The following is a 207951-nucleotide window of genomic DNA, read 5'->3' as shown; positions in this document are numbered from 1 at the left end:
AAATTTGTTTTGGTGTCTCTTTGGGGATTCTTATACAGAATCAGAATAAATCCCGAGTTTTCTCGTCTGCAGTTACTAAAAATAATAATTTTGTTAATAATAATGAGTCTCTCAATGACAATTGTTATGTATTTTAAAATCAAGTTGCGAAATTATAATTTAGTGGTATATTTTAACATATAATTTTTGTCACTTTCTTTATTAAATGTTCTCCCACTAGTAATAATAATGTTAGTAATATTACTGTCTTGATTTAACAATAGGAATTTAGTATTATATAATTAATATATAATGATTATTATTTAAATCCCAATTATTAAGTAAATAAGTTTAAGTTTTATACATAAAATTTTTGGTTATTTTTTTATGGTTGCTCTAATAAAAATATGATTACAAATGTGTATATTTCATTTTCTAATTGTTATTTTTAAAATCTTTTTAAGTATTGGACATCCCGCAATTGCAGAATATTATTAATTATTAATTTGTATATATATTTTTTTATCATAAAATACATGCAGATATTATGAGATTATATTTAATAAATTTTGATTTTTGTCGACTTAGATAATTTTTACCAAAATACTTCATAGTCTTTTAACAATGTTATCGTGATTACATGAATTTAATTAAGAAATGTGAGTACAAAAAATTCGAAATAAATCGAATGGGTATCCTTATATTAGTAAGATATTAATAATTAAAATTTTTGAAAAATAAAAATGTTAAATTTTATATAATAAATGTTTCAATTATAAAAGTATAGTTCTTTAAAATCCCAAAAGTCTATCGGATTTGGCTTATCTCGAACAATTGGTACGAGAAATTTTTGTATCCATACATATAAAAAATTACAATACACATGCATTTTATTATTATTAAATATATTCCTTCATAACCACTGTTCCATAAGGAAATCGTTCTATCCATTTATTTTTGATAAGAGATGATTTTTAGTGATGTGGCAGAACATATTTTCTCGCGACTTTTAATATTATATTAAAGATATGATAAAAAAGGTAATTATAATTGATGACATGTTCAAACTGTCTCAAACTGTCGTAAGTAGTCTGAGAGATTCGGAATGCACACCCTCTTGTAACAAGATTACTGGTATTTGACGGATGCTTAACTTTTCTTTGCAAATGGATCTTGTGAATTTGATGTAGAATCAGAATACATTAAGTTCGCTCTCCACTACGAAGATTGTTCTTCTTTGTATTGGATACTAATCAGCATACAAAGCGGAGGGATTTTGATGGGATGAAAGTATTGAGATAATTAATCTTAAACGTAATGAAAGTGCTGTTATAAATATATTAATGACTTTTTATCGCAATATTATTAAGTTTCATATTTGCAAATTAATAATTAATAGTTAATACGATCTAATTGTTGTTAATAAGTGTATTTATTTGTAGTATTTGTTCATTTATCAATATTTTCATTATCAATATTTTCATTAAACATTAATTAGAAAAATTTGTGTTATCATACGGATTTTCTACGTTTTCGTATAATCATGTAGGACGATAATATGTACCAAATATCGATTTATCATCTTCAGCTTTGAAAAATGAACGATGTACCGTAAGAAAAGTGGACGTTGCTATGTAGTTTACATCCATTTTGTCAGAGGGCAGTAGTGAGCGGCAGCATTTTGTGGTTATAGGTTTTGGGCCGTCATGTCCTCTCTGAGGTTTCTCTTCGGTTTGCATTACGTGCATTATAGACTTTCTGCACTGACAGTACATTGAATTTTGAAACTGTATTGTAGATTACAGATCAAGTCGTGACATGTAAGTTAATGTCTTGGATAATTTCGCTTTGAACACAAAGGAGTATGGAGCACGTTGATAATTCGAGCTATTTCCAAACGAGTATGTATCGCAGTTACATGTATATGTATGTACTGATTAATGTTCTTATATTTACATTCGTGTCATTGCGGATTTTATTTCCTGCTTTCTGGAATAAATGTCAAGCTCGCGAAGCAATTACAGAGTCTTTTGTATTATAGTTTGGGCTCCGATAGCGTCTGTGGGATGGTACATCGTCGGACTTGGGATCATTGCATTTTATACGTTTCCACATATTCAAGAAAAATTTAAGAGTTGGAAAGTCGCGAGGAACCAACGAGATGCTGCACTTGGCAAAAGTGAGTCAATAATTTATCTAAAAAAAAATCCTTAACTAGTAGGCAACAAATAATTTACAATGTTATTTGTAATATAACATATATACTTGTTTCACTTTGGTATTAATTGTTTGTTAATTATTTGTTTAGAAACTGATGAATTACCGCAGTTGTCGGCTAATGTGGAATTGGCACGACAGAAGATGCAAGAGACGTACGACAAGTCTCGTATCTTAGCACAAATTAAAGAAGAAGAGGTACTTTTTGCTATACATTGCTTTAGGAATAGTCACCTGGGGTATATTTACACTCCAACAGTAAAAAAAAGTATAAATTATAAAATATTGTTTAACATTTTTTTTTATTCTTTACGAATCTTTAAGTAAACATTTCTTTCGAAAACGTAATAAAAAAGAGTTGTTAAAATTAAAAATCGTTATTTTTTTAGAAACACTATTGTAATAAGCTATTTAACGTACTTACTCCATTTAATATTTGTTTGGTGTCTACTTACATAAAAAAAATCAGATGACTATTCGCGAATTAAGATAACTTATTTTTATACTTACATTTTTGAAATATAAATTAGTATAATCTATCTTTTTCTCATAGGAGAAAGAGAAAAAGAAACAAAAGGTCTTGAAATTGCTGGAGAATAAAAATGTGGGTATAAGACTAGGTAGTACAATCGATGATGAAATTCCTAGTACGAGTTCAAATACAGGTACAAAGTTAAAGTCAGGTAAGACTTACATTATATCGTAATTTACTATCTAAGGTAAATTTAAATAATTTGCTGTATTCCTATGTTTTATTTTTAGAATATAATCCCTTAATGGGTGATAATACTCGTGGATATCGTCCTCCAAAACGGAGCTGTTGCAAAAAAGGTGGATGCGGTTAAAATAATTTTATAGAATCTCATAAAAAGAAAGGCCATTCCATTCTTGCAATTTAACAATTGTCAAAATAAAAAGGGAAGTAACTTACGAAATCAACAAATAGCACCTGCTTAAATTGCGATACTTATAATTTGTACAAATTTAAGATTTTGTAAAAAAAATTGATGTATATTTAATTGTTATATTAACATTAATTCGTAATATGTACAATTTTTAAGCTTTAATAAACTAGAGGCAAAATCGATTTTATTTATCAAATTAATATAGATTTCATATATTTTCGTTATCTATTTTAGTAAGTTTACAATAAAATTATCTAAAAAAATTAATGTGTGTTTGCTGAAGACAACAAGGAATAATAAGGGATAAAATATTAAATAAAGGCGCTTGAATTTTCTCGCGCACAGACTCTTCAATTTTTCAACATTACCTTTTATTAATCGTTATCAGTATAATATGCAATGATATATATCAGCATACGTCGCTTTATATGTGTACGTGGTACTTGACAATAGCAATTACAAATTATCTACAGTCGTGCGCGTGTATGTCTATGTGTATGTATACGTGTGTAACGTGTGTCTCTGTAGTATGCACGCTCCTATTTTACTCTCTTAAATTTCATCGATTTCATTCGTGCGACGACGGTCGGCGAAGAGAGACGAGCGGCGTGTCTCTCTTCTATAGTAAATAAATTATAAAATTAACTATATAAAAATGCTCGCCATTTTTATTTATTCGCTGTATTTACAAAATATAAAAAGGAAAGCTTGAGCTAAATACGCGTCTCCACGGGCCCCAATGTACGTATGCATTACACGTCTGTGTAATTACACGCGTGTGGCCTGTAAAACGCAGTCCAGAGAAAGAGAGAGACAAATAGGAAACGATTATCTCTTTTTTCCTCTCTTTCTCTCACATTGCCTCCAATTCGAAATCACTATTTCGTGTTCTTAATGATATGATATTATTTTTACGTAGCTCTAGCTCTCTAACGGTCTACTTAATCCTTTAAGCGCGATCCAGGACCAATTGTTTGCACCAACGTCGATCGATCGAGTGCTATTCTAGTGTAATGAATTCTTTTACTCTGCGTTAGACAGAAAATTATTAAGAACACTTTGATGAATTTATGAAATTGACTTTTTTCTCAGGAGAAATATCGAGCGAATTTTCATTCTTAATGAATTTCTTGGCAGTTTCATTGAAAAATATGATTCCATTTGATTACTGATTTAATCAGAATCTAGAAATCTTCATTAAAAAAAGTTGATCCCAAATTTATCAATATATCTTCAAAATATTTTTCAATAGATCCCGAATATCTGAACTCTCGGAAATAATACATCGATCAGTTCAATTGGTGCAACTAGCGGTCTTCGTCGTTGCATTCGGCGGTCTTGGCAGTACCAAGTTTAAAGTCCAGAGAGCATTTCTCGCAAAAGCGGCCAAACTCTGTCTCGATATCGCTACCAGATATGATTTTACAAATCGAAAAATCTCGCCCTAACGTCAATACAATCGTTTCCCCATCTACATAACGATCAATGGCAGTTTTAACAAATAGATCGGTTTAATCGATTGATCACGTTTATTGCACGTGTTCACGATCTTGTTGGAGTCTGGTTATCGATCATGTAATTTTTTCTCTATGACGGAAACATGAAAAGTGAACATTTTTACGCATGTATGTACATATAAACATATCCATAAAAAAAAATTTTCACTTTTCATATTTCCGTCTGAAGGAAAAAGTTATATGATTGACTCCCTGAACACAAATATTGTTGTAACTGTTTCCGACAGTCATAAGTCAACTTTATTTATCATATTGCTTAACGATATCTTTAATTTCAACAAAAGATTTGATTCTAATATTCTAGTGAATTTTTGTAACAATCAAAAGTAACCGCTGTGACAAAAGTCTATGATGCAGCGCAATTCATACAACATACGTCGATCCTTGGGATTGACTTATAACTCTGTCAGAAACAATTACGACAATCTTTGTATTCAGGTCCTTCGTTTGATCTGTTCGACAAACTTGTCACGTGTTTGGGGGGATGTATGATATATTACGTTTCGTGTATGTAGCTGTATGTAGCGTGTATGTTAATCATGTGTTCGTGTTGAATGTCGTTTACGCGAGCCGCACAGTTCTTTTTTTTTTTTTTTTAAGTTAAACGTTACTGTGTTTTATACAAGTTCTCTCAACCATCGTAACAATACAAAGATGACAAATTATAAAAATAATACATTATCTTTTTTTCTCGTTCCTTCGCGCATTGATACGATGGTTTGGCAGCGTGTCCGTTGGCTGAATCACGATCATTTAGGATTGGAGATACGGTGCTTTCCGAAAGGGTCACGATTCTGTAGCCTTCGAAGAGATGTATGTATATCCATACGTGCATGTAATATACCCTTTCCCTCGATAATACGCGGTTGCATCTTGCCGATCCGAGCTCGCGCGCACGAATTTGGAAGTTGCGGATCCACTGCTCGTTTTATCAAACGCACCTCGCAGGTATAAACGATATACTATCATTATCGATTTAAACGTCTTCGTGTCTCTCTCAAGTAGAACATCCGCAGTGGATTCGTATTTTAACGCAGTATATACTCTCCCGAGCAAGATATACCTTCGCTCATCTAACGGAACACGAACCGATATCCTCAAGGTTCTAACGATAATGGGAGTCAGGAAGGGTCACACCATATCAATCAATCGCAGCTATGAATTGGTAATATCAACTTGGTACACTCCTATACAGCACAGACCTCCAAGAGATATCCTAACAACGTCCTACGGATGTTCCCAGGACGTCACTCGTAAATAAAGTACTATGTAAGATATCACGATGATATAATAGTACGACGCCCAACGTCCCACAGCTCATCAAAACGCTGAAGATAGTTTCCGTCATTCCTTCGACAGGGCGTTAGATAAGCAAAGGTGGAAAAAAAGACAGGAGAGCAATGCCTGCTCGCGTCTATCTTTCCTTCAGCTCAACGCGTCTCTCACAGGGTCGTCGCGCGAATTCGCACCGGACGCACACACTCGTACGTGACGACGGAGATACTTAAAATACGCATCCTATCTAATTACTGTAATGAGATGCTTCCTTCTAGAACTAGTCTCGCGTCTATTCCCCTTGGCAACTCGCTCGCTCTTCTCCTCTCATCTATCTTGTGTTTTTTTTTAAGCCTAAAAGTATATCGAGATGATATCTTCTTTCTTACTTATTCCTTCGCCTGCTTGGATGGACTTTTTTTCTTACTGGATATGAATTTACTCGCGCGCGGCTGCGCGTCGACACGCGAATAAATTCATATGCCGAAACTCTTACGAAATTATATAATATAGTCATATGTATCACTAGGTAGACCTTAAGTTCAACTCTCTGAGTTAACAAATTTAATTCAATATCTCTGCTAATCAATTATTTCTTTTCTCTTTCCTCCCCCCTTCTTTCCTCTTACATTAAATCCGAGAGCGCAATTCCTATGTGATTTATTTTCTTTCTTTTTTTTTACGGGAATATACATGCGGCAGTGGCAGTTCGTTCTATTGAATATCTGAATGAATAGTATCTATCGCGCGGATTAACTTTTCTATTCAGGCAGCAGACGGTCTCAAACCGAGTGGAGCTAATTGTATTGTGTACGTATAACAAATTTGAGCGATTCACCACACGTCATTTGAACAAGCCACATGCGAGTTCCGCTCGGCACGCGCGCGCGCCGTTAGAATAACACTAATCCGTTTACTTGTCACTTAATCGAAAGTCGTAATTAATAAGTAAGTCGCATACCCCGCGTGTACAAAGGAAAGCCACGCCCACGCTTCGCCGCGACGGCGTCGTTACGGGGAGGAAAGAAAAAGGGTCATCGCACGGGTCGCCGGAGTGCCTCGCCTCCGCGTAGCGCGCTATCGCGGTTGAAAGGAACCCGTATCTCGACGGGACCCCTTGAAAAATGCGTACAAAATGTCTCGCTTGTTATATATATATACATCGGAGGAGCTTCGCGCATTATAGATTAAACGGAAATTTAATCGGCGTTTCATTCCTCCGAATCAGCCGGCAATTAACAATCGAACTGTCGTTCACAAGCATAGACGGATTTAGACACTCTTTGGCGAATTTGAAACTTTTTAAATCTTTGTTTGAGTAAGTTATTAAATAATAAAATAATAAGGACAAGTGAGAATCAAGCGCTGCAGTTGGTGCATAAATTATCAAATGTAATATGATCTTATTAAAAAGGAGTATAGAAAGATATAACGAAGGAAATGATAATGCCAATGAAAGCCGACACAGTTGATCGTGTAATTCAAATAAATAAATAAGTACATGTTAATCACTAATTACAGACGTTTCGATCCTAAAATTGGATTAGTCTTAGTGTGAGTAACAAATATTGAAATCCTTGTAATAAATTTTTGTACATTGCAGAAAGACAGACAAATATGACTGAATCATCATTAAGTTATTGTCTAAAATTAAAAAACTTTAATTGTCGTCTATCGTATTTAGTTTGGATACTTAAACCAAATTTTGAAATTTCATAATTTAAATTGAACTCAGCATAACGATGCTCCGTTAATGCGATTTGATTATACTTATGTCTTGAAAGAGTGTAAAAAAATACGTCAGATTATTAACAATTAATATCAGATTATTAATATTCTTATAAAAATGCTTATTAGCATTAAATATTATTAAATTGCTTATTAATTTATTAAGTGATATTAGTACTTTGGTTCTGCTCATGATTGCGTTTCAAGAACCGAAAAAGATTTCGATTTGCGGAATTAGACATGTATATAAATTCATACATAAAAATAGTTAAACATTTGAGATCTGTTTTGCCACACTAAAGGCATAAAATTTCTCTCATTTATATTTAATTAGATTTATTTTCATCCGTCCAAATTTGTGACATAAGAAAAAATACATTCGCAACGTTTCGCTGTTTTCCTTTTAGGAGACAAATATCATTTTATCCTTCTTGGCAATCATAAAGATAGAATAATAAAGATAGAACGACATTTGTGTCGAGTATATCTCCTAAAAAGAAAACAATTTTAGTCGAGTCATTTCTCAACGAAAAATCGTGTATGTAATCTCATGTAAGTTCCAATCATGATGAGTAATTATATTTAATTATATATAATTATATTCATATAAAAAAGCTACGCTATGCTCTCGAATAAATGGTGAGATATACTCAACATATGTGCGCCTGGTTGTATTCTCAATATTTTACATAAATGGAAATAAGCACATTAAAAATGAAATCCAATACAATTTTCTTGTATTAAATATTTCATTTGCTGATGTATATTTCCATGAGTTTCACCTCTATTCTAAATCCGTCTATGGAAACCGATGAGAAATGTTAGCCCGAATCATCCGTAAACGCGACGCTCCAGCCATAAATGCCGCATTCAAACGACGTGTACTCTATCCTGTTAAAAATGTGCGCTTCAAAGGAGAGAAAGATGAGGATAATAAAATTTCATGGTTCTAATAGTATGCAATTCTTCTTTGACCGCTATGCAAAAGACGCTTTCAATAAGTCGGTCGTTACGAATGCAAATGTACTTCGTTGTGTTTTCCATCTAAAGTCCCATCGCGAAGAAAGTTGAAGATTAATGAGAAAAAGAATACGAAGACTCGGATATCTTTTTTTTCGTAAGTACAAAAATTTTAAGATCTTTGTGTAAATCATACTACTAGCAATGTTAAAATTTTACAAATGTTAGTTTCTTTTCTGTATTTTTTCTTTCGTTTTTACTGTTGTCTCTTATAATAATATCAATGTATTATATTATAACAACAATCTAGACGCAGTTTTAAAACAATTCACGATTTGCAATTATAATTCGCAAACGAATTAGATCGCGGTGAGACGATGGAAATATCCGATAAAAGTCGGAATCAGGTACGCGTTGGAGAATAACGCACTTTATATTGGCAGTATCGTCGACAAGTTCGAAGCGCACATTTTTGACGAGCACATTCTCACTTTTAGATGTCAGGTCGTGTGTATTAAAGGATACATGAGATACCTTACGTATCTGTTACTTACGCGACATGAGTTCAATACGATGTATAAATTAATAACTAATGACTAATCTCGTTAGAATAACTTTGTACAATTTATACAGGACCGTTTGCGTGATATGATAATATGTATAATATGTATATATATATATATATATATATATATATATATATATATATTACGCGTTTTTATTGTTACTTCGTTTCGTTTTAAAAACGTATTTACTACGTGCGCCCGTTTTGGAAGAATTATACGTGGCCCTTCTTCGTGGAGATTAGCCCTCGGTTGCCTTAGGATTTAGGAACGTTATATCCAAAATAATATACTCCATTTGTCGTGGCCTGAGCACCTTACAGGCTGTCGAAAATAAATGCCACGCTTTATGAGGCCGGTCGCGATGCCGAGCGCGAATCATCTTGTCGGGCGTGACATGTTAATCCTTTCGCTACGATTATACCTGCCTATCCATTCAGCTTCCGTCGTGTGCTGAGAGATACTGTAATCGCCCACCTCTAATTACTCGCACCAAGGATGACTGCATCCACCAAAACGCCCATTCACATTTTGCGTTTGATTCTGATTCCCGAATGTTTAGCTATTTAACATAGAGATGAGAGATGCTATTATGGACTCAGAATCGAACGAGCTCATTTAGTGTCGAACATGGAACATGAATATGAGCAATTGCTGCGTATTGCAATCCGTAATATATTGCATTTGGGCTTCACGATTGAAAACAATCACTTCGTCCGCAGGAAGTGAAGCCTTTCGACAAAAACCACCGTAGTGAAAGGATCATTCTGCGTACAGAACAAGCAGACACGGTCGATCGATAAGTTAATTTCGTGTACAGCACAGTAGAACAATTGCGAACGATTGCCTGTTCGATTGTTTCCGAGACAATGACTTCGGAATGAAATCACTTTGACGCTCGAAGAGATCGCGGAACTACCCTATACCGAATTATTTTAAAAATCTTGAAGTCTCATTTTCAACAAACAAGCTCGTCTCGGTACGATAACGTACGCGTATACTCTTATTATTGCTATAATATTGGAGTCTTTATCTCTCTTAGAGCGTAATAAGTGCAATCGTTTCAATAATTTTAATCAAATATTTAGCTGCTCGTCATAAGAAATATGTTATTTTTTAAAACAAGAACTTACTTTGTAAAATTAGAGTTCAGTTATTTATGTCTTCTATTGCTTATAAATGGAGATAAACTAAAATAATTTACCTCCGAGTTATCAAATTTTTTTATCGACAAAATTTGTCAATCAATAAATAGTTGACCGCGCTTGCTTGATTCGTACGCGCTTTACGTGACCCAAATCTTAGTTCGCGCTCAAACGGATCAACCCGTTGTATCGTATATTCTTCTCTCCGTTTATGTTATCGCCACGTTAAAAAAAAACACGTCACACACGGAAAATTTATACACGACATTCATTCCGGAGCGGTCGCGCGGAAACTTTTGTAGCTCGCTGACATTCGCAAGCTAAAATGTGACTTTTAAAGCCACTATTTAAGATAAAAACTTAATCAAACTAACAGTACGTCAGCGGGAATGGCAGTTTACATGACAATCGAAAATACAGCGAAGTTCAAGATTGAAATATTAGCCCGTGACCGCTCAGGCGTTAAATGTTTACTCGAGGAACATGTCGCGCAACAGCAAATCGCAATATATGAGAGAGAAGAACATTTTCTTTCCTCTTTTTTCTTTTTCTTAATATATTTCACGAATATTGGGATCACTTCTATCTCTCAGCGTGATACAAAGTGAAGAATAAAGAAAATATAAGCAAGGTCCGATGATACGTTAATCAGTCTATTTGGTAGAGCGTTCAAAGAAAGATAATACTACGCGTTGCTTCCATTCCTCTTGCGATGTTATCTGTTTTGAAAGCCCTTATCCAAGTACAGAGTACAAAACAATCGACTATATCGCGTGTACGTAACGGGGTCTAGGCGGCATAGCATTCAAATGTTGCAAGCATCAGTCACGGAGCGATTCAATCTTTCGAGTCTTGAAAGTTGAAATAATGTTCCTACCACGATAGACCGTTATTGCGCTTCGTACAAACACAAGAATATTCTACAAGCTTAAACTACTGCCACGTAATCAGTTAAACGTAAAACATTGTCAGTCATGGAATAATTATAATAATATTTCGCTGTTAAATTTTTTCGATATTATATAACACAGAGAAAGTACGAGATTCACTCATTGTCACCAAACTTGTGTATAATCAACAAATCAAATCGATGTAGCTTTCCAGCGTGTGGACCGTTGAAAGAAACGCGGTAGCGTTTCGCGCCAAGTATATATAGAAATATAGTAACCCTGCGAGACACTACGATGTATCTTTCATTATATATACGATGCGCTCAATCGAACCGTACTCGACGAGCTACCACGACATTGCTGATTGCGAAACGGCCTCCCGTAGTCGCTAGAGTACGATCGTTCGTTGTGATCGAAGGCCGTTTGTTCAGGCACGTCCTGTATTTACTATGTCCAAGTAGTATTTAGCTTTCACGGTGATCACCCAGTCGACTAGACTCCGTCGGAGCGTTCGGGTTATTGCCGCTTGCAAAGATACTATTTAGCTTATTGTATCGTTGACTGCCCGTACTACTCATCGTATTAGAGGCCGAAGAATTGTGTTGACTGTAATTGCCCGTCCTTGAAAAACTAGGCAGCTTGTCTGAAAGCAGTAACGACAGAAACATGTTAAAAATATGTTTGATCCTTCAAACAGACTTGGGCAAAAATTAAATTTAATTAAAGGCAAAAGAACAAATCAATACTAGAAGTATCAACGTTTTATATTCATTTAAAAAAAAAAGAGGAAATCAAACGAATAAATTATTATAAAAATAAAAAGAGATGAAAAACCAAATATTTTATTAGTACAAAGAACACAATTATTAAAAAGTAAAAACTTTTTTTAATTCTATTTTTTATACAAGAAATATAATATTAATCTAAAAAATAGAAATGATTAATAGTAACTGTTCGGTATTTCTTTTAGTGTTAAGTTTTCTTTTTCGAATAAATTACCTTTACTACGATGCCTCAGTCTCTCCTGTGAATTCGTACTTCCGCATTGCCTTTGGGGGATGCAGGAGTAATTGCTGTCGCTACTGTACGTAGGTGAGGACGTCCTGTTTCTTCTTCGCGGACTCCTATTATTCCTGCTTCGGGAACCCGTTCTGCTACTACTGTGACCGCATGCCGTACTATACTGCTGCGCGTTGTATTGCACGGTGTCGGCGTAGAGGCAGCTCGATTCCGAGCACGAGCAACATGCGTCCGAGTGCGTGTTGGAGTCGCATGACTTCCTGTCCCACTCGTCATTCTCGGGCTGATAGAGATTGTCATTGTGGAACATTTCGTCTCTGTGCCGATACAGCTCTTCGCTCATGGCGGACGGCGTCAGATGGGACTGTTGATTGTTGGAACGAGTAAACGCGGGATCGCCGCGCGCGCCGTAATCGTCTGGCAGACCGTTCTGGTGATGGCCATAAATCACGGAGCCACTTTCATATTCATTCTCCTGGTTCTTGTAATCGTAGTGATTGAAACCCTGCGGGAACGAGGGTAATGGTGGCGGATTAGTTTGCGGTGGCAGCGTCGTGTATCTGCCCTGCGGAACTTGAAGGTTGCCAGGCATCTGGAGAGCGCCGGTCTCCGAGTGCTGACTCTGTCCGCTACTACTCCAGGGTGTTGGCGACGGGCTGAAGCTATTGGTCACTCTGATAGGCGGAGTAGGTGGACTCTGTGGATTGCACGAACCGGCACCTGAGTTACCGCAGTGATCTAGATCGTTCTGGATGCTTCTCTTGCCGAGATGCGGACTGAACGGCACTTGTTGCTGTTGCTGTTGGTGCGAATGTTGCAACTGATGCTGCTGCTGCTGCTGTATCCGACCAGTGGCTACGGATGTGCCAAGAGGGGGTGGGTGTTCAGGCGGCGGCGGCAACATGTCGCACCAGTTAGGCATCGGCATACCGGTTTGTGGCGCGTCGCCTGCAGAGCCTGTTATTCTGTACTGTCTCCTTTGCATGTCCAGATTCTCGTCTGCGTAGGCGGCGTCCCCGCCGCTCATGTTGTCACTGCTTGGCGACACCGTAGACTTGTTGGGTTCCTGATTCGAGTCCAGGCTTGAATAATCCGGTTTCAGACACGAATCGCTGGAGTTTGACTTCTGGCAGCTGGTTTCGATCGAGTCTGAGTTACGGCTGCCCACACACAGGGTCGTGGTCGCGTATGGCTCCGGCGGCGGCGCTTGCATTTGCTTGCGTGTGTTGTAGAACGTCGTCAGATTTACTTCAGCGTATTCCGAGCCGGCCATGCCCATTATACCGGCCGCCAGCATGTGCTGATTATTAAGTAACTTGGTCTCACAATCCTTATCGTTGGCGGCCTGGAGAGTATTAGTTGGCCGCCAACCTCGTTCCAGCCAGAGCGTGTCTTTATTCAATTGACAGATATCGTTTGCGGTACCCACAGGTACATTTAAGTGACCCAGTTGCTTGCTCATCGCTTGCCTACGTCTCACGTACAGGGCGGCCAACAGCACGGCGATAATGGTGAATATCATCGTTATTATCAGCACAAGGAACCACGTTTCTCTGACAACGGACGCACCTCCATGGCTGGGATCGGTACGCGGCGGTAATTGCGTCAGCTGTCCTGGATCCATGTTTAACAGAGTCGGACTAGAAAAAGGACCCAGTCCAACCCGAGTTTGTCCAGCGACGCGAGCCGTGTATAAACCGCCAGTGGTCAGGCTGTTGATGATCACCGACGTGGTAGACGCGTTCAGGGACATTTGCCCCAGAATCTTATTGCTGCTGTTGCTCTTGATCTGAATCTATCGAACGGATACGAATTGGCAGTGAGATATAGAGAGATATATTCTTATACTATTAGGGAAGACTAACGGCGACCTTTACCTTGTAACCAATCAATTGGCCATTCTGAGTGTTCTTTGGTGGTGGTGACCATCGAACGAAAGCCGAGGTCATATTTATCATCCCCACATGGACATTCTCGGGAGCGCCCGAGGGCATGTCCTCCAATGTGGTGACCAGCTTCACGTTGCTCGGTCGACCTTCGATTATCTTGTAGAAGGGGACCAGGAAGAATTCGTAACGCGTATACTTTTTTAGATTAGTCAGCACGTAACTGGTAGCGCCAGCGTTGAGCACCGTAACCATCTGATATTCTGGTTTCTCGGAAACCTCGCGATATCGTATATAAAGACCTTCCACTAAATCTGCTGCGCCAAGAATCTAAAATTCAAATTCTAGTATGTTATTCTAATCCTTTGTTGTTATTTTAATGTTTTCCAATTCCAATATCCAACACTGCAGAGTATCTCAAATACCGAGAGAGATTTACTGAAAAATTTTTTTGTTAAAAAAATTGAACAAAAGCTGATAGCTCTCATCTATATTTTTATTTCTAATACAAATACAAATAAAGTCTGGATAAATTAAATCTTTGCTGAAGTGGATGCATTTGATATAAACAAGTATCTTTTTAAAATAAACAAACAAACGTTATTTCTGTACTGTTAAAAACATGTATTTTTGAAAATTTTCAAGTTAGCATCTGCCACCAAGTTCCGCACGTTTGTTATGCTAAATCGATACCGGCAAAACATCGCGTATAATGTTGCCTGATACTTACGTCCCACATGATCTTCACGCTGGTACTGGTCAACGGTTGTACCTCTTTGAGATGTAAAATCTCGCTGTTCAGCCGATCCCTGGCGCGAGTCAGTTCCACTTGCGGTACCGTATGCTGATTTACGTTAGTAGTTTGTACGACGTCCGACAGTGGTCCAGGCAAGGAGAGCCCCTGGCTATTTTCCGCTCGTACTAGGAAAACGTAATTGGTCTCCGGCCTTAAATCTGTCACCTGTTGATGGATAAAACAGAAAACCAGATTCGTTAGTTTGACAAATAAATAAAAAAAAATAAATGTTATGTATACACACACGTATAGTCCATGTATGTTGTTTCCTGCTTGTAAACTAGTTTTAGTAAACTAGAATTACAACCGCTGATGCTATTTTGATTCCGCTAATCATATTAAAAAAAATTTTTTTTTTTGTTAAAGTATTAAACATTGAAAATATGAATATAATACTAAATAATTCTAACAATACAAATAATATTAAAATAATTTTTCACTAACCAAAAACAAAAATAGAACATTACTAAATTGGCACTTTCGGCAGTTGTAGCAGAATATCATCGGCGATTAACTACTAAACGTTTACTTTTTTTATACTGCGGTATTTGTTCTCTGAATACATTCTTGAAGGGCTGGTTAAAACCTTATATTGCGCGAAAACGACATTTGAAGTATATTGCGTCTGTTTGATACAGGATATTAAAGTCTCTTACGTAGACAGCCATTACTTTGTGGCATTAGGCTTCTTGGGCTCTTTATTAAAACGTAGTTCCAACACGAAACTTTGATATTGGATTTTTCAACAGTAAGCGACTTAGGTTTATCAGTCCGTTACCTAACACCGTAATGTCGCGAACTGTCCTCGCCAGTAGCAGCAGCACGCGTTCTAAACTTTCAAAAAACAATGCACAAAGGAAGGGAAACTGAAAATGCCTACTTGAGAAGATCGTTGAAACTCGAGGCAGGATATAAGCGCTGGGGAAAAGAGGTCAAGTATCATCGCCGATTCTCGATTCGCTCACCGTGTAGATGTCGTCGAGAACACCCGTGGCCGCCACCACCCAGCCGGTGTTCAGGTTACTGCTGTAGTACTCAATGTTGTAGCCAATGATCTTGCTTTGACCCTCATGACCCGGGCTCCACGTCAGGGTGACGGAGTTGCTAGTAGCGTTTACTATCCGCGGCTTACTCGGATTCTGCGGCAACGCCGACACGTCAGGCGTCCGATGGAAGCTGGCACCGGTGCTGATGGTCAGGTACGCCGACCAGGAGGTGTTGCCGGACTCCGACGAGGCGATACAGGTGTATAGGCCGGAATCATTGGCATGCAGGTCGTCGATGAACAGCGTGCCGTTGATGGCCATCGTGATGCGGCCGCCCGGTCGCACGAGTACACCTTCCTTGTGCCAGTGAACCCGCGGCGTGGGTGTACCGACCGCACGACACGGCAACGAGGCGACACTCTTCAGCGGCAGGGTCTGATTCGCCGGGCCCAGCTCGATTATGGGTGGTGGAGTCTCCTCGACGGACGTCACCTATTTCGCCGACAACGATTTTACCTATCTACGGATCTCATTCAGTGGAGAAGAAAGTTGGCTGGCTAAATGCCATGCTCTGTCTTTCCTTTAATTCTAGGATATGGGACCAGAACGAGTCCAGAGTTCGTAAGACTTACTTTAATATACTTTAATAAATAAGATTGAAGAGATATATTCCGAGTAAAATTTGTTTTAATACTCTCTAAATTCTTTGAAGTAAGATTTCACTCTTTTGGAATAAAATGTATTCCAAAGAATTTAGAGAGTAACAAGACAAATTTTATTCGGAATATATTTGTTCGAACAAATGAAAGATTAAAAAGATTCTTTAAGTAAACATTAATAAAAAAAGGAAAACGAAAAGCTATTAAGAATCAGCGCTTTAAGTGATGCGCTTAAATATATACCTTCAATCTTTCCAAGAAAAGTGGCTACATAAATAATTCGATCCATAATTCGATTGGAATCTTAATATTTTAGTTTGGAACTTTGTTGACTTCACACCTTTTTTTGCTGTAATATCTAGAATATGAATTACGTGCTGGCCATCCATGATACTTGGGCTACTGAATTGAACGAATATTCAATCTAACGTTCTTTCGAATACGTCGTTGGAAATATGTTAAAAAAAAAAAATTCAAAAGTTTCCTTTCTACACTACACCTTTCAACTTTGATCCGTTGCGAACGAATAAGTTATGGAGTTTTCATTCGCTAAAGTAGATTCGCCGTAATGCTCCCTACATGTAGATAAGAATTTTATTCCAGAATGTGGGGCAACTCCCCTCAGGCTAGGACTGTGGTACCACAGTGCACCAGCCGGAATGGTAATTTTGCACTCATCCGGAAGGGAACGAAGAGGAGAGGAGGGGATGATATAAATATGTATCGAGAAAATGAACCACTTAATGTGCGCGCTCGCCTCTCTCTCTCTCTCTCTCTCTCTCACTCGGACAGATTTATCTTGCCCGTATATTTCAAACTGTTGCGCGTCTGTTTAGCACGCGACTTTCGTTGTCCTACGTGCGGATGCGCATCACGCGTGATTATCGTCAGTTTGCAACTACTAACTTGTACCATTGTAGCATGAAAAAAAAAAAAAAAAAAAAGAGAGAAAAGTCATAGCGTTCGTGACGGAGAAGATTCTCAGGATCGTAGGCGACTGTCGAGCATGGGGTTGAACTACCGTCGAGACGTGGATTACAAGGCTTACGTACCTGAAGAAATACGGTGGCGGTGCTGGCGCCAGCCTGACTAATGGCGCTGCACACGTAGTGGCCCTCGTCCTTCCTGACGGCGCCCTTGATACTCAGACTTCCGTCTTCCGTGACGGTGTAGTGGCTTTGATACGTGTGGTCGGGGAACATTAGTTCCTGAGAACCTTCCCGGGTCCAAAATATCGACGGCTTCGGAGCACCCCGCGCGGCGCATGAGAAAGTGACGTCGGTGCCGGCGTTTACCGTCTCGTCCTTGGGGAAGTTTGTGAATACCGGCCTCGCTGTGACAAACAGTTATATTTGAACACGTCTCCTCGTCGTATAATTTAGCAATAGTTTCGATTAATCCTTGATAACCACGGCCTAATATTTTTAAACTTTATTTTCAAGTACATAAAATGAAAATTTATGACATGTCATATAATCTTTTTAATTAAATTTTTATTAATCAATTGAGAACTTTGAAAGATTTCAAAATAGCCTTTTCAACGATAAAAATATCGAACCTTCTGCATCCTTTTCCGTTTTAATTATTTAAAGCTAATGTGAAATTAATCAGTTTGAGCTAAATTTATAGTGAATTTTTCAAATAAAAAATCTCTGTTTTTTTGTGAGAAATAACAGAGTTATAGATTTTAAGTTTCTCGCTTGAATAAAATAGATAAAATTGTTGTATAGGAAATAAAGGTCGTAAACGGTCAAGCTGCTCTTTAATCTTTAAATAATTCGGAGCGAATTTATACACTACATACCTAATTCTTCGCAAACTGTTCATCAAATTTGCAAGATTGTAGTATATAAATTCACATTGAATTATTTAAGCACAAAATTAAAGACCCAACATAATTATTTAGGACCTTTACTTCTTATTTGTTGCGTATTCACATTATGGTCTCAAAAGATACTTTATTTGAAAAGGATAAATTTAGGAAAAAGAGAAAATTTGTATATATGATCGACGCTATTATGTTCCCGCATACATGTCTGTTCAGAATTCATCTTGCTCGCTTGAGCGTAAAGTTTAGGCTGTCCGACTATAATACCGTGTCCATCGTATGATCGTACCCTCCTATCTCGTACATTCCGGGCTACTCAACAATATGTTCGAATTTTCCAAGCCGCAGATTCGATTTCGCCGTCGAAGCCAGGCGCAAAAGTCGACATCCGACAGGATGCACATTGCGGGGCTTGATATGCGGTGATAATGCGCGTCTGCCCTCCTCTCTGGCACCCCCTTCACTCGTCATGATAATCGTACACCGAGCGCGTAATTAATTTCACGGTCGAGCGGATCCTCGAGGGCAGGGAGGACGGGGCAAGTGACAGAGGGAGGATTAGTACTCACAGTGCACGGTAAGAGTGGCGCTCGCTGATATCGCACCGACGCCGTTCTCCGCGTCGCAGATGTACGTCCCCTGGTCTTGGGGGTTCACCCGCTCGATGTGTAAACTTTTGTCATTGAGAATGTGCGCCCGGCCTATCGGCATCTTGCCGTCGTTTCGACGCCACAAGATCTCCGGCTCCGGGTCGCCGCCCACCCTGCAGGCGAACTCCGCCGTCTGTTCCGCGAGGATCGTCTGGTTTGACGGCATGGCCAGGAAGTACGGCTTCACTGTGAAGACAGAGCGAGGATTTGGTTGGAAAATCCCGATAGCGCCGGAAGGGATGGAAAGGGTTTTGGTCTATATTCCGAATTACGATCCGCGGCTTTTCATCGGATTCTGAATGGTTCCGTGGTCACAAATTGACACGCGGACGTTATTTATTTAATGCAGTTTGGTTATCGCGATTGATCAGTTGGTTCGAAAGAACAAATAACATTTTAGTAATAAATCATAAGTAGACGAATGCATTAAAGCGTTGCATTAATAATGACGTTATGAATACATAATGCTGCTCTGAATTAAAAGATCATCGATGACAGTTTCATTTCGTTCATTTTCAATATGCACGAAATTGAACTGTCTACCAAATTAGAGCAATATTGAAAAGACGATAAAGCTGGAACAAAATGGAACGCAAGAGCGACAATTAATTATGTCATACAATGGTTGTAAATTGTTAAAATGATTGACGATGTCATCGGGCAAAATGTAAAGCAATACTTTAATCACCAGTTCTCTCTGGAATATTTTATCCGAATTTGAGACTTAACACAATCATGCTACGCGAGATGAAAAGTACTTATCGGACAATCAGGATTAGCGTTAAGTGTGCAGCGCTAAACCGAGTTAAGCTCGATGGTGTCTACGAATCCGTGTTTGGCCTCTTAGTCTTAATCGCAAGGGGATGCGGGGAGGGAAATAGGATATGTTCGTGTTACGAGCTTTTGGTAAGGTTTAAGCCAGTAGCACATTCAAAAATGTAAGCGACAGACAAGAGAAGCATAAGCAAATCATTTTTTATTTTCTATTAACCATATTATTGTCTTACGTTTTAATTTAATTTAATTTAATTTAGTATATATATGATATATATAGTAATTCAAGATTGAATTATTTAAGCAATAAAGATCCAGCGACCGTTATAGGCATTTTAATTTCTAGTATTAATTAAATTTATTCGTGCATCAATTACAAAATAAAAATAAGAACAGGAGATTACAGAGTTAAGCGAGAAAAGTTCTCTACTATAATTGGCCAATTTTTTTATTGCTTATGTTTTGGTTTTCTGTGTGCTATGGGCTTTAAACTAGAAGTACATAGATTAACGTAAGCAAATTAACATTTTTTATTTGCTACTGCTTACACAGAAAAATAGTAATGACTTGTTTCAAGTATTTTAAAAGTTCATATATCATTGCAAGCATCAAATTTATTCAACAAAATTTTCCGAATTTTAATACATAAGTTTAATACTTTTTTAATCAAGATTATTAAATTAAAATAAATTTAATTGCTTATCATACAAAGTCGTTTCTTCGATAAAATTTCATAATTCTTCCAAGGAAAAGAAATCCCTGAGTATATAATGAGTATTTCTAAAATTTATAACAAATATTATTATCAAGAAAATATTCTTTGTTAAAAATAATCTCGTTACTTAAAAGAAAAAAGTAAATTAAGTGATCATTTTTCTAAATAAAATTTTTCTATGTGTAGTACGTACCTACATTATTGTTTTACGTTCTCTATTGCAATTGGCCAACTTACTTATTATTTATGTTTTACTGTTTTATGTTTTTCCGTGTATCTATCATGATTCTTACCATGAACCGTGAGGACCGCTACCGCAGACTCCTTAGTGCCAACCATGTTTTCAGCGATGCATTGGTATTTGCCCTGATCGGCTGGCCTCACGTCAGATATCATTAGGTTACCCCCGTCCACGAGGGTTATCCTGAAACGGCCGATGAACGATTAATCAAGACGCGCGACGTTTCCCATTCGATAAGAGCGGCGGCGACGAAAATTACGACGATTAATTTCCGTCTGCCGAGATCGACCGCGTCTTTAAGCGCCGCGAGCATCGTCGGGGAGAAGACGTAAATGGTCCAGTAATGTTCCCTATACTTCATGTTATCACGTAATACATATATTTATTATCGTAATACATTATTATCGTATTATGTTACCCAAGTTTCGTAACTTGAGACTAGGCGAGGGTGAAAGATCGTTTTTCGCGCAAACTGTCGCGAGACAATTTCGTGCACTCCCCTCCCCCCGTATGTTTAATCGTTCCGTTCCAGGAGACGTAGTTTGTCTTACCCGGCTCGGTTTCCTTCACCAGAGGAGAGAGGAAACTTTCGAGAGAACGACGGGTTTTCGTACGCGCGCCCTTTACCACCCCCTTTCCTTTCTTCTCCTCATCGTCCTGATATTATTTATGCGAGGGAATAAGGCGCGCGAAGGTGCGTACTCAAGACTGCGTACTTGACATTCCCAAGCCGTCCTTACCCGAGGGATCGACTCTTCCCCGCGTCGGCGGTCGCGAGATTAAACGGCCGTCTCGTTGAGGGGTGAGGGAGGGGGGGGGGGGTGCACATGCACAATATGCCGCGTATGGAGAACGATGTTCGCGACGACGCGAATCGATCGATAGCTCTCGATCGCGCTCTCTAATTTATAGTGTCAATTAATTTTCGCGTCGGTGGTGCTCGATTACCTCTTCCCTCCCTTTCTCTCCAGCTCTCCCCCTTAACCTCCTCCCTCCTCCCTCCTCCCTCCCCCTCTTCACCACGCTACCATTCTTCCATCGCTCTCCGTGTCCCGTTTTATCAGGTTCCGCGCGCTTCGATGAGAGAGGAGAGTGAAGAGAGCGGTGAAGAGAAGCGCGGTCTCGACGTTCCGATACGGCCGGATTTAATTCCTATCGGTTGTCCTAATTTATCGCGGCTTCGGGCTTCCATCGGTAAATCCGGCGTGGGGACGGATGGCGGTGATAGAGGAGGAGAAACAAGGGGAGAATAGGGGGGAGGAGACCAGAGGGGGAGGGAGGCTTCCGCGGGCCGCCGCAACGGAGGAGAGTACCCTATTGATCGAGACGAAGGAGAGGAAAATAGCCGTCGAAACGAGCGAGCGAGTGAACGGAGCGCGTGCGAATTTCGCTTAGTTTCGTTTCGTTTTCGAGGCGCGAGAGACCTCATCGGGGGGGGGGGGGGGGGAAATGTCTCCATTTCTCGCCTTCCGTCGAGACTTTGCGCCTCACACCCTCTTTGGAAATCCGAAAGGAACGGAGGGTAAAAAAAGGAAAATCGTATGTCACGTGCCCTCGGGTGCCGGGTCAAAACGTGATATCGCGTCCCATAGAGGACGGAAATCCATAAAAGAAAGAAGAAGGAATGTGCCAGGTCCCTAAGAGCGTTAAGCCAACGTATACAATACGGTTGTAAGCGACGGTGTAAATGGAAGTAATTACACACAAGATAGAAAAATCTAACCGTACAGAGATATAGTCCATATGACGGTATGACGGTATGACGGAGATATAGTCCGGAACGACGGGGAATAAAATAATGGTAATCGTGGCAGAATTAATTAATTAGTAATTTATTAAGTCGATAAATTATATTCGACCTTTTATCTCGCTCTCGCGTTGCAACATCGTGGATAAATTTCTCCTTAATCTCCGCAGCCGTGATTTTTTTTTTTCATCGTTCACTCGAAAACTTTGATAATAAGAATCTTTTTTTTTTTACAGCTCACGTGACGAAATGACGGGCAATAAAAATCGTAATCATGGCAGAGAGCAAATCAATTAATAATTTATTAAGTCGATAAATTATAACTCAACTTTCTTACCCCGCTCTCGCGCTGCAACACCGCGGATAAATTTCTCCTTAATCCCCAGCCGTGTTTTTTTTCATCATGCATTCGAAAACTTTCGTAATAAGAATTTTTTTTTTTCTTATCTCCGATGGAGTTTCACCGATCGGAATAAGGGAGATCGTGAGGGTTTACCGACATTTCTCCTGAGAAAGAGAGAGAAAGAACGAGGGGAAAAGGACGGGATCGCGGTGCGAAAAAACTAAGAGGCGTTCAGCGCCCCATGAAAGTTTGATCGAGTCGATCCACGGGGATTCGGGGGAGAAAAAAAATCACCCGTTCCCGAGATACGAATGGCAGACGGAGGAGCGCGGAAGTGTGCTGGGTCGTTACAACGAGGTAGCTCGCGCAAGCGTACGCTTAAAAGCTTGATCCTAGAGGAAGAGAGAACGAGAGAGAGAGAAAGAGAGAGACGAAAAGGAAGAGGGCAAGGAAGAGGGAGGAAGGGTAAATTCGTACCCCGCTGAATTTATGCGCCGATTCCTGCACAGAGGCAAGTTGCGGGTCTCCCCTGTTTCTCGTTCGGCTATAACACGCTTTCGGCTATAACGTAATCGTCAAGACGTAGGTAAATACGGTGCATACCTTCCCGATTACATACTTTGTTATATGTCAAATATCATTGCGTGATTTATTATTAAACCGATAAGCCTCAGTGGGAAATTTTATTGACACATCGCGGTATGGATTTACTTCCGATTGATGAAAATATCAGTGACGGCGTTAAATGCAGAGATATTCAATGCGTCATCGAGCACCGCGAATAGAAATGGATGATGTTTAAATCTGAGCCGATAAATGGACGTGTTTAATTTAATCCGTCATCTCTTTTTCAACTTTAATTGTAAAATGGCTTATAATAGAGAGGCTATAATAAGTTTAATCTTAACGAAGAACATTAGCTATGTAATATGATATTTTAATATAAAATTGATTGAGGTGTCATGTATCGAAATGAATCTTCAATTCATCTTCATGAAGAATTTATTTCTACGAGCGATACTTATAGTCTGTTTTTACTTTAAGACCTTAAATAATATCTTAAGATGCTGAATTCTCTAATTGACTTATGACATCTTCAAACTATACTTAAGACAAATATTGTATAATCTCAAATATAAGAATCAACTATGAATACCAGTCTTAAGGGAATCCTAAAGTCATCTGTTTTACCGATCATTTTTTGAATAAGTATTTTTTTTAACTGTTTATACATACTGTTTATAAATAGATTAATATACATTTATAACAGATTTAAAAATCTTTTTTCACAATTAAAATATGAACTGCTATAGCAACGATCATACTTGATCGATGTCAATAATACAGTCTTTTTAACTCCAAACTCAGTTTTTTACATTATTATTCATCTTTTGCGAGATCTGATACCTACTACTAGACATACTATAATTACTGCTCTGTTTTACTCCTCACACCAATTTTATTCGTAGCATATAAATGAAATTTTCAGATTACCTCTTCCTCTTATAGATAGTCTCTTTCTAAGCACACCTTCTCTCTAAATACATTTCTACAAGCATAGTAATGTTCTTTCATGTAATTTCTAGTGTAATATAAACTTATTTCAAATGCACAAAGTCTAAAACTCTTATATACAACACATATTATTACGAGTCGACTATAGAAGTTGATGACATTTACAATTTTTCAATTTCCTTTCGTTTTTTCATACGAAATTCTTGCCTGCGGACTGTGTGTTTTGTCTATACTTTAATCGTGGAGGATTTTGAAATCTGGTGTAAATGCAATAAAAAGATTGGAGGATTTGAAAATTAATTACATTTGATCGGTAAAACAGGAACAATCCCAGCATCCCCTTAAAACCGGGACTTCGAAAAAGCACAGGCAAATGCGAGATAACCGTCCGTATTTGCGTTAGCGGCGGCGTTTGATACGATATTTTTTGTTCTGGCGACGTCCCTTTTACCCCGGCGCGTCGCTGTTAGAATTAAGTTAATCCGGAGTTCCGTCCGTCCCTTTCTCTCTGCTGCCTCCACCCCCTCACATCTATAAAAGTAGATTTCCCGGCCGTAATCCCGCGAGCGTAAAAGTTGCTCTTACTGCCGCGACATTATTGCGTATGGAGACACACAACGCAAAATTCCCATATAAAGGCGCTCTATCCTATATATGGTGGCGCGACGTTACAATTTAATCGGGAATGGGCGGGTTTGAAGCGGATGCGACGGCGGGTGCGTTCGCGCTTTTAAAGGTTCCGCAAATTGCGAACGGAAGGGGTATATTTATTATTGTTTTATCATTCATTCGAAACAAAATCAAATTAATCGCTGTATAACTGCGGAGTAACGAGGCGCATTGAAACACTCGGTGCTTATTTTCAAATTTATTTTGGATTTAATTACTGTTATTTACCTGCTTATGTGTTTATTACAGCGGTCGCGCGTCCCCGTTCAGTTTATTTAGTAACATTGCAACATTCGGTGTAACCATCTAAAGTGAACGTTTGTCTTGTCCGCTTAATGCCAACGAGTCAGACGACAATCGAACAAAGGCAGGAAGAAGTAAAGGAACCTCGCGGCTTAAAGTCATTTTCAAGCAGCCGGCAGCTGCTGCTGCAACTCGCCGAGTCCATGTCCACCAGCAATGGGTCCCCAAGTTCCAAAAAGAGGGGAAAGGGACCTCGCCGGTCCGCCGGCAAAATAGTCAACCCCGCATTTAATCATTACGCTTTTTCGCTGCGCGTCGGGCGTGCAATTTCGTTGCGTTTTCGGCCGTCGCGGTGTGTCGAGCGAAATTCAAAGGGACGGGACCGCGGGTCACAAAGAAAGCTCACCGTTTTGTCGCTTCCAGGTCTATTATGTGACCGTTCCTCTTCCAATGGAGGGTTGGCTCCGGATGGCCGCGAGGCGGTCCGCACTCCAGCAAAGCCGTCTCCCCGGCGGCGACCCTCGTGTTCTGTGGCTCCGCGCGAAACTCATCCCGCAGCACTGCAACAGACAACAACCCGTCACGATGATGCACCGCTGCATTACAAAAGACACTACGTTGCCAGTTGTCTGTCTGGGGCGAGGACAATACTTCCGCGCGCGCAACTGGGACAACAGGAAGCGAGAGAACGTTTGATCTTTTTTGTTTCTCTTCTTCCTCTTTTTTTTTTTTTTTTTAAGGAATGAAAATAGGGCGTTTTTACACTTATATTTTTTTTCATCCTTTATTAACGACGTCATTTTATCGAATCATTCTGATATCGACTTACTCACTGAGAGTGCCATAACTACGTTCAGTTTGAAGCGCGCTCTGAAGTTTTAACAAGCTTTCACAAAAGTCATCCGATTTTTCGCTCGTGTACCGAGGGAGTGTGGAACTAGGACAAACTAAAATGAATTTCAAATACCCGCGACGGGTTTGGGAACACCGAAAAAAAAAAAAAGAAAAAAAAAACAGATTGTTCTTGGATGACCAAAGCGTCTCGTTATTCTAGTAGGGTTTCATGTGTGAATAATTTTTTTGCTAAAATTGCAGCACCGTAATATTGGCTTTATTCGATAACGTGTTTGTTTACGTTTCCATTTTTCTCGGAAAGATCTCTCAATATTTCACTAAAATTACTTGAAAAGTATTCAGATAAGGAAAACTCAAACAGCAGCTATTTCCAAAGGAGAATATTTCCGGGATACCCATGCGTCTTTAGAAATTTGTGTATGAAAAGAACTAGATGCCCTATTCGGTCTTTGTAAGAATGCAAAGAGGAGGGCGGAGAATAAGCGATATATATTTATATAAATGTGAAAATATTTAAAGGTTGACATTATTCCTCCGTTAACGGGAGAATTTTAAATCGGGTCGCCTCGGGAATAGATTAAGGCTTATATTTGAATGATAGATCAAAAGTTACGAAATTGTGCGATATGTAGGAAACGGAGATGCATACCATCGGATGCATTACCGGGTTAAGCGTGGAATGACTATGGAATGAGTATATATACGGGAAACACGCAGCGCGAGCACGAAGCCCGCCGCGTGCCAGCCTGGGAGCTACGAATTGAAATTTGAGACAAACGGAGGGAAAGAGGACGAAAGAGGGAGAGTCAAATGAAGGAAGGGTGAGAGGAGGGGGAGGGAGGGAGGGGGGAGAAGGAAGAGAAAGAGCTCCTGACAGAAGAAAGGTCGCTTTCATAGACGGTAAGGACGGTTTGAAAAACGTGGGTCGCTATCTCGGGTCCAGAGACCCCTAACGATTCCGACGGTAAATCAAATGTAACGCAATTTCTCAGAAAACGAGGAGAGGGAGATAAAGGGATCGGCTTCATCGTCCTCAAGTCGCCCCGGTCCTGGGTCCAGCTTTCAACCCCTTTTGCCGTGTCGCAGTGGCACTCTGTAAACTTTCCCCGGGAATGACGTACGCGGGAGGTCGGGACCACCCTCATCCCTCCTCTTTCTACGTACTTCGCTCACCCAATCCTCCGCGGTTGCCTGTGTACCTTATACGGTATATATACCGAATTTACGTGAATCCCATAGGCTACGTGCGCGCACGCGGCAACGTGAAAAATGAGGATTGCGCTGCCGTGGGCCAGGTATACGTCACGTAAATAGGTACATGGTGCATACGGAATCAGGATCAGGATCGGGATCAGGCGCGCTCTTTATAGCCTGGGGTTTCCGGATTATTCGAGACTCCTACTGTCTCAATCTAAAAGGATATATAAGATAACAGTGGATAAATGCGCATACGAAATAGGAGCGTAAAACGGATTTCTAAAATCGATTACGGCAATTACGAGACACTTTTATTTTTAACTCTTAGTACACGGTGATTTTCCAGTAATTTACTACACACGATGGATCATTCATATTCCGTGATTAATTTTTATTATATTAAATATACAAAAATTATTGAGTAATTCTTGCATGTACTTTAACATCTTTAAAAAGTACTTATAAGATTGTGTATTTAAAAAAATTATATATAAATGTTGTAATTAATTATTTTATGCTTCTATTATAGTTTTTCGAAGAAAAGAAGTGTGCAGGATATGAATAATCCAATTGTGTGTAGTGAGGGTTAATTATACATGACATGAGAGAAAAATATCGAAGTATTGTGAAGCAAATATTGTTTACATTTTCTTCGATATTTATTAGTTATAACAGAATTTGATTGCGATGGTGTATATATTTCTGTGAAATATATTTCATTAATTGTAAAAATATAAAATATTATAGATGGCTTATTTGCTAAAAATGAAATTTTATATTTTGCCGTATTTAAACAAATATTTATTTCAATGAAATAAATATATTTCACACAAATAAATTTTATGTATCTTTTTCTCGGTGTAATAACATTCCAATATTATTTCATCGTATATTTAACGTTCTTAAAACTATTAATTTCTATTAGTCTATTCCATTTTTATTGATAAATATCGCGTATTTATTATTGCCAGGAGACACGATAGTGCCAAGAGAATATTATAATGTTATAGAACATTAATATTTATGAACATTAACGCGAGAATAATCACCGGCAATATTTTTACATCTCGGCGATAAAAAAATGTGTGTTGTTGTAAAAAAAATGTGTATTATTGTTTTGTGTGAATATCATTTAATATAATTTTTTTAATAATTTAGACACGTCAAAAAAAAATTATCACAATTAAAAACAATTAGATTCTGCAAAACAAAATTTTGATTAAGAGTAATTTTTAAAGAATTGTAATAAAATTTAAAAATTTCAAAACGTAAATTAAAGTAAAAATTACATAATAGATGTGGCACGCCTAAACTATTCTTTAGAAACCTTCAAGTAGATGCAATTCCACTGGAAGCCCACAAGAAAGAAGCGTTACATTAATTAAAATATTTATTTAAAAAATACTAGTCATAATAAGTTATTTACTTTGTTTAATTTTTTTAAATTTATATTTTTTTTGTATAAGTTGTGATTAAATCTATGTTCATAATGTTCTCTAAATATCAATAAATTAAAAACAATCAATAATATATAATGTGTTATTAATGATAGTAATTTTAATTAAAGTATAAAACGCCTCTCAAGCGATTGTTTATATAAAAAATTAGACGAACTACTCTTGACCTAACTATTGTAGGATCACAAAATAAATGCGCTCATTTATCTACAAAAGTGAGGTGTAAATATGGACCATTGTTTTTATCAAACGGGAAAGAATATTGTGTTATTATGTTAATTATAGTGTATTACATTTATGTTGTTCTACTACATCAATTTTCCTGCCAAGTTTTTGTAATTTCCTGAAATAAGAAAACTAAATTAAATAATTACTGGTAAAAAACGATCATAATACAATTATTTACGGTATCATTTTAAATCTTTAGCGTAATATCTAGACTTATGTTATATGACATGTGCAGATTACAATATTACTGGAACCGTTGTATCACCGCCGATCACTGCTACTTTTTGCAACAGCGCATTTTACGGCGGTCATCGTCAGCCGGTCGGCGCGACGCGTGGTCGCCGAAGAAAATCTCAATCTCGTGCGTCGCGTATCTCGTTTACATTTACATAGAACGGGACTCGAATCGATAATGTGACACGGTCGGACGGTGCGCGCGCGAATGTCGCGACATTACACGGGCGTATCGGCGCCGCGGGTCTAAAATTAGACCGCGCGCTGGCAAAATTATCTGGTCGTTGATGTCTACTACGTATCTGCGCTTGCATTTACATATAGGAATGGCTCGGCGTTAAGGAGCGCTTTATTTATATCGCGAACGCCAAACCGCGCGCCTTCCCGACTGTCACGCGATCTCGCATGGCTCGGAGACGCGCGATCGGCTCGCGCTATCTAAAGATCCTTAAGTAAGAGACTGGATACCATTCTGTTTCGTTCCGCCATATTTGTCAGGACCTACTTAAAATAGAACGAGATGGATATCATGCATGAGATGGAACGAGATGTCCACGCATCTCGTTCTAGTAAGTTTTGAAAAATGTGCTGTATCAATCAGAAATCTAAACAATGTCCAATCTCCAACTTGAGGATATCTATCTCAAGCGATATCTAGAGATCCTCAAGACATTGGATATCGTTTAGATTTTGATTAGAGATCTTCAAGAGATTGGACACCATACATGGTTGGTCCACTGTTGTTTTTCAGAACCTGCTTGAAATGAAATGAGATAGATGCATGATTTATCTTATTCCATTTGAAGCAGTTCTTAAGAAAATATGGCAAACCAAACGTATCCAATCTCTTACTCGAGGATCTCTAGCGATACCCGACTAGTTGAGTGGCGTTTTTTGGTCCTGCGGAGTGAACAGCCCCACGATCGAGCACGAGCACGAGCACGAGCACGGGAATTAACTCGCGCTGGCTCGGAGCGCGATTTACTGATCGCGTCGAAAGGCTTCCCTCCGCGAGCGAGCCGCGTCTCCCTACGCGAGCGATCGATATCATCGCAGCACTCCCGGGCATCCCGCCGCCGAATCCCCGAGTGTGTTTTCTGTGCCAACGACCGCGCATAATCGATATTTCACAGTTCGAGCCGCAAAGAGGAAAAAAAAAGAGGGAAAAGAGAAATCATTTTATCGGTCGCGTCGGAAGCGCCGTTCCTACAATCGGCATGAACGGCCGCGACCATATATCCCGGCGTCGCGGATCGTTAGCCGCCGTAAACCACACACGCACGTTGTTACGTCTGGTACACGTGCGCGCAGACACCGGAATACACGCGCATACACGGGGGCTCACGCACATCGCCACTTCCCTTCCCGTGTAATGCCGTTAATTTGGTATTGTAGGCGATCGTGGCTAATGGTTTCCAGCCGGGGAGTATCGACCAAATTTCGATGACGCCGTATTATCGTCGTATTGAATGCGCTTTAATGAAGCGTGCATCCAGTCGAATAACGAATGTCTAACGACCCAGCCCAATTATGTGTTACAAGAAAATCGCAACATTGTCGCGTAACACGGGCGAGCGCGTCACTTTCGCCGAAATGTTTAGACGAGGCAAAACTTCGTTCTGGGGGTCGTTGGTCAGGAAGAAACGTGTCGCAAAACAAAGGGGCGAAACGACGAAACTTTGGCACTATTAGCGTCGACAAGATACGGGCTGTTCATGCGGTGTACACGAGTTCTCTATGGGAAATCAACGATCCTCTCTCGGGATTCTACTTGATTTAAACTTACGGGTTGACTTTTAATATTACTACAAATATTAGAGGATACGAATAAAACTTTTGCGAATTCTAACGTATGTATAGTCTTTACGTATTGTTTCATTCAATGTAAATGTATTAAAAATTGGATAAAACAAAAGGTTGTAAAAAAATGCGAACGATTAATTTTTTTTTTATTAAAATTGTATATTTCTATATTTGAATGAATTTATAATTTATATTGGAAATAGAATGTAAAGATAAAAACTTGGTTTATATCTATTCTAATATCTTCAATAATGTCTCATTTTTAATATAAAAATTCATAATAAATAAAACTTTCACGAGTCGCATATTCTCTGACTTTATATGGATCTTATTTTATTTAATATATGAATATGTTAAAAATAAATAAAAAATTACAATATAAATGCGGACAATGAATGTTTTCAAACAAAATTGACTTCGATATTTGAATGAATCTATTTCTGTTGAAAATAGAATGTGAAAAAAAAAATTTGTAATATTCTAATATTTCTTACAGTATCTCATTATTTTCAACATAAAAATTTATGATGAATAAAACTTTTGCAAGTCATAAGCGAACATTTTCTAGCTTTACACGAATTTTATTTCATGCAGTGTGAACGTATAAAAAATTTTATGTCAAAAGTTACAAAAAAATATGCAGACGATTAACGTTTTGTCAAATAAAAATTGTCTTTCGATATTTGAATCTATTCACATTGGAAATAAAATGTGAAGATAAAAATTTGGTTTGTAATGTCCTAATATCTCTTGTAACATCTCATGATTTTAAAAATTCATAATGAATAAAATTTTCACGAATCGTAAGCGTATATTCTCTAACTTTACACGAATTTTATTTTGCGCAATGTGAATATATTAAGAATTTGATGTCAAGTTTTGCAAAAAGAAAAAATTAACTTCTCCTCAAATAAAAATTATCTTTCGATATTTAGAAGACTCTATCCATATTAAAAATAAAATGTAAAGATAAAAATTTGGTTTGTAATATCTTAATACTTTATGATATGCCTCACTATTTTTAACACACAAAGCTTCATAATATCCTATTAAAACGTCATTTTATAAGGGAGCCATTTCGAAGAGCAGCTTCCCTCTTACTCGATCACCGAGTCCAATTAACTCGAGATTCGCGTCTCCGTTTGCGGTATCGACGATCGCACTCGTCAACGTCCGTCACGTCGCTTTCGGTCCCTCGTTCGCAGGATAATTCCAGTCGGGCAATTACTTAGTCGGCCATTCGTCGACGTTACGTTAAGCGCTCGAATGGACGTCGTCGTTCGACTCGTCTCTCTCTCTCTCTCTCTCTCTTACCCGCTCTCACGCTCTCATCCTCTCTCTAATCGAGCCTGAATGGCGGGCTCGAGATATCGCGCTAATAGTACCTAAAGCTCCTCACTTTCGTTAAAGTCTTTTGAACACGATGATTCCTGCCCGCCGGCGAAAGGCTACGTTTCCGCGTGTTTCTCCTCCTCTCTCTCTCCTTTCTCTCTGTCTCTTTCGCGAGCAAACGCTGGGCGGAAGTTAAAGACGCTAGTTGCCGGCAGTTGGCGGCGAGTGAGTCGCTCCAGCGAAATCTAATCCAAGTTTATACGTGCTTCCAGTCCAATTAGGTACAAGTAGGCACCGGAGCGCGAAGCAACGAAGGCGGTGGAGGTGGCTGCCGCGTCGTCGTCTTGGGACGCGATTCACGTTTCTGTAATAACGACGTTTATGCGACGGAGGGGGGAGGGGAGGGGGGGGGGAGGATGGATGGGGGAGGAAAGAGCGAAGAGGAAAACTGCGCGCGTGTATGCGAGTAAACCGCGATGGGTTATCCCCGGTGAGTACGAGCATTCGGTGCTTTAAAGCTCGTAAAGCTCCGACTGTAACCGGCCCGCTCTTATTTCGTCGAACTTGAGAGCCTCGTCCGACTTTTCGTCGTTCTCTCCTTCACGCTTCGATTCAACCCCCCTTCCTCCCCCCGGCCTTTAATCCCCGGGCGCGCGCGAGACGATATTACGCTCGCTATATAGCGTGTCGCATCAGCTGGATATAACGAGGCTCATCGTTTCTCGGTGAAAAGTTATCAACAGCCCTAACGACGAATCTGCGAGAACTGACGATACACTTTCAACGTAAAATCTCTCGGCGGTAGTTTCTCCGCAAAGCACGTTGTGCGCCGACACTTTATACTATATACATCGTTTTTTAACAAATTTTTAACAAAAGATTGTGTCTTGCGAACTTTCGTTAAATTAAAATTCGCTTGGAATTAAAGAGAGATAGAGAGAGAGAGAGAGAGAGAGAGAAAGAGAGAGAAGAAAGAAATGGAAGCATCTGTCGTTTGTACACATTTCTGAAATTTAATGCCTTTATATTAAAATGTTAATATGTAACAGTCATTTTATTCGCTATTTCGCCAAATATGTAAAGTACTTCAGTGATCTTCTCTGAAAAAAAAAAAAGCTTAATAAATGGAGCTCACAAAGCGCTTTACGGTCCATTCTAAAGTCAGTTTCTCAAAAAACGATATCCCAGAGAAAACGAGCCGCTAGTCGCCGTTATATTCTCTGCTGCTTCAACCTGTCGTTTTATTACACTCTCTCGCTCTCCCTCTCCCCCTTCCATCCCCGCTGTTTCTTAACTACTCGTCCAAAGGGATAAGCGGTCGAGTCTTATCCTCCGTGGTAATGAGACAGCAGGCGGTACTTGGAAACCCCTGCAACGAAAGGGAAAGAGGCAGAGCGGAGGGGTGAAGTAGTGACGCGTAGGCAAACGACCTCCAATTAACAGATGTTGGATTTAGAGCGAAAGAATTGAAGGGTCCTTCCTGCCCTCCTGCGCCCCGTTGTTCTACGCGCGCTACGGGCCAACTAATGAGAATGCCATGCACTCTTTTTGCAAGCGAGCGGACGTGCGCGCACGTGCTTGTGACGTACAGGGTGCGAGCGGGTGAAAACCGCGACCCGTACACTGCGCACGAAGGTGGAGATGCAGCGGGGATTTTTGCGAAAATGAGACTGTACGTCCTTATCTTGCGCTTAACGCAGGGATTATCGTCGCGCTTGAACACCTCGCGAAATGATTCTTCGTCGCGAGAACACTCGCGCCTGCATTCGCGTTTGCAACGTAAATCTTACTCTTAGGTGCGATACCTCGGCGAAGAAACGTCGTGCTAATTTATATTAACTTTTCGTTAGGCATCCAGCCCAAATTTTATTACTGTTCTACGATTTCAAAAAAATCTAGAAAAATTCAGGATCACATCTCTGCTGCATTAGCAAATAGTTAGTTAGCTCAAATGTTAAAATTTTTATCTAATAGAAATTGAAATTGTACCACATACAGGAAAGAGAAAAATTCGTTCGGATGAAAAAAGATCCGGTGTACCTACGAAGAATTAATAATTAATATTCTCGTTCTCATTGTTGCTCTGATTTCCTGCGATTGATTCGTCCATGCAAATTGCACGGTTTATCACCATTACAATTGAACGTGAGGTTTGCTTTGTCTGCTAAAATTCGCTGAAGATGACCCTAAATGAGGCTTAAACGTCCAAAGAATTTATTAAGTATTAGATTTTTTATATACAATACATATCAAAAAATTTATGCTTCGACAACCGCGTTGCTATTCTCATTTGCCATATTATTCCTACGTTTATATATCAATAAATAATACGAATAAGCAGCGATGTGTACAGTAATAATAGAATATCGACCAGCGCAATACCTGTTACATCGCTACGTACCAGCTATTACTTATCGTTCTCCCTTAGGGAAGTTTAACGCTACTCTCACAACGATCGATGTATCTCGACGCGACGAGCGGTAACTTCGAGAGGCGGTATTTGCGGGAGTCATGTTTACGCAAACTTCTCCCGTTCTTCCTCTTTTTTTTTTGGCTGTGCTACCTTCTTGCGAAGTTTCGTCGCACGGTACGTTTTACTTGCACCCTGTATACGTAACGACGACGACGACGAGGAGGAGGACGAGCGAGTAGCTAGACGTCTAGGCATGTACGAGCGTAACCATCTGCGCACGACAAGGGGGTTGGGGGAAGACACGAAGCGTAACCCTCATCGGTATACGGGTGTGGACCGAGAACCATCTAGGAACGCTTGTACTCCCTTGCTTGCCAGAATGCACGGCACTTGACCAGCTTGGAAGACCAAGAGGGAGAATCGCAGAGGAGAGAGACACATGTAGAGATGTAGAGACGTAGAGAGAGAGAGAGAGAGAGAGAGAGAAAGGTAGATATAAAGGAGGAGGGAGAGAGAAAGAGGGGGAGGGGGGACTCGAATATTGCTCGGACGCCGAGTAGCAAATGACGGGAACGTAACGACGAAAGAATAAAGCGTTCATCGGGATAACGGAGGATTCCAGACGATCCGGTACACCCCGTAGGCTTCTGCCGACCTATCAATCTTTTCCTTTCATCGATGGATTATATACGAGTAGCTAAAGAATACCGTTGCGAGTATGCATTCATCTCTTCCACATGAAAAGAATGGTTTTGTTGAAATATGTAAAAATTTAGCTGAGTACAGATCTGAAAATAACTTTGTTAAACTATCAAAATAATTACGTAAGATGCTCCAATTGATTGCTGGAACTTTTTGCAGCATTGTTCGTGTTTGAGATTACGTAATTATTTTGATGGTTCATTTTTATTTCTGTATGTATCTACCTAAATTTTTAAATAATTCAGCAGAATTGTTCTTTCTTCTGTACTATATTCTATAATTTTTTTCCGATCTTTATTTCGGTTATTGTTCTCTTTATTATTTAGTTGAGCTCTTAATTTTGTTGTACTATCAAAGTAATTATATAGAACACTCAAACTAGTTGTTAGAACATCAAAACTTTTTGCAGCATTGCTTATTATGCTTGAGATTTCTACGTAATTATTTTGATGATGTTTAACAAAATTATTTTCAGATCTGTACCTAACTAAATTTTTGTATACTTGAGCAAAATTATTCTTTCCATACGATATTCTATTATTTTTCCGCTCATTATGTTCTCTTTATTATTTGGTTTAGCTCTTAGATTTCAAGTTAATTTTTCATAAATAACAGGAACCAGATAAGAAATCGTATGAAAGTTCGTATGTAGTCGGAGACGTTTTAAATAGAGCGCTTTTTTCGTGGCACACGACTCCCGTTGTTGTGCATAAAAATGGGGGGGAACGCTAATTCTACTTGGGGCGCTCTTCAACGTAGAATTACGCACAACTTTTAATTCTAAACGGACGGGTATGCACGCCCCGTGCAAATCAACGTCAACACATCAACCGCCCACCGCGATGAAAGGGTTAATCGCTCACGTCGTAACATTTTGGCCCGCTTAGGGATATATGTTTAGGTCCGTGGCGTGCTGCTGATACAACACCGCACTGGTCGCTTATTCTACATCGATCCTGGATATCGTGTTCGTTTATTTCCTTAACTGCGATAAAGAATCACGGCTGTATTTTCACGCAACCGCGCTCACAGTGTAGCGGCTGATATGCTAGCTATCGCGTTATCCAGCCGAGCAGGAACGAACTTTCGAGTCTGACTCTTAACCCTTTCCGGTTCAGCGGTTTCAATTTACGTCACCTACATTGTATCTTTTATACCGGAAACCAGCGTGGCGTGGCGTTTAACTACAAAACTCGTAGAAGAGAAAGAGAGACTCTTTGAGTAACGATCTTTCGCATATACATGAAACGTATACGCGCGTACTGCCGAAACAGAATAGAAAAAAAAAAAATGTTTGCGCACACTTTGAGAATCGATCCGCCGGAGATCAAATCCGCCAATTAGAGGGTAAACGGTCCTAACTCCGCAGCCGGGGTTGGCTTGCGCAACGTTTATTTAAAATCATTAGTGGTTCTCCTACCGAGCCGGAGCTCCAGGCTTGCACCAAACCCATCGTTAGTGGTTAGAGAAGGATCTGCGACTAACGGATCGTACCGACTACCCGCTGTATTCGGGTCCAATCCCTGGGTCTTTATTTAACCGAAGTATCTGCTTCGGGGATTTGGTCCTCGAACGGGGTTAATTGAAAAATCCGCGCGCACGTGTTCGACGCGTTATAAGTGCGAGATATTACCGTTTCTCGTTTTCTTGGTTCTGTAATCATGTTATATCCTAGATCCCATCTCATTTGATTCGCGTGAGCGCCGCTCGAGCACGAATCGAGGTCTTGCCGATAAATCGCGGCGAGTCAAGGCAGGATGCCGAAACACGAATAGATTTTTTTTCAGTTCACGTATTGGAAAGAACGTATTGGAATGAGAATTTGGTTGCATTAATTGGAATTCTGGTTGAAAACGGACAAATAAAAATTTTCTGTTAAATCTATCGTGTATAAGTAATATATATATATATAGGCTTTTAATTTACAAAGAAAAAATTTAAAAAAAGGAAAATGGCCAAAAAGAAGTAATACAAGATGTCGTATTTTCGCAGATTTTCAGATTCTCATTAAAACATTTCATTATTAATATTCTTATAAAGATGTTCGTTTCACACAGAAAAAATTATCAAATTGCTTTTCATAAAGTGATATTACTATTCTGATTCTTATTATGGTGTTTCAAGACAGAAAGAGATTTTGGGATGTGCAGAATCAGACATATAAATTCATACAAGAAGTATATCCTGTTTTAACCGAATATAGAAATTTATTTACTTTTAATCACCTTTATTCTCGAATCGAATGAATTACACATTTCAACCTTATACTTGATCTTCATCAGTCATTTAAAATTATGATATGAAATGAAAATTATGAAATACAAAGTGAAAGTGAGAAGATTATTATAATCCGAATCTATAATATTATAATTCTAGTTGAGATAATTAGAATACCGATAATCATAAATGTCCAGTTCATTCATATTTAACCAGAAATTTTTCTCAAAGTAGTTTTGCTGAAATATAAAAGAAATTTAATTAGATACATATCTAAAAATAATTTTGTAGAATGTTTTTTTTTTTGTAAACGTTGATGCTGCAAAGAAGGTTTAACTGGTCTAGCCACCGGTTTAAGCGTCCTGCATAATTAATTTGGTTGAAACAAAATTATTTTTAGATCTGTATCAAGCTAAAAATTTTAGATACTTTAGCAAAGCTGTTCTTTTCGCGTTGCCTTAAACTAGAGCATCGCAAGAGAACAAAGAGAGCTTTTTTTTTTTTTTAATAATTTACGAACGAGCGTACGAGGGATTTATGTTATAAAGCGCGCGGCGCGTTTCCTCTCCGTTCCTCGCGCAGCGGCCGTCATTACAACGGTTGTTGTAAACGAAGTTACCCCCATGGAGAAGCTTGTGCGAGAGCTGAAAAATTTCCCGGGATGACCAGAGGAGAGCATTCGCGAGAGATGAGAGCGCACGAGTGCGCGCACGCGTAACGCCCGGCTATTTCTTACGCGGATCATCGTCGTTGCCATGCGTCGCGGAAAAAGCCTCCTTTCCGGTCTATATACACACATACACTCCATCTCGTAAATCTCCTCTACGCCGCGCCGCGCCGGTTTCCATGCGCCATGCCGGTTTCCGTGTACACGAAGAATAGTTCGCATTGAACGCTTGAATTCGCATGAACTCACATAAATGATATTTATCGGCGTCACGTTCGACGATGTTCGCCGCGACAATCGAGCGACTCATATTTGTTCGCGTGCGTTAAAGTACCGGGAAGATGTAGGTACTCGGGGCTCGTGTTTTATCCATTAGGCGCCATTTCGTCTGGCGAAATCGTGAAAATATTCACGATCTGATACCGAGACTGGTGCGATCCGACTCCGAAGGCGAAATCGGGATTGATAAAACAAATTTAATCGACATTTTTATTTTCATTTCTCTGTGTTTTATAAATAAAAAAATATCGTTCCAATCAATTCGCGTTATCTCTAGCTCCTCTCGGGAAATAACTGAAAATACGAAATGTAAACACTGAGAGAAATGTGTTTTATATATAGTATATATATATCTCGTCAAATTCAAACCTTTAAGAGATATGATTTTTGGACTCGTTCGAACAAAATCCGTTTTTCTCAAAATATCTCCTTCGATTTAATAATAAAAATTTATTTATAAAGCAGTTATTTATAAAGCAGCGCTGTTCAAGATTTGTAATTCTGAGGATTAAGTTTACGTATATCAGTATTCACGCCTTAAGTGGCGTCTACAATGAGATTTTAAGGCGTAAAACTTAGGAGCTGTAAAAAATTGACCAACCATAGTCGATTATTCTCCTCACATTCGATTGTTATTGATTACTGTTTTACGCCTTAAAATTTCATTGTAGACGTCGCTTTTAAGACAAAAAAATTTGAGTAAGACAAAATGAATCAACATTTAAAATTTGCTATAAGAGAAATGTTTAATATGAATAAAATATTTGTCGATATGTGAATTACAAAAACTTTCTTATTTTTTAATTAAAAAATTCTGTTGTTCTCACCAAATTTTGATTAAAATAACATAACTTTTAAATTAAAAAAAAAAGACAATTTTTGTAATTCACACAACAAAATAATAGTTATTCATATCAAATATTACTCTCAGAACATTATTGTCTTCTGACAATATCCTGTCCTGTGATTAGCCTATTGGTTTTTTGCTTACGTTTTACCACTTGAGTTTTTTGTATGTCATAACCTTTACTACGTTCCTTTCTTAATGAAAATAAAAATGAAAAGCACAGTGGGCGTGAACCCGTCGATACCCGTCAAACCGATGCCTACAATTACAAAACTGTTTTTGACAGCATCGCTTTAAAGAAGTATCGCGAGAAGAACGAAGCGGACGTATCGAATTGACGGCTTTTACAGAACAATTTAATTCAATTGATACGCTTCCGGAATAGATTTCCGGAGACGTAGCGACGGAAAGTCGAGATTAAAGAGGTACATACGCGTACCGTTGTATCTGTGTATAAGCGTTCATCAAGTGGCTATTCAATGGCGGGCGATGCTGCATAGCGAATAAAAGAATCGAATCGTGCTTCCTCGACGCGAGTGCACCCACCACACGCCATCGGCGCGCATTCCATCCAGTATTCCCAAGTACGTGTATACGAGGCCGCGAACGCGGTCCAAGTCCGGTGCATGCGCTACCGAGAGAAATAAGGAGAGCACGAGAGAGAGAGAGAGAGAGAGAGAGAAGAGATAGAAGAAGGAGAGCGCGCAGCACAGTCGTTCTCGTGCTAAGAGCGCGTACCATATTCGATATAATTAAAGTGCATAAATAAGCACAATGGTACAAGGAGACTCCGGCGGTGCCGCACAGCCTACCTATTCGCCGCCGAAGAGGTAGGCGAGCAAGAAAGGTAAGAGAGTATTCAATGCAAATGCCTGCGGAGAAGTTTCTTCTTGGCCGCACGCGGCACGACCGCGTGCTGTGCTGGATCTCTCTCTTTCTTTCTTCTCCTCGTTCTCTCCTCCCCCGTCTTCTTCTTTTCTCTCTTTCCCAGCTCGCTGTGCATCCGCGGCTACTACGCGTACATATATATACATATACATACCGTACGCGAAGGCCCGTATACGGACCGCGCGCGATACGCTCGATCGAGGAGGAGGCCCTGTGGGCGAACGCCTGCCTTGCCTGCCTACCTGCACGCGCGTTATAAGCCACTCTCCACCGGAAGGCTATCGAATCTGGATTTATCTTCCTCCTCGATTTATACTTGCGCGCATTACTCTCTCATACACGCACACACACACACATATACATTGGATTCACTGGTCATTATCTGCACCATGCCGCGCGTTTCGCCGCGGGCCGCGCGGCTTTGCATTTTCAGTGTCGGTCGGAATAAGTACGCCAGCACGACGCCGTGTCGATGCCGCGCTCTCGCGTCTCGCGGGGATTCCGGGATATGCTGCACCGGAATGGATGCAGCGGTCGGTCGGTCGGTCGGTCGGTCGGTCCACCGAGGCCCGCCTCCCGACGTGTCGGCTTGATGCGGTATCATGTTATACATTATACGGGGTGTTATGGAATTGGGAAAGATATCTCGCGATCCCTTCAATGGCTCGTCTTTCGAAATTTGTGTGCGGGATGTGCTGGGCTCAAATACTTTTTATAAATATTTGTTATAAATAGAATTTCGTAAATCCTCTCATGAAAACATACAATGGTGCACATATACGGCTTTTCATAATATTTATAGGAAGGAATATCGAGCGCGGAATTCAATTCAAAATTTGATATACTGGCGTTTTTAATTATACTAAAATACACCTTTGCGTAAATGAAAATGTTCGAGATCAATGTTTTCGAGTTGCCTTGTTTTTTCTAGGAGATCGATTCGATTTAATTTTGATATACATTGAAGAAAAATACTAAATTTTAATGAATAAAATTGAATAGTTCTAATCAATTATTTACTAAATGTAAACATACATTTATTTGATACAAAAATCATCTGATTTAACTATCATTCAAAATAATTAAAATAATCTGATTTAACTATCATTTTTTATTGAATAAATATTTGTGTACTGTAAATATTTATTTACAATTAGTATTATTCAAAGAATTATGTATTAAAATGTACTAATTTTTTTTCAATATGCTATTGAAATTTCTCTGTGTGTGTGTGTGTGTGTGTGTGTGATGTATTAGGCTTGTACTTTTTCTAAATATTTTTCATAAATAGCATTTCATAAATTCTCTTGAAAACATACAACGCTGCATGTATACGGCTTTTCATAATATTTATAGGAAGCGTATCAAGTGCGAAATTCAATCTGATATTTGATACTGGCATTTTTAATTATACTAAAATACATCTTTGTGTAAAATATCGAGATTACATTCTCGAGTTGTCTTGTTTTTTTCTAAGAGATCGATTCGGTTTAACTTTGATGTACATGAAAAAAAAAACTAAATTTTAATAAATATTTGCTTGAATAGTTCTAAACAAATATTTACTAAATGTAAAGCTAAATTTATTTGATAGAGAAACTATTAATTTAACTATCATTTTTTATTGAGTAAATATTTATGTATTGTAAGTAAATGTTTATTTAGTACCAGTCAAAGAAATATGTATTAAAATGCAATTTTTTTTCAGTATATCAAAATTTATGTATGTAATGTGTGTAGGTTTAAAAATATTTCTCATAAACAGAATTTCATAAATTTTCCTGAAAACATACAGCAGTACACATATACAGCTTTTCATAATATTTATAGGAAGCGTATCAAGCGCAATTTAATCTAAAATTAAATACTGGCATTTTTAATTATACTAAAATACACCTTTGTATAAATGAAAATTTCGAGGTTAACATTCTCGAGCTTTGTTTTTTTCTAGGAGATTGATTCGATTTAACTTTTATAATACCATACATAACAGGTTGCGTTTAAACGATACTTTAGCATGTTTTCGAGATGATTAGCATTTTCACTGCTATCAGCCTTTCGAGCGACAAATGTTATCATTACAAAAGATCTTTGAAAAATTCTCTCATAATTTAATTTAATCTCCTTCCTGCCAGGCGTTGAAATGTTTAATAGCACGGCGGAAATATCCGGTCTGATTTCCAAAGCGTAGTGTATTCATAATGACCGTCATAAACTTAAAAGCCAAGAAGTGGGCACGTCAGAGTGTTAGTGGCCGTACGTACGGTTACATGTTCACCTAAATAAAGACATTCTTTTAAATGTCCGTGGACCGACGTTGACCCTGGATAGGCCCTTACTCGTCCCTTTCCCTGTCTCCGCGTCGCCGACATCCAGCCGCGCTAACGCGAGGATTAAAATCGGCGCGACGCGTGGCTAGTAAATCTGGTCGGGCAACAATGTGATTAAGTTGCAGATAAACCGTCACATGTGTGCGCACCGTTCGCATTTATCGCGGTATATGAGATACGTGAAAAATTATTTTCCCGGGCGCGCGCGTAAAAATGCGTTTCCCGGTGCGCCGCTGCCGCCGCTGCCGCCGCGAGACCGACGGGAAATTGTATCGCGGATGTTGTTTTGTTTCGCGGATTCGTAACGCCCGGCTTTTTACACGGCCCACCGTATTTACAGGGCATCCGAAGCGCGATGCTTTCCGACAGAGAGTAGCTGGATTGTCAACACCCCCGATACCGTTTGCCCAAGCCGCCCGAATGTTTTCGATCGGGATTTGAAACTGGTATAATGCTGGCGAATACAATTTCCAATATGCTATCAATAAAGGGAAGTATGCCTTACATCGAGATTTGTCAACCGCGCAATATCCCGCAAAAAAGATCTCTAAATGTGCCGTGAAAGTTTTATGAAAAGTAAATAAAAGTGTAAAAATTTAGATAAGTAAAAAGCAAGTAATGCTTCTTATTTATTTTTAAAGTTTTACGGAAGCAAGCAAATAAAAAAGACGAGTAAGTAAAGAATATTGTAAAATTTGTGGAAATTATCTATGTAAATTATATTGTTTATTCTCATTTTAATCTATATATATATGTATATATATATTAGCATCATTGTATAATAATAAAATGACTTTTAAAACGAAAGATAATATAAAAAATATAAATTTTAGAATTTCTGTTTATTTCTGAATGTCGTGACGAAAGACTTATGCTAAGCGTTGAAATATGTGTGCCCTTAATGATATGCCTCGGCAATTTATTGCTTGTTATTTAATGTGTCGTGAATTGAAAAAGGTTAAAAAACGCTGCCTTAGATAACATTCCTTGCAGTGTATATAAATGCAAATTTTAATTTATTGAAGTCCGGAAAGTTTCTTGTGTATATTGGAGCACCCTGCTTCCTCCTCAAATCCAATTGAATAAAACTGGACTGTAAAGAAAATATTGTATCTTTTGCCAATTTAATAAATCAATTTTTGATATACTGCCAATATAGGGTAATATACCTTAGATCTCTTTAATTTAAATTAAATTAAATTAAATTTGTGTATTTGTGGATTATATTTAAGGTATGCAGGAATGAATATATGTGCAAATGATGAGGCACTGGCAAAGCTATTGTTATTAAACCAACTGGAATATCATGAATGCCTCCTATTTAGTAAAGCAAATTAACACAAGTGTCGTTTTGTTACTCATTGAATATCAAGAGAAATATAATAATGTTTGTGTCGATTTATGTCATTAAGTAGAAAGCACCCCACATTTCTCTCTCGGATTTATACGTAAGAAGCACATTTAAACTCATTAAAGTAAGATTAGGAAAATCCCTGTATGTCTATGCTTGGCGCACCTTGCCTCCTCTTCAAATCCAACTCAATAACTGGATTGTCGAGAAAATACCTTTCACAATATAAACAATGTGACCAACATTCAAAGATTAAATCTTCGGTTATCGACGAGAAGCACGTCCCGCCGAACGAGAGCTTCTCTCCCGTTCTTACCGAAACAGGACGTGGATATACTGGGATGTCTTCTAAGGATTACGGAAAGTCGCTTCTCTTGGAACCGGAGGATCTCGGATGGCGTATAAGTTATACGTAGAAGAGGGCTTTCGCTGGAGGACGCGATATCGAGCGAACGCGAAAAGTGTGCAATTATAGTCGACCCATTTTCCCCGGGGACGATATAACGCGCGCGGGAAAACACGGGTTGGAATCTAGCCAAATCCAGGCAAGTTTCTATTCCTCCTACGGTCGTCGCTCCGTTAAAGTCGGCTTAACTTGAGCAAGGTCGCGAGTGCGCAAATTTATTGCCATCCGCGACGGCACGGCGTCTCGACGGCTGCGCCGCGCCGGGAATGCGGTTCCGTAAAAGTGCGTACGCCTTTTCCGCCGCCGTTCCTGACAGAAGTCTTCTCTCCGTGGTATTCGAGGGTAAATGCGCTGACCCGTAAGTGAGAAAGAGAGAGGTCACGAACTAACCGCGAGCGCTGCGCTCAAATGAAGATTATGAAGTAGAAATTCCCGAGAGACACGTATTATTTTTCAACGATCCTCGGCCTTTGAAAAGATAACATTCGCGAGTTTTACACGGACTTCTTATATTCATATTATCATCCTTGTTATTTTGAGATATTTAGAAATGAGAATTCTCGAGAATTAACCGCGTTCGAGTTACCCTAGGTTAAACTATAGAGGTTAAATTAGAGACTGAAAACTTTCTAATTGTTATTCTTAAAAAGAATTTTCTAATTGTTATTCTTAAAGAAATTAGTAAGTGAAAATCGCGACCGAGAAATGTTTAACACAAATAAGTAAAAGACACCGATTCGGTTAAAGTGATTCTTAATTAGTGCCTAATATTTTTACGTGAATCTTACTACTAAGAAAAATATTCCAGTTGTATTAACAAGAAGCGCAAATAAAACGAATTCTGATCATTGAATCAGATTTCTGGTTGTCTCAATTAGAATGTTTGATAGATTTAGTTATAAATGCATTGTTTAAAAAAAAAGGAGCGAATTTCATGTACATGTAAAATTTCAAACAAGTACATTAAAAATATTTAATATTGTCAATGAAAATGAAGTTACAAGTAATTTAAATTTAATGTTCACATGCATTAAAGTTCACGCAAATGCACATAAAATTTTATGGAAAGTGCATCAAGTCTTCATAAAATTAAAAAAAAAAATATTAAATTTTATGTATAATATATGCACACAAATATATTTTTCAGCTATAGATGCATTAAATTTAATGTCGTTAAATTAAATTAAATTAAATTTATATTACTTAAAAGTATATTACATTTTATAACATTTTTAACAGTGTGTTTAATTTGTACTTTTTTTGAATTTATTAGAATTCTAATTAATCCAACAAGATTTTTTCCAGCGTCAGTATTACTACTTATTCAATTTAATTTGTGATAATTAGGTACAAATTTAATACAATTTTCAATTGATTATCGACAGTTATATTGACTGTTTTTAATAATGGAACAAAAACTGTTTAGGATACCAATCAAGAAGTAATGCTTTTCGCGAAATTACTGCAGCACAGAAGTACAAAATCTGAACTTAATTACTTAACAGGAAAAAGACAATAAATAGATAAACAACATGTTAATGACATATTTCGTATGACGTTTCTTATAAACCTAAAAAGTCAATTTAAACGATTAATCTTACTTCGCAAGAGGCAGAGCGATGCTTTTTTTTCTCCTAGATTCTTTCGTTTCGTACAAAAACGCATATAATGAATATAATTTTACTAATATTGGAGCTGAGACCGCTAAATTGCAGAATAATTACGTAACTAATTTTACCTAGATTGCTATACCTATGTTTGTACATCAAGAGAAATCAGTAATACTGGATAGTAATTGATGTTCAGTCAAACTATACCAGAGTACTCCAGCTTCAATTTACCCTGGTAGAAATGTATGCAGTTTTCCTAGGTATCCATCCAATTATACTGTCTAGTATTACTGTATTCTCAGTAACAATATTACATAGGAAATAGACAAGAACTTGATAAGAGTTTTATTCAGTGGCTGAAGCAATTTTTTTTGAAAAATATTCGCAATTTGAACATCTGCCTAGTTATTGTTTAATATTAATAGATTATTAATTATTAATTATTGAATAAATATTATTAAATATTGCGTAGTCTATTTATTGTCCTCTTTTTGTTCAGTAAATTGGGTTCAGATTTCGTGCATCAATAATTACAGACAAAGCAAGTTTTATCTTGATTGAGATCCTAAAGTAGTTTTACTTCTCAATTAAGTAGAGTCAATATAATTGTCCAATAACGACTCAAAAAATGCATGAAATTTCTATTAGGATTAGGACTGTGTTTCAAGACCGACAAATAATAATCGGCGCGTAGTAAACTAGGAATTGTAAAATTTTCACACAACATTATTAAGCACCAAGAACCGCTTTGATCGAATATATCTTTCTTAGCCTACATATAGTCTTCAAAAATTCATTTCTCGGAATGTTTAGATCTTAATAGGTTTTGCATAGTCACTTACTGTTGCGAAACGTTTATAGATAAAAGGATGCAGATAAGAGTTGAAATATTTTGTTCAAACGCATATCGAAAGACGATGTTTTCTATTGCGTATACTCCAGGTTCACCGCACTTCCTTTTATCTTGGGATACCGCAGCCCTCACGGTTAGTAATAAAACGCTTTGTGCGTAGCTTCGCATTATCTCACTCTCATATTTGTGCTGTTATTATCGTGGCGTGATAAAGCGTGATGAGGCGGGATGTGTCTGACATACGTTAATAATCAGTCAGTTTGAATCACTGGGTTACTATCCAGTTATTGTTATTCATGCATTATGCTCGTCGCTTGATGTTTAAAACGCAATTTTTCAGGGATGCCGTTGTTAGTAGGTCGCAGCTTGTTTGCGCGAAGTTAACAAATCCGATTGGAAATTTATTCGTCTAAGGAATATCTGCATCAATTTCTACGGAACGTTTGATATTTCAGGGAGATTTGTAACCTTTTATTTCTCAAAAAAAAAAAATATATATATATATATATACAGCTAAAAACTGGTTGTTCCATCTTCGGATAAACTATGTGGTAATTTATCTACTGGATAAACAATAGAGTAAAAGAGTAAAGAGATAAGAGAGCAAGAGATAAGAGAGTAAGACAGTGAGCTGAAGTTTACCAAAGGTGGAACAACCTAGCGTAAGAAGAAAGAAATAGTGTAGAGCGTCAGTTCGAGAGTGAGAAGAAACGCTTTTTCTAGATATAATCAAGAGCAACGTCATATACGACAATACTTAAAACTACACAACTCAATTCGCGCCGACCGTTTTGCCGAACAGCGCGACAATCCCGGACAAACTTCGGACAATTCCCGTGTGCTTCCCTGCTCCGCGCAAAGATTTCCCGACAATTCCGCGTTAAAACTCCGCTCGAAGTTAGCAAAAAGCGATCCGAGCGAGTACGCTCGAGGGGTTAATCGATCGCACTTTTCACACCTGGGAGATGATACGCGCGCGGCTAGCCGAGTGAAGAGAAGTCAAGAGTGCGGATAGTTGCCCGCTTGTTTGACGATAATGAAAACTTTCTCTCGTCTGTGGCTGGCTGGGATTTAGAAATAGACCGCCCGGCTGGGGCGGCTGGAGTGGACTTTTCATCAGCGTGACGCGCGATTGTCCCCGTCCGGTCATTTATTTAATCTTCCCCGGTAATCGAGCCGTGCGAGTATTGTTTTATTGGAGTGTATACCGCGGCTCGATGAAATGCGTTATCATCGAGCGCGAGTGCGAATATAATGCCGCGCCTATTACTTAATGCAATTTGCCCGCGATATAACGAACACACGAGATATTTGCGCGCGAGAATCGACGAGGTCGATGTGTAACGATACCTTGTTATCGCTATGTAATTATTAGTGCCTGCATTGCGTTTATTGTACGTCTCGCTAGTTCTCTTTCTTACAAAAACTTGTATATTGAGAAAAATGGACGAATCAGAAGATTCTAATTATGAATTAACGTTCCTGTTATCTCAACTAGAATTTTAGTAGATTTAATGACTAAAAAATTCTGATCCAGACAACATGCAATGTCTAGAAGACTTCTTTATGACATCTGATGTGACATTTTAGACATGTTTGGGTTTCAGAATCCCAATTCATCCAACCAGACACTTTTCTCAGTGTGATTTTCTATTTTCTATTTTTCTTGAGGTGAGTCATTTCTTTTACTTAACATAAAATTGAATATTTTAATATTGTCAATGTATTTAGTATACGTTTTATAATATTAATCTATGAATGACAAAATTTGTTCGGCTGAGGAGGAATTGTTTTAAATTGTAAATCAATCGCTAAGAATGATTCCAAAGAGAGTCGAAGTAAAGTATGTCATTATCTTCTTACATTAGAAATAGTAAAAGTTTTTACATTATCATTTGCGTATTTCTAATTGCGCGCTGTACTCTTTCATTTTCTTTATAACTGTTTTTTTAATTTTAAGAATCCTTATTACTTTGATATGTATAATTTTGAGATTGACTTTTCTTTTTATCGCATTTTGCGAAATTATATTCGCTACAACAACATAACTCAATAAAGAAAATTTTCCAGAAAACTGACTATGAATGTTTTAAAAAATTATTAAAATTTTGTAATATTAATTTTAAAATGCAAATTTGATGTAATAATTGAAATGGAAGAATAAACACATATTCTTTCTTTTTTTCTTTGTGTTTTCAATTTTTTTCTATAATTTTTTAGTTACGCTAATCTTACAGCAAATAAGCGATATAATCTAATAAGGTGCAACCTGCGACCAAAAAATGTAAAATTATCCTTCCATCTGCAATTTGAATCTTTTTTGATACACAAGCGAAATTTTAGTGTCACATTTCTCCAAAATAAAAAAAAGACAGAAGCGCAGAAATCCAGTTACACGTTCTAAAATATTTTGTTAAATAACTTTGATAATGTAATAGAGATGTTAAAAACAACTTTGTTGACTGAATTTTTTCATATTTTTCGAAAGCCTAGAACAGTAAAAAAAACTGGAGCTGAATGGAGAAAGTAAAAATATGATTGCAGACGGAGAATGAAATTTTATATTTTATGCAAAACAAAATAAAATAATCCTTAAAAAACATTGCGCATTACTGATCTAATCAAACCCCCACGGACGTTTTACCGAAAGAACTATGACGCGAAAGATTTCCCAGGAATTAAACAAACGTAGATAGAAATTTTTTTCAAAAACATGAAACTCGTTTGGGACGAGTTTATTTTCATATATCTTACGCTCCCGCGAAAATATTCGGATAGAATGAAATAGGTCGAGTTAGTTTTGCCGGGACTGTTTTTAAATCCACCGAATCCGCTCTGGGGCACGCGGTTAAAAAACACCGGCTGTCGTCTTTCGTTTCGAGCCGCTTTCTAACAGGGCGTATCTGAAGTTCATGAAAATCGGTGAGAGACAGAAGAGACGTGCGTTTCCTTGTTGGCACGTCGCGGCAAAATTCGTGGCGCGAACATAAACACGCGGCGATCCGCGTCTCGGCTCTTCGTAAAAGGGCCCGCCGTCGCCGCCGCCGTCGATGGGGATTCGTTTACGTTTCGGTATCCTGTCGACGGAAATAGAGCCGCGCGGCAGCTTTCTTTCCTTTATATTTTTTTCTTCCCCTCTCTCTCTCTCTCTCTCTCTCTCTCTCTCTCTCTCTCTCCTTTTTTTATTTTCGTTTATACACCTCGATACGTCGCTTTCTCCCTTCGAAAAGTTCTCTTCCCGACCGCACAATTCTTTTTACGAGTAGAGACTAAACAGTTGTACGAGACTAATGCATCGGGACGTCCCTGCCCCGGTAAAGGACGACCGCCGAGGGATCAGCGGGGACGAGACCAAGAAGAAACGTTGACGAGGACAAAAAATAGATGCACTTGGTCGTTTCGGCTTCACGCTTCGCGCGCGCACTTCTCGTCGTCGTTCGTAATAAAACGTCGCATTTGCGCGAGACGCGCTGCGGAATTTCGTTCCCCCTCCCCCCCCTCCCCCCTCCCCCTTCCTCTCTTCCTCCCTCGGCTCTTCGCCGAAAAGCATGCATGCATACCGGGCGTACCATAGTCGCGCGCGCGGCAATATTCGCGAGGGAAATATACGAAATGGCCTCTCCAGGAAAATAGCGGGCTTTCATTCCCCAAGTTTGGTGGCGCGAATTTTTCCCCGGCGCAAGTTTCACGTCGTATGTCACTGCGAAATCATGCAAAAACTAAATATTTCGGCGGCGCGGGCGCTGCAATACCGGCGCATACCGATTGACGTACAGTGTCGTACGTTGACGTATCGATATAAAATCATACGTTGTTTTATATCTGTATAGTCGCGCATCGCGATGCACTTTTATATACCGGCATAAAATTGTTCGTTGCTGTGTATCGATGTAAAATAGAACACCCGACATTTCGTGTCAATGTAAAAAAAATCAAACATTTTAAAATAAATAAAAAAGATTTTATATAATAAAAAATTGTATATGTACGTGCAGGGTAAAAATAAAAATTATAAAAACGTGTGAGATACTAAAAATCAGATAGGGATGATATTGTAAAATTGAAAAAGATCCGAAACAGAATGATTCATGACTGAAAGGAAAAGATAAAAAAAGAACTGGAGATGGAGATGAAATATGATATTGTGCCTCGCGGGGCTTCGAATAACCATAAAAATACCAAAACCGATGTTTTTAAATCCCAGTCTATAATATCTGGGAGGCCGTTATATCTCTCGTCTCGAAAAAACAAAAAAAAATTGGCAACACACGGTAAAGGCAAAGTAGACATGCATCTTACAAATTAATGAACATGAATAGGACTAATATTATCTGTTCATTTTTATCGTGTGATAAATTTTTCAAGCCTGTTGATTGGCTGTAGAATAGAGAGATTCAAAAATTTGATTGTCTAGCAATCAATTAACACGCTTGAAAAATTTCTCGCGACAAAAACGGACAAATGTGCTCTCTTTTTTGAAGTAAAATCTCACTCTAAATAATGAAAATTGAGCCGGTTTTAAAAAAAGAGAACGATTCCGTTTTCAATTTTTAAGAATGAAATTTCACTGTTCAGAGTGACAATTCACTCTAAAAGTTCTAGACAATAATATTAGTCTAAGAATAAAAAAAAAAAAAGTTATACAGTTTTCAGCGGATCAATCGCAGTGAATACGCGAAATCCATCTCGCGGATCCTAAAAAGCAAAAATGGCAATCTCCGAGTGCCGGAGATACCGATGTTCGTCGCCGGACGTGGTGTGTCTCCTCTTCTCTCCTCTCGCAGCTCTCGCTAGCTTTTTGGTAAATGCCGCGACAACGCGTTCGTACGAGCGAGGCGAGCAAACGCGTTCTGCCGCGGCCACCGATCCGGTATGCCCACGGATTTGGTATAAATAGCAGCACGACGTGCCCGCGCACGGTTCTCATCCGTCCGGGCCCCGCTGGTCCTCCGCCTCGACGCCGGCTAATAGACAACGATAGCCCTTCTTCCGAGAGACAGCTGTAGTCTTCCTTCTCTCTCTCTCTCTCTCGCTCGCTCTCAACACTCGAAAGAGCTCGCGTATGCACGAGAGAATATCTACGGAGAGTGCATTTCTGCGCCGTGTGATCTCAACGTACGACGACGACGACGACGACGACTTCGAGAGCGTCTTTCTAATTTTATGTAGAGAGTGCCGAGAGAGCGTGAACAGCTGTCTCGCGATCAAGCTGTCGTCCGGCACTTTATCTCCAAGCTGCTTTACGCGAAACTCATACGTTCTCGCCTCCGTACGCGGCCGAGACCTTAATTCGCGCCAAATCGCCCAATCGTCATTGAGATGATTCAGTCATCGGATCTAGAGATATGTCAAGGAAAGGGGATCATTAATGCGCCGCAAGCGAAATTTTTTTTTTTTAAGGCCAAATGTGAAAAGATAAATTATTAAATTATTAATATTTAAATTGTTACATTGAAAAAGTATTATTTAAATGTATAATTCATAAAACGTTTTATTAAAAATTGTATTAACAGTAAAAGAAGAATAATATAATGGAATCTATGTTCTATTAGGAGTTATTTGAATTAACAAATATTTTTGAAATAATTGTGATTAAGCATTTCAAAAGTATTAAGAATGTATATAATATTTTACAATAAAAATATTTTTAAAAAAAGATTTTAAGGGTGGGGGGGTGGGACATGACTCTCCATGTCCTCCTCGATCCGTGGATCCTCGGTGGTGGATTCAGTTTCTAATTTATTGACTTGTTTATTGGCGAGTTCTAGTTTGATTCGCGAGGGAAACGTCTGTCCGTTCTTTAGGATGTAATTCTGAGAAAAATCGAGAATACTTGTAACTATTGACAAATCGGTTTAGCTTCTGCCGCCGTGAACGTACATTACTATAAACCGCTTACTATACTGTTAAGGATTAAACAAGTGTGTTGGCTGTTGCATTGCATATAAAGCGAAATCTGGATTTAATGTTCTCTCGGCTTAATGAAATCGTATGTAGTAAATATCTCTGGCGATTCCGGCTAAAATTCTATTTAAAGGACGCGCTATTTCCGCGCCGGCCGGTTTAGTAAATCTCCATTTGACGAGGACTCGGTATTTGGTATGAAAATAAATCGATGCTGTAAATCTCGTAGCTCGATTTAGTGCAAAATTTGGGATAATCTGGCGAGCGCATGTCCCGTCTAGATAGCACGCTAACAAATCATCAGATTTTATTTCACCCTTCAACATTTGAAATTATTCAGTTCCCTGATATACGCAAAATACACTCGCAAATTTTACGCACAAAATATTTTATTACAAAAAATTTCCACATTATATTATTCGAGCGCGAAAATAATTCATTTACGGCTATTAATGTGAAACACTTTCGGGGGGGTGTGTATATATATATATATATATATTCTAATAATTTTTTAGTGTAATTAAAATTAACTGACATCCGTTATCTCTTTGCATTTATAGCTATGCGTGCAATAACCTTTTAATTTCCCACGCGAATTGCCTCTTTCATTAACTCCACTGTAAAATTTCGCCGTAGGCGGCCTGCGCGCCGCGTGCCGGTACCAAAATTCGTTCCAGTTGCAAATTTACGTGCGTATACGCGGACAGACCCGAGTGCGGGAGAGGATGTGTCTCTTCAAAAAGTGATTCTGCGGTGGCTCGATTCAGCGAAAGAGAATCTAATCTTCACGGGGTCCCGTAAAATCGAGGCTTCATGGGCGCAATTTACAAACGCGAGTGCCCTCGGGATCGAAGTTTCTCTCTGTCTCTCGCTTCTTGTCTAGATGCTTCGCAGGTTCGTGGTGTATAACGACTGGCACGCTCGTTACCGGTACGGGGGTTCCTGACTTATTAGTCCGCTCGCGGGTTCCGCTTTGCGCGCCAAGAACACGCAACCGCGCGGTGGACCATATGGCACATCGCTCGTTTCTCACGTCTCTCTCGTTATCACTGTCTCTCTCGCGTCGTTACTCTTCCCGCGCTATCATCCCTCACCGACGGCTATAATGATTATTTCGCCGTTCCTCTCGGAAGCGAACGCGGGAACGATCAAAGAATGACCCCTCGTATTACGATGCGAGTGATGAAAGAGTCTTGGAGAACGAAGGAAAGGAGCATTAGAAGATTAGAGATGTTTAATCAAAAACTCCTTCAAAGAAATTTAATTTAACACCCGAGCATAGTGAACATTTCTACTTCGTTAATGATAAACGGGAAAGAAATTATTGTCTCTATATGGTTGTAATTTTAAGTTGTATCTTTTTTGTAATTGTAAGATTCGAGAATATATTGCCTCACATTTTATCTTATTTATTATCATATTTCGATGCACATTGTAAAAAAGTTACATGTAAAATTACATGTATTATATTTACATGTTACATATCAATTATACAACAATTATAATAGATAATTTTAAGACTGGCTATTAAAGGTATATATTTATACACACGTGAAGTGTCACAGCTTACAAATAAAATTTTTTTTTTCACAGTAATTGAACAATTTGCAAAATAATTTTACAATTGTAGTTAAATTTATAGAAATATTTAGATATTAATTTATCAACGTATCATTTTTCTTGAACTTATTTTATCGATGTATACGAATATACATATAAAAGTGCAAATATAATATGTGTGATATCATCATTATCATATAATATTACAAAAATATACACTTACGTAATATAAAATATACTACTATAATAGTAATTTTTCATCCAAGGTAAAGATTTATTATATGCAATTAGAGGTGAAAATATCTACTATTTTTTTTAAACGCACAATTTTATATATTTCCACTATAAATTGTGTAATTTGTACCTGTATTATTTATGTAATTTTACTTTTTGTACTGCAGCATCTAAAAAACGTTTAATGCTTTTATTCAATTTATAAAAGGAAGAGAGAATAAAGGTATCGATTTCCGAAACGTTGAAATCGCGATACAGCAGTTCGCATCTCGAGCGAGAGAACATTGCGAAACGCACGAGTGCGGGGGAAAAGGGTGGAGAGGGGGGAAGGGGGGGTCGACGATTTTTATCGGGGTAGTCGTCAGGCTGCTTTCGAAAATAGGAAAAAAAAAAAGAAGGGAAAAGGAAATAATTGAAAGACCTCGGGCCGCGATCGACGCGAATAAAGCGCTCGGCCGAACGTGCGCGCGCACCCGCTCTCGGAAGAAATGCGTCGGGTAATCAGTCTTCTAGATCTCGATAGTTTTCTCCAGCCCCGAGTCTTCCGTTTACCTCTCGCTCTCCCTATCAAGATCCACCGAGCGCCGCCGCCGGCGAGAAATATACCGGCGCGCGCGGCCGAGCTGATATCTTGAATCTTGGCGTTCATTCGTTTATCGGTACCATTCGGCCGGCTCGAAGCGCACAGGGCTCTCTCGCGATTCCGCCTTGACGTACATACGTAGACTCGCATGAAAGGAAGCGGCAATTTGTATCTGCAACTCCACCTCCGCTTCCCATACCGCGCCGCGCCGCGCCGGCCGAGCCGACAAACCACGGAAAACTGACGCAAGAAGACCCGCGGGAGAATAACTGACGGACCAGACGGAAGTTCTGACGAGGTGGTTATCGCGCAGTTATGTCCAGTGGGCAGAATTATTCGTGTCGATGCACATGTACGGATGAGGCGTTAGAATTTCAAAGAAAACCGATCGAACGTCGAGTTCACCGGAATCGCTAGAGAATTAAGGGAACATACTTCGCTGAATCGAATTTGAAAGATATCCGTACAGCATGAAATATTGAAACGATATTTTAATAGTGTGTAATATTACAAAAATTACAAGAATATCGCAAGAATACTGCATTATTGAAATTTTAATATTTTATTGGAAATATTGCAACAATTCTGTGGAATATTGTAATTTTAATATTTTGTAGAAAATATTGCGATATGTTGTAATATCACAATTCAAGAAATAAATGGAATTATAATATTACGCGACTCCGCCACGAGATGGACGTGCTTCTCGTACAAAGAAGAAAACGCCCAGACGTGATATAAGAAAGACTATGCAAATCAAGTTGAGTCTCCTGGAAATTCCCAAGCCCTTTCGGGTGTGCTTTCTGGATCTCCGAATGTTTTTTGATCATAACTTTGTCGTGTACATTGTGGAACGTGATGTTAATCAATAATATTTAATATTTAATAAAACTGAACTAATTATAGAAATATTGCATAATGTCGTAGCAATATTGCAAAATGTAGCAGTAATATTTTATTTTAGCGAACATAGGAATATTGTTGCAATGTAGCGGCAATGTTTTTTACGAAATAATGCAAATTTTTTAAGTAATATTGCTACGGCGTTGCTATAATATTTCGAGTCTATTGATTTTCAATGTTAATACGAAATATTAGAGCGCTGTGCGAATGGTTGCGATATTTTTGACTAACAAAGAAAACTTTCGATTCAAATTCCGTCGAATACGCGTACTCGCTATATAATATACAGTATCTCGCACCCGACGCGCACTGTACACACATCGCATAAATTAACGAAGGTAGAAGCGGGTTGGGCAAATTTACACAGCCATGTAGAATATTTGTGAAAGCTTTCACTGGAATAACTTTTTAGCCCGCGACGAAAAGAGGGAAAAAGAAAAAAAAACACACGCACGCACGCACGCACGTACACACATGCGTGCGCATACAGAAATATCCTACACGACGAATGGTTAATGCGTACACGGAATTCCTTCGAGTGGAACAAGAATTATCCCTTTACGGACATATCTCTGTAAGGGGCAAAGGGGAAAGGGGGAGGAACGCGCGCGCGGGAGAGACGGGGTCGACGGGGACCGAGAGATGAGGAGGATCGAGATGAAGAATCCGGCCGGAGCTGGCTAAGCGCGCACGAGAATCGAGAAACTCTGTTTTCAACATCAATTTACGCCCACGTTCTCTAGACGCGCTCTTCGCGCGCGCCGCCGGATTAAGTTAGGGATATTAAGAAAGGAGACGCGACCGCATATTCGCTGAATTGTAATTCGACCCTTGCACCGCCGGCACTCTCCCTCCCCCTCCCCATCACGCCGTCATCTCGAACTCTCTTCACTCGCCCTCCGGGATCCTTGGTTCCTTCCGCGAAACGCCCCTTGTGCCGAAGCTACTTCACGCTCCTGTGGGGATTACCCTGGTTGCCGGAGCCGAGGGCAGAGAGAGAGAGAGAGAGAGAGAGAGAAAGTGAGAGAGTGTTGTCGGGAAAATATCTTTTTCCCCCCCGAAACGTTTTCCGTCGGTGCCATTCCGCGGAATGAGGGAGAGAATGGGAGAGGCGGGTGAAATGGCGGAGGGAAACTGCGGGAGGGAAAAACGAAGTAGCTGAAGTTTATTGATGGAGGCCGCGGGTAGCCCCATAGGACAGGGAGGGATCTCGTCGGAAGGATCGAAGGGATAGGGAAGGAGAGAGGATGAGCTCTCTCTGGCTTTCTCGCCCTCTTCCTATTTCTGCCTTTCGCTCTCCTTCTCTCTCTCTCTCTCTCTCTTCGGATCTTTTCATCCCCCGTTTCCTGGCACCGCACGCGCTCCGGGTTAGTATCGTTTCACCCTGTCTTGCGGAAACGCGGCGGGAAGCTCGCTCCGGTCTCGAATCGATCGATTATCCGAAGAAGCTGTTGTTACGATTACGCATTCTCTCTCTATCTCTCTTTGTCTTTCTCTCTCTATTTCTCCCCCTGTATCTCTGTCCTCCTCTTGCCCTCGTGGCATGCCAGGTTCCGTAGCCGGGTCAGCACGCGATAACGTTGCCGGGACGAGTATCCACTATCCACGAAGCAAGACCGGTTCGGGCAGAAACAAACGACTACCGTAAACTCCCTCTCTCTATATCCATCGCTCTTTCTTCTCTCTCTCTCTCTCTCTCTCTCTTTATCTCTCTATCTCGGCTTCTCTCTTTCTCTTTCTCTTTCTGCCGCCTACTCTCGGTTGTCGGGAAATAGCAGGTATGAGAGTTTAGCAGCGGGGCAACACGGACTTCCTATTATGAGATACGATCGACCAATGCTACGCGATCACACCGGCGATGGATTGATTTCTGTCGTGTCGCCATTAACGCGCGTTTTTCCCCACATCGCACTTCGGACACTTTGCCCCGTATTCTCGTACTCCCGTCGTGTTTAGCGCTATACGTCGCCCCGTCGGATTGTCGGTGTCCGTTGACATTTACCCGATTCTCGTATTAGCTAAATAAAGGTGAAAATTCGACATACGGGTTTGCTAAATGCGCGTGAAGTATTAAGTCCGACTATTAATCCTCACGTCAATATACGTTTCGAATTGCTAACGTACAGTGGCTGCCAAGAGTTTCCAATTCTCTGATCAATATATAATTTTACGATAAATTTTGTATCTATCTAGCAATTTAGATTATAAGTTAATGAAATTTTTGTTACAATCAATTTAGGAACATTAATTGTGTATGTTATTCATATTGAAAAAATAAATGAACAATAATTCTGTGGGACACGTTTAATGTCCGATAATGAAGTCATAAAAATTGTATATGTAATTATATTCATTTTTTACTTCGTTTCAAAAATATAATTACATCTCATATAATAGAGATTTTTAAATAATATATTAAAATAAAAAATTTAAAACCATTCTCTTCGAATTAATTGTGATTATATAATCTACTAATTCAAAAAAAACATCATTAGACGCACATAAAATAAATATGATCTTTCTTTATATAAAGCTTGGCACTCGAATCATTCAATCCACCCGAAATAGCGATTACTGTCATTTTCAATTAGCGCTGGAAGTTAACAGGGAACGTCTTTGCCTGTGCGTGATTGCGTATAAATACATGCCTGACTGAGTAATGTAAACATCCATCGCGTGATCGATAAACGATTGTCGATGTACATTCACATCACACTCCACAGAGAGTGAACGAGACAGGCGTCACTCTCTGGATGACACGTATCTGTAACTCGTTGATGATGACGACGAGGCACACTCGTGACTATCAAGCGTCGTATCGCGCGTCCCAGTCGTAGGGTAACCGCCTCATCAAGGATTCCACGAAGACCCGTCCACGGGATCTTTACGGAGAGTTTCAAGGTGAATGCCAGACGCGGCTCCATACTTCTCGCCCCGCCGCCAAATGCTGTCGTTCTCGACATATGCTCGCGTTAATCTGTGAGAATTCACGCTTACGCAGCTTATCGAAGTGCCTATCCCTTGCAGCTCTGCCAGCCGCCTTCGTCCTAATCTTCCGAAAATTACTAGCTGCTAATTTTGAATTGTCAATATACAGTGGCCGCCAAAAGTTTCTGGCTAACATATAATTTCACGACAATATTTGTCAATCTGTCTTTCACACAATCTGTATTGTAAATTGATAAAATTTTATAATCAATTTAACAACACGATATTTTAAATAGCAGAATATTTTAAGTGTTTGTATACTAAACCTTTATTTGTAAATTTTTTTTACTCGAGCAATACAATGAAACGTATTAGTCGGAAATTTTTATAGTAACTGTATGTTTGATGACCAAACATAGTGTACCATAAAAAACGACTAGACTAAGAAAAAAATATACTAAATTTTAATTAATATTTATTTGAAAAGTGCTTAAACCATTTACTTACAGTAATTTTTGCTCAATAAAAAGAAACGATTATAGTCAAATTAATGATTCTTGCACCAAATAAATCTTTATATTTAGTAAATATTTTTAGTCGACACTAATTAAACTATTTAAACAAATAATTTATTAAAATTCAGTATATTTCTTCAGTGTAATAAAACACAATAATAGTGTGTCATATTTTTAAACAAATCCTTCGCAATACAAAATTATATATTTCTGCATCTAATTCTCAAACCGGAAGGATATTTTGTAATACAAACACTTGCAGGTCATGGCGAATATATTAGAATCAATAGATAGACTCTTGTAAAAATATTTATCTTTATACGTACTGTTAGCTTTAGAAATACAGTTTATCTTATCAAAGTCCCTGCACGATGTCTCCAACGTATACCTAATATCGCGCACGATTTTATTCTGCAGAAGTACTCCCGCTGGTACGGCCGGCGTTTCATCATCACTGAATTATGAGGACGATGAAGATTGCGTTGAATGGCAACGAGAGATGAGGCGCAGACAGCCGCGTTTCAGCGTCGATTAACGGCGAGGCTAGTTAACTCAATTTTCCTCTCCGCGTCTATATTACAGGTGTCTATGATCTCTCGCGAGGGAGAATGAAAGAGACGCGACAGCGGCGAATTACTGGCCCAAGATCGCTTAATTCACGCTGTCGGCGCAACAACGCGGCCCACATGTGCCGTGCAAGATCCCGAGAACAATGCGTCGGCGTGTGTTTCACGCGCGATGAAGGTTCTCGTAGGAAGCTGCTGTCCCAGGTCGCCGCTCGGTTCTTACCTCGATAATAGGAACAAAATATGTGCGGTTTTAACAAAAAGAAAAATTTATTTGTAATTTTTAAAAAGCTGAAATATCTACTGAGAAAAATGGTCTGATTGATAGAATTAAATAGTAATTCTGGTGGAAAATGGAATCAGAATTTTCTGATTAATTCTACAAGATTTTCTAGTTGAGATCATCAAATCAAAATTCTGATTTCTAATTATTCTTAGTAAAAAATATAAGAATTTTAGTAGATTTTATACCTGAAATGTTGTACCAATCAGAATTTCGAATATCTCAACTCAAGAATTCTAGTAAACGTAACGTAAAAATTCTGATTCATCCATTTTCAAACAGAAATTTTTTTCAGTGTGCGTTTTTCATTTTTTATCATCACTTTGCTATCAATTATTCGCTTGGCGTGTAACCTAGTAGGAAACGCGCCAATCTCACGTTTCTCCTGTAAACATCGATGCAGTGAATTATGGCGAAGTGTGTGGCACTACGTAAGCGTCATTAATAGTGATGATATTCGGTTTGGGGATTTGCAATTTTAATAAGAGAAAGGGAGAGGAGCTTGAAGAATATATCTACACTTTCAAGTACATAGTCTGAGAATACGAAATTAGAAGAAACTAAAATAAATTTCGCGAAAAGAATAAAAGCTATTTAAAACGTGTAATCTAGAAACTTTTTATAGCGCTATATAATTTAAAAGTTAAAATCCTACTTATATTTTTCAAGTCTTCCTTATTTAATCAATGTTTTCCGGTTGTATTATTTTTTTTTATACGCAAAAACGAAAGAATTTAGCGATCGAGAGTTAATATCTATTTTCAACTTTATTATTTTTGTGTATACTGAGAAAAAAATATACTAAATTTTGTGTATATATACGGGATCGTATTCGTCTTTCGTCCGAATGTCAAAGCAGTCCTCTTTGCATAAAATTATTGAGCGGCCGTCTTCCAAGCGAGAACGCAGCTGTCTTCTATATACCAGGCAGTGAACAAGCAATTGGCACCCGGGCTCTTTGCCTGAGACCTAATGGTAGAGGAGGAGTCCTTTATGTGTCGAGTTTCCCCCGGAATGTGTTGGATATATACTGCGTAGTGTCGAATATCTCGTAGCTCCACTCGAGAGACTACACTCTGTTTCTTCGGTATAATCTCCATCTAAATATCATTTCCATCGTCGAAACTGTCGTCACTTCCATGTATTTGAGCTGGTGTCCAATCCCCTTTATCCAATCAATTGGATAAACAACTCATCAAGATGTACATGTAGCGTCTGTTATTATAAAACTATCGGCCGTTAATCCACCAATTTGAAATGCAGCTGCCTCTTCCGGTGATCAAACAACAGAAGCAGCAATTGACACCCAGATCCCGTTGCCTGAGACCCAAACGGCAGAATCCTTTTCTACATCGAGGACTCCCCCTGGAAGGGGAGTACAGCGTACGTAGGCGATATCTGGTTAGCGGGGTCCAACGCACCGCGAGGCCACTCGATCACTCAATTAGGCCGCGGTGTTGGTAGGCGTGGCCCTCCAACGCACTCGTGCACATATATCACCGGGGAACACACAGAGGACGAGACACATTCGGAGAGGATGCGACGTGTACGCGATGCAGACGACCAGCCCTTATATAGGGTGTCCCAGACATATTCGAAGCCAATCTTTGTCTGTGAAAGGAATGTTGATCTTTGACGGATTCTCAGTCGATTTCTCCTTCGTAAAAATGTCGAGGAATCAATGTGAAATAATAATTGAAAATGTAAAAAAATTCTTTGAAAATCTAATTTGGAATTATAAAGCAAATGGAAGCTCGTTTCCTCATTTCTAATTCCAAATGGACCTTTCTCAAACAGATCTGAAAGATTCACTATTGAGATATTTAATATTTAAGGACGAAAGCTTGCAACGAACTCCTATCGATTGCAAGTTCCTCGAAAAGAGTAAAAGCACTGAGAAAAGTGTTCTAGTTAAACCGATAATAGCATTTTGGCGAAGTTAAACAGAATTTTTGGTCATCACATCCATTTTTTGGTTATCATAATCAGAAATTCTGTTTGCTTTCATTAAAATGCTATCTGATTCGACGTTTTTGTTGCTTTAACCAGAATATTTTTCTCTGTGTACGAATGAAAGGATTTACCAAATCCTCGGGGACACCCAATAGAACGTACACGCTCCACTCTCTCTCTCTCTCTCTAGTTGAAACCCCTTCTGCTGGTTAGCCTTCCCCTCCCCTCTTGAAACCAGCGCGCGGACGTACCGACATTCTGGATCACCGACAGCCGATGGCTCCGCGCGCCATGAATTTGGTCGGGCCGTCCGATTAATTAACTCGTCCTATACGCAGCATTAGCTCGTAAAGAACCGTCGCCACTGTCCGGGATGCGGTAACATTTTTCTGACCACCGCTGGTCCGTGAATTTACGCACGCGTGCACGCGCGTGATGTCTCTATCGTCGTCCTCGTCCCATACGTGCGTACGTGCGTGCGTGAGTGCGTGCGTATATCTCGCGCGACATCAAAATGCGCTAACACGGCAGTTTGTTCGCCGCGTGCGATTCCGCGCGTTTAAAGGGATACGCGCAAGCGACTCTCACACGCGGATCCTCGCAATTATCTCATACATCCTGCGAGGATATGTTGGACCAGCCCCGTTAAAAGTACTCGACACCCCCGCGCTTCGATATTACGCAGTCGTGCCCTCACAACGATACCTTTTGTATGTTACAGTGGGGTATTTATGTTCCTGCCGCCCCTGTGCACTTTCATTTCGTGATCCTCGCCCGCACGGTCGACATACACATTATTCATACTTAATCGTAAAGCGTGGTCCAAGGTTATTTCGTTGGTATAAGCTTCGTATAAATTGACGGATAAATTGAATGGCTACGAATGTCAATGGTTTAATAACATCGAATTGATAAATATGTGAGATTTTTTTCGAACAACTTTACTCGAAGTAGGAATCATGTACATGGATTAATAAATTATAGAAAAACGTATGAATACGAATTAAATTTTATACGAGATTTTTAAAATAACATATTGAAATATAGAGATGTCATCTATTTATACAAGATTAATAAATTGGAAAGTACGTTAAAATTTATATATTGATATATTTTTCGAATAAGATAAAAATAAATCATCTATTTATATGGATTAATAAATTAGAAGGACGTTAAATTAAGTATATTAATTTAGCAGTTAAACATTATTACCATTAAATATATTGAAAATAATGTAGTGGATAACGGAGAAAACTGGTATTTTCGGTGAAAGTATCATATGCTCGAAAACTAACTGGAATGTTGCGCATCTAGTACTACGGAACCCGGACGGTCTAATGAAAAATACAACATCGATATCGATACAATGGCGACAGGAAGAGAGGAGCACGCGCGGCCGATGCAGTTTCGTTCGATCGGGCGAGTCTCATCGAACGGACGGCAGTTCACCGCGCGCGCGGCCGGTCATAAAATTAAATGGCACGCGGAAAACGGGCGAAAAAGAAAGAGAGAGAGAGAGAGAGAGAGAGAGAGAGAGAGAGAGAGAGAGAGAGAGAGAGAGAGAGAGAGAGAGAGAGAGAGAGAGAGAGAGAGAGAGAGAGAGAGAGAGAAAGCGACATAACGCTTGCGATGTAAAATCGCTTCCTTTCCGCCGTTCCGTCGAGTCAATCGGACAATCGCGGAGCTGAAATCGCGATCGATATTTTCCGGCCGAACGGCTCTCCCAACTTCCTTCCCTCCTCCGTGGTGTATAAATTCTACTTCCGCAGGTGGAAAGAGAGAAAGAGAAAAAGGGGGAAGGGAGGAGAACGGTTGCGGCACATTTCTACCCTGCACCCACCTCGCATTCGACGCGTCGGCTTATCGAGTTTCCGCCGTCGTTTAAATCCGGGGAAAAGGGTCTAGCTATCTATTCCAGGAGGCGAATGAGACTTCTGTCTTCGGTTCGCGTCGCGAGAGGCGAACCGATACGAGTGACAAATGCGACACGACCCTACCGTCGGTCGTCCCACCCGGCCCTTTTCGCGTCTCTCAATCTACGAACGTTTCGGAATCGTATGAGACCGCCGGTAGTGCGCGGTAAATTCGAAGGATCCTGACATTTCCAGCGGTTTTATGCGCTTTTAAAACGCCACGTTACCCGATCGTACCTGCGCCGACCCCCTTTGTCGGGATTACGATCGATCACCGTCGTCGAATTTTATACCAGCCTCTAAAGTATCACTTTGGGTCCTATCCCTTTCTCTCTCGGCACTGAAGAGACGACGATAATAATAATAATAATAACTATTACCGGTCCCGCGACACGGGCTGCTTATAAGCGAAACATTTATGCGACAACAACAACCATGCCGGGAGATCTAATGGACATAAAATTTACAGCGGCTTCGTTATATATAATAACGAGCACGACGATGATGACGGTGATAACATTCTTAACCCTTGGACGCGGGGCCTTTGAGACCTCGCGGTATTTCACTTGTTTCCATCCTTTATCTACGATCAAATCTTTCCCTGTTTCATGTAATCTTTGGAGGAAATGAAGAAAGATCATCTTACGCTATTCCCGAGACATCTCAATTAATTTTTTTCGAAATTATTATCGTTTCAGTTCGCGTAGCTCCTTGTTATGGAACTACTAGAGGAAAAGAATTTAAATATCTTATTGTCTACTTCGATATAACGGTCGATAAAGAAAGTAATAAAAAAACAGCAATAAATTAAAAGTCGGGAAAAGAACGTGCGATGGCGTGTTTCCAACTTTTGAGTTTTCAAGACATCTCTTTATCCCGGAACTTTTTAGCACCGTGTCAACCCATAGCCAAACAACAACGACCGGAGTCGACGAGTCGACGAGTCGAGGAGTCGAGGAGACGGCAGCTGCGAGAGAGCTGCATTGCACAACGGCGATACTCGGAACGGCCGTTTCTTCATCGCTATGACCGGGGTACGTTCCTTCTTTTCTCCGCGCACGGGATCGAGAGATGCGCGAGAGAGTTTAGGCGAGTATTCAGTACATCGTGCATCGTGTATCTCGCTCCATTTACACGGTTGCTCGCGGGCATCGATTATTTAGCAATCACGGTGTTCCGCATCGTGCGCGGCCACTCTTGCCTCTCCGTCGTCCCCTTTTCACCTTTTCTCTCTCCGGTAATGGCTCTCCGGCTCCTCCGTCCACCTCCTCTTTCCTCTCCCCTCCCCTGCTCACCCCGCGCTCGTCCTCTTATTCTCTTCCTCTCCGTTTTGGCCCGGAGCTCCGCTCCGCTCCGGCCGACGCGTAGTCTGCAGGAATTTTTCGCCCAGCAGCGTGCATATCGTTACGGAATAATGCAACGGTAAGCGCTCCAGATAATGACACGCGTGTGTATGTGTGTATGTGTGTACCAGTCGCTTGCTTCTCGTACGGTAAAAAAATTAAAAAAGTAATAAAAATCGAAGATTCTATCTCTCGCCACGGAGTACGTACTACGGTATACGTACGTATAACGTAGTTAGGTAGGTAGGTAGGTACAATCGGTCCGCGAGCGTCGCGTCGCGTCGCGCGGTGAAAAATCGCTCGGCGTCTCTGAGCCGCCTCAGGAAGTGGAAGGAATGCCAGTGAACGGCCGATAGTGAGCATTCATTGAATTCAGGTAAGCGTGTCTCCGCGATCGTATTAAATATAAAACGCGGCGCGACGCATGTTTACCTCTTTGAAAGGTGGCCGCGAGTTGAGATATATATTAACTCGGACGGTCGTTTCTCTTCAACTGCGATCCATGAGATCATTCGTCGATGATATTGTCGTCTTAATGGTAGCCTTCCGGGCCGAGGTATACGATTATACGAAGCGAAACTATGCGACTCGTAAAATTGCGCCGTTTCTCGTCGACGTGCTGTAGGGATCTTATCGTTCTGGGGTTCTGTAATTGAAGAGGACAATGACCGCGACGGGAGTCCGCGACGACGTGAAATTGGAGCATACGTAAAAGTATAGAAAACAAAATGATTCTCCAATTTATGGGGATATATTCTTCTTCCTTTTTGCACGCATTTGAAAATATCTCGCTCGAACGCGATCGCGATGTGACAGGTCTCTGGTAGAAATATATGCAGTTTTCTTAGACACCCATCCAGTTACTGTCTAGTATTACTGCATTCTCATTAGCTGTAATAATACTGCGTAGGAAATGAACGAGAACTTGATAGAATTTTATTCTAAAGCAGTTTTCTTGGTAAAATTACATTATCAGATATCAAAGGAGTAATGATAACGCAATCTCTTTAGTTAAATAACATTTTGTTATTTTTAACTTCTATGTGTCATAATGTAAATCAATCTATTTCTGTTGTTAGTTTCGAAGTAAGCGTTCATTATTAACGTATACATTTGATAAATAATAAAGGAAATTTCAGCCAAATTTAATACATTTTCTTGAGTTAAATTATTTATCCATTGTTTTAGGCAAATTAATGATACATTGGATAGAGACAGCGGCGACCTATAGAAATGATTAAAAATAATTCAATTTGAGCATAATTTGATACTATAAATTTAACAGTGTAATTTGCATAAATATCTGCCCAGTTATTGTTCACTATTAATAAATTATTGTTATAGTTAAAATATTGCACAATCCATTTATTATCCTGTTTTTGTTCAGTAAATGAATGCGGATTTTACATATCTTTTGTGCGCAGTAACTGCAAGTAGAGTGTTATATCTAGATTGGCAAGATGTGCACTAAAATCTTTTTAAACAATTCTACAGATTTCCCGGATTTTCCGAGTATTTTTGTCCAGAATTGCAGATAAGATTAGACAATGTTTTAAATGCACTTTTGAAATAAATTGGAGTGCAAGTAATTGCAAACAAGCTATATATTATAAATTAGTAAAAGACAGAAATTCACGAAAGTATATCATTTTCTGTAATTAGAGCCACGAAATTTATAGGATAGAAAAGACTCATTATAATATATTATAGTATCGATGAGTTACTCTCTTCTGCTGAGTATTGTTTTGTACTGCCATCCTAATTTTTTTAATAAAAATTCGTGAGAGACATGCAAGAATGCACGTAAATATATATGGATATGTATTCTATACTTATTGCTAATCAATTGTCAATCATTTTGCATTTTGCATCAAGAAAAATTGATTTTTAAAAATGACAAGAAAACAATCAAGGTTTTTAGAAAGAGACAGAATAAGTAAATTCCAAACATTTTCCCGAGTACCGATAAAATTCCATGCACGGTAAGAACAGTTTTGCTGAAGTATCTAAATATTTAGCTACATGTAAATCAGTAAATAATTTTGTGAACTATCAAAATAATTACGTAGGAATCTCAAGCATGATGAACAATGCAAAAAGTTCCGACATTCTAGCAACCAGTTTGAGCGTCGTATGTAATTATTTTAATGACCCAACAAAATTATTTTCAGATCTATATTTAGCTGAATATTTACTTCAGTAAAACATTTTCGTGTGAAAATCTCTAATTTTCAAGGGTAAAAAAAAATCTCTTGAAAGTTCTAGGTTTTTTCATCCTGGATTGAAATCTCAAGTAGTTTAGGTACTTTTCAGTTGCTAAATACAGTTAATACGACTGTCCAGCAACAGGCAGCAATTGCTTAAAAATGCATAAAATCTCTACCAGGATAGTCTGAGATCGGGAATACTAATTTGAAACGCGCCATGCTGCTCTGATTAAATTCGCCGATAAATCTTATCGAATCAATATCTTAGAAAGCTAACGACTTTCCGAAATAAAATATGTATTGCAATATTCTCTCTACTATGAGGAGATTTTTATCTCTTTCAGCTTTTGCTTGCATTTACATTCTAAGCGTCGATCGAATAAGAAATTTCATGTTAATGTTTATGCTGTAAAATGTTGCTATAATTTATAAATAATTTCATCGAGCCAAAGAAATTTCAATTAATAATACATAATGTGATCGATATTGAAACATTATTAGAAGCGATAACTAGATTCTGGATGTTACAAAGTTCCACTACGTCTCCGATAAATCTAACGCCCGCGATTTTTTTTCCGAGATACGCTCGTCGATCGTCCTGATCGTGATTAATCCTTTGAGTGCCGGCCTCTGCCGCCGTGCGAAAAATACCAGACGTGTTTTGCCAGTGAACACTTTAAGTATAAATATCTCAGCTTCTTTGCAGTTCAGAGCTATAAGGTAACGTCGTCCTTCTGTACAAACCCAGTCGCCGTCAGCGACTTCGGCATTTTCCCTGGCATTTTCCACGACAAAAATCTCGAGCGACGCTAGTACTCTACGAGTTAATCATTGAAACGGCAAAAACGTTTAACGTGTCGATAAAACGAACCAGAGTTTAGATGTGCGTCGACACACCGAAAATTGTGCTCCCTCAGCAAAATTACACCAGTCGTATCCTCGAAAGCAACGTTCATCCGAATGTTCACGATGGCAATTACAGAGTTGTTATAATTCTTCACTCTAAAATTCCATACAAATTTCCATAATTTTTCCCTCGATTTTCAGACAAATATCATGATTTTCCCCGATGCTGTCAATATTTTGAATTTTTTAAATAGTTTCAACCTGATTTGAAAATCGTAAATATTTTTTTAGGAGAACAATTTAATAAAGCAATTACCATTAATGTTGCATTTAATTGTTAAATTGGTAACATTCCAAAACTGTGTACTCTAAAACTTTTGAGTGAATTGTCATTTCGAAGAGTGTGAAATCGCACTCTTAACGATTGAAAATTGAGCCACACTTTTTCAAGATTGGCTCAATTTTCACTCTCTAGAGTGAAATTTCATTCCAAAAAATTTAGAGAGTAGGTGTGATGATGTGCGTATATTACAGCCTCTCTACAATAAGCCATTACCTAAGCTTTAAGTTTTAAGCCGTAAGAAATTGACCAATCATAGTCGAATATGAGAAGAATAATCGACTATGATTGATCAATTTCTTGCGGCTTAACACTTAAAGCTTAGGTAATGCCTTATCGTAGAGAGTCTATTAAATTTAAAGCCAAGAATTTTTATTTTTCAAAAGTTTTTTTTACGAAATTCCCTGACTTTTTCCCGATCGTTTTCAATTCCCCTAATATTTCTCTAATTTCCCTCGTTTCCAGTTTAGCAGCAATTCGAAATTAACTCTCCTCGTATCAGCAATATAGGATTCGCGTACAGGACTCGACGAGCGGAACGGAGAGTGCTTTTTCTCGAGTCACGAGAGACGTCGTGCGATAAATCCGGTACAGGTAATTAGAGCTCTTATCCCGTGAGACACACTTGGAGACGGTTGCGTACGTACGCACGCACGCACGGCGTTCTAATTCCTTTCCCTCTCCCTCTTCGTGTCACGAAGAACCGTAAAAGCGGGTATCGATAACGCTTCGACGCCATGCTCGGAGGCGTTGCAAAAGGCAAGAGAAAGCTGTAGCACTACCCTGAACGTGGCTGCGCGACGGCATGCAGCGCATACTCATTTGAATATAAATTACGCTCACCAAGCCGTGAGCGGCGGCGGCGGCGGCGGCGGCGGCAGCGGTGGTTTGTCCGGTTATTGTTCCGGCGAGATTCTCTCGCGCGCGCGAGAGAGGATACTACTTTACGTCGCCTAAAGACCGTTCCGAGATTCCAATTGCAACGCTTCTAGCTGGGTACGGGGTACCCTGGCGCGACCTAACCCGCGCACAGTGCACACGGCTGCCTCCTCGTGCGAACGATACCAGGCGCATCTACGTCTCGCGGCGCATTGTGGCACCGGTACCGCAGAGCCCGTCTGTGAAGCGCGGGATTAACCCCAGAGTTCAGCACACTGGGGCTCATGATTGTGCGTTCTTATACCTATCGAGCGTAGCAAATTTTGCGAACACTCCATGAAATAACCGATTATAGAAGAAGTCAGATTGTACGCTGTGATATATAGAACGTATTCACTGTAATAACGGTTATATCGAAAATGAGGCAATTGCTTAAAGGTGCGGTTGAGTTAGAATCACTAAAAACGTTTATTGAAATACTACGTTCCTCTATCTTTCAATCCAGTATTAAGAATTTTATGCTTGTAAATTGGTTGAGTGATTTTTAGAAATAAAAATGTCTTATGGTATTTTCTTTCTTCTGTTACGTAGTCAGTATCTTGAATAAGTGTAAATTATTTATATCTCATTGCTATGGAATTTTGACGTATAAGTAAATGAATATCAAAACCAAATTTTATGTCTCACGTTTTTCAATTCTGAATCTTGAAAAAAAAAAAAAAAAAAAAAAACATTGTTTCGTATATGCAAAGCGTTCGAATCCTCCTAAATTGAACGAATTATTTAACATTCAAAGTAGCTGATCTCGCGCGCAGATAGTGTTTTATCGAAAATCCAATCCTCCCCCGAGCATTCATAATTAATGGACCGTACCACGGTCACCGAGTCGACGAAACGCGAGAACCCCGAGAGACGGTTAACGTCGCGAGACGAAGAAAGCAAACTTTACTTGCGTCGAGTAAGCTGCTCTCGGGGCCTAACGAGTCATCTTCCCCGAAGTGTAATTCTAGCGAGCACGAAACGATCAATCGAATCTATTGTTTGCCGTACCGTTACCTACAATGACCGCGAGCAAATTCGACATCCTTGATTGTCTGGCAAATACCGTTGGACAATTCTAGATAGTTGAGGACGATCTCTCTCTATGCGGGGTTAGAAATCTCGAAAGTATGCTATTTTCAGAGATGGAACATTTCAATGAAACTCGAAATAAATTATCTACACGGAAAAAAACGGTTATGCTGAAGTATCTAAAAAGCTGGATATAGATGTCCAAGAATAATTTTGTTGGTCCATCAAAATGATCATGTAAATTGATGACTGCAAAGTTTCAACTTTTCCATAGTAAAGTGAATTTTTTAAATATTCAACCCGTTTTTTCATTTTCTGATTAATTTTTTGGTCGGATTTAACTTGATGATGATGTAAAAAATGTATTTCTAGCTATGGTTAATCATTAAACTAAATGAGTAACTTTTAGCCCCAGTTTTTCATTATCTGATTAACTTGTGATTCAGATTTAATCTCACTTAATTTGATAATTACATAAAAATTGTGTTTTTCTAGCTATGATTAATCACTAAACTAATGGCTTAAGTTACTTACTGCAAAATCATTAGTTTAGTGATTAACGAGAGATAGAAAAATACAAATTTTACATTGCCATCAGATTAAACAAACGAAAAACCGGGACTTAAAGTTACCACTATTAATTTAGTGATTAATCATAGCTAAGAAAATACAATTTTTTACATTATCATCAAATTAAGTGAGATTAAGTGCAAACCACAAGATAACTAGATAACAAAAAAATCGAGTCTCAGAAAAGTAGGATTAAATCTGAATCTGAAACTGATACTGCTTTATTCAATTTTTAATCTAACCAATATAACAAAATGACTAAAAAAAAAAGAAAATAACTAATATTATACATTAATATTATCATAAACTTTCTTTGTTAAACAGTGTACGACGTTGTGAAATAGACGAAATCAGTAGTCACATCTAACCTACCTTATCAAAGGAAGGTTAACATTTCTAGTTTAAGCAACTAGTTGAAACGTTCTACATAATTATTTTGATGGACCAAATAAAATTATATTCAAATGTGTATCTAACTAAATTTTCAGAAATTCTTGAGTAAAACCATTTTTTCCGTATACCATAATAAAAATAATTTGTTTTGACAATAATTATCTATTGAAAATTATGAGAATGATTGTACGCGCTCGTATTTCTAATTACTATACGTAGATATGTAACAAAATTTTCATATACGTATGCGTCATGGGATAGTTTTGGGAACGAGCACATGGGAACGAACCACGTCGTAAACAACTCGGCTAAAACGCAGCGCGGATTAAGCTCGCGGTAGCGTGACGTATAAATCCGAAATTCGCAGCGGGACGCGGTCGCGCTTGTAATTTCGCGAGATCCCTGGCGAGCTTCGGGAGGATAGGGAGTATAGTTGGGAACGATTCTATCATTCTCTCTCAACCTCTCTCTTTCCTTCTCTTCCCTACCACGTAACACCGTCTACCTCTGACATATTTGGGATTCAGTCTCGTCGTTATATTTTGGAAGCACTTTCGAAAGTGCGCCGACGGTAGACGGATTTCGGTGATTGACACTGACGCAACAACTGCGAGAGCCGCGTGATGCGAAAGAGCATCGTATATAAACGGGAATGAGCTCCGGAACAAGAGCGAGTGAATGGGAACGAGCGGAACGAGCGGGATGAGACCGACGGGGACGAGGACGAGGACGAGGGAACGAGCGAGAGCAGCTTTATGCAGCTAACGCGGCACGTATCGGTGATCGTGCTGGGGTCCAGCTTGATGAAATAAATGAACGCCAGTGGACGCCGACGGTCGCATCTTAATGAGGCGACTGTCACACAATGAGCCTACCCAATCAATTATATGCGGACCGCGCGCGGTATGTTTCGTGCCCGGTTACAAGCCGCGCGCTCGTGTCGGCGAGACAGCGATGATACGTGCGCCGCCAGTCTCCGTCTCTCTCTCTCTCTCTCTCTCTCTCTCGGTATCGGTAATATTATTGGCGCGATCGCCAAGCCCTGGCAATTACGATCACGCGACCGGGGTACCCCGGATCTCGCGAGCGAGAAAACCGCGTCGCGCACGGGTGCGCTGTTACAACTTTGCACCAGTTTAGTCCTCATCCGTCAACCCATTTCCCGAACGCGAACGTTAATTATTTTCTGGAAAAGTCACGTTATGTGAAAAGAAAAAAAAAAAAAGAAACGTTATTACGCGAGCGTATCGATTTTGATAAGAGTTTTAATGGGATCTCGTGAGAAAATTTATTTCAGAGAGAACGGCGGTCTCTTGGTTGGAATTAAAAATCTTTTATCGACTCATCATCACGCTTAATTTGACTGCAAATGCCTCCGAAAACGCTCGTGCGCAATTGAATTAAAAGAGCTCACGTACCATTCTCCAGCGAATTGAGAGAACGCCATTTCTCACGGGCTACAGATAAACCGTCATATCGCATTCCACGACATGAGGGTTCGCATCGGCGATCGATTATCGATCCAGACGAATCGGGGGAGAGGGGGGGGGGAGGGGGAAAAACCGCGGGCGCCGCGACGCGACGCGACGCGTCGCGTCGCGCATGGAACTCCGACAGATTTGAATCCTAACGCTAAGTTATTCGCTTGTCAGCGCACTCCCAAGAGCGTCGCGAATAGAATATGACGCCCACTTGTACAACCCATCTCTACATTCATTCCCATTTTTACTCCCACGCCCCGTCCATTCCCATGCAAGAGCGAGCGCGCATGTCTCTCATCTCCGACGACCCGTTCGGGGAAGGGGAGGGAGGCGTTTCTCTCTCGCTCTCGCTTTCTCTCTCTTTACCTCCTCCTCGCCCTATCCCTATCTCATTCCTTCTCAATCTCTCGGGAGAGATTGTCCCGAAGCAAAAAAGTCCCAGGGTCCGGGGACAAGATAAGACATTCGGGCATGCAACCCGGGCGTGAAACGACCCGATCGAATGTCCCGCGCTGGCGTAAGCTCGTTCGCCGCCCGCGCGAGATCCCGACTCTCTTCTGCTCTTCTCCCGAGAAGAGATGCCCGATAAACCTTTATGTCGCCGTTCCTCCTTCGCGCCATCAGCAGCCCCAGAATATGGGCGGCATGCGCGCGGAATTTATTGGAGAGTACGCTGCAACGCGAACGAGCCTCGTTCGCTCGCGGCTCGTTTCGTTTTCCGATAATAACCGGATGTACGTTCAAGCCGATTGTACCGTCCCGCGTAGCCGATTACAACGCGACGACAACGTTATGTATGTTAAATTGCCCCGAAATTCTATTCATTTGTCCGTTTACGTTTGACCATCGTTGACAGGATTTTCGGTAACTGTCCTATGAATACGACCGGAAAAGCGAAATAGCAGCATGCGAGCGAAATTCAGTTAATTTACAACATAATATATAATTACAACTATTATCAATCCATAATGCAACGTACAAATTGTATATTGAATCCTATATATGATCCAGGAGGGATTGTAATGTGGTAGAAAGATAGAATATGTGACGCGTGATCCTATCTTTCATTTCAGAGAGACCATCCGGTCCCTCGGGTCCATTTGGACCGAAATCAATTAAATTAGATTGTTCTCGGAAAGTGATCCTGTGAAAGCAGCAATCCAATACGTTCCTGTTATCTTTGGTATTCTTAAATCAATAAGTGGAATTAAGATCCACGGACATTAAAAATAACAGTGAACAAATGGCGAGTTGAATTAACATTTCAACAATTTAATTTAAGAAACTAATCCAAGGGATAATAGGGACAATAGGGAGAATAACTGACCTAACAGCGTGTTTCTAAATAAACAAATGGAGTTGTCACAAATTTCTCATCCTAAGATTTCACAACTTTTCTCTGATTTCAAAACAATTTCATTTATATATTTTCTCTGACTTTCAATAATATTTTGAAATTTTTTGTATTTTTGTCCTAATTTGGAAATCATTAAATATTTTATTAAAAAATCAATTAACATAGCAATATATATTAACGTTACTGACACTAATTGCATTTTTAATTGTTAAAAAATGTTTTTTTAAAATCAATAATTTTCATTTTGCAAAATTCCCCGATTTTCCTCATTTCCTTTACTCTTTTCAATTTCATGATTTCGATTTTTGTTTCAATCCTGATAAAGTAAGACTAATAAAAAATTAATTAATTAACCGTTAATAATATATAATTTTGCATTTTCTGTCAGCAATTTGAGTCTTTGAACTTCAGTGCAGTTTTTTATATTGTTCTTAGATTGTATAAAAATATGAAAAAATTCTTACATACCGGTGAAAGTTCTAACAATCTGAGTTTTTACTATTATAAAAATCAGGTTGTATTTTATTTATTTTTCATAGATTTAAATTTATCTATCACAATCAAAAAATCGATTGTGCTTTTACACAGAAAATTAAACTGAATTTATTTTCTTCTTTTTAAACGACAATTGTCTTTAACAAAAAATATTTTCTTGATCATAATTTTAAAGTACAATATATTTATTATAAATTTTAGATAAATTCTTATTATATACGTAAAATAAAAATTTATTTTCTTCTGAAGAATATCATAAAATTAATCGAAGAAACAACTTTATCTATATAATAAGCAATCAAATTTGTTTTAATTTAATAATCTTGGAGTATTAAACTAGGATTCTCATAATACATTTTGAATAAATTTAATGTTTGTGATGAACTTACAGATAGATTTGCAGATATATTTGAATTTTTGAAATACTTTTGAAACAAATAATCATTACTTGCGTAGAGTTAACACTCTAAATAAATAAAATTAGCACTTTTTATAATACCCTACGCAACAACGACTCGAATTCGAAGGGAAACACATTTTAAAACGCATAATCTTTTTTCTATCCTTTCAAATGGACATACTCTTTAAACAACGCCCACGTAATGCGATACAGCCTACCCAAAAACGGTGAACGTTTTTGTCCTATTCACAGCTCGAATGTTTGTGCAGCACGCAGACCCGGGTGGATCCGTTACAAAGGGGTCGGTTCAATCGTTTCAGACGATGATGATCGAGACGCTCCCAAAAGAATCCGGGCCTCGCCCCGGAAACGTGTCTGCGACGGACGATCGTTAGCGAGAAACGTGCGAAGTCGACGTGCGAGGTGTAATTCACGTCGAGAAATTCACCTCGCAGAGAGGTATATATATATACACGTAACACGTTTGCCGCGAGCGGCGAGATTCCAGTCGGAATTTTTCGGAGCGGAGCGTTGCACGCGAACGAACGAGCGAGCGAGCGAGCGAACGAACGAGCGACCGGGCGAGAAATGTATTTTCCTCCGAAACGGCACGTTCCCCCCGGGTTCGCGCTCTATTTTCAAGAGCGACTGAGAAAGGCCAAGGAGCAGGAAGAGGTGATCCATGCCCGCCATTGTTACCCGACACTGGGAACGCTCGACAGGAATAGAACATGGAAACCGACTTGGTTCTGCACAGTCTGTACCACCTCGCCTCCACCCCGGTGGTGACCGCCCGCGCGCGCTTTTGTCACCGCTGCAACGTGGCAATCCCCGCGATTGACACACCGCATTGTTCGCGCCCGCGAACGGCTATAATTTCATCGTTCCTCACCGCGGATTCCTTACTCTCGTGATGAGAATGTCGAAGTGTGTTGCGTGTCTCTCCATTGCCCTAGTGCCCGCTTTCGTGGGACGCGGAGGTGCAACCTTTTATGTGAGGTTTTTTTCACTTTTATCTTTCTTAACACTTTGCCGACGGATTGCGTAAAACTGAGAAGTATTATATCCGAGTACGGCGGAGATTAGTTATTATTTAAAGAGTAGCATACAAAAAGTGGCAAATTGAGTCGATCACCATAAATTAAGAAATTTTGTTTGATAATAAAATTAGAATTGGACGTTTCGGCTCACTGTTATAATTATTATGTTCGTTAATATGCTGTTTATAACTTTCAAAAGTTTGGAATTATATATACTTTAAAAAATAAAATATGCAATAAATTTTTAAAAGAATCTCTATTCGTGCTCAATTAGATTTGTCTGCTGCAGACTAAAATATCATCGTATCGATCGTCAGTGAAATACTAAAATTTCTTAAAGATCTGATTTGCATCATTATAGAAAAAGTGGTTTCAGTCGGATTGATTAAAACTGTAATATTTTAAATTATGAGATGCTGATAAAAAAAAATTCTCAAAACCATAAAAAATAGACAGATTTTTTGCCGTGTCATTTAAAAGTTGCTATTTTGAGTTTATTTGGATTGAAAAATATAAAACTATTAATTATTATTGATTGTATCTTAATACTTTTATGCATAGAATAATGAGATTAATTAATTAATGTAAAGAAAACACATAGTAGTTAAAAAAATATGTAGTTTTTAAATATGCATATTGGAAATTGCATAATTCTTTGAAAAACAATGTATTTTTTTCATTTTATATCAATTGATTCAACTTATTGCAATGCATAGAAATATATTAATTATTAAATATTAATAAATTTATTAAAAAATTAATAGTTCAGTAGAAAAGATATTTTCAGTTCCATTACTTCCATTAGACATAAAATGGCAAATTATGCAAAATCTGTTGAATTTTTGAAGAAAACTTTTATCTCATAATCTAAAAATATCTCAGTTTAATCAAAGTCACTTTTGATTAATGCCTTTATGCCTAACAGTTTATATCTTTCGATACGGTATTCTTTTTCTCGCCTTAATCTTCATGTCATCGTCGGTTTTACACCGTTTTTATCACCGTTTTTATCATAAATATTAAGAACTTCATAAGAGTAAAAGTAATCCAAGATAGCTCACAAATGATCGAAGACAATAAGATACTCGGAGCAAATGGACCAGACTTTACTCCCCCCCTCCTCCTCCCATCATTGCTGCGAGAGAACTGAGAGTAAAAAGAGGAAATAAACGCTTACCTTAAGTACAATCGAACCGGCAGACATTGTTGATGCGGACCGTCTAAGGGCGTGTTTTACATCATTTCTTCATCAACGCTCTCCTTTCTATTTTGTCCGGCCGCGGACGTGTTTCGTTAAAAACGTTATTTGAAAATGAAAATTTGAAGGCTCCCCCTCTGGGGCGGCTGATTGGGGTGCGCTATGGCGAATGAGGGCCACTTGTATTCAAATGTTTCACGACCCTTTCCCCCTCGGTCGGTCTTACGACCGAACGAAGCGCCCCGTGGCACGGAAGTGTGCGTGTGCCCAGCTGCGTGCGTACGCGTGTTTTACCGTGTACGTAGGAGTGTAATTACGCGCGTGCGCGTGCGCGTGTATGCGTATGCGTTGGCGTACACGTTCGTGGCGATCGCCAACGTTGAACGCGCGATCGTAGTCGGGATACACGTGTACGTGTATCGCGTGCGTGCACGTACATGCGTGCACGCGAAGGCGTACCAGCCAGATCTCGCGGAGAAAGGCCGCCTGGCGCCGCGTATTCCAGCGACATCGTCGCGTCCGTGGTAGGGCGGGCCGAATTTTACGATTATGTTCTTACATATAGCCCCCCAATGTATATGTATACCTCGGGTGTAATTAAACCGGGAAATATTTAGCGCGACGTGTCTCACACGCGCGACTACGCGACTGTACACGACTACACACAACTCCCCCGTATCGCGTCGCACGGGGTATTCCGTGAATTCGTCGTATAATGTAGGGTTCGGGTGACACGTTGTACAAAAGCTGTGCTTTTCCAAGGCAAGAACATTGCGTTGTATATACAATTTATTTCGGCGGAATTCTCACCCGAGGACGGAAAGTGCGCTAAATGTAAAGTCCTTCGAAAGTAAAGTCCCGCGACGCTTGTCTCGGATAACCCGCGTGGGTTATCTCGACCCACACTTTTATATATATATCTTACGATACACGAAAGTATAAAGCTTTCAACATAGCCGAGAAAACACAGAGCCAAGAAACGCGGTTCCTTTTTTGTTCTCATATGTCTGTTATCAGTGGTGATTAGAGTGTTGCTTTGGAAGCGTGTTTTTTTTGGTAGATTCTAAAAAAAATTTAGAAATAGACAAGGCAAATTGATAGATTTTTATATCGAATCTGTAGAATCTGTCTTGTATTGTCTCGAATTTTACGACACCTGGTATATAATACGCCTGCTAGACTCGACCGTGGTACCCTTGTCACCGAGAAAAGCACTACATGTTCCATCTAATTGTATCCTCCCCAGGGCTGCTTGCCAGCGATTATGGGAGATAGAAAGCAATCCGCAATTTTCAGGAAGTTCGAAATACAATACAATTTCTGTCTCAGCACACGAAGAGGAAAACCGTAAGCTTAATCCGGCATAGGTATAATATCGTTGGTTTGCGGAGGAAGATTGTAACAGAACTCAAAGCTGATTAATTATCGAAGGACAATTGTAAAAATTGTAACTTTAAAAAGGCAATTTTAAGAATTACGTATAAATTAAAATATATTCAAAAATGCTGAAACATAATTGACTTCAAAGCAATATGATAATTATTAAATTATCCCTTAAAACTTAGATCGCTGGAAATGCTATGCACTGAAAAAAAAAACTCTAGTTATAGCTACCAAATATTAAGTGAAATAGTTTTAACTAAATGTCGAGGTAATATAACTATAAGTTTATCTTTACAAATATTCAGTACGTATTACCGTTGGTAATATCGTTTGGTAATACCTACTAAATATTTGTAAAGGTAAAGTTATGTTTAGTTATATTACCTCAATATTTAGTTGAAACTATTTCACTCAATATTTGATAGCTCTAGTCTAGCTTTGATAGTCTATATTGTCTATATTGTCTATAATTAGACTTTTTTCAGTGTGGCTTCTCTGATTGGCATTGTTTTCAACATATACACGAACAATGAATGCAAAAAGTATTCATATAGAAAAGATTTTTATTAAAAAAGTATTATTTGTAAAAAATAAACATTAATTAGTCATTTGTACATATAATAGTACGTTGTATTCTAATATAACGTATCTAATATAAAGAAGCTTCGCGAAAACAATCATGTTTATAAAGTTAGAAACTAAAAAATTTCTCAACTTTATGAATATTTTTGTGCATCCACCAATTAATATACAATTTTTCATTTTCGCTTATTTTTAAAATATTTTAATTATATAGATACACAAAACAAAATATGTTTGAGCCGAAAATTATACCATAGTATTCTTATGTATTTTAACGTTCTGAAACCGAATCCAAATTGCTCCATCACGTTATAATTCTTTTTTATCGACGAAATACAGCTCGATTTTCCAGTATTTTTAGTCATGGTCTGGCACCTAGTTTTTAATATGCAAGCCGAGGTAAAGAAAGAAAGTACAACAATAATAGGCAAGCTCATAAAATTAATGTGCAAGCTGGTACATTAAAAATATTAAAAAATGTAGTCATTTTACGTTGATAAAAAAAATCTGTGACATGATGAAGCAATTTGGACATCGGATTCGGTTTCAGAGCATCAAAATACAAAAAATAACACGATCTAATTACTGAATAAAAAAAATTTTTTGCGTGCTGTGTGATTGCACATCTTTTAGGTAAAATAATTTTGAAAAAAAAATAATCGATTTTATTATTTGTTAATAAATTACTAATTAATGTTTACCTTTTAAAAAAGTTTTTTAAAAAAGTATCTCCTGCGTATATGAACTTTTTGTGCCAACTTATATCTGTCCACGTGTATTTGTTTTACTGCGCATATATCGATTATACATTCAAGTCTTTGACAGTTTTCTAATGCATATTATAAAGATATATATATCATGCGTAAAGTTAGGCAAATGTACGCAATTATCATCTAGATTCTAGCGCAAAACAGATTTCAAACAGACAAAGATAGATATTGAGGACAGTTTTATTAAGTTATTCAGATTGGCTATGGCACTTTTCTCTCCATGTATATCGCTGTCGTAGAAAAGTGACACTTTTCAAAAATAGTAAATTTTCAGCATCTTTTAAATTCTGAATTGAACAACGTTAGTTAGAATAATGAATATTTATAAGTTCTCTTTCCTTCCATGTTGTATTTTCAATTATAAGTATTCTTTAAAATTGTCGTGACTTTTCAAAATTCGAACATTGCAATCTTATGTTAATCTCTTACTTGTATCACTTTTCTTTCAAAACGGCGATATATTCTAAGATACAAAAAATATCAAACAACCGCCGTATAGTGCTTTAATGTAAAAAATCCCGAGCTTTTATTGATCAGCGTCAAAAACTTTGGTACAGAAAATATCGATATTATGATAGCTTTCGATTATCGAAGTTACGATCATCGAAGAACAATTAAAACTGGCTAAAGGTATTGTATAAAATTCACGCGCTCAAAAACGTAGTACACATTTATACGCATACATTTATTATTGATTTTCACAGCTCGAGTGATATCGACCTTTAACGCTTGGCTAATTTTACCTTGCTATTTATAGAGAAGGAATTTGACAATTTCTAATATGTGATCACGTTTCGAAAGGCAATGTACACGATTAATAATACACGCAACACCTCGTGGTATCGCAACTACCTGCTCGTTTGAGTCTCTGCACGGATGACAACACGGTGACTGCGTGTACCCAGTGGCGTGTTACACCTCCCGAAAAACGTAAACACCAACAACCGAGTGCCAAACGTCAAGACCAGACCAATTCGTTACCACAAATTGTTTACCACGAAATATTTAACGCAAAATATGATATAAATGTATACGACGCATATTTTTGTTTCATATTGATTTCAATAAATGAATTATTCTCCCGCGTGCAATTTAATAATAAAATTTATTTTTAAAAGAATGTTCATGTAAATTAAGTTACTGTAATGATTGTTCCTTTCTGAATCTTTTACACGAAAGTAACAAAATTGTGCAATTTTGATATTAAATCAAGAACATAAAATTAAATTACCATGGAAGTGTGATAACTCTCATTTAATAATTTATTTAAATTATACAATCTCTCGGAATATAATTTGTAAAGATATTAATAATAAATTTATTTTAATTTCCCCATTAAAACGGAGATAAACTTTATTACCTTAAATTTAACGTTATAATTAATTATAAAATAATTAATCATAAATTTAACGTTATAATTAGTCATAACATAAGGAGAATAATTAATCAAACATTTAAATATTCATTTTTAAAAAGGTAAATAATTTGGGTGAATTATTAATAGCAAATTCTTAAAGTTTGCTATTAATAATCAATATCGTTAATCCCAATTGTTATAATAATATTTACACAAAAGAAATTAAATGATAAAGTCAATGACATAATAAAAATCATCTGTGATAATTAATAGATATTCGATACATGTGCAAATGAAAATCACACAAGAATTACGCAATACCTATCAATCGTTTAGAATTATGAGCTACCCTGTATAAAACTGTAAGATTTTGCGATTATTTCATTGATAAAAAAATACAAAATAATTAGTATATTGTATATTTATAACAAATTTCACCGTATATATCATATAAATTATAAATATTGCTTGAAATTTACAATTTATGAAGTATTTACTAAGAGAGGAAAGCGAATCTACTTGTACACGTTCTTCTATGAGATTCCTGGTATTTCATCAAGTAAATGCAAGTTAAACGGCATCAATTAGATCGCAATCAATTAGTAATGCGGCTAATCAAGATAATCCCCGAGATTTTTTCTGTCAAGGAAAGAGAGAGAGAAAGAGAGACGTTACAACCGTTCCCGGTGTCCTTATTCTGATGAGACGCTATTCATTCTGAGGAAGCGCTTAACTACTTCTCTGTAATCAACAGTCATCGCAAGATTCGCGGAACATTCATTCAGTTCTTCTTCTGAGTCGCCCGTTATGAATTTTCAGAGCAGCAACGTCTTAATTTTACAATGTTATCGTTATTTCCGCTATCCGCCGTTCGTTGCAATTATCGTCATTACTGCAGGATAATCGAAATGCCGGTGTAACATACACGGCTTGACCGAGTAGGGGTTCCTCTTTACTCACCCAAACTTATATTCGCTACCCTCGCCTGGCTCGTATATATACCCTCTTTCTCATTTTCTGGGTAATCTTGTTCACGCTCTTCTCTTCAAACTTGTGCGCACACATACAGCGACATATACACGTACGTACACACAAACACACCGTAATCTTCGTCATGGGCCGCCGACCAATCTGCCGTAAATTCACCAAAATGTAACGTCAAGCGGCAAACACGCGGACGACCCCCTTACTCGACGCACTTAGCGCATTAACGCCAAGGAAAATTAGTGCAGACCAGCACGGCGAAGAATCCGCGCGCGAAGCGGCTATTATTTGCGATTATAACACCTATACTTAAAAGCGAAGAAATTATAGGGGAAGAGTGTCTCGGATGAGCGTGGTGCAAATAGGAAGTATCCTCTCTTCGCTACGCACGCGAATACGTCGGTATTGCATTCGTGTTATTATCAATTATAAATGAATGTCATTATTGACACGAGAGAGACTGCACTCATCACTGTTAGATATCAAAGGAGTAATAATAACTCAATCCCTTGAGTTAAATAATTTAAATTTCCATCATGTATATGTTAAAAATATAAAGCAATCCATTTCTGTGACAGAATTATATATTATTTATGTTTTAAAACAAACAACATCCTTTTTAACGTATGCACTTAGTAAATAACTAAATTTGAATCGAATTTAATGTATTTCTTCACTGAGAGAAAAATTTTTGATATTTGTAATTATAATTATTGTACATGTTACTAACTGTAATTATGATTATTATTTCTATAATGTTAGTAATGATAATTATATATATAGTTGTATCAACAAATAGCTGGCAATAGAAAATGAATAGATAATTATAGTTACCACAAGGATGGTTGCAATTACTGTAAATTATAGTAATTTCAGTCATTTTTATGGTAATAATAACTATAATTATAGTCATTTCGGTTGCCAACTACACTATTTATGTTTGTTGACAAAACTATACATAGTTATTATTATTAATATTATAATAATCTAATAATCATAATTATAGTAATATGTAATTATAGTTACAAATACCAAAAATTTTCTTTCAGTGTTGAGTTAATTTTTTTATTTAACTGTATTTTTATTTTAATTATTATAAAATAAAAATAGTTATGTGGCTCCAGGAAAAAAAAATCAAACGTCAGTAATTTCGTTATAAAAGCCTTCACAATTGTTAGTGCGTAAATAATTGTAGGATGATAAAAGATATAATTCACAAACAATTGGAACTTACCAACGAAGTTAACTATGCAAACGTTTCGACTCTGGATTTGAATTCTCTTCAATGTGGAAGTCAAGTATAAACTGACTTTGTACTTGATTTCCACACTGAAAAGGATTCAAATTTAGAATCGAAACGTTTGCAGAGTTAACTTTGTTGGCAAATACATTCCAATTGTTCCTGAATTATATCTTATCGCCTTATAAATATATCATTTACCTATTGTTTTAGCCAAGTTATATTGAGACGTATAATGACGATCTATAGAAGTTATTGAAGATAGCAAGTTTAATTTGACATTAGAAATTTAACAATGATACCAAATTCGATACTTTAATTTAAGACTGCAGGGAATGGAAGCTTTTTTGGACGATGATCTTTTGGAAGGTGTTTCAATTTTACAGACTATTCTTTAGTAATTCGTCACTCTCCTTGACAGTAATGGAATACAAACGGAACTAATATTGCAAAAAAGGAAAGAGAATAAATATTAATATTTACTTGAAAAATTTAAATTAATCCAACCGCTTCGATAAGAAGGTTAATGCAACTTCTTATCATTCCATTTATGCAGCTATCATTTACAAGACGATTTATCTGGCGCCGAGTCGAGCGCGCGGCTGGAAGGAGAAATTAAATATTCGTGACGCGCGCGAGAAAGCGCATGCATCAAAACCAAGATAAAGCCGAAGAGACACGATGTAAGCGATTAATCAACCAAGGGACTTGTGAGTCCCCCTAATCGAGGTCCGACGCCCACGACGACGTCAATTTCTTTCATAACCGCCGAAAGAAAAAATCTACAATATATCACTGATTACCTGCGAGGTCTCGGGTAAGCGATAGACAGAATAGAATAGCTGTTTCGTTACATAACCCGAAGATTTGACGTAATAGGAAAACGGCGCCACGAACCTGGTTCTCTCCCTGGCAATGGTAAACGAAAGGATACGCGGGTTGGGCGAGTTCGTTGAGTCAAGCCGACTCGAATCCAACCCGACTCGATTCGGTTCGAATCGGTCGCCCGATTCGATTCGGTGCGGCTTTGGAGTCGAGAAACTCGGGATCCGGCTACGACGATACAGCTGGCTGGCTGTATTAAATAAGTCGGGTACGACATGGAAAGGAGAGTGAACGTGAAAGAGAGAGACAGAGAGAGAGAGAGAGAGAGAGAGAGAGAGAGAGAGAGAGAGAGAGAGAGAGAGAGAGAGAGACGTGGTTACCTCGTTAGAGGTATCCAAGTCTCGCGCGGAAGTTCGGGCTATCGCGTTACTACCCTCCGCAGCGTTCGCGTTTGTTTTGAGCTTTCGCAAGCCCGCTTCGGGCAATAGAATGAAATTCTCCCCGCGGGCGGCTCTCACGCCAAACTTAATTTACCCACAGCCACCATTTTGTTGCGTCGTTCCCGCGAGGGTATCAGCGACGAAGAAAGAGAGATAAAGGGAAGTCTTTTGTGTAGTCTTTTCTTTTGACTTTTATTCTTTAACGAAACGATAATCCGGAACAAAAAGTTTTTCCTCAAGTGCTGATCATATGTCGGTTTATTTTGAGCTTACTTTAGAGAATAATATATTACGCGATTGATCGCTTCGAGAGATAGACTACACGATGTAGGAGGAAATTGGCACAGGATGAAGGAGATGTTCGTGTATGTGCCAATTTTTTCCGCTCCTCTACGGAGTTCTCTCTCTGTACCGTACGGAATTTCTCTCCCCGGAGCCAAGGAATTACTCAACTAGATTGAGGGATTTGTACGCCGGAAAATATGGAATCAATTAATTATCACTTCTCGCCCACCCGCGTTGGGGGCTCTCGCGGATTAACTAAATAGATTTAAGGAATCCTAAGATTAGAGATACGAAACTGATTAATAATCATCCCACGTAGCAGATTTCGACTTTCATGAGAAAAATTTTTAAAAATGTGCTACTCGTGTATATCAATAATATTGGTAGTATTATAATAGCGGTAATATCAATATAGTTTGCTTATACTGTAAACACCAATTAATTTAAAGCGTAGTTATTTAAATGAAGAAATCAATGGTTAAAAAGAAGAACGATAGGAGTTGGCGTGGTAAACATGTGCAAACTGTAATGTACTGTAAAATACTTTTTAATTATAATTGATATATTTACCACGTCAACTCCTAACGCTCTCCTTTTGAACTATTAATTTGTTTGTTAAAAATTCTTATTATTATGTTTATTATTATACGTAGTTATTTATTCAGTAATTCCGAGCGAGACTTTATATTAATTATTGCTGATTGCAGAGAAAGCAGCGTTTTAAATATTGCAGTTAAATTTGCGTCAGAATCGGCTGCAAATTATAAAGCTTGCTTCAACGAGTCTTGAGATATTCCGCAAGCTACCATCATTATATATTTGCAGAGATGGGAACCGTTACATTCTGTAATAAAGATTTGGCAATGACGTAATAATTTTTTATAACGGTAACGACAACGAACTGAAAACTAAGATTAGGAAAATTATTTTTGTAAAATAACTTGTTACTATTATGCGTTATTTATTAAGAAAATAATTAATTATTTTAATTGTAACATGTCGCCTCGTTACTTTTACACGTTACTTTAAACTCGTTACAACTGATTTATTTTTTCCAACTGATTTTTTACAACTGATTTATTTTTTCTGTTCAATAAACAGCGCGTGTTGGTAATAAGTTACTTCTCACCCTGTAGAATTTTATATATGAAGTTGTTATGAAGGATAAAAATTTATTTTATTTAAAATAAATAATTTTATACATTTAGTTGGGAGGATTGTTAAATTTAATTAACTTTAGTTTAAAATAGGATATAAATTAGTAAGGATTTAGTTTAATTGATGATGGATTTATTAAAATTAAGAAAGAAATAATTACCTTAGGGATAACAGCGTAATATTTTTAGAAAGATCATATAGATAAAAATGATTGCGACCTCGATGTTGAATTAAGATAAAAATTAAATGCAGAAGTTTAATATTTAAGTTTAAATGACTTTTTTCCAACCCTAGCTTTTTTAGTTATCGTTATAAAAAATTGCAGCGTCATTATCCAATTGTTATTACAAAAGGTAACGATGAAAAAACGGCGTCACTTACTTTCTCTATCCTTGTACATTTATATCTAACAAGAACAATAGTAGTTAGAGGTTCGTACGCGGGAACGATCACGCAGTGACCAGATGACAAGGGGAGTAGACAGAAGAGGCAGAAGGGAGGCGAAGGGAGGTAATCCAGCGTTCGGATGAAAACGAAAGGAAGAGTGAATCGTCAATCGGATCGGATTCCGCGATTTGCCGATCGACAATTGCGAGTATCGGCGGATCAGCTGGAGAGAGATAAAGAGAGGAATACAGAAGGGATAGAGACGGCGACAAAACTCGCTCTCGCCATGCCGAGTCGTTGCATGGCTCTCGACGAGCGGAATATCAGCGAGAGAGCGATAGATTAAAAGCTGCAAGAGATCCCCACCTTCGCTAGGCTTGTCCAGAGGTAAAGAGAAGGAGAGAGAGAGAGAGAGAGAGAAAGAGAGAGTGAGCAAACATGCTACGTCGCGCGGCACAGCGTCGCTCCGCTCCGCTCCGCTTTGCTCCGCGCGTCGATTAATCGATACACGCGCTCGCACCACGCGAGAGACTAGCGAGCGAGCAAGCGCGTGAAAGAGGGTCAGAGCGAGCGAAGGGTGTCTAGGTGTTATTTTATCCCGGCTCTCTTTTCGGGTGGTAGAGAGAAAGAGCGAGACCAAGGGATGAAAGGGAAAACCGGTGAAAGCTCGGGCGAAGAAGGGAGGGAGGCAGGGGAGCCCAGGGAACTAACGCCCGACAGTGTGCGTGTGCGCCTAATTGACAAATTCCGCTTGGAAATTTTTGCCGCGCCATACGCGCCTAATAGATGCGCGCACCGAAAAATCGTGGACGAAAGTTTTATCACGAGAAACGAAAACGACGATGATGATGATGATGCCCCGATGATGACGCCGATGATGATAAGGACGATGACGACAATCTGTAGAATTTCCTTCCTCTTTTCCTCAGTATAATCGCGATATCGCGCGAAATTGCATCGTGCTGCATCTGGTTTATCTAGCTAACGAGCGCTGCTGTTCGTTTCTTTTCATTATCGTAGATCTCTCTCTCGCTCTCTCTCTCGTTGTCGTTTGTGCAAAACGTTTGCAGGTATATCGGTATAAAGCAGTTTATTAACCCGCGTGACGCTTGTGAGGTAACTGCGCAGAGCTCTCGTGGATCATAAGAAGGGAGAAATTTGTATAGTCATCGAGCGCGAGTTTTGCCAACGTACAAAACCCAAGCAAAACCGCGAACCGGGTCGCATCTGGTTTTATCGATTTAACTGGAATATATTTCTACAATATATCAAATATATAAATCATACATCGTACTTTAAATTGCGCGCTCCACTTGCTTTATAAATTATATTAAACTTATATTCAGCTACGTTTGCGGACTAAAATATCTCAGTTAGTCAGAGGATGCATATAAATCTTTACAAGTTTACAATTTATAAATATATGAATTCCGGTGATTTTCTCATGCATCTTGATGTAACTGCTATTTCCTGTGTGATATTTGAAGGAAAATTAAATTAAATTAAAAATTAAAATACAAACTTTAAATTTTAATGACATTTAAGTCCAAATGCGTGATGTACACATTTTACGTCCAATCTACATTTTTAAATATCAAAGAAGCAATAGAAATTCAATTCCTTGAGTTAAATACATTTTGTTTGTCATAAATACATTTTTAAATACATTTTGTTTTGTTTTTCATTCTCATAATTAATCGATAATAAATTCAAATCAACACATTTCTGTGGTTAATTTCAAAATAAACAACATTAATGTATGCACTTAATAAGTAACGAACTTTACTTTTTGAGTCAAATATCAATTTAAGTTAAATTGTTTCACACACACTTCATTGTTTAATTAAATAAACGTTATATTAAGTAGGAGTGGTGACTTATAAAATTTAAAATATAATTAAAAAATACATATTTCTTGAATTAAATTGTTTAATTCCATTGTTTCAGTTAAATTAATATTATATTGAATAAGAGAAATACCGACCTACAAAAATGATTAAAAATAATTCAAATTATATAGATGTAATTTAACATTATGAATTTAACAACGCACCAAAGAGAGAGAAAGAGAGAGAGAGAGAGAGAAATTGTATAAAAGATTTTATATTTATATAATTGACGTCAAGTTAAAATCCCATAAAAATTGTTTTATTTTAACCCAATTAAAATATATTTACAAATTTCTATTCAAGAATAAATCTGTTTTGACTCAAGCGATATTATCTTTTTATTTTAACTTTTAACCCAAGATTAGGGATGTCGTATGGCTTCGTGTGAGAGTGACTCATAACCGATAGGTCGCAAGTTCAAATCCCGTATATACGGAAAAATTTCGTAATCCATCCCGACTTAGCGAGAGTCGCAGAGAAACTTTTTAGATCTAAGTGACTCTGACTAGGTTCAGAGTCATATAAGGATTGATATGATCTTAGCCATCTCCCCATTACTTTCACTAACCCAAGATTAAAAAATATTTAACTTGACACTGCTGTCTTAGGTTGTGTTTTAAAATTCACTGTCAGTGCTAAAAATCTGTAGATATATAAGTACATCTTATGTTCAACCTTAGAAATATCAATCTCAATTAACTCTATAAGATTATTAAACCCCTGCCCTATTTTTAGAGAATAACTCGGAAAAGAGAAATACTCGGAAATGCAATTATGCGCGATTCGAAATTGAATGCGATAAAACCAATTAGATGCGAATCGGTATAAAATCGACGTTTGTTTAATCCAATGGCTCGTGGTATTAAATAAATCCATATAATCCGGTGTTTCCGAATGAATTGGACAACTAAATTGTAGGTAGGCGGTAGTTCGTAAAATGCATAATAAAATGTGGTAAATAATTACCGTCGCCGTGCCGGTCATTGTTAATGTTAAACAGCTCGGCCCCAGCCGTGGTAATTCCGGATGCGCACGCGAAATTCGCGGTGGGACGACGTTTGCGAACAACAACGTTCGAAATTCCCGACAGGAACTGGGCGTTATCGCCGCCTGTTTATACAGTTGTCGGGCAAACATCACGGAATCTTTACCCCAGTCCCGTCGCGCGGAAAGTAGTTGAGAAAAGTTCCGCGCACCAGAGAGATGCAGCTAGGGTGACGATGCAGTGGAGTGCAACGTGCCCCCTGAGTCACGTCCGAGATTCGCCAAATTTATCAACATCGATCGGAGCGTTCGTTAACATATATCCTGGCTTTTTCATGCTAATACAATCGTAAACGTGATACACTCCGGATAAATGCACAGTTGGAAATTTTGTGTTAAATTTTACAAGAAAAATAAAGGCTCTGGAGAATGTAAATCGTATATAATTAAAAATGCCAATCAAAAACTAACAAGTCACAATTATTGTAAATTTAATATATTTCATCACATACTAAACGGTTCGCTCGAATTTTTTTGTATATTGATTTAATGTAAAAAGAATATATTAAAAAGTTGTACAAATATTACGTGAAAAACATAATATTTTTGTGTATTAACACAAAAACAGAATACTGAGAATACGTAAGAATTAGTAAGCAATCATACTTCTTTATTAAAATAACATTTATAATATGTCAAATTTACATATTTAATTCATTTATCTCAGAATTTATATTTTAAAAAACATGAACTTTACGTTATTTGGTTTTACTTATAAATTGCGTTTAATACTAAGAAATGTTGAATATCAATTTAATCACATAATCATGTTAAATCAACACTCGAATGTATAAAAATTCGACACATAATTTCAACATGAACTTGAATAGAGTACTTTCGTATCTAACACAAATACAGAATGTTTTTTACTGGTGTAAGATAAATAAGTTGTACTTTTTTAAAGAGGAAATGTACTCGCAAGAGAGAAGACGTACACTTGTGATGCCTTCAAGTGTATCGTATGCACGCTCGATATTACGACGTCACAATGAACTGTGAAACAGGACGAAGGCGAGAAGAGAAACAGGGAGCCAGAGAATTATCATAAAATTTCCCGCAAGTGAACGCAAAGGGATGAAATCACGCGACGATATTATAGATTCTTCCGCCGTGAATGTCGCGTCAGGAAAATCGCGCCATTGTTCGACACGGTGCAGCGTCATCGGAGAGACTCGGCATTCATTGCCAAAATTTTGTCGCGCACGGGAGATGAGGGCGGAGAAAATACGGCAGGAAGAAGGAATCTTCCGGCATGCGGAAGGAAAAAGAGCAAGATTTATGTTCGCATTTTTGTTCTAAAAACATGTAATAATTATTCTTTTAATATACTGCAAACATTTACATGTGTGTAACAATCGCGATGATTATTCGTATCTTTCAACGGCTATTTATCATAGAAGATTGGAAACAAAGATAAATAGAAGTTAACCACTAACCCGGCAGCAGTTAATCGCTGCTGGCCCTGTCGAGAGAATAATTTTCGATTTGAACGCCGGTTAACAAAGAGCAGCAGCGGCGGCAGTTCGCCTCCCAAAGGAAACTACAGCCACGATAAAACTTGTCAAACCGGCGAGCGGGCGGCACGTGTTGTAAAGAGCGCAAGGTTATAACCATTTAATAGCCCGGCCAATAATGAGGGTTGTCCGGGTACGTAGTTCGTAGTAATATGGACCGGAGTGAAGAAAAAGTGTAGAAACGGGGCGCGAGTGGAGTCGTGAAAGAGCCTGGCTTTCGAACGATAAAGGGAGAGAAGGAGAGAGAGGTCGCGGGGGACGGGAGTGACGACCAGGGGGTGAACTAGGGAGAGGGGAGAGGGGAGAGGGGGAGGCGGACAGATGTATGCACCACGTGGCGCGGTACGTGTCGGAGGCACAGAAAATGGGGTGCAGCTCGAATAGTCCATTCGTTAGATCATATAGTAAGCTCTCTCTCCGCGCATTTGTTCCCGCTATACCTTCATCCCGTTTCCTCCTCCTTGGTATGCATGCACGCATGCATGCATGCATGCAACGCGAAGGGATCGAAGGGGAGATCCGGCCGAGGTAAGTGAAAACCGATAGAGTTTCTAACGTGATGTATAATTATTCGCGAACGGATTTTAAAGGATCGCGGGCATATCGCATTCGCAAAGCGGGAACGCTCGTGATCAATTGAGATGCAGAAGTACTTTTCGGTACAGCGGTATATAATTATAATATGTAATTACAGTATCGATATGTGTCAATATTAATGAATAAATCATTTACATGATATGTCAATTAATGACATCTTGATATTAATAAATATCATATTAAATATCGTATTTCGCAATAATTTCAAGTTGAACAAACGATCGATGATTGGTCAAAATATAATTAAATAAACAAAAAATAAAATTTTCAGAAAAGAAACGAACATTATTTATTTCGTAAAATAAAGAATTAAACTTGATAAAGCTTTCACAGTTTTGCTCTTTCCTTTTTTTTTTTATTATTTGCCGCCCCTTCTCCAATTTCCCTTTACATTCCCATTCCCAATTGGTTTTACCGTCTCTGCATCAAATCAATTACCATCAGACCTATAATTGCCTGTCACCGCCTCCGTCTACGATTTCTTACAAAGAGAACTCGTGTTCCTCACTATGGTCTTTTTCGTGACATCGGTTAAACTTCGCTTAGCTGTAAGTGTACCTATTAACCTGTAATATATCCCGCATTTTAATGAGAGACTCCGTGTAAAACATGTCAGATTATACTAACTTTTCAGACATATTTTCTGAAATATATTCTTGTGCAAAAAGTACTACAAAGAAGGTACCTTTACAGGATGGGAAAGCCACTATATAGATATATAGTGACGCTGTCATATTTTAAGACAAGATCTATGTATGATGAAAAATTATAAATTATAACAAATCTTATTCAAGAAAGAGTTAGATTTAAAAAACAGACCCTCGTTAAAGGTTAGACTTTGTAATCCTCGAGCCTTTATTCAATCCATTAAAAAAAAAAAAATGATTTAAATTCTTTCGAAATGAAATTTTGTTCTAAAAAGTGAAAGAATGTGTGTGGTAGTATTTTCAATCTTTAAGAATAAAAAAAATTTCACTCTCTTGAGGAGGATTCCATTCCAAAAAAAAATGTAAAGAAGAACAACAGCATTATTTTAATTGAAAATCTTGTCAATTCAATGACAGTTTAATAAAACACATAAAATTTTATCAAAACAAAAGCGTTGTCATTTGTTGTCATTAGTTTCATAGTGTCATCAACAAAATTATTTTCAATTAAAATAATGCTGTTGCTATAATAGCATTTTTTTTCAACGTACAAAACTTCGAAAGTGTAGAATTAATTTTTATCGGCGAGAGTGAGCTTCGCTATAAAAGCTATGCGTTGAATCTCTCGGATAGACCGACTGTTATCGCACAAAGACGTGAGAAATCAAGAGTGTGACATCAAGGCCACATGAGAAAGTGTCGAATGGGACAGAAGTTTCAACAGTACCATTCATTATCCCCCTCGAGCTAATAATTTTTTCCATTTTATTGGCAGGACAAATACATGTATCCAACGTTGTCGCACGGCTCTGAAAAATTATTATCTCAATAGTCGAATGAATAATCAGCCGGCGGCGACGCGTCGCGCAGTTTTTAACAATCATCCGTCCGCTCGTCCGCCCGGATATACATTGGACTGACGAAGTGACGCTCCACTAAAAACGTATCTGTCTCCGTGACAGTCCCGATATCGTCGTCGAGACGAGTCAGAAGAGACGGGAGGCACGTTAGCCTTAATGAAGATTAAATAGCAGCGACATTATACCTATTACCACCTATTTACTCCAATTTATCTTCATTTTCTCCCGTTTATTCTTTGGCGCTCTCGATTCTCCTGCCATTGCCATCGTCGGTTTCGACGTCGTGAGGTGCGATAACGTCGCGTTAAAATAAACAATCCCCCTGATAACGTTTAAAGGGGAGTAAGTACTCGCCCGTCGCCATGCTAATCTGTCAAAATTCGGTCGTATTTATCTCAGGGAGGGACGGTTCAATTTCGGTCGTGGGATTTTGACACGAGTTTCGGCTGCTTCGTTACTCTGGATATAGATATCGTAAAGTTGGGGAAACATCAAACTTAAGACTTGTACTTGGAAGAAAGAAATAGTAAATTTGACTTTTACGTTCCTCTTTATCTTTCTTCTTTCGTATATAAACCATTTGGGGAAGCGAAAGAGCGAAACTTCAATTCAAATTGAAACATTTTCCGCGTGTATAATACATATATATATATATACATATATACACATCTTTGTGAAGTGCAAACTCTGTTTTATATTTTCATCCGCAACATGTCCTAACTTGGATAATTATGTCGCTGGAGCTTGCGATTCGCCGAGTTTTGCTTAATTTCAAAACCGGACTCTTTGCTTCCGCTCTCATTTCTCTTTATTTCCGCCTCAGCTTTATCGACGCGAAACTTCAACCAAAGCCAATTATAAATTTATAAGATGTGCCGAGAGAGCATTTTTTTTATATTCCCATTAGGGAAGACGGAGCTATCTTGCGCGACGATGTCAACGTTACGTTTGATGCACCGCGCGTCGCGTCCTGTCACCAGAGATAATCTAGCTACTAGTCAACGCGGATCATCCTCTATCGTTTTAAAAATATATCTAGGTCATCCGCACGTCGTATCTCGTGTCTCTCGGATACACGAAAATGACTCCGCGCGCAACAGCTTTATACTAAAAAATGTATCGAGGGACTCTTAATAATTCTCTAACGAGAAATAAATCACTGTCAGCGTGATAAATACGTTACGTGTAATTAAGAAAAAAAAGCAAGCATATTTTCAATGTGTAAGCATATTTTACGGCGATAAATTGTTCATCGACGTTGAACCTGGACAAACTGCGCGTATCAACAGAAGATATTAGAAGGTTTTAAGGTGACGGGTTTATTTATCAAGAATGTAGAAGCAAGTTATCATTACGTAATAACTGGACAGGATTTTTAGTACAGATATTTATGCAGACATGTACAAAATATGCAAATTTGCACACATATAACATAAATAAATACGCATTTTTAGAATACTTTTTCAATAAGATAATTTCTATTTTGATATCACTTTCTAATCTGCTTTCTAAAAAAATATGAAATTTCCTAAGAATCCGATGTCCAGTGTTAACGTTTGCGCTTGGGATATTTGGGGGATAGAGGTTGAACAAAGTTACCTAACGTACATTATTAACCGGTATCTATGCAAATTTGGAGAAAGTATGACGATTACGTCATCTGCACATATACTCATATGTTATAAGACACAATAAGAAATCGATATACATACACTTGTGTTACAATTGCTATAATGGCCAACTAGATATGCGTAAATATTTATAATCTCTTAAGCCTTATAAATGTTTCTTAGAACATTCCTAAGTGGAATGTTTTGAATGAGCAGAGACGAAAAAAAGAACCGGTCTGGAATACACTAACAGGTTCCCAGAAAAGAGCTTCACGTCCGTGTTGCTCCACGCGAAAAAAAATGGGCGTAGCGGCGCCCATGGTCGAAAGAGCCTTATGGGTGAGCGTGGTACATGACTATTGTGCATAAGCTCCCATTATAACGCGGTAAGCTATGCATTATACGGCGATAGCCCGGATCGAGAAGCCGTGTCAGCCTGTCTCCGCGGCGTGCCGGGTCGCGTTCCGTATAGAGAAAAGGGGGCTCGGATGGCGATCTCCGGGGCCTATTTATATTACGCTGGAAGTCGGAGAGAGTGCGAGTCGAGACAGAGAAAGAGAGAGAGAGAGAGAGAGAGAGAAGAAGGAAAGAGCAACCGGCGCGAGCCACAGCAAAAACAACAAAGGGGCGCAAGAGACGGCTACTTGGCGAATCTAGTTACCGAGAAAGGCGAGGCTTGCGACGCTTAAAACTGCGATGGAAGAGAACGCGACAAAGCATCCTCGTGTCTCTCTTCGCACCTCTTCGCTTTTTTTTTTCCAAAACAACTGGGAGACTCGAATATCTCCCATGCTATAATTCTATGAGACGGGAAGTTTGGTCTCCTCATTATATGATGTTGAATTAATATCCCATTCATGGAATCGATTCCCTTTGTATGTATTATAAAATAAAGCAAATATATATCCTTACTCTTTTATGAAATTAATTTCATTTCATGAATAATAATCAAAACTGATTATTTTACGCAATTGCCTATTACTAATTTATCACCAATAATTTGAAAAAAAAAATCAAAAAGCTCTCTTTTCCAACCTATAATTCTGTAAATATGAGAAACTTGATTCTCTCATTATATAATGTTAAATTAATTTTCCATTCATTGAATTGATTCTCTTTGTGTTTTATAAAATAAAGTAAATCCTTACTCTTTTACAAAATTAATTTCATCTCATAAATAATAACCGCTCCGGTTATTTCACATACAATTGCCTATTACTAATTCATTACTAATGATTAAAACCGACGTTTAATTTATACGATAATAAATAATAATTGGTGACAAAAGATTTAAGATTCAATATTTATGTATATTGCATTAATATAATAGAAAACGGGGACTGATCCACAGAGAGAGATTTAGCTTCCTCGAGTGTGCACAAAGGTCGCTTTAGCCCCATCCCCGATGCGTCGTTTACGGCATCCGAATAATTATGGCACAGATGCCTTGACAGAAATTTTATTGCGACGCAATATCAATATCCTAGAGATTCCGGGGCTCCACGAGCTAGAACAGCCGCACGTTCCGGTCCGTTCTCTGCTAAGCACTCCCCATTACGGTTGCATATTTAACGTGCGCTGTCGCATAAATGCACGTTACGGATAGCTGCGCGTATTACAATAAGCAATTAACGAGCGATATCGTGTTCTATAAATTACGAAGCTCGGATGCATCGGCGTAACCGATGCTCGCGTACGCGAAACGCGAAACGCGCGCTGGGTGCATCCGTGATACGTGAGTGCACATTGCACGCGCGTGTGCATGTGCAGTGCACTCGGTACACAATACACACGCTTATATATATATATGTATATATAGGAACTCGAAATAACGAGCCCACGGAAAAGGGAATAACATGGAAGTGGCGTGCGCGATCCGCTCTCGCATTATCGGCATTCTCCATTATCGTCCTTAATCTTCCGTAATGCGATCCGAATGAGCACATACGCGATTGCTTTTTTCCTCCTCGCGATAGTAATATACGTTTTCGATCGTTCTTTTTTTTCCTTCCTCCGCGTGAAAATACACGATTGCACCGACCGCGGAATAAAAATGGAAGCGATTCAATCGCGACGGGAACTTTCGGATATTCAATAACCCGACATTCAATATCGTGACGCTATGGAGAGTCGGCCGAGTTACACAGATGTTTCCCCAGCATATTCGGCCGATTCCAGAAATGTTACATTGACTCCAGGTCACTAATTCAATTTGTATGGAATCTTTTCTGGAGATCATAATCGGGGATTAGCCTGAGTGAGGCGACAGGGATGCTGCGTAAAAGGAGGGGCTCCATAATAAAGGGGGAGGAGGGGGGAGGGATCTCCGACTCGATGCATTAATATACGTACACACACACGCACGCACGCACGCACGCACATACACACGGACAGACCAAGTGCATTCTTCGCCAGTATAACAGGCGTCGGTCGGTGTCGCATCGTCAGACTCGTAGGTAGTAAAGGCGAGGTGAGGCGAGCGAATGGGTCGTTACCAACCAGTCAGCAAGCAAGCAAGCAAGCAAGCAAGCAAGCAAGCAAGCAAGCAAGCAAGCAAGCAAGCAAGCAGGCGAGCGGACAGACGGGGCATATACCACGGACGGGCAGAGGCGAGGGTGCGTCGCCCGGGATATCGATCGCCTCTAAACAAACATGGCTCGTTTTAGTCGAAGGAGTCGACTTCTATCCCGTATAAATCACGGTTATTCCTTCCTGCGCCCCGTACATACGGGGTGTCCGTTTTCGTTCGTGTGACACATAGACATCGTCCCGCGTCGTCATCGCCGCCGTCGCCGTACGTTCACTTTGCCTCGTAACCGAGCGAGTGAACGAAGAGGTGAGAGAGAAGTCGTTCCGAGGCACTCGAGGCTCTTGCGAGCTCGCGCGAGCGGAGGAAATGCTGTAAGGGAGACGTTGGAGTCACGGATGCAACACCATTTTTGCCGCCAAGGGAAGGAGTTTATTCGTTTCCTTGTTAACAGGCAGAGAATAGATTGAAATGCACCGTGCGGAATTTGGCCGATAAACGTATTATGAAAGCGTTTGCTTCCCGTTTGTAGTTCCGCGTGTAATTGTTTAATTAGAACGTAAACGAGAAAGTAAATTACTTCTCTGCAATTTACGGTATATATTCGAGGAAGTAGTCATTGGATATTTTGCATTTCTGTTAAGCTCGATGTGTTGTATAATATAATAGAATTAATCTCTATTATTTAAATATATTTCATAAAGAGTGGAAGAGAAATGTGTGTTATGGGATTATCGTAAAAACAGAGAGAGAGAGAGAGAGAGAGAGAGAAAGCGAAAGACTGTGACAAATAGCACTTTTAGATAAGCAAATGCACCGCGTAAAATTATGAAGTCATATATAAAATTTAAAATTTTATCGTCCAGTATAAAATTACTTTTATTGATGTCCGCGTGCTCTTTTTTTTTTACACATGAATTGTATTTACGCTTCGACGATTTGTTAACTCAACCGATTTATCAACTAGCAATCCCTTGAACTGTAAACTGACATTGAAAAATTACTGGCGCTTGATCTTTGCGATAATGTACAAAGAGCGTATTACAACTGAGTGATTACAACGTTTTGTTTTACATGCCCGTGAACGGTGTAAAGTTTCTTTAGCAAGTGCGAAAAGATGTATTTCGCCGATTACGATTTCCATAGAAAAGACCCAAAGTATCTTATCGGCTTGGCGTTGGCTACAAGATTACGCTAATCGACACCTGCGCGGGAGCAAATAATTATAGAACCGGCGGGGACAACGCTTATTGTTAGTCGTATCGCAACAATGGCTAATCCATACTGCGCTGGTTCACGCGAGAGTTGTTGACCGGCACGGCGGTCGATGCTGTTCGAGAGAGAGAGAGAGAGAGCTTTCATTCTGGCTTAGCCTGTCGCTCTTCGCGAAAGAAAGCGCTGGTTTGATCGACACGGACTCGGGCAGCCGTGGAATTCCTTGAGGCGAAAAGCCCGTTTCACGGGGATTCGTTCCGAGTTTAACGAGTGGTCGCCCTCGCAATGTGTCTGATACGCTACCCGGTATAATCCGGACGTAAAAAGGAGACGACGAAAAGAAGACGGTCGGAGAAGTTCTCTCTTACCTGCGACTGTGAGAGTGGCGTTCCTACTCGGGACGGATCCAGCCTTATTCCGCGCGACGCACCAATATACACCACCATCCTGCTCCTTCTTGCCGTGCATCACCCGCAGAAAGAACAAGGATCCCGTAGGCAGTAGGACCCGATGTGACTTGGCGTCCCCCGGCGACGTCTGCACGAGCTCACCGTCCTTGTACCACTCTATCACCGGTTCGGGCTTACCCTCCGCCTTGCAGTTCAACGTCACCGGCTCATTTTTCGCGACTATTATGTCGGACGGGTGCTCGGTTATCCGTGGACATTTCAGCTGTCCTGAAAGCAGAAAAAGAAAATGAAGACTCTTTAGCGGATCTCTCGACGTGCGGTGTGTCGTGTCGTCTTGGCAATCTAATTAGTTCACCCCTTCAACCGGAGATATTTTCGCCACGACGCGCCGCATTGCATTCTTTCACGTTGAATTATTTCGTCTTAAATAAAAATAAATGTAGCAGAGAGACGGAAGTTACGTCCAATTAATTTGTTTCTTCGCAACGTTTCGATAACGACTGTCGCATTTAGCTTATTAGAAAATCTTATTAGAATGCTTCTGCCGAATTAAAGCATTTTGCTATTAGTTTAAAATTTGCTATTAGTTTGGATGTTGTTTCATCTTCCTGTACTTAAATTTTTAGATGCTTCAACGAAACCGATCGTTCTTGTAGCAGACGTTCTTTTCGACGTTATCTTGTGGATGACGTTTTTAAATTTTAAAACATACTTCAGAAGCCATTGGTATTCTTTAGAGCTATTATTAACACGTACAAAAAATATCATCCTGTTATTAAGAAAAGTGATTACTCAATTTATTTTCTTCCTTTTAAGTGATTATTTTTAACAAAAAATATTTTCTTGATAATCATCATAAAGTATACTTGTTATAAATTTTAGAAAAACTCATTATTGTGTACTCAAAGTAAAAATTTTCTTTTGAAGAATTAATCGAATTAATTTTAATTTAATAATCTTGTATAAAGTATTAAATTCACTAGGACTCGAAATATATTTTGAATAAATTTGATGCTTGTGATGAACTTATGATAGATTTGTGATATATCAATTTTTTTTAAATACTTATTAAAAATAAATAATTATTGCTTACGTACAGTATGTATTTTTCTATACAGTGTGTATACGAATGTTTCTACCGAATTAAAGCACTTAGCTTAGTTGCAAAGTTCCATTAAGTTTATTTTTTATTTACGAAATCCAAAAAAAAATGAATTTCGCAAATAAAAAATAAACTTAATGGAAACAAAAATTACATCCAATTAATTTTGCGATATCTCGACTATCGTATTTATCCGAAAAATCTCATTCAATAACGCTTTTGCCGAATTAAAGCATTTTGTTCAAAGTAAACTTTGTTTTAATAATAAATGTATAAATTAAGATCTGTTTACGAAGATATTCATCATTAAGTTATGTTAATCGATATTTGTTGAGAAGGTTTACATAAATTTCCCGTTATTTCTCGCGTCTGATGTGTATCCTCACACCCCTCTTGAGACACTACGTATAACACTGAGAAGATCATATAAATTTATTGGCACCTTGCCAATATTAATCTTTCGAAGAGGCTGCCGTCTTGCCAATATTAATATCGCGAAGCCGCTGTTTACGTACTGATGCGATCGAACGCTTTTCTTCGCCGCGCGAACGCCATGAATTTTCTTCTTGTTTCGCCGTTGACTATCCTATCTCTCTACTTTCTCAATTTTGTATGGAGCGCCACTGCGCGAAGGTGCACCGTGATCTCGTTAATTTTCAAACACCTGGTCGTAAACCAGCTCAGAAACGAAAATTAAATCCGGCTTCAGCCTGCCTTATTTTTAAGCACCGTCTCGTAAAATTTTCAGTGCTTAATGCACGTTGCGGATCGCGCAACACAGGGAAAAGAATTATGCAAAGTTTGTATTTATGTAGTAAAAACTATGTTAATGCTGGCTGTAATTTGTGCCAACGTGATGGCATTAAATTCATGTAAACTCGATTCGACATGTTTACGAGTTACCGCAATTAGCGGCAATATAGAATTGCATTACTAGGAATTAATGCAAATAATGCTGGACGTTCTGCGACGCATATGGAGATCGCATTTCTGGCATTAATTAATTTTAATTCAATTATTCTCGTTTTTATGCGTGAACGAAGGGAGTGATTTATTGATGAATGCGATACAACATGTGTTTTCATCAGCGCGGTGTAAACAAATCATAAACCGATTTGCCGTGACACACTGTACACTGCTTTCCGACTCGGCTAATATTACGTAGCATCTCGCAGTGACGCTTTATAAATAACGAACGTATTTACGAATTTACAATAACTTAAATAATCTCGACAGTGGCGTAAAAAAAATGGAAAAGAGAAAGAAAGAGAATTATTTTCAATTATTGTATATTTATTATATCTTACATTATATTAAATTATATTGATTAATTTATTATTATGAAATTATTAGCGAGCTTTTATATGTATTAATTTTACATTTTTTTGCCTTTATATGTATTTTCGATGTTTTATAATCTTAAAATCCTTTCAAAAGCTGTTTCATATGTTTTTTACATTACTGTCAAATATTAAAGGATTTAAATTAATATTCTAAATTAAATAACATTTTATTATTTGTAATTTCCATGTGTGTCAAAATGTATTATCTTATTACAAAACATGTGATTAAAAACATAATCACATCTCTGTTGAATTGCTTAGATTCAAAACAAACAGTGATATTAACACTGCGGGAACAACTTGAGTATAGCATACACAATCCAATTTGATTGCTTAATAATAGCTTTCATAAAAAATAAACATATTGTAAACAACTCTTTTTAATCAAAACTCCAAACATTAAGGAACGACGGTATCAATCAAATGTTTTTAATTTTTATTAAAAAAAAAAAAAGTCATCGAAAAGGCGTTTAAGTCGGATGTCAACGAAAAGGCGTTTAAGAATTAATGCACTTGATAAACAATAAATCAAATTTGAGTCAAACATTTTTTAATTGTTTAACTCTGTTGTTTTTTAGTTCAATTAACGACACATAGAAGCAATGGCGAACTATAGGCTTGATTAAAAATAACTCAATTTGGGTATAATTTGACATTACGAATTTAACAGGATACAAGGTACATTGTTGCATTTATAATATCAAATTATACCCAATTTGAATTATTTTTATAATCATTTCTAGATCCTATTCAATATGCCGTTGTATAACTAAAACAACGAAATCGAATAAAAAAATATATTAAATTTGACTCGAATTTAGTTTATTATTTACTAAATGCGTACTTTAATATAGACGTTATTTATTTTCAAACTAAGCATAGAAGTGAATTAATAACACTTATCAATTTATAACACTTTGACACATAAAAGTTAAAAATAACAAAATGTTATTTCACTCAAATGATTGAGTTACCATTGCTCCTTTGATATCTAACGGTGTATATGGATAAAAAGAATAATAAATTGCTGCATAAATTAATTTATAAAATAATTAAAGATTTTTTACTGCCTGCGATAGCATCGCAGCGTTAGTAAAAAGCGCAGCGATAGTGTTCCGATAGAGAGAGAGAGACTTGATGTCACGAGACTACACAACCACACGCCGCGCCGTCCAATGGATAGGATAATTCCACGGCAGTTTTTCGCCGTTCGCTTTAACAGCTACCAGAGATCGTCGCGTACAGTCGTGCATCTAGCACGCCTTTGACGCACGCACATGCACGCGCACGTGAACGTGTGTGACTGATGCGCGCGCGCGCGCGCGCGTGTGTGTGTGTGTGTGTGTGTGTGTGTACGGCACCCAGCGCGAAAGTCATACGTGTGTGTGTGCGGCGCGGGTGTCCTATTTAGATAACTGAATTATGGATGAATTATTGGCCGCCGGTGTATACGTAGTGCAGGTATATAATTTGATAATATCGCCGCCTCTGGCGTCCTATCTCCATGCCACGAGATTTCGGCTCGCCATGGTGTATGTCGCTCGCCGAACGTCCATATGCATTATGCGTGCGCGCTCGCTCGCATACGTGCATACATATAGTATGTACTACGTGAGCGGCGCGACGCTGCATTGTCGCGTCGTCTCGCGTCGCCTCGCGTCGCGTCGCGTCGGTGTGAGTGGAGCAACGAGCAGGCAGGTATTAGTCATCGATAGTGGCTCGGATTACCTGTGGTTACACGCATTATTAGATAGGTGCACCATGCTGCTGTCTAGTCGGCAGGCATTCCTCCATGAAGTGCCTGTTCGCGTACACGTGTATTAAAAGGCGAAACCGATAATCCGATGACTTTTACGTAGAGAAAATCGATATTTGCGGTATATCAGAGCTGAAAAAGGAACTTTTTCGAGGTTTTTTTTTTCGGAGAAAACGAATATGATACTGATCGGTATGACAGTGAATGTGAATAAGATAATTTAAATAGGCAAAGAAGCGCCTAGATTTTTAGTACCTAACGATATTTCTATATAAATTAAAAAAAGTCTTTTACATTTATATAAAGTACGCGCCGATTACTAAATTAATCTTAAAATGATTATTAATTGAATTTGAAACGTAATCGCAAATTGAAGCTGAAATAATATATAAAAGTAATTTATTGTAAAGATAATTGATATTCTATGATTCATAATATATAATTTTTAATTTGATCAGTAATTTTACACGTGGCAATGTAATTAAAAATGTGAATGTAAAATTTAATAGTTAATAAATTAACTTTTGTAATTATTTATCTTTTAATTATTGAAGTTTTAATTTAACATTATTAATCTAAATTATGAATAGAGATGAAAAACACAGTCTTTTTAATATAGAGATTGAGTCTTATTAATATAGATAATTATAAAGCGGGAGAATTCCAAAGAGAATCTCCAATGTAAAATAATTGAAACTGACTCTTCGCTTTTTTCGTAAATGCCGCACTATTAGCAGATCCGATTATTTTCACAAGCACAAAAAAGCACAGGTGTAATCTTCCCAGTCACTAATGTGAGTAAGGAGGAGGGCACAAGAGAAGCAGAAAAGTGACGAAGCAAATTACACGGGTGCACCTATTTATTAGCCGGTTATAAAGGCCATGGACGTTTTCTTTTTTTTCCGGCAATATAGCCTTGCTCGTGTAAGAAATTGAGATCCCGTCGAAATCAGAAAGCGTACGGCGCGGCAGATGATAAAAAAAGAAGGCTCGATAACACAAGAGTGCACAAGAGCTCGCTTAACTTCAGCAGAACAAAAAGAGCTACACGACATCCAACTATTATATCTTCACATTGAAAAATTCGGTTATATATAATTCATGTGTTTCGATTTTTTTATAAAACCGAATTCAGAATTTTGCTATTAACTTGGGAAATAAATACGCGAGAATATCATATATGGAAAGAACGATATTGCTGAAATATCTAAAAATTTAACGAGTTACAGATCTGAAAATAATTTTATTTGGACTATTAAAATAATTATGTAGAACATTCAAACATGACGAGCACCGCTGCAAAAAATTTTATTCTTGCAATCAGCTTGAACGTCCTACATATAGTATAATTATTTTAATAGTCCAACAAAATCATTTTCACACAGATCTAACTAAATTTTTAGATTAGTTCTTTAATGCAATAAGTTCTTTGTAGTCTTTTAAGAAGATATTCTTGATGCTTAATAAAGCTTATTAGCATCATTATTAAATTGGCGATCAATGTAATTTGTGATATGGTTTCAGTTGATTGCGTTTCAAGTCTTAATAAATCAAATCGGCGTGCAGTTTATAGAACTGAAAAATGTATTTGCAAATTTGCATATATATATATAAAATCAAGCACTAAAATTAGCTTTAATCGAAAACAGAATTCTTTATTTGATAGATTTTTAAATATTTCAGCGAAACCGTGTTTTTTTCGTGTACAATTTATTTTCAATCCGGTAGCGAATTGAAGCATATAATTTCGATGATTAGATAGCGATTGACCTTTAAAATTTAAATCGTCAAGAGTTAAATTGCTCTCTACGTAAGTCCCGGTAATTTGTTCAGCCTCCGTTTGCTATATGAGCCCCTTAAGCGACATATGAGGAGATTCGTAATGTTTGCAACTCATTATCATACTAGTTTCCACTTTTGCTATCACTAGAGCACACCGTGTGTGGAGTAATACCGTAGAAGGCCAACCAGGCGTCATATTCGCTAGTCATTCGCCTCGTTGCCATTGTGTATTCACTTAGCTTTCCCGTGCGTTCGTCGCGCAAGGTTAACGCAAACAGAGTTCCAACCTTTCGGTCTTTGTTTAAACAGACGCGAATAAATTATTCATGTTCAAACGGGAAACGATCCTGATTTTTTAAAAATATCTTTCATTCGTTAACTATACCGTGACGAAAATTAAACACCGAATGTCTAATAATTTCTCGCCGTAATAAGATGTGAAAATTCTGAAAAATATATTTCACGTCGATAATAATTATTCTTCAGATATTTATACACATTACGTTTATTACACCCTACCGTACGTGTCATTTAATTATAATTTTGTTTATGTGGTTTGAAGACTTACGGACGTCGCGTCCCGCATACCAAAATATTTCGACACGGATCTCTAGTTTATTGTAACTTCCCTAAGTTCGTAAAATTTAAACGAGGATTCGAATGTGCTCGGGATGTCGATGCTGTTCTTAACATCGGTTAGACATCCGGCGAGGCAGCGCTGGGTGCACGATGGTTAATCCTTTGTTTGAATTATTCAGAGGTGCTTGCTGTATATAGTGGTAACATGCGCTGAGCATTTTCCGAAAAGAAACGGATACGCGCTTTATATGCAAACGAAACAAACTACGTTCACGTAGCTGCCGCCTGCAAGAAAGTAACCCGGGAACGGAACGGCGTTCGTAACGACGCGCTTCTCACACCCGGAGGAACAAAGCTGTGGTTAACGAATGACTTACGTTACATTGATTTTTCGAATTTTTCCGGATTTCCTTCGATTCCTTCGATCCTCGAAATTGCGCGATACCCCAACACTCTCGTGTAACACCGCCGGTTCCACCATAATCGGATTTCTGTCGCTGCTCGTGCAGAATCGTTCGATATCTATAAATCAGCATAGCGCTAGGTTACGCCAACGGCGGAGATTTATATTGGTCACGTATGCGTGTATATATATATATACGCCGCGTTTATCAATAAATTGCATCTGTGATACTTCTCGAATCGTTAAAATAAGTAGAATTTATTTGCGCCGAGAAATACCGTCTTGCAATTTGCGAAAGAGCACGTCGTTAAAATTTCAACTCGATATTATTGAGATATTGCTTTTAATAAAATACTAGAATCGTTGTTCGTTTATGCATATAAACATTAGATGGATTGAGATCGTGAGCCGTAACGGCAAAATTTGTCTCGATCCGCGTGACTGCATCAATAATTTATGCATCGATAACCGAGTTTAACGGCGTTAACCGATTATTCATTCGGTACAGGTCATTGTACAAGATATACATATGCACTGTAAGCATTTCAGAGCCTTCGAGAGAAAGAAAAAATAATAATTAATTAAGATATAAGAAAAGAAATCTGAAGGAATATATTAATACAAATTTAATTTTATGTACATCATCCAAAAATGTAATAGTATTGACTGAAACTATCTTTTTCTTCATGTTTTTATAGAAATCACAAGTTAGATAATTAAAGAAAAAGTTAGACAATCTCTAGTATTTATACTTTTTCAAATGTATAAAATAATAATAACAACTTAATTTTAAATGTATAAAATAAAGATTTAATATGCATCATCCAAAAATTTAATAGAAATTAAATGAAACTGTCACTTTCATATTCTTGATATTTTTAGATAGTTATATAATTAAAGAAAAAGCCACACAAAGTTTACTGCTTACTTTTTCAAATGTATAAAATAAAGATTTAATACATGCATCATCTAAAAATATTTAACAGACATTGAATGAAACTATCTCTTTCATATTCTTGATATTTTTGAAAATCGCGAATTAGATAATTAAAAAAAAACCAACACGATTTCTTGCTACTATATCTACATACTTTTTTTTCCAAATGCACAAAATAATAATAAAAGCTTATTTTTAAATGTATAAAATGATAAAGATTTAACATGCATCATTCATGTAATAAACATTGAACGAAACAATTTCTTTCTTGATATTTAAAAGTCACAAGTATATAATTGAAGAAAAAGCAACATCTCTCGCTTACTACCTACATATAATAAAATTTTGTCCTGTTATTCAATGTGAAACAGATATTAAATTTAATTCTATTACTCTGTGAAAGTTAAAGCGATTGAAACGAAGAATTAAACACAAATTTCTAGTTCAGAGGTCCCCTGCACACGCGCGCAATAACAATGTTGGCGACTTGGAAAACTCACCACGTGGATGTAACATCGCGCGTTGTTCATTTCCTCCTCTATTTCCGATGGCGCCATTTAAATCGCAACTGCCCTAACTAACTGGAAATCGAAGTCCTACACCGCATTCCCGTTCTCAAGGGGTATGTCGACAGAATGCTCGCGCGTGCGCGCGTGTGCATCTGTATGCGTGTTATGAAAGAGGGAGAGAGGGAGGGAAAGAGAGAAAGAGAGAAAGCGCGCCGAACCCGAGACCCGTTTGCCACGGAGTTTGATTTGTCCCGAACAAGCCCGCGCGCAAGAGGAAGAGTCCTATCTATTGGCATTAATATATACGAGAAATTGCTCGAGAGAGCCGACGAAAATCGATGGGCGCCATTAAACCTAACAAAGAACTGCTTGGCGTTCGTGCGCGCCCAATTGCATAAGCGCGGAATAATGCAGTTTTACACAATGGAAACACGAAATGAAATTTGCAATTATAAACGGATCCATCGTTTATACCCTCATTTCGCGTCGCCGTATTGTACCCATCCATCATTTACATTCGCGTACGAGACATCGACTGTGATACGTAGACATAGAACTCGTATTGCGTTCGCGTCGCGGAAAAAAAAAGGAAAAAAAAAAACATTTAGCTTTGATTTTATTAAACGTTTCGAATTCGCAAAACCAACAATTCTCATCAATTCCGAGTTAAAACGAAATACGTTACCGCCCGGAGGCAGAATGTGTGGAGGGGAGGAGGAGATCGAACAAAGCCTCTTCGATTTTGATTAATTTTTCGGTATTTTGCTAGAATATAGCGTTTATACATATATATATTTTTTCGGAATATTCAAAATTATCAACGTGATAAAATGATAAAATATCAAATGCAAATATATTGAGAATTCTCGCGCGACTCGGATAATAATGTCACGGAAATTACACCCAGGGAAATGTAATTTATTAGCCTCTTTTTGCACCGGCTGCCGCAAAAACTCGCCGATCGCGTTATACGTATATCGGAATACTCGGAATTTCGCGCCGCTTTTTTTGTCCCGCCACGCGAGATTACAAAATCGACTCTCTTTCGTCAATCGCGAATTTTAATTCCGACGCTCGCTCACCCGCTGAAAACTTTGTTTTCCACCCCTTTCTGCGCGCTCTTCTTCTTCTCCGCCCGCGGCGCGTAATTACATTACACCTACGTCGCAACAGATGTCATCGCCGTTGATCTATTAAATAACGTGATTTATGAGATGGCGTTTCTCCCGGTATCTCGCGCTCGGATGTTCTTCTCTCTCGCCCGGCATGAAGCTCTGTGGGGCTCGACTCGACTCGACTCGACTCGAGTTGAGTCGAGACGAGTCGAGTCGACTCTCTCTCTCTCTCTCTCTCTGCTTGGCCCTTTTTCTCGCGTATCTCACAGGCTCTATCGCTCGTTCTCGGTTCTCGAGCGACGAGCGAGCCCTGCGCGAGCGACGAGCACACGCCCGTTCCGCGCCGCGCGCGATTTTCTTTTGTTCGCCGCGCGTCGTGCAGAGAGACGGGAAACAATGGCGGTGTTCGCGGCGAAATTAAAACCGCCTACGGACTTTTCATATTTCGCCGACGAACGCCGAGTCTTCGCTCGTGGCTCCTCTTGCGCTAAATCGCCCCTAGGCGTTTTTCGTTTCATTTCAGCTTCTCGCGTGTATCAACCGAGAACTGTACACGAACGATATATATACAGGGTGTGCCTTTTCTTTTTATGAATACTTTCGAGATTTTTGTGCTTTCTCGCCGAGACAATGTTGAGATAGCATTTTTATACCAGAAATTTTACAATTTTATGCAGAAATTTATTCTATTGTACATTTTTCTTTCGTAAATTTTTAATTGCGTTACAGAATTATGATTATTTCTTAAAAAAGTTTATCTCTTTTATTTAGTTTACTCAGAAAAGGTTTTAAGTATAACAGGTTTTATCAATTTTCTGTTGAAATCAATAGTTCTCTTATTTATTTTGTTCAAGCATGTTCCTCAATGCACTTGACAAAGTTATATTGCAAGATAGCTATTTTGATACCGGTAACGAATGTAAATAATAGATAATTATTTGGAAGATTTATTTGGACGATTTTAATATATAAAATCTATTATTTATAAATATCGACTTAAAATAGGAAACAATATATTAGGTTAAATCGAATAAAGTTGGACATGAATAACATTTTTATAGTTTAAATTAGAAACTGAGCCATTTAGATTATTCAAAGAGAATAGTTTTTTTTTGTACATCGGAAATTACTTAAAACTCACTCCTTAATGTTATTTTCCGTAGCAATGTGACGCTTAATTGTTTCCATAACGAAAGAAAAACATCCGGAATATCAGATTTCATTAATAAAGCATGATTTATTGTATTTATAGTTGATGTTTTATAATAAATAATTATTCGGAGAGTTTATTGGGGCGATTTTTTAATATGTAAAATCTCTTTTATTTAAATATATATACGAGTGATTTGAAACTAGAAAAGAATATTGGATTAAATTCAGTAGGATATTGACAACATTTCTGTACCTTAAATTATCGTAACGGAGCAATTAAAAATATTAAAAAAAAAAAAAATAGTTTTTGATATGCATCGCAAATTACTTATAACTCAAATTCTCAATATTATTTTCCGTAACAATATCACGCTTGTTTCCTCATAACGAAAGGAAGACATCCGAAATGTCGGATTTCGTTAATAAAGCACGATTTATTGTATTTAGTTGATTTGTTGCCGGAAGGCAGCGCGATTCAATGGAGGGTTGATTCGTCCGGCACAATAGAGCTCTTCAGGTTTACCGTCGGGATAAAAACCGAACTCATCTCCCGTGGCGAAACGTACGTACGGTACCGAGCGGCCACAGCGCGGCGTGGCGGAGTCAGGAATATCCATCCGACAGGAAGGAATTGCGTATGCGACTCCCGACAGCCGGAGACGTAATATTCTCATTGTCGGTACATAACAGGCGCCGGGCACTTCCGTGCGTTTTACGCCGCGAGGGACGGCAATCGATAACTTTTTAAAGCGGATAGGCCGCGCGCGCGTGAAGTGAAGAGCCGAAATAAGCGCGGCGTGGTATATAAAATAGAAATAAAGTCGACATCTCTCTCACCGTCTCATGGATTCCGGAGGAATCGTAACGCAATACTAGTATACCACTTCGCGTATCTAACGGTATCGCTACCCGGGTTTCGCAAATGCAATTCCGAATTCCGGACGTACTCCGATATTTGGATATCGCTGGGCCTGATATTGGAATATCCGGATGATTCAAGCGACTTGAATTCTCTGAATATCGTGCGAGAACGAAATTTTGTCATTTTTATCTCACGAATAGACAGAATAGTAATGTCAAACATGTAAATTCCGTACATTACTTGCTTTTACCTATATAAATTTCTATTATTAACTGGAAACCTGAAAATATCTTTACCATTCGTTAAGTAATAGTATAGGTAAAATTCGCTGTAAGATCCATTAAAGGATCTAACATTAAAGATAAAACTGATAGTTTCGAGTAAGGTTATCAACTGTACTTTTTTAAGAATATATATATATATATTCTTAAAAAAGTACAGTTGATATCCTTACTATATATACTCTTTTATGATTACCACAAATTCCTCTTCCTAAAATTCTTTTCCCTGATTTCCAGACAAAATTTTATAATTTTCCTTCCATTCAATAATATTAAACAATTTTTTTTTATTTTTGTCCTGATTGAAAATAATTTGTTTTAAAGCTCAATTTAATATAGTAATGTAAATTACTACACTAAAAAGTAGTACAGTGTTTAAAATGTTTACGTTTATCTTTGTAAAATATCTTTGCAAAACAAATATTTTAATAATAAAAGATATTTTAATTTTAAATGTTTTAGCATTTTAAATTCAAACATAATGTTTCGTTTAATGAAAAAGTTCGTTTAATTGAAAACTAAAAACTACTCCTTAAGTATTTAAAAAACGGAGAGAAGAATGAAACATTTTAATATCTTAAAATCAAGCTCTTCTTTTTTGAGTATATTAATGTTGCTGACATTGCCTGCATTTTTAATTGTTAAGTTGAAAGTATTCCAAAACCGCGTAAATGTGATTATGTATTAAACTTCTTTAAACTCAAGAATTTTAATTTTCCAGAAAAGTTCCCCGATTGTCAGTTTTGTGGCGTGTAAAACTTTTTTCGTATTACTTAACATTTTACATTTATAAAATTATATTAATAAGAATTGTCAATAACAATTATACTCTGGAAATTTTATTTTACTAAATACCTACATTATACTCTTCCATTCCGGGATCATCTTTTTATAAAGAGTCTACATAGTTATGTACTCTTGAGATTCAGAATAACTCTAATATAATAACTCTAATCCTGGATCATTCATGATCCATGAGTGGCGCGGGAAGACATATTACGACGTAATCGATTAGAGCATGGCATTAATCTCCAAATAATGGTATTCGCGATATAGCGAATGTTCTCCCAACGGCTGTCGGTGTTACCATAGTCTTAATAGCTATTCTACTCGTTGTACGTCCGATGACTTGGCGTATGGCGTCACGACCGCGATGTCAGTATTGATTTACCGTCGGTTTGGTGGCTCCGGCCCGCTATCTCTCTCCATCTCTTCGGTCCCACTCCACCTCTCCTCCTCTCCCATGCTCTCACTGGCGCTTATCATTCCCATTCGCTCTAATTCGCCATTTCCTCCCTTGTTCTGTTGCGAGAAGGAGAGTCTGAAGTGGGAAGAGGTTAAAGAAAGACGAAGCGAGCTGGCCGTTAGATCGATCTATATATACAGAGGGAAGGAGGACACTCTGAGTGCTCTCGCAGATTGACGATATATAGTAGTTTCTCCCTTTTTCTTTCTCTTTCCATCCTTTATGCTTGATGACGACGATAGTCAGGCTACCACGGAGTACGGACGGAGGAATAGTTGTGCGATGACTCGACGCACGCATTTCACGCGCGCGCGACCCGAAAGAAAGAAACACGGAGAGACCGGCTCTCTCCATGCAGCTAAATGCGTGCGCGTGCGATTGCACGCACGTGTGCGTGCGCGTGGGTGCATCGGAGGGGATCGCAGAATGAAAGAGGCAGACATAGGGAGGGAGAAAGATAGAATTTTCTCTCTCTCTCTCTCTCTCGGCAGACTTCCAAAGGATCTTTTGCCACAGAAATACTTAATTACAACGCTGCCGGTAGTTTAGTGTGATTTTAATTTGGTGGCGGCGGCTCTCTCGGTGGCCTCCGGGTTAGTTCCACTTCTCGATCGTTATCTTCTTTTGTGCGTCTGAAATTATTACGGTCGCGCGGCTACGTCGTCCCGCTAACGAACGAGCTGATTTCTCTGAGAACGAGTGTGGAGAGAAGAAAAGACGGAGGCGGAATGCATCGCGCGTCGCGCGCAATTAGATTTAAGCGAGAGATCCGCTTTAGAAAAATTGCTCTCGCTTTATCGACCTGTCAACGGATCTATCTAGTTACAGATTAATTCTTCGTAATGCAATTAATTCGTTTCTCTGTATCAGTATATATATATATATATATATATATATATATATAAATCTACTCTTTTTAATTGATTCTCCATTGGTTAATAATATTACATCAATCATAATAATAGTGGAGTTATAAGTAATGTTCGATAATCGACGTTACATAGGGTAATAATCCTTGTGAAAGATATCGGAATTCTCTCCTTGAATTTTTGCGGAAAATGCCAGAGCTGCTGACGTTGTTCTTTTGGGTTAGTAGAATGATGTTATTTCATAGCCTTGAGGGAAAGAGAAGGAGTTGAAATATTTATACTTAAACTGACCACAGGCAAAAACGGTCTGGCATTTTTTACACGAAAAATAATAGTAGAACCTGGTGCTCGAAAAGTTAATTAGATGTCATGTTTCTACGTTATTAAATTCTAGATAAGAAAAATGGGAATAATTGCGCTAAACGTTGATTAATTTGACAATTAAGAGCGTATTTAAATCTTTCTCTTTCATTAAAAATTAAATTCATTTCAAACTCAAGAAAAACAAATACACGAACAATGAGATTTTGCTATCATACTCATTGTAATTATTCACTCGTAAGAGATATGGCTATTTACTGAGGAAGAAAGAGAATCTATCGCGCAACGATTTATTGTACTTTGGCTGGCGATATCGCGCAAATGATTAATTGAAATATTGTTTTACATCGTCGAATACGCGCGTCGCACAAATCGATGCTACGTACGACGGGCGCATAAAAAACTGCGAAACTCCAGTCAAAAGAATTCAAAGTGGCGGTTGATATCTACCCGATATCGATTACCGATGCCTACTATGGGCTTCGAAATACTCGTGCCCGTACTCAATTGCGTATTACGGATACCAATACCCTCCGATTGCGTATTATCGATGCCCAGTACGCGCTTCGAGAGCTTTAAATCCGTGCTCAAGTTCATCGATCGCGAGCTCAATAACGGCCGAGACAGGACGAAGTGCGCAACTAACGCGCAATGGAATAATAATCCGTGAAAAATGAGGAATTTTGGAAGGTGAACGAGCATTCTAACTTGGCAAAAGCTTGGAAGTGCAATAACTAAATGATTTGTTGCAACGCGTGAAAAGATATCGTAGATTTATTTGTTTTTCTTCTCTCTCTCTCTCTCTCTCTCTCACTCTCTCTCTCTCTATACATGTAATATTTTTAACCTTTAAGTAGATAACTCATGCATAATTATCTTAATCTTTAGTGTACATAATGGATTATTTGTATCCCGGGTTAATTTTCACTGACAGATCTACAAAAATTATTAAGTGATTCGCACATATATATCGTCTTTTTAGAAAGTGTTTGTAAGGTTTTTAAATATTGTATATAAATATTATCACTGATTAATTACTTAATGCTTCTAGTTTTTCGAAGAAAAGAACCGAATGACTCAATCGTATGTACTAAAGATTATTAATTAAATTAACTTGAACTTTTCAAAAAGGAAATACTAAAAAGTATCCAGAAATCTTCATCATTTCTTCATTCCTCTATAAATACTCCTCTCTCATAAGGATGTAAATTTAAAAGAGAGAAATTCACGCGTTGATCTTTTCACGCGTTACAACAACCGTTCGTTTATTGCATTTTTGATCGTTTATTCGGAATGTATATTTGCCTTCCTCATTTTTAAACTGTTAAAGATTAAATTTATATTATGTAAAATATTTACAAGTTCTTTACCTTCTACATATTATCTTGTATTTATGTCTATTGTCTATGCCATTTTATATACATGTACCGATTTATTTTCCTTGCTTCTTGTGTCTTATTCTCGTGCCACATCACGAAGGATGCTAACGATCGACGAGGCAAAATCGCCTGGTATAAGGAGCAGTCACGTTCCAAGGGTGCCTTAAGTTGTGTGGGCACAGTTGCCGTTAGTTCGTTGGACGAAGGGACGGAATTTGGCGGCGCGCACCCTTCGGGGCTCCTTCGACAGGGTCGCCGAAACTTATAAAAAAATAAGACCGTTTCAGGGAGAAACTAACGTACACGATCGTTTCTTGGAAAAAGGCTCCTTTCCCGCCGCGTGCGAGGGGGAGGGGGAGGGGGGGGGTAAAGCTCATCTCTTCCCTTCCGCCCACACTCTGCCACCCCAGCTGGCTCCTCTCTTGCACCCTCTTCGTCCTCTCGTGCGCGCGCACGCATACACCTGTACCTAAAATGGCGATGGGTGGAAAGAAGCCGCTTCTCTCGCTCTCCTGCTTTCTCTCTCTTTATCTATCTCTGTCTTGCTATCTCGCCACCCCAGAAGAAATTGTCTTACGAGGCGCTCTTATCGATCGTGCGTTTTCCCCCTTGCGATTCTCTTCTCGCACCCCACATCTTCGGCCTTTACGGTCGAGAAAGGGAACTTAACGGGGGTCGAAGACACCTTCGGGCCGTACATCTTTCACGAGTCCTGCCGCGCTGTATCCGCGCTGGGAAAGACGCTGTTCTCTCTCTCTCTCCCTCTCCCTCTCTTGATGAGAGACAGAGAGTTAGTCAGCCTGCCAACCAACCAACCAACCAACCAACCAACCAGCCAGCCGCGTGTGCCAGCATCGAAATTGTCTGTCGCGACAGAACGGCGCGCAACATCGAATATTAAAGGCGCCCTAATCGCGAGCGACAGAGTATAATAGCGCAATAATAAGATGATCTCGGAATATCGGGATCGTTATGCGAGATATTCTACTCCTCGCGCGAGAATGTCGCGGCACGTGAAGGGATTATTTCGCTTTCCGCCACAATGTCATACGGAAAGTTAATGGGACGCTTAATTACGGAGTTACCCGACGTTGAAAATCGACGCTCGCAGTTATTGCACGTGCAGGTTCGAGTTAACGTTCGTGCTGTAAGGTACAGTAGAATCACTGTCGAGTGTGTAGCGCGGATAATGGCGCAAGTTCAAAATGGATTTTGCTTGAATAGAGATTCGGCTTGAGATCTCTACAACGTGGGAAGCATGAGAGAAGCAATGCTTGTACGAGTTTTTGCCGAGGAAGTTTTTGGCTGCGGGATCAGCCAAAGGGGAGCTCTTGTTCAACACAGATCGATGAAGACTTTTGTTAAGGACACGATCGATGAAGGATGCGGAGAACCTTAAGACGTACACTTACGTATTCGCACAACGAACGTTGCTATGATTTCTATCTAATAACGTTGAAATTTTCAGGCCACCACGCCAGTTTCCTTTGTGCCTCTCTTCCGCGACTACTCTCTCTTTCTCTTGGCGCATTCATACGGGCCATCTGTGTACGCTGCTCGATCTTGATAGAGAGGCCCAGACCAGACCGGCGCATTATATCCGTAATGGTACTCGCGCGAAATAATAGGACCTAATACGCCCTTTCGGAACGCGACGGCCGTACTACTCTGACGGAAATACCAGCTCTCGTAGAAGAGTAGCGTGCAACGAGAGAACGAGAATGAGAAATCGAGAGGAAGGAAAGAGAGAGAGAGAGAGAGAGAGAGAATGCACTCTCACGCCGGGTTTCTCTGGCTCCTTCGCTGGGCGAAGTTCAGAAAACATCTCGGCGGATCTCTCGGGGTACTCTCGGCTGGCGAGGAAGGAGGGCCTGCAACGCGCGCGAACAACGGACTCCTTTGTCCGATATATCGCGCGTGATCTTCTGCGATCTTTCGGTCGCTCATCGTCGTCGACGTCGTTACGCGTGGCCGGCAACAAAACGTAAGCTGTTGCTCCGCGAAAACAGCCGATTCCTGTCGCGTCGCGATATCCTCTGGTCTCGTAGCCCCGTTTCGTTAAATTAGTCTCTTTGATGTGTCATACGTGTCACGAGCGGCTCTCTCTACATCTCCGCTCGCTCTTTCCCCCCTTTTCGTCCTCTCTCGCCCTAATCGCGCGCTACTTTAGACACAGAGCTTTCTTTCAGCGCGCAGCGCGCCGTAAACGACCGTAACGCGGCGAGTTTCAAGCCTGGAAATAAGCCGTTTTCCGAAGGTCTATTTTAATTGGCGGGAAGTCAAAAGCGCATACTTGTGGAAAATCGCCGACCGTTGTACGGGCTGCGGGAGAGCGTCTCCTCGCAATTATTTCGGAAATAATACGATGTTGCCCGGAACGTTGCCCGGAAAATTTGCCGCCAAATATCGTGGAAATTAGGCATGAAATTGAATCACTGTTAAAGAGCGCGCGAATAGCGTAGGTCCGCCTTAATATAAAGTTAATTAAAATTGTGAAATATATCCATATCTTGTGCATAACGACGTGCGCGCGCGCGCACTAGAGAGGGAACACATTTTTTTGCTTGAAACAGAATTTGATGGCCGCGTTTAATAAAAACTACCGTGTACATTTCCGACTTTTGTCAGTGCAAATACTGGTCCTATTACCGGAGTGAATCAAATTACTGGCGGCGGGGATGCGTCAAATAAACGAGGTGGACGTTTTCTTGTCCTCGCCGACGCGACGCGACGACGACGAGGTGCTTTACCGCCCAAGGCGGAGACAAGATCTGCCGTGCTGCTTTACATTCTCGGATTTGTCGTACTCGCGGGTGCGAGGTCCCCGACGCTGTTTTACATTCCATGGTTAAAGCGAGCTGAATCTCCGCTTTTGTACCGTATGAAATAACTGAAAATTCGCGCCGCCCTTCAAAGTCCGTCACCTTCGTTCTCCCATTAAATCCCGAACGAGAGAACGACGGAGGTGTTTGCGGTAGGAAAGTTTAACCGTGCGCTCGCTAGACTGCACTAACAGTTTATTTAACGACTACTACATCGTGAAACGTTAAATCGTTTTTTCAACCAACTTTTTAACGTCACAACGCGGCGATGTTAGGGTCCTTGACCTCAAACTCAACGTGACTAGACGGTGTCTTTATTAAAATATATGCGCGATATGTCGCTCTTTTACTTCAAAAGTGCACACAACTTGAAATTAATAGGGTTTACTGGGAAAACTAGCAATACTGGTAGGTACGCGTGCAATTAAGTGCAAATCAATTGACATATTTTTAGTATTGATAAATAATATAATCTTTTTAATTACATTTTCTTTGGTATCACGGTAACAGAATCTCATCATGATAACTTGATAACCTTAAAAGGATTGAATTATTTATTAACGCTGAATCGATTTGCACTGAATTACAGTATTGCACTAGTTTTCCCAGGAACACGTCTGTCATTCACAGAAAAAATATAAAACTATTTTTTAACTTGACAGAAAATGGATTATAATCAAACGATGTCGATAAAATATGTATCCTTTAATAACATAAATCAAATGTCATTTTTAACATTTTAAAAATCATAATTCTTAAAAAAAAATCATCCTTTTTGAGCTGTAACTGATAATTTTTTTTTTTTAAGTTAAATCAATATACTTTTTATGATTGATTAAATAATTTTCACTTATTTCTGATAATAACGTAAAAATCACATTTTTAAAATTGTGTCGCGGACGATTCGAAGGACGATGCCGTTACGTGTCATTTAATCAAGAGACAGATTCGAAATATTTAAAAGTAATCGCGAATTATCAATTTGTCAAAGAATAGCTGCAAAAATAGAATACATTTTATTACACTCTGATGAAAGTATGTCACGGAAGATGCATTAATCATCAAAAAAAAAAAAAAAATGGAAAAATGGACATAAAAATCTAAAAAAAAAAGAAACATCTCGCGAATATAAATACGGTACATGCTGTGACAATAAGTGATACATAACGCCGTTGATTTCGATACTCTCTCCACGAATAATCTCCACGATTAATTTCCAAGACCCGAATTCGCCAGGGACCCAGGTCGACACGCGTATCTTCGCCACGTACGTGTCGCGGTCCGTGAAAGATAACGCGAAGTCACTTGTCATTCCGCGGGAGAAAGGAACAGGCCTTTTGCCTTCGAGCAAGTTCTGATCAGCCCTTTTTAGTCTTCATTCGGATTCCTCGCCGGCAACGCGAGCGAGCGCGAATGGCAGATGGCGTGTAAAAAAAAGGAGAGAAGGAAAAAAAGGCGAAAGGGAGCGAAAAGGAAAGGGGGGGGGGAGGGGGAATCGAGCGCGAGAATGCATCCTAACGACACACGGCATATCTCATTGGAGTGCTCGATGCACTCGCACACGTGCTAAGGTGCGAGGGAACGGGTCGAGTGTGTGACGAAGTAACTAACATTCCTCTCGTGGATGCCGCAATATGCGAAAGATAAGTACAGCCGTCCCATTCCGTTATCCCTCTGACGTGTCCATCCGTGTCTCGGTATTCATGGTACATACTGTTTCATCAGATTTGCCTCAAATTCCACGATAGTGTACTAGTAAAATCTAGTTCGATTAAATGATTCGATATCGAACGCTCCAACTGTCCTTTTAGAAGAAACTCATTTAAATCTTGTATTTTTCTTTTAATTTAAGTATTTCTACTAAGTGTTCATGAATAATAAATAAAAGTAATAAATTATATACTTATTTTCCCTTTACTGATTCTTTCTCTTATTTAACCGTAAAGGTTGAATTTCATTGCTCATATTTTCTGTCTCTTTGAATTTTTCATTATCTCATATAAGCTGTGGATTGAAATTCGCGTATAGAATTTCTATTAAAAATAAAGTATGTCATAACTGCACAATTAAATTTGCTGTTAAAGCAAATTTCGTTTAAAAAGATATCAAAGATTAAGTCCTGTCCTGTTAAATATTCATAAAACTCGAATTTCACAAAATTTTTTATTCAATTTTTCATTAAAAAGGGATACATTTCATATTCACCAATGATACCAAAATATATTACAAACACATCTAAAAAATATTCTAGATCAGGTATAAATATAAAATATTCGTAATTATTTATGTAAAATGATTCTCCGTGTTATATTTCCGAATTATAACACATACTCCCTCTGGTTGCATTATTAATTGGAAATTCCAATTGAAAATGGACAAATCAGAATTTTGTGATTGAGAGTGTGATTTGCCACTCTCTTGGCGCTACGCCAAGCTTTTGATTGACCAATCAGAAAAAAGAATTTTATTAATTGATCAATAAAAAAATGCTTCGAAGCATTTTTGTACAGCATCAAGCGGATCGTAGCTTAAATCTATTATAATTCTAGTTGAAATAATAAATATAGACTAGATTTGATTTGACATCAGAATTTCCTGATTTGTTTATCTTCAATTAGAAATTTTTCTTAGTGCGTATACATATATATATATCATGTATAAATATATACGATAATTGTAATAACCGATATTATATTCTAGTCTTTAACAAAAGGAAGGTTATATAATTTCCATTGAGTCTATTTCCTATTTGATTTGATATTTCCTATCTAATTTGATTTGACATCAGAATTTCCTGATTTGTTTATCTTCAATTAGAAATTTTTCTCAGTATATATATATATATATATATATATATATATATATCATGTATAAATATATACGATAATTGTAACAACCGATATTATATTCTAGTCTTTAACAAAAGGAAGGTTATATAATTTCCATCGAGTCTATTTCCTATTCACTTGAAACAGAAACGGACTCAACTAAGTTAATCAGTACAGCGTGAATGCAACTGTAGATATGGCACTTGCTTCATAATTCAGACTATATACATAACTTCTATAGACCGTATATGGAATAGATCGATCTATAATATCTGTCATTATATCAACTGGTCAGGTATGATTTACAAGACGTATTCTACCGAATATGTTTCAGATTTCTATTATTACCGTATCGAGCTTGTTATAATATTATATGGCATCGAAATTTGCAAAATACTTGGAAATTAAATTCGCTTGTCTGAACTTCAAATTCAATAATTATCGGCTGATAATTACGAGCGAACACCTGAAACTGTTCAAGTAAATGGCAAGCTTTATTGAACTTTGTCACGCGGGTTAATTGCATATCACGGATATCAACGTCGTGCAAAAAGGACGGACACGGTAGAAGGTCGGACGTGTGTTTACGTGAAACGACGCTTTCATCGGCGGAACGAGAGGAGATATCCTTTTTTTAGAACACGGCCTGTCGTTGTTTCGCGGTTAAAACTCTCGGCATTATCCACGTGCCGTTTTTACGAGTGAGCCGAGCGAATCGCGGAACAAAGACCATATGTACACGTCAGTCAGTCGCGAAACACTATCTTTAGATTCCTACTATAGATGGTGATTAATTATTCGTGTGTACGCACCCACGTTCGTTGTCGTCTGACACGACGAGAGAGGGAAAGAGATAGTAGGGGAGAGAGAGAGAGAGGGAGAGAGAGAGCAAGGAGTCGGCAACCTAGTAGTGGTCGTCTTTGTCATAAATTATTCATCCGCGTGCCGTTTTTGTTTCGCCAGCCGCGTACGCGATATCCCGAGAGTGCGGGTGCATCGATAAAGTCGGAACTGGTTCACGGAGCAAAGGCTCGTCTCCCTCGTTGCGTCTCACTGTTGTTAACCGCACATCCGTGGTAACCTTTGACGACCCGGCGACGAGTATAACTCGCGCGGCTCATCCCGGTTTGGACAGAATTTCCGCTTGACAAGAAATAAACTCCGAGCTAACGATCGATCGTAGTGCATCAGAGATTTAAATTGCACTAAATATACATATACAAATATATATATATATATATATATATATATATATATATATATATTCTTTAAATCTGAATCGATGGATAGTCACTAATTACTCAGTGGCATACTTGGCACTGGATAATCAGTGATTTTAGTTCAACTAAAAAAAAGAATGAGTTTGAGCATTATATAATTAAAATACTGATATTTGTATGTTAATTTTAATCTTCCAATACTATATTCACTGAATTTATGCACTAAAACAAGGTTAGTTAGATCACATAATAAAGATTAGATAGGTTAGGGATTTCACATTTCATTTACTGATTATCAATGACATATTTGATACTGATATCAGTGATTATCCACTGATTCAGATTTAGAAATTATATATACACACATACACATATATATACGTTTAGTATAAAAATGACTTAATTAATTAAGCATCTTAAATATAATATAGAGAAAATAAATTTGACACAGGTGATTCATGGATCCTATTTTTAATACTAGAATGTGCTATTGTGACTGAATTTTCACTCAGACTAATGTCAATGTAAGAAAAATATGAGAGCAGCATTTTAAGATTAAATTACATTAAAGATACTTAGCATAAAAACTAATGACTTATTAAGCAATTTAAATATAATCCAGAGAGAATAAATTTGCCACGGGTGATTCATAGATTCTATTTTTAACCCTGGAATGCTACGAGTAAATTTTCATCCATGCACTTTTTAAGGTTAGTAGAATTTTTATCATTAAAATTTTATTTGCTTAAAATAACATTTAATAAGATTAATATTAAAGTTCATTTGCTATACAATATATATATTAAAATAATGTAAGAGAGTCAATTATTGTATTTTAATCCTTTAACTATAAAGTAGATAAAAATGTAAAAAAATTGATCAATATTATTAAATTATTTGTCATTTTGTGATATTATTATATTTATTAAATATAACAAACCCAGTTCGGTTTATAATTGCGTTTGAAGAAAATAATTTCAGTTTGCAAAATGGGATACTAATAAATTCACATAAAAAATATTATTTAAAAATCAAAGATCTAGACCATTAAAGCTTTAGTTACTCATTTGTGTATTCAAATTTGCGATCTTAGGACACTTTGTCAAAAGTTAAAAAACTTTTTAATTATGTGGATGAATTTTCACTCAGAATAATGTTAATGTAAGAAAAATATGAGTAGCATTCCAGGATTAAATTGTATTAAAGTATATTAAGCATAACAAACTAATATTTCTTACTAAACGTATTAAATGCATAAACCAGACTACGAGAGAAACAAAAATTCGGTCGAGGGCGATTCTTGGCTCCTGTTTCAAGAACACTCTACGTTACGTCGAGACAATAAGTATAACAATAACTATAAACATTGCGAGAAAGGGTGTAAAACCGTAATCTTCTTCTAATGGCCTTAACGGTAAATCTAGACGTTTTTAGAAGCGTTTTATCACACGGTACCCGGCCACTCAACGTAACGTTAAATGCGGTGGCGTGATTAAGACGACGATTTATTACGACGATACGCGGAATGTCGTCGAGCATCGTGCGTCGCGAATCGCGACGTCAGTTTAACCACGCCTAGTCGGCCGCGTGACGACGGCGGTTTCTAGTTTGCAAACACTTTCATCGCAAGTATGCTGGGGGGGGGGGGGGGGGGCTTCCGCGAGTAGAAGCAAAAAAATACGCGGTAAATGTATTTTATGTCTCTCCCGACATATAAAAGGCAGGGGAGAACTGAGTATCGACGGGGCGGTGCGGCGCCGGTTCGCGGCTCGGAAAATGTCTCGTAAAGTTATGCGATGCGAAAATTCGGGCGCCGGCGTCCTCCATAACATACGGGCAATACGGCCGATATTCGCGATATTCGCGTTTGCCCATCGTTGACGAAATTTTCCAACCGCGATAAGGTAAATCCAAAAATGGTTCCAGTCACCGAATATGTATTTATGTCCGAACACAAAATTTTATAATTGTTTATATATTATTAATCTCGAATGCTTTTTTAAATCTGATGTTATTTTAAGTAAGTGACTGAAGTAGATGACAGAGGATTCTACGCATAATTATCCTAAAAATCTTGTTTTGGAAAAGCAAGATAAAAAGAATTGCCTAGAAGCCTTATAAAGTTAATTATTTTTACATTTCTCTATCTCATAAGAATATAAATAATGTAAATTTAATTTTATACCCTACTATTAAAAAATATAATTGTAAAAATAAAATTTGTTTGGGGCTCTATTTTAAATATTAAAAGTATTGTTAATTGTACTTTTAATACTGAAGATAAGTTAATTAATCGGCCAGTATTAATATTAATATTAAATTTCTATATAAATTGAGTACTCCACTTACCTTATTTAAAAGTTAAATGCAATTAAATTATAATATTGATATCGTAATGAAAAAGCATTTAAGAGATTAACAATAATAACTTTTTTGTAAGTGTTCGAACATAGTAACATGTCCGGTCACTGGGACATTTATCTTAAAGTCTACGAACTAATTCCTCGAAAACGTGATCGTGAACGCGAGAACGGTAGAATCGAGTACGTTTTATAAGGTACGTTGAGGAAACGTAATTTAAAGTTTGGAATATATAGAACATTCCCGATGCGTTATAGAAATCCTTTTCGCGAAAGTAATTTAACTAAATCACGTTTAATTGCATTTAACAGATATTTTATACGAGTTATTCTCCCTTGTTTTAGCGAGAGAACATTTTCTCAAACCAAACCACATTCGCATAAATTTCCAGGACGTGCGTAAATATTTTGCGCTTTCGAGTAACTTTTTAGTTGCTTTCTAGTCTCGATAATAACGATAGTTAATTTCTATCTCGGTAATAAACGGAATATGAGAAAACCTAACCGGTAATCCTCGTCTCGCCGTAAAACGGCGCCGAAGTGCTTGAGCAAGAGATGCGCATTTAACTCGCGTCTTATAAAACTGTCACTTGGTACATCCTCGCTTGTACGCGCGTTCTCCGGTTTGGGAGCCGGTAAATATGGCGCGAGGCTGAAAGAGAGAACCGCCTGTGTGAAAGGGATCTCTAAGGGAGCATGAATAGTCGAAGGAGCACGGATAGCTTCTTACGCGCGCGCGCGCGTCAGCGTGTACGGACACCTGCGAAAGCGGAGACGGCTTTTCTTCTCCGTTGTAAGCCACGGTTTTTCTTTTTTCAACGCGCATTGTCGTCGTGCCGGCGATTGAAGGAGATTAATCGCAGCCGTGCGCAAGGGATCAATCGCCGTAATGGCCATTTAAAACGTGTTTCCGACCGAGGACGACGGATCGTCGCGCCTCGACGCCACGTATATAACCAATAACACAGTAATTATATCGGGACTCGTAGTAAAAGGTGAGCGGCCGTGTAAGAATTAGAAAAATAAGGAAAAAAGACAGAAACGTACTAGTCACAGCTGTGCTAGTCGAAGCACGTGTATGTGTGAGAGAGAGAGAGAGAGAGAGAGAGAAAAATTATAGTATTTATATATCAAGCTGTGAGATAAATCCCCTCAAGCGCTAAGACAAAAATAAAATTCAGGAAAAAAGTGAATAGATTTCAAGGAAGCAGTAGTGTAATGATATAATTAAGAGAGAGCAAGAAAACAAATATTTAGTTGAATTAACTGGAATTCTAGTGGAAAATGAACGATCCAGAATTCTGGTTAAATCTACTTTTTTAGAAAAAAACTTTTTTAGTAAAAATTATTTTTAGTTATATTAACCGAAATTTGATTGACATTTATTTCACAGTATTTGGTAGCTATTACCAGATTCTCTTTTCAGTGTATCCATTCCTTTTTTCTCATGGAGAAAAATGTTTTATTGAATTAACTGAAATTCTGATGGAAAATGAACGAGAGAACCAGATTTCTGATTAAATCTACTAGAATTCTATTAGATTTAACTAAGAAAATTCTGAATGTTGATTATCTCAACTAGAATTCTAGATTTAACTAGAATTCTGCGTCGTTTATTTTCCATCAGAATTTCAGTTAATTTAATTGGAATAATTTTTCTGCATGAGAGAAAAACCAATAGATATGAAAAGAGAGTTCAATAATATCAAATATTGTATAAAATAATGCCAATTAAATTTCGGTTAACATGAAAAAAAAATTTTTTTTTACTTTCTTAAATATTTAGTAAGTATTACAAACGATTTGGTCATATTATTATGTTTGATAGATTTACTAAATATTAAAGTACAATTAGTCTTATCAGTTAACTGAACATTTAATTGATATTATTTTATTCAATATTTGATAGCTATTATCAGACTCTTCTTCTCGATATAAATAGATAGACGGAACTATTTATGAAGAGAGACAGTGAACGACTCACGAAATTATATAAGGAGTTATAAACTTAGCTTAATTTATCATTTACACATTGTCTAACGTGCCTTAACATAATCGTCGCGTGCCGCCCGCCCTTATTTCCAGCACACGCGCATAATTATATGGAAATCGATATAACGTTCAACAGCGAGTTTGCTGCATATCTTCTCAAGGAAATGGAAATAGTTGACTAAACAATGAATATTACTTCGCCCAATTCGCAAAGTACCACAACTAACAACGGAAAACGTTCTTTATCTTTCTGATCAATTGATTTTCAGAGGCAGACAATAATTGAAGAATAGCGCGAATAGCTTCTATGATTGAACAACAATGAATACGTACGAATACACAAAATTTCTGTTTTGAATATTTAATCTTTTAATTATATCTTTTGATGTAAATATAATAGAAATGAGGGATATAGATAAAATAATGTGAATACAAAGAAAATACATATAAAATACTATTTGTTTTATTAATAAAGACTTGGCACACTAATTGTTTGTAATATAAATTTTTATTGTTGAATTATAGTCATATAATGCTTGAATAATCATCAAAGGAATTATTATCGTATTATTCTTCTTCTAGCAAAACGCCTTTCAATTGCTTATGTAAGTGATATTGAAAGAGAAAATTGACTTCTCACTTTATTTTCAATAAAAATTGTTCTCTATTCTTCAAACTTATCTAATATCTTTCCAATCTCAATTTCTTTCAATACCTGGCCAGTGAAATCGCCCGATTTAAATATTATCGGATTATTGCGAGCAGTTTTGAAGAGTAGAATGAGAAACAGATTTTCTCCTGCAATATCTCTGTAATTGTAAGATATTCTGTTAGAAGAATAATACAATAATTGCACTATTTAATCCTAGAATATTCACTTGGTGTTTTATATCGTAGCGGCGAGAAAATGTAAATTATAAAATATTACTTATGAATATCATTTAATACATTTTCTTCCTTTTTTAAATAACTATTCTTTACAAATCCTCAAATCTGGAATTTCATCGAAAATTCCTTAACAAAAAATGTTACATTAATTAAATATTTATTTTTTAAAAATACTGTTACAATAAGCTACTTAAAGTATTTATTTCGTTTAATATTTATTTGCTTTCTCTTATATTTTTCATAGAAAATTGTGATTAAATACATAACCATAATCTTTTCAAATATCAATAAATCGAAAAACAATAATATACAATATTAATTGTTGTTAATAATAATGATTTGTATTGGGGTGTAAAAACATCTCAAGTCATCGTTTATGTAAAAAAAAAAATCATAGAACTCCACTCTCGCTGAGCTTGATTGGATTAATGAGACAAGTAATATATTTCCCAAATGTTTACATTATTTTATTCTCTAAATTTATTGGAATGAAATACCACTTCAAAAGAATTAAAATTAACTGCCACTACAAAATAAAAGTGAAAAATTTGCACTCTTGAATAGGAGTAGCAGAATTTTTGGAGTGCAGAGATTCACAAAAAAGGAGTGAGATTTCTTTCCTTTAGAATGAATGAATCTCACTTAAAAAAAAAAACAGTGAAAATCTGCCACTCTTATTCAAAAGTCTTATTTAAATTTTTTCCTCTTTTTCAATAGTGTATTTTAATTCTTCTGGAGTAATATTTCACTCCAAGAAATATATATTTAAATAGTATCCATCTCCTGTATTTATTTAATTTCGTTAATGCATAATTTGTGTTCGCAAGTCACGACGGAACTGTACGTACTTAAAAAAAAAAAAAAAGATCAGAAAACAAATGTGGGGTGGACACAAAATGTTTTGAAAACCAAATGCTTGCCTACGCGAGCGCGAGCACAATGCAGTAGATGCATAAGAATGGAGGCTCGGAGTTTTGCTTGAATAACGATAAACATCGCGTCGCAAACAAAAATAGAGCACGGAAAGCCTACCCCGCTTTGTGTATCGTCGTCTATTTTTAGATAGCCGCCGCACGGAAGCTATTAAAATAAATAAGCCGTTCCTTCGGAACTTTCCCTTATAATATTCGACGAATCTTGTTTTTCCTACACCCGGTATTGGTAGTCCGCGATAAAATGTAAAATGCAATGTGTAACGCCGCGCTGCTTATACGTCCGGAATATGTTGAAACGCGTTGAGCATTTGTACGCGAGAGAAATACATAAACGCATAAACGGGATCTCAAAACACGACGAAAGCCGTGTAGTTGTTCGTTCCCTACATATTATGCGGATTTTCAAAAAGCAATTTGCCCCACCAGAAGCTTAATTATCTCGTCTATTTTCGATTTAAGCAGCGTAAACGCGGCGATATGATTTCGCAGAGAAATAACGTCGCGTTTTTTATGATTCAAAAAGCGCAACTCGAAGCCGGTTTCGTAATTTCGTAATTAGCAACCATACAGCCGCCGAGAATAATCGGACTACGCTTTGATTAATAAAAAGCTTTTTACGAAAAAAAGCCAGAGTTAAGGTAGAATTTAATAAACTCGTTGAAATTCGTGTGTGTCATCATCAAAGGAAATAACTCCCGCGCTAATTAGGGGTACGAAAAAAAAGGGAGGGGAGAAAAAGCGAAAATCATTTAAGCAATATGACGAGTCAGAGTTCAAGATAAAAGTGATATCTCACGAGCTATCTACAGCGGGGTCAAATGTGCCTCCATCAAAGTAATTGAGGGTTAACAGAATTGATTTCAGACGAAATGATACTGGAGGCGGTACGTAAGTATTAATAGAGGTTGTGCGCGAATCGAAACGCTCTTCGGAAGTCTTTAATAATCGTTCCCCGTTTAAACGATTAAAAGTCGTTTGCAGTTTAATTAATTATATATTATTTGTTATGTGTGATTGAATGCAATTAATAATAAATGTACACGCATCGTGACGTTGCGGTAAAAATATACAAGCGTTATTCCTCGTAAATTATAATAACTCGAGTCCTACATTGTAACTATTACGCGTAACTTTTATCGTCAGCAACTGAGAGAGAAAAGTTCATTTTTTTGCCTAGATTATTCTCTTTCTGTCTCTCTCTCTCTCTCTCACTTGTTTCTTTTATCTCTATCATAAACAAAAATGTAGAAATGCAAAATGTTTGAAAAAATTATATTGCACTTTCGAAAAGTAGCACAAATAAAAAGTATAAAATTATTCTTGGGAGAGGAAAGAAAAAATTTGTGTAATTAATTATTTACAGCATAAGTTAACTACAGCTAATTACAAATTACTTGTTTCAAGTTTTAAAAGATTCTAAAGTCGCCTGTTTTTTTACTCATTATTTTTCGAATAAGTATTTTTCTAACTGCCTTTTATATACAAATTTGAAAATCCTTTTTTACATTCCACAATCATAAACGTAATGTAATCCAAATAGGGGATTTTATTTAAAAAAGTTGGAAAATTACAATTCTGTAATCAACTTGTAACAAAATTTGTTTTATATTCAAGTTTACTTCGTTCGTATAAAACAATGTTGATTTGGACTAGAAATTATATGTGTGCAAACAATATTTTTAGAATTAAGTTTAGATAATTAATATGAAAGATTAGTTAATTATAAAATTTGTACTTATATATTGTACGTGCGATTGATGTAGTTTATAGAGATGTGTCAATGACGTAAATTATATGTGTATAGATCCTAAATGGAAACAGACGATTTTAGGATCCTCTCAAGTTTAAAAGTAATGTAATAAATATTAATTTCATTATGATATTATATTAACTTCTAAAAATTATCTCTATTCTGAATTTCGATATTGTTCCCGGTTTCAATTCATTTCTATTTTCTATTTGAATTCAACTTGTATAACTTTTCCTGATTGAAGACCGATGTATTTTTTTTAGAACACAATCCGCACCCATAATACGAAAATAAAAATAATTCGAAAAGTGTTGACTTCTGTCACTTTTCAAGCGATATGTTTATTGCAACCGAGACGTAAATTACTATCCCCCAATCGTACTTCCTGCTTATAATGCTACACGAATCTTATCTCCCCTGTTTTATCTAAAACGCAAATGTTTGACTATACACGTATGAGTTAATCTACCATTCTAAATAAATACTCTATAATCGAGAGAGAGAGAGAGAGAGAGAGAGAGAGAGAGAGAGAGAGAGAGAGAGAGAGATATCGACGCATTTTTCGAGGGAATTTCGAGTTGCGTCGCATCGATTCCCTCGAATTTTCAAGTACAACTTGACCTGACCTGGTAATAGGGAACTACGGGAATCGTCCGGGCCCATTTTCTCTCGACTTTAATCGTAATACTTGAACGCGTAGTGCGTTCTCGTTACGCGCGAACTCGATTATGTGCGGATTCAGTGAAACGCGATCGACGAAACAACGGGAGGGAGGGTGCGTAAATCAATTTATGCGAATAGGATTCGCCGCCACCGTCGCGGAGAGCGCGACGCTGATCGAATCGCTCGACGTTTTCGGGAGAGCCCGTCCTCGCAATCCTCGCATCTGTTATAAACGCGATTGAGGGTGAGAGAAAGAGAGAAGAGGAGAGAAACGGAATCCGTGGGAAAATCGTGGGATTTCATTGAAACGGCGGAACGTCCCGTCGCGTCGCGTCGCCGAATCGGCGTGCAACGAGGACACCCTGTATGTACAATATTATTTACGTATGGACGCGAAAGGGCGGGGGGAGGGGGGGGGAGAGGGAAGGGGCACGATGGACCGTAACAACACTAAGGCTGCAGCCCACGCTCCAACGCTCTCGGAATCATTTCACTCTTGTTACCCATACACAATAGGGAAGCTTGCAGTTGCAATGTTAGTGCGATACTGCTATAATGTTAAAATGTTGCTGCAACATTTTCAGTGTTACTTCAATGGGTGCTTTCCACTTGATGACACAAGTCGTTCTTATCTTTCTTGACATTTAGAGAGATGATAAAGATAGAACGGCACTTGTGTCGACTTGTGTCATCAAATAGTAAGCACCCACTGAAGTAACATTGGAAATGTTGCTGCTACATTTTAACATATTATCAGAATGTTGCTAAGAATATTTCCAATATTACTGCAATACATATTGCTGGAACGTAAAAATATTGTTCCAACATTTCCAACGTTACTTTAATATTGTCAGAACGTTCGAATGTTGCTGCAACATTTCCAATGTTATTCGAATACTGCTCTAACATTAAAATATTGTTACATTTCTAATGTTACTTGAATATTGCTGGAACGTTGCAATGTTACAGCAATATTGCCGGAGGGATCTGTGCTGCATGGATTGTTTATCAAGGACAGACATGCGTTGTGAATCGAAACCTAGGGGGAACCCAACCAGGGGGAGGCAAGGGTAGAAAAGGGATACACATGCCCGAGGGGGAGTTGAAAGAGAAAAGAGAAATCATGGCACGTACCTTGGACTGTGATGCCGAACGCCGCTAGCAAGAGCAACCGATCGATCAATCCGCGGCACATCTTCATTAATATATCCGAGGGCTGCCCCCGTCGTGCGTCGTACCCTTTTTCTTCTCCGTCGTGCTGTCCGAGAGATTGCACGCAATCGCACGTTGAAACGCACACACAACCGAACTGAAGATGGGGAGGGAACTGGGAAGGTTGAAGGATCAAGGCACCCAGATCAACACTCTCAGGACGCCGATCAACACTCGCGCGTCATCGGGCCCGTCACGACGCCGTAACCGACGACGATCTCGTTAACGACGGTTCATCTCTTTTTTTTCTTCGACGCCACGCAGGCCACGCTGACGGACGGACGGGCAGACAGACGTACGTTTCTTTTCCTTTTCTTTTATCTCGTCGCACCACACACTCCGCGAATATACTTTGGCGCCGCGTTCACGCGCGGCCGCGCGCGCACACGCACACACGACTGACGGCTGACGGCTGACGATATACGTGCCCGTTGCTTCCGAGAGAGAGAGAGAGAGAGATTCCGTCGTCGCTTACAGCTTACTTCAACCGGCTCGCCCGTCGCGGCCGGTCCGCGGCCGCGTCTGCCATTTCACGGGGACGAGAGCGGCGGCGAATATCCATACCTCCTCTTTTTTCCTCGATAGTTATGTCGTATATCCGTTATCGATAACGCGGAAACGGAGACTCGAGTACTCGACGATAACCGGTGGGAGTGAAAGCGACAATTCTTTCGGCCGCGAGCTCGCTGAACTCGTGTCTCGTGAGTCTCGTCTCCGGCGCGTCCGCGCTTCGGTTACAGCGAGGGTCGTACTCGCTCCCTCACAGGTTGATCGATGCGCCCACCGCGCCGCTGACAACGCCGTCGTTACGACGGCGAGTGTCCGTCCATTCTACGGGAGCGACGAACGCCGAACGCACGCCGAAGGGGGAGAATATAATCCGACTATTCCGACTCCGAGTCGCGTCGCGTCGCGTCGCGTCGCGCGGTCGACCGGCGCGGCCGGCGGCGTCACAGACTCAACAGTCGCGCGCGCGCCGCTGCTCCGCTTGATGATCCATCTCGTGCGAGGGAGAGCCGAGAGCGCGCGATCTACGATCGAAGTGTGGTAGTGATGATGGTGGGGAGCAGAACGACGAGGGAGGGCGAGCGATCGATGTTTATCGTTGCGAATGTCACTCGAAACGAGCCGGGGGAACGACCGTTACTCTCTGGTTTACTCTCCTCTCTCGCGAACGCGCGTTGAATCCCGCGGGACATCAATCCGGACGGCCGCGGATGCTCATTGCTCGTCAAGAGTGTCACTCCGTTTTTTAGATAGCGGTGTACCGCGTCCACTGACGTTGTTCCCTCGGCCACCCGCCGGACCAATTGCCGGTCGCTCTCGCGAACGAAAACAGAGAGACGTGACGTTCCGCCGACGGCGGGGAATACGAACGAACGAACGATACCACTGACGCGAAAGCCGATCCGCGACTGACCGCCGGGGTACGCAAGCGCCCGCATATTTAGCGCGCCGTTCAGCGCCACCTGCGCGACTGAGGAGAACTAAACCCATGCCACGTACAGGGTGACCCATGTATAAAATTTTACGAGCCTTCTTTCCTCTGGGAAAACTCCCAAAAACAGCGGTCACGATAATGTCGAAGTGACGTTAAAATAAATCATGACTGATCCAATGACTTTTAATGGGTGCGAGTATATTTTTTTAATTTTATAGCTTTTCCTTGAGTAAGATTTGTTATAATTTATTATTTTTTATTAGACTTCTTGGTACAAGATGTGACACTGTTTGAACGCCATTATAACTTTCTTATATTGTAAAGGTTAATAATAATAATAATTTTGATGTCATTTTGATCAGAGCTGGGGATATGTACTTTAAATATTTTTATTTTAAAAATAATATTTGCCAGATAATTGTATTTTATATTTTGTATTTCAGCGGAGCATATGCAAATTTATTGTTTCATGGGAGCATATAAAAGAATTTTATATTTTATATTTCAGTATTAATAGCGAAAGATATTGAAAGTATTGTATTTTATATTTTTAGTACTAATGACAATCAATCTTAATACTTGAATTACAAAATACAAAAAACTTTAAATTTTTTAATTTTAAATATAAATTACGTAATATTTTTATGTTCTCTGTTGAAATATAAAATATAAAATACACTTGTATTGCAAAAACTGTTTAAAGTAAAAGTGTTTCAAATACGTTCAAATTTTAACGTCATTCAGATTTCAAACTTTTTATTTTGCTTGGGCTTTTACAGATAGCGATAGAATTTTTTTGATCATGTAATTGTTTAAAGTTCGACTTTTTTTTAAAAATGGGACATATATTGTAATTTATTTAGTTATTTTTAAAGATTTGGAGATTCGAATATAAAAAAGTGGTCATAATAATTGGTGGATTGGTGGATTAAAATATCGGATAGAATATGATGGATCTACGAAATAAAATATTATTAAAAAATTGTAATAAAATTGTTTATTATGTAGTTTTGAAAAGAAAAGTATTTAAAAACAAGTATGTATTTGATATGACATGCTATGTAAAAATAAAAAATTGTAATAATTTTACAATACAATATCTACTAAATAATATTATAATTAATATTTTATCAATAAAATTAAATTATTAACAACAAACATATACCTACTAATAAAAGTTATTAGAAAAAATGCAATATTTTCTTGATTATGAATATCATTCAATACATTTCTTTATCAATAATCAGATATTTTTCTTATCATTGAAAGATTTGAAAATTATTTTCAACAATAACGTGTAATAGATAATTTTCTTCAAAACAAATTCTAGTTGAATTGAATAGCTTAATATTTATTAAAAATACAATTGTTTTAAAGACAGTACACACGCATACGCGCACAGACACACACACACACACACACACACACACACACAATATATGTAGATATACACATCACTAGACTTTAAAGAGTAAAATTCGTCGACTATCTCGGAATGAATGGAGCTCTGCCGTTGAACCCCAGAAAATAAAAAGTAAACTCCCTTATTCTTTTAAGTTAAAGTATCTTTTTCGAAGGTAAATCGAGTTTTTTCTGTATGTAATGTCTGCATATAAATTATTAGGCGCAGATAGTCGGGGAAAGAAGATATTTTATGAGATTTTTATATTTTATTTCAACACTTTCGAACAAAGAAATATAAAATGTCTTGTGAAAAAATATTCTCTCCGATTCTTCAGTACTTACTTAAACATAGACTGATGAAACAAATCGATTTCTGTCGTTTCTGGTCACATTTCGAAAATAGCTCTGGCAATTAAATAAGAATCCGCGATAATACAGGATGTCAGACTTCATGTATTCAGTCTATGGAGAAGAAATAGCATGAGATTTTATTCAGTCACGATAATCAAAATATTTCTTCGATATTCTTAGATGCTAGAATTCCCAAGAAAACATCTCATTTAATGTTATTACTTAATCTATTATTAAGAAGATAAAGCTCTACATGAAACTTTATTGACATTTCGCTCCCTCCATTTGATGAAAATTTCAATGATGGCGCTAAGAAGTAAGCGCAGAGATAAACGTGTTCCACGAATTGAGATTAGAAGGGAAAAGGAAGTTAGATTCGAGTTCGCAAATAAATCACTGTTTGTGTGTATGTGTGTGTGTGTGTGTGTGTGTGTGTATGTGTGTGTGCGATAATCGTCAGACTTATTATCGAGACGATAAGTTGAATGACGGATTTACCTCACACCGACAATCACGATACGCGTTCGTGTGTGCATCCCAACGACGACACCATATCTACGAGATTGGGAGGCATAGTTCGAGAATTCGATTCCGCTGCTGTCTTCTCCACTCGAGACACCCTGGATCCGCCGCGAACAGATTTCCCTGTTTCCTCTTCGGCGCCGCGCTCGGCCATCTTCGGTTTCGCTCCCCTGTGATCGCGGCGACTCTTCGATGAGAACAGGACTCAGGATCGTGCTTAGGCACGCGCGAATCCCTGCCGAACGGATATGATCCATACAGGCTTAAGCCCGTGTCACCCTGGAGATTGAGGAGTATAAATTGAAGAATAGAATTCAGCCAATTTGAACGAAATGGATTAAGATTAAGATCATCTGATTGGTTGAACTTCTAATCTTTGATTCGCAATCCTCAATCTCTAATGCGTAGTGTGACATGGACTTTAGGTATAAATATATATTAAATATATCATATATGTTATGAATATTTATAATATACATAATATATTTAATATATAATATTTATAAGATTTATATTTAATATACGTTTTATTTGTACGGTTAATTTTAAATTTCTCTTTTTGATGTCAACAGTTCATTCCAGACATGCTAGAAAAGAATTATATTATATCAATTTGGTAAAATGAAATTGTCGCAGGAAACAGTATCATGTTTATTTTCAAAGAAGAAAATCCAGCATTTCCAATATTTTTTAATCTTTATTCAACATTATTATAATGTAGTATAACATTATATTGTAATAAAAGTCTGTAGGAGTAGATCTCGCTTCTAGCAAGTAGTTTAATTAGTTTCCCTAATCGGATATTCTCGCGGGAACTATCCAATTTCGTCAATGGATTGGTCGCTCGTGATCGGAATACGACAACGATTTGAATTCAGGATTTAAAAATATTAGAATAGACACGATAGAAATCAAAATAAAGATGATCATTGAATGAAATTACTGTTATTTAAACGTTTACGTTGACTTAATTAAATTTCGGACAGTTGGCAGATCACAAGATACTTTTAATCCCGCACACATCGTGGAACCTACCATTATTGTGCTTCTGATATCAGGTATCAGTAAACATCAAACACATTACGTAAATTATCGAAATTCAAGCGCGTTGATGCTACAATTGTTTTTCGAACTTTCATTGCAAAGCTCATTCCACAATTGTGTAAGCGTAGATATAAATAGCAATTAGAAACAGTTGTAGTTGTAAGAATTGATCTATTATAGCCAAATAAGAGGATAATATTCGACTGTGATTGATTTTACGAGGATGATAAAACAATATGAAATAATCGTCGAATGGAGCAAAGAATCATGCATTTCTTAGAGAAATCTTATATTTATGATCTGCTTTTTTTTACTGAACTTTCGCACCAGTTCATCTTTCTTTTCCTTCTTTCTTTCTGAAGAAAAAAGGAAGAAAGATGAATTGATGCAAAAGTTCAACCAAAAAGAACAGGCTTTATATTACACTAACGAATGATAATTGCGTCTGCATTTGTGCGTTTGCGTCTTTTGACTCGTCATGCTGGCTAACAATTCCTTTCTAATTGGTCAAGAGATTCAAACGCAGATGTCACAGACATAATTTCCAATCGCTAGTGTGATACGGGCATTACGTTTCACAGGTGGAGTATAGCAGAATTATCTGATTCCGTTGCAATTATGCTGTTCCGCGTCGGAATCTCCTGATCTCGCGATGGTCTCTTATTTATTAGGTGTTGGAATTAATTCGTAGCGTTTTTAATGAAAGAATGTTATTTATTTCACATGAGCATTAAAAAATACATTAATGAAAGTACTTCCCATCACTTGTAAAACGCTACGAATTAATTCCAACACCTAATAGCATGAGCACACAATAGACAAAATGTTTATGAAAAACAATTAAGGCTCCTGTTCACCATTGCTATCTTAGATTGTGACGTCAGAGAAAAAAAACATAGAATAAAAATTTTTGCAAATTATATTTAAATAGAAGTATTTTTCACTAAAACAATATTTGCAATCGAGATAATATAAACTTATAAGTTATAAAGCATACTAAAAAGCTATCTTTTTGTTTTCAGAAGAAATTAAATTATGTTTATTTTTAATTTTATATATTATTAATTCGATAGTGTGAACTTATCATTTTTAATTATACATCATTCATTTCCAGATATATGAGTCATTTATTAATTAATAAAAGACAAACAAAAACCCCGATAGATAAATTGTGAGAACATTACATATAATGGGATCATGAACTGATGACAATTTTGCAATAATTGCACTTTGCAATAATAAGAAGATTTGCTATAACTCAATAGTTTTGTCAAAATAAAATTTCTAAATAATATTTGTCTAAAATTGAATAAATTTAATTTAAGGTATCAATACTTTTTAATTCATTTGTAAAAGCAAATCAGGACATGTTATTTTTAAATGCTCAAATGAATATTTCCGATCGAATTATATATGTATCCTAAAAGCCGTTTGACTTTAAATTTTTTAATTTAACGATGCTAAATGTATAATACTTTATGTTGCAATATTTCTACGTTACATTTTAAGAATAACTGCATTTTTATATTTCTAAACTACAGCTAAAATATTTTCTCAATTATTGGACAATTTCTTTCCAAATTTAATTTGATAAATATGCCTAAAATGATCGCCATTCCTTATTGTTTTACCAAAATATTATGTCGAAATTAACTGTGCAAACAGTTATTAATACATGTTTTAAAAAAGATTAGAGTTCTTGCATCTATTTTTGTATAATATGCCTCTATAATTACAATACCAATTTTATGTAAGTTTTCTTATATAATTTAATAAACGTTGTCTTATCGGAGAAAGAGAATATAAAAGCCAAGATGTTTTATGCATAAATCATTTTATAAGTTTGTATCCTACAGTAATAACGTTTCAACATCATTATCTTTAGTATTTGAAATTTTAAAATTAGAAAGGTTAAATTATCTGATTTTAAATGAAATTTAATATCATTAATATTACATCACTTACTCTAATCAATTCAATTCTTTCCAAATGATCCTCTATAAGTTCTCATTATTTGAAAAGATTCGAATTTACTAGCGGACGATAATATGCAAGTGATAATATTATTGAATTATGAGAGATCAGATAATCTCATTTAATTTTAAAATTGGAAATATTGAACATGACTTAATAATAAGGTCGAAACGTTTGTTATTATTGTAAAATATAAATTTATAAAGTCATTTATGTATAAGACGTTGATTTTTATACCGCTCATCCATTATTATTATTATTAATTTAATTATAAAGTCTTTATCTATTACAAAAAGGAGAGATTTTTATATATTTTACGAATCAGTTCTAATGCGATTATAAATGCTGTATTATTGAAATATGTATTGAAATATGATATTGTATCTTATAAGAATTTTTATTGTGTTTTTTGTTTTTGACATTATCGTTTCAAATAGTAGTGATGAACATAGCCTTAAAATTGTCTCATATGCGGTTACGTATTGCTACAAATTTTTCAGTCAACAATCATTCAATACATTAGACCTGTTTTTTAAATTTCTTTTTTCATTTTTTTTTTCATTTTTCTAAATTTCTTGTGATGATTCATTTTCCTCATTTTTTTTTCACCTTGAGGAGGTAAAAAAATGAACTATACATGCAAGAAGTTCAGCTACAAAGAACAACCTTTGTCTATCGTGTGTTCTTGTACTTATTGCCGCGGGGTTCGCGAGACTCGTAGAGCCAGCTCTGGTTCCAGACCGGCTCTTTCAACATCGGGCGTCTAAGCGGCTCACCGACGCGGCGCGGCGCGGCGGCGCGGCGGCGGGCGGCCGGGCGATGTCCATCGACAACACGATTACGAACCACATGTACTCTATGGGTTTCATTTAAAGCTTGCGAGCATTGTTTCATCCTTGTTGCTTGTCAAATATTAACCAAGGATATGTGAATGTAGTCAGGAGGAGGCCCTCTTTCATGGAGTGCCCTCCTCTAAATCTCAAAGAACAACAAGAATTAATATTAAATACAGTATCTTTCAAGATCGTATATCTTATCGTGATGTGAATGCACAACAAATTGGAAATAAAGGCGCTAAACGGTCAAGTTGGATCTTTAGTGCTTAAGTAATTTGTATATACATATTCAATCTTGATGCAAATTGCCAAGTTTATTTTCAGCTTTGAAACGCAATCCTAATGAAATTAGAGCTGTAATATCACAAATTGAAAATAATTAAAACTACTTAAACGGATTTAATGCTTAATGAGTATTCACAAGAAATAAATTTTGGGAAAGAAAAAAGATTTGGTGGAAGTTATAGAAACATTTTTTGAGACTCAAAGACGGCTATTGTTATAAATTCAAATTTTTCCAATTCGAAGAATCAGTGTACAATTAAAAGAGAAAAATAAAATAAATTAGTAAATTAGTAAATTAAATATATGTGATTTTCCATTTTTTTTTATCTGCTGGTAATTAATTAAAAATAATAATATAAAACAAAACAAAAGTTCAATAATTTATATTTGACCTTCCTCCTCTTCCCCCCCCCCCCCGAATTCAAAATTAAGTCTCTAATTTCGCTCTCCATCTCTCTAAACAAAACCTACGCCCATGCAAAGATGAAATAATGCACGCTAGCATTGCAATTTGCGAACTTAAGTGCAATGCACCCCATGTTGATACTTGCATGCGCGCGAACGACGATGACGATGTTCGCTAATAGAAAGCTCCTTGGCGGCGTGTAACTGCTGTCTTACCTTCTACCTGAGGCGAATTGCATGCAAAACCGTAAAACACACAAAAAATTTTAATAGTAGAATGCAAGACGATTTTAAACTCATGACACAGCAATAAAATGTAAAGCAGTAAAACGTAAGCAGTAAATGAATCAGCCGTTCACAGTAGAGAACATAAGACAATAATGTATGCAGTAGTACATCCAAAATATTTATTTGCTTACGTCTCATTGCTTGTGTGTTTCTGTGTATAAGCCAAAACAAGTAAAAAAACGTAAGATAATAAGACGTAAGCAGTAAATAAATTGGCCAACAATAGAGAACGTAAGGCAATAATCTTATGTTCTCTACTGTGATTGATCGATCCACTCGATGTTTTACTTTCGTCTTTCTATGCGCCATGGGATACAATGGGTTTTTTTAGAATAAGCCATGATCTAAGTTTTAAGTCTTAAGTTGTAAGAAAATGATATCAAATCGTAAACGATTATTCTTCTCATATTTGATTGTGGTTGTCAATTTCTTACGGCTTAAGACTTCAATTTAAGTAATGGCTTAGTGTAGAAAATCCATATATCTTTAGGCAAGTGACTCATAGAACGTAAACAATAATGGGCTTTCTACAATAAGCTATTACCTAAGCTTTAGTCTTAAGCCATACGAAATTGACCAATTATAGTCGATCATTTTTTCTACATTCGACTATGATCAATTTTTTACGGCTTAAGACTTAAAGCTTAAAGATAAGACGTAAGCAATAAGTGAATTGGTCAATTACAGTAGAGAATAAATGTGAGATAAATATAAGCAGTAGAGAGTAAAATCAAAATGTTGATTTGCTTACTCTTACATTTTATTTCTTACATTTCTTTTTTTCCATAGCCTTAAGACTTTCGCGTTCCGTCTCGCATTTTCGAATCGTCAGTCGCCGCGCGTTGCCCTAAGTAAATATTCCAGAGTGTTCTGGAATATTGTTGTAAAAGGAATCGCCTGTAAAACGAAAGGATAGATCTGAAAAGACAACGAGATTGAAAAAATTCCAAGAAATTACTCAGAACCGAGAGCGTATACGAAATATTTATCTTCCGTGAATTGTCTCGCCCGCGGCATCAAAAATAAGAGTGAGACAAAAGAGCGGACCCGAGAGAAACAGAATGTGTTATGAAGTTGAATTTGTTATGAAGCTGGAATTGAAGAGATATTAAATGTACTATTATATATGTAATGCGTGTGTACATTAAATTTATGAATTCCCTGAAATACTGTGCGAGTGATAATGGTTGGAAAATTTCATATATCAATATTGGGGAAATCAACAATTTACAATTAATATCGTCCGTCGCGTATAAACGCATTTGGTAGATTACCCAAAAACCTTTTATTCCACGGTGGGCGCGTATTACATTTTACAAATTTATCAAAGATCTGGGTCATAATGGAATTATCGTATAAAACCGGATTGCGGGATTCATCGCCTCTTATCCGCGGAATATTCGATAAAAATTAAGTTGCGGTATAGAAGAGGAAATCATGAGTTTTACCTCCCATTTCTGAGGCAAGCGAGCTTTATTTTGTTGCTGAAACGGTCGACTTCATAAAAATGTCGTTCTGTTTCGTTCTCAAGCCGATGTTGTTCCTGGAAGACCACGCCGCCGGGCCGACCAGATAAACATTGTCGATCCCCAAGTATTTTCCTCGAACTTTTTCAACCTCGTACTCTCTCAGGAATATTTTCGAAGTTCGTCCGTTTCCTTTACGCGCGCTCATAGCACGACTTTCCCAGATAGAACGCAGAAGTCATAATAATACCTTAACACTTTTAATTAGTTACATGAAAATATTCACGTCGTTAAACAAAATAATCTGGAGTCGCGGCGACTAATTAAAGGTTAAAGATATCTTTCCTAAACAGCACAAAGTCTAAAATTGTGACATAAGACGTCTTTTAGATAGAAAAAACGTCTTATGACCCGTTTTTAGACACTTTTTGCCTGGGTCATGTCATGAAATTATTATAAATGATAAAAATAAAGTCACGATGATGTCCTATATCATTATAACTTTTGTGCTCTACTTGAGAAAGGCATAATATATCGCGCGACGTCATTATGACATCATAGGAATCACAAGATTTACATCATTTAATGCTCACAGCACTCTTGAATTTCATCTTTGTTGTTTATCAAATATTAAACAAGGACAAATAATACTCATAAATGCTGTGAGCGCGAAGTAAAAGGCAACCATAACTGAAACCATACACTGTGTCAAATTAACTTAATGTGAGTCGCCATTGCTCTCACTAAATATATCGTTACTTTTTATTAAAATGATAATTAAATTTAACACTATATAATGTTAAATTAACACTGTATAGTGTCAAATATAACCATTGTTTTAGTAAAAAATAACGACATGATTGAGTAGGACCAATAGCGACTCACATTAAGTTAATTTGACACTATAGATTTAAGTATAGGGGGGGGGGGGACATCTCTCATATTATAAATGATAGATGAAGTCATGATGACGTCCCATGATATATCATTATGACTCTTATAACATCATGACGGCGTTTTATCCACAATTGGAACATTTTGTGTTAAATTTAACACATTATATTTTCCAACTGTATTATTAACATATTTTTTAGTAAAATTGACATTTACAGTTAAATTAACGTATATTTTATTCACATCTTGGAATTTATTTTAAAATACATGACTTTCTATTATTTATTCACTTATTCATAGATTATATCATTCTGGCAATAAAAAATATTGAATATTAATTTAACATAAAATATTCAAATAACACAATCATATTTTGTTAAATTGACACTCGTATATGTTAAAACTTCAACACAAAATTTTAACGAGGACTTGAGTGGATCAATTTTAATAAAAATATTAAATGTTTTTTACTGTGTGGTATTATTATGACTCTGGCGGCTGTGGTTATATTTCGACATACACTCTCAGCATCCCAGTAAATGTATTAGATTGCATAACTGCTCTAACATATACGTAAGTATACATCTATGCTATATGTAATGTTATCGACAATTATCCTCGATATTTCTTGGACTGTCAGCACAAAAAATCTATATAATATATTAATCTAAAATACAATTAATCTAAAATACAACGTAAACTATAAATATTCAACACTGGCAACGTATATTGGAACACGGCTTCTGTGTTCTGTCTGAGTCACCGTTTCAGCCCAATGATCCATGATATAAGTATGCAACACCCGCCGAAGGATGTCAGATCTGCCTCAACAGCTGCGGTTCTAGCATCGAAAGGCACTTATTTAAGGTACTTGCCGCATTTTTTTTTTCTTTTCTCGAGACTCTCCCGCTTGGAGAGCCTCCACAACGTGAATTCAACCGCGTATCGCCCAAGGATGCATGACACCTGCAAAAAAAACCGGGAGAAGCAGCTTCGGCGGCCGTGTATTTACAGCGCAATCGGAAGGCGGCAGGCAGTGGTATCAAGAGATAACGGAGATGCGAATGAAAGGACGGCTGTGCGATACCCGCGTCCCGGAATTTAAGTGAACAATCGCATAGACGCCCCAACTCTCGCGCATAAGCAACCGGAAACTACCCGGCAACGAAGGTACAATGCGCGATGCGCGCCATTTTGTTCATTTTATGAGCGCGTTCTTTCCTTATTTTTTGTTTTACGCGGTCTGATTAATCTTGTTCTGCGACTAATCGCGTGACATGGCGACGGATCGAGCTGAACGTGACGACGGAAACGAGCTCGAGTTTTCCTTCCACGATAAATCGCACTGACAACCTTAACCGATTCTTAATGGTGATCCCTGTTCCCATCTTGTCGGCGATCCAATTAAGATATACATGGTGTCTCAGAAACGATACGTTTAATCTTGATTATAGAGATACTCAAGTGTACTATGTAAGTATAAAGAGAGAATAGCGTTTATACAACTTTTCATTGATCCGTTATATTCACAGAACAGTTAGTTCTTTTTTTTAAGATAAAATAAAGTACATAAGATGGAACGAGATGCATGTATGGAAGAAACGATTTTGCTGAAGTATCTAAAACTTTAGCTAAGTGAGTGCAAAAAATATTCGCACAAGGAAATTTGTTTATAAAAAAAGTCTTATTTGTAGAAAATAAATATTAATTAACAATTTTATACAATGAATACATTTTGTTGTGATATAAACAAACGCTTTGCATATATGTCTGATTTCAGAAGTTAAATTTCTCAACAGCACGAATATTTTTTTGAGCATCTGAATAATACAATTTTTTAAATTTTCGTTTATTTTTCAGATGATATATTTTCTATAATTAATACACATCTTTTGGATATATATAATTTTAAGAAATATAAACAATCTATTTTATTCTTTATGAATAAATTGTTAATTACCCAGCAAGAAATGATCGTCAATTAAACATCGAATCGACATCAAATTGATGTTGAAATTATTATATCGATATCAAGTCGACATCAATTTGATGACTCATTTTTTGCTGGTTAATATTTACTTTTTAAAAATAAAGTTTATTAAAAAATATTTTCTTATTAAAAAAATTTTATTATTAAAAAATATTTTCTCTGTACGAATACTTTTTACATTTACTGTAAATACAGATTTAAAAATAATTTGGTTGGACTATCAAAATAATTATATAGAATTCGAACTGATTGTCAAAACTTTTTGCAACGTTGCACATCATACTCGAGTTTTTACGTAATTATTTTGATAATTCAACAAAATTATTTTCAAATCTAGCTAAATTTTAAAATTTCAGCAAAATCGTACATTTTGTGCACATAATAATTTCTTATATGTAAAATATATCGTTTTTTGCAAGTTAATAATCACTTTTATAAAGAAATGATTTTGTTGAAATTCAACTGGATACAGTTTTGAAAGTAATTTGGCGGACTATCAAAATATAGGAAATTTAAGCATGATATTACAAAACCTTTTAACATTCTAACAACAAGTTTGAATGTCCTACATACATAGTTATTTTAATGGTTTGAAATTATTATATATCTCCCAGATCTATATTTAGCTAAATTTTGAGATACTTTAGGAAATTGTTCTTTCTGTGTGGATATCTCATTCTCTCTATCTTATGCATAATCTATCTCAATCTATTTTAAGTAGGTCCTGAAAAATACAGCTGACCAAACATAGAAAAAAACGGTTTTATTAAAACTATAAATCTAAAAATTTAGCTGGATACAGATATGAAAATAATTTTGTTAGGCCAAAATAATTATGTAGAAAACCCAATCGTGATAAGAAAAAAGAATTTGACATTTTAGCTACTAATTTGAAAATTCCCTAAAAAATTATTTTAATAGTCCAAAAAATTATTTTCAGATCTGTATTTAACTAATTTTTAGATACTTCAGCGCGAAATCGCCCTTTCCATAAATATTTGATATCTCCAATTTTTTACTTGAGTATTCTAATTATACATTCTTGGAATTAAAACCTGTAGTAGAGTCTTTTTCTTCAGGAAAATTTCAGGATAATTACTCATTGCAGTCTATTAATATTCAACAATCAAACGTCTCAATATATCATCTTTTTATCGCAAGTATGACTCAATTTTATCGCAACTTGGGAACGATTCGCGCTACAGTTTTTAGTGTTGGAAAAATTGATCTGGGATTAGCAAGCGAGATTGTCGTTAAAATAATAGTTGCGGTACACCCCGTAGATGAAGTAACAAAATTTAATTAATCGAGGTTAACGCCGATCGGTATCGCTGCAACCGGTCCCAACCGCCCATCATATTACTCTACAAGATAACCGCTGTCGTTAGCATGACCAGATAAATATTGTCACTGAATATTGTCTGGTAACTCGGGCGTAACCACGTTTTCGCACTCAATTTTTATCTAATCGATACGTGCTCGTTACTTTCCCTACATGTCGCGCGCATTAATTACAAATAATGGTTTTTCGCACTGTCGCTTGTTCGACCATTTAATAAATAGGCTAAAGCTTGGATTAATAAGGCAATAACATGTACGTAGAACCGGTTACGTTAATATATGTTTATAATGCATCCATCATATAATCACATATTGATATACGCGAAGTAAACATTCGACAGAATGAGATTTGGATTTTATATATGATAAATTAATGATAGACGAATAATATTTATATAGTGTTCTATGTATATATATAGTGTTCTATACACGGAAAGTACAGTTTTGTTTTACATAAAAATTTAGCTATCACGGAAAAAATAGATTTGATAGTTCAGCAAAGCTATAACTTACTGCACGAATTCAACATTTATAACTAAGAAGATTTGATGATTCAACAAATAAATCATGTTTGTAAGCAATTATCAGTATGCTAATTCAGCTAATTGTTTCAATGGAAATAATGCTAATATAACAAGTTTTTTTCATTACAGCAAAATGCGTTATCTTAATATATTTTATTAAAAATTTTGATTTATATATGATTGGATTGATTTTCATCAAATTTTATCTTTATTGTATTGAATAATTTGTTGTGCTGTCCCAACAAATCTAATTACCTATAATCGCTAATTTTAACCAGCATAATTTCGTTACTTTAACATTGAATACTAACTATATATTATGATTGTACATTTGAATTAGTGAAGTTTTAAGTTGTTTTAACAATTTTTTTCTCTTTTGTGTAGATATAAATTAAAAAATAATTTTGTTGGACTATCAATACAATTACGTAGATCGTTCAAGTACAATATAATGAGTATAATGCTGCAAATAATTTTGATATTCGAGCAATCAGCTTAAATGTCCTCATAATTATTTTGATCTGATAAAATTATTTTTAGATCTGTATCTAGCTAAATATTTAAATATTTTAATAAAAAAAAATTTTATTTCTGTGTGTATATAGCATTCAATAACACATCATCCAAGATTATGGGTGTGGTCAAAGTCTCACTACAAGTGCTTTGAAGTATTTGATAGATCAAACAAAAGAAAGAATTTTACGAACTAACCGATCAAAGAACGTTTCGAAACATTTGTAGCATTATGTTAGTCTTATCCTATATTCTCGTTACAAAAATCAAACTATTTGATTTCAAAATCTATATGAAAAGTTCGCGCGAATGGATATAATATCTAATCGTATTATTAAAATTTATATCGGTTTAAAAAAAAAATTGAACGGATTTATAAATGTAATCAAGTAAATCGATTCTATTTGGACTACTATTGAAAATTGCGAGTCACATCCGTGCGGTTGCAATTGCACGAGTTAGAATCGGATTGCGAGTACGAATCATCGCTACTGCGAGTTTCACAACGTTGGTTGTTTGAATCACATTCGTGCGGTTGCATGCAGTTGCATGAGCTAGAATAGGACTGTGAGTTCGAATCGTTGCTACTGCAAGTTTCAAAGCTGGCTGTTCGAAATATTTCCCGTCGAAGATCGTCCGTTATGTCTGATCGTTTATCGGCGGACGACAAGTAATCCAAAAGGTCAGCAACAATTTCTCGACGTGGTCTGTTGAAAAATGTACCTACAACCTCGTGAATATCGATGAGCGGCTGCTTCGATAGGACGTGCCTGTGAGAACGATTTTAATGACGTATCATTAATCTCCAACAATATTCTCGTCACGTATCAAATATTATAATTGGCGTTTCGCGTTTTTTATAAAATTGTTATTAGGGAAGAGACACAAATTGAATATAAAAATTCTACACTGTGATACATACATACACACATGAAAAAAATAGTTCACTAAAATATCTAAAAGATACAGACCAGAAAATAATTTTGCTGGACCGTTAAAATAATTATATAGGACGCTTAAATTAAATTGTTAAAATGTTAAAACGTTTTGCAGCATATCATCACGCGTGAACATTCTACACAATTATTATGATGATCCAACAAAATTGTGTTCAGATTTGTATCTGAATAAAATTTTAGATACTTACATCAGCAGCACTATGTAAATTTGAACATAGATACATACATTTCGTTGGATCATTAAAATATTTAAAACGTTTAAAAGTTGATAACTTTGATACAAAAAGTGTTAGCATTTTAGCAATCAGTTTAAACATCCTATATAATTATTTTGATGATTCAAACAAAATTAATTTCAGGTTCATGTTTACAACTAAATTTTTAAATATTTCAGCAAAATTGTTTTTTTCGTGTATATATTTTTCTAATGTAATTATAAAATATTAGGTGCGAGTGTACCTCAATAAAATACCGACCAGACCTCTGATTTCTGGGTGTGATTTAAAGTAAATTTCGTTTTCCTTTCGAATCATCATTTTCATTTTGTTCAAAGCTTGTTTCTGATCTCTCGTTAGAGCGCCCACATCGTAACTTCGCATGCCGTGCGGTGAATCCGCTGGATGAAAAGCGTTTCGGGCTTTAAAAGGCTGGTTAGACATAATGATCACCGAAATATCTCTTGACAAGGAAGTCCGCTAACGAAGCATGCTTGTCACGCGTAATATCTCCAGTATGTCAAATTTCAAATTATTACTTCGTATTTTTTTGCATTTGTTCATGCGCAAATCGCGCGACACGACGCAACGAGGTCCGTAAAATGCAGAAGTGACTTGACCGACAAAAAAATTTGACGCATATAAATTAGCTTTTGTTTTAACGCGAAATAACATACACGAATCTGCACACACGCGACGCTACAGCACGGCATAAATATTGATGCAATCTATGACAGCGATATCCAGGCGATGACTCACGTCATGTCCATGTATACTTGCGAAGATTAGCTAACTATAAGCCTTTCCAGTTAACAGCTTTATGTGGAAAACTCAAGATGAATAGGTGTGTATACATACGTTAAAAATACATGGAACGTTAATTCTAATAATAGAGACAAGTATAAAAATCGATTTAACAAAAAAGATATTTTAATACGAATTTTAATGCAATAATATCTTTATACACATAATTGCGATTAAAATACTAATAACATAATATATCGATAACTTTATATCACATATATACTTGTAGAATGAGAGATTATAGTATATATTTTTTTTATGCAGAGGACGTATATAGAAAAAGTATTATCAGTTCAAACTTACGTTTTAATCGCATTTTTAAATTGTTTACATTTTGTTACGTAAATGCTGGTCATGGATATATTTTCGTTTTGATAGATTCCCTGAGTCGAATATCTCTCTACAATTTTACATATAAATTTATTTCCAGATCGTGTTCCTGCATTCTAAAATAACAGAGCTTCTCAGTTTTCTCTAAAAAAATATTCGCAAAAGGTTTGCCCTATTTATAAAATATTGCAAATTAATATTATAACAAGTCGTATTTATATACATTTTAATTACTATATTTAATTATTAATTAATAAATCGAGTGAAAAATTAGGTGTCATTTCAATCTTTCTATTTCTCCTGTATTACATACGCGATACGACATTTATTCTTTATTGCATTTTTAGAAATTTGATTTAAATCTGATTCATTTTTAAATCTGATTCTGATATTATATGGTTGATTCAAGAGAACTATGATGAGTCTCTTTTTATTTTTTTACCGTGTTGCGAAATGGAACATTAAATCAATATGTCATTAATAAGTAGGCTCGTAGGCCGTTGTTTATTGATTCCGCGCGATGTTATTGCGCTATTGAAAAGATATCGTGATTTGAGATAATTTCTTCCAGCAAATCCTATTTATTGTTAATTGACTTGTTTTCTTTTCCCATAATTGACTAGATATTTGAAAGTTTATATACGGAAAGAACGATTTTGTTGAAAATCTAAAAATTTAGCCAGCTACAGATCTGAAAATAATTTTGTCGGACGATCAAAATAATTACATACACTGAAAAAATGTATTAAATTTTAATAAATCTTGTGCTTGAAAAGTACCGACTAAATATTTATTAAATATGCAAATATATATTTTTTGATACCAAGCCATTAATTTTATTTAATTTTTATTGAGTAAATATTTATTATTGTAAATAAAGTTTAGTTGGTACTGTTCAAATAAATATTTATTAAAATTTAGTATATTTTTTCTCAGTGCAGGAATCTCAAGCATGATGAGTAGGTTTTTGAACGTAAAAAATTTTGCAGATAGAAAAATACATACTATACGATGCAAGTAATAATTACTTCTTTCAAATATTTCAAAATTTCATATTTCCATAAATCTATCATAAGTTCATTACGTATTAAATTTATTCAAATTATATTCTGAATCTTAATAAGTTTAATAATATTTTAATCTAGATTATTAAATCAAAACAAATTGTATTTGTTTATATGTATTATAAAGTCATTTCTTCGATAAATTTTTTTATATTCTTCAAAAGAAAATAATTTCTTGTTTTGAGTAACATGGTAATGAATTTGTTTAAAATTTGTATGAGTATTCCATTTTAAAATTAGTATCAAGAATATATTTTTTGTATTAAAGATAACTGTTAAAAATAAGAAAGTAAATTGAGTAATTACTTTTCTTAGCAATAAAATAATATTTTTCTGTGCGTAGCGATCAGTTCGAGTACATCCTACATAATTATTTCAACAAAATTATTTTTAGATACATCTGTATTTACCTAAAAATTTTTAGATACTTTAACAGAATCATTCTTTCCGTGTAACATCTGTGATATTTACACGAGAACCTTTCCGTCTACCTAATACTAGGTACAAAAATGACATTCGGTAGAAAATAAAGAATATCTCCCGAGCATTTTGCAGTTATATTTCAACCTGTTAGCACAGGAGACGAGGTTTTCCCGCAAGAGGAGAGAATCACGTTCTTATTGCGTCTTTCCATGGTGCGGAAGATCGCCTGCAAAAAGCGCCCGCCGCTGATGTATCTTCCGCGTTGTACACTAACAGGTTAATATTCTACACGTTGTAAAACAAAAAAGATAATACGAGCGTGCGGGGGCGAGTGATGGCGCGTCGCGAATACGGTAATTAAAATGCCCCGGCAGGAAACGACGTCGCGCCACGACTCCTTTATTATCCTACCGCGCGACGACGCCACGTACCCGAGTTTTTCTGCGACTCATCGCTCAGTTCGCGGCATCGGATATTGCGGCGGCAGCAACATTGTTGATTTTTTTTTATTTCTTCTTTTCCTCGAGATGGGGGTTTTCTGTGGGTTGCGCAAGAAAATAATGCAAATGCCCGCGAGCGCACAATTTGCGCGAACTAGCAGGAGGAACTATCGTCGCCGCGCGATTACGTAACCGTTGTATGACAATAGAAGGAATATCCCATGATTTTCCACGCTGCGGTTGCGGTTGATAAGAACTTGATCCATCACGCATGTATTTTATCGATGGTCCAAGTTAATTCTAAATCGCGCAAAGTCATTGGTTTGCTTCTACGAGATTGCGATAATCTCAGGCTTCTTCTTGACGCATCGCAACGTCAACAAGTTGACGAGTTTCCGTCGTTGTTTCTTGTGGGTAGCGAACATCAAAAGCCACAGAATCGGCCATATTAGCCGGCATATCTTCATCACCACGAGCTTGTTCATGCAAGCGAAGAGCAAGCCGAAAAACCATGGTGCGCCCATCAGCAAATACAGCTGCAAGAAGAGAAAGTACTTTTTCCTAAGAACATTGGACTGATTCCTCGTCGCTATCTCTGTGCTTTGTTGTATTCGTATAATCTTGTACGTGGTGAACACAAATAGCACATTGTTCAGGAGGAGCGTCAGCATGGGTAGGCCGAAGAAATATAAGTTCACCACGTAATTCGGCCCGTCATGATAACGGCGGTAATTCGGCTTAAACGGGAGGTCCTCCGGGATGCCAGGGCAAAATTCTAAGATGATAGCGACGACGGCGGGTAGGAAGGCGCCGCCCCACGCGAAAACTCCGTACAGCCGGAGTCGCCTGTTCTCCTCTTGATTCGTCTGCTTACCCGAGCTTATCATCCAGCGAAACCGCGTAATGGACAGTGCCATGTCGAAGCAGATCACATTCAACCAGAATACCGTGGCGTTCGTAAAGTACTGCATTAGTACCCACAAGAATGTTTCCAAGTTGTCGCTCATCGAGATGCCACACAAGTTACAGTAGCCGAGAAACGTCAGCAAGGACCCCTGCAGCAGCAGGCAGACGTTGTGGCGGAGCACCGCGCGATTGTAGATGCTCCTGGCGAGTTGCGGAACGGACAGGTATACCACGACGACGATGATGGTGAGGACAACGTGGGCCACGTTGGTGTCCATGTAAGTCTGAGTGCCCCAGAAGAATACATTCCTCAGATCGCTGCAGTGATGAACAATCTGCGTTTCATTCTCCTTTGACGATACATTCGTCATGCTGACAGTGGTGATGGTGGTGATGGTCGTCACGGTAATGATCGTCGTCATCATCGTTGTCGTCGTTGTCGTAGTTTTCATTACCACTGTCGTCTCTGTCGAATTCTCTTTGTCCCGAGTCACTTCTGAGACTCCGGTCTCCGCGCATTTGATCAGCACCGTCGTACCGTTGATCATGTTTTCGATACAATAGTCCCTCGGCGCGCGAAAGATGGAATAAATGCGAGGGAGGTATGGATGATATTGCGAATTGGAGTCATCCTCCTCGTTATCGCGGCAGTTCAAGCCCTGCACGGACGTGATCAATGTGGTAATCTGCTGCGGATGTTGGGCGATTGTTCGCCAAGCATCGTGCGTAGTGTAGTTGAACTTGTCCGATTCCTCGTGGATACACTCCAGGTTTTCGTTGAACGCGTAACCGGCGAAGCAGCATTTCTTCGACGCGTTTGATCGATGCACGACCTCCGGATGACTCGGACGGGCCGTGATCGAGACCAAATGTAGCAGAAGAATCGTAATGGACGATGGCACGTGCATGCTGGCACACCCGATGCCTCACGTCCTCGCACTGACCGACCGTATCCGGAGACTCCGGAGTGCGACGATCACGGACGTGTCTTCCCAGCATTTGACAAGTCGGAAACAATCGGGGACTGACGATGTCTTGCTGGCGCAGTATCGCCGCCGTGATTTTTCTTTCATTTCTCTGGATGACGCAGCCACGCCAGACATATGAACGTTTATCGCGCGATGGTAGTAGACAGGTTCCAACACAGACAATTATCGTGGCTGCAAGCCACGGACAATACATGCGGTCAATTTTCACAACATGACCACTATTTCCAGTAAAACCGATGAATCTTGCGGAAACGAGAGTCTGAAAATCTTTCAATCGACGCGTTGCGTAATGCATTGTTATAAAAATATAATTGATACAGAGAGGAAGGGAAGTGTTGCCTGATTATGTTGCTGAACTTTTCATTTCTTGAAAATTCAGGGACGTGAAAATTCAATTCAGTCTTTTCATATAATATAAGAATTTAATCAAATATTGAAAATAAATTTGTAATTAAATTAATAATTAATGTGCACGCTGAAAGAAATGAGCTTGCTCAGTGGAAAATTATCTATAAATACGAAAAATGAATTAAAATAAGTAAGTAACTAGCAAACACTGCGATATTGAATATGTTTTATATCTAATCAATATAGATAACAGAGATAGAATTTATATCCAAACTATTATCGAATTTATTCAGACAGTCTCGCTAGAATGCTCTTCTCTATAATGATTGTGATTCGTATTTATGAAACCTAAATTTTCTTGCATATATTGTTAAAATATTGTGCTATGAATTCTATGCGTATGAATTTTCTACCACATACGAAAAACAATGACAATTCTAGCTGAAGCAGCAAAATATTTTTTTGCGAGTAAGCATTCCTGAATTTTTCGGATTTTTTGACCGTACAGTTTTCTTTAATAATTTTCTAAAATAGCTTAAATCTTTATAAGAAAAAAGATTTAATTGTAAACAAAATATATAAATTTTGATGAGTTATATGGATATAAAAGAATGAAATTTAAAGAACATTTTAAAATAAAAAAAATGAAGTTTCACCGTATCATTTTTGTGTAAGAGTATGACATGTTCATTAATTTTCTTTAAATGATGACACACTAGTAAAAATATAGCAACGTCGTTTCCACCAGAATATCAATATTTAAATTAAATAATTACTATAAACAATTTTTCTTCAATATTTTCCATAAATATTCATTTCTGTTATTAAAAAAAATTAAATTTCATTCATTATTTATTTTTTAGAAGATAACAATGGCATTTTGCTCCTTTATGCTCTCGTGTTTAAGATAAGGAAAGTTACGTGATTCCCCTCCTTTTTAAAAAGAGCTGAAGAACCTCTTTAAAAATAATAAGATATTTCTTTGTAATAAGATACTTCTATTGAATTTATGAGAAGCCATTATATGTATTAATTCATATATTTAAAATATTACGCTTAATTTAGTATCAGTTTTATGTAGCTTTATTAGATTTAAATTGAATAAGAGAATCCTATTTTCATTGAAAATGGATCTTGGTGCTTAATATTTACATATATATGTAGGTAAATTTACAAATACATTTTCAGTTGTTTAAACTGCGCTAATTCAGTTGTCGGATCGGATTTGAAATGCATTCATAAACTGAAGTTGGAAATAAATAACACAAATTACATAATCGTTAACAGAATAATGGAAAATTTATAAATTTATAAATATACGTATATAAATTAAAGCACCGAGATCTGCGACGAAAATTGGATTTTTTTCTATTATTTAATTAATTTTTATCAATTTAATTTTGCATTTATAATTGTTTAATAGATTTTTAATAAAAATTTAAAATATATAATAACATTGCATAAAAATGATATTAAAATAGTGTTGTATATAATACATACTTTACTAAATTTTTAATAAAAATTTATTAGACTATCAGATTTGTGATGAAAATATAAAAAAATGAAATAAAATCATAAATAAATCACAAGGATTTTTTAATGAATAATTTAAAAATAGTTATTCTGGTATATAGATTGTGTGGATTATATGATCCAGATCTGAAATAAATATTATTTAAATCACAATGTCAGTTAGGCATAATTGCTACATACTTTGTCACAGGTTTCTCGTGCGAATTGTTTGCAAAGTGTAGAATATCCGCGACGTAGTACAGCGCGGCACAGTTGACCATCGATTTTACGACCAATTAATCGCGAGACACAAAGGATTTTTCGTATATTTATGTGACACAGCATGCATCTGTCTCGAACGCGCGTCAATCATGTCGACGTGTGCGTGCTGAACATGCAAAGAGTTTCCTCTTGGCGTCGTACGTTTCTCTGTTCGGGGAAGAGCGTCGACGCGCGGAAAGCGCTTAACGTCACGAACAGTGCGATTGTTGTAGGCAATAAATAAATCCCCATCTTGATCCTTCGCGGACGCGGCGAGGATACCGGTACAGCTGCGAAATAGCGGAGATCTCCGCGAATACGTGAAGGTGAACGCCGTGGAAGGGGGACAAGGACGAGAAAAAGGTAGGGTGATACAACTGGAGTGGTGTAACGCAACTATTGTTGATGGTAGCGGCGAAGAGACCGTCGACTTGAATCGCGATCCTCTCGAAAGAATTGCAAGTCGCGAGACAGAGCCTTACGAAATTAACTGTTCGAGCGAAGTTACCGCTAATCAGGCATGAGATTAGGTTTATGCGATTTATCATATTTGCGCGTGAAAAGTGCATTTATTTTTGCTGGAACTGAGTTGAAAATATCTGTAATGTAGATTTATACCACATAAATAAATGTATTATGAACATGGAAAGCGTAAATATATATACATATATATTGGAAGGTATAAATGCAATAATTAAATGGTAATAATTAATTTTATTTTGTGTTATATGAAGTAGTAATATACAATTGACAATTGACATAGTAATTAATAATCGATAGCTGACGATCTGTCGGCTATGTTATGTAAGATGTTATTTTTGCTCCATAAAATTTTTTTTTAATAATTAATCACGTATGTTTCTTTTCTCATTTCTTTTTTTCATTGTTTTTTCCATTTATGTAACTACAAAAAATTATATTTAGATTTTTAATTTTAACTTTGCTAAGTTACATGCGGTCGATACTATTGTAACTTCAGCTTCAACATGTAGAATATCGATGCTAGATGACGCCAGAGTCTCAAACAATTCACGGTCGGTAAATTTAAATAAGCGATCGTCCTCCATTTTGTTCCAATCCTTCACAGTAGCGCGTTTGAATTTAAATTATTCTCGGAATCAGATACAAAATTTCAATTTGGCCAACAAAAGGAAAATGCCATTAAATATTTACTATACTTGAAATAGATAAAACAATTGTAAAAGCAGCGTAGAACAATCAGTTTCTCGTAAATCAATCTTGCTTTTGGTTCATAATTTTCACTCCAACATTGTTCCAATTTGGACAATCAGCTACAACCGCGTTAAAAGAATTATATTATTAATATTGTATTAATATTAATTTTGAGAGCTAAGTGATTTTGCGCTTCGTCAACTCAAAAGATTCGAAAATACGTTAATGCTGTTGATAACGATGAATAAAAATGCTTTCAAAAAGCTATTGTATTGCTTGATAGTTTCTCATTTTATTCAGCTTGTAATATTCTATTCAAAAATTACTAACATAAACTCACAAAAATTCGAAAGACAAAGAGATCTTTTGAAAATAGAGCTTTGAAGCTTTAAAACATTTTTTAAAATTTAAATTTCGTTCATTTTCAACAAAATTACAGCTGCATGAATTTTGAAACTCATAGCGCTACGAACTTGTCTTGCTCTAATCATTTTTATATATATTTTAATATATAAATTTATAAACTTTTGAGAAAGTCATAAAGGAAGATTTTTCCATATTATAACAAATACAATTTATATTCTACATTATATGTATATATAAAACAATTTTACGCATCCGCTCAGCGAAATGTTATTGGCTTTTTACAATAAATCATTATCTAAGCTTTAAATCTTAAACCGTAAAAAATTGATTAATCATAGTTAATCATTCTTCTCACATTCGACTATGATTGGTCAATTGTTTAAAACTTAAAACTTAGATAATAAATAGCTTATAGAAAACCCAAAGATTTTCACGAGATATACTGATCTTGATATACTGTATCTTTCCAAAAACGCAGACAAAACAAAGCGCCATCGGACGCCCGCACCCGTGGACCATAAGAGTGTATTGTTGTGGGGGGATTACTGTGATTATTTATTGACACTGTCAGGACGGATACATGATAACAGTCAAGACAGCTTGGAGCAAGAGAGCTAGCAGGAGATCAATTTCTTTGATCGTTAGGTCGTTGGCAGTGCCGGTGCCGTTGTTGCATAGATTAGTCTCGCAACAGGCGGTACAGGCATAGAGCTTGGTGCGTTCGCCGATCACGATGCATCCGGGCTCGCATTTGTTCGTGCAATTTCTCTGGAGGGACCACGTCTTCGGACTGGAAGTCGAGTTCTCAGTGCTGGTGGTGTAGGAAAATCGCCTTACCTGCAACGCATGAGCTCATATTGTGTTTCAATTTTATTAAGTGTGCAGTTTACCGAGCGTCCCTCTGTGGAGCTCTCATATGAGATTTACGCGGAAACATTAGATGAGATTGTCATAATTACATTGTAAATCAGATGATATAGTCATAATTACAATGGAAAAGAAACTTGTTCGCTTTATCATTATGTAATCATTTATTCTGGATGAGTGACTTTATATACGCTATTGAAAGCTTTCATAACGATGTTTCTGCGTAGGAAAATTTAACAGTGGGATTTTATACGAGGATCTATGTCACAAAGGAAAACCAATAGCTCGGATTCTATATATATATATATATATATATATACTTTGTATATTTTGTAGACATGTGTGATATGAGTCTTTTCTAAAAAATAGAATATTGTGAAAGTGATTAAACAATTACTTTTTTAAAAACTTAATGATTGTTTTTAACGCGTACGTGAATAATATCGAAAACATTAATAAGTATAAAGATCATTTATGATTTTTTAAGTTATTTTGAACACATATTTCTATTAAAAATTAAAAATTTTTAGAGGAATTGTACAGTATTTTCTCATATTATTCCTTCGTTATATCAGAAATTATGAATGAAATCTTTTCTATATCACTGGCATTTCGACAATTGCTGTACCGATAAATAAACAGCGGTACGACGTATCTCATGCATGTAATAATTTAACCGCACAAATAAACGCTTGCTCATGAACGTGATGCTTGTATGTATGTTCAATTATATATTAATTTTCTCAGATAAACAACAATTTAAATTATCATAACAAGTTCGTATTAAATGCGCACGAGAATTCATCACGGACCCGTTTGTTAAAATCTCGCTTCAACTAACTCGGAACAACTGATAACTATTCCAATTTTCCTCTGAAAGTAGGTCAATCACATCAATCACGTTTCTACATAATATTGTATTCTGTATAAAACGTTTGGTGTGTGTATGTGTTTGTATGAGAAATTATGATGCAAATCTTAATATAGAAGGATTGTTGCATTTGACGCTAATCGAGTGTAAGAACGAAAGGTACAAACCTATCTCGTCTTACCATGCAGATTCTTCTGTCGTCCATGCATTTGTGCTCGTATTCACTGAAATTGCCACCATTGCCAGTGATACATTTCTCACCGTGATCCATAGTGAAGCACTGATAACACCATAAGTCGTTGGCTCTTTCAGAAGCCGCGTGGGTCCGATGCTCTTTTGACATTAGCTGTCCTGTTTTATTATAAAAGCCATTACGTACATACACATGCATACATAATCGATACAAACCGATTATATCAAAAGTTCAAACGCATAGAAAGTAGGACACTTGTATAAAAAAATTAACAAAAATTATTTTTTACTACTTTTTTTCTACTTTTTTACTACTTTTAATCTAATGTGCTAATTATATACATATATGTTTGTCATAAAGATTTCATATAAGTTTATCATAAAGCAAAACAGAAAAAGATACATAAAAATTATTATAATTAATTAATTTTAATTAAAATCATTTATATACAAATATTTTAATAATTAGAATGAACATAATATTGCAACAGTATGCAGAAAAACAAATCACTCATTATTTTGCAGATATTCAACTGTTTCAGATAGTCATCATTTATATGAAACAATTTATATGAAACTTTGAGAAACTGACCTTTGGCCAACTTTTTAATATAAATAGCTCATTCTAAAATGTGGCAAATTTATCATTGAATCATATTCCTGCGTTCCAAAAATATAACTTTTAGAAACATATATTGAGAAAACTTAAAAAAGAAAAAAGAGAAAAATTATAGATTATATTCTACAGATAATTTATAACTTTCTTTCGCTTTTAATTCATCTTATTTTTTTGCGCTCGTGAATCATCAAAGATAAATTTATTGAAATAAAAGTATTTAAAACAAAGATGCTTTTAAGGCAATTCTAGTGTTAAAAAATTTCATTGTTCTGTTTCACGTTTACATCAAAAGAATTGAACAATAGTTCTTCCCAAATATCTTTTCAGAATCTCATATCTTTTTCGTATCTTTTCGATATCTTTAAAAGGAGGGAACAAACTTGGATGCTTTAATTACGCTATTGCCATATCGAAATTCAGATTTTGCTAAATATTTAAATGTTTCTTTTCCTTCTTACCGCCCTGTTACATAAACATATAAAATTAGTTTTAAATGATTATATGTAGAAAGTACCGTGGCGCCGCCAAGCTTCCAAAAAAAGTGCCTCGGCGTTATACTCCGCCAGGACTACTTGACTACATCCACTGATCGTGATAGTATACCGCACAATTACATTTTTATTCGAAATCTTCCACACTTACCGTCCGTAAGAGCCATTAATGTGACAAGCAGGAAGCACGTGATAAGGACGTGCACATTCACGTTCATCTCGAAGGGGTCTGGCCTCGTCGCGAGACTAAACTAATCGTAACGACGATCCGACGATAAGTGGACGACTCACATCTTCGAGATTGCTTTCGCGCGATTCACACGCGAGTCTTACGCGACAGTTGCGAAAAATCAACCAGATGATGCCTGATGATCCAGCCAGCAAACGGCGGCTGGCTCCGCCATGCTGCGTCGGCGTCGGCGTCGGCGTCGGCGTCGGCGTCGGCGTCGACGCCTGCGTCACAGCTGCGTCGAGCTTGCTCCAGAAACCTCGAAAGTCGAAAATCAATATTCGTAACCGGCGAAAGCATTTGTCTCCACACCACGACCCACTCGACGTCAAAGCCATTGCGTGCGGGACGCTTATGATCGCCGTTGGGCTGAACCTGAAACATCATCTGAGATGAAAGACATCTGAATGCATGTCCTTCCCTTCATCATCCGTTATGTAGTATGTAATTAATCTTAGAGGCGAACACCGCAGGGAAATACCATTCTATCGCGTTGACAACCTTAACCCTTTGATAATCGTCGCCAATTGTTGTTATCGCGAGGGAGATGACGCGTTTTGTTGTGAACGTTAAATAAAAGCACAAATATCTGCGTGATCGATAGAGGTGTTCCGAGGTTCCTGAAACTTGCGACGGAATTTCCGGGATTCGATACGTATGATATCATTCAATAGCATTTGATTCTTTAAATATAGTTCTCATAAATATTTCTCTATATAATTATTCGGAATTGATTCTTTTATCTATAATAAAAAAAAAGCAGAAGCAATAATAAATTCGCTGCTTATTTAATTATTTAAAAAACGTGATTATTAGTAAAATGTAAATTTGGCTTTTAAAATTTTATGTTGCACTTTTTTTAATTTAATATACATATATATTGATGGCATATAATATCTTGACGCTTTTTATAGGAGTGCAAGCTAGTGACATCTAACTTGAAAAGAAGCAATATGATAAAATATGTGATAAAATATATTATATCGCCCAGTTTTATTCAACTACTCAATATTATCTCGAGTAAATTTTTTTCTAGATTATACGTATATATTTCAAAGCTATTAGCTACAAAGATAATATAAATTAGTAATAATGGGAATTTCTCTCTCTTATCATTATTCTAAGAACCTTTTCGTGAAAATTTTATCCCTCACTCCCTTTTTTTCTTTATAAGCATACCCTAGAATGACTAGAAGCACTTTTCTCATGTGTTAGTAAGAATCATAAAGAGTCTCTCTTTATGTCTTTTTTGCTATTTGCAACCGCCAACGATTTTCAATATTGTAGAGAGATGTTTTTTGAAATATATTTGATTCGCGAAATATATTTCAGAGTACGAGTCACCGCTGGCGATTCTAACGTTAACGTTTCTATTTTCCGATTTTGGATGATTAAATAGGAAAATAGCTCAAGTTTGTTTGAAAGCGGATTTACCAAACTTTATAATGGATGTACATGTCCACCTGGGACAGCGTTTCGCCACTTTACTATATCCGGACAGTTGTGGTCATACTGAATTGGTCACTCACACATACACACACACACACACACACACACACACATACACAAAACACTTAGCGATGTCGTACCGCGACGATTTAACAATCAAAACTAACAAAGCAAAGTTCTGATTGATCTAACGTCTTGTTCACGTCGTAGTACCTAGCAAATATATATATCATCGTTCAACGCATTAAATAAAATTGTGGTATGTTTAGACAGAAAGCTGAAGTATCTAGAAATTTAGTTATAGATTTAAAAATAATTTTATTGGATTAAAACACACACACACACACACACACACACACACATAAAATAATAACGTGGGACGCTCAAACTATTTACTAGAATGTCAAAATATTTTGCATTGTTCATGCTTGAGTTTCCTACGTAATTATTTTTATAATCTAATAAAATGTAATAAAATTATTTTTAGATCTATATCCAAAATTTTTAGATACTTTAGGAAAATTATTTTTTTTTACGTTATTATACTGCTTATTGTATGTACATTATTTTTAACTTATTATTAGCTCCAATTTTAATAACGATCATATCTTGTTTACCAGCAATGTAGATTGATCAAAACAACTTCGTTTATTCCGTTACAAAATTACTCTTAATGCATCTTAATCATTTGTTACGTAATGGCTGTTAGATGAAAAGAAGAAAAGATTTTCGAATGATTTATTGTAATATGTAAGTTTCCGAACGACTAAGTTTCTTATAATCTTCTTTATCAAACGGTTCTTTCAAAGATTTACTTCATTATGTAATGTTGCAATGCGTATTTATAACTGTACGTAATTTACAGAATAGGAAAACTTTGAAACGAATAAACAATGTATTAAACTTTTATCTTTACAGGCAACGAATTAATACAGAACATTAATCCGTAAATTAAATTCTTTTTTATAGAACTCTTTATGAGTACGTGCACTATAAGAATTTATGAAAAATATATCTTGAATATTTATGGCAGTTTAACGGCGTGAGTCAATATTAACTATACACAACTGTCAATATTTCAGCATACTCATTTTTCTCCGTTATTACGCGTTAAAAGAAGTAGAAAGAATTTTTTCTTTGAGATATAACATTCAAAATAATTTCAAGCGGTATATTCATCACAGTCTATATTGCACCTGCACATTGCAGGGGTGAATACCCGCAGGGGAATCGATTTCAGGTTTCCCAGACAGCGGCTGTTATGACTTTTACCGGCGAATGAACCTCTTTTGATATATCAGCAAGCATTCAGTCGATGTTCGAAGGAAAAAGAAACTAAAGGCAAAGCAAATATGAAATGACTTGGTACGTCTATTATATAGAGTGGACAGAAACGATACTGATCGAGATATTTTTAGAACGCCTCAATTTCAATGCACTTTATTTTTTGTAAAATAACTAGAGTTGGGAAAGAGTTACTTTTCAGATTACTTTGTTTGTTATAGAAATTGAGTACAAAAGGTAATACAAAATTGGAGCAAATGTGATAAAATATAACATAAAAAATAAAATATCCAAACTTATTATACTCAATTTTTATAATAAAAGGTAACTTATTATGTATCTTATTATGTAACTTTCCCAACACTGATAATAATTTATTTTATATTTTATTCTATAGATATAAAAGTATAAAATTTTCAAATCTATTATTTTATCAACATTTAGCTTCCGTTACATAGATTTGTAAATTGCTATGGTCTATTTGATAAATAATCAAGCGATTTCACGATATTACGTCCTTTGGAATTATTTCTTTTCAGAAATATCTGCAATAGACATTGAAAGAAGGCTTTTGTTCGCTAAAACTCTCTGAAGCTATTACATAGACTACCGTTTAAATACAAATTACATTTATAAATTGTAAAGATATTCTTTTCAGAGAGTCAAATCACACAGACATATAAGTCTGTCAAGTGGCGTGTATAATGCGATACCGATTTATGCGGCGAGTACGCGAATTGTATCCGTCATCTCCGAAATATCAAATTTCGATATTTGCACAGAGGATGTCAACAACGATTTACAAATACCGGTGACACCCCTTCGCATGCAGTCGACATAGAAGAGCGCAGGAGTTTAACGTCACCGGGTTTTGCACTATAGAGAATATATAATCCATTTCGTCGCGTTATCCTATCGTTATCGATCCGCCCTTCGTGTGAGGTAAAAATAAGAAATAAATAACGAAATCTGTCGAACTTCACGAGGGAAGAAATATTTCATGCGGAAAGTAAACTCCGGGATGACGCGCGTCCTGTCAACGATTCTATAAACAAGTATTCGCGGACGAACTTTGATATATATATATATGTGTGTATATATATTGAGAGAATTATCTCCGAGATATAAATTGCACGAGGGGGGCCCATAACTTTTCCAACCAGCACTCGCCACGTCGTTCGTGCGACGCGCAAGAAACCTGCGTCTCGGTAGCGTCGCGACGTGGAAGAGAAATGTCGGGTAATAAGTAGCTCTAATATTACTTTATGAGCCGTCTCGCAGGGCGAACATAATTTTCGGACGAAAAATTTGTTTACGACACGATTTCGTACGCGTTTCAGCCTTGTTATTTGTTAAATTAAAGAAAAATATAATATTCCGCCTACATGCCGCCCTTAACAGCATATTTCATATTTTTTAGATAAATTAAAGAAAAATGGTAGTCCGATCATAAATAGTAACATGAGTGATTTTGGAATGTTCAATATTAAATGTTCAATATTATGATAATTAGATTTGTGAAGGTATATAGCTCTTCTCGATAAAATCCCTCGAAGGTATCGTTACATATTTATGAGGTTTACTTTCTTACAGATTAGGTAAGCAACCTCGTGTTGAGTAATCTCTTAATTTGATTTTCAATATGGGAAAAAAGTATCTAATTCTGCGTGTTTCTTTCCAAGTGTTTCGTATAATATTGTGTAATATCATATACAAGTTATTAGAAGCCTCTTCGAGTAAAGCTGCTGAAAATCGTTGTCTTGTAATGCGCGTTAGAGATAATCGCGATGAGATGCAATAAATGACTATATCTCGCGCGAGTCGAGGATCTCAGACTTATAATACGCTTAAGCCTTGCAAATCTACCTAGCGATATCGTTTCCCCTTTTAAGCGCTCCGTTTGCAGTTGAATTGCTTCTACTCGACGCAGCGATGCCATCGTCGTTTAACAATCGCATAAAGTTTCGATTGCCTCCACGCGCTACATTGTCAGCGACAAATATTGCATATACACGGAATTCCGTCGCTACGGCGAAAGCACTTGTCGGGTCGCTTTAGAGAATTGTGTAAATAAGCAACGAGCTCTTTGCACTTCGTCTCTACTACGACTTTTCTTTCAATCTATAACTTTGCCTGCAGATATAAATTCAGCGTTATGCAAGAATCCATCGCTTTTTATCATCTGTCGCACATTTGAGAAATAAAAAAATAATAAACATTATTCCTGTTACATTGAATACGAATTTTTAGATTTGTTTCCCATCTTTCTTTCTCTTTCATTAACTGTAGAATAAAATTTCATGTCATGTAGATATAAATGTGCAAAGCTTTGTGCGATATAAAAATAAATTACCGCAAGCTCGTTCCGATTTCATAATTTTTCATCTATAACGATCTTCGGTCGAAAATTTAATACCGTGTCCTATTCAGATCTACTGTATGCAGTCGCACTTTGAAAATTGACGATAATATATTTCGCGTCAGTAAAATGTATAAAGATTCTCACATCTTTCATCGTCCACGATCTCCAATTTCTGAAACGTTCCTTTTCTTCATTTTCTATTCCACGTGCGGTTGCACCTTCGAGCTGTCGTTTTTCCTATAAGTCGACATGAAAAATGTCATCAAAATGTCTGTCAAAATAACTGATATAAAATATCTAATAAAAAAAGGAGTAGACATGAACTTAAAATGAACAGAGTAAGAAAGAAAAAATTTTATTTTTTATATTATATTTAAAATAATTCTTTTAAATTTTCGAATAATAAGAGCTGATAAGTGGTTGTGTGCGGAAACTCAGACTTTTTATCATTATTTTTCTAAACGTCTTCGATTTTCATTTAAAGCTTAAAATATATTTTTATCAAAAGTAACTGTAAACCACGTTCGATTTTCATTTAAAGCTTAAAATATATTTTTTATCAAAGGTGACTGTAAACGTTCTCGACTTAACGTCTTTCTTCTGTCTTTTTTATTAAATGGATAAATATTTTAAATAATTTTCGAATTCTTATACAGATAACAATAATAATTAAATTATCTTAATTTAAAATTTACAATAGTCGTACTTGTAAATTTCTGTGAATAAAATTGAATAGATATGCAGCTTATTATAAATTGTTGTATTTCTTGAGGCGATTATTCATTATTAAACTCGAGCCTCTCGTTGATTTAATTAGTATTTTGTAAAACTTAATTAATAGAATCAACAAAATACTCGAGTTATAGTAACGAATACAACAATTGTCCAAGCTAAATAATAGCTTAAGTAAAATGATAGAACGTCTGTACAAGAACTGACATTTTTAAATATTATTCTTGAGTAAGCATGTCGCTTCTTACATGATGATAAATTTTCTCGACGCAAGGTGATAATAAAACTTTTCTTCACCTTGCTGCGGTTTATTTTTCGAGCATTTTAAATCGAGCTTATTATCGTAACATGTGGCAGAAGAGTATCGTATTACAATACACAATAACACCATTACAATATTATCCGCTTACTACGTAATAATGTAACGTGTACCGGGAAAACAGCGCATTACAGAACATCGTATTACATAATGTAAAAGATATCTCTATATGACGGTGCTCAACTCCGCCGAGTCGACTTTTCAATTTGAAACAATTTGCGTTTTAAAAATAGAGTTAAAATAAATCTTACATAGAAATTTCATATATTTCTGCATAATTAAAAACTTTCAGTTCAAGACACATGCGTCGTATCGTCAAGACTAAAAAAAGTTAACGTTGCAATAAGATAATACAGAAGCGTTGCTTCGACTTTTTTCAAGCTATATGCCGGGAGTCAGTCGACTCTTCGAGATAGCTTCGCCTTGTCGATTACTCAATCAATTTTTCTCCGAGGTACGTCGCACGGTCCGCTGGCTGGCATCATTAAATTATCTGTCAGTGTTTACGTCGAAGCAACACGTGAAACGACTCCTCCACCACCGTCGCCGTCTCCGACGTTCGCTCCACGGTCTACCACCCCCGGTGCGAGTTGAGCCACCCCTCGCCACTTGCCCGGATCCAGCGGAATGTACTTAAGCGATAGGAAGGTGCACGCGTCGATTGGTCGGGCAAACCCCGGGTCGATGGTGAGAGGGGGCGCCGGGTCTTTCGCGAGGCTCGTAGTGTCGCTCTGACCACCGTCGCGGCTGGATTTGTTCCTCGTCGTCCTAAACTTGGTAAGATCGTCGCGATTGCAAAGATCTATCGATGCTCATTTAATATCTCTTACTCTGGGATCTTCGACATCTCGCGTCGCGATCGATCGCGCGATCCCGAAGCGAGCTCTAGTTACATCCTAAAGCGGTTGAACGATCGTGCGGAATGATCGAGATGAAGCGATCGTATACTCGTATATAGGAGCGACGTGTAATAAGGGTGACTGCCGTATATAGGTGCAGCGGGGAGATCGCGGGGTCGTTACACCGGGGAATCGACACCACGAAGCGGTGCGTGTGCAACCAGCGAGGGTCGACGAGGAGCGGTAGGCAGTAGTGGTAGTACGTCACGGGGTGGTGTGTCAGCGAGTAGATTACAGTCGGACCGTGAATGCGGCCGTGTTAACAAACCCTTGGAGTCAACAGCGCCCCGTGGCCGACAATTCTACGGTAGGTGAGATCTTGCTAATTTACTCGCCGGCCACGTCGTGTTTGTCACACCGATTGTCGAGACAATCCCATCTTGAATCCCGTAGCTTTTGAATATCCCGCGACATCGCGGACTTACGCGAGGAGATAAGCGCGACTCCTCCGCAAGATATTTGAAACTTTATCGCCTGTGGATTACTTCCTTAATTGGCACGGGAATAAGCCTGGGATGACGGTAATGATGAAGGATGGATATTTATACGATACCTCGTATAATATCTTAGGGCAGGAACCCTTGAGATATATAATCATAACTTATACATAGTTCATGTTGTTAGATGTGTATCGTGAAACTTTGGTAAGAGATCGATTATCCCGGGAACTTACCCTAGAGCTAATTATTTATACCAGCTGGTTTATGAATTTTTTAACGCGATGTTATTGCGGGAATTGATCGTAATTGAATATCTATAATTGAAAATAATTTCTCTTAGAATTATCCAGAGACAAGCTGTTCATTTAAGAATAAACCCGTGAGAATAAAATCAACATTAAAATCAAACATTAGATTTTATTTAATGACTGCGAAAAAATTGTGTAGATTGCTATGAGCTTCCCCTAAGTTCATGTTTTGTTATTTATGCAATAATTATTGAATGGAATTGTTCATATTATTTCACTCGTGAACACTTTAGATTGCACATGGCATGGAAACTAAATGGATAGAATTTAGCAAGTGCCAGGAAAGCGAATTATATGCGAGTTTATTTAAATATATAATGTTGATGGAACAGTTTACCGCCTCTGAATATTGCAGCAATTATGTAAATACGTTTGGTTAGACAATTAGCCTGCGTGATGTTACCTGTTTTGATAATCACGGAATACGAGAGATTGCGAATATTTAAAAAAAAAGATTGATGCTAACAAAAGTATGTAGAAAAAAAGGTTTTGCTGAAGTATTTAAAAATTTAATTACACACAAATTTGAATAGACTTTTTTGGACTTCAAAGTAATTATGTAGGACTTTTAAATTGGTTCTTAGAACAATTAAATTAATTGTTAACTGTTTCCAGCATTGCTCAGCATATCGAATTTCCTACACAATTATTTTGATAATTTAACAAAATTATTTTCAGATTTGTATTTAAATTTTTAGATATACTTTAACAAAATCTTCCCGTATAGCTAAATTTATTTTAGCAAAATCGTTTTTTTCAGTATTAATAAAATTTTATATTTGAGTTTATTTTATTCCACGATTTCAATTAGTCTCAAATATTTATTCCGTGACTGAGAAAGAAGGTACTTTTTCTTAAATAGTTTGTAAACTCATGATTGTTTTAATTAACTTTTCACGTATTATTTATTTTAGTAAATTGGAAATCCACAGGGGAGGACTTATTATTAGCAGAGTTATCTTTTCTCTCCCAAAATACGACTATTCTCCGAGAATCCGTTCAACCACGTTTCACTAGCAACTACCAAATACGAGGATTATTGAGGAATCGATAAAATCTTGACGGTCGGTCTAATTGACAATTACAAGCCCTGGCAGGTTTATATAGCTGTGCATTCGCAGCGAATAATTGCCCCTGGTAATTTCGACCTTCTACCGTTGCATCTCAAATGAAACGTTTCGTATATCGTAGTTCAGAATAGAACAGTTCAATAGGGGGAGAACAGTAGTCCTTCGAACTTCTCTCAATGCGTGACAGTGTCTTCTCAAGAAACATTTGATCGGTGTGGACAAAGTGTAATTTTTATCAGCAACTCCAAATGTAAATTTAGATAAAGTTGCAGTTGAGAAGTACTTTTTGTGAAAAAACAAATAACGCTAAAATAAGTCACATAACGTATTTATAAATAATTCTATTCAATTCGAATTTTTTTTGCTTGGCTTAATGCGACTTGGCTTAATGCAACATATTTAATTTTTTGAGTGCACTTTTATCAATGCACGCTAGCACTGATAAAATATGTTTTTAAAAATATAGCGAATTATATAGAATAAAAATAAGTATATTTTTTAAATAAAAATTGTTTTTATGAGTTTATTTTGTATTATTTGATGAACTTATATTTGGACTAATTTTAATATTTTTGCATTAATATTTCATTTGAAGTATACAAAAACATTTCGCTATATATTTTTATATTATACTATCAAAGCACTCGGTATTATTCTCTATTTCATTATCACGTTAAAAATCATATATTAGGTAATTTTATTATAACTAAAAATTTGCTCATGATATACTATTTGTTAAATGAAATGATTAAAAATTGCATTGATGAAAGAGAAATCTGTTATATCTATTCTATGAGAAAATAAAGGTAACAAAGGTATATTTACAATATATCTTTTTGCAACAAGATTTCGACCAATTACATTTATAACTCGATTCGCTGAACTTGCTTTCAAATGAAAATGCTCTATAAATGAATGCTTTAATAGTTTGAATTAGCCCATTTACTAACAATTACCGCGAATGTTCTCTGACAGATTTTGCTTAACAATCGATATAAATGTCACAACGTGAGATTCAATCTAATCAATACTATTAAAGACAAATCGCGTTGTGGTCTGTGTCTCAGGAATGAGAATTACATAGGTATATATATTTTCATCCATTCTGCATATCAAGTATTATAACAAGGTTGGGAAGTAACGCGTTACTTACAATGTCATTACCGTAATATCGTTGGAACATTTAAATTCAATACATCTCACATGTCCCAAACGGTCTACTCAAATTGTTGTCAACAATTAATTTAACATAAGATTAATATGTTAAAAGTAACATAAATATTATACAAAAAAATTAATACAAAAAATGTAACACTGACATAATTTGTAAGCATATTGTGGAAGCATATTTTTTCAGTAAAATTCATTTATGATATGCTAAATTAATGTATTTTATTTATTTATCTTAGAATTTACATTTTAAAATAAAATATTTTATATTAATTTACTTACTCATAAATTACATTATTTGAATACTAATAATTGTTGAATGTTAATCTAATTCAAAATATTCAAATAACATAAAATCACATTATGTTAAATTAACATTCTAATATATCTATTTAAATTATGTATTCAATACGATATGTATATTCAAACATTTAACACAAAATTTCAAGGACTTGAGTGGACTGGTTTTAATACAATTATTTTATTGTGTAGAGTTATTCTTTTTAATAACAAACATTCATATATTCATTATTGACACTAATAGAGTTGTTATTAAGAAAAAATTAGTTTCATTACTAAATTTTAATAAATAGTTAATACTGTTACCAATAAAAACTCCGGAGCTATCGGAGTTACATTTTTTTGAGTAGCGATATCGAATATAACCATTACTTTTACCGTTATTTTATACACGTATAACACATATGTATGGAATATGCGAAAAAGTTCAAAAAAAGTTTTCAAAAAAAAAAGGAGTGTTACGTTAGATTATGTTATGATTATTCATAACTATTATGAATCTTATGTTGAATAAAGAAAGATTAAATTCGACGAAAAAATATATAACAGAAATTGTAACAACTCAGTAACCAGTAAGTTTTTGAATAATGCTAATAAATTATTTTTTCTGATTGATAATGAGTTATAATAATGAGTTACTTTTTTACAATGAATAACGAGCAATAATATCGAGTTACTTTTCAAAAGTATAACTTTTCAACTCTGTGATTATTAATACATTACAAAATAATAATAAGAAATCTTAATAATCGAGTTGCAACATTATTAAAAATGTAACGAATATTAAATTCGAAAAAGCACGTTATAAAAATCGTTGCGCGTTATAAAATTAGCAAATACAATTTCCGTTTGCGCGGATATTGGATATAGGAGGAATGTTGTCGGCTTTATGAGAAGTCTACATTCTTTTACGTGTGGTATACGCGATACTTTATAGCAACCTACAATATATACAAATATGTACGATTCATAATTTTTAGCCACATACATTTCTGTCTGTTATCTATCCATCTTAATAAATAGTATATCTTCGAGTTCCTGGATTGTTATGGATAAATAGAAACTGGAAGTATAATAATCGGCGGGATTCAATCGGTCGTTTTGCATAAAATATAAATTTTTTGAAAAAGGGTAATTGGGACAGAAGAAAGAAAAAGATAAGACGAAGGCGGAATTCAAACGCACCGTTCCCAATATGACCGACTCGCTAGAAATGTTTGCGACGATAGTTGGTATCCGAAGTATTTAATTAAGTCCGGAGGAAAGTCTCGTGGTTGCATCCTTGGGCTTTGACACCGACGCGTATATCCTGGAGCAAAACAAATTTCCACGAAGAGGATTCAACATCAAATAAGAAATCGTCTAGGAAGTTCTTCGAGCTTTATTCGAGCTTATTTCGAGTGATAAGAGCGGAATGACTCGTTATCGGCGAAGGTGGGCGAGATTTCCCACCTCTTACTTGAGAAACTCAGAGGTAGATGTAGAAGATTAATCCCCATGAAAGGTTCGATTCCAGATTTATTGCTTCGCGTAACTTCGATAAGTTGCTCTCGCGTTGCACGCGTCATCTCATCTGGTGGTGGAAACGTATTTACGTAACGTAGCGTTGTCGCGCGTTTCGCGTAATTACATGGTACTAAATGTCCATCAGACACAGAGGGAGGCTGTGCATTGAACGAAGAATGGAAGTTAACGAGGCAACAGGGACGACGGCGTGAGTTGGAAGGCCGAATGAATTGTCTTTAATAGCTATTCTGTCGTTGTTGCTTCGTAGAAAACGTTCTGCGGAGCATTTTCACGTCGGACTGTTCTAAGGAAATGAAAGGAATTTAACAGTTCTGTCATCTCTCTCTGTGAGAATGTAATTATTTATTTCTATCACGTCTGGAATGTTTTTAATCTTACGACGCTGTTGCGGACTTAATTGCTAATTAGTAATAATTAATATTAGAATAGGTATATTGTTCAAATACGCGATATTGATCTCTGTTATAACTGTAATTGAATAGGAAGCTGGTTTAAAGTACTTAGTTAATTAGAGGAAATAAAAAATGATATTTATATAATGCATAAAATAATATTGATATAATAAATGGGGCAGTTATATTAACTGTAACAGCTTTTAATTATTGTTAATATTGTATAATTCCTGTGAATGAGATTTTTTCATCAATTTTAGAGATCGATGTTCGATATTCGAATTCAGGTCATATAGAGAGTCATATTTTGAGAACAATTTCAACAATTTCTAATAACCCTTGTTGTTAACCCTTGTTTTATGTGTATGTATACATGTGTGTGTGTGTGTGTGTGTGTGTGTGTGTGTGTGTGTGTGTATATATATACACACATTTTATATTATGTTTAAATTCCAAAGTAATTAAAAAATTAAAATAATTTTAAACGAATCAATGCTTTAATTATATAAAAAAATGGAATCTGATTCAATACAAATAGACTTAGGGTTGAATAATACATGAAAGGAATGGGGTTTGTAAAATATCTAAAAATTTAGCTAAATAAAAATTTAAAAATAATTCTGTTGAACTATTAGAATATAATATAATCATGTAGGGCGTTCGAACTCGTTGCTGGAATATCACATGTTTTTGCAGCGTTGTCCATCATAATTGAATTTTTGCATAAATATTTCGATGATCCAAACTTCTTTCCATGCTTCACCTATCATAATATTACATTAATTAATACAACAAATTAATACATAACCGACAGACATCCCTCAGATAACAATATTCTTTTTTTTTTATTCGAATTTCTATTATCCACTCCGTTCTCTTTTACATGAATTATAATTTGATATTTCAGCGAATAATTTTATAATCATTCACCATTCCGAAGAGAAGCATAAAATCCAGTGTTACGCATTGAGGAATCATTAATATCTGATTTCGCGGTTGCCGAGTGATGATGATCGCGGCATTTGTTAATGAGAAATCGGTCACGAGTGGTTCGTGTAATACTGTTATAATTTATCTACCGTAACAGAGGGGATTATTACACACGCCATTAAATTACCATCTGGCGATTTTCATACGACCGCGAAACATTAACAGGTTCCGCATATAGACCGTCGACGGTCGTCGTCGATCACGTCGTGTACGAGACAGAATAAAAGCGTGACGTCAAATACGGTGCACCGGTATTACGTCACGTAGAGTTTGAAGAGTAGTTGGTTCGCTCGCTCGTTGACAATATGAGATATCAGCGTCACCGTAAAAAATCTTTTTGTTATACGTTGGAAACGTCCGAGCCGATTTCTCTGAGATTACTTCAGCACTGTAATTAAGTTCGCGAAAGGGTAAAAGAGAGATTTTTAAATCTGAAATCCGTAATGGTTGTGCGAAGCTTAGCTTGTGATAATATTAAATTCAGTTTTATATGTTTTATTCAGTGATGGATTTAGTAGAACCATTCTTTTTCTCAAATAATGACAATTTTTCTTCATTCCATCTTCTGGAGAAGACGTAATATAAGGATCTATCAAATCATAATAAATATACAATAATATTTAATAATGTACTGTAACTTGTATTTCTCGTACTTCTGTCTGTTTCTACCAATGCAGTAGATTAATTTAAATCCCAGTTCAACTTGTTCTTTATCTTTTTCTAATTCTTAGAATTGATTTCTAAGTTGAATTGAGATTGAAATTAAATTGTATTGGTAGAAAATAGAAAGAGGTAGTTGAGTCATTCATATAAACGATTCTAATCTTAATATTATTATACGCCTTTCAATGCGTACATCTTTGTACATATTGATTATTACGATAAGAATTACCATATGCCTCACAAGTCGAATTGGGAGAGATGCTCTCACGGAGAATATTGGGATTATTGGAAAATTCGAGTTCAAATTCTGGCTGAAGTAATACTTTTTGTAATAAGTTTTTTACAGATTTTAAGATGTTGATAGCATCAAATCGACAATCTAATTTAATTTGTGGAAGAAATATTATTTTTTCAGTTTGATTGTATTCAAAACTGGAAGTAATCAGCGCGGAGTTATTCAGGGAAAGAACGATTTTGCTAAAATATCTAAAAATTTAGCCAGATATAGATCTGAAAATAATTATCCATTGGACCATCACAAAATAATAAACGTAGAAAATTGAAACATAATGAGCAATTTACAGTTTTCAGATATTTATAACTAAATGATTGCACTTCACTTTGTGTCGTTCAGTCCATTAGTGGATGTCTATGATGGAATGAGGAATGTATCACAGATATTGAAGCACCTTAGATCGCTAATGATGATTATTAAGTCGAAACGTTCGAACTTCACGTATGAAGATTAAATATTAAAATTACTTTCTAAGATTAATCGTGCTTTAATTTTTACGCTTCACTTTCGTTTGCCTAAATTTTTATTGTTGAGCAAGTTGCAAAAATTTTGATATTCTAACAATTATCTTAAGCAGCCTATATAATTATTTTAATAATACAATAAAATTATTTTATTTGTAGATCTGTAGCTAAATTTTTAAATACTTTTGCAAAATCATTCTTTCCATGTCTGAGATAAAAATGATCTAAATACATATAGATGTATTATTCTAACATCTAACTTTGACCGTAATTGGGGTTTCTCATACTTAATTGATTTAATAATATCTAACAATAATTTCAATTATAATTGGGAACTTTCTAATTAACATTCTACGTTGTATATATCGCATAATACTTTTTCGATACTCTTATCTATTAATAGATAAAGGAAGAAGCTTTATAAGTGCATGTCTACCGTTACTAATCGACACGTCGTGCGGTTCTCTTTTAAAATAAAATCCGGTAGTAGACGGTCGCATCTAGCGGTAAATGAAGTATGTAACTTTGCGTCTGAGAAAATAATCGGGCGAGAATTTATTTACTTTACCAAGTATTCTCATCACATCGTTGATTACATTTTCTTTTTCTTTCCCTCTTCTCTCTCTCTCTCTCTCTCTCTCTCTTCTTTCTCTTTCTTTCCTCCTTAGAGACTCAACTCGTTGGTCCTAAAGCTCTTTCGCCGGTACGGTGCTAATGTAGCAGCGGCGATGCAACTCTAGTCCCGTCGGAACAATCTCACTCTATCTTGCGGTAGCTCAGCAGTTGGCCACCTTTGAAACTCAAAAGCCAAGCCGTAACTGTCGATCGATAGGGTTTACTACTAAAGGCGCACTCAAGGGCTCTTTGGTTTATCGGATGTCGTACTAGTGTTCTTTGTTCGGTGAATCTCATTTGAGAGTCGCCAACGCTGAAATTTCCGGCAGACTGAACGAAGGATATCGGAAGCGATGAAGAAGGGAAACAGAGAAAAAAAGCGAGGGAAAATTCAGATAGATTGGGAGAGAAGAGATAAAGGAAAAGGAGAGAGAGGAGAAGAAAACGGAGACAGATGAATACGGCATGATGTGATTTATCCGAATGCAACAGAAACTCTGACCTTCCTCTCTCTCCTTTTACTCGTTATTGAATCCTCTTTGCGGTATCACGGCGTAATTGGCTCTCGCTCTATAAACTCTTACCCTCATGTGAATTGACTTAAATTTAACCCGCCGTTCGCACAGCGCAGTTCGTTACGGTAGCTTCAAAATAGATCTATTCGGAACGAACGGAACGATCTGATTGATTACGTTACTTGCAATTTGCGCATTTTCACGTTACAAACCAGACAAGTCTTGCTTTTCCTCCTCACTATGTGATCCTGCAGCGTGTTTCAAGTGATCACATAAGCTGTCTCGACCAAGCGACCAAAAATATTACGTGTACGCCAAGCGCGCTAAAATAAACACCGTATAAATCGAATCATTCCTGCAATACGTGATCTTGCAAGCGGCTTTTAAATTTTATCACACCTATCATAATATTTGCTTAAGCAAATATGTGTGTATATAAATTTGAAGATGATAATCTACGTTGAATTTTCTTTTGTGATGCAGCTTAAATCGATTATCTATATTCTTTATAAGTAATTTCTTTAGTAACTTTTTATTGCATCTTAATAAAAAGTTATTTAAAGAAGATGATATTTTCCCAGGTCGCAGGCTGATGTTATTTGTTATTTTGATGTAAAAATGGCATTAAAGATGTTATTTTGACATTAAAATGATGATAGATAGCGTTAGCTTGCTACCTGGGATATGGCATCCCATTGAAATTTTATAACGTGATTAATAATTAATAGGTAGTTAAATTTTAGATTTCACGATTATATTCGTTAAAGTGTTATTCAGTCAATTCTAGACTCAGAGTTGATGAAATATTTATTACTTTAGGATACTATTTATAAAAGTGTGACGATACTGCATAATAACTTAAGGTTTAAAGAGAAACAGGGATGATAATGTGGCCTTTCACAAAAATAGGTTTAAAAAATTGGTTTTGTTTTAAAAACAGTATTTGTTTATAAAATTAACAAAAGATAAAACATTGTAGAATGTATAAATAAATATAAATATTATAGGAATTTTAAGCACGACCATATGTATGAATATATTAAATACGAGAAAGAAAGCCATGATCAGTCAAAGTTAGATGTTTCGAATAATACATTATAAATTCTTTTTATTAAATCAATTTATTCCAGATATATTTGTGCGCTGATAACTTTTGAACTTTCAACACAATCATTCTAAAATGCTAATAATCCTCTCTAAATTTGATTAAAAAGAAAGAAATTTATTGCGAAAATATAATATTACTTCAGCTAAGGTTCGAACCTGGGACTTCTCGACTTTCCGGGAAGAGCGTCTCAGTCAAGATTTTAATCAACAACCGCATATATATCATATCTGAAATAAATTGATAAAGAATATATAATGTATTATTCAAATATCTTACTATAAATACTTTGATCAACCTTGGCTTCCTTTAAATGTATATATATATATATATATACGTAAACATAACTTTTTCCGCATATAGACTGCTTAGCACTAAAAATTTATAGTGCTACTACCACGTAATACAAATTATAGATTAACAGAGCTACAATTAATTTATGTAATTTTTTTGATATGAAAACCTATCAAAAAAAGAGACTTTTGATACGAAAATCTATCGAAAAAAAAATCAGCAATCAACACGTTTAGGGAGCTACATTTGTAAAATGTCATGTTATTTTGTTTAAATTTACAAAACTCGAAATGTATACAAATAAATAAAATGCTAAATAACAGTAACAAATAATACTCTCAAATATATTTATATACCCAAGGAACACACCGAGTTAAGAGGAAGTTAAAATTATTTTGACGTCATGAAAGTCAAAATGATGATTTTTGTTATAAAATTTGAAGTTAAAAATTAAAACAAAGTTATTTTGATTTCTTGTTAACTTTTGGTGATAATACGCTCAAGTTTAAGAATAATGAGGATGTGTGTGTGTATCTTAATATTTTCGCAACAAAATGACAATTATTTAGAAAGTATAAAAACATTATAAATCTAAAGAAGATATGACTTAATGAAACATTTTCCCATTTCCGTTTTGAGAAAGAGAGAAAATTGGAAAAACTACAGGAATAATTTGCGAATATTTTCTCGCAGAAAGCAGTATAAAGTACTTAGGTAATAAGACGCTCTTTTTGTTATTCTCGTAAAAAACGCGCGGAATATTCCAAGATTAACGTTCGTGCATTCGCAAGATTAATATTCCTTATTCAATGGGAGAAGTTATTTTCTCCCGTTTATGTCGTGTACGAGCATTTCTAGATATTCTTATTGTGACGTCGCGTCGCGCGGACAATATAGCTCGAGAACAGCTGGCTTTATTTCGATATATTGGTTGAGTGTTGTTCCATTTGCCGACTTCAGTCAGTGACAACTTTAAATACCTGAGAACGTTGTGAAGGGTAAAGCAAGAATTCAAAGTCGCCCTCAGAAAGTAAAATTTCAAGCTCTTCTCCCAAGTCGACAACTTTGAAACGTTGACATCGATCCATCCCGTAAATCCACGCTTGAGAATCGAATTAATCATGACATTCTGATCAAAGCGATCTCTCCTCGAATACTATCCATCGCGATTTTATATATTTCTCTCTTCCGAAGAGATCCTGTTCCATTGGAACAAATTTAACGTCGGATCGACATGGAACCGAGCAGTGAACCATCTACCGAGAACGCAGAATAGAAGCACCATCTCTGTGTTACATTGCCTCGGAAATTGCACGTAAAGTGGTTCCGCGAAGCGAATATTGAGTATTCTCAGGCCAATAATTTGTGCCCTGGGTCACGTAACTACGCCATGTTTAGTTACTGGTGGTTTTGTCGGCGAAACTTTTATTGCACAGACGGGCCATTAATTGTCGCAACTTTTCGATTCCCTCCCACTGTCGAGGTCGCCGCAACAAAAAAAAGTACATCCCGACATCGGTCGAGAACACCTGGTGTACAATGCTGCTAATGAAATTGTCATCCATTTAAAGGACGACGAGAACAAATACAAGACCGTAGAAATTTCTATCTCGCTCCATTTAAGAAACCCCTCTGACTAATCCGATTTCGTTCTAATCCGTTTGATCTCTCTAATATCTTCTTATGGGAATGCGCATTCAGATATCTTTTAGAGTGCCCTTCTGGAGTATCAGTTTTCATCATGGATGGCCCTTATCACATGAATAGAATTGGAGGTAGAAATGAAAGGTCGAGCGAGACGTATCTCGAGTGGAGGATTTATATGCGTGATCACAAATGTGATACGAGCATCGTACATATTAAATGGCGCATAAATTTAAGGGATCTCATTCCAAAGATACTGAACGTTTCAAAAATTAGAATTAAATTTGATAAATCAAGATAAATTAGAGATTAATCTTAGAAATGTATCAGGATTGATATAATTACACAGATAATTCAATCCTGTATTTTTAAAATTCTGTGTGTTTTTAGGATATAAAATGGTTATCGATATATTCGAGAGAAATCTGATTATTCAGCATTAAAGAAAATGTTTCTTACACGGAAAGAATAATTTTGCTGGAATATCTAAACATTTAGTTAGATACAAATTTAAAAACAAAGTTAGATCATCAAAATAATTATGTAGAACACTCAAATTAGTTACTAGATTGTCAAAACTTTGTGCAATATTATCATTAGTTTAAGCTTTTTACATAATTATTTTGTTGATCCAACAAAGTTATTTTCAGTGTCTAGTTAAAATTTTAAGTACTTCAGCAAAATTGTTCTTTCCGTGTAATATTAACGTAAAAACTGTTGTTCTTCTATCCGGAATATTATAAATTTAAATTTTGGTAATAAATTCTTTTAAATATATATACGAAACATCTTGTATCTCGAATGAACAAGAAAGAAACACTTTGCTGAAGTATTTAAAAAGCTTTAGCTAGATATAGATCTAAAAATAATTATGTTGTATGTTACTATTATGCTTGAATATTCTACATAATTATTTCCAAATCTATCTAGCCTAATTTTTATATGATTCAGCTAAATCATTCTTTACACACACACACACACACACACACACACACACACATTGTACTTTATATATACATATATATATCGTACATATCGAATGAACCTTAGAGACTATTCTCCTGTTCAGTGCATTTCAAATTTAATTCTAGATTCCATCTCCCGGGATATGTTGGACTGCTCATTGTTCAGCAGCGATCTGTGTTCTGTGCACGTTCGCAAACGCACGAATCAATATACAGCGCGTCGAAAGATATTACGTTAGTGATTGGATTCGCTAACATGGAACTATCGACCGGACCCACATGTTGCTTTTATATACATTAGGAAATAGGTTTTAAATCGGCCAGATAAAGGTCAATTGTCAATTCGCGGACGTTTTAATTGCTATTATCGACACCCGTTTTTAGTTTTATTACACATTAATATTAATTTTAATACAGGTACATACAAAGAACAATTTTGCTAAAATATCTAAAAATTTAGCTAAGTGCAGATCTGAAAATAATGCTGCAAAAAGTTTTAACATTTTGGCAAACCAATTTGAATGTCCTACGTAATGATTTTGATGGTGCAAAATTATTTTCAGATTTGTATGTAATTCAATTTTTAGATATTTTAGCAAAACATTCTTCCTATCTCATAAAATAACAAACAGATTAATATATAATTATTATTTTTAATATACGTAGCAATTATTTGCGAAATATCATTTGTTTTGCATAAAATATAAAGTTTTTACAAAGCTCCAATTTTATAAAAAATCTATCGAGATCGTATACAGCTTATTGAATTATTCTAATCTAATAAAATAACTTTTGTCATAAAATTAATAGATCGGTTAATTACTGCAATCGTTGTTCCGTACAGAGGTAGGTTCATAAAACAGGTTTTAATCTAATCATACGTATAAACACACTTGCATTATATTTAGTAAATAATCACACAGCTGGGAAAAAATCTATAGGCATCGATGCAATTATACCGATATTTAATCGGTCTAAATTTTTTTTAAACATATATTATAAACATTATAACTATTTAGTATTAATCAATATGTATTTATCAAAATTTCGCACGACTACGTTTGATCGTAGTAACCAGTATTTGTAAATATCGATGCAATTATACCGACATTTAATCGGTTTTTAAAAATAATATATGGCATAAATATTATAATTATTTAATATTAATCGAAATGTATACATTAAAATAATTTTCGCAATGACTACGCTTGATTTGGCCGAAATTTTATGCGCGCGCCATAATGAATCGATTGACATCGTCTGACAAATGTTATGTAAATGTCCTATCACAGTGCCATTACAATAAACGGTTTAATTAACTTCTATTAATAACGTCAATATCATTTCTTGTCAATTTCCCGGGGGAAACTCCCGTCGCGACGCTGACGCGAACAAGAACTGTTATTCTTATTAACACGCTTGGTAATGACGCGCGGGAGCGATTAAAATAATTATCGTTAATAATGACGTTATCCATTTCGGTGAAAATTCGCTCGGCAGGATGGACAATCGAGGCCGGAACTATCGATCGGATGATTAAATCGCGTCCCTTCGTGATCTCCCATGAATATTAATTTGGATTACAATGCAGCGGCGTTCACCAACGTAGTCAATAGGTAGTGGGACAATGAGTGACAGCGAAATCCATGGGACGTTGCGTTGGCCAAAATTGAAACGATTCAAGGGCGAGCACGATGCCTAATTCCTGCAGACGCAGATACCGTCGCGGCAGCGGCCACCTTTGCGACGTTGCGACAGGCATCTGGCTGCGCAGGCACTGTGATTGATACTCAACCACTTGGACTGCCAGGACAAAAGGTCGCAGGTCACGCGCCGGTTCCGGATTGGCGACAAGTCCGATGGCACCTCGTCGTCCATTGGATCCTCGATGGTAGCTAAAATGCAATTCCTTCGCTTTATTTTCCGATAAAGGTAAAGAACATCAATTATTGCGGAGTATCGCGTTTTATGTACCCTTTAAAAGTATCCGGTGTCTTGAGAGCTTTCGTTAGACTGTGCAGAAGAGGTTTTTATCAAGGATACGTAGATATGTATATTCTTTTACGAAGATGAAGTTAACTCCTTTTCTTTATTGTTCTTGATACATAAAGCGAGATAAGTAAGAAGTTTTCGAAGAAATTTAAAACAACTTCGTCTCCCTTTCTCTCTATCTTCAAAGTTTAAAGTTTTATGGGAATTGTACGATTCTTACGAATTAAATTTCAAACTTCAACCTTTTTATGTAACTCTAATTATGCAAATCACTTTGACATTTGAATTAGTATTTAAAAAATATGTAGCAGGGTCTTTATAGAAACAGCTTATTTAGTATGCAACTATAAGCGCGAAGATTATTTCTAATTCAGCATTTGGAAATGATATAGTAACTCGTAATAATAGAATGACTCGTCAGTAGAAAAGGTCGTGTCGAGCTCGATATGAAAGGATATCGACAGCGTATTATCAGTGAACGCCAAAAGGGTATCAGCGAGAGGAGAGGAGAGCGAGAAGGGGAAGAATGTGTGTGCAACTATTATGCAGCGCGAGACAAAAGACTGAGCATTCTAGATATTTATTACTCTATTGCAAAGTATCGTCACGTTGTATCTCGGCGACGTACCGTTTTCCGCAAAAATGAAATTACGGTATAATATTCAACGAGCCAAGCATTTATTATAATATCCGATCTAATTATCGACAAAAAAGTGACTTAATGTAACTCGAACTTGATATCTCAGTGAATAAATCTCTGATAAAGTGAGAATTATATATCCAAGATTAATTACAACTTATTAAGATCGTTTCATTATCAAAGAGGAACTTGATTATTATTAGGGGGTTGCATTAAAAGTTACTGTTTTTTCTTTGTATTTGAGCACTTATTTCGATAACAAAATATATGAATACCTCAATCAAAGTATTTTCCCTCGGAAGCTATGACTTTTTGCCACTTTTCAGGCAAAAGTTGAATTCCACGACGAAAGAATGGTCTGTCTTTTGAATCAATCCATTCAGCAACCCAATTTTTGACTTCGCTATAATTATGGAAGTGTATATCTTCCAGAGCATGTTGCATTGATCGGAACAGATGATAATTGCTTGGTACTAAGTCCGGAGAATACGCTGGATGCGGGACAACCTCCCATTCGAGATCCATCAGTGTTTGTTTCACGGCTATAGCAATATGCGGCCGAGCGTTATCATGGAGTAAAATCACCTTTCGACGATTTGATGCAATTGATGGTCGTTTTTGCATCAAATTATCATTCAAACTTTCCAATTGTTGTCGATAACGCTCGGCGGTGATTGTTTCGTTCGGTTTAAGCAGCTCATAATACACGACACCCTCCATATCCCACCAAATACAGAGCATTGCTTTGTGACCGTGGATATTTGGAGTCGATATTGATGGTTGGTCAACCCATGATTTTTTGCGTTTTGGGTTGTTGAAAAAGATCCATTTTTCATCACCGGTCACGATACGCCACAAGAAACTCTTCTTGTTATGCTTTGCAAGCAAAGAAATTGAGATGTTTAAACGGTTGGCAATGGCATTTTCGGTCAATTCATGTGGCTGCCATTTTCCTTCTTTCTGAATCTTTCCCATAGCTTGTAAACGTCGTAAAATGGTTGATTTATCGACTTTGAGTTGTTGAGTCAATTCTTTGACTGTTTGAGTTGGATTTTCTTCCAATAGAGCTTGCAGTTGTTCATCTTCGAATTTTTTCGGTCCACCTGTTTGTCGTGAACATCATAATCACCACTTTTGAATCGTCGAAACCAGTTTCTACATACTGTTTCCGATGGAGTAGATTCATAAATTTCCGCAAGCAATCGATGAGTTTCAGCTGCACTTTTTTTCAAATTAAAATAGTGTAGAAGTACACATCGGAAAAACAACTTATCACGTTCCATTTTAATTCAGTTATAGAAAAGCACATATGTAACCAAGGATGACGTCTGTTGACTGAATTTTAATAGGAAATGTTCACACTTTAAAATGATATAAGTAACAGATGTCTCTGACTATAGCATACACAGCTACTGTCATCTAATCGTGAACAGTAACTTTTAATGCAAACCCTTAATATCTAAATCTCGAACTAACGGTAGATGTATGTATTGGGTCGGTTCTCAATTAAAATCTCTCTGTTAAAAATGACAAACAATTTTCTTTATTATAAAAGTAAAATAAATTGAGCTCTTGAGATAAAAAATACAATGATTAATAGGCAATTAAAAGCAATAATCAATGCAATTATTTGTGCGTAATAATTAACAAATGTATTGTTTCAGACGTTACGTATAAATAAGAAGAATCGGACGTTTCGGCTCTGTTCGAGCCATCATCAGCAATGTCTTATGGTAGATTCAAAATTAATCGTACCGGATAAAATAAGTCTAAAATAGTAGCTAAGGAGTTTTTTCAAGGTTTGAGAAACATTTATGTCAATAAGCCATTTGGCTTAGTGAGCACAACTGCTAATTATGATCAATATTCAAGAAGTAAGTTATTTTGAAAAAATGGATACGCAAAATTCATTCAGAGTACTGGTTCGCGAATAAATTGTTAAAATGACAACTCCGGCATAAACATAATTATTTGTTATATTATTATTATTATAACATCTTGAACAATACGTTTGTTAATTATTACGCACGAATAATTGCGTGATTATTGCTTTCAATTGTCCGTTAATCATTATATTTTTTAATTTTCTTTATGTTGCATCTACAAATTCGGATTATTCTCATTAGAATATACTTAATATTCATTCTTTTTTAAATAACAACACAAGTTTTTAACACAAGTTATGTTATTTTGGTTTTCTGAAATTAATTAATGCTTTTTGATTAGTCTAAATTAAATGAGTCTTCTGCTTACGATCAATAACATCGATCAGTAATATTAAATCAGTAATACTGATAGTACATCAATATTTTTACAATCTAACATGATTAGTACATGAAAAGAATCATTTTACAGAAGTATCTAAAAATTTAGCTAGATAAAGGTTTAAAAATAATTTTGTTGGACCATTAAAATAATTATGTAGAAATGTCAAGCACGAATAATGCTGTAAAAAATTTTGACATTTTAACAACCAGTTTGAGCGTACATATAATTATTTTGATGGTCCAACAAAATTATCTTCAGATCTGTAATATAACTAAATTTTTAGATACTTGATCAATAATTGTTCTTTCTGTGTATTATTGATAATATTTTAACTCAATTTTATGAATTTTATACGATCAGAAATCTGTTAGTACCCATAAATATTGACAGTATTATTACGATGATTTTTAAGGAACAGTATTGTCCTGTGGTAGAGAATTCTGATGCTCAAGAATCAAGAAATCCGTCAACATCAATCCATCAATATTAACCACACACAGTCAATAATATTATCAATATTTGTTGGTACTGACAGTATTATTGATGTAGAAAGACATGTAAGAACTCTATTACAAACCCAGCGTCAGTAATTGTATTATCAGATGCTCGCGTCAGCACCGGAGGATTAAGATAATTTATTTATGATCTTTCTCGGTGAAATGTATGCTTACTCAGTTCATAAGTAGGTCCGTCGTAGACAGTCGGTAGTGTGCTGACCGAGGTGCAAGCCAATACGACAAAAATAGCGAGGACAGCGAACAGCTTCATGATTGCGGAAACGTACTCTCGTGCGTACTCAAATTCGTTTTGAACAACAATGTTTCTTAAAGGATGCTACGTCGCTTTATATACCTCATCGCTGTCGCCGAGATAATAATTCTTTTCTACTTTCCTGGATGCGTTCCCACCGCTTTTCCTCTTGATGTCATCGGAATCTCCCCGGTTTCGCATTCGTTATTTCCAGATAAGACCGCCAGCCGCTGACCAAATCCGCTGTAGACTGACCTATGTATTTGAAAATTAATTTCCGGCATTATCATCGGGACGAGTGAAAGAGAGAGGCGACGAAACGGGTCGATCGATCGCCAGCATTTCTGTTGAACGGAAACGTGGACGTGACTATAGTTCGCGATATAAGTAAATTAAAAAGAAATCGACAGGTATTCATTCCGTACTATTTAATTTGTGAAACTTGGCGTACTTGAAGTTTCTTGGATATAATTCTTCTATTTCTTTATACTTTTTCGACATGCCGATATATTATATAAAAGAGAAAATCTGATAACGGAATATTGAATGTTAAGCAAAGAGCAATTTATTTCAGCGTTACACGCTTCAATTATGATTAAGAGATTCGTTTTAAATTTTCAATTACTCCGATCAGATTTGATCTTTTGCGATAAAAGGCCGGAATACATGCGGATATTAAACAATTCAAATTTTCATATTACGACCACAAAGAGAAAATTTATTGAAACGAAATTTAAAAATCAATTAGAATAACAGCTCTACCATTTTTACGAGGTCTGTTGTTCCGCTTATTATACTTTAATGAATGCTCTGCGCGTTTTGCATATCCAAAACATCAGCAATTTGTTTGTGAGAAACGTCATGATGTCGATTAAACCATGTGAATAAACAATCGATGATGGAAGGTAATTCTGCAACTGTCGCAGGTGATCGCAAATTTCATTAGCGTGAGCAATACTACAGCTGACCCAGATACTGAACAAAAATATGACTCCTGCGAACACTAAATATTTATGTAACTGCGCAAACGTAACGTTTAATGCGTAGCTGTCATTTGCGATATGTTTTTCCCCTTTCACTGCATCTGAACGCGTTACGACTCGGGATTATCCCCGTTACATCCCACGCAAATACGTATTTATAGAAGAATTAATGCCGAAATTACCCTTCCCCTCCCCATTATATTACACGGACATGATACGCGAAGAGGGGAGGTGTGTTCTGAATATATCAAATCGAAATGCTTACACGTGCTCGGAATTACACGAACCGAACAAGGTTATATATATTACGTGTAATACTTTATGCACGTCCACGGATGCTTGTCTCTGAGGAAAATAAACAATTCTGCGGGGAATTTCTCGAATCTCGGTGTACTCTTGCACATATTCGAGAAATCCCGTCGGACATCCATTCGGAATCTTAAACAGTATGTACATCGAGGCGCTAATTCCGTTATAAATGGGGCTAAATACTGGATGTTTAATGTCTATTCCACCGATAAAATTTTAATCTTGGAATTTTAAGCGTAGTTCTAAGAACTAAAATAGATGAAGAGTAAATTGATTAAAAATTTAAGTTAACATTAAAACCATGGGTCTAAATTAATCCAATCGCGATTCAAAGTAAATCTAGGTTTTTTTTACAAGAAATGATTGTCACCATAAAAGTAAAAATATTTGTTTATCAATTAATTGTTGTGAAAGTCATACAAATCTAAAGCTCTACGTGCAAATCCAGATTAACTAGAAAAGAAAAATTATCAGATGGATCAAAAATCCATCGGCACAGCCGCGATTCTAATGTTAACCTACATTGGTGAAATGGAAAAAAATATTTGTGGAAGATAATTAAAGAATAAAGATAAATAAAGTGCACTGTCTGTGCTTGTAATTTTAATCTTTTAATAAATTTGAATTAAAGAGAATTTCCCAGAATATCGCAATTAAAAATTTAGTCTCCAGGATATTAATAAATTAAAAAATTTTTAGAATTTATCAAATTTTGCGATCTTATAAAATATATATTTATAAAAACAGAGATGAGAAGGCAATCGTACTGTCCGAGCTCGAGCAGCGGAAGCACCGGTGAGCCGCTGATTGTCGTCGAAGAAGAAGCGGAGCGCTGTCGCGCAGAATCACCGCCACGATGTGTCGACCCAGACTCACCATCCTTGAATCCTTATCTGCTCTCACCATGGAGGGATGCCAGGAAGCACTCTTTGCCGACGCCACAATGTACATCCGGGATAACCGCATCCCAGGTATGTGCTGCGTATACGTGCACAGGAAGTCCTTCGCGGTCGGCATTATCGATATATGCAATATACCCGCTTTACACGAGCGCGAGAAATCTGAAATAGATTAGTTCTCCGAACGCCAAAATTGTCGGCTTAATGATCGATTTTGAAGGGAAAGAAGACAGACACACGAAAAGGTTTTGCTGAAGTATTTATAAAAATTTATAAAAATTTAATTAGACACTGATTTGAAAATAGCTTGTTGGACCATCAACATAATTATATAGAAATCTCAAGTATGATGAGCAATGTTGCGAAAAATTTTGGTATTCTATTTCAGAATCTAATTATTTTGATGGTCCAAATAAAATTATATTTTTAGATCTATATCCAATTAAATTTTTAGACACTTCAACAAAATCGTACTCTCGTGTATTAAAGATTATATCAAAATTAAAAAAGAAAGATATTAAATTAAGTTAAAATTAAAAATGAACATCTACAAACTTTTTACTTTTCAACTTCTATTTTAATTTAATATTTTTGTTTTGATAGAACTATCGTTTGATTTATTACTGTTTTGATGAAGCTTTACAAGTTTCTATTCACTCGCCACTTCTATTTCAAATTGTAACGTCAGAAGCAAAAAAATATACAATAAAAATTCTTGAAAAATATATTAATATGGAAATATATTTTAATGAAACAACACTTATACTATTAAATTTATAATGTTAAACTATGTCCAATTTGAGTTATTTTTTTCTATAGTACTACTATACTCCTACACAATATGCATTAATTTACATATTTACATTTAAATAACTAAAAAAAAGAAAATTAAACAATTTAATTCAATAAAATGTATTAAATTTGACTCTAATTTAATTTATTATTTACTAAATGTATACATTAATATAAATATTGTTTACTTTAAAACTAACAATGGAAATGGTTTGATTTATATTTTGATATGTGCGTTCTTCGAACGCAATCATAAAACTTAAAAATAACAAAATGTTATTTTTTTTAACTCAACGGATGGTAACTGGGTTTATTAACTATTGTTTTTTTATATTTTACAAGATATAATTGGCAAAATCGACTTATAAAATACATCGAAAATTCTTCTCTTTTGTTTCGTTATTAATAAATAATCTCGAAATTATATCATACATTTAGAAATGAATTATGCATAATCAAAAACGAAATCAGCAATGTTCACAGAATGTTAAATTAATAACATACAGAATAAACTAAAACTAAATTAATAATGTATAGAAATAAATATGATTTCTTCCCAAAACGAGAAAATAGTTTTCGGTAGATATATTTTATAAGTCTATTCCATTGATTGCAAATGTTGTTTTTATTAAAAAATATTTTTATTTAAATATAAATATTTGCAAAAATTTTTATCGTATATTTTTTTACTTCTGACGTCAATTTGGTACAGTAGTACTGAGTGCCTTAACAGGCATCTTACTATTCTAAACTTAGCATCACAATGATATTATCATTTTAATGCGTACAATTACATTTTTAAAAGCTTACGAGCAAGCTAGATCTATAAATAATCATATTAAAAATGTATAAAATCCTTTAAAAACGATTTAGATTTATAGTATTTCTCGATGAGGCTATGTCCTTTGATTGGCAATCCGATTAATTAAATTTCTTTCTCAAACAGTAAGATAAATCCGTATTGGGTGTCGATGTCGCTAAGATGGTCTCCTCTTAAATTGCACACGATGAATAGGTGCGACGGTTGAGCGAACGCGGCGGAGAAGGTTCCGGTCCATCAGCGAGGGAGGCTGCTTTCCTGGCGACGCTCTCACAAACCCCGGCACCGACGGCCGGCGGCCGGCGGCACTCTGTCGTCACGATCTCCAGGGTGCCGACCACCCTCTTCGGGCGCAATCGTCGCGAATCCATCGCTGCTTTTCCTATGGGAGGCGCCACCAGGATATTACAGAGCCGGCGAGACTCGTCCACTGGGATGACCGGCCCGCCCAGCAACAGTGGAAGCACTCACAATCTACAGCTCGATATTATGGACGATATTGCCGAGATAAAAGCCAGGAAGGTAAATTGTAACTCTGGATTAGCGATATTGTTACAAGTAATCGTAGTAATAGCGTATACAGCCTAAAGCTTATACTTAGGTAAATAATATAAATGAGGCAGGACGAATAACAAAGCATAATGATGAGATTATTCAAGTCTTATTTTTTTGCTAGTTTAATACAGAATCAAGAGAGATAAGACCGAGTTTTATCATAATCATTTATGATTTTATGACAACCATTTAGGCTTATTAAGGTTATTGATTTTTATTATGCCTGTCCGTACTTGTTTGCTCGAAATGAAAGATGTAAGAGCCGCGTGGCTTCTAATAACAGTCCAATTGCAATTCTACGTTTTACGCAAGACGTTCTCAGCAATGTAAATTTAAAATTCAAGAGATCATGTATTTTACAAATATATGAATAAAATTGCCTGTAGGAGTTCAATTGCAATTTTAAGACATTCTCAGCAACGTAAATAAATTCAAGAGAGATCTTGTATTTTATAAAGATAATAATAAAATTGGTTCTTTGAGAATATATATATATATATATATAAACAGAGAAAAGTCGGATCGTTTAATAAGTTTAATTAAAACTCTGCTGGTTTGTTTAAATTTACTATTTCGACTAATTTAAGTTTTAGTTAATATCTTAAAAAGTTCTAAAAAATAAAAAATAAAAAATTTTCACAAAAAGTCTTATATTAAAATACGAAGTCATCAAATCAAATTACCAGAGAAAGAAGTTTTTAAATAAAATATTAACAGGAACAAATAAATTACAAATTAAAATTAACAAACTTAAAGGCTCAAACTGAAAAATTCAATAATACATTCGAATAAAGGCTAAATGAGCCAGGCACGTTAAATGGTGCAAAAAAATATATTGTCACAATCAAAATTTTTCCAAACGTTTCGGTTCAACCATCTTCAGGATACATTACTTACATTACATTTGTCCTTCTTTAGTATATTACACGTCATTAGATAACATAATAAATAAATTACATTTCGGGACAAATAGACCCGAACAGACCAGCAGAGTAATATGTTCCTCATCTAATCAATATATTTCCTCAGAATTTTTCAAAGAGAATAATTCAAGGTTCAAAAACATAAAAAAATTATAAAGCTTGTACTTAAGTTTTTTTAAATTCCATTTTGTATTACATTTTGTAGAGAAAGCGCATACTACTATAAACAATTGATAGGTATTTACGTCAATTTGATGTATAGTTGGACAGTTCTCTGATGTTTTGTTTAATCTCGTATTTACATTTCATTTTGAAGAGAATGGCGCATACTATAAAGTCCATTAACAACTGATAGGTATTTATGTTAATTCGATATATTTAGTTAGACAGTTCTCTGACGTTTCGTTTAAGCGAGGAGCGCTCTAATCGTGCTCGTACACGCGTCCCAGGTCCGTTTAAAGATGTACAAGACACCGTCTCGCGAGCGCGTATGCGAGATCCAGCCTCTGGAGGGCAACAGCAGTTCTACCACTCAGAAATACATACAACATCAGAAACGCCGGTTCTCCGAGTTCTCGGCATCGGTAGCAGCATCAACGTCAGCTTTACGTAGACGCGCGTCCGAGATGACGAGGCCGCTCTCCGATATCGAGTTACCCGGAACGTCAAGAGTAGCTGCGGCAGGTATTACATGTTCCAACACAGATCTGATATCCATCTTGAGTTCCCTGACATCGTCCGCGACGGAGATAAATACGTGCGGCACGTCGGAAGCATCGAGCGCGAAGGACGAGCAGAAATCGAGTTGGTCAGCCAAAACGGCGGAGCAGAGGCGTAGTCGACTCAAGAGTTCTCGATCCAACAGCTTCGACGTCTCCATCCTGCACAGTACTAAGAGCAAGACACCAACTAGCAGTGGTAAGAGCATTGGTGCGTTTATAACGCCAAGCACCTGGTTCGCCAAAAGGCATCAGCCTATCTCGAAGAAGAATCGATATGACGAGGAGAGCGCGATGACGTTCAAGCTGGATAAGTCGCGGATGATTAAAACTGTCAAGGACACGCTCGTGAAGAACGCTAGGCATAAGGTCCTCTGGGACGACAGTAGTGGTACCAAAGTGGATGCTCAGGTAAATGAATGTAATTAATTACGCTCCATTCAGACAGCCCGTACTAATAGCAAATTCGATGCAGTTAGTGCGCACTGATGCACATTGAAATCATCGTATATAAATTTACTTAAATATGTATGTTTAATATAAATATACAAATGGATTAAACCGCGAAATCATCAATATACTTTATTGTACTGTTAAGTAAAATATCTATTTTATAATTCGAAACATTTACGTTTTATTGATATATTTATGGGAGGCCATGATGTTGAGATCTGATTTTGATCAAACTTGATAGGGATATATAATATATTTTTAACAATTGACAGTAAGACGTATGCTGAAAAAAAAGTCTGGTTGCATTAATTGGAATTTTGATTAAAAATCAGACAAATCAGAATTTTCTGATTGAATCTATTATTTATTTGAGATAACCACAAAGTTGCAATTAATATGATCAGAAATTTTTAACTCGTCCATTTTTAACTAGAAATTTTTCTCATTACTAAAAAATAGGCGCTACTAAGAAATAAGCAAGAAATTATAATTTACATCAATTATAAATAAACGTAACATCTAAATTACTTACGCATTCTATTGCACAATTGTTTTAAATAATTCTATATATAATAAAAAAAATAAATAATAACATTTAAATTGAACAAAAATAAAAACATACATATCAAAACACAAACTGTCGCACTGTGAGTCTAGCTTATTGCCGCAACTTCTTTTTTAGTTTAATGTGTTTCTATTTTCTAAGTTTCGTGAAGTGAAATTCCACTCTAAAAGAGTTAAAAGAGTTTCTGTCATTATTGAAAAAGAAAAATTTGCACTCTTGAATAAGAGGTAGTTTCATTCTTTTGGAGTAAGAAAAGAATTTCGAAGAAAAGAAATTTCGCTCTTTTTTTGAATGAATCTCAAAAAAAAAAGGAGTAAAATGCCACTCTTATTGAAGAGTGCAAATTTCTTACTCTTTTTTAATAATAGCAGTATTTGAACTTTTATAGAGTGAACTTTCACTCCAAAAAATTTAAAAAGTATTGAGCTACTTTGACTCATTTACCAGAATTAATTGGGTGGTTTACAAATAGATCAAGTGTCAAGGAACCTAAGTAACTATAGAATTTACAATTTCGATCTCACCTATTTTTTAATAGTGCTTCTTACTTGGCACACGTCGGTTGTTGGGAGTGCACTATATTCTCACCAAGTTTGATTAAAATTAGTGACCTCAACGTCATGTCCTCCTTAGATTAAATTAGTGTACATGACTTTATATGCACCAGTGCAGCAGTGCACTAACTAGTACGTTCAACCGAACTAGTTAAGCTACGAACGGCATTAATATGATGCATTCCGTTTCACCTTGTTGCTCGCCGAATATTAAAGAAGAAGAAAATTTATTAAATGATACATCATGTGTATCATACATAAAACTGAACTCTATGTTAAAGATTATTATTCGCACTCGAAAAAAGAAAGTTGCTTATTCGTGTTTATTCACGCTCGCTTGCTTAATCCGGTTTTAATATAAAAGAATTGCAAGTTATTGTTAAAAATATACTATTTATAGAAAAATCAATAAAAAAGTAAACATTGTTTCTTCATTAAAAATTAGTATTTACAAAAGTATTTACAAAAATCATGATTAGAATTTTGCGCAAAATTCTGTTATTTAATACATATGAACATTATTAATACAGTACCTATATATATTCATCTGCAAAAAAATAGGTCACTGTAATGTCACAGTGGTCCATTTTTTTTATGAGTTAGTGTATAAATGTTCATTTGTGCATTCAAAATATATAATACATCGTAAAAAAGAGACTAAGGTCACGTGAAAATGAAATTTTTCGCTTGATTTGGTATTGATAGGTGCTTGGTAATGCCATCGAGAAGATTCTCACCTCGGGCCACAGAGGAAACGATGCGGAAGCTTCGGGTAGTTCATCTGGAAAGGCATCCGTATCGCCGAACAAGTCACGTGTCAGTAAGGTCGCCGGTTGGTTCACGAGCGGGAACAAGGAGCAGGAACAATCGGACTGCGACTCGATCTGCTCCACCCTAAAGGACCTCTTCGTCAAGTAGTGTACCATCGCCGGACTATCTCTCGCGATTACGACGATTTATATGTTTTGTTGGTAAACAAGATCCACTGAATCAATAGTACAAGTTATTTGCTGCACTGCCGCAATTTATTTATTTGATTTCTTTTTTGCCGAATAAGTTCGACATTCCGAACTAAGTCTCGCGCAAATCAGATCCGTGTTGGAATGGTTCTCTTGTTTACTCTCTTAAATTGAGAAGAGTGGAGAAAGATCGGAGAAAGTAAGAGGGAAGGAAGATCAAAGCGGCGAAAGATTGCGAGTTGATCGAAAATGTTGCAGTCATTTTTTTTTTACGTATTTTTTTCGTGGTAAAATTCAACGTACTATTTCACGAGTCTATCTTTTATGAAGTACGTTCAGATGTTTACAATTCCTTCTCATATACTCCAAGTTTTTTTATTGAAATGATCACCTGAGATGTCTTTACGTTTTAACGGTACAAAAATGTGAATTATAAAATATTGTTTTATGTATATTGTGTATATTATTATATTATTATGAATATTTAATATATTTTCTTTTTTTTTAATAACTTTTCTTTACAAACTTTTACACAATTCCATCAAAAACCGCAATAAAAAGTTGTTACATATCAAAATTAAAATTAAACACAATTAAAATTTCTTTTTAAAAAACCTTTTAAAAAAACTCACAATAAGCTTAACGTGCTTATTTCATTTAATATTTGTTTGGTTTCTATTTAATTTTTCAGAAAATTGTGATTAAATCCATATTCATAATGTTCTCAAATACTAACAAATCGGAAAATAATCAATAATATACAATTTTTTGTTAATAATAGTGATTATAATTCGGATGTAAAAACACCTCAGATTATTTATGTAAAAAGAAATCAAATGACTATTCTTGGGTTAATCCTATTCTGAAGGAAACAAGATAGAAACTCGTAATAAATCCATAGAAGATAATGCGAAATTTTGTTTATGGTCTGGTGAAAATTTTTCTTATAATTTTTATACAAATTGGAAATCATTTTTCAGAAATACTCAGAAATATTCGGAAAGTTTACATATTCTCTCAGACTTTTTCATACATGTGAATTCTGAAATATATTCTGAGATTTCTCATTCCATAATTTAAAAAAATATTTTTTAATTTTTTAGATTTTACAATATTTCATCAGAAATTATACTTACAAAACTCTTAAAAATCTTATGATATTTCATAATTAACATATATGGAAAATTCTGAGAGAAGATGTAGATTTTCTGAGAAGTGTTCCAATTCGTACAAAAAATATGAGAAAGTTATAAAATTATATAAAACTTCTGAAAAATTATATGAAAAATTCTGAGAAAAATTTTCATCAAGAGTGGCCTTATACGATATTTCATTTAAAGAGTAAATAGAAATCAATGTTTAACGTAACATTTATTGATAAATAAATATTCATAATTTTAATTTTTACAGAAATTGATATCGTTAAATATGGCAATTTACAAAGGCTAAAGGCCTTTGCCAATATGTTGCGTAGTACGTAAATATTGAGTTCGATATGTACGGACTATTTTCGCTCTCCGTATGGCTTTATTCCGATTGTATGTACCTATACATATTTTGCGACTGATTGACCCATGATCACTACGAAATGATAGATAACGCGATCTATCCTTGTCTATCCTGATTATGAACGAAACACAAAGCAGTTACGCACACAATGGGATATATATACGCGCTATATAATTTTTATTGATAGTGCAAATATCGAGAAAATCGATTATAGAACTATTTTCATAAGGGACAATTATTTTTAGCAATATGTCATTTTAAGTTGTCGCGAGCAGATAATGTTACGTTATAATACGAAAGAATTATAGGATAAAATTATGTGTGACATATAATAAGAGAATATTCTGTGCTAAGTTTCTCATACATTTTAACGCAGATAATGTGGATAAACGTTAGTCTATCCTTTGCGGGTCAAAGGAGATGCACACGTTATATTAATTATAGTATATATATATATATATATATATATATATATATATATAATATATATATAAAGTATATTCTGAAAGAGGCACATAGAAAGTGGCGGCTGGTCCGGTTAATCACACAAGGTGATAATTTCATCTGTCTTTCTTCTTGTTTCATTAATCGGATTGCTATCTGTTTTCCTGTTCCTTTCGACGTTCCTCGACATTATTTCGACCGCACGAACCGCCACTGATATAGAAGTACATGATATATGTAGAGATATGTGTATAAAAATCATCATGTACATTTAATAACAATCTACAGTAACGATATGCACAAGGTGTATACACGTTGCTGTGTGTATGTGTAGTATGAGTGGGTGGATGTGCGCGTGTATGTTTCAAGCAGAAATGTAAAAGATATTCATGTCGCAGTCTCTCGAGAATTTTATGTTTCAAAGATAGAATATAGCGAATGAGATGCAAATTAATTAAACACACATCTAGCAGAGTCATAAATGAAAACTATGAATGGAGCTGAATATCACGATATGTCCTGCAAACATATATTTTCCAGTTTTATTCTGTTTCTTAATTGTGCTTGTATTTGATAATTTTGTTTTCTTAAATTTTGTAAGGAAACTTAAAGGAAGGAATTGAAATATCTAAAAATTTAGCTAGATATAATCTAATGATTTTATTGGAATATCAAAATAATTACGTAGGATGCTCAAACTGGCTGCTAGCTAGAATGTCAAAACTTTTTGCAGTATTGCTTTCATCATGCTTGAGTTTTCTAATAACATAATTATTTTGATAGTCTAACATTTGACAAAATTATTCTTAGATCCGTATCTATCTAAATTTTTTATAGATATTACAGCAAAATTCTTTCTCTATTGAAATAGAAAAAATACTTTATCTTTCTATATATATTCAAATTTTTTCTCATTCAATTATATTTTAATTCTCAGAGAATTCTTCGTGTTCTGTTCTTAGAATATCTGACAATAGTCGAACAATAGTGTACTGAATGCAATTTCCAGTGGTTAAATTAGTATTTCTTGGTCGATGTGCAATCAATAATTTTATTGATCTAGTCTCGCTCCGTTGCGGTGTGATTAGAATGACAATAGACATGGTTCCTCATGTTCATGCTGCTTTATTAAGAATTTGAAACCTCTTCAATTTATATTAAATTAGTAGCTCAGAATGTAATAAGTGTGAATTTATGTGTCGCTTTAAATAACACAGTCATACAAATTTATTTGAAAATTTACAATAAAAAATGTCTAAATGAAACGGTGTGACTTATAGATTACGCATTATTTCGATACTTATACGTCTCTTGATATATCAATGTTGAAAAATGTTTCAAAAGTAATAATTGTTGTTATCGAGAATTTTGAAATCTATACGGAATTGATTGCGTAATGTGATTATCTTGATCTATATGAACTTCAGAACTCATTTATGAAAAACATATGATGTGAATAGAGTAAAAATAACTTAATGTTCTTCGATTGGTAATCAGAGTCTATATAAATCCGCCTAAGTCTATAGTTCTCCTTCATATCACATAAAAATTATTGGACGAGAAGCAGCGTAAGCAAATATATAAAATAAAGACGGAAGTACAAATTATTAAACGAAATAATTAAAAGACCAAAAGTGTTATTTTGTCTTACTGGATTGAGTAATAAACTTGAATAAGTAATCTCTGACGCAGATAGCAAGTTTTTTTCTGAATATCGTAATCCTTAATCCTTAATTCCCTATATGATTCTACTAAAATTAATCATTGGCGAGATTGAAAGAATGAGAAAAAAAACAAATACTTGTTATTTGCGTCAGAATTAACATAGATATATATTTATGACTCTTTAATCCCCTGATAAGAATATTCGATTGATTTAGAGCGAGAGAAGGTGAATAAATTTATATTAATTTAGTAACAATATGAAAAAAATCATAAAATTAATTGACAAATGAGCCTCGTTATAATCCTTATGGTTGTGTTCGAAAAGCGTGGATAAAATCCGCTTGCATACTGTTTAGAATAGTGCATCATCTGTTCGTATGTTATTAGATTATCGAAGTGTCCTAAAGTTGTATATATTGGTGCTGTACGTTCTATCAATGTTCTCGCAGCAGATTGATGAAACATGAATATAAAAAAAAAGTAAAATATACGTTGATCGTAAATGTTGCAAACAGTGTATTATTCATATATCGACTTCCCAACCTTAGTTTAGATGTCGCAATAAAGGATAAGAAAGGATTAGATGCCATGTCCATCTGAATAGTTTCTTCAGGAAAATATTTATCTTGGAAGAGTTTATCTCTCTAGAGGAGATATATAAATCGAGTATAGTCTATCCAATATAGCTATTGAAAATTATAATAAATGGTGCGAATAACGTACAACTATTTTTCTTTCTGAAAACAATTTTATTTTTAAGAAATCGAAACTTTTCGGACTGTTGCAACTACATTTTTCAACTTGGTGTTGTATTACAGTAAGATGGTATCGCTTTCAGGCATTGCCTGTATTACGATAGGCGATGCGGGATGCCTTTGATTTTCGGCAAAGAAGAGGAATGGTATATTTATAAAAAAAACATACAATGAGAATTCTCTAATCGTGTTATACATTTATATGTATTATACATATGTAAAATTAAAATATATAACGTTAAAGAGAAATGCATCGGTTAACACACTGGAATCAATACATCAATCACTGATTTTTAATCTCTGAAATACCTATCCTAATATTGAAGATATTCATATTTTGAACACTCACTAAAATGTAGGATGGTAATTGTAAAATTTGAGCTCATTGCATGTGTTTTTCTGCTATATCACTTAGCGATACTAAGCGTGTATTCGTGGAAGAATATGGATTTCGCACAAAAGTCTAATACAGATTTCTTATAAAAACACGGTGTACTGATCGTGAAATGAAGCAAAGGAAATTTCAAAATTAGCAAATTCATTATAAAAAAAATCACTGCAAACAATTCTCTATTCTTTAGCCAAAAAAAGTGAACTTACTTAAAATAAAATAGAAAAAAAATATTATGCAGGCAATTTCTTTTCATTTATACAAAATTATATAAGTTTGAATTTTCGTGCTCGGTAACAAATTATTAGCGGCGATGAGAGAATCTTGGTCGATAGGAATGGATGAAGTAGGGCAATAAAGACAGCAAATAGATATGCAACAGCTAAATAAAAATGCAGTCATTACAGTATCTAGTTGATCTAAAACTCTCCGCTATCCGCTATTATGATCTTTTTGGATGTCTTGCCGCTTTGAGAACCCATAGCCTCCAACTAAAAAGAAAACATAAATAATGCATGTTAGCTGAGCTAATAAATATTTAAAAAGTTAACCTATCAAGTGAAAGATCTAGATTCAATATTCTCTCGACTTTACTAATTTAAAACTTAAATGTCTTTATAGAAGGATATTTAAGAAAGAAAATATTATTGTTTTTTTATAAATAAAGAGTTAAAAGATTCAATATTGGAATAAGATGTGGCTTCATATGAAAACAGCAGACTAAATAATAAAGGTAACTAAATAATTCAGGTTCGATTCCCTTATTCCACAAACAAATTTTAAATTCATAAATAAGTTACAATTAGAGAGTTTGAAGTAACTGAATAAATAAATTGTGTATTGAAGATCTAAGATTTTCAAATAAAAGAATATAATAATATAACAAGAGTACATGAGTGTAACAAGAGTGTTAATTGCTTGTAAGAAATATCTCTAGAAGGAAAATCATACTTTTCTAACAACATCCATTCCTTCGGTGACTTTTCCGAACACGACGTGCTTTCCGTCGAGCCAGCTGGTCTTGGCACTGGTGATAAAGAACTGGCTGCCGTTAGTGTTGGGGCCAGCATTTGCCATAGATAGTATACCAGGTTCGGTATGAGTCAACTTAAAGTTCTCGTCTTCGAACCTGGCGCCATAGATGGATTTTCCGCCGGTGCCATTGTGGTTGGTAAAATCACCACCCTGACACATGAAATTCGGAATCACCCTGTGGAAACTGCTACCCTTGTATCCGAAACCCTTTTCTCCAGTACAAAGCGCGCGGAAGTTTTCCGCTGTCTTGGGAACAACATCTTTCCTCAACTAGAAAATTATATCGAAAGTATGTGATTAACATTTCTAGATATTTAATTTGTATTCAATAAAATTATGCTATACATAAATACATAATATAAATATATTATAATACATAACTATATATATATATATATAATATATATAATTATCATATAATATATATGTATAAGTATTCTATATACATTAATAAAAATATATAACATGCTAAGCACTCCTGCACAATTTATGCCTTGGTAAGGCAACAAGAAAAAATTATTTTTAGCTTTTATAAATTAGTTTATAAAGAAATATTAAAAGGAAAACGTGATAGAAGATAAATATATACTACTGCTCCAGCTGTCGCCATCTGTGTTTAAAATTCTAAACTCGCATATTAAAAAGCTGATTCTTCTGCATTATGCATAAAAATATGAAAATTGCCATCGTGTGCAAAAGTCTATGTTTAGCGTAGCGTAAAGAAGCTAATTATATAACACACCGATAAATACACAGTACTTTTATTCGTCGTAATCTTTTTTTCACGAGAGAAGAAAAATCTATCTTTATAAAAAGAAAAATATAAAATATAACGATCGCATAAATTTATATTTTGGAAAAAGAAAAAAACTATGAGAAAAAAGAATCTTATCTAATCATATTACTAAATTGTATAATAATCTATGAGCGCGTGGATCACTTTTTTTACATGCTTATCTCAATATCGAGTAATTATGATATATTCGCCGATCTTCTACAAATTGCAAATTGCGACTTCCTCGATCCGCGATGTAAATTACGCGCATACGTCTCTCCCGGTACGCACGCGGACGAACGTCGCGGATAATCCGGCCGGTTGCTCGTCGTCAATGGAAAATTTTTCAATGTAATGGCCAAAGCGTGCGGTGTGCGTGGTCGCACGACCGTGACGCATCGCCAACGACGGTCGCGCGCTCGGCGTGACTCCGCGGGATCGCGACATCGCGTCCTCGCGACGACAGTCGCCGATCGCGTCCATCAGCTGTCGATTATTCGGTATCACATTCGTACGACGATAACGACGGTGACAACGTGGATGAGAACGATCGTTCATGATCGTCACGCGAGATGCAAACCCGGTTAAATCTTGGAACCGGCACGATGGAAAAATCAAGATGGCCAGGCATGCCGGGATCACAAGGAGCGCGGTCGGAGCGGGGACGACTTTACGCCGCGATCGCACGATAATTTCGGCTCACCTCCATCACGATGCGGCCCACGGGCTTGTCGTCCGCGGTCATGTCGAAGAAAACGCGTGGCAGTGCCATGTTCTTAGCTGCTGCGGCAAAACTTCGTAGGAGCGTGTCAAAGGACGGTCGTCTCGGCCGGGCGGTGGCTCCGAAATGGCTCGACTGCCTGAAGGTCGAATCAATTGACAGCCGGCAAATCGATCTCAACGCCATTCTAGCGCTCCTGGAAACTCGCCGGAAATCGATTCGACGTGACGCGATCTGCGCTGTTCGTTCTACGACGACCGATTTGGTAGTTTTACGGACTTTTCGCCGGTTATTCCGCGAAAATATTATGTAATAAAAGAAATGTTTTTGGTTACAAATTGGTTGCCATCGAATGAGACTGCGATATCGCGACGTCGGCCAATCGAGAGTTATGCTTTCGGCTGATCTCAATAGCCAATCAGATATTTCTTCATGGATTCTTACTGCCGCGTGTTGCCATCGGTGGAACGTTAAAATCTCTAGCTATCAAATGAACGGCTCTTTAGCCGGTATTCATAAGGCGATATTAGTCGAATCTTATATTTAGAATGATCTTAAGTACAGTTTTAAGATGTCACGATCAGAGAACTGTATTAACATTTTAAAACATTATTTAAGACGATCTTAAAATAAGAATCGATTATGAATACCAGTCATAAGGCCGATATTTATATTCCGTTTTTATTTTAAGACCGTCTTAAGTAATATCTTAAAATGTTAATGCGGTTTTCTGATTAATTTATAGTATTTTAAGACGTATATATAGTATTAAGACAGTCTTGCAGATAAGAAAGATAGATCAGGTTCGTCATATCTGAAGATTATTATACTGTACTTAAAATAACTTTTATATATATATATAAGAGAACCGATTATGAATATCACCTTCTGATTGGATCGTGAAATTTTGGAACTATATTTAGGTTTAAATATAGAAATCGATTATAAAAAATATTGGCCAGTCTTGAAATAAGAACGGATTTATGAATACCGGCTTTTTGGTTGTTTAGTAATATTCATATAGGATGTGAACTTAATGTTGCAAATACTTCGTTAACCAAAATCAGAAGAAAAAATTTTACGAATTACCAATCAAAGAATGCTTTAAAGTATTTGCAGAATGAAGTGGATCACCCATAGTTAGTTCTCATATTCAAAATATCTTAAGTTCAGTTTTGAGGTGTCGTGAACCAATCAGAGGGCCGCATTAGCATTAAGACATTACTTAAGATGGTTTTGAAATAAGAACCTATGAATACCGGCTTGTCACAATCTTATATTCGCATAATTAATGGTTTCCGTAATTTATATTCAAGACGAGAAAAATGTATATTTGAGTGTTGAATAAGAAAAAGATTAAAAAGTTGAGTTACAAACTGCAAATAAAATAATTAGAATAATCGGAACAATTTGAATTGAATTTTGTGAATTGCCACACTTTCTTATCGACGATATTATATCGAAACGTGGTGCGTACTATCACCGCTAGAGCGTGTCACTTGACATTTTATATATTTATATCTTAAATATGGAGTGACTCATCGCTCGTGTCGTGTATACATATATTTCTATAAATTCTAAATAATAAAAAATATATTAAGGGCGGTCGGTTCTTATTTCAAGACCGTCCTAAGTAATGTCTTAAGACACTAATGCGGCCCTCTGGCCAGTATTCATAGTCATATCGGATCTTATATTTAATATTTATTTGTCTTAAGTAAAGTCTTAAAATGTCATGAACCAATCAGAGGGCCGCATTAGCGACTTAAGACATTACTTAAGATAGTCTTAAAATAAGAACCGACTATGAATACCGGCCTTCTGATTGGTTCATGACATCTCAAGGCTTAAGACGAATAACTTAAGACGATCTTGAATATAAGAACAGATTATGTATACCAGCCTTTAATTAGTCTATGATATCTTAAAACTATACTTAAGACTGGTCTTAAATATAAGATTCGACTATGAATACCGCCCTAAATGTTATTTTTTTAGGGAAAAATAATTGACATTCAGTACAATCATTTAGGTTTAGCAAATTCACAAATCTGAGCTCAATGTGCTATGGTTATTCATATAATATATATTTATATGTTTCTGCGAAAAAAGTGCACTTAGTTCAGGAATAAGGAGAATAATAAGAAATAGTTCCACACATCATGTTCAATATAAAGTGGACAGGATAGAGAAAGTTAAAGATCATTTTTTATTATAAATGTATAATTGATCCTCTCATTAAGTAAAAAAAAAAACTTAAAGTAATGTTATTAAATATTACTAGACAGATAATTACGACATTTAAAATACGACGTTAACTGACAATTAATATCCCAATAAATAATGATCATTAATATTAATTATTGATCTCATCCAACTGATGTCAAAATGACATCGATTCATTAATTTGCATTTCTTGCTAAAATCAATTTTTTCCAAATCTACTTTTTCAATTTTATACTATATTTCTTCGTGTCTGTTTTCAAATCACTCAGCAATGAATTTTTTATATGATTGCGACTATGGATATTGCTTGATATATATATATATATATATATATATATATATATATATATATACACACACACACACATATACATATATATATATATATGTATATATATATACATTTAATATATACATTTTATATATAAATTTAAATTAGTTATATTAGAATTCTTTTGATCGCGTCTACTTAAAGAAAAAAGATATATCAAAAAACACTGAGACGAGTCTTAGCAGGAAATTGTTGATTGTTCACACAAATCGAGGAAATCTGTTTGTAAATAAACGAAAACCTGATCTCAAACGTGATTCTATCAATACCATTTTATACGCATGTTTCATATATGTGCTACAAATCCAATAAAGAAAAAGCGAAATAAAGTATTCCACGACACGAGATGAATCAGATGGCCAAACTAGCGATTGACGAAAAAAAATTCAAGATTTATTGATTCGATTGAAATCCAACTCTATCGGCGACGAATTTAACTGAAATAAAATTGCTTACAATTATCATGCTTACAAATCTCCGATTATAAATATAAATTATATATTCGTAAACTTTCCTAATCTAATTTGTCAACCAATTATCAAACAATTAATTATTAATAAAACATTGTTGATATTAATTGCTTAATAATTCATTCACTCCATTAAGTTAGCTGGACTTGATCAAAGTCGTCGTCGCAATTTTTATTATTTCTTGCACGAGAAATGATATCAGCGCAGCCAAATCGGCCAGTCTGATTACTGACACTTGAAATAGAAATAATAATTTCATCATTAACTTTATTAATTCTGTCGACCATTATGCTTTTGTGAGATGTTTTGCATCTACAATTATCCCCCTATCTATCGTTTTACTTCTACGGTACCCGTTGCTGACACGGTGCTCGAGCTCGAACGTGAGAGTCGAGAATCGAGGACGAAGGCGTTTGAAATAGAGAAAAGTAACGGGGCGAATAACGGATTGGATATTTAATGCATCCTGCCGTGGCCACTCCGAAACCATTTTACGATAGATTGTCTGCACGTCGAGTGGAAAACGGATAATTATACCGAATCAAATGTTGAACGCTCGGTTTGTCGCCGTTTAAAATCTTCGATCGAAACAAATCGATATTATTATATTCGTATTTTCGTCTTTCCACCATCCACTTACAATAGATAGTTTGCACGGCGAGCAAAAAGTGGTCTGATAATTATATCGATTTAAGTGAAGATACCAATACAGATTATTATTATTTTGAACGCTGAATCGAACGTTTATTTTTGATCGTCCGTGTTTAACATTCCTAAGCTGACATCATTTCGACGTCAAAATGACGATAAATGACGTCAGCTTGCTATCTGAGAATGTTAAACGCAAATGGTTAAAGATCGATTTATCAGCATTTAAAATAATAATAGTCTTTATTTTAAAAAGCGTAAGTGACAAAAGAAGTATGAGTATACATACATTAAAAAATAAATTAGAGAAAGCTGCAAAGGATGAAGTATCAGCATAATGCTGCTCATTGAGACCTAAGTCTATAATAATACAATACATTGAAAAAAAGTTTACTAAATCTTAATACATATTTCTTTGAATAATATTAAATAAACATTTACTTACATTGTTATAGTATATAAAAGGATATGTATATAAAGGATAATTAAATTTAACTAATCAAACAAATATTTATTAAAATTCACCATTTCAATGTATAAATATAAACATAGTATACAGACAAATAACAAAATTTTCGATCAAGATATTCATTTCGTATCTTTATGGGAGGATAACGATCATTCTATAGCTTCCATTTATCAAGAATAAGAAATTTTCCCGAATGTTCATCTTATATAAAATTAGTAAAATGGATAATTATTTAATCCATGGACGTAATGCGTTTCATAATCTTTTTTTTATTACGATATGTGTCTTACATGCGCATAGAAATTCGCGAGCAAGGAAAAAAAAACACTGGATCGAAGGACAATCGTGTTTTTCATGGAAAGCTTCCGCTGCGTCTTCATGCTGCGCCACGTAAAAATATCGTAAAGTTTTGTCATGCTAAAGCGACGTAAGATGATGATGCGTATTGTTTTTAGGCCGTTTATCAGTTTGCATGACGTGGTGAATCTTCTCGGAATGAAACGGAAAACCTGTGACATTTGGACAGGATTGACGTGAATTCAAGAAAAAAAGCCGATAAATTGATTTTTTTCTTTTTTGCGAATAAAGTTTATTTCCAAGAAGATAACGCTTCCGACTGGAAGCTGCATTGTTAATCCAAGCCGTTATGTGTTTGTGATAACGAGGTAACATAATTATGAGAACTACCGATTATGAGAATAAAACGAGGTGGTTAATAATTGCCACGCGAGAAAAAAACGCTCTCTCCCAGTTTATATTAGACATTCTCTAAAAGAGGACATTTTATATGCAGCAGAGCTGAATCATATATTTGCGAATCATATATTTGTGAGGTCAAATCAAATTAAATCGAATCTTTGATAATATATGTTCGAAAATGAATCGAATCGAATATTTATCGAACCAAATTCAGGTAGCACAAGTTGGTTTCTATACGTTTCTTAAACGTTTGTAGAATATTGAATACGTTTAGAAAATATGAAATGTATATGAATAGATGCTACCTGGGAATCGAATCATTTTATTTAAAAATGAATCCAATTCGCATCAAATTTTTCCGGATTTATATTAAAAGTAATTTGAAAATAATAAGGTATTTTCAATAACGTTCCAGATTTTTTAAATAGACATGAAAAAAATTTTCAATTTTCGAGAATCGTGCAGAAATGAAGCAAATAAAATAAGCGATTGATTCGAAATTGAATCACCGATGATTCAAAATTTTGAACTTATTCGAAAAAAAAAGTTCTCGGATTTGAAAACTAATTGAGTGGATTCAATTTGATTTAAATTCGAACTATTCACGCCTTTAGCATATAAACCTTTAGTTTTAGTAAAATTATGCGAAAAAGAAGAGAACATATATTCACTACTTCTTTCTCTTTTTGTCCTACCTTTTTCTTAACACATTTTCTCTTTCAGGAATTGATAAAACATGGCAAACCAATCAAAACTGGCTGTTTCATATTCAGATTCTTTATTAGAGTCTCTATATGTATATAGGTAAATTTAAATTAAATCGAGATTTGCTATCTAAAATTAGATTTTCAAATTCAGATTTTTGTGGAGAGAGTGCTCTTTAGAGGCCTCGACAGTTTTATAGACACATGTTTAAGTTATCTCAAACAGAATAACAGATCATGATAACGTCAAAATGATATTAAAATGAATCCTGTCTGATCTTAAAAAGACTTTTAATAATTATTTTGAAGTTATTTTGACGCTATTTTAACATCATAACTTTTTATGCTGCTTAGGATTATAAATGTTTCTAGTCGTAACGTAACCTACTGCAAACGTTAAAAAAAACATATTCACTTTTGTAGCAATCAAAGTTTCAGTGTCAAAACTGCACGTTCGTAATAAACTGGACAATGTTTATTGACACATAGATATATAATTTATCGTAATTATGAATCGCTGTGACCGACACGTGATAGTCGTCGCCTCAAACGCGAAGATCGCTTCGTCATCTCAAACCAGGTTTTGATTATTAAACGTTGAGAAAAGAAATGTGTATTTTTGTAGTGATTAAAGTTTCTATTTCAAAACATGCTCGGAATTAAACCTCGAACTGAACGCTAATTATATATTTATAGATGCATATATAGTGAGTGCAAAAAGTATTTGTACAGAGAAAATATTTTGTTTAAAAGTTTTATTTTTTAAAAATATTATTAAGCGAGAAATGAGTCATCGAACTGATATCGAATCAATATCAATGATTTCAACACCAATTTGACATCGATTCGACGTTTAACTGACGATTATTTCTTGCTA

At 36.4% G+C, this 207951-nt stretch overlaps 8 protein-coding genes across 9 annotated transcripts; 2 read left to right on the top strand and 6 right to left on the bottom strand.

Annotated features, from left to right (window-relative positions):
* Positions 1-1642: 1642 nt before the first annotated feature.
* LOC105146615 (Selenoprotein S) lies at positions 1643-3283 on the top strand. The gene is made up of 5 exons (XM_011056996.2): positions 1643-1880; positions 2021-2158; positions 2288-2394; positions 2750-2879; positions 2959-3283. The coding sequence occupies exons 1-5, from the start codon at positions 1844-1846 to the stop codon at positions 3039-3041; spliced, it is 495 nt and encodes a 164-aa protein (XP_011055298.1). The 5' UTR covers positions 1643-1843; the 3' UTR covers positions 3042-3283.
* A 172-nt stretch (positions 3284-3455) lies between these two features.
* On the bottom strand, positions 3456-135867 carry LOC105146616 (roundabout homolog 2). 2 transcript variants are annotated; one of them, XM_087404566.1, is made up of 12 exons: positions 135607-135867; positions 131835-135219; positions 99565-99873; positions 25658-25811; positions 20787-20917; positions 18924-19190; positions 17579-17859; positions 15847-16359; positions 14816-15046; positions 14077-14415; positions 12179-13994; positions 3456-11822 (listed from the first exon to the last, which is right to left on the bottom strand). In XM_087404566.1, the coding sequence occupies exons 2-12, from the start codon at positions 131899-131901 to the stop codon at positions 11644-11646; spliced, it is 4287 nt and encodes a 1428-aa protein (XP_087260692.1). In that variant the 5' UTR covers positions 131902-135219; positions 135607-135867; the 3' UTR covers positions 3456-11643. The 2 variants fall into 2 exon arrangements, with proteins under 2 accessions (XP_087260692.1, XP_011055300.1); XM_011056998.2 differs by lacking the exon at positions 135607-135867 and having other exon boundaries at positions 131835-135546.
* Positions 135868-147104: 11237 nt separating this feature from the next.
* Positions 147105-149184, bottom strand: LOC147910931 (uncharacterized). The gene is made up of 2 exons (XM_087409338.1): positions 148609-149184; positions 147105-147960 (listed from the first exon to the last, which is right to left on the bottom strand). The coding sequence occupies exons 1-2, from the start codon at positions 148806-148808 to the stop codon at positions 147603-147605; spliced, it is 558 nt and encodes a 185-aa protein (XP_087265464.1). The 5' UTR covers positions 148809-149184; the 3' UTR covers positions 147105-147602.
* A 1576-nt stretch (positions 149185-150760) lies between these two features.
* Positions 150761-153394, bottom strand: LOC105146632 (uncharacterized). The gene has a single exon (XM_011057028.2). It carries the CDS (start codon positions 153237-153239, stop codon positions 151755-151757), a length of 1485 nt encoding a protein of 494 aa, XP_011055330.1. The 5' UTR covers positions 153240-153394; the 3' UTR covers positions 150761-151754.
* A 2741-nt stretch (positions 153395-156135) lies between these two features.
* Positions 156136-160471, bottom strand: LOC105146617 (hypothetical protein). The gene is made up of 3 exons (XM_011056999.2): positions 160172-160471; positions 158900-159069; positions 156136-157817 (listed from the first exon to the last, which is right to left on the bottom strand). Exons 1-3 carry the CDS (start codon positions 160236-160238, stop codon positions 157548-157550), a joined length of 507 nt encoding a protein of 168 aa, XP_011055301.1. The 5' UTR covers positions 160239-160471; the 3' UTR covers positions 156136-157547.
* A 6406-nt stretch (positions 160472-166877) lies between these two features.
* Positions 166878-198362, top strand: LOC105146619 (uncharacterized). Its single transcript, XM_011057001.2, has 6 exons — positions 166878-167172; positions 167389-167601; positions 187741-187964; positions 189700-190026; positions 191432-192112; positions 193979-198362. Exons 3-6 carry the CDS (start codon positions 187743-187745, stop codon positions 194189-194191), a joined length of 1443 nt encoding a protein of 480 aa, XP_011055303.1. The 5' UTR covers positions 166878-167172; positions 167389-167601; positions 187741-187742; the 3' UTR covers positions 194192-198362.
* On the bottom strand, positions 180685-185802 carry Def2 (defensin 2). Its single transcript, XM_011057000.2, has 2 exons — positions 185623-185802; positions 180685-181946 (listed from the first exon to the last, which is right to left on the bottom strand). The coding sequence occupies exons 1-2, from the start codon at positions 185717-185719 to the stop codon at positions 181750-181752; spliced, it is 294 nt and encodes a 97-aa protein (XP_011055302.1). The 5' UTR covers positions 185720-185802; the 3' UTR covers positions 180685-181749.
* Positions 198363-198578: 216 nt separating the features above from the next.
* LOC105146620 (peptidyl-prolyl cis-trans isomerase) lies at positions 198579-201842 on the bottom strand. The gene is made up of 3 exons (XM_011057004.2): positions 201510-201842; positions 199948-200301; positions 198579-199487 (listed from the first exon to the last, which is right to left on the bottom strand). Exons 1-3 carry the CDS (start codon positions 201711-201713, stop codon positions 199416-199418), a joined length of 630 nt encoding a protein of 209 aa, XP_011055306.1. The 5' UTR covers positions 201714-201842; the 3' UTR covers positions 198579-199415.
* Between the last annotated feature and the right edge of the window lie 6109 nt (positions 201843-207951).

This window comes from Acromyrmex echinatior, chromosome 1, assembly GCF_024713525.1.
Source record: "Acromyrmex echinatior isolate Ae372 chromosome 1, ASM2471352v2, whole genome shotgun sequence".
Lineage (NCBI taxonomy): Eukaryota > Metazoa > Arthropoda > Insecta > Hymenoptera > Formicidae > Acromyrmex > Acromyrmex echinatior.
This window is presented reverse-complemented; position numbering and strand designations above follow the sequence as displayed.

What these genes read in the sequence shown, in the direction of transcription:
- LOC105146615 (XM_011056996.2), top strand. Translation starts at nt 1,844, where the DNA reads ATGGAGCACGTTGATAATTCGAGCTATTTCCAAACGA. An exon ending in TTCGAGCTATTTCCAAACGA is followed by an intron (nt 1,881 to 2,020) that starts GTATGTATCGCA and finishes TTTGTATTATAG; the next exon opens with TTTGGGCTCCGATAGCGTCT. An exon ending in AGATGCTGCACTTGGCAAAA is followed by an intron (nt 2,159 to 2,287) that starts GTGAGTCAATAA and finishes TTATTTGTTTAG; the next exon opens with AAACTGATGAATTACCGCAG.
- LOC105146616 (XM_087404566.1), bottom strand. Translation starts at nt 131,901, where the DNA reads ATGAAGATGTGCCGCGGATTGATCGATCGGTTGCTCTTGCTAGCGGCG. An exon ending in GTTCGGCATCACAGTCCAAG is followed by an intron (nt 99,874 to 131,834) that starts GTACGTGCCATG and finishes TTCTGCTTTCAG; the next exon opens with GACAGCTGAAATGTCCACGG. An exon ending in AGCGGTCCTCACGGTTCATG is followed by an intron (nt 19,191 to 20,786) that starts GTAAGAATCATG and finishes CTGTCTTCACAG; the next exon opens with TGAAGCCGTACTTCCTGGCC.
- LOC147910931 (XM_087409338.1), bottom strand. Translation starts at nt 148,808, where the DNA reads ATGTCTAACCAGCCTTTTAAAGCCCGAAACGCTTTTCATCCAGCGGAT. An exon ending in CTGGTCGGTATTTTATTGAG is followed by an intron (nt 147,961 to 148,608) that starts GTACACTCGCAC and finishes TCGTTCTCACAG; the next exon opens with GCACGTCCTATCGAAGCAGC.
- LOC105146632 (XM_011057028.2), bottom strand. Translation starts at nt 153,239, where the DNA reads ATGCACGTGCCATCGTCCATTACGATTCTTCTGCTACATTTGGTCTCG.
- LOC105146617 (XM_011056999.2), bottom strand. Translation starts at nt 160,238, where the DNA reads ATGAACGTGAATGTGCACGTCCTTATCACGTGCTTCCTGCTTGTCACA. An exon ending in ATTAATGGCTCTTACGGACG is followed by an intron (nt 159,070 to 160,171) that starts GTAAGTGTGGAA and finishes ATAATAAAACAG; the next exon opens with GACAGCTAATGTCAAAAGAG. An exon ending in ACGACAGAAGAATCTGCATG is followed by an intron (nt 157,818 to 158,899) that starts GTAAGACGAGAT and finishes CATGCGTTGCAG; the next exon opens with GTAAGGCGATTTTCCTACAC.
- Def2 (XM_011057000.2), bottom strand. Translation starts at nt 185,719, where the DNA reads ATGAAGCTGTTCGCTGTCCTCGCTATTTTTGTCGTATTGGCTTGCACC. An exon ending in CGGACCTACTTATGAACTGA is followed by an intron (nt 181,947 to 185,622) that starts GTAAGCATACAT and finishes ATTGCATTTTAG; the next exon opens with CTACCATCGAGGATCCAATG.
- LOC105146619 (XM_011057001.2), top strand. Translation starts at nt 187,743, where the DNA reads ATGAGAAGGCAATCGTACTGTCCGAGCTCGAGCAGCGGAAGCACCGGT. An exon ending in CCGGGATAACCGCATCCCAG is followed by an intron (nt 187,965 to 189,699) that starts GTATGTGCTGCG and finishes CACGATGAATAG; the next exon opens with GTGCGACGGTTGAGCGAACG. An exon ending in CCGAGATAAAAGCCAGGAAG is followed by an intron (nt 190,027 to 191,431) that starts GTAAATTGTAAC and finishes CACGCGTCCCAG; the next exon opens with GTCCGTTTAAAGATGTACAA.
- LOC105146620 (XM_011057004.2), bottom strand. Translation starts at nt 201,713, where the DNA reads ATGGCGTTGAGATCGATTTGCCGGCTGTCAATTGATTCGACCTTCAGG. An exon ending in TGGGCCGCATCGTGATGGAG is followed by an intron (nt 200,302 to 201,509) that starts GTGAGCCGAAAT and finishes ATAATTTTCTAG; the next exon opens with TTGAGGAAAGATGTTGTTCC. An exon ending in GAATGGATGTTGTTAGAAAA is followed by an intron (nt 199,488 to 199,947) that starts GTATGATTTTCC and finishes TTTTCTTTTTAG; the next exon opens with TTGGAGGCTATGGGTTCTCA.